Source organism: Tetrao urogallus (assembly GCF_951394365.1).
Source record: "Tetrao urogallus genome assembly, chromosome: 16".
NCBI lineage: Eukaryota > Metazoa > Chordata > Aves > Galliformes > Phasianidae > Tetrao > Tetrao urogallus.
The window spans coordinates 1,119,108-1,382,073 of NC_136829.1; the positions used below are offsets into that span (position 1 = coordinate 1,119,108).

At 46.5% G+C, this 262,966-nt stretch overlaps 9 protein-coding genes across 9 annotated transcripts; 7 read left to right on the top strand and 2 right to left on the bottom strand.

Annotated features, from left to right (window-relative positions):
* Positions 1-14,890: 14,890 nt before the first annotated feature.
* Positions 14,891-28,964, top strand: CPNE1 (copine 1; the record flags this gene model as incomplete). The annotated part of the gene is made up of 15 exons (XM_079543536.1): positions 14,891-15,016; positions 15,252-15,431; positions 16,388-16,462; positions 16,664-16,735; positions 17,349-17,432; positions 17,866-17,955; positions 21,529-21,627; positions 22,823-22,909; positions 23,007-23,066; positions 23,500-23,633; positions 24,274-24,328; positions 24,407-24,458; positions 26,035-26,168; positions 27,891-28,127; positions 28,848-28,964. The coding sequence occupies 15 exons, from the start codon at positions 14,891-14,893 to the stop codon at positions 28,962-28,964; spliced, it is 1,602 nt and encodes a 533-aa protein (XP_079399662.1).
* Positions 28,965-32,055: 3,091 nt separating this feature from the next.
* Positions 32,056-66,115, top strand: LOC306952470 (fer-1-like protein 4; the record flags this gene model as incomplete). The annotated part of the gene is made up of 45 exons (XM_079543181.1): positions 32,056-32,134; positions 32,217-32,272; positions 33,640-33,728; positions 35,001-35,100; positions 36,140-36,231; positions 36,806-36,847; positions 36,949-37,116; positions 37,374-37,434; positions 38,643-38,774; positions 38,926-38,988; positions 39,593-39,677; positions 39,926-40,085; positions 40,238-40,421; positions 40,736-40,922; positions 41,109-41,473; positions 42,083-42,191; positions 42,918-43,116; positions 43,829-43,949; positions 44,484-44,584; positions 45,139-45,226; positions 46,237-46,353; positions 47,476-47,628; positions 47,860-48,043; positions 48,579-48,703; positions 49,095-49,229; positions 50,361-50,534; positions 50,685-50,801; positions 51,124-51,285; positions 51,914-52,076; positions 53,090-53,193; positions 53,538-53,669; positions 54,321-54,369; positions 55,198-55,304; positions 55,666-55,797; positions 56,463-56,573; positions 57,034-57,161; positions 57,618-57,788; positions 58,527-58,681; positions 60,817-60,995; positions 61,614-61,699; positions 62,470-62,568; positions 62,828-63,069; positions 65,121-65,404; positions 65,643-65,743; positions 65,935-66,115. The coding sequence occupies 45 exons, from the start codon at positions 32,056-32,058 to the stop codon at positions 66,113-66,115; spliced, it is 6,072 nt and encodes a 2,023-aa protein (XP_079399307.1).
* Positions 66,116-68,083: 1,968 nt separating this feature from the next.
* Positions 68,084-88,891, top strand: LOC306952781 (arf-GAP with SH3 domain, ANK repeat and PH domain-containing protein 1-like; the record flags this gene model as incomplete). The annotated part of the gene is made up of 26 exons (XM_079543537.1): positions 68,084-68,209; positions 70,649-70,721; positions 70,949-71,094; positions 72,058-72,132; positions 73,171-73,220; positions 73,335-73,464; positions 73,911-73,996; positions 74,874-74,949; positions 76,110-76,196; positions 76,304-76,404; positions 77,488-77,557; positions 78,088-78,175; positions 78,543-78,591; positions 78,886-79,049; positions 79,185-79,318; positions 79,918-80,009; positions 81,788-81,965; positions 82,530-82,615; positions 82,930-83,045; positions 84,426-84,493; positions 84,917-85,024; positions 85,155-85,353; positions 85,930-86,100; positions 86,381-86,526; positions 87,009-87,131; positions 88,805-88,891. The coding sequence occupies 26 exons, from the start codon at positions 68,084-68,086 to the stop codon at positions 88,889-88,891; spliced, it is 2,829 nt and encodes a 942-aa protein (XP_079399663.1).
* A 3,320-nt stretch (positions 88,892-92,211) lies between these two features.
* LOC306952782 (CMP-N-acetylneuraminate-beta-galactosamide-alpha-2,3-sialyltransferase 2-like) lies at positions 92,212-94,500 on the top strand (the record flags this gene model as incomplete). Its single annotated transcript, XM_079543538.1, has 6 exons — positions 92,212-92,448; positions 92,605-92,795; positions 92,926-93,105; positions 93,431-93,476; positions 93,780-93,899; positions 94,333-94,500. 6 exons carry the CDS (start codon positions 92,212-92,214, stop codon positions 94,498-94,500), a joined length of 942 nt encoding a protein of 313 aa, XP_079399664.1.
* A 2,319-nt stretch (positions 94,501-96,819) lies between these two features.
* On the bottom strand, positions 96,820-119,431 carry ERGIC3 (ERGIC and golgi 3; the record flags this gene model as incomplete). The annotated part of the gene is made up of 14 exons (XM_079543342.1): positions 96,820-96,899; positions 98,707-98,762; positions 99,725-99,861; positions 103,020-103,084; positions 104,350-104,446; positions 105,043-105,074; positions 108,608-108,622; positions 115,019-115,076; positions 115,843-116,008; positions 117,074-117,167; positions 118,171-118,290; positions 119,026-119,113; positions 119,189-119,259; positions 119,344-119,431. The coding sequence occupies 14 exons, from the start codon at positions 119,429-119,431 to the stop codon at positions 96,820-96,822; spliced, it is 1,167 nt and encodes a 388-aa protein (XP_079399468.1).
* Positions 119,432-120,897: 1,466 nt separating this feature from the next.
* On the bottom strand, positions 120,898-153,691 carry CEP250 (centrosomal protein 250; the record flags this gene model as incomplete). The annotated part of the gene is given in 32 exon segments (XM_079543363.1): positions 120,898-121,185; positions 122,857-122,904; positions 123,080-123,193; positions 123,613-123,768; positions 124,426-126,652; positions 126,863-127,680; positions 128,238-128,392; positions 130,119-130,239; positions 130,499-130,624; positions 131,028-131,357; positions 132,130-132,289; positions 135,043-135,344; positions 135,770-135,913; positions 136,215-136,349; positions 137,423-137,602; positions 138,343-138,512; positions 138,682-138,809; positions 141,257-141,450; positions 142,988-143,218; positions 143,396-143,542; positions 143,816-143,960; positions 144,837-145,019; positions 145,248-145,426; positions 145,731-145,892; positions 146,880-146,978; positions 147,472-147,568; positions 148,083-148,310; positions 148,992-149,098; positions 149,719-149,884; positions 151,081-151,163; positions 151,762-151,830; positions 153,581-153,691. Coding segments are annotated over 32 exon segments (7,803 nt in total).
* A 4,921-nt stretch (positions 153,692-158,612) lies between these two features.
* On the top strand, positions 158,613-161,674 carry GDF5 (growth differentiation factor 5; the record flags this gene model as incomplete). The annotated part of the gene is made up of 2 exons (XM_079543449.1): positions 158,613-159,246; positions 160,806-161,674. The coding sequence occupies 2 exons, from the start codon at positions 158,613-158,615 to the stop codon at positions 161,672-161,674; spliced, it is 1,503 nt and encodes a 500-aa protein (XP_079399575.1).
* A 17,847-nt stretch (positions 161,675-179,521) lies between these two features.
* On the top strand, positions 179,522-230,110 carry UQCC1 (ubiquinol-cytochrome c reductase complex assembly factor 1; the record flags this gene model as incomplete). The annotated part of the gene is made up of 10 exons (XM_079543463.1): positions 179,522-179,545; positions 182,296-182,400; positions 183,820-183,924; positions 188,121-188,228; positions 191,078-191,150; positions 196,512-196,569; positions 203,369-203,477; positions 223,932-224,009; positions 226,316-226,429; positions 229,976-230,110. 10 exons carry the CDS (start codon positions 179,522-179,524, stop codon positions 230,108-230,110), a joined length of 909 nt encoding a protein of 302 aa, XP_079399589.1.
* Positions 230,111-237,898: 7,788 nt separating this feature from the next.
* Positions 237,899-262,312, top strand: FAM83C (family with sequence similarity 83 member C; the record flags this gene model as incomplete). Its single annotated transcript, XM_079543467.1, has 4 exons — positions 237,899-238,555; positions 246,004-246,171; positions 250,181-250,305; positions 261,388-262,312. The coding sequence occupies 4 exons, from the start codon at positions 237,899-237,901 to the stop codon at positions 262,310-262,312; spliced, it is 1,875 nt and encodes a 624-aa protein (XP_079399593.1).
* Positions 262,313-262,966: the final 654 nt, after the last annotated feature.

The window sequence follows — 262,966 nt, forward strand, 5'->3', positions numbered from 1 at the left end:
ATTGGTGTTGGCGTTGGACATGGCATGTTCTGTGACACATGCTTGTTGTGTGCCTCTTCCTTTGGGCTTTCTAAAAGAGCAGGTTTATTTTGGAAATCATCTTCCGATTCTTGATTTTCTCTATGGTCTGAAGATGTTTAAATGCTTGTCTTAAACAAACTACAAAGTAAGTGAGTACGAAAATCCATTGGTGTTGGGAATACGGGCCCGATGCAATGCTGAAATAAAGGAGTTGGGGCGAGGAGCAGACTCTTCCTTTCCCAAGTAGCTGGTGCTTTTTTGTTTTGTTTTGTTTTGTTTTTAGTGTAAATTAGGAATTATGTAGGCTCCTGGGGAGAATAGGATGTCCTAGCATGCATATGATTTCAGTATGCAGTATGAACAATATAGCTATTGCCCAAACAGTTACAATTGATCTTTTAAAACACATACAGAGAAATCTGGCTATTGAGTGTCACTTTCAAATATCAGAAGTTTGCTGTAACAGCTTACTTTCATGGTAGAAGCAGCCTTAAAAGGAACACGGTGTTAAACTGTGGAGGATACTCTGCTTTTAACACATCATGGAACCCGATGTGATGAAATTTTTCGTATGTGTAAACATCTGCAAAAGAAACAGCCTTATATAGAGGGTTGGACCTCTGAGGTCCTGTCTCCACTGTGCAAGGTATGTAACTGCACTCTCGTACACTTCCAGGCTGTTTGCTAGTGGGGATAGCAGTAGAGAGGATCAGCTGGTGGGCGCTACGTAAATCCACAGCTGATGAGACTTCAATGCCTGGAGCGCCAGGAGCTGACGGCCTCAGCCTGGTTGGAACGTGCAGTCACTGAAACTGCTGCTGCACCTTCATGTTAAGGAAGGGAGGTACTTAACCTGTGTTACCTAAGTGGCTACGCTGGCATTCTCAGCAGTTCCTTTAAGTGCTGGTATCTAAGCACTGCTTGTAAAAGTGCTATAGTGTCACATACATACCATGTCAGAAACTATGGTCGTTAACAGAGATCATCTCTTTCATGAGAAAAATTATTCAGCAATTAACTTGTGACCCACATGTATGAATTCTGACAGCCAGATGACAGTGTAACATTGAGGTTACCAACTTTTCCAGCAGTTACACAGATGTTGCGATTGTATTTTTTAAACAAAGCTGAGCTCCGCGATACCACTGCCAAAGATTTGTCAACAAAGAAGTGGTGTTAATGTTATTGCCACATTTTCAACGTGGACTTAGAAACTTGAGGCTTTGTAGGTTGTAAGAAAAGGGGAAGGTACTTTCAGAAATAAATGTTCATTTCATGGCGTTTAATATTCTACTGGAATGTCTGCTCTGAATTTGTTGTGAGTGGAAAGAAAGATTGATGCAAAAACAAAGGCTTGGTTTGCTTCAGTTGGTGCTGAGGGTCTGCTTTGGAAAGGATGTCCCTGCTGCGCAGTTCTGTTAAGCTGGTCAGCTGTCCTTAACAAAGTTGTTGCCTTCGTGAAAGTGTTTCTCTCTGAGGCGTGTTGGTGCCATGAAGACTGCAGAGCCTAGAGAATGTAATTACGTTTTTCTTCCCGTTTACTCAGACACGCGTGCAGTGCTAACTGTAAATCACAACATCAGTGATCTTCCTCAGTCTGTTCATGTGGTGGTTCCAAAGCCAAGAGCAGCAGAGTGCTGCTGGGCCTCACTTCTTGTTGAGATCTATGCGCTTCTGAACCGTGTTGGCCTTCCAGTTACAAAAAGGGAACGGCTTGATGTTCTGAACCTCTTAAAGCCACTGTTTGGACTACAGACCACTCATTGAGAGCAGATATTTCTGGATGATTATTCAGATATACGGGTTAAAGCCTTAACCAGAGGATTGCATACAAAGACCAGTGCACACAAGAGGTCAACTTCTAACTTTGGTAAGATAATTGTTGGGAGGAAGCAATTCTGAAACTGGACTGGTATAATAGGAAATAGTTAAATTCTGTTTTTGTGAGAGGTTTTTGAGAAACCGTGCCTCAGGCCTGGAAGCAGCATTGCTGGAAAAATGCTTGTCTTTGCTCCATTGCAGGTTTGCTGATGCTGCCAGCTGTTCTGTGGGTGTATGGCTTGCATGGCTTTGGGAAAACCACAGTAGTTTTGTATAGTTAAATGGCTCTTCCTCCCCGGGGAAAAGGAAGTGAAACTGATAAATGCTTCTGAAGGAACAGTAACCTCGGGAGCTTTTCATATTGGTTTTCAGCGGTGAGAACGTGATTGTTGGTGAAAGATTTGGCTTTCCCACAGAAAGAGAATCAATTGGTGGTATGTATTTGACTAAGGCTTGTGGCGGCGTACTGAGCTCCCTGCTCTTTAACTTTTATGATCAGGTAGGTACGCTCCAGCTTGTTTTCTGTATAGATGAATGTAATTTTCTCAGAGTTTTCTTCCTACGTGGAATGTGTTTGGGTGTTGTTTGTGCTTGAAGCACTTGCCACTGTCCTGACTTGGAAGCTTCTCGCTTGTGGGTATAAATATCAAATGGAAAAAATGAGTAGCCTGGATGTGTTTCTTTTCCATAGCTCCAGCCCAAACACCAGTGGCGGTTCGCAGGTGATGGATGGTTTAGATGGGACTCTTCGCCCGTGGACACTCGCTTCTGTTAAGCTTCCTTTGTTGTCATTCTTCTGTTTTCCTGTGTGTGTACAAAGCGTGGCAGCTTAGGGCAGAAGTGAGCAGACAAATTCTGACCTAAGTTTTGTTACTGCTTCATTAGAGTCTAAGGTGCATGTCCCTTACCTTTCCCATGCGTGACTGGGGAGTACAGCTTCCCTGTGAATTTCAAGATGGAAAATTAGGACTTGGCAGGTTTGCACAGGAGAACAGGGTCTGATCCTGCCTGAAACTCCCTTGGTTGGTGTAGTTTGACTTTTTGGACATGTTGCCGCTTTTTGAGGGCTGGTGACCTTTTGAAATATTCCTACTGTAGTTACAGTATCGTAAAGAATCCATAGAATGATACCACTCTTACTTCTGACCATCTGAAACGAGGCAGAGCTTCCAGCTGGCTGTTTCGTGGGTCCAAACAATGAATATCATTTCATCATCTCTCACTGTATGCAATTATGTGGATATAGCATTGCCCAGTGTGATAACATAAAACTTAGAAATGCTTTCTAGTTGCTTGGGAATCAGGGTGGACTTAGGGAAAATGGCAGTATAGGCAGAACCTAACATACTTGAGAAATTTCTTGTACTTAATTTTGCATGTTGTTTTCTAATAAAACTCACAGAGCTGCTATTACTGTGATTTCAAGCTGCTGTGGTGACATCTGCCAGAATGTGCTCCATGAAGTCAGCTTTTTCAAAGCTGTTGTTTTCAGCAGGATAACCAAAGTGTGGCTGCTTGTTTTGACAGGACAACGGATGTGGAATGTGAAAATTCCTTACTTGTTTGAACAGGAAGCTCAACTCAAAATTAAATGCTGGTTTCTTATGCTGTTTCGTTGTTAGCCAAATGTCTCTAATAGGAGAACAATACATATAAACCCTGTGCTCTTGAGGAAAGCTAAATGCAACCAGCTGCAAAAGCAAAGAGCTGATGGAAGTAAAATCAGGCACTAGCAGTTCCTTGACTGAAGGCAGGGAAGCCCCTGCTCTACAGGGTGGAGGGGAGGTGGAATTCAGTATTACTAATTGACCTGTCCTGGATTCCCCTGCTGTGTTACAGCGTTGCTACAGAGACTTACGTCTATGGGTCTAGTCCTGTATGAGTACAAGTGTCACAGCACATAGTTATTTATCTATGGACCTCAGTGCTTTTGAGAGGCCAGGTAAGTGCGTGCAGGGTGGCGATGTGTCAGCGTTTCAGGTTAATGAAGTGTTAGCTTTCACATTAGCGAAATGTTATTAGGGTTAAAGTTGTGGCAAAATTTTCACCTTGGCTTTAGAAAAAACACCAAGTGATGTCTTAAAGTCTAATGAAAATTATTTGTGCTTCAGAAACTTCGGTACTGAGCTGAACAGTGAGCAGCTGGTTAAACTGCTAAGCGAACCTGAAACTTAAGGTTTTAACGGTAGAATGTGAAGTATGTAATATAAATGGTTTGCTGTTGATTAACAGGGACAGTCAAACTTGAGTACTTCACAAACTCTTGCATTTTCTTAGGTTTTCAATCAGAATTATTTCTGGTGGTCAGTTCTGCTCAAAGATACTCAGAGACAACTGTATGTGTTCTTCAATTCTGAGTGCTGCCTGTGTGAACATAAGAGAATTCTGGGCACACTGTATGCTTCTGTGGCACCTCAAAGAGGAGATAAGCATATCTGAGAAAGCACATCCCACCGTAACGATATACTGCAGAGGATGATTTTCATCCGGACTCTAATCCAGACTTCTGGGTAACTGACACCATATTTTTGTTTAGCTGCTAATCCAAATAGCATTTCTTCCTTGCAGTGCAAGGAAATATCATGCTGCTGCTTTGAATAAGTTAGTATTTAGCTACTCTTAATTATCCTGGCAGCAGGAAGAAAGATGCGACAAGTTATTGATGTGCTCAACAGCTTGTGCTTTAGCATTAAGCTTCTTGTATTAAAATTTGTCGTTTTTTTATGCATTAAAAAAAAAAAAGCAAATTTAAGGCAGCAATGAGTAAGTTTCCTGATACCAAAAATAGTTTAATTTTTTTTTTTTTTTTTTTTTAAACAATCATGTAATAAAAATCCTAGTAGTAGTCCTCACATAGTGCATCTCTGTGACATACAAGGTGGCTTTGTGCAGCAGCCTGGCTGAATGTGACCATCGTGTCATATAGTTGTTACTGCACACTGGAAGGTGGAAGGTGAGAGTGATACCCGTAACCAAGTTCTGCACATCCCACGGTGAGGTGGTAGAAGTGTGTAACATTCCATTCTCCCTTGTTTAGTCTTGAAAGGGTGGAAGAATTGTTGTTTGGAATGCTTTTAAAGAGCAGCACACAGTCCAGGGTCACTGCATGTAAAAAAAAAAAAAAAAAAAAAGAAGACATGCAGGTTTATCATTTTGTGATCCTTCTTCAAATCCTTCTGTTACTGCATTAGGTACAGATAAAAGCTCTGATGATAGAGAATCTGTGAACAAAATTAGCTTGCTGAACCTTCTGATGTTTTGTCCTGACCTCTTGCCTGATGTGGACGTTCTGCCATTTCATCTCTGGTGCCCAGAGGAGCTGCAGTTTGTGACTTGTTTTCCACGTTCCACCTAATGGTGGTAACTCCTTGCTGGCTACAAGGAGAATGTAATTCAACTCATGCTTTTACAGGTGGTAAATTTACTTTATTGTTATCATCAAATAATAGCTGTGTTGCTGCAAATACTTACCGCTCCCTCCATACTTATTAAAAGCATTATTTTAGCTATTCAACTTTGAGAAAATAAAGATGTGCATGAGAGAATCCAAAGCTTACTAGTATGGCTATTAAGTGGTTCTTAGGATCTTACATTGCAGAGGCCTGAATGTTTTCTGGAGGATGTGGGAACCCCTTTTGTAGCAAATTCAGAGACAACAGGTTTTTAGGGAAGAAGTTGAAAATCAGTGCTGTATATATAGGGAGCAGTCAGGAGAAGCACCTGGAGTTCTGATTGCAGTTGTGGAATCTGTCTTCTAAACGGTGGGAGAATGTATGTTTGTTTTGAACCAGTCGTGCTGAGATAAGTGGAGCAGCTTGCATTTGCAGCTGTACTGGCTGACTTCATGCTTCTGGGAATGTAGGCTGACAGGAGGCATTGGATCTGGAGGACAGAAAAGGGATGGAAGGTAAATGCCGCGTGCTTTCCTGGCACTTCTCTTTATTCAGCCTTCTTTGTCTGAATGGAGAAGAGAAAAAAAGGGAATTCCGTTACCAAATCCTTTCCTTAATTCTTTGATATCAGGCTCTTGTGGTGATGGCTCTCTGGAGGTTTTTCTTTTCTGAAGCATTGTTATTCTGCAACAAATTAGGATGGAGAAATGAAGATGTAGCACTGCAGATGGTGATGATCAAGTGACAAAAGGGTGCTGGGGTTGTGAATCTTTTTCTTGAAAAGAACCTACTCAAATGGACAAAGAAAATGATGAAAAACAGCATTGGCACAAGACAATCTAAACTGGCAATGATTAAGAAAATCTAAGAAAATAAATGTAAGAAATGGGTTTTCTTCTGAGCCTTGCAGGAGCAGTGATACAGGGTCTGTTTGTAGATCGTATTTCAATAGGAGCTGGATTTAAGATTAAAGTCCATAAAGAATAAAGAGACAACGTGATAGATACCTTCTGCTTTGTGTCCTTACTCGTTATCAGGTCGAAACTTGCCCTGGAATCCTTACTGCACAGTGACAACCCAGGATAAACCATCCAGAGTTCCTCTGGGATATCTCAGCTTTTCTGCTCATAAATTTTCAGTCCAATAAAAGCAAGAAACATGGTTCACTTTTCACTAAGTGGTGGCCACTGCTTTCACTAAAATTCTTAAGTTGTGTGAATCCATTCAGTAAAGCAGCAAAGCTTTTTGGTAAGATGTACTGCTGACTTGTTTCTTTTTAAAGCTTTTTTTTGGTGCCAAGCTGTTTCTGTTGTGTGTACTATTCTAAAAAGATGCACATCACTGACTTAGGGCATTAAGTCGCCTGTGTAACATGGCTGCTGTCAGGGGAGTGGGTGAAATCCCGAAGGCTCTAGAAGAAGAATGGGATGTTTTAGACATGACTTTTGGGAAGGGTACGAGTTGTTAAAGGGGGCAAAATGACACCAAGGGGTGATCTCAGAATTGCTGGGTGTGCGTAAGAAGAGGTTTGCTGCAGTGCTTGCAGCCCGGGTTGTGGTGTCCATGAATCGTAGAGGAGGAGTGCGGTGGTGTCTTGCATCTCTGCTTGAGGCGTTCCGACTCAGAAGTGGAGGACTGAGCCATAACCAACTTAATCAGTGGATTGGGGCCTAGGACAAAATCTTTATGTATTTGTGCCTGACATGGGAATAGCTGAGAACTCTAAGGGGAGGAGTGAACCCTTACTTGAGAAGGGCAAAAGATGCTCTGCGATGTGCAGTGATGTGTTGGATTATTACGGAGGTCAGTGTGGTTGAGCTGGTAAGTGTGTTCTTTTGAACATTTCCGTCATTTTTGTGACTCATGGGCAAAAAAGAAAAAAAGAAAACTGAATAAAGGTTTAAAGGAAAGTATTGAAAGAATCTTACTTGGTGGGAGAAGTTACTGAGCAATTCCAGTTGCAGTTATTGTTCTACCTTAAGCCAAGTCAGTGATTGACTTGAAAGCCCTAATTTGCTCCAGATTAGTTTTTAAAGGAAAGACTGTTTGATATTCTGCTTTTAGGTGTTATGGAGTGATTTTTCTCGAAGTGATTTTTCTGTGGAGAACTTGGAAAAGTAGCTCCTGCTTTTGTCGCAGGCTTTACTTTGAGGTGTTAGTTTGTAATAAGTAGCATTGCTATGAGGTTCAAGCTAATGTTCGAATCAGTCGATCAGTTTGTTTACCTCATCAGAAATAAGGAGAATATACAAATGAGGACAGAGGCCTTTCTTCTGAGTTTTTGGTTATGACTAAACGGACCTTTTAGAATGTCCTAAGCTTGCTGTTTGTGTTACCACCAACAGGAGCTGCCCATTTTCACTTTATTCCTGGGCATGTCTCAGGGGTCACTTTGCCACAACACCGCTGCAGTGTGGGTCAGTAGATACAAAAAATAAAAGTGGTGATACCGGAGCTTCAGGACTCGCTTGGAGCCAGCTCAGTAAGTAGGAGTAGAGCATAGTTTCCGCGTGTATTCAATAGTCACAGAGTCTGCAGTCACAGAGTCATCAATAAGTGTGTTCTTCTATGGCTTGGGTTCAAATTCAGAGCTCAGAAAGAATTCACTGCGTGCCCAGCTGCCAACCTGCCCTGGTCATTGCTGGGTCACCTCTGTGGCAGCACGGCCTGAAGAGTGCTGTGGATGGAGGGGGGTCTGGAAAGCAAGATGTGGGGGGGGGGGGAGGGGGATGGCTGAAGTTGCCACAGGGTTTGCTGGCCCAGAGCAGGCTGAAGGCAGCCCTCGTGGCGACTGCAGCTCCTCACAGGGAGCAGAGGGCAGCGCTGAGCTCTGCTCTGTGTGACGGCGACAGGGCCTGAGGAGCGGCACAGAGCTGTCGGGGGAGGGGCGGCTGGGGTCAGGGAGAGGCCGCCCCCAGAGGGCGGTGGGCGCGGCACAGGCTGCCAGGCGGCGGCACGGCCGGAGCTGCTGGGGCTCGGGGGGCGCTGGGACGCCGAGCTCAGCCGGAGGGTTTGGGTCGGGGCGCTGCTCTGCAGAGCCACGTGTTGAACTCGGGGATTCGTTTGGGTTCCTTCCAAAACAGGGGATCCCGTGGTTCTGTGAAACCCATCTGCTTTCCACTGTGTGCCTGTCCTTCTGGGTGCTCTTCCCAGCCCTTCAGCTGTTAGGTAACCCCTCAGGATGGCATCAAGCGACCAGAGCACCTTGGCTAGAAAGCTGTTTTTAATGTTTTGTTTGGTGAATAGCATTTGTTTGGAGTCCTGCATCAAATTTGTAATAATAGCTTATTAACAAGTATGAAATCAGTCCATCAAAATACATGATGGCAGGTAACTTGAAACACAGTATAAAGAACGGGGATCTATTACCCGCCTGTGGAAGTTCCTAGCACTAGTCCTACCTGTCACACCTCCAGCCCTCTGGGTAATGAAATGGTGGAAGATGGTAATCAGTTTTGTTCTCCACAGAGGTCTGTGCTCTGCTCTGGGGCCCCTGGGGACCCAATGTGCTGCAGAGGGGCTGGATTTGCTGGTAATCATCCTGGGCTGTGATCTTGCTAGTGGGAGTATCTTCATGTCGTTTTGAAATGAAGATGCGTTTTTTTAGTGCTTCTACTGATACAAATCTGGCTTTATGGTTTCTGCTAGGGCCTCACAGGGCTCAGGAAATAAGATGGGATTAGGATTTTTATTTTAATACATTTAGAAAGTAGAGCTGAGACTACCTCCACACCGGTGTTTGCTTCATAATACAGAAACCTGAAATGTTACAGGCTGCCTTATGAAAGGTGAACTAGTAAAATCGAACTAGTAAAGGTGAACTGAGAAACACTACTTCTGACGGTCTGGGCACACAGATAATGTGAGGAGAACAAAAATTTTTTGAAGAAATTAAGGTGATATCTGCATAACGTGGGATTAAACCAAGCAGCAGACAGGGAGGCTATGTTAGTTTAGGAAATGTCAGATTTATTAACTGTGAATTTGTTACAAATGCTGGGTGTATTGCGCTGCTGGGAAGTACAGAGCCTAACTGATGGAAGATGCTGTTGCTGGTACGTAGTGCTGGTAGTATTGCTGGCATGTGTGTTGTGTTTGTGAGCAGAATGGAAAGCAGAAGCTACAGCCAGCCCAGTACCAAATAACTTCATTGAATGTAGCTGTTTGTGAGCGTGTGTGTTGGTACTTCAACCTGGAGTTATAACTGAGATCTTCAATAGATGTGCCATATTTGGTGTACACTGATGTAATGTAAGTGTGGTGTGCAGAAGGATGTAGTTGATGAGGACTTATTAGTGATACTAACTGGTAATAAACTGCAGGTTTTCTTATCCTGGATCCTTGCTTCTATGAGGCCTGCGCTGAAAGTAATGCCTCCTATTTTATGATGATGGCCCACAGTGTGAGAGGCAGATGTTGGTGGGTTGGCAGTAGAGGTTGAACCTTCCCACCAGTATTCCACTCCATTCTGTTGCTGTATGACAGATGGCAGCAGAGGGGCAGTCTGACAGAACAGTGTCTGACATGGGAATGCGTATGGAGCAAAGGAATTGAGCTCTTCCATCTAGAAAATATTGCGCCCGTTGATGTTTGTCAGTGCGTGCTGGAAGTTTATGGAGACCAAACTGTGAGCAGAGTGAGGCAATGCGTGGTGTGTTTCACACTGCTGTTGCCACTGCTGAATGACAAGCTGTGTTCCAGACATAAAAGCTGCGCTTTTATGAGCACGGCATGCAGGCTCTTGTTCATTGCTGGTGAAAATGTATAGCTAATGGTGTTCAGAAGTACTGTTTTTTAGCTGATAATTTGTTTTATCAAATAGTGTTATTGTGTTCTTTATATCTGTAGTTTCCATAGAAATAAATAGGAGACATTACTTTCGGAGCAATCTATATATTATTTCCTATGTGGAGTAGTTAAAACCAAGCTGACCCGTGACTGGATTCTGTGTCAATATGGGCATTTCTCTCCAAAAGATGCCATGTCTGGCTCTCCCACATGACAGCAGGAGGATAAGTACAGGGGAGTTTGCGCTTCAAACACCGGTGTGACATTTTGGGGAAATGTGTGTCCCTCTAAAGCCATGAATTTGGGCAGCGCTCTCTTTGTGAGGCTTTCTTCAAACATAGGTAGGCATTGGTTTCTTATTTCACTTTTGATTTCCTCTTATGCTGTGGTAAGCAAGTAGAATTATTGGAGAGATGGTTAGGGAGGAGTATGTATGTTACTATTACTTATCTATGGAGTTGATTTTGCTTATATTGAATGCTTTTTACTCTGTGAAAAGTGGGCTTTTCTGTAGTAATGTGCAGAGTGTTGGAAGTTCTGAAAGACATAGAAAAAGAAGCAGATAAGAAATGATCCTTCTGCATGCGTGACATGCATTTACTATGTGATTTTCCTATAAAGTAGGATTTTTTTTGGTCTCGGTTCCAGTGTTTATTACCGTGCTGAAATCTTCCAACTTATTTATTGATGTGCTTCAATTCAGTGTAGGACAGCTCTGGAACTATGAAATGAAAAGTGTATTTCTGTGTGTACTATACAGCTCTTGGAGTACATGACCACCTTTGCATTGAAGAGGTGGTATGCACAGCAAGACAAAATCATTTTGGCATTTTTAAGCTGGACCTCTGTTTGGTTGTGTGAGCAGTTCTTAAGGCATGTTTCTTTGAGTCTAGAGCCAGTCTGCATTTTACTTGAGTAACTGGAATGACTTCTGGTTGAGCAGTGAAAGACTTGTCTGGAGTATCACTGGAGTACATGTGTGGGATCTATGTAGACTTGTGTGCATTGTGTCCTGCTCTCAAGTTCATAAGAATAACACAAGCGATGTATTTTTCCTCAAAATGTGAAGTTACATTATGTGCAATCCCAAGCAAAGGCCAAAGCGTAGGTGCCTGACAGACCTGAAGCTGAGTGCTGGAAGCTCTTCCTTCAGCATGTGCAGAAATCAGCTCAAGATGAAACTTCACAGGCAGTGCCTCTGAACAGCGAGATCCCTGAGCTGTGAGAGCGTTGGACTGAATGTGTGCAGCTGTTGTCAGTACAAACTGTGGATCTCGGTTGGGTAACGTAACATCTGCTGTGATTGTACAGGCTACTTCTAACAGCTGCACTGACCTGGTGGCTTGCTTATGTTGCCTTTATTCTGAACCTGCTTAGCTGTGGTGCACCAGTAGCTCTGTTTTATGTATTCTAAATAGAAGTTGAATTTATCTGTTTGGGTTTTATTTCTGTTTGGCAAACTGAGTATCTGCAGCTATAATAGTTTTGTGACTCCCAGAGCATGCTGTATCTTAATCTCCTAGTGGCAAGGAAGTCAGAGGGACTTCGGTAAATGGTTGTTGCAAGCCGTTAAGGATCATTCTCTAATAAATGCTTTCTAAGTTGAATGTGTTTTTCATACCTGTGAGGAAAGCACTTTGCTTTTGCTGCTGTTTTCATTTTGGAAATACACTTCATCTTCTGTGAACAGTTTTAAATAATAGATGTCAGTATTAGTCACCAGGGATGTTGGGAGGGGAAAATAAGAAATCAGTGAGTTTCAGAATTTCTGTAACTGTTGAAAAACAGACAAAAAGTTGCAACAAATGTAAACAACGTTCTGTCACAGTAAAGGTGAATTAATGGAATTGTAAAAGCTAAATATGTGTGTATGGGTGGATATATAAACATACCTGTGCTCTGTGAAAACTCAGTGAAGCAACATGAAAATTGTTTTTGCAATGTTGACTTGAAATCTGCAAGGTAAATGGGATTGTGTACTGTTCCTTGAGTGCACATAGAGGAAAAAAAGCACTGCTGTTAATAACACAAAAAGAAACCCTAAGTTCTTTCAGTTTAATTACGCTAATTAGCCTGGGATCAGATCTGTCTCATCGAGCATAGTGATGACTGGAATCTATGTCATGTATCTGTTATGCTGCATTGCTAAGAGATAAAGCAGTTCTCCTTAGTCCATGTTTCTTAGAACCATACTGGCAGGGCAGTGCTTACCTTGGGAGTCAGCTGGTAAATGCCATCTGGGTGCTTGTCACAGGAGGTGATGATGTGCAGAAGTGCAGGGCGTAGAGACTTGAGAGAAAGTATTATTGCAGACTTTCTTTTCCTTAAAGGGTGGGAGGCTGTACAAGATGTGTTAAGCACAGGTGATGGCTGTGGGAGTCTGCACAGATTTCAGGATGGCTCCAGTGCTCGGGGTGAACAGAGCCTGTATGGAAGAGGGGTGGAGATTAAAATCAACAGATGTGTTTCATGTAAACAATTCGGTTTGTTTTATGAATAGAGATAATTACTAATGGAATGAAAGTAAATTTAAAAAAAGAAGTCTTTTAATAGGAAAAAGAATATTTGATCCACTAGTTACCATTAACCCCCATTTAAAAGTAACCAGCAGCTGAAGCTGGGGGCTGGTATTTCCAACCACTAAGCACTAAGGAGTTCCACAGTTTCTTTTCCCATTCAGTATTGTTGTGTGTGTTTGGGAATTAATAAGTTAAGGCTCTGATTTCTTTTTTTTTTTTTTTTTTTTTTTTTTTTGTAAAAAGCTTTTCAGTGCAGGCAGGTCTCAAGATTTGCACTCCACTAACAGTGAGCAGGATAAATGGGTTAAAAGTGTTCACCTAGATGGAGGCCGAGCAGATCTCCAGGCTTGACTGAAGTGGGTTCTCTGAAGCAACCACCTACTCCTTGCTCTTGCTGCTGAGCTGTGTAGACTCATTCATGGTCCTGATTTTTCTGTTGTACTTACTAAAGGAATGCATTGAAACTGGAGAACACCATACAGTGTATTTGAAAAGCTGTGAAGTGAGGAGGCCTAGTGTGAGCTCCTGAAGGATATCTGTAGGCAGCAACACATCAACAAATGCTGGCTGAGGTTCCAAGTGGCGTTTTCAGATGAAGCGTGAATATTTTATCTGACTGTCAAGGATCCACCCTTCCCATGAGGTGCATTACCTGGTGTCCTGCGATCTCCAGAGAAGACATAACAGAAGTGTTCTTTGTTTTCTGTGGCTTCTTTTAGAAACAATCCAGCTGTGTTGTGTTGCAAGGGAAACCTTCATGCTGTTACCACATCTTGAACAGTAGCATGAGACTGGCTTCTGTGAGTTAGCTATTGAAAGACAAGTCTTTGAAACAGTGATTTCATGGTTTCATTGCCACTGATCTGGAGAAGAGGTAGCAGGTGAGAGGTGATCTGGCTTCAGGTCTGTTGCTTCGCTTTACCTTGGCTTCATTACGTCGATTAACAGTTTCTACTGCAAACTTTCAGCTGTCCTTATTAGTCTCTGTAACATGAACAATTAGGGACTCATTCCATGTGCAAATAAAGACCTATAGTAATGTTTCCTGCCAGAAAAGGACCGCTGTTTGGCAATGTTGGAAGTATAGTGGGAGACGTTTCTTTGGGGTTTTAAACTTGTCTCCTGGTTTGTTATGCTGTACCAGGACAGGAAGGTGTCTCCTGTTGGTGCAGAAATCTGCTGTAACAGAGAAAATAGGCAGAAATGTTGGCCCAAGAGTCAAGGCTGGCTGAGCTGGTCTTTGTTTTGTGTGTACGTGTAGAGCTGCTTGTAGACCTGCAGGCTGCACAGATGTGGTGCTGCCAGCTAAATAAGGTGGTCTGGTGGAATGATACATGTAGGTAAAGGAAAAACTCATACTTGTGATGCTTGCAATTTTAGGAAAACATACAGTACTTATTAAAGGTAATGACGGCATCTTTTTAGTGAATCTTACCTGGGCTTGGGTGCAGCTGAAGTGGAAGCCAGGGGCTTTCACCAGTCATTTGAGCAGCTGTTCAGTGTGCGGGTGAGCCTCTGTGAGGATGGTGGGTTAAAGCAGATGATGACGACCTTAGAAAGCCGAACCGCGATCCTCTTTGTCTAAAGCTCCGCTAATTCTTTCTGCACGCTGTTTTTGTCCTGCTGCCATCGCGACAGCATCTGTAGTGCATTAAGTGACGTGGGTGACATCTGTCCAGGGAGACTGCGGGTGGGAGCTGTGAGTGGGGTTAAACATTGCCCCGTAGAAGTTCATCTCTCCATTCAGATTGCTGATATTTACACCCAGCGAGCACGAGAAAGCCACGGAGAGTCGGCACCAGAGCGACTGAACGACTCTCCTGGTTTTCCTAATAGCAGTGAAGTAGCTTCTCTAGGAAATAAATGTTAAAGCACTGCTTAGAACTTTCAAGCTGCCCGGTCCTTCATTTCAACGCTCATCTCCTAGCGTGGGTCCGGTTAGGGACCTGCGGCCGTTCCTCGGACGGAGCCGCGGCGCGGGGCAGGGAGGAAGGAGCCGCCAGCGCTGCGTGCGGCGGCCGAAAGCCGCCGTTGTTTTCCGAATAGCGAGCGCGAGGCCCGGGGAGAGGCGCGCGCGGCGCTGAGAGCGGCTCTTCCTCGGCCCTTTCCGGGCCGCAGCCGGCAGCGGGGACGGACCCGCTCCGGACGGCCGGACGGCCTCCATCTTGTCGGGGCTCGGGCCGGGCGGGAGGAACGGGCCGGGCTCGCGTTAGGGGCCGCGGCCGCGAGGCGGAGAGCCCGGCGGCACCGGGCGGAGCGGGCACGGAAAGCCGGGATCCGCCCTGCGCCGAGCCGCGCGGTGCTGCGGGGCCGGCCGGGCCGTGACCCCTTGCCGCGCTTCTCCCGCAGATGGCGCAGTGCGTGAGCCGGGTGCAGCTGTCCGTGATCTGCCGCCGCCTCCTCGACCGCGACGTCGGCTCCAAGTCGGACCCGCTGTGCGTTCTGCTGCTGGACGTGGGAGGCCGCTGGGCTGAGGTGAGGCCGCTCGGGGCTGCCCTGCCCGTTCCCTGCCCGTTCCCTGCCCGTTCCCTGCCCGTTCCCTGCCCGTTCCCTGCCCGTTCCCTGCCCGTTCCCTGCCCGTTCCCTGCCCGTTCCCTGCCCGTTCCCTGCCCGTTCCCTGCCCGTTCCCTGCCCGTTCCCTGCCCGTTCCCTGCCCTCTCCCTCGGCTTTTATTCAAGCTCTTCTTGAATTTGTCCCTGCGTCCACACAGTTAGATCGCACGGAAAGGATTAAGAACTGCCAAGACCCGGAATTCTCCAAGAAGCTGCTTGTCCACTATTACTTTGAGAAGGTGCAGAAGCTGAAGTTCGCTGTGTACGACATCGACAACAAGTCTGCTGAGCTCAGCGACGACGACTTCCTTGGGGCTGTGGAGTGCACGCTGGGGCAGGTGTGAGGGCTGAGGCAGGGCTGCCTTCTTATAGCCTGCAGTGTTTTAAGCTCCTCTTCCAAAACAGATGGGTGCTTGTCCCTGTTGAATATAACTGGAAGAACTGTGGTGGTGAGCAGGCAGCAAAGGTTAAGAACGTGTGTGGTTTTTGAGTCCTGGAATTGTGGTGGTGGGAAGGAAACTCAAAATCGTTCAGTCTGTAGCGTCCAGCCTTTGGGCTTTCCTGGGCTGCACAGAGTGAAGAGGAACCAGGCCATAATATTGTTAATTGTCCTCCCTTGTCCTGTCCCTGAGCACCACTGAGCAGAGCCTGGGTCCATTGGTTGCCTCCCACCTTATGGATATTACTAAGCATTGACCAGATCTCCACTCCGCCTTCTCTTCCCAGAGCTCTCAGCCTTTGAAGTCATTGCTTCATGTAGGAGCACTTGTAGGACTAGCAGGAGCCTGGGAGTGAGGAAGGCCCTAGAGAGCTCTGGTAGCCTTTTGGTTTTCTTGGGGCAAAAAAAAATCCTCAGGCCATAAATTCAGGGAGGATTGCCTGAAAATCTGCATTCATTTCCTGAACAGGAAGTCATATTGTTAGGTAGAAGGAGAAGGATGGGGTTTGAGATTGCGAAGGATTTGGTTAAATAAATAGACATTCTGATTTTCAATGGTTGTTTGGCTGCTTGTAAGGAAAATGTCTCGGGGATCATGGGGGAAGCAGCAACAGGAGGCTAGTGTTAAGTTTTGAGATAGATAGTAGGAATTATTTTGTGGAGAAGGAAAACTTTAAGAGTGCTTAACCATTTCAGGAGCACAAACTCGTAGCTGTCACTGTAGGAGATGGGTTTTCCATAGCAGATTTTTAAAGATAATTCCTCCTGAAGAATAGTTCTTTGATTCTTAATAATTCTTTAATAATAATGATCTTTCTCTACGTTGCTATTATACTGTCTGTCTTTTAACCTCAGATTGTGTCCAGCTCAGTGTTTACCCGACCTCTGGAGCTGAAGGATGGGAAGCCAGCAGGAAAAGGCACCATTACGGTAAAGGAGAGTGTGTAGTAAAAACTCATTCTTTGGTACAAGATCTGGGACAGAGTAACATTTCTGGTTTTGTTCCTTTCTGTTTTCAAATTCAGTATGTGTAGAGGAAGAGTGTGTATTTGTAACCATACATAGAGGCTTTTTTCATGCAGAAAGCATATGCAGAATTCTGTATTTTCTTTTTTTTAATTTGTGGCACAGATTACAGCAGAGGAGATTAAAGATACCAGGGTTGTCAGTTTGGAAATTCAAGCCCGAAACTTGGACAAAAAGGTATTGATTCATTTATTCTTTTTTAGTGATGTTGCATGCTCGTGTGGGTCTTGACTGTGTTGACAGTGAGTGCCTTTGGCCAGGATTCTCACTGTACTGCAAATGTTCAGCTGAGCTCTGTAATCCACGTGTAAAAAGGCTTGTTGTTCTGTTGCCAGTAGTGGAGACACAATTACATGGCAGAAAGCACCACAGCAGATAAGAGATTCAACCACCAAGTTTAGGTTCTGGATAATTATTTTGGTTTTGGAGTATTCTGTACTTTAATACATTAAATAATTGCTTCGATTGAATATTGTAACTGTGCCATGAGCTGGACTTTATGTAACGTTATAAAAGAAGAAAAGGTGGAAATTTAGATATGCTGCCTTGGTGTTATTTTAAGCCAAGGGTGATTTATAGTAACAAAATGCTCTAAGGAAGCACAGTCTTGTAATCAGAGCTGGTATGCTGTGATGATTTGTAAAGTGCTGCAGTTTAAAAGAGGTAAGGAAATGTAGAGCTGATTTGATTTGTGATTTGTTAGAAGCGAGTTGTGCTGATGACCCAACTCTTCTCTCATCCAGGGGTAATACTGAGGTCTGATGAAGGTCTGTTGGGATTCTCTTTGCAGGATTTCTTAGGTAAATCGGATCCATTTCTGGAGCTGTACAAGCAGAGTGATGCTGGAACGTGGCAGCTGGTGTACAGATCAGAGGTAGCATTTCTACACTGATGTGCTTCTTGTTAAGGTTGTCTGACAGCTTAGAGTGCCTCGCTTCTGGTAATGCTGTGCTCCATGTGTGCAGTGAAACTTGTCCCCCCAGAAAGGGATTCTGCTGACTGGCAGAAAATGGTTAACTTCCTGCCTAATCACAGTTAAGCTGAAGGGTCCAACCGTGTACTGAGGGCAGAGTGGCAGGACTCTTCTGCCTTTTAGTGGCAACGAGCTGTGAGATTGGTGTGGCTCTGCAGTTGTACCCAGCTCTGAACTACAGGCTGCTAACAGAGCTTCTCCTTGCTCCTGTGCGGGTAGAAATGACTGAGGCTGTTCCATGTTCTCCCATAGACGTACAGAACCCTCATGTTATGTTTCTTAGTAACTTGCACATCACATCTCTCACGTGATGTTATGCTCTAATTTTTTTAAGGTCGTTAAGAACAACTTAAGTCCATGCTGGAGGAGGTTCAGCGTTCCCTTGCAGACGTTCTGTGGTGGTGATCTTAATAAACCTGTCAAGGTACAGCCTTCAGCAATTCAGATTTGTTTGTTGTTGTAAGTAACCCAATCTCTGACACGTTAACTCTGAGTAATCAAGTTGTCCAGTCATATTCAAAATTTTAAATTGATTTTCTGGAATAATATGGCAGATAGGTGATTATACATTTATTAAGTGTGAAGTCTGTGCTGAAACGTTATGAGTTGTCAAATGGAGAAGTCAATGCAGAAGTGATGCAGTTCCTAATGATTTGTCACAAGAAGGATTATGAATGGTCATTGGCTATTCTGGTTAGAGTTTCAGGTTGTGGGATTTTCTGTTTAATTGTGGCTTTCTAATGCTATGTTAGCTGTGAGGCTTATACGTGGGATAGACTGGAATGCATTAGGATACTGACAGAGAGAGGGCAGGTGTCTGCTTCCTCCATGCGTGAGAACGGCGAGTTGTTCCATCTTGTTTGCTTTCTGTCCCAGCAAGAATTTGATCTCGAGTTAGAGCTGGAATTTCTCGTGGTCTCACATACGAGGATTAATACACTGGTCCTGAATTATGGGGGTGGTAGCAGAACAATTCCATCTTTGAAGAAGTTCCTACAAAAATAATCTGATAGCAAGTTCAATTTGTGTTCTAAGCAGTGCACTGATTACATAGAAGCACTTAAAGCTTTAAATAGTTTAATGTTGAATATTATCTCCCTCTGCTTATTCAGCTCCTAAACACTTTCCATTTGCAGAATTTTCCAGCCTCATCCTGCTTGAGAAGAAATCTTGTGCTGGAAGCTTGATCTGAAAGGTTTAGCAGAAAGCAATGCATGCTGATCTTTTTATTTGTGCAGCATGGCGGATCCACAACACTGCTGAGGTTGTTACCCTGGTTCAAGTGTGCTGGGCTTGTCAAACGTGTTCTAAGTGGTGGTCATGAGCTTTTGGGAGCAGTCTTAGATCAGAAGGAAGTCCTGTTGGTCTGCAGGTGCTAAGAGAGACGTGGCGAGGGGGTGGTCAAGAGTTGTGTGTTACCTTGTCAAATGTGACATGAGAGGGAATGGCTGAGGCATTTTGTCATGAGGCTGTATTTCCTGCACTCTGAAACGCTTCTGCTTTTGCTTTAGAACCTTCTGTGCTTTGGGATTTGTTTTGCAATGATCTATTTAAAAACAGAACATCGGTCTTCACTGTTGGTTCCTTTCACCCCCAAATCCTGAATGTGTGTGCAAGTAGTCCACTAATTTCCATAGTTTACCTGTGGGGAAGTTGGTCAGAAAGAGGCCTCCATAGTAGTGGGCAGGAGCATTAGCGCTAAGGAGTGGAAGGTTGCACCAGAGATCTGTTTTCCATCCAGAACGTGCTGCTTGGAACCTCTTGTTCAAGGCTTTCTAAGATTTGCATAGGAACGATCAGATGAGGAATGAGGGTGGTGCTGAGCAGAGAAGCCTTTGTACTGCAGCACAAGGGAAATGTTCGTGTGGGCAGTGTCAGTTTGGGATGTCTTGTAAGTGTCAGCTGTGTCAGCCATGCAGGAGGGTTCTGCAGTGGGAAACGTGCACTAAATGTGTGTGTAAGCACATCTTTTGATCACATTAACAGTGCTAACTAACAAGTAATTGTGAAGTAGAGGGGTGTCGTTGTTGTTCCATATTTAAAAACAGCTCAGATTTGAGATGTAATATAATCCTGTGGCCGTTTCTTTAAGAAAGAAGCATACAAAAGTAGTTTCTCTCTCCTGTAATTGTTTAAATAGAAGTGGTAAATGTGAGATTTAAGAAAGAACAAAAAGCAGCGCAACAGAAACAAACCCCTTCCTGACCATGCGTTTGATGGCGTGTGCATAAAAGCGAATCCACTCGGTGTGAATTTTGGAAGTTTCTCTTGTAGATAGAAGGAGCCTTTTACCCACTGGAAGTGTTCCTATGAATATCTGATCGTTCAGTTGAGTAATTAATCAGTAAGTGAACGCAATGCAGGATCGTGCCGTTAGCTGACCCCTGAGGTCAGACCACAATGCAGAAGGCAGTTACTGACATCTTCAGGTGGTTGTTCCCCACTTCACATCTTGGTTCTGTTTGCAGCAGCAGCACTTTTTGGGCGGTGCACTCTGAATCTTTGTCCACTTTAGAAAACCCTTGCAAAAAGAGGTTTGTTGTAAGGTAACTCGTACTGGGAACCACTAACAGAACTGGTCATTATGTAGTTGGATTTTTGTGTGTGTGGTCAGGAGGGGATGGGGACATGCAGAAGGGAAAGGGAAGGTGCAGACTGCTGTGTTCTTTGCAGCGTGTTAGTGCCAAGGACACCCTCAGTCTCTGCATGGTGACCTGCAGTGGCCTCCTTGATGTGGTCACACATCTTCTGAATGACAATTTAAACATGAGAATTGTTGAGAGAGGCAGAGGAGGAGCCTTGGGGACGCTTCATGGCGCAGCGTGCAGAAGGGAGGGACAGAGCAGTGGTGGGTTGGGATGATGAAGAAGGGGAAGAATGGCACAGCCTCTAAAGCAGTTTTGTTTTCCCGGTGAAGGACCTGAAGGATGGCACGGTGCCTCCAGTTTGGGTGGCTAGCTTTGTCTGCAGTTCACTCAGTTTGTGTGCACACTTCCCACTGATAGCAGTGGAAAATCCCAAGTGGATCAAAGGCAGCAGGTAGTTGTCCAAGAAGCCTGTCCTCAGATTTGCTGATTGAATTTGACTTCCTTATCTAGGCGCTGCCTGTAGGTTCACCTTATCCATAATGCTGAGGAGAAAGCTGTCACCCTAGTTTGTACTGGGGTAACACCAGTTTCTTGGTTAATAAAAGCAAATCTGAATGGGCTTTTGAATTGGAGGAGTGTGTGAGCTTGAGCAGAGGAAAAACTGCTGTTCACAAGCTTTCTTGACTGACTGCTTCTGGAATTACTTTTGTTCTGCTGTTGTGTGCATTGTGCATGTTACAAACACTTCTTACAGTTGTTGATTTCATGGGAGCTGCTGCCAGTGCACATGGTGCTGTGTTAGCTTGAGGCCATGGTTATTATAATATTTTTTGTTTTTAAATGCATTGCTATTTTGCATTCTCTAATTCTGAAGATCCAAGCTTACCCGCTGTTTTAAACGTGGCTATTCATTGTTTGTCATTCGATTGCTATCAGATGCAGAAAAAGGCAGATTGCAGTTTCTTTGCAGACTGACTCTGTTGCTAGGCAGAAGAAAGAAGTTTATTCAGAAATTAGATAAGACCTTCAGGTGCTTTTTCCCATTACTCCACTTGCATATTGTGTCCTGAATGATCTCAACTTTGTGTTTTTGGGCTGTGAAATCTGCGGCTTTATTTTGTTGATTTTTGTTTGTTTTGTTTTTGTTTCCATCTGAACTGAGGAAAGCTGTCACTTGGCACGCTCAGGTAGGTGAGTGATTGAATGTCTTCCTCGTTCTGAGATGCACGCAGCCTGTCTCCCTGTCAGGTTTCAGGCAGTGACATGGATGACACCACGGGATCAGAGTTGACAGGGAGACTGCTAGCATCACCGCAGAGCTGTTGGAGGCAGGAGGGTGCGTGGTGAGCAGCCGTCATTCACCCTAGCACAGTATGCTTACCCATTTCTTGCTGTCTCTTTCCTTTCAGGTGCAGTGCTCTGATCATGACAGCGATGGGTCGCATGACCTGATAGGTGTTTTTGAAACTAACCTGGCTCAGTTGCAGAGGGCAGTGGATGGCTGTCCGGTGAGCTTCCTCTGTTCCTCAGTTTTGTCTGTAGTTCGGTCCGTCACAAACCCCTTCTAATAAAGATGTCTGAGAGATATTCAGTTGTTGCTTCCAAAAGTCACTTTTTTCTGTATCTGACTGTTCTGTATTACTAAGCTGTTATCTGGGAAAAATGAAACCTAGCATGGGGAGGTTGCTGCTGTTTTCCTTGAGTGCTGTTACCTTTCTTGCTCCTACAGACGTCCTTCAGCCGGTTGTCTGCTGGCCGTGTGCTGTTTCTTGCCAGCCATTCTGCATGCTTCTGCCTCTCCTGAATTAAGTGAAAGCAAAAGAGCTTCTTTAAAAGAGCTTTAGCAGAACAGTCCAGAGATAGGACTTGTCTCATGTAACACGTGTGCCTGAGCTGGTTGCCCTCACCAGCACTCTGGTTGCCTTTCTAGGTAGCTTTCCAGATAGTGGAAAGAAATGGTGCTTCCAGCAGTCGGTCTTCTTGCTTTATCTTGGGCACCCACATTAGAGTAATTTGAGTCACTTGCTAGTGGTGCCAGTTTCTCTCTGCCTACAGCAAAAGCTTGTACACTCATTTTCATGGAGAGGCCTCATCTGGATTCAGACCAATGAATCCATGTGCAGGACATAGCCTGGGAGTGCTAGGAGTCACCAGCCAATTTGATTTCTGTATTTGGAATCCTGAAGCTTGTGGAAGATTGTTGCCTTCTTCCCTAACCCGTGTGAAATCAGAACTACTGTTACGTGAAACGAGACAGTGATACTGATCCTCTGCCACTGAGAACCTGACACCTAGGGCTCTTTGACCTCCTTCCTTCCCCCTTCTCACTTTGCCTCCTTAGCTTCTGAGTTCGTCTCCTGCCCTTAACTGAAAAAGAGTGCAGTTATGTTAAGAGGAATGTCTGTATTTGTGACAAACTTCTCTGCGCTCTGTTGGGTGTTCGATGGTTCTGCAGAGAGCAGCAGTCAGGCTGTCACTGAGAGGGACTTCTTTGAAATGTTCTCTTGTGCTTTGCCCAGTGATGACAGCAAAAGCATCAATTTAACTTGTCAGATAGCAGCCACAGGAGTCACAAACACTTTTGAAAGGAAGTTTCATAATACTCTGAAATTGAGATGTCTCAGATTGTTCTGTTTCAGTAGTTTGCGCTGCTGCAGATGCAGATGTTTTATAATTTGCTTATTGAGTGCTTTCTTTTTGTAGGTGGAATTTGAATGCATTCATCCTGAGAAGAAGCAAAAGAAGAAGAGCTACAAAAACTCAGGCATCATTAGCATAAAATCCTGCAAGGTAGGAAGATGGCGGTTGTTTGTCTTGTTCTATTTTCTGATGACAAGAAATCCTTCCTTACAGGAAGGAGGTGTAACACTGTCTGTCTGTTCTCTAGATTGAAACAGACTATTCGTTCCTGGACTATGTTATGGGAGGCTGCCAGATTAATTTTACAGTGAGTTGTTTTCCCACTTCACGTCTTGGTAGATGATAGAGCAAGGCAATGAAGTTGTGTTTAGTACTGTTAATTTGCAGTGTGTGTTTTCTTAAGGAGTAATGAAAGCTGCCAAAAAGAATTGATTTTATATTTTGCTTTTTGATACCAAGTAGCAAATTTAATGGATCTTGGATTTCTCAAGCTTCTTTTGAGAAATCAGTTCTCACCCTTGGTGGAAAGGACTGCTGCTCCTCAGATGTGCATGTGCCCTGGTGGGAGAAAATGTGCAGGCTTATTTGCCTGCCTCTGTTTGCAGTCATCTGTGTGTCTGGCAGGGAGGGAGCAGTGTGGGGCTGTTCTTATCCCTCTGTTTCTGATTGCTTTTGGTACTTCTCGTTTGCTTCTGATGCTGTTTCATTGACCTGCTGTTATCATCCTCCAAACTGATTAGGTGGGCATAGACTTCACTGGCTCCAATGGTGATCCCAGCTCACCAGATTCTCTTCACTACATCAGCCCAAATGGGATAAATGAGTATTTGATTGCCATCTGGAGTGTGGGAAGTGTAGTCCAGGATTATGACACGTATGTAAGAGGTTCTTAACTCTCCCAGCCCCCTCATTAAAAAACGTTTCACAGTGGGTGATTGGTCAAGGCTGGTAGCTCATTCAGGAGCTGTAGTGTTTGGAGGTGCTGCTGCCTTTCCTTGGGAGATCCCTTCAGGAACTGCTGCTGCTACTTGCTGCTTCTGGCATTGCCAAGAAAGGCAACGACAGTCCTTTTCAATAAAGCATGTTTGCTTTATTTGTCCATCCAGATCAGCACTTTATGGCCCTGAGTTACTCTGTAATTCTGCTCTAGCTGGTTGTAGTCCCTGCTTGCTAACAGTGCATCTCAAACATGAATTCCCTGTTAGACTCGGTGGAACGTGTTTGCCTGCTCTGTCCTTCAGCCAAGTTGTGACTGGATTGGCTTTTCTCTTGCTACTCTGAAATCTCCTGAGACTTGTGCAGAATACTGCATTCAAAGACATTGTGAATTGTCAGTCCCATGCCTGAAATCCTTGGGTAACTGTTCACTGACCATGGGAAAACTAGGAGGTGTGCCTGTCCTTAATGGCAGGAATGGAACCTTGGTCTACAACTGTTTCTGGGAATAAAACAGAATTAGTAAAATATTACAGGATTTATCTTTCTCATTTCTTCTTGTTGCCCTTTCTCCCAAGGGACAAGCTGTTTCCTGCATTTGGTTTCGGAGCTCAAGTTCCTCCTAGCTGGCAGGTAAGGCCTTCACAGCCCTGTGCAGCAGCTCTTTTAATGTCTGCATTCTCTAACTGGTTGTAACATCACCGTTTCTAGGTGTCTCATGAGTTTGCTTTGAACTTCAATCCCAACAACCCTTACTGTCAAGGTGAGGATGACTCTTTATTAATATTTCGCTCAGAGGGACTGGTGTTTGAAGTGTTCATTCCTTTCATAACTGGTAAAAAAAAAAAAAAAAAAAAAAAAAAAAAAAAAAACCAAAAACAAAAACAAATGCAGTGTGAAGGCATCCAGCAACCTACGTGTACTCACCTGAATGTGAAAATCTATCAATGCAGACTTGCAGTCTAGGTTAAGTTTGTTAGTTAAGTTGGAGATGGAGAGAGCTGGGACGTGTGGGGTTCTAAACATCAGGAAGCACCTCTGTACTGTGTTGGTGATAGAGCACAGAAGCACGTTGCCCAGAGAGGTTTCCAAGACCTTGGAGACCTTCAGAAGCCTTGGGCATGGGGTACTGGCTGTAGGTGGCCCTGTTGGAGAAGGGGGTTTGGGTTGAAACTCAGCCAACCTGCAATTCTGTCAGTCTGCTGAAATTTTTGTTGCTGCCTCTTCGTTATTCCTTGTTATGTTACAGGTCTGTGTTAGTCACACCTCTAAAGCTACCGTGTGCTAAGGCTGTTAGTGGCAGTGGCAGCTGCTTCAGTATTATCAGTGTTCTTCTGTTGTTTTTAAAGGATTGTCTCAAGGGTTTGTTTTCCTCAAAGCCCCGTTCTTCTGTGGTAGTTACTTCAGCTGTTTTTAGTGGCTTGTCTGTAAACTAGATTAGGAACTCCTGAGCACTCTTGGCAAGCAGCGATGTGGAATTGTGCTTGAATAAAGAATTTTCCTCGTGTTTTCTATCTAGTCTAAAGCCAACAAAAAATGGAATCTGAGAATCAGTGTTAAAATGGAAGCATTTCCCTGCTCAGTTCCACATTGCCTGCCTCTCTGCCATTGGTGTTGTTGCCCTGTGGCAGTACTTGTTGCAGTAGTTTAGAAGTAAAGCACTGAAGTCTCTATGGTGGGCAATGGCAAATAAAAATGCATCACCATAAGCCAGTATGTGGGGCAGTTTGAGTGAACCCGCACAAGAATTGAAACCATCAAAAATCAGACCTAGAAATTTTGGTTGGTTAAGTAGTGAGAGGAACTTGTTGCAGAGGAGGAACCTTAAGGACTCGTTCTTCGGTTTGAAAATAACACAAAACGTTTAAATCCAGGAGCTGTTCTCCATCTTGCACACGAGGAAAATAAGCAGTTCTCTGGAACTGTAGTTCCAGAGAGTTGGTGACCTTGTCTAATTAAACTACAATCATTTAAAAGAATCATTTAAAAGAAGAAGAAACTGAACAGAAAAAGAAACTGAATGACAGAGAAGAAAGGACAGGATTACCAGCATGCAGCTGCTGGATTATTTGCCCCCAGCTTCCATTACTTTTATTTTGTTAGAGCCACTAAGAGTAACGTGAAGCATGTAGAACAGAGGAGAAATCTGGAAGTCTTGTCTCTGCAGATGTCCGCTGGTTTCAGCTCTGTGCTCCGGACGGTCACTGTTATCTGCTGTTTGTTTTGTCCTTCAGGAGTTCACACCAGCATGAATGATTTCTCCTTTGCCATACTATTTAGTAATGCTGTAAATAGTTACAGGAGAAACTGCGAGGCAGCTTGCCTTCCTTGTGTTACAGGGGTCCAAGGAATAGTCGACGCCTATCGCCACGTCCTGCCTCAGATCCGACTCTATGGGCCAACCAACTTCTCTCCTATTATAAACCACGTGGCAGGGTTTGCTGCACACTCAGCACAACAGAGGACTGCTGCTGTGAGTCCACGTCCTTTCCTTTGGATCTGCATCTGGGTGATGTTCCTGTTTTTCTGTTCATGGTGGGACAAAGTGGAATGGTGAAGCGATTTCTTCCTCCTTCCTCGAGGTCTCAACTTTGGTCCTCTCTTTCCAACCTCCAGAGAGACTCCTCCTACTCTCTTGGTTGATAAGTTGATATGAGCCCTTACCAACACAGTATACAGGGGTGCTGTGCTGGCTTTCAGACCAACTGGACTTTGTCAGCAGCTGTGCTACCCTAACCTCTCTTGCCAGGCTCTGTCACCTGTAGAGAATGCATGCAGAATAAAGGGGCCCTGTATGTTTTATTCCAAGCAATTTTGCACTCAAGAATGTTCACAAAGAACTGAAAAATGTCAGAGGTTGGCTGTTTGTCCCACCATGTTTGCACAGAGAATCAGGATATGCAGAGAGCCGTGCTAACAAGCAGTTGGAGAGCTGGCAGATGAGCGTGCTGTTGCAGAATGGCCATGCTTGCTTCTGCAGCTGCACTGCATGTCTTGGTTGTGTGCTTGCATGGCCGTGGCTGCTGTTAAAATTCAACTCCATCTCTAAAACTTAATTTGTTGTGCATAATGGCTTATTTCCTGATACGTTTAGCTGATTCCATCTTGACTACCTAGCTGGGAGGAATTCTGATGTATGCTCTGATACTCACCTTCTGGGTTAGCTGTATCAGGATTTGGATTTTGACTTAAGTAGGAGATTATGGGGTTCTTGTTCTATGGAAACACTCTTCTGACATTTCTGAGGGCATTGGTGGTTTTGGTTTGTTTTTTTAGCTATCCAAACCCCTGGGGGAAACTTCTATATTTTTATTCATATGTTGACTGTATCTGCTGCTTACAGATGAAGAGTTATTTAAGTAAAGGATATGTCAGCAATGAGTGCAATCACAACCTTGTATTAACTGGCTTCTGGAATTGGAAGTTTAATTTGCATTCTAAGTTTGTTTTCATCTTAAGTCTGTAGATAGTTGCTATAAAACAGTGCTTGCAGTTTTCAGTTGGGTGCTGAATCCTGGCCTCTGGGAAGGAAAGGGATTTTTAATGCTTCATCTTGCCAGTGTTTTGGCTTAGGGTGTTTTTTTTCTTCTAGAAAAGCTCCTGTGTTCTTTCCCTCCTGTGTCCCCTCAGGAGTATCTCTGTGTTGTGATATTTGCTGCTGCCATATGTTCAGATTCCTAATAGTTACCACTGATAATTAAAAACACAAAGTCACAGAATGGATTGGGTTGTAAGGAGCCTCAGAGCCCACCCAGCCCCAATCCCTGCCATGGGCTGGTTGCCACTCACCAGGTCACTGCCCAGGGTCCCATCCAAAGATTCCTGGAGTTAGAAATGTTTAATAATAAATTTGATCCTTTTTTGAGAGGCTGGTGAATGAAGCAGCATCCAGCAGTGCGTGCTGTGTGCACTTTGCTGACTTTGTAGTACTCTGTTCATTTGCTAGTATTTTCTGCTTCTTGGTGTAATTGTGCCTTATAAATTGAATTTAAGCCTCTATCTTTTATTGAACAGAGGAAATCTGCAGTGCACGGGGAGAGGTGGGATGCAAATAGAAGAAGGAACTTTAATTTTGTTTGTTATTCACTGCACAATCTGCTTGCTTTTTTAGAGTCAGAAATTGCTCCTTTTGCCTCCAATTATGTGGGCTTTGATGCTGAGCTCCCTAACTGAGTACTTTCTGGTGTTTTTTCAGCAATACTTTGTCTTGCTGATCATCACAGACGGAGAGATCACTGACCTGGACCAAACCAGGCAAGCAATCGTTAATGCCTCTAAGCTGCCGATGTCCATCATTATTGTTGGAGTTGGTGAAGCTGATTTCAAGGCAATGGAGTTTCTCGATGGGGACAACGGCGTCCTGAAGTCCCTAACAGGAGAGCCAGCTGCACGGGACATCGTTCAGTTTGTGCCTTTCCGACAGTTCAGAAATGTAAGTCGTGAACTGCAGGGGGTTCTGCTGCCCAGTAGACGTGCAGTTATTACAGCAACAGCAGTTAGCATGTGTCAGTGTAGGTATGGCTGCAGTTCCCAAACAGCTTGTTCCCAGGGAGAGCTGAGGCTGTGTTCAAATCTGTGTGCCTTTCACGGCGCTCTTGCAGCTTTACCTAAAGAGTTTTCATTGTATCATTGATAATATCTCTTGGCTGTTGCAGAGTTTGAGTAAAGAAGAAGCTTTCTCTCCTGGGATGCAAACATTTAGGAAAGGAAATGAGATCATACTGTCTCAGTCTCTGTTGTTGAGTCCCATGAGTGCTTCCATGAGTGATTTAAGCTGAGATAAATCTTCCCTGCTACTGAAAACAGTCCTGTCATTCCCCAGCTCCTCCCTACTTTTTCTTCTGGCACTTTTGTTCACGCATGCTGCTCCCTGAAAGCCAAAATAAGACCTTGCCAGTGGCTGGGGCAGCTTCCCACCCAGATCCGGGCTGTATGGGAGCAGAGCAGGGTTGGGAACACGTGATTTTTCAGCAGCAGCGCTCACCAAGGCTGACTGGAAGTGCTCCTGAGCCTGCAGTAAGAAGCTCTTGCACTCAGCCTCACATGGTTGGCAGGTGGGGTTTGCAGTCTGAATTCTTGAGGAGAGTATGTCACTGCTGTGGTATTTCTTCTCCCTGCACTACCTTTGATTTATTCTTGCTGTTCCTTGCAGGCTCCCCGGGAAGCTCTTTCCCAGGTGGTTCTGGCTGAAGTGCCGAAGCAGCTGGTGTCATACTATAAACTGCAGGGCTGGCCACCTGTGAAACTGCCAGAAATAAAGAAGATATAGATTGCAGCCTCGCTCCGGCCATGTGCATCACTGGGGTGAGGAGAGCTGTCTGCTCTCACATTCTTCCCTGGGGCCTCAGGACTGTACCGGTCGCACGAACTCTTCCCCACTTGTACTCTGTATCTTTGGTATTTCCTGTTCCTAACTGGAAGAAATGTAAATATGAAAAAAGAAAACCCAAACCATTGGCAGTTCTTGTCAAAGAAAAAAAACCTTGTTGGTTTTCCACCTTGCAATGGTGACGCATCGTAGCACTGCTCATCACTTGGCATGACCCACCTGCTGCTTGGGCTCAGAGTGGGCACCTGCATGGGAATGCTCACACAGCACTGCTTCCAGTGTTAGGGCAAACATGTTTATTGTAAAGGTACTTGCCATGTATTTGTTCCTTGGTAGCTCTGTTCTTCTGTCTGCGTCTGCCTTGCAAGTGGGGACAAGCGCTGGTTGGTACCTTATGGTGACTGTTGAGTCAGGGCCTGAACCACTGAGCACCTGAGGAAGGGATCTGATGAGCCCTGGGAGCACAGATGAAGGCAATTCAGCTGTGGGACCAGCAGGGGTGGAGCCTGGCTGCACCTCTTAGACCTGGTTTGAGGGCTGACTGCCACTGGGTTCCCCAGCAGGGAGATCCCTCCCTCGTGGAGTTTTCCCCTGTGAGCCTAGATGTTCAGAGACAGGCGAGCACTTTCCTTTGTGCTCTGTAACACCTTTCCATCCTGCTGGTCCTTTTGTCACTGCATCTCCTGTATTGCCATTTCACTGTGTTCATCCTTCTGATTGCTAAAGTGCCAAAGTCTCTTGGTTGGATGCCTGAGGCAATTCCTGCTGTGCCTTCATAAAGTCTCATGTATTTTCATATGTAGACATTTATTTTTAAGTTTCTGCTACCATACTCAGTAGTCGTTGTATTTTTATTACCACATTTTTCTATTAGCAGAATGCAATACTGTGATGGCCTTTTGCTCAGAGCCATTGTTGCAATTTAAGAGTGCTGCACTTTGCTTATTTGTGGGCGGGGGGTTAATGAGGTATGTGACTTTCAGAAGCCAGTAATTGGAAACGTTGGAATTCAGATGCTTTGAGTGATTTCCCTGGAGTCCCAGTGGTATACAGTGAAGAAGTAATTGTCTGTGGAGCTGTGAGGAGGTAGTTCCTTGTCCTCAGAAGTGTGAAGCGTGTATTACTGCATGGGTTGGGGTTGTAAGTAGACAGATGATAGCAAAGCATGATGTCTTTGAGACTGCAGGTATTTCATTTCAAAATAAAGGAACTTGCACTACAAGTTGTCATCACTTTGAGTTGCATAAATAAATCATCTGCTTTGATTTACAGACATGTGTGACTTCTGTTTCCTTTCCGGGCTTTTTCTTTGTTTCAGCAGCGTGGTTTATGGAAGATTTTTGCTACAGCTTAGGCTGAGCGTGAGCAGCAGAGCGGAGCGAGGTGTCTGTCAGCATTAGTTTGTAACCTGTTAATCACTAAGACTGAATGTGTATCCTGCAGCCCTGTCTGCAGTGAGATGAGCTGTTTGTTCACTGCAATTAGGAAAGAATTTGTCCATTGTACTGGATACACCAGGAAGCTGTGAGAAGAAATTGGAAGATGCCCGGTGACTTAGCCTGTGCAACGGATTGGTTGCAAACCTGTGTGTTAGCAGACAGGGTGTGAGTCCACAAGCTCAGCTGGGCTAATCGTGTCCCCAAGTGCAGCTTGAGCTTGAAGGGTAGTGGATCTAGGATCATTAATGAACCAAAAAGGACCAGTTAGTTTTGCCTCCAAATGTTTTGTTTTACCATGATTCTACAGGCAGCAGCAGCAGTTTCCCCCCTCTGGAGAAAGCTGGACTCCCACCTTATTCAGTCTGTCATCTGGCCTGCAGCACCCAGTCTTCTTGCACTTAAAATAAACCAAGTGAGCCCTGTTGTTGGGTGGCTGTGTAAACTGAAACGTGTTACAAGCGTGGAAGAAGGAGAGCTCAGAGCTGCGACTTGGCACAAGCTGTGCTGTGACTGAGAGCATCTTCTACTTGTGCTTTCTGCTGCTTACAAGCTGTATGCAGAGCTCTCTGATTCTGTTACATGTACAAACAAACCTGGGGCTGGTATGTGAGTGTGCTTTCCTTTCTTTAACGGTGTTCTTTGAAGGAGGTTTACAGCAGTAAACAATCTTTCGTTTGGCTAAAGAAATACCAGCAGCGTTGCATAGTGCTTGGTTTCAATGGATGGTTTCTTTGGCAAGGTGAGTGTATTAGCAGCAAAGTTCTGAGACAGCACAGCACATAGTGAGAAACACATTTTGCCTCCCCTTTTTAAATGTATGTCAGTTCCAAAGGAGGAAAGTGGGTTTTCCTTGGTACCCATCAGTCTTTGCTCGCTACAAAGGCAGCTCGGAAGCGTGTTTCTCAGCTGGCTGAGGTGGCTGCAGATGCTGGACCTGATAGGGGTGACTTTCCCAGCCACCTGGGTGTAGCTGGAATGCAGGCTCACCGCATGCCTGGTGCCTGAGGTGAGGGAGAGCTCAGCACGGCCTCCTGAGTAGGATAGCTGTTCGTGGCACGCTGTGCCCGCGCTGCTCTTCCTCCTGGTGCAGGCTGTGCTCCTTTACCCAGGCAGCTTGGGCTGAGGCCGTGCTTGGTATTAATTCACCAAAGCCAAGGCACCGTCTTCAGACAAATAGAAACTGCAGCTGCTCTGGCGGGGAAGCTGCACAAGCTCCCTGGGGAGCTGATGGTACCCGACCTGCTTAGACAAGCACCAAATTTGCCGACCAGCAGCGCGTTTTGTGGCACGTCTCACCATTCCCAGCCTGTGTTACAGCCCCGCCGCCCCCAGCCGCGGCTCCGCGCTCCCCGTTCCCAGCACTGCCGCGTGCCGCGAGCACCGCGCGGTGCCCGAGTTCTCCGTGACCGGGAGCCGTGCTCAGCCCTACGCTGGGGCGGGCGGCCTGCAGGCCCGCTGCGCGCCTCGAGGCAGCCCTGAGGCGTCGCCGTGGGGCACCGGGGGGGAGCGGGCTGCCGAACCGGCCGGGTGAGTCGGGGCTGACTGAGTCACAGCGGGCGGTGCGGCCCGGCCTGCCGTCGGCCCTCAGCTCCATGGCGCTGAGCGTCGGTGTCCGGCGGCTCTCCGACCTGCCGGGCCGCGGCGAGCGGCAGGTGCAGCTCAGCTTCCGAGGTGGGCAGCGAGGGCGGGAGGCTGGATGGGTGTGCTGTGCCCGGGCAGGGCGGAGCCTCACACCTCCCCTCTGCTTCCCCAGGCTTCACCCAGAAGACAAAGAAGATCCGCTGTGGCCCGGAGGCTGTCTTTGGGGAGGTGAGCGTGTAGCCATTGCACGAGGACTGGGGCAGTGGGCACGGGATGGGGATGGGGATGGGGATGGGGATGCAGCACACCTCGGCTGGTGCCTGGTCAGACAGGTGGGCTGTGGGGACGGGACGCACATCTTGGGAACAACGGGAAGCCTCCCTGCCTTCCATCCATGCCCAGCTCCTGCAGTCCGTGCCTGGAGCCTGTGATGTGTGGCTACGAGGGCTGGTGGTGATGTCCTGTCTCCTATCTCCTGTCCAGAGTCCTCTGTTCCCTGGGGCTCCTTTGTGTCTGTAACGTGCAAGCAATTCATCTAATCCATCTTTTGGAGAGCCTGGCTGCTCGGACAGAAAATGAGCCCTCCCAAAACTCTGAGTCAGTGGGTCAGTGCTTGTCCCTTCAGCAGCCAAGCTGTGGCTCTGTGATGCAGAGCTTGCTCCCTTCCCCATCCTTCCTCCATCCCCAGCTGCAGGGGCTGACCTGGCTTGCAGACCCTCCTTCCTCCTTCAGCACATGTTGCCATGCTCATGGGTTCGGTCACCTGCAGGCAGCCCTGCACGTGGAACGACCCTCACAGCTCTGCAGAGCTGGTTTTCTGCTGGTGCCGTATCCTGAGGGGTTCCTCAAGGGTGCAGGGTTTGGCAGGATTGCATTCCATTGCATTCACCTGCTGTGTCTGTGACCCCTCTGGCCTGGATGGACCTTGCCACTCCCTGTCCTCTCCCCCCATGAACTGGGCTTTGGGAATGGCATGGTGTGGCATCCCTGTCAGCAGCAAATCACTGCATGTGGAGTGAAATCCCTGGGAAATCCTTAGATGAAGGTTGGTGCACGCTGAGATAAAATGAAGGGCTGGAAAAATGGCACATCCTGACTGCTGCTGCAGGAAATGCTTTGCGGATGTGGGAAGGAGAGGTGAGCTGGAGCTGCTGCCCTCCCAGCAGAAGCTCAGACTGAGTGGATTCAGGAGGTGAGGAAAGGAGGTCCTGCAGGAAAAGGTGTCTGTGGTCCATCAGATGGCCTCCCCATCAGGAGAGAGCTGCAAATGGCCGTAACACCTCTTTCCACACTGTCCTGTCCAAGGCTGGCTTTGCCATGTTCTCCAGGTGCCCACAGGGCCTGATATTTCTAATTAAGAGCTGAGCAGAAGCCACACATCTTCTAGAGAACCTAACTCACAGCTTCCTACAGCCAGGGGGGCCTGCAGGGACCTGGGTGCTCTGGACAGGGTGTGGTGGTGGTCTCTGTGCTACCTGGGCTCCATCGCAATGCTCAGTACTGGGCAAAAGTCAGCTCAGCTCCATCCAGCACCTGCACAGAGCCTCCTGGTGCTGCAGAGACAGAGGGGACCACTGTGCTCTGTTTGCTTGCAGCTCTTCCGCTGGCCTCACTATGGGAAGCTTGGCGTGGGGGAGATGCTGGCTGTCAAAGTGTACAACTGCAGCAAAGTGTTCAGTAACAGGTAGGTCCTCCAGGTGTTGGCATGATGGGCTTCTTATGGGGGAGGGAAATGTTTATTGGCAAGCTGGTGGGAGGAAGACATACAGGATATGAGTTATAGGACAGGGATGAAAGCTGGTTGTTCTGCTGCAGCAGTAGCACTTTGTATGTGGAGTGAAATAAGGGCGGTGGTTGTGCTGTGCCAGCATAGTGTAGAGATGTGCAGAGGGTCTGGAGAAGGCCCCACAAGGGACAAATGCGAAGCGTGACCCCAGCAGCCCAGCTGGGAAGAGGAGAACTGAGCCCCATGTCCATAACAGTGGGGTTTAACCTTCGAAAAAGCAGCAACTTACGTTGAGGCGATCAGGCAGAATAAAATGCTGCTAAGTGGCCCAGGCAGTGCTGTGAGCTCAGCAGTGGGTTAGGAAACCCAAGAGCAGAGGTGACAGATGGAGGAAGTGACGGTGGAGGGAGCAAAGGAGGGTGCCTGCAGGGGGGCTGCCAGCTCTGGTAACTTGTCAGAACTGAAGGAAAATCAACAGGGATGGCTTCATAGGGTGGGTGATGGTGCAAACAGTTTCAAAGCCATCACATCCCTGCCAGAGAGGGTGTGGAGGAAACAGATAAGTACAGCACATGCAGGACATTCAAAGCCAGAGCAAAAAATGTGAGTGAACTTCATGTCAGTGTTTACTGGGTGCTTTCCTTTATGGGAGAGGGATCAGAGGAGTTGTCTCTGGCTGAAATGTCAATAGGAACTGCTGTAGGACAAACTGATAAACAGCAAGTCACCAGGACATGATGGTGCTGAGCAAAGAAGTCCAATGGGAGAAGCCCACACTGACACCTATCTGTGCACCTCTGCTGCTGGTGAGCAGAGCAGAGCAGAGCTGGGTGGCAGAGGTCAGACTGCTTCACCCCACACTCAGCTGCCAGAGGGAGCTGGGGCACAAAACACCAGTGGGCTCTGGCCAGCAGTGACATGAGGTGGGGTGGGAGCTGCAGAACTGCATGCATATTGCTACTGCTTGCAGGGAGCAGGGATTGGCCTTCCAGAGTGAGAAGCCCCTTTGGGCTGGGCGGGTTTTGGCCTGATTTGCTGCCAATATTGCTGTGGCCCTGTGCTTATTTCCTAATGAAGCATCGCTCTCTGCAGGCTGAGCACACAGGGATCAGTGCTTTTCAGTACATGGACTGCCAGAAACCCCTGTGCTCTCTTTCTCCAGAAACCCAGGGACAGATGAGAGCACGCATGCTGTGTGTAAAGTTGCTAAAGCCAGTGATTTTGTTACAGGCTCCTTGGCACCCTTGTCCTCAGCCTCCAACACCTGATGACATCTGGGCGCCTGATTCTCCGGGAGGCCCTCGTGGACAGGAACCACAGCATCACTGGTGTAAGACCTCCCCATGCAGCCCAGGGATGGGCACTGCTCTGTCACTCCTCTCAGTGGGTGAAAAGCCCCAGAAACATTCGGAAATGCTTTGTGGGAAACCTCTAGAGCTTCCCAGGTGGAAGTGGGCGCAGCATGCAGCCGGGGCTGGGTGCCAGGCAGTGCTGCTGGCAGCCCTGCGAGGTGCTGCGCCCCTGTTTGTCCTTCCCACGGGCGCTCTGAGTCACCCTGCAGTGCTGTGACCACAAACCCATGGGGAAGCCGAGTGCTGCTGGGTGCTTTCAGCCTCCTGCAGCTCACTGCAGGACCGTCTGTGCTGGCAGGGAGAGCGGGACAGGGCTCAGGGCTGGCCCTTCAGCAGTCCGTGGTGGTTTGCAGGGACTGACCGGGGGCACTGACGCTGCTGTAAGGTCAGAGCTGCTCTGTGGCCCCAAACCTTTGCTCAGCTGCCTCTTCCCTTGTGCTAACAGGGGAAATCTTGCTGATGACCCAATCTGAACAAAACACAACAGCTTTCATGTCTTGACTGGGTTGAGCTGGGCAGAACCAGGACAGCCAGAGCTGCTGTCTCTCAGCTCAGCTGGGAAAATACACGTCCCCAGGGGAAGGAGAAGCCCTCTGGGAACAGGCCTGTCCCTGCTACTCTGAGTCCTGATCTTTCCTGGCATATCTGGGGCTGGAGTAATTTGTGTCCCTTTTTCTTTCCTACTGCTGTAACGGGGTTTCAGACTTTCCGCTCTTTACCCAGCCTTATTCCAAGCTTCTGTTTTCACCTACCTTCTGCTACTGCCTCTCCCAGCAGCAGCATTTCTGCCTCTCAGGGTTGCATTTCTCTTCCCAAAAACATGACTTTGCCAGGGATTACGCTGTGGGCTCAGCTCCTGCATCCCCTTCACCCTGAGAGATGGTTGCTTTGCCTTCTGTCTGCCAGCATCCTGCTTGTTTTTTTTCATTCCACACTTTTCTTTCCCTTTTCCTTGGCACTTGCACAGGTATTTCGTGGCTGCTGAGCTCTCAGGCAGTTTTGATTTTTTGGTTCCAGATCTATATTGAGTTGGATTTGCGCTATCAACCTCCAGAGGGCTCGGCTGGGACTTGGGTTGAAGAAGACTTTGTCTACCAGATGAAAGACAGGTACTGAAATCCTGGGAGGAGGACATTTCCAGATGGCCTGTACAGCTGCCTTAGTCAGGGTCAGCCAGAGCCATCTGGGACACCTCCTAGCCCATCAACTCTCCAGGCCGATGCATTTCTGCTCTACAGCAGCAATAAGTGACCAGAGCTCTTGGAAAAAAACCACCCTGTCTTCACAAAGAAGACCAAATGTGATTGACTGGAACAACCACTGCACCCCAGGAGTCCTCTTGGACTCAGGCACTTCTGTGGCATTCCTGGCTGATGGGAGCAAGGCTTTGTGGTTGCGAAGCAGCACAGAGTGTGGCTTTGGACCACATTAGCTCCAGGCTGTCTGCACACAAGTGATGCCCGTGGCCAGTGGGCAGGCAGGATGGTAGGCTCCAAAAGCATCACTTCTGGAGGGCCAGAGATGAAGCATGTAGGGTGGGGAAAGGAGAAATTCCATTTTGGAGAATGCTCGTGTTATGGCCAAGAGACAAGCAGAATCATGGCTGTGGCACTGTTATTTAAATGCGTGGGGGAAGTGCTATAACACTGTTTTTTCAGTAAAGCATCTCTTTTTTTCCTACAGTTCAGAGTTAATCATCCGCAATCCTGCATTTGAGGAGCTGGAGTAAGTAACTCCATTTGGGATTATCCATTCACCCTCCCAGGTGGAGGAAAGTGCACAAGCCGCTCACCAGGGCGGATGATGATGTGATGTGGGGGTTGTAGGGCAGCCGAGGGGCCAAGAGCAAGTGAGCTGGACAGGAGGGCTGTGACACTGGGCAGGAAGCTGGCAAAGGGCCTGGAGACTGAGGAGGAGGAGGAAGAGGAGGAAGAGGACTTCTATGATGTGTCTGATGTGGAGGTGTCGGGCATTGTCTTCAGCCCTGTGAAGAGGTACCAGTGCAGTGCGCGGGGCCTGGGGTGGGAGGTGCCATCTCCTGGGGTGGATTCTGTGGGGATCCTGTGTCTTGTGGCATTTGATTTCTACAAAATGTCAGAAACCTTTAGAGGTCCCAAATGGTACCGTTGGGTGTTGGCTCTTCCTGTGTCAAGAAGCTGTTATTTTCTGGGTTTTCAGTTCCTTTAGTGGAGTCTTACCCAGATCCATGTAGATGAAGGGATCAGCTCATCCAGGTTGTGTTTCTGTGCAGCCGTTCCAGAATTTGCTCCACGCGGGACCTGTTTGCCACTCCAACCCCACAGAGCTTCCAGGTACTTAATGCACATTGGGTGTGTGTTCCTGCTGATGCCTCTGTAGCTGCCCCTCCAGAAAGTCCTTCTCTGCCTTCCTATGTGCATGGGATTCTCCACAGAATCACAGAATCACAGAATCACAAGGTTGGAAACGACCTGCAAGATCATCCAGTCCAACCACCCTCCCATTCCTATCAGTGCCACAAGCTACTAAACCATATACCAGTTGCCATATACCCTGACAAGACCTCTAGCACGAAGACACCTTGCTTTGTGTAGCTTTCCCAGGCAAGGTGTGAGATTCCCTCTTCCATGAGCACTATCTCCACAATCAGCCAGCCCAAGGCAGGATTTCTTTTGGGCCCCCATAGGTTGAGTGTACAGAAGAAGGATATTGGCATAACAGCCCCACATACAGTGGCCTTAGAGGAGTTTTGGAGATCTCCTGGACAGGGTTTGTGCCTGTCACCCTCACCAGGACCTGTCCCAGTTTCCCAGGGCCACCCGGGGCACAGGGCTGAGAGCAAACAGCTGCTGCTGGGGCTCTCGCTCTGGGAAGTTGGACAACAGGCTTACCTGAAATCTTTGCGAAGTTTGGAAATGGACTTAGGTCCCAGCTTTGGCCCTGCAGATTTTGGGGCTGGGTCTCAAAGCCTGGATATGGCTTCAGATACTTCCTTGGTTCTCAGTAAACATGGAGTATGGATTTGAGTCCCCTGCTTTTCAGGGTTAGAACTTTTCCACTCAACAGAAAGCTTTTGCGGGCATGGAATTTCCAACCTTTCCTTGACACAATCACTCTTCATCCTAGTGGCTGTACTGTGAGAGCATTTTTCCCATGTCTTAAGACCTGTAAGCAGTCACAGCAAATGAGACAGCCACGTTCCAGTGCCTGTCAGACTGTTCAGTGCCACAGAGTTGTCTGTCTAATTAATGAGGATTCAAAGCATTAACAGAAGATACAAACAGAATCTTCATGGAAATGCTTTGTGCAGCCCACCCCATGGAGGCCATGGCTTGTCAATTCTTGTCAGAGGTTCAGTATCACTTCGATTTGGTGTTGGCTGAAGCCAATTTCAGCAGCGGTGCTCTTGCCTACCCTGAGCATCCAGACCTGCATTGGGGCGCCCTGTGTGTTTGCATACTGATATCACTGAAACAAGCTCAGGACAGAGCTGGGGACGTGCAGAGTGCTGATCTGATGCTCTTCTCCTGTGTTTCCTCAGGTTGGGATTAATATCATCGAAGCACAGAAGCTGGTGGGAGTGAACATTAACCCCTTCGTGGTGATCAGAGTTGGAGAGGAGAAGAGGCACACGGCAACACAGAAGTCAACAAATTGTCCCTTCTACAATGAGGTGCATGCTATGGACAGAGTCTCCATCACCACGGTGTTGGTGCCGGTGGCCGAGCACTCGGGACGCTCTTGGTGCAGCTCCTCTCAGGAGAAGGCACCTGTGGAGTCCTGTTGAGAGCCCAGGGCTCAGTTGTCTTTCTTTCCCCTTTCAGTACTTTCTGTTTGAATTCCACGAGCCAAGGGAAGTTTTATTTCACAGACTCATAGAGATTTTGGTAAGTAAGTCCTCCTCTTGGTCCCTCATCAGTAACTGGCACAGCCTGCTGCTTCTGGTATGGATGGTGGGAGCTATTGGCAAAGCAAGGGCTGTGGGCAAAGGAAGGGCAATTTGTGCCTGTAGGAAAGTGTAAGCGGGAAGAGAGTGGGCTTCAGAAATCCCCTGGTCCAAAGCACTGTGGGGCTTTTCTGAAGGCAGCTAAGCCCAGCCAGTGTCTCTTTTGTAATGTGATTTCTGTGCAAGGCTATGAAAGGCTGCACATTCCTTCTGGGCTCAGCAAGCGCTCAGCATGCCTCAGGTTTTGGAAGAGATGCTGGCCTGGGGTGGACAAAGGGAGGCCCTATGGGAAAGCCCGCCTGCCCCTGTTCCTCTGTAGGTGTTCAGCTTTTCTGAGGCTGCCTTGGTTACAAGTCATGAATTTGGCTGAGGGCTGTGGGTTGAAATGCTGTGTAGGAATGGCTGGGCAGAAATGGGGCAGGCTCAGGGCTAACTCAGATGGGCTTTCAACCACTGCCTGAGCTGTATGTTGGAATAGGTCTCCTTAGCGATGTCTGGGTGTGTTTCCCAGCTGCAGACATCTCTTGGATTTCTGCTGTCTGCAGGTTTTCCACTCAAAGAAGATACCGTTCCTGGGAACGTGCATAGGAACATTCAAGATGGACATTGCAACTGTGTACAACCAGCCAGGTACCTGCTCCCTGCCCCACGCTTCATTTGAAGCTGAGCTTTCTGCTGGGCTCTGCTGGGTCTGCTGAGGGCCCTGTCTTTAAATTTAGTTGGCATAATGACAAACACTCACTTCTCCTGGCTTTCTGAAGGCTGGTGAGACCTCCCACGCCTTCAGAGGCAGAGCTGGGCAGTGACTGCGCCGACGCTGTTGGGTGTGAAGTGGTAACCCAGGCTTTCCATAAAGAACCCCTTTCCTTCTCTCTCAGACCACAGGTTCTTCCAGAAGTGGGCTGTTATCAGTGACCCCACAGACACCCGGGCAGGTGTGAAAGGCTTCGTGAAATGCAGCATCTCTGTCACCGCACGGGGAGACGCTGCGGGCTCCCTTCCCACCTCCTGCAGCAGCCGAGTTGAGGACATTGAAAAGTGAGTGCAGCAGGGTTTGCGTGGCTGAGAACAGCCACGTGTCTCTTCGCACTAAGTACTTTTCCCCATTATTCCCCCTTCTGATGGGGACAGACTTGGCTTCTCATTTTCTGGACTCCAGGAAAGAGCTTGAATATGAATTTGTCTTTCAGGAACCTACTGCTGCCTAAAAGAGTTCCTGCAGAGAGACCCTGGGCCAGGCTCTGTGTCAAGCTGTATCGTGCTGAGGGCCTGCCCAGCATGAGCGCAGGCATTATGGGTGGTTTCTCCAAGATCATAGGAGAGAAAAACGTGTTTATTGACCCCTACGTGCAGGTCTCATTCTGTGGGCAGCAGGTGAGTCTGCTGGGGCTGGGCTACTCCTCCTTTTCTGTGTCAGCACTTGCTGTGGGACATGGCAATCCCATGGAGGCAGACTGGAAGAGCCCAGGACTAAACACAGGGAGTGAGTAGAATAAATCCCAGTGGAGGTCTTCCACAAGTGAGCTGGATTCATCCTAGCACCTTTGGGAGAGTTTATTTAGCTAATAGTAGCTAAAATAATAGCAGAGCAGGGAGGTGAGCCATCCCCAGGGAGGCACAGAGGCACTCCTTGCTCTGTCTATTGGTCTGGTTGGGGCTGTGTGACTCTCAGCCCTCCTCCTTCCCAGGGGGAGACATCTGTGGAGAGCAACACCACCGAGCCTGAGTGGAACGAGCAGATCAGCTTCATTGAGATGTTCCCACCTCTTGCCAAGAAGATAAAAATCCAGGTGCTGGATGATGCCAACGTTGGCGATGTAGCCATCGCAACGCATTACATTGACCTGCAGCAGATCTCGGACCCGGGCAGAAATGGTGAGGCCTGGCATGGCTGCTCCCCTGGGGCCTCCTGCTGGGCACATCTGCCCAGGCCACGGTGGTCTCCTGGAGTTGGAAAGCAGAAGTGCAAGGGCAGTGCGTGCTCACACTGTGTGTCCTGGCTGTCTTCTTGAGGGAAGGTCTCTGCAGCACCTTGTGTTTAATCAGACCCTGTCCCTGCAGGCTTTAACCCCACGTTTGGCCCAGCCTGGGTGAACCTGTATGGCTCCCCTCAGAATTCAGCTCTGCGGGACGTCCACAAGGACCTGAACGAGGGCAGGGGGGAGGGCATCTTCTATCGTGGACGTATCCTCATGGCCATCACAGTGGAGATTTTCAGCAGCCCGGGTGTGGCAGAGAGGAAGCTTGGAGACAAGAGGAAAGGTGCCCTCAGCAAACTGAAACTGAAGAAGAAAAGCAAAAAATCCAAGGCGAAAGCCAGAGAGCTGATCCAGCTGCAGGGAGAGGAGGAGGCTGGGGGCTCTCAGGAGGCTGAGCAGCCTGCAGAGGTCATTGTGGAGGTGGAGGAGCTTCATCCACTCCCTGACGTGAGTCCTTTTGCACTGATGTGACCTGACCCACACCGGCCTGGTGCCTGCACAGGCTCATGGGGAGGAGGCAGAGGGGTCATTAGCTGGCATAACAATGGCAGAGAAAACCCAGCTGGGCCAGCCAGGGCTCTCTGAGCTTCTGTGAGGGCCAAGGATTCATGTGCAGCCTGCAAACTGCCTCCCTCAGTGAGGCAGGAGCATCCCTGCATGCATCATCACTCTCACATGGGTGCTGTTCCCAAAGCATGGCCATCACTGAGCGTGTAGTTCTATCCAGGAGCCTTGGAACTGTTAGCTGGCTCTGGGTCACCACTTGGTCCAGCAAAGATGGGCTAGTGGCAGCTGTGTGGGTACAGTAGCCATCCTTTACCCTATACCTGGATACAAGCTGATGGTGGAGCATCAGCCAGAGCCATGGTTTCATACCAGACTCCTGAGCTTTCCAGGAAAGCTCGGCAGCCCAGCAGTGTCCTTCTGAAGTCCCTCAAGAGTAAAGCCTTCAAGAGGCCTGACAGGTACCAGCCATGGCCTGGTGCTCTGCAAGTCTCTGCTGAGTCAAGAGTTTTGGCATGCTAGGCTTGGGCTGAATTCTCTTTCTCTGCACAGAGTGCTTTGGGGAGGAAAGAAGAATTCTTCCTTTTTGCTGCCTTCTTTGAAACCACGATGATGGACTCTTCACTGAGCTCCAAACCTGTCAGCTTTGAGGTCTCTATAGGTGTGTATTCCCCAGGGTCCCAAATGGAGAAACCATGGGAATGGTGTGAACCTCCCTGAGCCAGCCCAGGGCAGCACTGCGGTCCTACAGTGCCAAGCATCACACAATATATGTCTCCAAATCAGGAGCTCAGGAAGGGTGGAGGATGAGGCCAAGCAGTGCTCACAGTACTGTAATTACTCTAAAAGTCTGTATGTTCTCCCATGGGATTGGAGTTTTGCCATATTTGTATGAAATTCCTGTCTGGGGAATATGCTTGAAGCACTTCAGGGAGTGGAGGTGAGAAGCAGTTGAAAGGTTTGGGAGCAGTCAAATGGGGTTAAGTATGTGGTGCTGAGGGGCTGTGGCAATGGATGATGGGGAAACAGTGGCAGGGGATGCAGGTCCAACCCTGGATCTGCGTTGCTGGAGGAGTGCTGAGAAGTCCTCTTGACCTCCTGCTGCTGACTCTAGTCCAGGGGTTTAGATGGAAGCTGGCCTTTGGTAGAAGCAGTGGAACTTGCAGGCACACACATGGACTTCCTTGTGGTTTCCCAGCTCCATCTCAGATCTTGTTGCCCAAGTGGTGCATTGATGGTTGGATGCTGCTGAAGTGCTGGTTCTGAAAGCAGTGCAGACTCCTGTCCTTCTCTTGGCAGCATGATTGTGCTGATTTTGCAAACTAGCTAACTCATTGTTTAACACTGATCCTGCTTTTCTGACTGCTGTTTAATGCTTATCTTCAAGGAAACTATGGCAAAGCTGAAGAGGCTGTGACCAAAGTACATAAAAAAGGAGAGAAAGGAGAAGGGAGAGAAGAAAACCAGACTTTGCTGGATGCTGGTTCAGATAGTGAGCTGGATGTGGAGATCCTGGCCCCAGATTCAGCCCCCCAGAACAAATCGATGACAAGGAGGCAGAGAGCAGAGCCCACAGAGTATGACAGGTGGGTCATACTTTTTTCATCCTTCTATACTTTCCACCCCGGTCCTGAACTTCCCATCTTAATTGCTCAGGATGCTATTAGTAAATCTGCTCAGAAATGTCAGTGCTGTGCAGGTGTTTCTCTGCTTTGCAACCCTGCAGCTCACCGTGGCCCAGCGGGCTGCTGTTGCCAGACCCTACAGTGTCTGTGTGATGTCTGCAGGTAGCCATGGACAGGGCTACAGGGAAATGTAACTCATCAGTGCCAGCAGTCCCTTGTCTGGTGGACAAGCAGTATCCCAAGGGCTTGATTCCAGTGCAGAGGAAGGAGAGGAGCGCTCTGGCTCACAGTGTTCTATGCTGGGCAGGCAAGGCAGACAGATGATGAGGTGCTCTGGGAATGCCACCTTCCTCACCCTACAGGCCTGGCAGTGTCGTGGTTGTGTTGAGCCCTGCGTTCGCTCTCACTCCATCCTGTAGTAGCAAGGAATCTCAGCACCATCCCACACTCTCATCAGCTTCACTCATCTGGGCACACTGCTGCTCTCTGCTAGAAACATCATACACTGCCTTGGGATGGCAAAGGACCAGTTCTGCAGCTTGTATCCATGTCCACGATGCAGGGACCAACGCAGCCGGTTCTTTGTGAGGAAAGCAGTCCTTACTGCTCCCTGTGCAAATGCTGCCTTGTGACAGCTGCACACAGCAGCCCTAATGTCCTGTGCTGCCCCTAGATCATGCAGCTGCCTGCCCATGGTGCATGAGAAACCCTGCGTGTATGTGTGGAGCTACTGGGAGGATCACACCTGGAGACTCTGCGTTTCCAACTGGATTGTCAAGCTGGCAGAGCGCCTGGTAACGTGCACAGAGCAGCTCTTGGGGCATGGGGCTTCCTGCCATCGTCCTTTTTCTCATAGTGCACAGTTACTCTGCATAACACTTAGCTGAAACATCCTCATCCTATGCATGTCTGCATCTGTCATGGGGCTCTATCCCATCTGTCCCTGGCAAAGTATCCTGCTATGGTCTATGACAAAAAGCTCCTCTGCTCTGGCGAGATGCTGCTGCCAAAGGACTTTCAGCCTCCAGTGGTCATAGTGGAGTGAAACCCCTTTCCAGGGCCTTGTCTTTCCTGCTTAGACTTAGAAAGCAGAGCTTGCACTGATGTGTTTTGGTGAGTGCTCAAGGACTGAGGCACGAGGTGTTGTTGCAACCAGTTATCAGGTTAGCCCTAAGGCCCAGAGTCCGTGCGGTGCTGCACTGACCTGCAGTGCTCTGTCTGCCCCAGCTCTGCAGAAGGTCACACCTGGGGCAAACACATCTGCGCCAGGCTTTGCCCTGAGCCCATGGCCAGCTGCAAGCTGCCTGAATGTCATGCTTTCCCCACAGGAGCAGGGACTGGATGATGTGGAGAAGCTCATGAGAAGGCCTAAGGCTAAAGCTGAAGAGAGGCTCCGAGAGGTGCTGGAGGAATTTGTAGCTGGATGCAGGTTTGCATGGCCCTGACTTCTAAGATTTCTTGGCTTTAGGTTAGGAGGTTATATCATGTTCTGCCTGGGCTGCACGCAGCCTCCTCTGTTGTTCTCTAGAGGAGAATAAGTGGAAGGAAACCAGGACAACGTGGGGACAGAATTCTGTAGCTCTGTTAGCTCAGAGGGGAGACCACAGTCCTGGGAAGCATAGGGTTAGCAGGCAGCCTTGATGTTCTGGTCTCCTGGGAGTTTCCTAGCTGTTAGGGCATTACTTTCTCTCTTCTCAGTCACTGTTTCAGGATACTGGTGTTTTAATTACCGTGACAGTCTGGTGGGGTCTGATACACACAGCAGTCCCTAACCTTGTAATGGAGACAGTAAAGAAGGGCCTGGAATGCTGAGCCATGTGTACCTTCTGATCAAAAGCCTTGCAGAACAAAGTCATTACAGAGATGGGGTTTCAGCTACATCCAGTTTAGTAGCGGGGAGGTGGAGCTCGTGGCTCTGCTGTGTCAGCAGTGCTGTCCTACGGCACGCACATTTCAGAGGCTGTGATGCTTTTCTCATTGCAGACAATACTCACTCAATGCAGAGAAAAAAACAATGGCACATCCAAACCATCTTGACAGATGTCGGACAAAGTACATGATGCGCAACATCGTAAGCTGTGGGGCTTGGGATTATTGGGGAGAACCAGTGTGACACCTGCTCTGCAGGATGCTTCTGGAGGACCAGCTGGAATTGATGCTAAGAGGGAAACTTGGAGCTAAGACCCACAGTATAGTCATACAGCTATAGAATGACTTAGATTGGAAGGAATCTTGAAGATAGTTCCTAGTTCCAACCACCTGCATCTCCCAACACTGCTTAGAGTTTTACATCTTCCAGCACAGGGAGCAGGGACTGCCCATGGCTGCCTCCTGTCTTAAGCAGATGTTGTGCTTGGGTGCCAGCTTTCCTCTCCTGGCAGAGCACAGCTGCAGTCCTGGTCCCCATCAAACCACAAAGCTTTGGTGACTGACCAAAATGCAATGACAACAGTAGGAAATAAAATTCAGGCATGTCTGGGTCCCTCTGCTTTTCTTCACATTGTCGTGGAGTGATAGCAAAAATCTTCTGGTAAGGATGGGGCTCTCTGAAGCAGATAACCAAGCCCAAGAGATGAGTTTTCTGGGTTTTCCTGGCCTGGTCAGTCAACACTAGGTTTGAACCCTGAATTCCTTCTGGATTCCATTATTAGTTCAGGTTCATCACCAAGTTTATCTTCAGATCTGGACCCTATCAATTAACAGACATGACAGCTTAGCCCTATCTTCCAGTTTCCTTCGGCTTCCACTTCGCAGACTTCTGTAGTCACCAGATGCTCTCAGACACCATCTGGAGCCTTAGGCCGTCATCTTCTGAAATGTTTCTTTCTTATATGTCCTTCTGTCCCCAATGATGCAAAAGCTCACGGATTTCTGCTGTCGGCAGAGCTGATGGGTTCCTGCAGTAACCTCAACACAGGTTCTCAAGGTTTGCTCTCAGCAGCTGGCAAGCGAGCTGACCGAGGCCAGGCACGGTGGGGCAGGAGGGCAGGGTCTCCACTTCCTGCAGAGCCCCCAGGAGTGCCGCCAGTGTGGCATGCATGGCTCACAGCCAGGCATGCGACAGCTCTGCTCTCTGTGCAGATCCTGTATGCGAAGCAGGGCCTCCGTGTGAGGAGGTGGCTGACTCGAGGCAATGTGAAGGAGAAGGTGAAGGAGACGAGGAGAATCCTGGCCAAACTCCGCTTCATGGCTCAAGAGGTACAGCTGCTCCGGGCACCCATTTCTGAGCACAAGAGGGCACGGGCAAGGAGGGGAAGCAGGGCTGCCTGCTGGGGCTTCCATCAGCCTGAAATGGGGATTTTTCCCAGATGTCTTTCCTTGCTGTGTAAAATCCCAGTTTCCAGCTGCTGGAAGTCACCGTATTTTATGTAATGGCTCTCACAAGGGATGAAGCTTCACAGTCTTGCAGGGTCAGTGGTGTCAAAGCAGGGGTCGAGGGGCCCAGCAGTGGCTTGAAGGCAGGGCTGGGTCATCCCCAGCCACCAGGACCTTCCTGCCCTCTCTGCCTGGCCCCAGGCTGTGCTGCAGTGTGGCTGTGGGAAGTATGTCTGGAAATCAGTCTTGCCTGCCTGCTCACCGGGACCTGACACCGTCCCCTCCTGCAAATTCAGACTTGCATTGCAGTGTGGACTCCTGTCTATAACAGAGACTTTCTGCACTCAGAGTCTCACTGGCTCTGTTTAAAGAGCTCTGGAAACTAAGTGAATTGTTGTAGTGTAAACCAGAGCACAATGTTTGCAGGAGAGAAGTGCCCAGAGGTTGATGCACTTTGGAGAAGTCTTTTGCCAAGTGAAGTTCAATCACTATCACATCCTTGGACACGTAGGACAGATAGACTTTAGAACGAATGAGACTTCACCTCTTGCAGTGATAGAAGAAGCTGTGCAAGTACAAACACACCAAGAGGGAAAAGAGAGCAGAAGCTAAGATTCAAAATAATTCCTTGTTTCCCTCTGTGAATGTGCTTCTTTGCAAGCCTGCTCTGCATCTGCAGCTTTGTGCTGGCACTGACATGGTTGTATTGTCTGCACATGGTTCTGTCCCGTGGATTAGCTCTCGGGCTTCTGGCAGGAGGTGCAGGGGAAGTATCACTTCTCCAGCCCCTCTTTCTCCAGCATGGGATGAGTGACTGCATCCCACTGATTTGTAGTGAAAACCAAATTCCTCGGGGAGACCCACAGAGCCATACTGCAGGGCTGAGTTTCAGAAGCATGTGCCCGACATTTGGCCCCATCACTTGCTTCTGGATCTCCAAAGAGCTGTGCAGCCTCCAGCCCCCCTTGTGCATCAGGAGATGGTCATTGCTCTTCCTCCCTCCAGCCCCAGTGCACGCTTCCTGATGTCCTCATCTGGATGCTCAGCAACAACCGGCGCGTGGCATACGCAAGAGTCCCTGCTCAAAACATCCTCTACTCAGTGGTGGAAGAGGAGAAAGGCAAGGACTGTGCAAAGATTCAGACTGTCTTTCTGAAGGTAGGGTTTATCCCAAAGCAGTATGTTTCTGCTTGCATCATGCTGCTTCTCCCTCCTTTTTTCTAGCCCTCCTTCCTGACATCCCAGTGTCTGTAAGGAAGCACAGCTCTTGCTCCACTATGTGACACTGTGTCCTGTGCTCAATGGCTGGTCACTGGCCAGCAGCAGTGGTCCTGGTCTGAAGGTGGTATGGCTGGGATGGGAAACTTGCTAACCTTCCTGCACCTTCAGGTGCCCGGCTTGCACACTGGTGAGATCTTTGCCAAACTGGAAATCTACATGTGGCTTGGGGTTACCAAATATGCAAAGAACTGCATGGTGGAGTTGCCTGAGGAGTTCAAGTATCTCTCTGAGAGCAGACAGGAGATCACCCAGTTCTCAGTTCACAGTCCTCCCAGCTGGCTCAGCAGGGATGGTGAGTTCCACAACTTAACCGTGAGTGGGCAAACGGAGAGGTGAGAAGTCCTGCCTCTGGGTCAGTGCGTGAGGAGTAGGACCTGGCCTGTCAACTCCATGTCATCTCTGAGGCCTGACTGGGAAAGACAAGTCCACTTTGTTCTGATGAGGACACGTTTGCACTCTCACAGGAGGAGCAGCTGGCAGGATGGGGTCTTCCTAGGTGCTGAGTGTGCTGCTGGCAATAAACATGAGCTCTGCCTCTTAGCTGAGTCCCATTGGCGCTCCCCAGTGGTGGATGCTCTCAGATTACTGCACATTTCACATCATGTTCTTCCCAGAGATGCCTGGGGAGCCTGCTGAGCTTCTCTTGCTTGTCCAAACCTTGAGAGACATGCTGGCCCTCTGAGAACTGCAGTGTGTGCCCCTAGAAGTGGTACCCTTGCAGGATGTACCCAGCCTTACCTGATCTTACCTTACCATGTTCCCCCTGATACATCTTTTGGATTCAGGAAGGGCTGGATCAGGGAACTGAGAACTCTTTTTCTTATCAGATTTCAGCTATTTCCAGCTCCGAGCTCACCTGTATCAGGCTCGAGGGATCCTCCCTGCAGATGACAACGGCCTTTCGGATCCATTTGTGAGAGTGGTGTTTTCAACTCATTGCCAGGCCACCAGGGTGAGATCCCTTAAACCCCTGCATCTGCCTTCTTGGATGTTTGGAGACAGACAAAATAGACATGTTGAAGGGCAGTGCTGTGGCAGTCCTCTGGGACATTTTGTAACTCCAGGCACAAGGTATTTCTGTGCTCTGGGTGGTGTGACTGCGTTCAAGGAGCACTTGACAAAACAGCCAAGCAGACTGGTGTCAAGGTGTCAAGGATTGATTACCACTTACTGTTTGATCCCAAGTGCTTCTACTGTCTCGTGCTTTTACCATCTCTTCTTCTGCCAGCTCCATGTGACTGTGGTGGAGAGATCAGCCCACACTTCCCCAGTCTCTTTACAAAGTGCATGTGCTTTGTTTCCATGGGCTGTGGTAAACTCAGACCTCTTGTCTCTGTCTGCAGACAGTGGAGGAGACATTGAGCCCAATGTGGAACGAGTTACTTCTGTTTGACCAGCTCATTATTGATGGGAAGAGAGAAGAGTTGAAAACAGAGACTCCCGTTGTTACAATCAGTCTCTTCAGTCAGAGTACATTTGTAAGTACAGCCACACTGCCCTCATGCTGTCACTTCAAAGACAGGGAATGCAGAACAGCAGTGTGTGAGTGCTGCAAGCAGGCATTTAGGAGCCACATCTCTGTTTTCTGTCACCCTGCCTGATCCTGATGTGCCAGTGGCAGCGGGTCCTGAGGGCTATGGCTGAGGCTGAGACTTTCTGCAGCCTTTTGAAACGAGCTGGGGTAAAGCTGCTGGCTGCAGGATGCAGACAGCTCAGAGATGCTACAAGTGAGGAAACACATGCTGCATCCTGGATTTCCTCTCTTTGGAGAAGAACTGCTTCTCGCAGCTGCCTGCCCCACTTTCTCAGCAGGCTCACATTGTAGAGGGCTTGTAGTCATGGGGAAATGATGTGACTTTGAGGTTTGTTCCTTTCCCTCTATCCATCTCCTGTTCATCCTCAGTCCTCCCCTCTTCCTCTTCACTAGTTCTTTGTAGGCATGCTCCTTTCCTAGGACCTCTTTATTATCATAATGAATGGAAATTACATTGCTTGCACTGGACTCTCCCAGGTAGCTCAGCAGCTTTTCTGTGCCTGGTTTGGGGCTCCCCAGTACACAGAAAGACACTGACATACTGGAGTCAGTCCAGAGGAGTGGCTCCAAGCTGGTTGAAGGTGGAACATAGGATAGAGCAAAGAGAGGCTGAAAGTCTGGAATAAAGGATGCAAAGAAGCATCTTATTGCTGTCTGCAGCTGGATAATGGGAGTGGATAGAAAGGATGGAGCCGGACTTCTTTCAGAGGCACACAGGGACAGGATGACAGAAAATGGACTCAGATTGGTACATGAAAAAACACCAACTTTTATGTAATTTCACCTTGAAGGTGAGCCCTGGGTTCAGACAACTTGTGGAATGTTCAGCACTGGGGACATTCCAACCCTGGCTGAAGGACTCTGAGCAATCTCATCTTTGGTGCATGGTCCCAGACCATTTGTCCAGTCCTGTGTGGAAGTAGACCCTAAGTTAATAGGAGCTGCTTCGGGTGCCTCTCATCTGCTCCTGCCTCTGGACGGAACAGAGGATGGAGAAGTGGTCTTATGCATTCCTGTATGGCCGGATGGTGAGATAAAACAGGGATACTTTAATCCTCTTGCTCCTTTCCTACAGGGCTCTCCTGAGTTCCTCGGCCAGGCCTTTGCTGTCCCGCAGGTGAAGCTGGTTGATGAGCCATACTGCAAACCTGCCCTGCAGTTCTTTGATTTTTACAAAGGCTCCAAACCAGCTGGGGAGCTCATTGCCACTTTCGAGCTGATTGAGTTGGATTACAGCGGTTATTTGGAGGTAATGGGCTTGGGAGAAACCACGTCTGCCTTTCAGCTGAAGAGAGGCTGCAGGGACAGACTGTGGGCACAGACCAAGAGGAGAGGGAGAGGGGATACGCTGTGGAGGAGAAATGGTTTCCAGTGCTCAATGTAACCCGTCTCTGCTCAGCCATCAGTGCCCGAGGATGTGGAGCCCAAGGAGCCCAGCTACCTGGGAGACCCCCGAGCCGGACGGTTCGTCATCCCGGAGGGCATCCGCCCCGTGCTGAAGGAATTTCGCATAGAGGTGTGCTGCCTTCTGCTGGGCTGGCTCCCATAGCGGGAGGCACAGCCTGCCCGTGGACAGGGCAGGAGCTGGGTTTGATACCCAGCAGGTGCCAGAAATGGAGGTGCCTGACATTCAGGAGAAACTGTCTCAGTGGCTTAACAATCAAAACTGTCATGTTTGTGCCCACAGCATGGGAGTGGATCCTGGTGGCTGGGTGGGAAGAGTGGTCTCATAGCTTTCTTGGGGTCTGTGATGAGTGGGGTGGCACTTCTGGGCAGGGCTGTATGGCCGTACCACACCTAGCACGTCTAGAACAGCCCAGCAGCTTCATGTGCTTTAGATCCTGTTCTGGGGCCTGAGGGACCTGAAGCGGGTCAACTTGTTCGAGGTGGATCAGCCACAGGTGATCATTGAATGTGCTGGCAAGAAGGTGGAGTCAGAGGTGATTGTGGCCTACAGTGAGAACCCCAACTTCACCGAGCTGGTCAAATACATGGACGTGGTGAGTGCTGCCGTGCTGGAGCAAACCATGGCTGTCCTACAGTCACATACAGCCTGCTTGCTGAGGTTGAGTGAATGGGAGGGGAGCTGCCCCCAGGGTTTTGCTCTCCTGGGGACCCAGATTTTGGCTGCCTATCAAAACCTTTGCGTATATGCCCGCTGAGATCAGTCTTGGGCATCATCTTTCGCCATGAGGCTCTGGTTTTTGGGCAGAGTTGTAAGGTCTCATCAGATCTCACATGCAGCAGGGCTGCACAGCAGTCTCACAGAGCTGGGATTTTGTTCAGCCTGGAGGATGGGATCTTACTAACACTTACAAATATCAGAAGGGTGTATGTCAAAAGATTGTGACCAGAATCTTCTCAGTGGTGTCCAGAATAGGACAAGGGGCACAAAGTGGAATACAAGAAGTTCTGTATAAACATGCCGAAGAACTTTTTTACTGTGAGGGTGCCCAAGCCCCAGCACAGGCCGCACAGAGAGGTGATGGAGTCTCCCTCTCTGGTGATATCCAAAGCTACTTGTACACTTTCCTACACGACCTCCAGAGGTCCCTTCCAGTGCCTTCAGTTCTGTGATTCTGTGCATTGCCCACACTCCCACAACCCCTCTGTGTGGTTCTTTTGCAGGAGCTCCCAGAGCAGGTCTACCTGCACCCTCCCCTCAGCATCTTTGTGGTGGAAAAGCGGGCGTTTGGGCGCACCGTGCTGGTGGGGACCCACGTTGTGTCCGATGTGATGAAATTCTCTCCCAGAGAGCTGGAAGAAGAGGAAACAGAAGATGTGCCCAAAGGTGAGCTGCTTGATGAGGTTCCTGTGGAGGTAGCAAGAGGTTCTGCCTGTGGCAAACATCCCCATCACTTCTGCCCTGTAGCCAGGCAGCAAAGTCCTCATCCAAGAGCTGTAAGTTGTCCCACAAAAGCATTGCGCAGGGCAGGTACAGGTTGGAGACAGCTTGTGATTCCCCTTAGGCTGTGTTTGGGAAGTGGCTGCTGCCAAGCAATGGTGTAGGGTCTGACCTTCTTGGGACGGCAGTTTGCAGACTGTTCTCTCCGAGGGTAGTTTGTCATTTGCCTCCTCACCACATCAACAGGCCTCTTCACCTGTGGATGTACAACCTCCTTAGGGTCTCTTTCCCAGCCACTCTCTGTTTTACAGTTGTGAAAACCAGAAGAGGCAGAATGGCTCATGAAGGTATCTTAGTCCAGCAGGCCATTTATCTGGGGCTGAATAGGCAGTAACTTCACATCTATAGGAATTTTGTGTCTGGAGTCAGAGATGTTTAGTTTGTGGAGGGCCACTGTTTTCATTTATTGCAATCCTCTGCATAGCTGAGCTGGAGAGCTGTCCCCAGGGAGACCTCCATCAAGTTTTAAGAATTGTGAACTGATAAACTGGGACCACATATTAACAGGTTTCCACTTTTCTTGCATTGTTGGGTCAAGAATTACTCATTGGGTAATGAATTCACCAAATAGCTCTCTGACAGCAGCACCCAAAGCTCCTGATCTGGGAGTGTGTAAATAAAGGAGATATGACGATGAAGAAGCAAAAATTGATGAGTGGAGGATCAAAATAGCAACGGTTCTTGCTAGTCAGTAACAAGCATGTAGATGACAGTGGCTGGTCTCAGTACTTGGATTTCCAGTACAGTTTTGTAAGTATCTGCTATCAAAAGCTTAAAAAGAAATCACACTGCAATGGGGTAAGAGGTGGTTTTCTTGTGGAGTAACAACTGGCCAAAACTAGGAGTCAGTGGGCAGAAAGGAACACATGAGAACATGATGCTCTTTCTCTTCATCTTAGCCCGGAAATTCTCAGCCCGGCATCTTCCACCTCAGACTGTGGTAACCACTGGCCCAGCCTCAGGTCAGCCGGGTCCCAGTGCTCACACCTTGAGTCTGGTGAAGGTGAGTGATGTGTTGGACCCAGTGTGTTTTGAAATTTGGGAATCCGGCTTTCTCTCTGGACTCAAATGCTCCTCTTCTCCTATCCATCTCCTCATTTCATGCCTGCTTCTGCTGTTCCTTGGCACTGCTGTGTGTCTGGGCACTGGCACGGAGAGGAGAGTTCTGCTGCCTTATGCAGTGAATTCTGCTGCCTTTGTAGCGAAGCATGAACACAGAACCTTGTAGCTCCTGTGCTCTGCCTGAAAGCTGAGCCTTTGCTGGGGCTATCAGGGCTCTAGCGCAGGGTGTGCAGGTATCCTGGATGTTCTTTCCCTCCATCTGAATCTTGTCTCTGTGATCTTAAGGCTCCTTTGAAAAAGATTCCTATCAATAAGTTTGCAAAGAAGGAGGATGAATATGAAGAGGAAAAACCAGATCCAGAAGAACTAGACTGGTGGTCCAAGTACTATGAGTCTCTGAAGGAGCTCTATAACCAGGTAATCTCTTGTGATAGCTTTTAGCTGAGGGGAGAATGGCCATAGTGGCTTGAGGAAGAGGTTTTCAGCAACAGTGCGATAGGAGATATTGCAGCATGCAGGAAGATGTAAGCTTTTGTGTGCCAAGAACACTTACAGTAGTCAGGTATCAGGCATCCTTCAGGTGGGCTGAGGTCAGCAGGTAATGGATGTTGAAGCATCCCTGAGGCTAGGTGACAAAGTGGTCTTGACAGCATGACTGGGTTCTTGTTAAGACAGTCCTGAAAATAGGGCTTTGCTGATTTGAGATGCAGCGTGGGGACTTTCATGCTGTAAGCTGTCTGTCCTGACCATCTTCCTCATGTGGGCTATGGATGCAAGTCTGCTTCAGATTTCCTTGCTTGCCCTGCCTCCCCAAGATCCCAATCAAAAACAGCAACAACAGCAACAATAACAAAACAGCAGGAAGACCTGGAGAGAGGAAAATCTGTTTCTTCCAGATATACCACTGAGGCACTCATTCGGTACCCTCGTGCAATAATGTTAATGCTAAAATATCTCAGGCTTCATATTGTTGATTCTGCTGGCAGGAAAGTTTTGGAAGTGTTGTGTGCTCAGATGGAGAAGCTTTTGCTGTCAGGGATGTGGGGTGACTCTCTTTGTGTGTTTCAGACATGCAGTGATGAGGAAGATGCTGAGAATGATGACCTGAATGATGCAGGTGAGTTTTCTGGGCAGTGGAGGGCCTAGCTCTTCCCACAGAGGTCAATGGGATTGTGGAAATGGAGTCTGAATATTCAGCAGCTGGGCATCACTTTGTGCACATGGATATTCACCGTCCAAGAGTCGTACAAGGACTCAGACCCAAAAAGCAGAGGATCTGAGAATAGTGTTACAGTTGTAACCTCAGCTTTGCTGAAGTGTAAGCAGTGACTGGCCCCAGCAATGACCTGAGTTGATGGGACAGTAAATATAGAAATTATATAAATCCTATTTAAGAAGAGGAATAGAGGGTAGGTGTATGCCTACACCTGTCAGGGGATTTGGGATTAGGTAATGAGGCAGAGAAGCACACTCTCTTGTTGGGTTTCTGTTCCCCTAGCCTGATGTCCCAGAGATGGGACCAGCTGTGCTCATCCTCCAGGCATGACTGCCTGTGCACAAAGTAGTGGTGATGGATATCCACCCAAAAGTAGTCCATCCAAACAAGCATCTGTCAGAAGAAGATTCGCTCTCATTCTTGTCTGCCTTGACAGTACCTGTGGAAGACTCCAGTCAGCTTCCTCTGCTTAATCCTTCCTTCCTAAAGAGCATCCATTGTGGCAGGCAGGCCTCTGCTGAATTTTGTTCCCCCACTCACACCAACTTGTCTTGCTGGAGGGCTGTGATGCTGTGGGGACACCTGTTGCAGAGTAATAACTCCAGTAACCATGACACAGGTCAAAGGCCTGGATAAAAAGCAAAACAAAGCTGGGGGAAAATTCATGGATGGACATTTGCAATGATAGGAGAGATCAGAGCATTTCTCAATCTTCTATTGCCATTTCAGATGGAGGAAATTTAAATGCAGCTTACATTGATATGGAAGCAGAAGATGAAACAGTAATTGAAGCTGAACCTGCTCAGCCCAGGAGGAAGCTCATTGCCACCCTTCAGGTGAGTCTTGGGGTTATGGATATGGCCTCTTTCAGCTCTGGCTCTTTGGGCACATCCTCTTCACTTCCACTACCGTGGAAGCTTAGACTGGGCTGGAGAATCTGACTCAACAGTGTTTTCTGATCCTGTCCTTGCTGGGCTCTGAAACAGCTAGTGAGATCTCAGAGCCCAGCTGAGATGCATGTGCTCATCTGATGAGCTTGAGAAGACCGAGGAAATTCATGATGTCTGGCACTGGGTAAGGGAGGATATGATAAAATGGTGAAGGCAGGGGGAGAATGGCCTTCCCTTTCCTAAAAGGGACTCTCCTCTCCTTTAAGATGTTAGAAAAAGGCCTAGAATGAGTTTCTACCTCTTTCAGATCTACAGCTCTGAGCTGGAAAATGAGTTTGATAATTTTGAAGACTGGCTATGTATTTTCCCCCTTTGTCGTGGCAAAGCAAATGATGATGAAGATGGACATGAGGATGAGAATTTTGTGGGGAAGTACAAGGTGCTGTATCATTTGAATAAAGTTTGTGAAAGACTATTCTTAAAGTGATCTGGACCTCAGAGCATGCAGACACCAGCAAAGCCTTGGAGAGGATGTATGTGTGCAGAGCTGTGTGAGGTCATGGTGAGGCATGGCCGGGTATACTGTGAACCTTTGTTATTTGATAAGTGAACTTATTTTAGAATTTTTTAGCTCTTGCAAGGAGAGAACGTGAAGTATAAAGGGGCTCTTATTCTGAGTGAGGTCTCCGGTAATGTTCAGTATTGTAAGTATTAGCGAGTGTCTCCAGTTTTCAAATTTGTAATCTTGTCTAAAGGATGCATCGGCATCCCGTGCAGGAGGACTCTGAAGTATCAACTACAAAGGCTGGTTTAAGAAGGTCCATAGAAAATCTTTGGTGCCTTCCTGCCTTTGGCAGTCGAATTATGCGTATGGAGATGTTCAAATCTTCTGGCATTGGCAGTGGTTTGGCAGCCTGACCTGCAGAGTGACTGCCTGCACTGTGTAGACATGGCAGTGCTTGTGGAAAGGGCTGTCTCCATGAGCATGGGGCATCTGTGCCTCTGATATCCCAGCTGGCAAGGGGGAACGGTCTTGGTGGCTCCAACCCCACCTGAGATCTTTTCTTTCATATCCAGTCATTACCTGCGGTGTCTTTTCTGTAGGGTTCCTTCTATGTCTACCCCAGTGTGGAAGCTGCCATGGAACCCAAGGTTTCGCAGGGTGTTCCAAGGAACAGACCCATCAAGGTTCTCGTGAGAGTTTATATTGTGAAGGTAGGTCTCTGGTGGCAGTGATAGTAATGCCTGGGGGTCTGTCCCAGCCTAAGGACCTCCTGCTATTTTCCACTCAGTGAATGTGAACAGTGACACTTGGGAAAGGCTTGACACTGGCTTGCCAGCCTCGTGGGAGTCAGCTGCAGCGAGGCTGTCATTTACATCTTCTCCATGAAGAGCCTTCCAGGCTTTCTTGCTTCAGGAGGTGCTAAAAGTTCAGTTGGGCATTTCTCAGCTCCTCTTATTTGCCCTAAGGCAGTGAAGCAAGTAGGTGGGCTGGCAGATGGAGTCATCTCTGGCTCGTTGAATAGGGATGCATGGGAATAAAAACATTTCACTGCTGGGGCAGTTGCTGAAAGCACCTGACTGATGACCTTGGGATATCACAGGTCCATGCAGTGTCCTCTCTTCACGTTGCTCTCTGCAGCTGATGTGTGGCTGTAACTCCTGTGCATTCCAGGCTACGAACCTGTCTCCAGCAGACCCCAACGGCAAGGCAGACCCCTACGTGGTGGTGACAGTGGGACAGGAGCAGAAGGACACAAAGGAGCGATACATCCCAAAGCAGCTCAATCCTGTGTTTGGAGAGTATGCAGAAAGTTTTCCTCTGCAAGGTTTAATAATAGTGCAGACATGGGGCTCGTGCCGTGACCCAGCGTGTGCAGTCTTCTCTTCCTCTCTTCTGGAGAATTTTGTGCTATAAGACAATGATCTCAGACTTGTCTCTTGCCTCCATCTGTCACAGGGGTGTTTGGCTTCAGGAAGGAAGCATTCAAAGGGCTTGATTTATTAGATAAAATAGCAAAACAACAGAGCTTTGGAGACATTTGTTCTTATCTCCAGGAGCTCTATCCACACTCATGGATAAATAACTATTTTTGTTTGAACAAGGACACTGAAAACTGCACACAGTGAACTTATGGAGAGCCAAATTCTATCAGAGGACTTTGGGCTGGCAAACACAATTCTTAAGAATGGAATGATTGAAGCAGAGCATGTGTTTCACTTCTTGCTAATTACACTTCCCCATCTGCTTCCATCCAGAGTTGTAGAGCTGACAGCCTCCTTTCCCATGGAATCAGAGCTCACTGTGGCAGTGTTTGATCATGATTTGGTTGGATCTGACGATCTGATTGGAGAGACTAAGATTGATTTGGAGAACCGATTCTACAGCAAGCACAGGGCCAACTGTGGAGTGGCTTCACAGTATGACACGTAGGTACTGTCTGACACGTTACAGCCGTGAGACTTTCCTCCTCTCCTGCCATTCACAGCACCTCCAGTTTTGCAGGACGGCACTGGCATGTGCAGTATCCTCTGAGCAGGTGTCGTGCAGTTGCATTACGAGTTACATAAGTCCATTTCCTTCATTTTTTTGCTTCCTACCAACTTCCAGTGATAGTTTGAACTCCTACTGCAGGATCCATTTTGCATGTAGTAGCAAAACATTACTTAATGCAGTCACATTGGGTTTGTGTGAGAAAGCTGCTCACTAAATATTGTAGTTTTGACCTCTTTCAGAAGGTAGGGCAGTTTCTCTAGCACTAGCTAATTCCGTGAGCAGCTAGATTCTTGATGCTTGTTTTCCTTTGCCCTCCTCCACAATGGATTCTCTGGTCTGTGGTGACATTTCCTATAAGCATATTTTCTCCCCTACTATTTGGTAACTAGCTGAGGAGTTATGTCCCCAGAACTGCTAACTGCCCTCTCCCAGTTCAGGGCTGCATTGAAGCCACTAGTTTTGTGGCTTGAATAGGCTTGAGGGGCAACCCTGGCTTGTTGCAGGTGAGAGGAGCTCATTAAGCTTTCCTTTCATTAAGTTTTTGTGTCTGTGGTTTTCCCAGTGAAATCTAGGCAGGGACATTTTGGCACAGCCTGTGCTGGAAGGAAACATGGAGTCTGTAAAAAAAAACCTGCAATGTCTAAACTGAGCATGTTCTTCCTTCCGTGCAGAAATGGCTACAACATGTGGCGAGATGCTTTCAAGCCCACACAGATCTTGGATAGCTTATGCAAGAAAATGTCACTCCCTGCAGCAGAGTACAGACGGGAGGAAGTCAAAGTGGGCAACAAAGTCTTCAAGGTCCCTCCAGAGGCTTTTCCTGAAGGTACAGAGAGCTTGGGGTGCCATGACTGCTCCTGTGCTCAGCAGTGAGCGCGGTGATGGTGCGGGCTGGGAAGCCAGCAGCCTCTCTTCCCTGAAGTGCTGCTGGGGTCGTCTGCCTACACCCTGTTTGTGGGTCACTGTGTGGGTCCTCAGCACCCAGCAGCCTGGCTTTGGTGGCTGATGTTTTTGGGCTGGGGGAGATGTGGTCCAGGTCATTAGCAACCATAGCAGCTTCCCAGGCAGAAGGTAGAATTTTGCAAGGTGACCCTCTCACAGCAGTGTCCTGCATGGATGCTTAGTGCTTGTTCAGCCAGAGCAGCTGTAGCTTACTGCAGTGGCTGATGCTGTCATGGAGCTTTATCTCCATCTGCTTGTGACCACCATCACCCAGAGACTGGAATCCTATTGTTGTTTTCAGGGGGCCTTTTTTACTCTTCTTTCCTGCATTTAGCTGCTTCAGGGATGCTTTGAGTAACTCCCCATTTCTCCTCGCTATCATTAATTTCTTCCTTACAGGCAGCTTTCATATCTCTTTTGCTATTTTTCTTTCCTTATTACTGAAATCACAAGCCCTGGTGCCATTGCCAGTGGAGGAAAACCTTCCCAACCATAGGTCTTCAGTGGCCAGCACTTGTGCAGTAAGTCCACCTGGAGACAGGAATGGAGCAGACCTGGCCTGCTTGTGGATGGCTGGATCTTACGAGGCAAAGCCACGTTTCCTGCAGAAATGATGCTCTCTGTGCCCATGCTGCCCGGGGTGGTGGCACCTACATGTCTGGCCATGTTACTTTGTATGTTAGTTTCAGTGTTGCTCAGCACTGGCCTGGCCTATAAGGGTTGGTTCTGTCACGAAGGGGAAATAAATCCCACTCAGAAGAGAGCAAGGAGCCTCCAGAAGCCCTTTTCCCTTCTGTTCAGGTCATTGAGCGGCTGGGAAGGGAGGAGCAGTGCAGTGCTGGTGTCCCTCAGAGTCAGCACCGCCATGCTAGCTGAGGACCCTCTGGGTCAGAAGGATGTGATGTGGACATGCTCTTCTTGGAAGAATGACTCCACGCTCCTTTCCTCTATCTTTTCCTCTCCCAAGTGCCTTTCACCTCTGTTGCAAATACCTGAATCAGCCTTCCTTCCAGATGCAGTTTGAACAAGTATTTCAGATTCTGGCTCCGGAGGTTTTGTTCACTTATACAGACCCTTGTCCTCCTTGCTATGTTTTCCCTTGGCTCTATTTGCAGATCTCGCTTTCCCCATTGGCCGTCTGTAGTTGTGATTGTTTTTCTGCTGCTCTTACCTCTTCCTGAAACCATAGAGCATGCATCAGCCTCACCATCACTTTGCAGTTTAATTCTGAGCTGGTATTGCCTCTATTTTGAGTCATTTTGGCCAGTTCCCATTCTGTCTGTGTGCTTTGTTCACTGGAATATTTGTATTGGGCTGGTACCTGAATTACATCTTTTGCTTTGTCTGAAGCTAAGCCAAAAAGTGTTCATGTTTTCAGGGCTCCCACTTCTTCCACCAGCATTTAAAAATGCCATCATTTGATTTTTGCTCCAATTAAAAAACAAAACAAAACAAAACAAAAAAAACCCAACAGCTGAGGACAGCATTTGCTCTGGTACAAATGTGGCTGCAACTCCGATTGGAGCCCTGTGGACACCTGCCATGTCCAGGACTGCTTTGGGTGGTTTTCATCTCAGGGTGATCTCCAAAGAGCAGATGCTCTCTGTAAACCCAGCTGTGGGTGGATTAGTGCATCTTTACACACTGGTTCCTGTTTTTCTCACCATTAGCAGCCTTTACTTTGGTCTTGAACTGTTATTTGCCTTCATTCTATGCCAAGTGGGTCAATTAGCAGCATAGATTGTTAATTAATGGAGGGCATGGCCATGCATCAGTACCAAGTAACATATGGTTATTTCCTTGAGCACTCCCAGGGCAGTATTTCCTATTTGTTGGTCTGATGGCATCACCACAGACACGAGACCTTAAACTGCCCCAGAGGGTCATATCCCTAGGCCACTGTAAATGCTTTTTTGCCCATTTCCTCTTATTTCTTTTGGCTTGCTCATCTTCTGCTTACCATTTTCCTCCTCACTGTGGCATACTGAGCCCTTTTCCCTTGGCTGTGCCCTGCTGCAGAGGCCTCTGTGAGGGCCCAGAGAGGAGCAGCTGATGAGAACTGGTCAGTGGATGACGAGCACAAGGCTTTGTACGTCCTGCAGCACTGGGAAGAGATGCCAGGACACGGGTACAAGCTGGTACCAGAGCATGTGGAGATCCGATCCCTTTACAACCCTGAGAGCCCTGGGCTTGTACAGGTGAGATGTTTCCTTATCCAAAGCAGATGCTGCTCCTGGCAGTGACCTTTAGGGTGGCTGGTAACCAACACTGGCTGATCCCTTGTTGTCCCTCTGTCTCCACATCATGGCATGCATCCCAAGCTCTACCCCTTCCTGGATGAGCAGCTGTTTCTGTCCGCAGTCAGCAGAAGCTTGATAGCATTGGGGCAGCAGTGCCAAGAGCAAATTCTTTCTTCTGCTGGTGCTGATGCACTGAGCCTATCTGATGGCTCATCCACTACAGAGCACTCAGAGCTGGAGGGCCAAGCTACTCTGCTCAGTGTACTGCAGCCAGGCTGGGCACGGAATCTCCAGGCTGCAAAAGGCTGCGTGTGAAATAGATTCAGCTCATCTGGAATTATTTTTCCTGGCAGCAGGGTGGGGAGAAAAAGAAGTAATTTTGATAGTCTTTTTTTTTTTTTTCTATCCAACCCTGTCTGAAATCCACACAAAGCTCTGAAGCACTGGGAATAGTGATGGAGGGTGACAAATGGTGACTTTCTGGTACAGTTTTCCGTGCAGGGCCAATCCCTTGCTCCTTGAAGAGCTGGAGGGTGGTCAGTCTTTCGAAACCTCTCTGCTGTCATCTCTCATCAGGGCTCCCTGCACATGTGGATCGACATGTTTCCCAACGATGTTCCCGCACCACCACCAGTCGATATCAAACCCCGACTGCCCATCAGGTAGCACCCCTGGGAGCAGGGATGGTGTCTTGGGAGCACTGGCTTCAGGCACGAGGGTTTCAGTGGCACCAGTGTTGGTGAAAGGCAAGGTTAAGCTCCTTGAATGGAGAAGGTAGAAATCTAGGTCTGAGCTATGCACCCAGCTCTTTTGTGGCTGGTGAATGGGTATCCACTGGGTGCCCGGAGAAGGGAAACTGAAGGAGCTGATCTGCTGCTGTCAGAGAGTATTGAGATGAAGGGCCCAGATTCTTCTCAGAGGTGCAACTTGCAGCAAGGAAAACTCCAGCTGGATGTCGTTCATAATGAGAGTGAAGATATCCTGGGATGGGGACTCAGGGAACTGGAGAGGTGTGAGGATATTCGCTTGGAGGTGCTCAAAATTCACGTGGTCCAGGCCCCGATCAATCTGCTCTGCTGCAAAATTAGAGGAGGTTAATGTGGAGACTGTGGAGGTCTCTTCCTGCCTAAGCCTTTCTGAGCTTCTGTGTCTAAGTGGTGCTGGGTATGTTTGCACTACACCAGGGATTGTCTTTGCACAAGCTGCTTGTTTTCGCTGTGAGTTTTTGTCTGGCAGCGCTGTAACCCACCAGCGAGGGCTCCATGCAAGATAATGTGACTGCTGGGCTGGACTGGGTCAGAGGGGCCTGGCAGGGTGCCACAGGGCTGGGGGGGTTCATGTCCTACTGCTCCTCTGGTGTAGACTTGTTTTGCCCTCCAAGATGCCAAGCATGAGAGCAGAGGTCTTACCCACCCCTGTGTCCTTCCCACAGCTACGAGCTGCGCGTGATTATCTGGAACACAGACGATGTGATCCTTGATGATGTCAACCCAGTAACTGGAGAGCCTTCTAGTGACATCTACGTGAAGAGGTCTGATGGGAGCCAGCAGGGGGCCAAGTCCTGGCTGTCTGGCTCCCAGCCCTGCACCGTGCCTTCCACTGCCTCCTCTGAACCTCTGCTCCTTCCTGCCCCCACCCTGACTGCTGTACCCCACAGATAGCAGTCACTTGATCCAATTTCACTCTTTGACCCTTTCCTGCTATCCTACAGGGTTCAGATCTTCCATCTTTCTGCTTTGTCTTACGGGCAGGGTGAGAAGGGCTATGAGATAACTGAGCTTCTCCTGCAGCTGGATAAAGGGACTCGACCACGACAAGCAGGAGACAGATGTTCACTTCAACTCCCTGACTGGGGAGGGCAATTTCAACTGGAGGTTCATCTTCCGCTTCAACTATCTCCCGACTGAGAAGGAGATCACCTACAAGAAGAAGGACTCTGTCTTCTCTGTGGAGGAATCAGAATTTCGGGAACCAGCTGTTCTAGTCCTCCAAGTCTGGGATTATGATAGGATTTCAGCTAATGACTTTCTAGGTACGGCACGGTCTGCTGGGAGTGGGGTGGCTGACCCTCACCTTGCTGAAGCATTCCAGCATTTCCCTTGGGGTCCTGCTCTCCAAAAAAGAACACCGGTAGCACCAGATCAAGCCCTTCAGCTCAGCAGTCACCTGGGCTGGCTTTTGACAAGTGTGAGTGATAGTCAGAGCCCTGTGGTTCATGCCTGCCCTGCAGAGACACACTGAGCTGGTGTGCCCAGCAAATGTTTTGTACCCCCGTGAGACGTTTGCAGCGGTGATTGCTTCAGTAGTGCTATTTGGGCACTGATGAAAATGTTAGACAGCAATCTCAGTGCTTCCCAGCAAGTACAGTCTCAGGAACTTTCAGGTAGGAAGGGGTCCCTTCAGTTTTTTCTGCAACCTCCTATTCCAAACAGGTCTAGTGGCAATCCAGGTTGCTCGGGATTGGGAATTTAGGGTATCTCCAAGGATGGAGATTCCAGCATCCCTCTGGGCCCCTTTCCTAGGCTGCACCACTCTTATCATCCTCAAATTGTTCTGCTTGTGTCTAGTTAGTGTTTGTACTGCTGCAGCTTGTGTCCATTGCCTGACATGCTTTACTGAGTTGACAACTTTGGCATGTTGGAAATCCAAAACTGGACATGGTAGACATGGCAGACACACTTTCACCACAGCTGAGCAGAGGGGAATTTTCACAGAATTAGAGAATCACAGGGGTTGAAAGGGACCTCAAGGGATCATTGAGTCCAACCCCCCTACTAAAGCAGGTACCTTACAATAGGTCACACAGGTAGGTGTCCAGACAGATCTTGAATATCTCCCTGGAAGGAGACTTCACAGCCTCTCTGGGCAACCTGTTCCAGTGCTCCATCACCCTTACCATAAAGAAGTTCTTCTGCATGTTAGTTTGGAACTTTGTGAGTTCGAGTTTTAGGCCATTACTCCTTGTCCTCTTGCTGTACACCACTGAGAAGAGCCTGGCCTCATCCATTTGCCTCCCACTTCTGTTTAGATATTCAAAAACATTGATCAGATCCCCCCTCGGTGTTCTTTGCCCCAGGCTGAACAGACCCAGGTTACTCAGCCTTTTCTCATTCAGGAGATGCTCCAGGCCCTTTATCATACTTGTGGTCCTCCACCAGACTCCTCCTAGAAGATCCCTGTCTTGTTTTTACTGGGGAGCCCAGAACTGGACACAGTAATCTAAATGTGGCTTCACCAGGGCAGAGCAGAGGGGGAAGATCACCTCCCTCAGCCTTCTGGCCACACTCTTTTTAGTACACCATTTAATATACCAGTGGCCTTCTTGGCCACAAGGGCACACTGCTGGCTCATGGCCAACCTATTGGTTACCAGGACCCCCAGGTCCTTCTCTGCAGAGCTCCTCTCCAGCAGGTCGTGCCCCAACCTATACTTATGCATGCAGTCCCCAGGTGCAAAGCTCCATGCTAGCACTTGTTAAACCTCATCAGGTTCCTCCCTGCCCAGTTCTGCAGTCTGTTTGGTCTTGTTGAATGACACAGCACAGCCTTGGTTGACGGCCATGCTTTGGCCAGTACAGCCCAGTGTGTGATAAGACTGGTCTGCTGCAAGGGCCCAGTGCCTAAGTGGGATGGGAGCCCCTTCCAAGGAGGATAGGGATGGAAGGTGAAGCAGGGGAGTGAGCTGAGGCTGTTTCAGATGTAAGTCAAGGATTAAACTCTCAATAAGTTTTGCAGATTTTATAATTCCTTATTCATGTTTTCAGGAACAAGGAGAGGAAAAAGAGCTTGTGCACGTGAGGAGAGCAGGGGGGACGTGGCACTGTTTTCACAATAGCACACATGCAAGCCAGATTGGCCACATCAGACAGTAAGGAGGCAGGAACTGCATCTTCTGCCTCTCTAACTCTTGGGCTGGTCTTTTCTTGGGCTGAGTTTCAGGTTCCCCACCTGTAAATGCACATTACTCTGTTAGATCATTGCGGCAGCTGGAATGGGCTGGTGCTGGTGGGAGCATGGCTGAGACACCAGCTGGAGCGTGGGGCTCACCCTGGAGTTTTATCACGGGCTATCCTTGTGCTTGCAGGCTCCATTGAGCTGAAGCTGCACGACATGGTGCGGGCAGCCAAGAGCTCAGAGCATTGCACCATCAAGATGGCAAAGGAGAACGCTGCGCCTCGCTTCTCCATCTTCCGCAACAAGCGCATGAGGGGCTGGTGGCCCTTCATCAAACTCAAAGATCAAGAAGATGAGGAGAGAGAGGAGAGGGAGGCCAAGCACAAGAAGAAGAAAAAGAAGAAGTGGAGCAGCTCAGTGAAACCAGAAGACGTTGAGTTCACAGACCCCAGTGGGAACAAGTACTTCCTGACGGTAAGGCAGGGCGCTGGTGGGAGGGAGTGGAGAGTTGGTGATGTGCCTTTGCTGGGACGAGGCAACCTGTCCTGCATACACATAACCTGCAGAGGCAGCAGTGACCCATCTGCACACAACTTTGTGCAGGGTCCAAGTGAAACTGGGAGAAAAATACCCAGTCCTGGCAAGTACGTGGCTAGCGCCTGCTCTGTGAAGCAGCGCGCTCAGCTGTGACTCTGTTATGTTCCCCCTCCAGGGTAAAGTAGAGGCAGAGTTCCAGCTGCTGACCGTGGAGGAGGCTGAGAAGAATCCTGTTGGTTTGGGCCGAAAAGAGCCCGAACCCCTGGAAAAGCCCAAGTGAGTATCTGTATTCATCACCTTACAGCAAATGTCTGGTAGCTCTCTTTTTGGTGGCTGTTTACGTGGGAAGAGGGAGAATCCACTTCTCAGGGAGGTCAGAGCAATTGAGGAGCAAGGTGGGGGTGTCTGCAGGACTGCTGCTGCCGGAGCAGGACAGGGCAGTTTCGTTTCATCTCTTCATGTTCCAGCCGGCCAAAAACTTCTTTCAACTGGTTTGTGAATCCCATGAAGACCTTTGTGTTCTTCATCTGGAAGCGGTACAAGAAGTACATCATTGTGCTGTTTGTGGTTGCTCTTCTGACGGTCTTCCTGGTTCTGCTGATCTACACTATGCCTGGATACATTAGTGAGAAGATCATCAATGGATAAGTGCTCTGCAGAGCAGGACTACACAAAAACAGGGGTGATTATTGCAGTAAATGAGGTCACACCAGGAAGTTTAAGGAAACCCTACAAATGCATGGGCAATCTGGAGAGTGAGAGGCCAGGCCCTCTTTGGAGAGTCATGTCTCTTGCTAAGTACCCATGGGATGCTAAAGAATCAAGTATTCAACCTACTAAATTGGAGCAGGCTGCCCAGGAAAGTGTGGAGTCACTGTGCGCTCATGTTTTCAAGAAGAGTTTAGATGTGGCTCTGAGGAATGTGGTTTAGTGGGCATGGTGGGGATTGGCTGGGGTTGGACTAGATGATCTTTGTGGTCTTTTCTAGCCTTAATGATTCTATGATTCTAAATAAAGCAAACTCCTTCAAAGACAGTTACAGCTGCGGGAAAAAGTAGTTCTTTGTTAACTGGGTGGGATGGAGGGGAAGGATCACAACTGCAGACATGGCAGCAGGAGCCAGCTCTTGCCTTTGAGAGGTTGTTCTGGAAGGGATGGGAACCTATAGAGCTGTCTGTGTCCTATCTGGACAGTAGCTGGCACTTCCCAGGTCTTCTCCTGCCTGAAGAATTCAGAGCACACTGTGTGGGAGAGGGCAGGTCTGGTGCTGGGACCCAGTGGGGGTGGGACCAGGATGTGTATGGGCTTCCCAGGGTGCTGCTGCAGCTGGAGGGTGGAGGAGAGGAGAATGGTGATAGAGCCAAGGTAACTGTGTGCTTCCTGATGCTCCAAGAGCATGGGAGCAGTAGGGCAGCTCTGGATGTGGTAGCACTCAATGCAGTCTTCGTAAGCTACTAACAGCATTTCTTGCATGTGCAGGGCTGGATATCAGGCTTGCTTAACTTCATTTTGGATCTTCATTTCTACCAGAATAGAATCACAGAATCACAGAGCAGTTTGAGTTGGAAGGAACCTTGAAGACCCTCTGGTTCCAGCTCAATTCCTATAAAATCTCCCTGGCTGCTCTCTCTGACATCCCTGGGGATTCCTCGCTGCTCCTGGAACAGGCCACTCTGCTGCAGGCAGCCCTCCCCAGTGCACCTCTGCCCTTCCTCTGGGTAGCACAGAGCTGGGATGTCAGCATGGGGCCATCAGCATGCATCTGCATCATGGTGTTGGACTGATGTAAATTGAAGCAGACAGGTTCTCAGTGCGGGCTCCAGTGCCCCTGGATTTCTGTTGTCTGCACAAATGCTGCTGAGACAAGATCATGACTGGATTGCGAGTCAAGGTGCAGCAATGGGAGGTTTGGTGGGAAGGGTTGTCTGCATTGCAGGAGATGGTGCTCAGAGTGGCATTGTCAGTGAAACTAGATGGCGGTGGGGTAGGGTTAGCTCCAGAATGGCAAAGGGAGCAGCCTCTTCCCACCCCTGCAGATCCCTGGGCTAGCAGGGTGCAAGGGGTCAAACTCACACTGCACCACTGCTCCTCGTGCAGCCTCAGCCCACTCTCAGCAGGGACTGCACACTGCCATATGGGTGGCACCCGACGCACCCCAGCATGCACGGTGCATCCCAGCACACTCTGTATGACATTGGTGCCTGCTGTACCCAGCACACGTGGTGCACACCAGCAGCGTGCTACAGCAGTTACCAGTTCACTCCGCACATCTGATGCATCCCAGCAGTGCCCGGGCCACCCAGTGCACCCCAGCACATCACATGCACACCCCCAGGCAGCACCTCGGCTCTTACAACCACTTCAGCTGCACTCTCCCCTGCCCCCCCAGGCTGAGGCTCCCCATAACCCAGCAGGAAGAAGCATCTGCCTCAGCCTTCCTAAAAGCGTTTTGGCTGAGGATCACAGGATTTGCAGCTGTGCCTCTCTGTGCGTGCAGTAGTGTGCAAGGTGAGGGGCTCCCACTGGCAGCAGCATGCCCCCACCCCCTCCCTGTCCCCCTGCCCAGCCCCAAAGCGCCTGCAGTTCCCCTTTCTGTCTCAGTCTCTCTGCAGCACCATGGCAGCACCCATCTCGGTGTGTGACTTCGTGCAGCAGGTGCAGGAGGACCTCAGCTCACCCACCACCTCCACCTTCACCAGCCACATGGCCCGCTGTAAGGCCACTGCCGGCAGCATGGAGGAGGTGAGCGGGGCACGGGGGTGGGGATTGGCACCCCAGGGGCAGCCATCTCCCTGGCAGTCCTGTGGGATCTGCACTCATACGGGTGTCACTGTGGTGGCTCTTATTGTGTGGTGCTGGTGTGTGGTGCAGAGTGCCCAAAGCAAAGGTTTGGGTGTGCTGAGTGGGTGATGGGTATCGGCGGGTGGGGGCAGACACAAAGTGCGGGCTGTGGGAGGGCTGCATCTCATGGGCCTCCTGGTGAAGGAGGATGGAGTGCTTTGGCCCATGAAACGTCGCCCTAAAAGCGAACAGAGGTAAGAGCAGTGCTTGGAGTGGTGGGAGGGTTACCTCGCTTGCCCAAAGTTGAATTGTGTGATACGCCAACTAGGAACTTTGGCAGCCGAACAAATGGGCAGTTCAAAAAATCCACAGAGAAGGGATCAGAGCCAACTACTGAGTCAGCTCCCAGTTCAAAGCCCCCTGGGGCCAGATGCCTTTGCTTCCTGACCCTGGCACACAGCAGCAGGTGCCACGTGGAGGGGAAGCAGCTCTGGGAAACCCATGGGCAAGGGCAGGAGTGGCTCTCATGACTTTGCAGTTCCAACAGACACAGGGATGGTGCCCTGGGCTTTGCTGGGGTCTGTCTGTGGGCTGTGAGCACTGCGCTGCCACAAAGCCCCCCAGCACCTGGGGTCTGCCATCTCTGCCCAAAGACGGGGCAGCCCCTCTGCTCCCATTGTCTGCAGTGGTCTCTGAGGCTTTTCTATCAGCATTCTGCAGGACGGAATGTGCTCAGGAGCCCGGGGCATGGGGCAATTTCCTCGTGTTGCTTAATTTGTGACTATTACTCCATTATACCTACCCAAAACAAAACTCAAAACTCCACTCCTTTAAAACAGAGCTGCTTACATCAGGAAGCTGTGGTTAGAAAAAATGTACGCTGCAAAAATTGTTCCTTTCTGCAGAACCTTTGGCTTGGGACTCGTGACAGAGTGAACAGAAATGGCAGAGCATGGCTGTCACTGCAGGGTGACAGCAAGCAGGCTCTGCAGTGACAGGGCAAGAGCTGGGCTGCAGTGGGACTTTATCTCCTCTTTGGCACTGCAGCCCTGGAGTGGCAATGGGACTTTCCAATGAGTGGAAAGCCAAAAAATAATGCTGAAGGGCGTCCATTGCTGCCAGCACTCCTCAGGATCAGCCCTGGGACCAGCACTGCTCCATCCATCCCTCATGGGGCCCTGTCCCCAAGCTGAAAAAAGGGGAATTTGGTGTGTCATGTGAACTGCCAGTGTGCGTGGCCAAAAGGTGAATTGAATGCTCTGTCTCTGTCCTCATCAGACCCAGTGAGGCTCTTTCTGGAGCCCACTCAGTCCCACAGGGGCTCCAGTCTCACATGAGGCTGTCCTGCAAGTGTGAAAGTCATGACTGTGGATGGGTGGTCACTCTCAAACTGGGCCTGCCTCGTGAGAAGGATGTGAGCATAAGGACAGAGCTGAAGGGGTTGCAGCCACAGGGTTTGGGGCCCTGGTCTCACTTTGGAAAAGCAGAATTGCCCCCTTTTGTGGTTCCTGAAATGCTTCAGTGAGCAGCTGTTACCAGGGATGTGGGGAAAGTTGTACAGCAAAGCCCTGGTGTGCAACTTGCTGTTGGATGCGTGCTGCCGGGATCAGCCCCAGCACAGCATAAAGCAGCACATGCAGCACGGTGGACACGCAATGAAGTCACACAGCTGAGCCCAGAACACAACCAGAGCTCTGCCTTCAAGGAGAATGAATGAACACGGGTGACAGTGCAGGCAGGGAAGGGAGCTGGGGTTTCCTGCGCCAAGCACCAGGTCTGTAATCTCTGCCTCATGGTTGGCAACGTATCCACGTGTGTGTCAGACAGTGCACAGGTCTTTGGAGGCAGTGCTGCCTCTTGGAGCTGGGCGCACGGAATGGTGGGAACCCGGGGGTGGAGGCAGCTTTGGCGATGGCCATGGGGATGTCACATCCCCATCTCATGCTGGAGCTGCTCCTCCAAAGCTTCCAGTTTAATGCACTCTGGATAATTCGGTGTTTATGGTGAAGAGCCTCAGATGCCACAGTCCTGGCTGTGCTGATCCCCACAGAACCAGACAAACACCCTCTTCTGCTGCAGTGTTTCAGCTGCATGCCTTGGCTGATGCGGTTCACAACAAGGACAAGGCCAGCAGTGGTATCAGCCCCTCCTGTTGCTGAACAGCCCTTCTTCTGAAATACTTTCCAATTCTCTCCTTCTTGGAGAGCTTGGTCACTTCTTCCAGAAGGCCATCAGGAAAGCTTGCTGTTATTTAAGATTCTCACAGACTGCTGCCATTTAGACCATCACCTACCTGATGGCAGAACAGTCTGGCTTGGGGATGTTGAGGCTTGGGCTGAGCTCTGCAGGTTACAGAAATGTGCCTAAGGGTGCTGTCAGTGATAACCTCTGCATTTCTAGGCCTTGGATGCAGACCGAGCTGTGCTGCAGAAGATGAGAAAAGCTGCCAAGGCAAAGCATGGCTGTGGACAAGGTCAGGACGGGATGGGGCCTGGGGAGGGAGAGGCAGCAATGGAAGGTCAAGGGGAGTCCTTGCTACAGATTGGGTTGATTGCAGCAGGGAATCTGTGTCCTAGGAGTTTTTATAGCAGGGTGGGAGGTGTGCAGCGGGCTCCAGTGCTAGAGCAGAGCTGGGCTCCTGGCAGTGAGTTTATCCTGGCTGTCCCCTTGCACTCTCTGGAGACCACCCGTGTTCCTCAGACCTCATCAGCCACCTCGCAGCCCACATTGCTGCCCAGGAGTTGTTCTCAGCCAACTACCAGCTGGAGGGAGAGCAGCAGCTGGCTAACGCCTTCAGCACCTTCGCGGCCTTCTCCCAGGAGCTGCTGATTGCCGTCAGGAGCCTGGTAGGCAGCCCCGTCCCCTGTGCATCCCCTGCAGGCCCCTGGGTCACAGTGGGGTGGGCGGTCCCCAGGAACGGGCTTTGGCGCATAGCTGGAGGTCCAAGCTCAGCCCTTTCCTGGACCAAGGCAGGAGCAGTGGCAGAAGCAGTGCAGATAGCTTGAGGCTGAAGACAACGGCCACATCAGACTTGGCGTCTGCAGCATGAGGAGGATGGATGCCCCCATCCCATGCACATTGTGCCAGCAGGGAAATGGGTGATCCCAGGAGTCCTGTCCTTGTGCCTGAGCGAGGTTGTAGTGATAGCAGGGCCAAGGAGCCATCCCTGCACCACTTTCCAGAGGCTCATTATGAGTTGGGATACCTCTCAAGCTCTACAGAAACATCTACAAGACTTTTCAGGGGACACAAAACTCTGCTGTGGGTACATTTGCCTAAATCTGGCCCTTCTCTCATGCTGAAACAACAAGGGGTTAGGAAGGATCTGGAAGAGCCTTGGGGCTCACAGAAGATCTGGCTGCAAGGGCACAACAGTCTCCAGTCCAGTGCCCTGCTTGTAGCCACAGCCCTACCATTGGCTCAGGCTGGCTGTGGCTTTTTCTAGCTTGCTCATCTCCAAGGTTGGAGGCTCCCAGCTGCCTGTTTTCTAAGAGGCTCCTTTTGTTGGTTTACGAGCAGCTGCTGAAGCATAGTGGACCTGATAACACCTTTTGGTGGCTTGGGTGTAGGTATTAGCAGGAAGAAAGAGCTCTGTTGCAAATAGTTCTTGATCCCCAGACACTTTTCCTGCCCTGCATTTCCCCATTCCTTGCTCAGCACCAGCAAAAGCTTCTCTCCCTCATACAGGGCCAGGAGTGGAATATTTCAAGTCACAGAGCTGGGGGCTCCACTCAATTTACAGGAGCTCTCATGCTATCCTGACCACTGTGGGTGATGCCAGCTACTTGATCTCTCTCTTTCCTTTCCAGTTGCAGAGTTTGGACCACAACATTAATTTTTCCCTGGAGTCCTTGATAAAGGGAGACATGAAAGAGATCAAAGGGGTGAGCAAAGCTGATGGGGCTGTGGGGCTGATGCTGAGCACAGAGCAGAGAAGTGCTTCTTTTAAAGCAGTTCTTCTTTTAGAGTTTTACACTTGTCTGAGATAGTATTTTTCCTGATTTAGGCAGCCCTAAATTGGCTGCTGGTGTTCAATAGGAGCATGAATATGGAAGGAGAGAAAAAATTCTGGAACTTCTTAGATATAGTAAGGTGGCGAAAGAATACAAAATGTGAAGAAAATACATCTGCATTTTGCATTAAGGGCAATGTCAAGAAGACTGGGGACCCAGAAAATCAGTTAGAAAGCGGGAAAAAACAGCTGCTGGCAACAAGCTGTGATTAAGCAGAATGCATTTTTAATGGGGTCCAACAGGGATCACAGCCTGACCTGAATCTGTTTGACATCTTCATGAGAATGAAGATAAATGCAAGATCTGTTCTGACAAGGTTCTGCCTTGATGCAATAAAGCAATTTTACTGCAAGGGACACAGAAGCACTGGGACCCAGAGAGGCCATGGGATTTCTAACCATGGGAGTTTTTGACATCTGCCTGTACAAACTTGGTCCTGGTTCAGTGCTGCCCCTGCCTGGAGCAGCAGGTTGGGATGGATACCTCCAGGAGCCCCCTCCAACCAGATTTACCCTGTCTTTCTGTGAGACAGAGGTCTGTAGAGCAGTAAGCAGTGAGAATGGAGCAGAACATTGGTGTTTGTGCAAATGATTTTGATTGCCAAATGCAGGTGTATATGGTAAGATTATGGGGAGAAGATAAAGTCACCCAAAGTCAGATGGGAAAAGAATAATGGCCTTGTAGAAGTAAAAACAGTTCTCTATTACACGAGTACCCAGGGACAGCCATGTTCTGGAGCTGTGATGGCCTTGCTGGTTGGACTGGAAGAACTTGCTGGTCTTTTCCAACCTTGGTGACTCTGTGATAGCATGACTCGAGGGTGACCCTGTGGGAAAGTGGTATGATGAGGCTGAGGAAGGGTCAGTCTTGGTCATAATCATCAGTCACTGTGCCTTTGGCTCTTCCTAGGAGTTCAAAAAGCCCCTTGAGAAGGCCTACAAAGACTATGAGAGCAAACTGTAAGTTGTCTGGCTCCCTCACCCTGAAACCTGGGTCTGGGGGCTCTTTTCTGGCTGCCTCCAGCAGACGTCAGTCGGTTGGAGCCTTTCAGGTGTCTGTCCTCTCTCCTTGAGCACAAAGATAGAGAAGGAGAAGCGCGAGCTGGCGAAGCAGCACGGCATGGTGAGGGGTGAGGTGAGCGGGGGGGAGATCGCCGAGGAGATGGAGAAGGAGCGCAGGAGCTTCCAGTTAAACATGTGTGAGGTAAGGACAGGGCAGGCGGCATCAGCCAGGTCATGGCATGGGCCCCACACATCTGCCCAGCTCCTTCCTGTCCCAGCCCTTTGAGGTCTGCCTGGCCGGAGAGCTGCCTGCATTGCAGTAGACCCAATTTGGGATAGGAACTGATCAAAGAGTTAAGATGAAGAATGTACTCTACTAACCTGGCAGTAGAGATACAGTTGCACCCATTATGAGTCCAGCATTCCATTTGCCAGACCAAAGCACTGGCGTTCATGGGCTCTGCCTGCCACCAACTTCTCACCCTATAAAAGCCACACGAGCTGCTACCATTATGGCACGACCGACATGAAGAACCACAACACACTGCTCTTCACTGTTAATGGGAGGGAGGACAACATGAAAAAAAGTGTGTAAGTGACATTTTTCCCAAAGCTGCACCTTCAGTTCCTGTGTCCTTTTCCCTTCAGTATCTAATCAAAGTGAATGAGATCAAAACCAAGAAAGGGATCGACCTGCTGCAAAACCACATCAAGCACTGCAACACACAGTTCAAGTAAGATGACTGGCAACCTGCCTTCACTGCCCTTCACTCCACAAGTGCTGGTTTTAGAGGCAGTCTGGGAGGTGGTTTAATTTGCAGGACCTAGAGATCTTGCAGCTTACTTGGCCTGTAGTCTAATATGACAAAAATCTTCTCCTGGAGGTAATGGAGCCGAGGATCTCAGTGGAGTGTATTATCTGGTAAAGGTTCTGGAGCACAAGTCCTGTGAGGAACGGCTGAGGGAGTTGGGATTATTTAGTGTGGAGAAGAAGAGGCTCAGGGGAGACCTTATTGCTCTCTACAGCTACCTGAGAGGAGGTTGGGTGGGGTGGGGGTCAGCCTCTGCTCCTAGGTAACAGTGACAGGACAAGGGACAATGACCTTAAGTTGTGCCAGGAGAGGTTCAGGTTGGGGAAAACTTATTCTCTGAAATAGTGGTGATGCATTGGCACAGGCTGCCCAGGGAGGTGTTGGTATCACCATCCCTGGAGGTCTTCAAAATGGAGATGTGGCACTTAGGGACATGATTAGTGAGCACGGTGGGATGGATTGATGGTTGGACTAGATGATCTTAAAGGGCTTTTTCAACCTAAATCATTCTCTGATTATCTCTTCAGTTTAACATTCTCATTAGACAGCATAAAGAAGATAGCAAGGAATGGCCACTGAAATCTAAGTTTTGAAGAAAACAGACTTATGAGCCCTGAACTTTTCTTAAAGTCTCCACTTTTTCTTACAGTCTATATCCTAAGAAATTCTTTGGTGACTATGAAACAGAAATGCTGTCTGCTGAAGGTGTTGATGAGCCAGCAGCTTAGAAGAGCCCAGTGCGGCTCAGCACGATGAGCAGGATTTCAGGATGTGTTCTGACATCAGCCTCTCCTCTCAGTTTTTTCCAGGAATGTTTGAACACAACAGCAAAACTTAAGAAGTTCACAGAGGAGCTCATCCCGGAGCTGCAGAGCGTGAGTACTCACGTGAAGCAGGGTGTGCTGAGGGGAGCAGGGTGCAGAGCAGGGATGTCTGCCCCAGGGCTGTCTCTCCCTCTGCAAAAGCAGATCTGCAGACTTCTGCATCAGTTGATCGTGGTTTCCTGAGCCTCTGATGCGCAATGATCCTTGAGGGGAAGGTTACGGTGTAATACCCTAGGGCACAAAATGGGAAGGAGCATGGCAATGGATACCAGAGGCATTAACACGTTCAATTCTCACGGTCCCAGCTGCTCCTCGGGCTTTCAGGTTTCTGCTCCTGGCTTTCCCTGCCCACTGCTGCCAACTGAAGCTCTTCACACTCTTCCTCAGGGGCTTTGCCTCTCTGCAGAGCTGTTCTCAGGAGCTGTGACCTTCCACTTTTTTTACTATGGGCTCTTGTGGTTATGCATTGCCTGGAGACAGAAAGATGTTTTTCAAAACAGCAAAGCTGCTGCGGGACTTCAGAACCAGGCTGACCTCTGGTGGCGCCAAGTCCCCCGTTCTCTGTAGAAGATCTGTGTTGCTTTCCCAGCATTTTCAGACCTCAGATCCAGGTTGCTCGGCCTCTGTCCTCCTTCGCCATATCCCTTGTAGTCTTTTGCAGAGGCCTGGAATGTGAACCAGGTTGGATGCTAGGAAAAATGTATTCTCTGAACAGAATGGTGATGCATTGGCACAGCCCGTCCAGGGTGGTGGTAATAACAGCAAAAAGAGAGTGGGTGTTGCACTGGCGTGGGGTAGCAGTGCACAGCATCTTCCTGATGCCTCATGCAAACTCCTTCCATCCCCACGTTCCTTTGGGGCCACACTCCTGCACCAAGACCCCCAGTGGAAATCAACTTTTTGTTGGCTTGGAGACCTTTAAATTACTGACAGTACCAAACTGGAGGAAAAAAATCCCAAACAACTGCAGTGACCTTCAAGCTGCTGGCTGTTTTTACACCACAGAGAGCTGCAGACAGCTGTTTTTTTTCCTCCAGTAAATAGCATGGTGACTAAATGGCATGCTGCTCTGCCACCTCCCACTCAGGGCTCCACGTCCCACGGGCCCATGGAGGTGGTGAGGGCTGCGGGGTGTGGGGGGGCCTCAGCTTCCGTGGGGCAGGCAGGCAGCAATCTCCTCCTCCCCACGGTGTGCTCTCTGTGCCCTGCAGCTGAAAGTCAGGCAGGATGAGGAGAAGAAGCAGCTGTGTGCCCTTCGGGATCAGCTGAAGGCAGCGTTGCAGCTGGAGCAGAGAGAGGTAAGAGCAGATTCTTCTTCCCAGCGTGCTGTTGGCCCCATCCTGCATGAAGCAACCTCTGTCCCAGTTGCTGTTACTGCCGGCTGCTGCCATCCCTCTGCTTGCAGGACGTGGGGAGCAAGCAGGCCCGGTACAACATGCATCAGCTGCAGGGGAACAAGCAGTACGGCACAGAGAAGACAGGGACTCTCTTTAAGAAAAGCGATGGGTGAGTTGGGATTCAGCGTGTCCCTGTCAGCTGTGCTTTGGTCTCTCAGGGCCAGGGCAGGCTCACCCAGCCTGACCTCCTCTCCTGGGTTGGTGGCAAGAGCAGAGGAACAGGTTGAGGTGTGTGTGGCACTGTGGCAGCTGCCCATGGCCTCCCATGCAGAACTGCCTGGCTGAGGGTACTCCTATCCCATGGAGATGCCCAGTGCCCTCTGGACCTCTGCAAGTGCTCCTCATGGGTGGGACAAGGACTTCTATATAGGCTGGGCAGTGTTTTCTGCTCTGTTTCACTTCCTTTCCTCCAGCCTTGACCCTTCTTTGCCTTTCCACAGATCAGTGTTGGGCTCAGCTTCCTGCGGGAGATTTAGGGGAAGGAGTAGAAATGAGGGGTGGAGATGAGCATTGGAGATGGCATGGTGGGCCAGAGGAAAAAGCCAGCAGGGAGTTGGGGCTCCCCTTGTGCTGCTTTGGACCTCGCTTATGCCCATATCTGGCAGCCGGACTGTGAGCTCCTGGAAAGTGCACTGCTGTCACTGAACAGGAGACCTTCCACCAGTGCAGAGGAGCCTGTTTGCTGGGAATTGCAGGGGTCCTGCACTGGGAGGTGTGTGTGCCTGGAAAGGACCATCAGCGGTCCTAGAAAAACAGGAAACCGGACAGAAAATCATGAACTGGAGCTCTGGAGTCTCCTTCATCACAGGCTGAAGTTCAGTTTTCCTTCCTTCTTTCCCTCACTTCTGTATGGTCTTCGAGGTGTTTGGAGCAGTTTGAAGATGACAGTTTTGGTTGTTTGCTGGGGACTCCAAGGTCTCAAAGGTCTGTGTGCTTTCCCAACAGGACCTGAGCCCCAAGCAATGCTCTGTGCCTACATTGCCTCTGCAGCTGATGTGTGCTGCCTGTCTATACAAGCCCATCCTTATGCCATACAATGGGGTCCCATCAGACCATGAGTAACAGACTCTGGCAGCAGAGCCAGCGTGTCGCCTTGCATAGCTCTTGTACTCACTGGCATTGCTGCATGGATGATGTGCTCCTTTGCATGGCAGCCATGTGTCCTCTTGTGTCACCCTCTGCTCACTTCCAGGTTGAGAAAAGTCTGGCAGAAGAGGAAGTGCACTGTCAGCAATGGCTACCTGACCATCTCTCACAGCATGGTAGGAACTGCTTCTTCCACCCTCTGCTATCTCTGCCTGGGATCTGCTGCCCACCCCTGTTGTCCCCCCGTTGCCCACCATGCTGGCAATTCTGGGATTCAGCAGAGCCCTCATGCCTGGTGCTTGCACTGCTGGGCTGCCCCGCTGAGCCTGAAGTCTTTGCAGTGTAAGAGACTAACATGGGAGCCCCCCCACACCTGTGTGCACGGAGGGCAGTGAGCCTGGGGACCAGGGGATACCAGCATGGGATGGCTGTTGGGAAAAAAGAGGCCCATGTAGCTATTTCTTGCATTGCTCCCAAAAGCAGAGCTAAGGGTGAAGTGCTGGTGGTGATTGTCACTGCTGGGCCATCACCCTTTCATAGAATCATTTGAGTTGGAGGGGACCTTAAAAGGTCATCTGGTCCAATTCCCCTGCAATGAACAGGGACACCTGCAGCTCCATCAGGGTGCTCAGAGCCCTGTCCAGCCTTACCTTGGCTGTTCCAATGCTTTGATGCCATGAGGACTGAGACTTCCTTGTTCTCATAGTCCAACCGTCCTCCGGCCAAGTTGAACCTACTGACCTGCCAGGTGAAGCCAAACGTGGATGACAAGAAATGCTTTGATCTGGTTTCACGTGAGTGCTGCCTCTCCCCTGCTGCTCTTCTGGAAAGTGCACAGAACGGCTTTGGTGTTTTGGGTTTAGAAAGTGAGCATGGGCATGGTGGAGGCAAAGCTCTGTGGCTTTGTATTGGACTGGGAAGCAATGCTGTGGGGTAGCTCTGCTCCAAAACAGTGGTGTACACTCAGGGCACAAGATGGGCACCACTGCAGTGTGGGCACATAGTTCCCATGTATCAGCTTAGCCAAAAACAGGATTCCTCTGCCTCACCCAGGAGCTTTGTCAGGGAAGCAGTGAGGAGGGGCTGGGTGGAATGAGGGGGCTGCCACCCTGCTGAGCCCAGTAGATGATGCACAGGGGGGCATGGCCGTGTCTGTTTCAGACAACCGCACGTACCGCTTCCTGGCAGAGGACGAGCAGGACTGTTTTGTGTAAGTACTGTTAGCAAAGGGCAGCTTGGTGGGAATCAAAAAACATTCCTCTAGCTTCTGATGAGGAGCTAGCTCGTCGGCTAATTATGCAGCTCATTGCTGCCCTTCTTTGATCCCCTTTCCATCCCTGCTGTGTTATGATTGCTTTAGGGGCTGAGCAAGTCATGGAGGCTTCTGGTGCCCGTTTTCCTGCTGGCATCCTGTGCAGGGGCCTTGTGCTGAGGGGGAGGGGGTCCAGGCAAAGCCAGCCCCACGCCTCTGGGCTCTCTCCTAAGCCACTTTCTGCCCTTGCAGATGGGTGTCCGTCCTCAGCAACAGCAAGGAGGAGGCACTGAACGTGGCCTTCAGCAAGGTGCAGGGTGGAGGGGAGAGCAGCAGGGAGGAGCTGACCCGGGCCATAGTTGAGGAGGTCAGAAACATGCCTGGAAACAGGGAGTGCTGTGACTGCTTGGCCCCAGGTGAGAACCAGCTGCTTGCTTCCCCTCCCTGCTCCAGCAGCTCCCTGCTGCGTGTCCTGCTGTGCAGCTTGTGCTCTGCGTGGTGGAGAGGACAAGAGGGAGATGGACGTGACCCCAGCAGTGTTGTCTCTGCAGATCCCACCTGGCTCTCCATTAACCACGGCATCCTGATCTGCATTGAGTGCTCTGGGATTCACAGAGAGATGGGTGTGCACATCTCCCGCATCCAGTCACTGTCTTTGGACAAGCTAGCAACCTCCGAATTGCTGGTAGGATGCTGCTACTGTGCTCTGTCCGCATGCCTCCTTCTTTTCTGCTGTGGCCTTTCAATTAGTGCAGTGAGATCTTTCCCTCCAGAACCAAGCTGTAATTCCTGGAGTTTCATGGTTACTGTGGCAGGAACTGCCATCTTCAAGGAGACGAGGATGTCCCTTTGCTTTTCCTGGGTTGCTCATCTCTTCCAGCTTTGTCTCCTGGTGCAGAAGAGCTGCAGGGCAGGACCAAGCCCAAATCAGGGTTGAGCAGAGCATGGGGTGGACAGGAGGCTGGCGGCTTTCCTTGGCACTGTTTTAGCGTGTTCATGAATGAGAGAGGTTTGGTCAGTCCATGATGGGAGCTGCTGGTGTCCAGACAGGGAATGGGAGCACGCACAGGGGCATTGCTCACCCAGCTCCAAACCCAGGGCTCAGCTCTATGGCTGTACTGCTGGAGTTGGGACATCTCAGCAGTAGCAGACAGTGCAGAGCCCCTGGCTCCTTGACATCTCTCCATACCTGGCCAGCACCTCAGCCCTGAGCTTTCTCTCCTGCTGCCACACATGCAGTACAGTTGCATGTCCCGTATCACCTCTAGCTTGGCTGTTTTGCAGCTGGCGAGAAACATTGGCAACGCTGGTTTCAATGGCATCATGGAAGCGAGTCTTTCCAGCTTCTCCCTGAAGCCCGTGGCACACAGTGACATGTGAGTTGCTCTGATGGAGTCGGTGTTTGTGGGCATGCTCTGTGGTCCTGCTTGCTCCTCACAGCAGCCAGGCACGTGGCACTGCCCGGCCTTCTCCCCAGGCTGCAACTCCTCTTTGGAATCAGTTTCATCAAGCTCAACAGGACAGATTTAAAAGAGACCGAAGGTGTGAGGAAGAGCCAGCAGGACAAGGGTCAGGATCAAGGAAAAAGGGCTGGAAAGGGGAAAGCAAAAAGAAAAACTGAAAAGCTGGAGCTGCCAAGCAGGACAGCTGTACTTGTGCATATCAGCAGGAAGGAAAGGGTGGGAGGATGGAGGGGACAGGGCAGAGCAACATGTGGGTGCAGTACAGATTGCCATAGCTGGGGCTCAGAGCTGGTGAGCTCAGTGTAGGATCAAGCAAGGAAGGAGAGATGGTGAGAAAACGAGTGGTGGGCATCATGACATGCATGGCCAACTTTCTTGTGACGTAAGTGAAGAGAAGACAGCTTTGCAGACTTCCAGCCTGTGTCTTTAATTACTGTTGTGGAGACATATCTATTGTTGCATTTGCTATGGATGGAGGCCATAAAATCCTCTTCTGAGATAGCAGATGACTTTTTTGCTAAGGTAGTGCAGAGGTAACAAGAATTGTCTGTTCTCCTGTCTCTGGGTGATTAGACAAAGGATATCTGGCATGAAGGGACCTGGTGAGGAAGGAGGGAAAGACACATCATTCCTCCTGGGCCCTTTGCACCATGGCTGCAGAAGTAGTAGGAACTAGAAAGCAGTGAGACCATGATTCTCTCATCTGGGAGAGAGCAGAGCTGGCAGCTGTAGGACTTCTCAGGAGACACGAGCTCTGTTCCTCATCCTGGAGTGGCCCAGCTTCTAGAAGAGCATAGGGGGGAGCTCAGGTGGTGGCTGGTACCAGCAATAGCTGGGAGCTTCTCCAGGACTTAGTGCTGCAAACATGAATTGGGCAGAGCTCTTGGGGGAGTCCTGTAGCCAGAGCAGTCATGGCCAAGGGGACCATCAGAGTCTGCAGAGGCTCAAGCCAGGGTACTTTACAGGTTTGCAAGTTCCAGTCAGGGCACCATTTAGGCAGTGCGGATCTACCCTGCAGTAAGCAAGCAGACAGGTCAGGGCCTGGCACCAGAGAGCACCAGAGAGCAGGGAGAGCTGGAAAATGCAATTGCAGGAGCAGATCAAGGTTGCCAGGTCCACCCCTGGACCTTTCACCACTGAGAAAACTGAAACCGCATGAAATAGTATTAATTCAGCTCTTCTGAAATCACCTTTGCTGTGAGAATTTGGTTAGTCCTGGGGCTCCTGCTGCCCACCAGATCCTCTATCTGGTCACTGCTTCTACTCACATCACACTCTGCAGCTGGAGGACTTTCTTGGCCAGCCCTCTCCCAGAAGCTGCTGCTGATGATCCTTGGGTTCTCCCACCCAGTCATTATATGGTGTTTCTTCAATATCTCACTGGGGAGCTGAATCCAATACAGAACCCTTCTCTGCCTGGAGAAGAGGTGATGGAGAGTATGGAAGTGTCCAGGAGACAGGGAGATGCATTGATGCTTCCCCGTTCCTCCCAGCAAGACCTTGGGGCAACAGAGGAAGGCAGTGGGAGCCCTGCTGGGAACAAGGATAGGAAAGGTGCTGCACTGCCTGGCAGGTCTGTCTGGCAGGAGAAAAGAGGAAAGCAGCTGGGGCAGCTGGAGAGGAGGAGTGTCCCTGGATGCTTATGGGGTTGCTCTGTGGCCCCTAACTCTTGCTTGGTTAATCTCTGCCAGGGCCTTGCGGAAAGAATTCATCATTTCCAAGTATGTTGAGAAGAAATATGCCAAGAGGAGCCCTGCTGCTCAGTGCCCAAGCCTCCCAGAAGCTGTAAAGGGCAAGGACATATTTACTTTGCTCCAAGCTTATGCTGAGAACATGGATTTGAGCAAGCCTGTGCAGGCACACCTGCAGGTATGTCACCTGGTGGAAGGCAAGGGACTGTCCTGGCAATGAGAAAGAAGCACCCTCAGTATGGGATGTCTTGGGAAAAATAGGCAGGAGAGGGGCAGATCTGTGTGAAGCAGCAGTTGTACACCCTGAAATGGTGAACTCCATGAAGTTCTGCTGCTGGACTGGGGGAAAAAATCACTTTTGGTTACTGTTTCTAAATGTGAAATGGGGGTGAATGATTCTTCATGAAGCCATCACAAATACATGGGGAAGGTGTCAGGTAAAGGGCAGGTGTTAAGAAGATGAGTGGCTAAGCCCCTGAGAAAAAGGAAGAGGCTGTGTGAAGGACAAAGCAGAAGGTGAAGAAAGTACAATTAGAAAAGTTTTCCTTGAGAAACATGGCTCCATGCCTCTACATGTTTCCTAAGCTCTCTCCAGCCTTGGTGGTCGTGGCTCTGAAGAGGGACAGATCACACCAGCTCCTGTTCACCTCTTAGGGATGCATAAAGAACAGTTCCCAAAGGACAGAGCTCCTTCCTGTTGGTGTCATGGTCCCATCCTGTTGCTGTTTCTGTTCTGTTACAGGAACCCGGGGAGACCGTCCTCCACCTGGCAGTGCTGTTGTCTGATCGAACCTCTTTGCATATTGTTGATTTTCTTGTCCAGAACAGGTAAGCTCAAAATATCTGATCAACTTGTCACAACCAAGTCAGTGTGAGTGAAAAGTGAAAGAGCGATGGGCTTCTCCAAAATGCTCCCAAGATAAGAAATGCCAGAGCAGGCATCCCAGCAAATGCGCCTTGGGGTGGACTTAGGGTGACCATCTCTAGAGCAGAGAGGCCTTGGCTGCCCTCATCACTGGGTTGAGGTGTGATGCTGGTGGTGGCCACCTCCAGTTGAGGTGGTTAGAGTGACATGTGGAGCAGCATTTGGCTGGGTCAGCAGCTCTGCTCAGTCTGCTGACAATATCTACCTTCTGCTGCAGCGGGAGCCTGGAAAAGCAGACCATAGTGGGGAACACGCCGCTTCACTACTGCTGCTTTCACAACAAACCTGAGTGCCTCAAACTGCTGCTGAAGGCCAAAGCCAGCATCATCACCAGTGAGTGGCCAGGGGATCCTGGAATTTTCTCCCTTCCCTTCCTCTTCCCTTCCTCTTCACTCTGACTTTGCTGGAGTGATCAGCAGGGCTTGCCTGCAGCTGGGGAGGTTCAGGAGAAGCAGGTTAATGATGGTGCTGGGGAAGCCTGACCATAGAGTGACAGGCACTTAGCTCTTATTTTCAAAACCAGTGGTGCAATGCTGGAGCATGGGCAACAGACCTGACAAAATGCTGGTTCAGAGGCAGTGCGTGCTGGTGCTTTGGAGCCCAGGTCATAGGTCTGGTCATTCATCATGGCTGGGAGCGTCCTCTTCACAACACAGAAGTGAACTTTAAAGCTGGATTCCTGAGTGACATGGACAGTCACACATGTTCTTACCATCCAGTGGGATGGCTGTGCTGAGCCATTCCTTCTTGGGCACTCCTTGAGTATGTTTCCCATAAGGGCAGAGGGACCCTGGTGGGATGGTAGGGACTGGGTATGTGTCCTTGTAGCCACATAGGAGTTGGCTGCCAAATTTCCCACTCCCTTAGCCACGTCAGGCTCAGCAGCGCTTGACCCATCTTTACTGACTCTTCGACTCTTCTGGCTACCTGAAGCAACTCAAGGTCTCAGTGCAGGTCCTGTCACTGGTCTGGGGATGCTTTGTGAGCCCTAAGGGTGCAGACTTCTTGCCCCTCCTCAGCCCCAGGATCCCCATAGCTGCGCATCCCTTCTCAGCCCTGTGCTGCATCTCCATAGACAGGGGCCTAAAATGAATCCAAAATAAAATGAGTGTCATGGTTTGTCTTCTGCCATACCCATACTCACAGGTGTGGGGTGTGCAGACAGTCTGCCATCCACCAGGCACCAGCACATATGTACCAGGTCTGCCCAAAGCTTCTTGCAGTGACTCAGAGAACAAGGGATGTCAGCTATGGATTCCTCCTCTGCCCGTCAGCTTTGGGTTCTGTAGCATTTAGGTTTTGGCAGTGACTGTATTCTTCTGTCCTTCTCCACTGTCCCATTTCTGTAAGCCAGCAGGATTTACCCATCTCTCCTTATCTATGTGCCTCATCACTCTTTCCCCCTTCTTTATCTTCCCGCCATTATCAATTTAGGCTTGAGCATTTGTTTCAGTCTGTTTAGGCTGTCCCTTCTTTTTCATGCGTTTGTCCCTAGAAGCAGCAGGTAGATCTGATGGGATCTGTAGGATCTGTTGTCTTTAGTGCCGTCAGCACCCCTCTCCACCTCTCTGGCATTTATTCTTCCTGCACTGCACATCCTCTTCTCTTTCCCCCTTGACTGTAGCATTTCTGCTGTGAGCCTGCAGGCTCCCCACATGTAGCACTGCTCTTCACTTCCCTGAGCTAGGTTCAAGGCTGCCTTTCCCCTCACAGCTAACCAAGCAGGAGAGACGGCCCTGGACATTGCCAAGAGGACAAGACATCACCAGTGTGCAGAACTGGTAGGACACAGTGTCGGTTTTGTCACATCCTGGCAGGAAAAGGCACTGCACAGATGCCTGGTTCAGGGTTATCCAAATCCTTCAGCATCATTGCTGGTGTGGGACACAGAGGAGGGTGCCATGGGGTCTGCTCTGGCCCTGCTGTCGTGGGGTACCTCAGGGCTGGGCAGTTTGGGACAGGTCAGACAGGGGAACCTGAAACTGCACCAAGCCACACAGGATGAGAGCATCTCCTTGGTGAGTCCAAGCCTTACTTTGGCCATGTCCCACTGTGTGTTTGGACAACTTTGCAAAACTCCTGGCCTGCTGAGCTGGCAGCCTTACATACAGTTTGTTTCCTCCATAACCAAACGGTCTGTCAGAAATGGGGCTGGTGCAGTGGGCAGGGCTGGCAGGTCCTGAGGGGGCTCCTCTGTGCCTCAGCTGCTGCAGGCCCAGAACAATCAGTTCAGCCCGCATGTCCATGTGGAGTACGAGTGGTGGCTGGGCCAGGATGACATGTATGAGAGTGACGATGAGCTGGATGAGAAGGTGAGGATCCTCCATGGGCTCAGGTCCATGCATACCACCATTGGCCCTTCTCCCACCACACTGGAGTGGGTGCTCCTGTACTGGCTGATCACTCGTATTGGATACTCTAACTTACAAATATTCTTTCCAGCTGGGTCTTATGAAGAGGGGGTCTTCCTGTCCACAGAGCTGCTCCCAGCCTCCTGCTTCCAGACCAGAAGCAGCAGGGGCAGTGCCTCAGGGGAGGCAGCCAGACACCTATGCCTTGCCACACACCCACCTCCGCAGCCTGGATGTGCCACCAGCCCCCTCCTACCCACCTCCCTTCCCTCCCCATCGGGCGAAGTCAGGTGAGATCCTGTGTGGGCTGATGGGGTGAGCTGCTGGAGCTGTGCAGCATAGCTCCATCAGCAGAGGATAGGGCACTGATGAGACTTGTCTGGTGCTGTAGGGTACCCTTCTGTGCTCTTCTCCTCAAGGGGAGAAGGCTGACTTGTTTTCCTTAGTCCTGAGCCCTGCATGGCGTACCCTTACTCTTAGTGCCCCTATGCTGGCACTGTTAGGATGCACTGTTAGAATGCACCGTACGCTCCTGAGTGCTGCTGCTGGGACAGGTATGGGAAGGGAAAGCTGCCAGTAGGAAGAGTTCTGTTCCTTGGTCAGACTGCTCCTGCTGCCCTTGCCAGGCCTTTCCATGATGTGTCCCACCTCTGAGAAATGGAGGTCCTCAGTTCCTCGAGCTGTCCTGCTTTCTGGGAGACTTTCTAAGTCCTGCCTGACCACCTCTCCCTCTGTCACAGCTGGGGCTCCAACCTTACACGTTTCTCAAGTCAGACCTGCAAGCAGAGAAATAAATATTCTTGTCAATGCACAGTGCCAGTTTTCCCTGGAGTTTTGCTCCCAGGAGGTTTGTGTTCCCTGTTTAGCTCCTGAAAGGACACGTCCACTTCTGACCAGCTCATCTGTCTTTGCTGAGGACACAAGAACCAGGAGGAGCCCATCTCTGCCTCTGAGCACCAAGCACAAGCGCACATCCTCAGATCCAGCTCCTTGGGTACCACTCAGCCCGGAGAAACCCATCCTTGGTCTGGTTTCAGGTAACAAACAAACTGGATCAGGATCCAGGCTGTGCTATGGGGATGGGCTGTGCTGGTGGAAGAAGGGCCTACTGGAGGTCTGCAGCTCAGCACCTGCTGAATCAGATTGGCCGTGGCTTTGTGCAGCCAAAGTAGACTGGGGGCACCTGGGAGCTGCACATCCCAGCTCCTACCACTGCCAGCTCTGTACTTGCTGCACAATGTTGCCCAAGAGTGGTGCTTGCTGTTGCCTACCTGTGATTAAAGGAAGGAAGTCGTGACCATCCTGCTTTTGTTGTAGGTGTCCCGATGGCCGTGGACTGCCTCTATGCATCTGTCTCCAGAAAAGCAGGACAACCTGGCCCACACCAATCGTCCCACGAGTCAGATCCAAGTTCTGGAAGTGCCTCGGATGTCCCTCCTCCTCTTCCTCGGAGGGGCAGTTCGGTAGGTTGCCATGGGCTCAGCTCCTGGGCCCATCTGCATTTACCACCTTCAGTTTTGAACTGAGTTGGACCCAGCAGCCCCTCCTCCCAGCCCCACTGCTGCTCCTCCCTGGCACTGACATTTCTCCACCAGATGCTGGGAATGCTCTGCATGGAAATGGCAGGTCCCTCCCAATGCACACTATGCACAGGGATGATCGCTGTTATTTACTGCTAGCCAAAAGCCCTGTCATGCTCCAGTGTCTTTTGAGAGAAACCTCACTTATGAATTCAGGCCGTTGGCAGGTCAGACAGGGTACACTTCTGGACATGAGCAAGGGTGTAATGTCCTCTCTGGCCCATCGCTCTGCACTGCAGGGACTTCCCTTCTCCCCAGCCCTTTTGTTAGTGGCATCAAGGCACTAAAGCCGTTATATTTGTGTCTGACAAAGCTGGTGACACAAGGGATAGAGGAGGCCTGACAGTGCTCTCTCCTGCTTGCAGAACACACTGCTGTTCCGCAGGGTCCGCGCTCTCTATGACTGCAGCGCTGACCGGGACGATGAGCTGACTTTCCACGCAGGCGAGATCATTGTGGTGTCTGAAAAGGAGGACGACAACTGGTGGGTGAGTGAACCTGGGCACAAACCATGGCACCTGGCTGCGCACAGCTCCTCTCTCCATCCACCTCTTGCCCCTGTCCCGCGATTGTTGCAGCCGCTGTCATCTGCTCTGCTTCCATCTCTCCACCTTTCATTTTCCCTGGGGCACGACCTCTTGCTTACATCTGGCCAAGCTACTCCAATATCCTCAAGTCCTGCACGGACCTCTCACCTCCCACCAGCTCTGCTGCTTTCCTCTCGCACTGCTTGTGTCCTGGCCATTCCCCTCACCCCATGGCAGCTTCCTTGCCCACCCCAACCTGACACTCAGCTATGGCTCATGTTGGCCATTTCTAAGGAAGTCTTCCTTAGATCCTCAGTCCTGGTATGAACCACACAGTGTGAGGAGAAACTCAACAGATTTCTATCCCCTATTGCACACAGCAGCAGTACACCAGGTCTTGCCCAGTTGGCCAGTCGATATCTCCAAAACTGGAACTTCTTTGGGCAGCTGTGATGGCATCTGCAGCCTCAGCAGAGAAAAAAGCCAGCATGCCATGGTTTCCTTCAGACAATTGCAGACAGCAAATACAGATCTTTATCACCTGCTCATTGAGTTCCCCCAGGAAATCCTTGAAATTTGTTTCCACTGTTTTTCTTATAAACCGTACCTTCTTTGTAATTAGTTTTAGAAATAAGCATTTTTACATGCTGTAAATAAATTAGGAGTTCTAAAGGGGTTCACAACCTCTGAATCTGCCCCAGTTTCCCCAGTGTGCTGCAGGCTGTGGGTAGCACAAGCAAGCCCTGGGTTGTGGGGCAGGACATGGCCCTGAGCCCTGCTGCTCTGATGGCAGGTGAATCATGTTTGCAGGAATAGCAGGTTTAAAGATGTCTTTGTTTGTTGCCAAATAACCCCCATCTAAAAATGACACCTAAATTTTAACCCAAATAAGTTCAGATTCTCCATCCAGCCATCAAATGTGTTTTTATACTGGAGAAGAGCTCTTTCTCCCAGATGTTGATCTGGGTGATATGCAGCAGTCAAACCCCCTCTTGAGCTTCTGCTCCAAAAACTTTGTAGAAACCTCTTCTGTAACATCACCTTTCACAGTTTGTATGTTTTCTGTCTCTTCCTTGTCTTTCTGGTGTGCAGATATTGCCCATGCAGGGCACAGCTGCCCCAGTGCCATGTGTGGGCACTCAGTCCCTCTTCTTGCATACTGTTTCTCTGCTCATTCCTCTTTTTCTCCCACTGGCATTCTGCACAGCACTGTGCTCAATCTGCCAGCCGTTGCTCTGACTTGCTCCCAGATGTGATGCTCAAGCAACTGCTCCATCCTCCCTAGGACAAGAGCAGTGCTCCTAGAGAGAGCCTCCAGTGAACAAGCCTGGTCCTTCACATTTCACTCAGGTGGCCTGGAGAGCATCTAGAAATTTTGTCTTCACCAGACCAGCTCTATTTAACAGCCTGGTGCAGTGCTGCATTTTATGACCCTTCGGGCAGCTAGAGATGTGCAGGAACATCCCCTCTGAGGGCATCCCTGTATGGGAGGTGGTTCATGGAGTTTGGGTTCTGGGATGCATGTCCTGGCCCAGAGGCAGGACTATCGGACCAACCAGCAGTGGCTGTAAAAGTACACTTCCTCATTCCCTGTGCCATGCTCAACACTCCTTTTCTTCTCTTTCTCCCTGCAGAAAGGCTGGATTGAAGGGCAGCCCCACAGGCAAGGCGCCTTCCCTGCTTCCTTCGTTCATGTGCTCAATGAAGAGGAGCTGCTTTGATCTGGGAGGGAAGATGTCATCAGCTGCTTGGAATGTGAAACCCCCAAGCTCCCATCTGCATCCTCACTCCCAGCATCACCACTCCTCCCCTGGGCCAGTGGTGCTGAGGCCCCAGAGCCCCACATACTGCAGGCCTTGGGGCTGGGGTTCGCGGGTGATGTGTGCTGGCTGCCAGCAGATGCTCAACATACAAAAGAAGAGAATGGGGCAAACTTCAGTGCCCTGCCCTGAGCGTGCTGCCTGTCCTGAGTGTTGTGGAGATGCGCCGCTGCCTTGCAGGGCTGTGGAGCTGTGAGTGGAGCCGTGCTGTTGTGCAGAGCCCTGGCTTGGAGGCTTCTGCTGAGGACAGAGCACAGTGTGAGCCTGGAAAGACAAATGTCTGGTGAAGCCTGCAGAACAGAATGTTCATGCCATCCCTGCTGCCTGCACTGGGTTTCACTGCTGGTGCTCCAGAAAACCTGCTCTGTGGCAGCTTAGGGCATGGCTCCAGCAGCACCTGGCTCTAGGAGTGATGGAGAGGAACTCTGAGCCCACTGCCAGTAAATCCCAGGGCTTTGGTGCTTTGTGTTGTGCAGGGCTGTTCTGCTTTGTGTTTCCATCTCCATTTCTCCTTTTTCCTTTTGGCGTTCTTCCTTCAGCGTCCAACATCTTCAGGTGAAATCACTCATGGTTCAGCTTACACAGCTTTTCTCCAGGGCCTGGCACATGTCTCAGTCTTCTCTTCTTCCTGAACCAAAATCCTGTCCATGTGTCATAAGGAAACCAAGCACTGGATGCACCAGACTGTAGAGTGGAAGTTGAACCACCCCAGCATGATTTACAGGGTCAAGAGGGCAAGGTTGTGCCAGGCAGCTTCTCCCACCCCCGCTGTTATCAGTCAGATAGGACCTAACCTTTGTACAAATCGTCAATGCGTATCCTTAGATACAACAAATATGTGCTTTTGCCTCGGTTAGGGTGACCATCCTTGGAGCTGTTAAGGAGCTCTTAATCACTCTGCAAGGACTGAGCTCGTCTTTGAAGATAGGAGCACCTTAAGAAAAGGTAGTTAAGGTAGCTAGCCTGCAGGAAGGGAGATTAGCCCTGTCTTTAACTGACCAGTTGTAGGCTGGACGCTGTATGAGGGTTGTGGTCAAGTGATAAAAATATGCATTAAAAAGTGTCACGAAATCTTGGAGTGTGCTAGTTTTGTGGGAGACACCCAGCACTTCTGCAACCTTGCAATAAATCCATACCTGTGTGAGTGAGATCAGCTCACTGCACGGCCCTCAGGGGTCCACCTTTTGGACAACAGTCCTCTGGAACGCCATGGCCTCACCTCGCCAGGATCCACTTGCTGCAGCAGGGGAGGAGCAGGGGACTGGTCAGACAGTGCACAACACCGGCCTTTTGGCTGGGGGCTCCATTGGGTGCTCATCTCTGCTTGGGTGGTGACCCTGAGGACAACGCTTCAATCGAGGTATTGACTTGATGGTGTCAGGGGGAATAAGAGGCTTTGGTTGTTGGGTTTGGTTGTTTTGGTTGATGACTGGCCAGCATTTGGTGTCTGCATTTGGTCGTACACATGGCTGCCTAAGAACAGAGTGCATGCAGCCTTGGGGAAAGACTTTTTTGTTGGAAGTATAGGGACCAGTATAGGGACCATTCCCTCCTCTGAGATTCTCCCTCATTCACCTCTGGGATCCCTAAAACATTGGGAGACATTGGGTGGGGATCCCTTGACTATTAAAAAACTGAAACATGACTGTGGATAGAAAGGATGATGGGAAAAAAGTGGCTGGAAACAGGAGCCTTGAATTCTAAGACAGTACTTCAATTATTGTTATTTTGTCACCATGTAGATAAGTGGGATGAAATTCCGTGTGTTAACTTGTTCTTTATGTTCTGAAACGATGCTGCAAGGCTCTGTTCTCTGCCCCAACTTCCCTTTCCTGCAGCAGTTACTGAGTTCTGCAGTGTGTGGGAGTGTCACCTCCTCCCAGCGCAGCTCAGAGCCACTGAGTGGCCTTTATGACAGCTGGGTGTCCCAGCATTCCTCCAGCCCTTTTCCCATCTTTGGGGCTGGGAAACACTTGGAGATGTCACTTAGGGCTGAGTGAGGGCAGGGACAGATCTATGGCCACCGCTGCACCTGGTGCTGTGGCTGCAATGCAACCTTGGGCCTGGGCAAGCCCCAGAGGTGCACTGGGGGACCCTGTGCCTCCGCCTCGGCTGCTGGGAGGGGCGCAACCCGCCTCGGTGGGCTCAGTGCTGGAGGCCTTGGGGACGCAGCGTTTGGCAGCCAGCCCAAAGGAAAGCAGCCTCGTTGTTTTCTGAACCGGAGTGACTTTGCTTCCGCCACGCTGGCAGCACTTCGCTCACACTTCCTTCCCCAAGAGCTCACACTGGTGACATTTTCGTTCTTCCCAGGAGAACTGCTGCAACTGCTGTGGCCGCCCAGGACCGGCCCAACCTCTTTCACTTCACCCACATCCCACACCTCGCACCACTGACAGCTGGAGCAGTGGTTCTGCTGCTGGACACGTGCAGGTATGTCTGTATAACCGGGGAGACAGAGCGACCCACGTCCATCCCAGAGCTGCCTGTAAGAGGTCTGGGGGGAGCATGGGGAACCCCGTGAGGGTGGGAGGGGCTCTGTCCTGCTTTCCCAGTGCAGTGGGGAAACTCCAGTCCCGAGGAGGGGTTGTCCCAGCATCCTGCTGTCAGCCTGCCCGGGGCACCAGGCTCTGAGTGCTGAGCACCTTGTGGCGATAACAGAGCTCTTGTTGCTCTGACTTTGGCTGGATGTGAGTGCTTTCAGCTGGCAGACAGGAAGGCCGTGCTCAGCTCGGCGTTCTGACAACAAACAGACAGACACACAGACACAGACACGCACACAGACACACACACACACGCTGCGGTTCCACCTCCCGGCAGCGACGCGGTGCCCCTGGGAGCCACGGAGCGGAGGCTGCGCAGTGCCTGCGCGGTCGGGAGCGGCGGGGAGGGGGTGTGGAAGGCACGGGAACCGCGGGCTGAAGCGGGGGCCGGAGCAAAGATGCTCCGCAGCTCGCCCATGGGCCGGGTCGCAGTCGCCGCGCTCGCAGCGGGCAGAGCGCGGCACGCAGAGCAGCACGTGCTGCCGGCCCTGCCCTGCCCTGCGCTACTGCGGCGGTGCCGGGAGCCGAGCCGTAGGGCCGCGGAGCTGTTGGGAAGGGAAGCCCATGCCGGGCTGTCTCAGGTCTGCGGCGGGGCGGTGCGCAGCGGGGGGGGCAGCGGGCCGTGCAGGGTTCTGCTCTGCCCACGGTGCCACCGCCCTCCTGCTGCAGGTGCTATGAGGGATGCGCTGCCGGAAGCGCACGCTGCTGGGGCTGGCCCTGTGCCTGCCGCTCGGTCTGTGGCTGTTGTTCCGGGCCTCCGTGTCCGGCCTAGGCCTCTCTCCTTCCCTCCCCACCGTCAGCTGCACCGCCAGCTTCAACGCCTCCGCCTGGTTCAGCGCGCGCTACGATGCGGCCGTGGGGCCTCTGCTGAGCGGCCCGGCCCACGAGCTCTCCCCGGACGTGGTTCACTGGTGGCTGGTGAGTGGGGCTTGGATCCCTCCCGGGCTCCTTATGTCTGCTGGCAGCAGGTTTTACGCGCCCGTTGCCCCCCAGCCTCCCCCATCGCACCTGGGCAGGTGAGGGGCTTCGCACCGCAGGGGCTGACGCTGCCCGTCCTTGCCTGTGCTCCCCCAGACCCTGCAGGGCCCCTCCAGCATCGCCCCGCTCCAGGCCATCATCCGGAAGCTCTTTGCTGTCCTCCCGGCCCCCAATGGCAGCGTGTGGGACCCGTCACGCTGCAGGACGTGTGCCGTGGTGGGCAACTCGGGGCGGCTGAAGGGGTCCCGCCATGGCCCGCACATCGATGCCCACCACTGGGTGCTGAGGTGGGTGACACCAAGGGCTCGTGTTCTCTTTTCCCTGCTGGCTGGGGTCACCTGGTGTTCCTGCTTGGCAGCCCGGGGCCCCCGTGGTGTGTGCCTTCATTTTGGGACGTGCCTTCCCGCTGTCTCCTAGGATGAACAGAGCTAAGACAGCGGGCTTTGAGGTGGATGTCGGTGCGAGGACGACCCATCACTTCATGTACCCAGAGAGTGCGATGAACCTCTGGCCTGGCGTCCACCTTGTCCTCATCCCCTTTAAGCCACTGGATCTCAAGTGGGTGACCAGCGCCTTCTCCACAGGAGAGCTCACACAGTGCGTCACCTCGGCCATCCTGGTGCTCTGGGAACAGCTGCTCTTGTTGGAGAGCCGGGGGCATGGGCTGGGGGATGAAGGGCTCGGAGGGCTCTGGCATCCCACAGCACTGCAATTTGGGGAGTCTGCCCCCACAGGGCTTGGGCATCCTGCAGCCCCATACCCTCACGAGTGGGATGGAAGCTGTCCCGGCTGTGCCTCTTTGCGGGGCCAGGCCATAGGGTCAGCCCAGGGAACTGCGGGTGCTATGGCAGCAGGTGCTGGTTGTTGCAGCAAACCATCTGCCCCTGAAGGAGCACTCACAGCTGTCCTCTGGCTTTTGCAGCACCTACACAAGAGTGAAGCAGTTCATCAAAGCTGACAGAAACAAGGTAAGGGCTGGGCAGGCATCCAGCAAGCACTCCCTGCCTGAGAACTCAGTGCTGGGGCTGTGGGGCAATGGGGGTCAGGGGCTGAGGGCCACCAGTAACTTGGAGTGGCTGTCAGATGTGGGGTGGCCCTGAAAGCATCCACAAGGCAATGTGGGAGCTGCTGCAAAGCTCTTCTTGGTCAGACTGGGTTCATTCTGTGGGAAGGCAAGTGGGGTGCAGGCAGAGTTGGGGGACAGTGGTCCACAGTGGTGATAGGAGCTGGCTGTCCTTATTGCAGCTTATCACGCCTCTAACCCCAATCAGGTGCTGATCCTCAGCCCAGCCTTCCTCAAGTACATCCATGAGAACTGGACGGAGCACCATGGCAGGTACCCCTCCACCGGCTTCACAGCGCTGCTCTTCGCCTTGCACGCCTGCCAGCAGGTGAGCACAGCCTGCAGCACCACACACTGCTCAGCCCTGTGGGCACCACCTGGAGCTTGCCACCACTGCTCCACACATGGGGAGGTGGTTTTTCTTGTGGCCATGCAGGATTTCCTTTGCTGCAGTGTCTACCACCCACTGGCATTTTGCCACCTCTGGCTCCAGCTCCCCTTTCCCTGGTGCATTATCTTGCACTAGATGCAGCATAGTGTGGGTGGGCAGTCATGGCCTTCAGCTGCTGGCCACCCTCTTGCTGGGGGAACCCAGATGTGGTCAGCCTGGCTGTGTCACCTCATCCCCACCTGGGCCCTGGTGCTCTGTGCCCATAGGGCTTCTCCTGCCCCGCTCCCCACATACAGGACTGCACATGGTGGGTACTCACCTTGGGTCGGCCGACCGCCTGTGCACTGATGGCTCTGCTGGCATGCCACAGGTCTCCGTGTTTGGCTTTGGGGCCGACAGCAAAGGGAACTGGCATCACTACTGGGAAGAAAACCGCTGGTCTGGAGCCTTCCGCAGAACAAGGGTCCACGATGCTGATGTCGAATTCAGCCTCATCCAGAGACTGGCAGCTGAAGGCAGAATATTATTCTATCAGTGACACGCACTCAAGAAACGAGGCCAAGCCGTTAGCACAAGAACCGGCGGCTGCAGCAGCTCTTTAGCTTGCTTCTGCCCCTCGCTGGCTGGGGCAGCCTACGCTTGGTGTGTGCTGCGCTGGTCCCACCAGCTCAGCACGGCGGACAGCAGTGAGCATGAATGGCAGTAGAGCTCTGCTAAGCCTGAGAGATACCTGCTGCAGGTCTTGGTCTTCTCCAGAGAGGACACAGAGGGGCAGGAGGGGGGCAAACCCCGTGCTTTCAGAGCCCTCAGTTCAGGTGCTACACAGCAGAGCAGCTGTAACTGGACGGTGCGCACACAGCCAGCTGCCAGTGCAGCTCTCAGGGGATGGAGCTGAGATGTCCACCCTCTGATGGCACATGGGGAGGTTCTTTGGGCAGGCGGAGAGTCTTAACAGAACTAAGGAATATATTTTTATATTGCACCAAAGGAGAGTAAGAAACGAGAAAATGAAGCGCGCTAAGTCCGAATGCAGCAGAAATGAGTACAGCTGAAATGATATGTTGAATAAACTTTGACAGCACATAAAGGTCTACTGCTAACGTTTGTTTTACTTTCTGAGTTCTTGCTGCTCTGCACGGCTGATCGCAGATCCTGAAGCCCTCCTGACCAGGGATGGGAGCCATCACCACCCCACACCTCATTTGTTTTGCTGGTGCTGGTTGTTTAGCAAGCATGTTGCAAAATTCAAAAGCTGCAGCCAGTCCAAGCGGATGCTACCAAAGCAGTTGCAAAGGCAGTAGGTTTTCAGATGTTTTCTGAGGAACATGCCAAGCATGGGGCTGCTCAGAGCCCTGGTCCTCCATCTGTGCCTCAGAGCGCAATGACCAAGAGAGCAGCTTGTTGTTTCCTTTCAGTCCCAAACACCACTGTCCTTGAATCAGATCCAGCCTTTCCACGTCTGAATCATACTGATCACGTGGAAAAGCACCAGATCAGTCACAAGCTCCCATTTTAACTGCAGGAAGACATTACCACTCCCTAAGCAACTAACTTCATCTGATTCCTGCCTCTCCGGGCAGAATCCCCATTTCTGTACCTGTTTTCTGTTTCTCTTTTTCCAGAGCCTTCAGCAATTTCTATGCAGTTGTTCCAGTATTCCAGCATGGAGATTCATCACACACCTTATCCACACATCCAACTGCGCCCAGGTTTTTGTATGATCTGTTTCAAAGCTCTCTTTAACTAATTAAAAACAAGCTTCTGCTTACAAATTGATGGTATTTATCCTAAAGTTCTACTTTAGTTGAAAGCTTTCCCCCTGCATCATTTGATCCTGTGCCTGCTGTGCTCACACTGCACTGTGAACTGTGCCAGTCACTAAGTGCAGAGTAAACACCAAAGCCAATTTAGAGCCAAGATTAAGAGCACCGAGTCTGTGTTCCCTCAAACTGAGGCAGGAATCTGTAATTTTTAATTTCTCCCTTATTTTCAAGTTCCTCTCAGAATGATTTCACACACACTTTACTCCCTTGTGCAGGTCACAATCAAGAAAGAACAGAATTCACCATTATTGCCACGCTTTGCCACAATGCAGGTAGTTTTTATTATAATTTCCAATTCAGGATTGGCTCAAATAATTTAATGATTCTTCCAAATGCCTTACCAAAACACACAGGATGGACTGCATTACAAAACAGAGACAGAGGGGAAGTGAAAAACACAATCCAATTTAAAAATTAGTTAAAATTCCAAGCTTTTTTTTCTTTTCTCATCCATACATCAGCTTGCATCTCTGCTAGGCAGAGCAATCTGAGCCAAATGCGGGACCACGCAGGACAGAAGCACACCCTAAACGCCACGTCCCTCCCCACCGCCCCGGGCAGCTGGAAGGGAAGCACACAGCACTCAGCACGTTTTCACAGAGGTCTGGCATACAGCATCAGCACATTCCGAAATATCTGTGGGAGCAATGAAAAAAAAAACACAGATGGTGTTGTCAGAAAGGTTTCTGATGACAAATTTGATCCACTGCAGATCTGACAACACAGTACGTTATTCCTGAAGTATCTCCAGCAGCTTTTTCAGGGGGCAAACTGGATGAAGACGGGCTGACACAAAAGGGTTTTTCAGTAGGGTCTGCACAGCCAGACGAGATGGCTAAAGTCACGTCATAGCAGCAAGGTTTGAGCAGTTCCATCCACAAATCAATGCCAAACAACGGATGATGAGACATGAAGAGCAGTTGGGGCCACCTGGTAATTCCAAACCTCACGTGCACTTGGAGGATCACACGTATTTTGTAAAACCTGTTTAGTTCTCCTTACAGTTTTTTGTCTGTGTGCGGTGAGGTCATTGTTTATATTGTCTTCCCAAGCTCAATTTTCTTCTGGATGGCACGTGCTGAGTGATAAATCAGGGAGTCGATGAATCCTGCAACTAGAAGGAAAAACGAGATCGAGCCAAACGAGCCTCAAATACAGAGATCACCCACAGCAAGAAAAGCCAAATCCTGTCAGCAGCAGGAATTCCAGCTCCCTCTGACAGAAAGCAGCTGCTGCTCAGAAGACCCACATCCACATCTCATTAGGAGAGATGAGATCCAGCCTGCAGGGCAGAGGTGGCTGTGGTTATCTGGAAAGCCATGTCTCAAAGAAGAAAAGATGAGACAAAGACGAGCCATGTTTGCTGGCAGGTGAGTGAGGAAGGTCTGGAGAGGAAGCTGATTCTGAGAGCTTTGTGCCATTCTACTGCCCTGACCAGCTGGCCAAGGGAATGCTTCCCTTTTGCTATTTCACAGCAACCTCAAAAGCAAGCTGTTCTACCTGAGAAAACACATGCTGCCCTTCATGGACACCCTTCGTAGGAGACAGCAGCAGTTTACCCCAAATCTCTCCTACCAGTACACTGAAGGAACCTATTAACTGTGCTTGTTTGGGAGCAGAGAAAAGCTCAGAGTGGGTCTTCTGCACCACAGAATCCAGACTACCCTGCATCTGTCACAGTGGCTTCCACAACCAGGCACTCTGTCTACTCCCTCCTACCCGAGAGAACACGGAGCCAGTAAACAAAGATATTTTCAATGCCTTTGTGAAGCTTAATGTTCCCAGGTTGTTTTATTTATTCAGCACTTCCAATCTAAGAAATAAGTGGTTACTTGGCCCTACATAAACAGACATTTTAATACTGGAGTAGCAGTAGATAGGAATAGTGGACAGGAATTGATTACTCTTCCAATCATGCTATCTGGTCTTTCAGTAACACCCTGATGACTATCTTCTGCCCTGAAAATACTTGTGAAACCAATCTGATGCTGTGACAAAGACGCTGTCAGGCAGCTGATTTGATCTGTCCTCCAGCATACAGTCTGACCACAGTGTATGGCAGCAGACAGCACGAAGTGCTTGTTAGCCCCAATCACTGACAGAGGAAACTTGAATTTGTCACAGTGATTTTAAAAAGCCTTTGCCTGAGTTAGGCATGAAAACGATCATGATCAAATAAACATGCTGCAGACAAATCCTGTTTAATAGACAGCAACCTCAGTATCAGGTTATCCAAGTGTGATGTAGCAGATACAGGTATTATGGAATGCAGGGATACGATACAGAGTGGCTGGACTCCTACAGAGCTTCCAGCACAGCAAGATCTGCTGCCCTCATCTCCATGAGAATGTCTCCAAGTGTTTCAGGGCACCCTGGGTTATCAGCTGGACCAAGGCTGGGCTCCATCATGTGCATGGAACTGAGTAAATGCTATTCCAGAAGCCAACACCGATGGCAAAGTCCAGAGATGCAAACGGTTCCGCATGAGCAGCCTCTCCTCAGGGAACCCAGGAGCTGTGAGGGCCTCTTTTGGGCCCTGCAGAGAATTCACTGGAGCTCCTGTGTCTGGGAACACAGTTGGTGAACTCTGAGATGGCTCTGCCCGTGGGGACCTCATTTCAGAGATGTTATGGACTTCAGGTCAGCATGAAAGAAACCACCTGCTTCCAGAACCAATCTGGCCAGGAAAACAGCACAGATACATTTAAATGGCAAATGAAAGAGTGCATTATTTGAAAACAAAATGTCTCCCAGAGCATCAAAATGAAATACTCCCACAGCTCTGCAGAATATCTGTATTGCCTCCTGAAGGCTGAAGTCACCTTTCCCCAGCAAAAGGGGATTTATAACCAGCTACACAGAGTTAAGAAAGAATAAGATGGCAAATAATCAGAGAGAAAAAGGATTTAAAGATGCAGTACCTGTGAATATGCCACCAACAATGGCACAAACTCCTGTGAGGAAGTGTGTGAAGGGCCTGGAATGAGGAAAACAATTTAAGAAACCATCATCAGCTCTGATACCAGTACGACAGATAAGTAACCATCAATACAAACTAACTTATAATTAACATTATGTTAATCATATTACATAAGTACGCATTATATAAGCATTAATAACTGACAACAAATGTAACAGTTGAACAACCCCTGTCGGCTACAGGATAGAGTTCATCACTGAAATGTTACTGAGAAGCACCACTGCATTCAGTGCATTTAAATGAGCTCAGTGGCAACCCAAGGAGGCACACACTGAACTTACAAACCCCAAAGACCGGGCTTCTCATCCCTAAGATTTCAGCCTCTTCTGCTCAGCAGAATGCACATCAGGCTGCTGTACAAGAAAAACAAAATCCCTAAACGCATACTGACACACTACAAGGCATAGAAAAAGCTGTGCCTCATTATGATCCCAAAAGACTCGGTAGCTACAATCCCTTCTATCTCCCTGTAATTGCAAGCCTGTGATTAAATGAGAGCCTGGAAGGAACAGGTTCCATGCTGACTACAACGTGCAAAAAAGCTACTGCAAATGCAAAGTGAATAGGCTGGATCAAAGTGGGTGGCTCTATAGGTGCTGGTGAGATGTTCCAGGACAGTGAAAATGGTAAAGTTGCATCTGTATCTGTTCATCATGTTGGCTTTCCTCTATAAAATCAGACTTCCTATTAAAAAAGACTTTGAGGAAATCAGATTGAACTGAATGCGATCATACCAGACTGATACTGCATCAAACCCTTCCAGGTAGTATGAGACAACCCCAGATCCCATCCCTGTCAGATGTTCACAGTGAAAGGAACTGTATCTGGGAGCATCCCCTTCTCTTTGCTGGTTGTGGAGGGATCTGGCTGACTCTCAGGCATCTGCAGCTGTGTTTTAAGCTATGTGAAATGACAAAAATCAATGCAAGGGGAATGAAATACATTGAAATGATTCTTACCTGTGTTTCTCTGTCAGCTTCACCATCATGGGTGATAGTTCATACAGCACAAACACACCAGGCAGACCCTGGTCTCCTATCAGCCCGTTAGCTATTTTCTCGTGTCGTGTAACTGAAAACTGGTTCGTCCTTACCACCTGGAGGAAACATAAGCAGTAAGCATCACTTTGTTAACAGGGAATATGGAAGGCTACTAAAAACATGAGTTCAGCGAACAACATCACCGTTGCTGTGGGCCCCTCTCTTGTGGGCTCATGACAGTAGTCACAGTTGCAAGAGTCATAATCAGCATCAGCAGAATTCGATCTAATTTTACTATTATTTACTGATTTGTTTACTATTGACTGATATTGGTTAAAATCATGCTTAAACGAACGAGGTAAAAGATGAACTGTGCATCAGTCCTTAGGCCAGACTGCTCTGCTCTGTGCTGGCAGGTAATTGCCGTAAGATGACTTCCTAAACTTCAACCCAAAGGCCACATCAGCCTCTGCCAATTCGCTAACACCTAAGCAAACTTCAGGAAGCAGCACTGATGTACAGTCTGAGGACAAGCCAGATTCCTGCAGTGCTGGCCTCCTTGAGCTCCAAAGCCTACTGGCCGAGCTTTCTACCTCCTACTGTCTCTTCCAGTTTCAAGTCCACAAACACCATAACAGCCCCCTTCTGAGGTCCTTTAAGAGCTAACACATGAGCTCCCACACGATACAACAATAAATTATCTCCCCATATGTAGCGTCAGGACACAACACTGAATGTGGAGAGGCTGGCCATCAGCAGCTGAATTTCTGTGGAAATAGATGGAAATGAATATTCAGATATTGCTCTGTGAATCATAAATGGAATATGGGAAGAATATCACAAAATCTGAGTTTGAGAAGGCTGTATACATTGAAGAGTGAGAGAAAAAATAAAAGAAAGAATATATAAACAAAGGAAAGCTTCAGGAGTTGCAGAAGAACAAAGATGGCTCATCAAAAATGACCTCAAGATATTTTCCTGTGCTCTGTGATTCTTAGACAGGTTGTTCATACTGGTCCTATTAAAGCAAATAAATTATGTTCTATCTTCTCTAATAAGCTGCCTGACACAAAGTACAATTCAAGCTGAAAAAGATACCATTCAGTTTCTTTATCAAATTCTACATTTGAGGGTTGCAAGTACTGAATATGTAGGACAGGTCCTGGCGTCTGTTTGGCAGCACACTCGAGCCACAGTTACCTAAGTATAAGCATCATGGTCTGCATAGATTCCTCTCCTGGAGACTAAAAAGCAATTACTTTGACAGAACTCATCCTTTGACAAGTGAACGACAGCTCTACACGTGAGATTTCACCCACAGAACTGTAAGCCATGGCAGGCTGGGGGACAGCTGTAAGCTTAGGGCTCAACACGCACTGTCCTTTGTACCTGAGGAATTTCAGTAATTCACACAAACTGCACAGCTGACCTGGATCCAAGCAGAACTAGCCTCAAACATGATCTGAGGGTTCTCCCAGTCCTGCCTCATAGCAACTAACTTCCATCCATCTCCCAGGAAAAAAAAAGATAGGTCCAAAAAGGCAGGGTATTAAGAAAGAATGGTCAGCTTAAGGATTTATCAGATAAGAACTGGTGCTTACAAACAGCTTCAACCTGTAGTCCAGATGAGGAAATACAGCCTACATCCACCATTGGACTGCTCTGCCCACACTGCTTAGGATAGCTTCACTTGAATGTCTGCACTGCACCTATGTGGCTCCTACACAGCCTCTGACATAACTAATACTCTGCCAGTGATTTCAATTTCAAGGTGCCCAAAGCAACATGAAGGTTGCCTTGACACTCAGGATGTTGTTCTGACTGCTTGAGAATGTGAGAAGAGCCTGAGGGTGCACCGGCGCCCACTGCTGTGGGGTTTGTGGTGTTGTAAGACTGTAGCATGAGGGAACTCTGGCACAGTTTCATCCATGTGCAGATCAGTCCTTGCACTGAAGAAGCCCCATTGCCACATGTGGGTTTCATCTCAGAGAAAACTGGCTCCATGCTAAAGCAAAGCTGGGCATGGACCATAGAGAGACAAAACCTGGGGTTTGAGTGGGGAGCTAAGTCATTTTGGGTGTGAATGTCCACAGAATACTGGGGCACAGGTCATCTGCCTGATCCTCACAGCATAGATAAGCACAGTGGGTACACCAGTCCACACAACAGCAGAGCTGTTGCCTCTCTTGGCATTTCTATTTTGCAATAGAAATGGTAATTTCCATCATTCTGCTGCCCTAGGACTACAGAGTGGCTTAGATCTTGATAACTGACAGTTTTTTCATCTGTTTGTTCTTTTTAAGAAGCCCTGCATGGCAACCAAGATCCCCTGCACAATAACGGCAACCCAAACAAATGCTTCCAAATGAGTGAAAGCAATCACGGTTCTTTCTGCTGTCTCAGCTGGGTTAAGAATAGAGCATCTTCACCTCACCTCGAGAATCCTACTCATTCCAAAAGAGCATATTCTGAAAATGGGGCTGGAAATCTAGCTGCCCTCTTTTGAAAGGTAAAGGAGAAACTTTTAAACTGGAGACGAGCTCATCTTAGGTTACTTGCCAAAAAACATTTGCTCCTTGGTGCTTGGACTTCTCCTGAGCAGGCACTACAAGAATTCATGAAGGAACATGACACAAACGGTGTGACTTCTCTGAATTAGGTGGGATGGGGGCAGAGATCTGCTTAATCACTGCAGTAACACTGCAGACAAGATTATGCCACAGCAACTTGTTTCTGCTGAGGTCCCTCAACAAAGCAAGTTTGAACAATCTGTCTTGCTTCCACCAGAGACAGAGAGTCAGAACAAAGACCAAATCTGAAGGCTTTTGCTTGTTCTAGATTGATTAGTGGATTAAATGCTATGCTTAAAGAAGAAGAAAACCTAAGAGACAAGTTTCAGATCTGTGAAATGCTGATTAATCCTACTGAATTACTCTCGTAGAGATCTCATGGAGATGAGACAGTTGAATCTCAATACATGTACATTTGGAATAAGCAAATTCTAAAATACACAAAAATTAAACAGGAGAGGAGAAATACATTGTTGCACAGGATATTGCTGGGTCCATCCCATGTTGCACTGTGCAAAAAAGGGGGTGAATATCAGCCCAGGCTGCTTCACCTCTTATGGTACAGGCAGAGTGTGAAACATGCATGTCTACACACAACAACATAACCTCTTTTCCCGTGTGAGCACAATGAAACATGAAAAGACACAACAATAACTTCTGATTTTTCCAACAAGCCAAAGCAATAGGTAAAAAAAGGCACTTACTTCACCATCTACTTTCATATAAACTGTAGGGACCACTTTGACAAAATACTGAAACATCATGGAAGCTAGAAGCAAACAGACACACAATTAGTAACTGTGATCAACTGTGAATTGCTGCAGAGGTTCTGGTGGGTTAGCCATGCATGTTTTTGTTCATGGCAGCTTTTGTCCAATAACCCTTTTTTTTTTTTTGTGCAGTAGCAACTGTGGGCTTTCAATGATAGTAAAGTTCATGTCCCTAATATCCATCCCTTCAGCTCTCTTACGAAATGTGGAATGCATCAGTCACTCTGAAAACTGATTTCCTCAGAAATTCCTCAGAGAAAGAATGCTTCTCATTCATTTCTATAAAAGTAATTCTTACCTATAATATCATAGCAATAAACATAAATTTGAACTTCAATCTGCTTTGCCTGCATCTTCAGCCCTTGTAATTCCTTAGAAATCCACCTGCTGTTGAGCTGTATCCTGCATGGAAAGCTCTAGCATACAGAGACTTTTAGCAACCAGCTATGGGCTCCATATCAGAGTTTATTGCTCCACAGAAAAATAACAGCATTATGACACCTTTCCATTTTTCCCTATTTTATTTTAAGCACTGTCCTTTGATTTGGGTACAACAACTAAATAGATGGTAAAAAAAAAATTAAAAGAACAGATTTAGGTGGGGCAACAATCCTTGAACCAAACCACCAATGTCTCTAAGCTTTATTGCATAACAACACCCCAAATACCTGCACAAAGTTTGCACAATGCAGTGGATCTAAATAATGTAATGATCTGTGCAGAGGCATATAAAGCAGGTTTGTGTGAACAAACCACAAGGAGAGAACCATCCCTCCTTCCTAAGCCAGCAAGAGCTACCTAGCAAAGATGAGCAGTATTTTTTAACTCAATGGCAGCTGTTCAGCTGTTACCATCAGGTAGATCAGAGTCAGACAGACTCCACAGCTCTCCAGCAACATCTTAGGCTTTTTTTCTCTATCCTGTGGCTTGTGGCTGCCTCTTATTGCACACATCAGCCAGGCAGAACTCCCCCCGTGTGACGCAGGCATTTAATGATAACGTGCTGTACCTTCTGTTGTATATCCATTAATGCTGAAAAGGGAGATCTTTCAGAAAGATCACAGAATCAGAAGAAAACACACAGGTGATTTGTTGCAGATGAACGGAAGCATATTCTTTAGAAAAAGTTCTTTAGAAAAGAGGTGGAGTGGTCCAAGTCTTCTGCAGCATTGCCAGGCCTCTTGTTTAAGACTGAGAATCTCATTCCCCTTCTAACTCTCATTAATACCAACTCTTACACAGACTTCCCCCAGCTGGCTCTTACCTTGCTGTGCAGTGACGTCTGTCCCATCCAGAGGGTTCACAATGCCTGGATAATCCCTTCCAAACGAGAGATGTTTGATATAGTGCGTCATATTGATCTGAAACAGAAATGCTGATAACTCAAACAATGCACAGCATCCAAGGGGCAAAGCAAGGGGCCTTATGTTCATATTCAGAATGCTTTTCTGAGCGTTGCTGCAGCAGGCCCTCCCTTACTCTGTGTTTCCTAATAGTAAACTAAAAGGCATTTGCTTTTTTTTAATTCATGGAAGACTGCACGAGGTGGAATTTCTCCATTTTCTACTCCAAATCCTCAGATCTTTGTGTCTCTCCCTCCCACCCACACAGCAAGCTCTCCCATTCACTCCTTTCCCTGGCATAGGAGCAAAAAACTGTCAACTGCCATTGGTATGGGTACCATCTGCTTTCCTCACAGCACAACTAAACCTCAACCAATTCAGCAGAATTAAAAATTGAGGTAGCCTCTCTTAGCAGCAGACTTGCCAGGCAACATGAGGATGTCCCAGATCACACTGTAGAGCCCTGCCTGAAAGCAAGTCCCACACTGTGCCTAGGTGCATTCAGCCTGAAGCCAGATGGGATCAGCACACTGAGCTCCCAGCGTGGCAACTGTAGGGAAATCCAGAAGGAAAACAGACTGAGAGAATTGGGAAGTTATCTTGGAAACACTTACGTTATCAAGTCCAAAGCTCTGGAGGTCATGAACTGTAACAGAAAAACAGTTTCACAGTGTAGTTCAGACTACAATATCAAAGCATATCTGTTTACTGTATTTTAGCTACTGCTGATTAAAACAGCAAAAAAATAACCGGGGTGTCTCTCCTGCTTGCAGGTGGACATATGACAGACAACTGCTTCGAGTCCTTTCACAGACTGCCTGCCCACTGCTAGAACGGAGGAATGCAATTGCAGGTCTATTCAGATCAGATATTTCAGCTATTGCCTGAACATGTTCTTAACATATGGCAAAAACAAATTCCTGGGGTCAAGCAAGGAAAAGTTCATTGTTACCTCAATCCTGATCTCCATTTTAGTTCTTGCTGAACTCCTCTAACTGCTGGAAAAACGACAGAATAAAACTAACAGCTGAGGGCAGCACATGCATTACACTACATGAAAGCACCCTACAGAGCTCAACAGCAACCGAGACCCACCAGCACCCAGCAGCCCATCAGCACTGCCACTCCTGCCCTGAGAACACAGGGAAAGGACAAGTCCTTGAAAGGCCAGCTTTCAACCTGCCCTCAGCCACTCCTGCATACAGCAGGACAGCAGCACGGCCAGCACCACGCACATGGAGGACACCTGCAAAGAAATGGGCCATGGGAAGCACTGCTAAAAGGAACTGACCTCTTTTCGTTGGCTACTTAACTGCAGTGCCAGAAAAAAGCCTCATTGTCAGGATGAAAACACAACCAGATTTCAGGAATGCTCCCACCGGGCTTACGCAAAGTTGCTCCATTTTCTGAGCTAATGGAGTCAGATCACAAACAGATGCATTATTAATAAGGAATAATAATTATAATGAAGGAATGCTGCCCTCAAATAGTTTCTGATAACAGCATAAGAAAGGCTGCAAGGCTAAAGAACTGATTGAAACTACCTCTCTTATAAAACAAACGTCCATTCAACAAGTACACTGTGAAATCATTTTTTTCCCCTCATAACATCTTTCAATAAAATAACAGAAGTTTCAGTTGTATTTATGTAAACCTTACTACAAAAAGATTCATACGTGCAAAGCAGAGACCATACTGTTGGAAAAGGAAACACTGTGCCTGAACTAGTCTTCTTCCTATAGCTCTGATCTAGGGAGAACCCTTTGCATTTCACAGATAAACTTTTCAGTGCTTGGAAATCAAGGCTGCAGCCATCAGAATTAAGGCAATGGTTTTGAATTACGAAGAGCTCAGAGCAGCACAGGTCTCAAAATACTGGTGGTAAGTGGATGGCTGGACAAAATGGTCTTAGAGCTCTTTTCCAACCTTGGTGATTCTATGGCTCTATCTACATGAGGTGCCCCTGACAAGTGTGCAGACCTACCCCTGCCATTAGCATCATTTCTGTGTCTGTTAGCAGCTGGATCAAAGAACTCCTCGGGCTTAAAACCCCAAACTAAACAAAAAAAGATAAAAAACATCCAACCAAATGTTTGGAAACGCATATGAAACAGTAGGTAGAGAAAGGAAGGAATGGGGAAATGGTCTCAGTATTACATTTTTCTTTATGATTTCCAGCAGTACACTGTTTTGTTGTAGTATTATGCAATAAAGCCAAGCTAAGTGGGTTAGCTGTCAGTGAGTGCGAAGTGTCACTGCTTTTTGCACTGCCAGCAGCAGCCAATCTTCAGTCAGTGACAGAATTCCATGGAGATCCTGCCCATGCTGGACCTGCAGCTCATCTCAACCTAACGCCAGAAGTCTTTGCCTCTCGCCTTCCTCTTGATGGCTCAACCCGCTCCCAGCCTCCTTATGGTCAAGAACCACATCAGAGAGCACAACAGGCCACCACAAGCATCTCTCGGGCTGAGGACACACTTTCATCCAGCTCAGCTTCAACACACGGCTAATCACCAGGCTGCACACCTCTGGCACAGCCTGCCAACACAGCAGGGACAGGAGCACTCCTGCCCACTGCTCTGCTGCTACAGCTCTGCGCTCATCAGCTCCAATAGCTGCACTTGTTAGCACTCGAGAAGGGAGCTGAGTACCAGTGAGGACGACAAACTTACAGCTACAGTGCAGCACCAGAGACATTCAAGAGAAGCCCTTGAGAAGGACCAGTTGCTCACTAACCCATCACACCAGGTGTACGTCGTGCAGGACTCAAGTCAGGACTTTTCCACATAAAATTTCCCCACAGTGCTCCGCTGTAACGCTTTTCACAGATCAAACACCAGCTACTCACTTCATAAAACCTTTGCAATAAATGATTTATAACTGTGAAAAAGCACAATTCATTAACTTGGGTTCCAATCCAGTCTGCCACCAGGTGATAGGTTTATTCATCTTTGATCACCAAGGACTATGCTAAGCACATATGCACACAGCTTAGGTTGGAGATAAATATACAGCTAATCAGAGTTTGCTTAACAAAAACCTATTTAGCATGCTTAGAGAAGAAACAGAAGAAGGAAATAGAAGAGAAGATCTTAAGAGAGTGTCAGCTAGGGCAGGAGACTTATTTCCAGAGAAATAGAAGCATGTCCTTTCCCTTCTGTAACTGTGCCTAAGTGCTTAGCCACATAAAACAAAGAAGCCTATAAGAGACCTTATGTTTGTCAAGAAGTCTATGTATTTTTATATAACCTCTTTACTTCCCTGTTTTAGTAACACATTTCTAAGGCTGCTGTTTGCCTGAAGAGTTCTTCCCATCCCACATTTCTGACCTGCACAACCACAGAGCTCCCTGGGCTCTGCAACTCAGCCCTTTGCTGGGTTGACTCACTGCACTCACTGCCACTGAGGACTCTGCCAATAAATGCATTAAAACTGGAAAAAGCTCGAGACACATCTACCCAAATGTGGTGCTGTGAAACGAGCGAGGGCACCAAATTTCATGCTGGGGATGGATTTTTGGGGAGAAAAAGCTCATCTGTAAACATGAGGAGGAGGAGGAGGAGGCTGTGGTGTGAGGGGTGCTGAGGCAGGGAGCAGCACAGAATGTGTTGCAGCTGGGGGATGGAGAGAGCAGAGCACAGCTCCTCAGCCCCTCCACCAGACGTTCTACCGAGTGGAAACACCACATCTCAACCTGCAATTACCAGGACTCTCTCACCCTCTGAAAAATCCAGTGCCTTACAGACCCTTGGAAAACCTTCTACTAAGTATTCAGAAGGGTTGGTGAATGAATTCCCAAGAGCAATTCTCCAGCCTGTTGTACAAGTGAGATTAAATGAGAGAATTATCCCATATGAGAATCCCCTCCGACCTGTCACCATGTGCCTCTCAACTACATCACCTGCACAGGACATCTACCAATATATTACCTCTAACAGTGACATATTAACACTGTGTAAGACAAAGATTCTCAACCTTTCCCATCGGGTGACCTCAATTACCAGACATGAATGACCTGAGATGGGTCTCCTTTTAGCTTTCAGGAAATCTTCTCAAATCCCAGCCTAAATCAACAGCTCCTCCCAAAGGAGATTTACGGGCACAGCAAATAACAGGAGTAGGGTTGTACTGCAGTATGTAGTTTTGGGGGAAAAATTAAAAAAAAATAGCAACACTTACTCTCAACAGCGTGCACTGCAAAATTGAGCAGAGTGGGAGAGAAAAGAGAAACATTCAGATCTTTACAATGAAAAGCAGAGATTCAGATACAACAGTATTTAAAACATGTACTGTAGAGCAGAAGCACAACAGCTTTGCTGGTGCACTTGCTAGGCCATGTAAAAAGACTCCCTAGCTAGCCAAAGGCCAAATATAGGGACTAGGAATCATTTAAAAAGTAACAGAGAAACAAAAATGCAGGAATTAGCCACCAAATAGAAAAATACATGGGATGTGCAAATTTCTTAATAAAAGCTCCAACGCAGCATGCCAGGCAGCACTGCTGCTTGTATTCAGATTTCTCAGTCTTTCAAGTCCTCAGGATAAAGGAAAGGCCATTTTGGCAGCAACCAAAGCTCTCCAGGTGTTGTCAACATTTACATTCACAACATTTTTGTTCTTTCAGTTGCGAGCTCCCAGCAAAGGTGAATACCTGGAAAGATGGGAAACGTGTGCTTGGGCAGCACACCTCAAAGCTTACTAACTTCTGTAAAGCAACCTCCTTTTTTGTTGCTGCTGTTGTTCCAAGAGACTATTCACATGTATACTCACATTGTGCATGATTAACCAATAACCACAGATTTACACCTGCAAGCAGATGGGCCTCTGAACACTTGACACAGCTCCCACCCCTCTCTGCCAAATGCTACACTGCTGGTAGTGCTTCTGTGACAGCACAGGCTTTGCTATGGAGGAGGTATGGAAGGTATAGTGAGCCTCCAGACAGCTGCTTGACAAACCTCAGGCATTCCCAACAAGTGATGAACCTCAGCTCTGATAGATGGCAGTCCAGTGGCAAATGGAATTGCCGCTTTTGTGGTCTCCAAACTACACACATTACTTTGGAAATGCTCGGTCCATCTACGGATGAATGAGACTTTGAGTCTTTCAGCACCAACACAAACACTGAAAGGAGTTTACCAATGTAAAAAGGACAGTCCTTAGCACTTCTAGGGATGAAATAATAATTCAGCCTCCTCCATTCAGTTTGGGGATGAAAACTATAAATTCTGCAACAAACACTACTTTGGAAGAGAAGTTAGGAATAGTGTACAGGTGATCATCCAGAGGATTTCCAGCTCCACGACGAAATTCACTGATGGTGGTTTTGGTTCCCACTTTCTTTTCCAAAATAGTTGATGGGCAAAGAAGAGCTCAGCTGAGTTCCTGGCGTCTGTAGAGTCCTGTGCAACAGCACAGCCCCACAGCCAGTAGGGCTCTGGGACTGGAGAAGAATAGGAGGCTGCAAGGGACAGCAGAAGGAATTAGTTGGCCTGCTCTTGGCAGAAGACACCAAGGGACCAAAAAGTGATAATCAGTCTCCAGTCAAAGACTATATGCCCATTTTGTAACTGAAAACTCAAATCGCTGAAGCTACACAAAACAAGATATTCAAGGTCTCATCCAAGGATGCTTTCAAATAGGTTTCAACTGTCAAAAAAAATCTATTAAAGAAGTGAACAAATCTATCACAAATGAGGAAAACAAGTGGTAATCACAAAAGTGCCTTCAAAGTAACTTCTTTCCTCCAGTTTAGCACGTAGGGTGTAAGGAAAGCACAACATCTGGATCACATTCATGACTGCTTTCATTCACAGGAATTGTCACAGTCACTGGAAGCGTGTCTTAAAGACAGAATGTTTTGAATGTAGTCACCAATATCAGTGGGTTTTTTTAAGCATTTGAAGGAATCAAATTATATATTTTAAGAAAATCTCTCTGGCTGTCAATACAGCATGATGGGGAATGACTTCCCTAGGAAACAAAAACAATCACACCCCTGCAACTGAATGGTCCAAAGACAGTCTGAAGGATGAACGAGAAGCTCCAGCTTCCTCTTGACTAAAAGGAATGCAGCAAGGAGGAAGAAAGTGACAACAGGATCACCTCTTTGGAGGAAACCACCACCAAGAAAATTGCCCCGTGCTGGAAGCTCACTGCAAAGCTGCATATCCAAAGCAGGAGATGGTTGCTCAGGAGATTAAAAGACTACATAATTTAATTTAATCATTTAACCATTTCTTTTTTTTCCATCTGAGATAGAAAACATTCTTTGAGGAAAGGCGTGAGCTGCTGCAAGGAAAACAGCTGTGATATGCAGGATCATGAACAGACACAGCTGATGCTGCAGGCTGTCCTTACAAAGGCACAAGTGAAAAGAGAACTTTCCCCAAATCTGAAGTATCGTACATAAATTGGACATGAAAATTCCAGTTCAGGATCCAAGGCCTGTGAAGCAGACAACAGTAAAACAAACCTAATCTCAGCGAGTACCAATGAACAAGTGGGAAAAAAGACTGCAGGTATCACTGATGTTTGACTTTGGTTTTTCCCTTGGCACAAGCAAGGACTTTTGGCTCCAGTTTCAGTGCCAAAAAGTTTACTGAGAAGCACTTCAGTCCTCCTCATAACTTCCTTCAGTCCTCCTAAAGACCTGGGATGTCTGAGTGCAACTGGACCACAGTGTCTGAGGAATAAACCAAGACCATTAGGGTGACATTCAGGAGTGGAGGAGTCTTCTGTGACACTGATGATGGAGCACCACAGTGCAGCTTTCAAGCAGCCAGTTTTCAGTGCTTCCAAAATCCAGTGTCACTGCTTAGATACACTAAAAATATGAGTATGGATGGACAAAACTGCACTAACCCAGCAAAGCCTGACATTTCTGATCAGTTAACTAAGGACAGAAACACACCACCCCTCAGCTTTCAAATTACATCATACCTCATGGCCTGGGATTATGAGAAACCAAGCAGAAAGCAAAGCTGTATTTAACAATTGTGCACATAACTTTCATTTAGGTTGGATACATACGAACAAATATGGAATCAGCATCAAAAGAACATGAAAAAAGGTTACATACAAGCACAGAAAAGCATCCATGCAAACAACAGTAAGTGAAGTGAAATAATCTCACCTGGATTTAACATTCATGCGAGCAGAAACAAAGCAGAACAAAAAAAAAAGACAAAACATATTTTCTTCAAAGTGAACAAACTTTTTTAAACACAGTTTTTGTTTTTCAGTATTTCCAGCACTTGTAGTTCCTCCAGATACGTGAACAGTGCATAAAGACAGGGAGGAGAACAGTTCAAACATGAAGATGTCAAACACTGCTAAAAAGATTACCAGGAGACCATCAGAGATCCTTTGACACAAACACGACCAGATCATCAGGGCACCCCAGACACAATTCTGGGTCACACTTATAAGATTGAGAACGAATTTTTCTGAGAGCTTGAGACGTGAGGGTCCTGATTTGTATGAGAAATCCTTAGCACAAACACAAGTGAAATACAGTTTGAACACGTTTCAGCTGATGTTCCCTTACATCAATGATACACCTGTGGCTCTTAAGAGCATGAGGTTCACAGGCTGCCTCTTCCAAAATTCTGATTCCCATTAGTCAACACCAACTTGCCTTAAAACATGAACACATACCAATATCACATTGACAGGAAGTAATTCCAAATAGCCCAAAGTGGATCCAACTGAGGAATCCTGATGTGCAGCAAACTCTTTAAGAAGGTCTCCTCATGAGGATTACCCACTCATTAAATATTTAAAAACGAATAAAAACAGAAAAAGGAGATCAATTGTTGATAATTTGATTTTGATGACTACTTGTTAGGATTCTTCTCATTTAGGCTGCCATATTTAGGCAATATTAGCAAACTTCAATGCAAATTCAATCTTTTTTCCTAGTTTTCCTAGTCGAAACAGGACCTCTGATTTCCTCTGATTTTCTCCATTTAAACATAAGGAATTCCCACAAGCCAAAGCCAAACGATTTAAATTAGGGATGGGATGAACTCTGGGCAAGGTTGCTCCATCTTTTTATAAACCTATATTCCTCACACATTCAACACGATTTCAAACCTCTCCTAAGGTTCTAAAAAGTATTCCTTCTGGCAAATGATTTCTGGGGACAAAACATGAGTATATGAGCTCTCTACAGCTCCCTGTAAAGAGGCTGAGGTGGGGTGGCGGTCGGCCTCTTCTCCTTGTAACTAGCAATGGGGTGAGAGGAATGGCCTTCAAGGGAGATTCAGGTTGGATGTTAGGAAGAATTTCTGCTCCAAATGAGTGGCCAGGTGCTGGAAGGGGCTGCCCAAGGAGGTGGGGGAGTCACCGACCCTGGAGATGCTCAAGAAACGTTTAGATGTTGTACTGAGGATGTGGGAGTGGGAAACACTGGTGGGAGGCGGATGGTTGGACTGGGTGACCTTGGACATCTTTTCCAACCTTGGTGATTCTATGACTCAATGAGAACAAAAATACAAGCAAGGAGAGAAAAGTGTGCATGGAAAAAGAAGTCCAAATAAGACATTATAACCATCTGTGGAAAAACAAGCTTCTTTTTCACATTTAACCCAGTGCAACTACTAAAACAAACCAAAAAAAGGACAAAGATTGATCTACACGCATTTAAATCTAGTACAACTAAATAGAACTCAAGTTGTACTCATCCTGTACTCGTCCTTTTTTGTGTGTGTTAGTCCTATATACCCTCCTATTACTTAATCTGCTTTCAAAAAAAGCAATTTCAATTCACTTCTACTGAGGAGAGAAGGGATGGTTTTGAGGGTGTTAACAGTAAGCATGTGATACAAAATCAGAAGCTGAGAGCAGAACTACATGGATGGTCAGATTAACAAAGTTACTTCTGAATAGGATCCTTTGCTTTGCTGAGAAGATGCCTGTACAGATTCCCTATCCAGAGATACATTAAACTAGAGTGATCCTCAAGAAAGGAGGAGAGTGTCAGTGTAAGGAACTGACAGTCTGCTAGCTTAGCAATTGAGGAACACCATCAAACAGAAGTACAGACGCAGGTCTAACCATCAGCTGGATTAACAGCACAGCTCTCCACCATGAGGCATGGAGAGCACTGTGATGGAAAACACTTCCCATAGCAGTGACTTAGTCACCTTCCTATTTTCTACTGGTTCAAAATAGTATGGAATAGAAGAGAGCAGCAAAAATACAGTCAGTCATCTCAGTTACGTATCCAACAGTGGAATTATTATTTTTCGTGGATTCTACATAACAGCAGTTCAGAATATTCAGACTTCTCTTAGGCACTGACCAATACTAGTTCAGTTTGCTATTTGTTATGACAGGAAAAGGAAAGAAAAAATAAACAACAACAACAAAAAACCCAATCCTGTTCCACTCTGTAAATTACAAAAAACTAGTGAAGACATGATGTCAGCTATATTGAGGACAAAAACATTCTCAGCTTCATTTATGAACGAACAGGCTCTGAGCCTGCTGCACTTTGAGAAAATTATCAGAGGCCATTTTTAGTATTTGGTGTGAGAGAACTGCCAGAAAGCAGCAGGTCTGCCCGCCCCCCTGCTCTCCTCCTACTCCTTTTCCTTGCCCTTGAAAACAGCAACATTCTGAACTCGGCCTCCAAAAGGTCTGCAGTAACTACAGAGCCCTTTCTTGCTCTTCCTGCTCTCACCCACTGTGGCCCTCAGTTTTCCACTGCAGTTGTGCAAGACTTCCATTGCACACATAAGAGCCGTCCTGCCCCCCCCACCCACATGCGGGTCAATACTGGCTGCAGGAAGGCTGCTGCTCTTAGACTGCTTTAAGCTCTGCCAGAAGTGACATATTTAATTATAAGGACTAACGTGGAGAAAAGCAGATGAGCTTTTTGCACAGAAATGCTTCATCATTTAATCTGTAGAAATGGCTCAAAGCCTGGTTTGTTTTCCTTCAAAGACAGCTACTCGAACAAAGTGCAATCTCCCCTGAGCATTACCTCAGTGGAACAGATCACACTATAATGAAGGGTAAGGTAGGGAAAAATCAAGCTAAAAATCAAAGCTCTTTGTCAAATCTTTACCAGAAATTTCAGGCCTTGAAAACCTTATCAAGGAAACTGAAAACATTCTGTTAAACCACAAATATTTTTCACCCAATTCCAGGTAAAGACAAAAAGCATAAATCAACTACCATCACTACTCCGGACACTTCGTATTTAGACATACAAAACTCATTACAACTTAAAATAAAAGTTCTGATTTGCTTTCAAATTATCCTCAGATATTCTACAAACGCCCCTTGCACATATTCAGTTATCACCCCTTCTGATATTCAGGTCCTGGGCTCAACACCATAGCCAAGTGTGGTTTACAGCAGAGCTGAGCAGTGAAGTTTTATGGAACTCACCTCTCCCATGCTCTTCCATCCCCACGTTGTGTTTGTTCATGATAGTTCTAAAATTTTGTACCAAAACTCCAACACCCTCCCCACTCAAGCAGTGCTGCTATTCTTTCAGGTCACAAAGCAAAGACACCCCAAGACACTGATCACACACACTTAGAAACGAAAGGTTACAATAACCAGAAAATACTTTACCATGTACGTGAGACTGCTGGAAGCTTTTTCCTGGTGCAAAGTGAAAATTTCCAGCTACCTGCAGAAGACAGTCACCAGTCATTAAAAGTTCTGAATCCATATACATAAAGCAGCCAGATAGATGCTGGCTTTTTCCTCTTGGTTTTTAAACCAGATATACATCAAGCAAGCTGCCTTTCTAGGAAACACTACCAGCAGATGCTATTTCCACTGTTCCTCACAAGCACAGTCATGCTGAAAGCCATAATTACTTACTGATATAAGTAATGATCTGTTTTACACAGATTATTTTTAGTAGACATAAAAATCAGGAGGAGGAATTAATTCTTCTGGGAGGGAACTGCCTAAAAGAGGATAGCACAGAAGAGAGGGAATAACAGAGGGACAGTGAGGAAGACTATAAGCAAACAAAATAAAACCCCAACTCAATATAATAAACTACAGTGACCCAATGTACACAGCCACAAAAATAACCGGGTTGCAAAAATAAAAGCACTAATCAGTTTGTTAAAACTACATCCAGGAATTTGTGAGGGATACAGACAACACGTGCCAGTCCTCGCTGGCACTGACAGCAGCTGTACACATAGACAAAGCCAAGCTTACTCCAGGCCCGCATTCTTCCTACAGCCCAATGAAATGGGATTACCCCCTTCCCACTGCTTTTCCTCATTTCTTTACAGCTGCAAGTCCTTTGTTGAGCCCACGGGTCACTGTATCACAGCACATGAACACCTAAAGCTGGAAAAGGAGAGGAACACCCAAATTCTGCCTTCTCACAGTCAGCCTCACACTGCAGGTATACAACAAAACTCATCTCTCACCTTATTGACCTCCAGGAAACCATACACTTGGCAGCCTTCATTCTTCTGTTCTTGCATTTTCTGGCTAAACCCTTCCCTTTTGCACTGCTCGATGGTATCTGGGTTCTTGAAGGCCCAACCACGCCGCCTGTAGGCTTCTCTGACATCATCACAAGTATTACAACATCTGCAAAAGCACAAGTACCATCTTAGTATCTTTACCACAGAAAGGAGATGCTTCTGCTCAGGACTCGGATATTTGGTGGACTTCTTCCACAAAGTGATAAAGCAAACACTGTGGACTGGATCTTGAAGGTTGACCTAATGGTTCTGAAGCAGCTCAAGCTTTCTGATTTATTTTTTTAGTTTTTGATGCAAGGGCACAAGCCATTTTAAAATGGTTCTCAAGTCTGAGAAGATCTTTGCCCATTTAGAAAGCCATGCTGCTCCCTAGAAATTGATTTCCTACAAAAATGCTATCAGGGTCCCACATTTCTGAGTAGTTTTGTGTTTCCCTGAGTGAACAAAGCACCTGCCAATTTCTGCTCCTCCTTTCCTCTGTTTTTAAGCCATGATTGTCAAAGCTGGACAAAACATTAAACTTTCTTCAATACCTTTCCACCTCTGGACAACATTTTGGTCATCAGAGGAAAGAAAACAAAGCAAACAAAAAACCACCACTTATTTTCATTGGTTCTATGTTTTGCTGATAGAAGAAAAACCCCTCAAGATGGAAAAAGCATCTGCAGGGAACAGTGCAGTTGAAGAGCTGGGACAAACAAGGTATCATCAGATAGAAAATAGGACTGGAGGGTACTCAGAACCTATAGCCCAACCCAGGACCCCCTGTTACAGCAACCTGCAGGGAGGAGGAACGAGGAGCACAAATGACCCATCTGTTGTCTGCGTGAGCAGTGAACACCGAGTTTATGCTCACGTAAGGATGGAAAGCCTGCAGCAGGAGTGTGAAGGCAGAGCCATCACCACTTTCATACCAAGGCATCCAGATGATGGTGAGCAATGTTGCACTGACCCTGAGTATGGATGTACACAAACCAGAACTTAATTGTCCATTCTTAAGCACTACATACACAGCTACACAAGGTGTAACAAGAGCACAACAGTCCTCAGAATTCTCAGAACACAAAGGATTTCATTGCAGGAACTTCACAGACATTCTGCAAAGAAACAGGCATGCAACTTAGAAGTATTCCCTCAAGTGCTACAAAGATACAGAAAGGGCTGTGGTTACCGAATGTCTTCTGACTCTGCTCCATAACAGCTCTCGCAACGATCAGCATCCAAAGAACTGGGGTCAAACACTTTTTCTTCCTCTTTCCCCAGCTCTAAAACAAAATAGGATTCCAAATGAAAAGGCATGTCTAGAAACAGTGTCTTGTCTTGTCCTGCCTCCCAATAGCACCACGTATTATTTGAGTATGTTGGACTACATTTAAGACCTATATTGCTACAGCCGAATTTAAACTGACTATCAATCAACTCACAATCATAGAGCTTAATGAAGACAGATTAACAGAGAATTGGATACAGAGTAGCCGTTTTCATCCCCATGCTTCAAATTTCAATGCCACAACCTCTGAATACAGAAAAGCTGCTGAGTTACACAACAGGGACACTCACCACAAACCCAAACCAGAGCAATGCTCACACGTAGTGATTATTCAGCTCTTGGCTTAGTTTTGCCCTCTAACATCATATCTGATGTTGTATTTAGTGATACAAATCAATAAATCCAGTTTATGCTGACATACAGAACTACACTAACCCACAGTAAGGTAATAAGAACCTCACATTTTGAAAAGGAAAAGCAAAATTAAGGACAGCTGTGAGATCGTAGCACCTCCCCAGAAGTGTTATTTGATACAATTTTATCATGTATGTATTAACACACATGAATTGAGCATAGTAAGGTGTAAGTTTAGGCTGAAAGGTCGAGTCACTGGAGCTCTCCTTGGAGAAATGCTCTTTCCTCTAACTAGACGGTCCCATTTGTCAGCCCACAGTCATTGCACGATACAAGCAAACTCAAGTTCTGTGAGAACAGCTGCTTGATTCACAGCAAAAGACCATCAGCAGCTTCATTCCTGAAATCCATCCACAACTCCCTGTCAGTATCAGAGTGACTGGATAAAGATTTACTTTTCAAAAGCAACGAACGTAACAGGAGTTTGTCTGATCTATCAGTTTAATAGATTTGGATGCTACAAACTCTTGAAGAGTTTATGGTGTTCAAGCACTCTTCAGCTATCACTTGTTCCCATGAAAGTCAAAACAAGCACAAGTAACACAGACTACAAGAGCACCCATTCATACAAAGAAGCACATTACCGTGTCGCTCAGCCTCTGGAGTCACACGATTGCCAGCTTTGTCCAAACGTTGTTTAAACAGATTGTGCTCCACGTCCAGCTGCTGTTCTCCTGCTACGTCCATTGCATCGATGCTCAAATCTGAAACCAGCAAGTGAGGAAAGTGGTTTGTAAAAGCACACTTCTCATGGCCTGCGGCAATCTGAGAAAGCATTCAACCAGTGAAAATACAGAATCTTTTAGCAGGGATAAGAATGTGCCAAAATTGGATGGAGACGCATGGTTGGGACCAAACAACTTACAAAAATGGAACATACTGTGTCTGCAGCCTAAATGACTGTTCCAAACACAGCGTTTAGTGTAAAGGAATGACTGTTTTCAACCATCGTAGAAATCCTAAAGGCAAATAATCAAACCCTTCCTCCTGAAAACTCATTGGTGCAAAGGCAGCCCTGGAGTTACGCTCAAAGCCAGCTGAGCGCTGCCCTCCTCTGTCCTCTCACCCCCACTCCAACAGCAGCACGTTCTCCCGTGTCCCCTTTTCACAAGGATGATTCAGGAGCCCTGGCCTTGGCCCGGCATCCAAGCACCATTGGGTGCCTGTGGCAACGTGTTGCGCTGCAATGCTGACGGTTGCTCCGCAGGGAACAGCAGAGGTTTCCAACACCTCCAGCCTCCTGCTGTGCTGCGAGTGGGAGTCAGGCGCAGAGCAACGGCACCTCGTGCGGCAAACACCCCTAACAACTCCGCAGCGATGCCGCCCATCCTGCAGCAGCTCCATCGCCGCCCGGAGCTGGGCTCGCATCCCACCCCAAGCGAGGAGCTGGAAGAGCGACCTCCAGCAGGGCGGCACCACGTCGCTGCGGTTCGACTCACAGGCGCAGGGCATGTGTGGGAAAACGACGTCGATGTTGATCTTCAGCTTATCTCCCCTCGATTTGTCCACGTACAGCTCAGGATGGACCTGCAGAAAAACAAAGAGCCCCAGTGAGGCGGGAGACAAAACCGGAGCCCTTTCCCCGCCCTCTCCGCCACTCACCTCCTTGGTGAGGTAGTACTGCAGCTCCGAGAAGAACAGCAGCACCATGATGAGCCCGCTGACCACCGTCACTGCCGGGATACGAGAAGCGCCGTCAGCCCCCGCCCCACCCGCCCCGCCGCCGCCGCCGCCGCCGCCGCCGCCCGCCCGCTCACCCAGCGCTCCGCCGCACGTCTTCACCCGAAAGTCCTCCAGGGTTTTGGGGAACGCGTCGAACCGCTTCAGCCGCCACAGCGACTCCATGGCGCCTCGCGGCCCGGAACCACTGCGGCCTTCCGGGGCACCGCCCCGCCCCGCAGCGCACCGCCCTCGCAACGGGGCGGGCTGCCCGGCTCCCGGCCGCGGCTTCGGGCGCCCGCAGGGACTGGGGGAGCCGCAGCTGTGGGCGGCAGTGCCGGGCCGCGCCGCCCCTGGGGAGAGAACTTCCATTCGCACCTGACCTACAGCTCCCCTCTTTCAGTTTGAAGCCGTTCCCCTTGGCCTATCGCTGTCTCTGTGAAAAGCCAATCTCTCCTGTTTATACGCACCCCGGAGAACCGAAGGCTGCGCTGCGGTCCCACCGGAGCCTTCTCTGCTCCAGGCAGAACAGCCCCAGCTCCCTCAGCCTTCCTCCGTACGAGAGGTGGCAGATCTCCCTTTCCATGTACTGGGGACTACACTCTCCTTGGCCTCTCATCTGATCAGTGTACCTGTAGAATCCCTTCTTTCTTTGCTCTGTTGTTTTCTGTTTTTTTTTCTTCCCCACATCCCTTGCCCTGTTCTGTCCCATCTGTGCCTTCGCTTTCCTCCCTGACAGCCCCACACGGCACTGCTTGCCCCCGCAGGGCAGCTGCAGGCTGACACCCAGTACAGGAGGCACTGGGCAGAGGAGATGGGCACCCAGAGCAGGGTTTGTAGCCTCAGAGTTAAGAGTCCGACAGTCTTATGGTGCAGGAATAAACCATCCCATGCAGGACTGAAAAGAGAGTAGGCACCAATTATGAGTTAGCAATCTAAGGGTTAAGAGTCTCAGGGTTCTGGGTTTTTTGTTTTTTTCCCCTGCAGAAATAAGTCAGTCCTCCAGCAAATTTTTTTTAATAAATAAACCATCAAAACAGTTCAGTCACTAAGTAATGTTATCAAATGCAAACAGAACCAAGTGCACCCCGACTTCCTACACCAGAAGATAACTCCTGGCAAGGGTATGAGACAGGAACACTGCCACAGTGCAGCTGCCCCAATACAACAAAGAAATAACAAAGTATCCCTGTTGTTTGGACGCCCAAAGAATACTGCTTATCACCATGCTAAGCACAGAAAGAAATCGATCCATCTAGGCACTAGAAACTTGGCTTTGAAGAACGTAATAGGGGAAAAAACATAGATCAGGAAAGGTGCAGTGTTTTGAAGAAATAAATTTATTGAAAAAGTCTTTGTAAACAGTTCAGAAGCTGAATGGAATAACCTAACTTGAGAGCCACCTGGAGGCTGGTGAGGAGGCATGCCACGATGGAGTGCTTCGGAAGAAGGGGCAGCTGACCTCGTCAGGCTTATGCCCCAACCCCAACCCCATCCATGCCAGCCAGCACCAGATTTGTCCCACCACTGCTGCTGGAAATCCCGCAGTGCTCCTAACTTCTCTCTTACCTCGGTACCTGTGCTCTGCACCAGTCACCTCACCACCTGCTACTGCAGGTCTCCAACTCAGCTCTAGCAGCACACTGCTCCTGTTACCTCAGGCCATCCCTTGTGGTGGATCTCACTGCTGAGTGCAACAGCTGTCTCTCAGGAGATCGGCAGTCCAGAGATATTAGTGCCAAGGTATGGTTCAGAGATCGATCCAGCTTCTGAGTCTCTGCCTCCAGAACAGCAGCTTTGGGCTCCCTGACCACAGTCTCCAGGGAGTAAGACAGCTCTTGGTGAAGGTCCAACAGCTCCTGGCTGGTCTTTGCACAACACTCAATATAGTCCTGCTTGTATTTTCGTTCTTGTGCCAACTGCTGCTGCAGAAGAGTCACCTGAAAGAGGCAGAAGGATGAGTTCAGAGAAACCCACACTGCAGGACCGGCCTTAGCTCCGTGGAACCAGCTGTCAGGGAAGCACCCTCTAACTCCAGTTCTGGCCAACACTTTGTCTTTGTTGAATGGGAAGTAACAGATTCCAAAGTCAACATGAACTGAATGATGATCAACAATGCAAATTCCTTTCTCTCACACTGCACGCGTGTACAACGCTGGCATCTGCACAGCAAAGAAAAATATTCCTACAGGACTTAGTAATGAAACTTTTTTCAAGAGAAATTTTGGCAACTGTCACCTTAGTTCCACATGCTTTTTCCTCACAGAAGGACCACTGGTTACACCAGTGTCATAAAAAAAAGACTGCTTGCTTAGGAGTGAGGTATTGAAGAACCGTTCTGTTCAGAAACAGCTTGAAAACTGAACAGCTAACATGAGAAAAGGAACCAGAGGGAACCACACCACTTCACAGAGGGACAGATCTGACCTCGTATCTGAAATAACAAGGACATCTTTGTGAAAGTGGGGTTTAAAGGCTGAAAAACCCTCCCACGCCTTGGTAGGTAATCCAGGGACACAACTGGGAGAAGCAGCTGCCTGCTGCTTAAAGCATCTGTCAGCAAACAGGAGATCTAGTTGCAGTTTTGCTGTCTCTCAGAGCTACAGAGTGCCTTCATTAATAAGCTAAGATCTATTCTTCGATCAGAACACTTTAATTTTTCTGCTGAAGTAGGTCCACAATGCATGCAGATACAACAGTCACAGGAGGAAAAGGAGTTCAAATCAGTTCTCCTGAACAGAACTTCAGACACTGAAGCTTCCTAGCAAGAGCTCATGATAACTTGCTGGCTTCAGCAGCACGCTCAGCTTACTTTCCAGAACAAAGGAGAATGTACTTTAGCCACAGAAGTATTATGCACCCCTGTTGCTTTTATCACCTGTGAAGATTCATACCCTTGGGGAGACCTCGATCTCCTAGATGACCTGGAGTCAGATATACCTGACTCACAGAAGTGGAACTAGATGATGGTGGACTAGATAATCATGTAGGTCCCTTCAAACCTTCTGATTCTATGATTCTAAGTGGAAGAGAAGTCTGGCAACCTGTCGTACTGCCAGTATTGCTGTGAAAAGATGCACTAGCATTCAGTAATTGAAAGGTATGTGCTTACACTGATAAAACAAATATTCTTATAGTGCTTAGGTCTCTGACTCAGTCCAGTACTGGGACCATGATTGGCACAGAACAGCAATACGAGACTTATGGCTGTATGACAGCTATAAGGTTGGCCCCTGTCTTGTGCCTCTGGTAAGATGCAAGCTCCCCTTTTATTGAATCAAGGGAAAACAAGAACAGTTGACAAGATGAGCAAGGCTCAAAGGAAACATCTTTAAAATACTCTCTGGCTGCAGGAAAGTTTCAATTTTCTGATTTTCCTGCAATCCATCACCCACCATGCCTGACTTGGTAAGTCAGGGACCAGCCTACATTAACGGTCTTGTTCACCCGTGGCCAACTAATGCAGCTACCCGGGTATTTCCACTGCCTGGTGTACTCACTTCCTGACAGCTGGGACCCGGCCAAACAAAACTTGTGCTGTAACATCATGCAAAGTTGTGTTCAGCAGCGCAGCTACAGCAGCTTTTGATGACAGCTTTTCTATTCCTCACCTGATTCTGTAAATCAGCTAATTGATTGCAGAGAGCACGAGCCTCCTCCTGTGAAGAAAATGCAAGGAATTCTTTTTAGTCTCCAGTCTCAGCAGGGTCAAATTTACATTATGTCTATGTGGTGGGGGGGGGGGTGAGGGGAGGGCAATGCTGCCACTGGAATTTGTCATGGTTCCTCTGCATGGCCAGACCCTTCTTTCACCCAGTAAGATTCTGTTCGCACCTTTCTAGAAGCAGGCATCTTGTCCCCATCAGATTCTGAGAAAGAAAACCTGTTTACATTTGACTGTGATTGGCGACTACAACTTCTCTTCAGTCTCCTCCGTTCATGTTCCACCTGCATGTTGGATAGGAGAAAGAATCACAGAAACCAGCCACCAAACAGGGGAAAAAAAATAAATGAAAGATCCCAGGACATTATTTCTGAGGAGATTTCTGTGCAGGACTGTTTAATTGCATCACAGAAAGTTGGAGGCAAAAAGCACTTGGCATAGACTATGGAAGAGAAAGAGCAAGAGGAAGTTCCTAACGTGAGTATCAACTGCAAGTGCAAGGTGACAGCAGGGCAAGAAGAGTAGGACCTGAGTGAATGTTCTTCTGTGAAAGCAGTGAGGTGTCAGTGGAGAAAGAAAATGTGCAACTCCATGTGTCTCCACATGGGAGAGGGAACAGAGGACTCTAAAGGACTGTATATGGAAACAAGCTGAGTTCTAGAGGACTACAAGCACTGCAGAGGCAGTGAAAGCCTTTTTTTACCTGCTCAAGAGTTATCCTGAGCTCAGCATTGAGTTGCTTCAGCTCAGACTTTTCATGTTCCAGCCTTGCAACTGCTTGCTGCAGACACTCCAGCCGCTGCCATAGCAGCTTCTTCTCCAAGAGCCACGATAGGTTCTCACTGCCTTCAGTAGCCTCCTGGGGGTACACAGACATTATGTGAGCAGTCACCACATAAAGGTTAGAGGGACCAAATCAACATGTCAGAGAGGGTGACCAGCCTCAGACATGGACACCATTAAGTCCCTTCTTTCCTTCCTGACAGGACAAAACAGCAACATATGTTCCTATGTGCTCTGCATAGGGACCACTACATAATCATGTGGCTAGTAACGAAATAACTTCTTGCTTGTTCACAAGTAAACAGAATGTGCTTGGTCAGAAACAGCAGATCTCTGAAAATACTCTCAGCACTGTCACTTTGGTGCTCCTCAGCCATCTTTAAAAAATCCTATAAAGTTTACCACATTAGTTTGGTCAGCTGTGCCCTTTTGTCTCCATGCCAAATCCTAACCACACTACATTGGCTAAACTTGCCTGGACAGCAGAACTGATTACTAATCCCTAACTTTTGGACTTGATTTAACAGCAAGCTCTGTAGTTCTTTCAGTAGTTCTGGGCTTGACAGAAAAAAATTGTAGCAGGTGAATGGTCTGTGGCCTGTGCTGCACAGGCAGGCTAGCCTACTGACTGAAATCATAGGTTCTTTGGCCAAGCTGGTAAATATTTATGGGAAACAACATTAGAATCCTTTACAGACATTTTAGTTGACTGATGACCAGTCACATCACCTACCTGAAGATGAAACCGGTCCTTGTCCCTCTCTGAAACCATACTCTGCAGGATGGCTATTTCTTCCCTCAAAGTCCCATTGGTCATTTCACTCTTAGAAAGGGCAAGAGTCAGTGCTTGTGCCTTCTCTTTCCATTCGATTTCTCCGCTTTCAGTCTGCTTCAAAATAGCAATCACACGCTTCAATTCTTCCCCCTTTACTTTCCTCTCATCTTCCAGTTGTTGAGCTAGTTCTTTCTGCCTTTTCAAGAACTGGTCTCTCTCTTGGAGAACCCTCCTCTTCTCTGCTTCTTCTTCCTCCCATTTTTGGAGTTTCTGGATTTGTTTCTTTAGCGTCTCCCCTTCATCTTTCCAATGCAGAGCTGATGTTAATTGTTTCAAGAGTTCACTCTGCCTCCTCAGCTCTTTTTCTTTCCCTGTCAGAGTTTTCTCTAAATACCTGACTCTGTCTCTCTGGTATTTGATCTCTTCATCCTTCTTTGTCGGAGTCTGCTGAACATGCTGGAAATCCTCATGAAGATCTCTTATTTCCTCATCTTCTAACTTTTTTTGCTCACCTTGACCCTTTGTCTCCCGTTCTCTCCCATGCAAGGCTTCTTCCAGGAACTTCTCTTCCGCTGCATGATGTTTAATCTCCTCTTTCTTCTCAGACAGCGTAAGCTGGAGATTCTGCAAGGTCTTCAGTTCTTCTTCTCGGTGCTGGAGTTTTTGCAGAAGAGTTTCATTGTCTTCATTTCTCTTTCTCACCACTTCCTCAAGCAGACTCACTTGATTCTGGCAAGACATCAGTGCTACTTTCATACTTTCTTCACGAATCTGAAACACACTGATCTGCTCTGACTGTTTGAGAATCTCTAAGTTGTTCTTCTTCATTGTTTTGCTCATTGTGTTTAGTTCCTGCTGCAGACTTCTGGCCTGTTTAGCTTCTGTCTCCTTCTGCTCTTGAAGATCCTGGACATGCTCTTTCAGAGATGCTATCTCTTGATCTCTAGCTACTAGGGAAGATTCAGCACATTCCAGTTTCTGCACTATAGCTGCAGTCTGCATCGTCGTATTGTCATTTTGTTGTTGAAGCTTAGAGACAGCTTCCTCTAGCACCTCTATTGTTCTCTCTCTTTCTTTCAGAGTCATTTTTGTTTCTTGAAGAATCACTTGATCAGTTTTGTGCTTTTCCTCCATTTCTTTAAATGCCTCACACTGCTTTCTAAGGGATACAGTTTCCTGTTCTTGTTCCTTTAAAGACCCTTTAAGATGCTGCAGAATTTCCTTCTGCTGCATAGAGTCTTTTTCTTGTTTTTGGAAGGTCTCAATCAGTTCCTTCTGAGATTCAATCGTTAAATCCTTCTCTCTCAATATTGCCTTAGTATATTCTAAGTCTCTACGTAAGACATTCATCTGTTCTGTTTTTTCCTCATATTCCCTTGTTTGTTGCTTTTGGATGTCTAGGAGTCTTTCCTTTTCATTTAAGGTTTCTAATGTCTGCTCCAGTTGGTCACAAACAGTCTTCAACTTCTTTTCCATGACTTCTTCAGCTTCCTGGATTTGCTTTTGCTGTGACTCAAGCTCTTGATCTTTTTTAGATAAGGAAAGTGTCATTTTTGCTACTTTACCCTGAAGCTCATGCAGGTACTCCTCTTGATGCTCCTTGTACTGCTGAAAGAATCTTAACTGATCCCTTTGAGAGTCAGACTCATTCTCTCTATCCCTAAGGTCTGCTCTGAGCTGTTCCAGGCTTGTGTGCAAAGATTTCACCTCTTCTCTCTCCATCTCCAGTTCTTTGATCTGCTGATTCAGAGACATCAGCTCTAAGTTTTTCTCCTTCAAGTTTCCTTTCATATGATCAAGATCCGCTAGCAAACTTCTCACCTGTGATGTACCGTGTTGTTCTAGAATTATTAGCTTCCCTTCCTGAAACTTGATCACCTGGTCTCTCTCTTCCAGATCTTTGCTCATCTTGCTTACAACAGTCCTCTGCAGTTCTCGTTGCTTCTCCAGTTCCTGTATCTCTTCTTGCTGGGATCTAACTTCCTGGTCTCTGTCCTCCAGGTCTTTGCTCATCTTGCTCACAGCAGTCTTCTGCATTTCTCGTTGCTTCTCTAGCTCCTCTATCAGTTCTTGCAGGGATTTGATCTCCTGGTCTCTGTCCTCCAGGTTTTTGCTCATCTTGCTTACAACAGTCCTCTGCAGTTCCTGCTGCTTCTTTAACTCCTCTATCAGTTCTTGCTGGGATCTGATCTTCTCATCTCTCTCCTCCAGGTCTTTGTTCATTTTGCTCACAGCAGCCCTCTGCAGTTCTTGATGCTTCTCCAGCTCCTCTATCAGTTCTTGCTGGGAGCTTATATTCCCATCTCTCTCCTCCAGGTCTTTGTTCATCTTATTTACAACATTCCTCTGCGTTTCTTGGTGTTTCTCTAGCTCCTCTATCAGTCCTTGCTGGGATCTGATCTCCTGATCTCTCTCCTCCAGGTTTTTGCTCATTTTGCTTAGGGCAGTCCTCTGCAGTTCTTGCTGCTTCTCTAGTTCTTCTATCAGTTCTTGCTGGGATCGTATCTTCTTATCTCTCTCCTTTAGATCTTTGCTCATCTTACTTGCAGCAGTCCTCTGCAGTTCTCTCTGCTTCTCTAGCTCCCGTATTTCTTCCTGTTGGGATCTGATCTCCTGGTCTCTGTGTGCCAGGTCTTTAGTCATCTTGCCTATAGCAGTTCTCTGCAGTTCTCGTTGCTTCTCCAGCTCCCATATTTCTTCTTGCTGGGATCTGATCTCCTTATCTCTGTCTTCCAGGTCTTTGCTCATTTTGCTTACGGCAGTCCTCTGCAGTTCTTGCTGCTTCTCTAACTCCTGTATTTGTTCTTGCTGGGATTCTGTCTTCTGTTTTTTCTCTTTTATGTCCTTAATAACTTGATCTAGAGTAGTTTTATGCATTTCTTTCTGGCTTTCCAGCATTCTCATCTGTTCCTGGTATAACTTCATTTCTCCCTCTCTCTTTGACAGGATGGCATTCACTTGAGTAAGATGCTCCTGTAAAGCTTTTACATCTGCTGCCTCTTTCTGTAGCATCTGGATTTTCTCCCGCTGAGTGTCCACTTCCTTATTTTTTGTTTTCAAGACAGATAATGTAGTTTGAAGTTCTTGTTCAAGGGAGTGATTCATATCTGTTGCTGTGTTTGCTCGTGTTTCTGAGGCTGTGATTGATTCCTGAAGAAATTTTATCTCCCACATCAGTTTTTCTTCAACTGCTTGCAGTCTGTCCCGTTCATGCTGCAACACAGGGAGAAAAAGATTCAGTAATTCTATTTATATAGGCTTGTTTTCATACTAGATTCAAACTTCCACTTTGGTGGCAGTCAAGAGCTGCAGTCTGAACTTCTAGTAGAAGCTTCTACCTATTCAGTTGGATTCCCCCATAAGTAAGTTCTGTATGACTCCAGTATCTTTTTCTCCTTTATTCAGAAGAACGCTATCAGAAAAACTGAGAAGGATCACTTATATCAGTTTTGTTCTTTTGCCCTTGAATTTTGTGATACTGGTTCTCTCTGCTTTCTGGACTGACCTCTTACTCAAGCTGTTGATCCTGCTAACTCAGCCACAGGAGCTAGCAGGAAAACAAGTCTAGGAAACAAAGAACAAATGGAAGGAAGGTAAATGAAAGAGACTTAGTCAGCATTTGTATATTCTGCATCTCCTCAGATTTGGACAAAACTCTTATAACATCACTGAAAACCAACTCTCTATTGAAAAAAAGTTCCTTAAAATTAGTAATAGATGGAAAAAAAAAAAAGCTAGAACCTGCCCTGCATGGCATCTGTCAGCCATACCAGCACATCCTTTTTTTGCTTCTCAGCATTCTCAAGTTTCCTTTCCAAAGATGCCACCTCTTGATGTAGTGTCATAGCCTCCTTCTTTAGAGCAGCAGCCTCTGCCTGCAAGGCTGCTTGTAAAGAGTTGTTCTTGCCTTCTGCCATCTGTGTCTCTGCAGCAGAAAAGATCAAGGAAAAGGTGAAAAGCAAAGTAAAATCAAACTGATTTGTAACCTAGGGAGAAAATAACATTTTTTTCCCCACCTGTCTCTGTTTTATAGACCTTAAACCCACATGAACTTTCAAAACAGACATAATTAAAAACCTTCCAGCCAGAGAAAAGTGGAAGCATGAAAGCGGCAAGATTCAGAATAATATGAAAATGCATCTCTGTTCTGCATGTTAAAAGGCTAAGGCTAATGACACAGCAGCAGGTCACCAACAGCATTAGAATCAGATACAACCTTCACTGATGAAACAAGGACAGGAACAGCCAGTGAAAGGTCTAGTGCTCTAAAGATAAGGAGCTAAGAGTAGGCAAGGGGAACAAGAAGTATATGTGAAGACAGACTGTGACACAGTTAATTAACCAGAAAGTCACACAAGGCTTTAGAGAAGAGGACACGTGCCAGCGTTATGCTTGAAGATGCACTTTAAGGAATCTTTTTCCAAAAGAATGCTTGGGTAACACATTGTGCACTGGTAGAGAAAAACAATATCCTGTGACAGCGGGATGACAGCACAACAAGAATAATTGAGATTCATATCTGCAGTGAGACTGGAAGCACAAAAGCTTACAGTCACACAGGAACTGAAGCATACTAAGAGACAACTGTAGAAATAGACTGAACTACTGGGCAGGAACTAAAAAGAAAAAACTGACCACTAAGACAAGCATTCAGTAGAATTCAACATTCTATTCAGTGGCAGAATTGAAAGTACAGAAGCTGTTACCACATATTATAAAACAAAGAAACAAATTATAATAAATCGGAAAGAACCAACAATACAAACGTTCCAGAAATAGGGATGATATAAGGCCTGGAAAACTGTGAAAATGATCATCAGTTCCATCTCACAGAAATAACACAGAAATAACTGAATAGTTAAAGGCATCATGGGAGCCTAAGGCAGTACACGAGGGAGACTTCTAGTAATACTCACACTTCCTTGTTCCTGCAGTCTGAGGCATGGAAAACAAGAAAAGACGACCAAAAGGCAATTCTAATTTGGAAAGTGGAAAAACAGTGACAGAGACAGGAGAAGATATGCCTGTCTGGCTATGATACAGGAGGCCAACAGCCATGGAGGCTCTGGGGAGGCCTGGAGATTAAGAGGTAGCTAGTTGCATATGAAAACCAATTTGTAGATTAATCTAAGGTAAACATTACCAAAAACATAATAAGAAGTCACTAGGGAAGCAAGAAATTATGTTTGCTACAGATTGGAACTCAAATATCAGACTGCAGGAGCTTTAGGTACCAGAAAACCAGGAAAAACAGCAGAAAAGAAAGAAAGCACATGCTGGCAATTACAGTAACCTATAGCTTAACGTGGAACTGATGGTCAGTGAAATGGCCATGTAAGAGGAAAAGGAAGTCGACAAAGGTGATGTTTTTAGCAAGATGGTATTTTTAGCGTCCATGGAGAAGGACACACGAGGAATCAAGCTACACCTACTCTGTAGTGACACACGATCTGAAAGGCATCACTGCTGCACACCCATCACCAGCCATAGCACTGGATGCAGTGCCATGTGTCCTGTGCTCAAGTCTCATGCTTGCTGTTTTTTCTCCACCCTCTCATCTCCTGGCACTGCAGCACTGTTCCTCTGTGTGCTGTCAGAAATCCCTTCCAGTGAGACGGGATTGACTCCAGTGGGTTGGAAAGAAGCTGTACCTTCCTGGCTTTGAGCCAGCTGTTTCTGGAGCTCCTGATTGCGGGCACTGAGGTGGTCCCTCTCAGCTTGCCTCTTGCTCAGCTCCACTTCCAGGTCCTGCACTTTCTTCCCAGCGTCATTCTGGAAGAGGCAAGATCAGTGTATGTTCATAGAGCCACTGCTGGCAGGAGACAAGGAGGTACAAAAGCTAGAGGCAGAAATAGCTAAGGCGGGAGGGGGCAGTTGGACAGTAATGGAAAATATGATTGTCCTATCTCCTCGTGACAGCAAGCAAACCTGGCCTACAAGAATTTACACCCATTCTGGCATTGGCAATCTGCTTCTCAGCTCAGTCCAGCAAAGGGACAGGACTTCTGGGTGCACTACAGAGACACATTACCAGATCTTGCTGAGTTTGCTTCAGGTCCTGATGCAGGTCTTGCAGGGCTGCTGCCACTCTGTCCACCATGAGCTCTACAGGGAGGTCCTTAGCCTGAGAAACAGTTAGGTCCCAGACACGATCCTGTTCTGAAGAGAGAAGCCATTCAGTTTCATGCTTTAATTTGGAGGTCTCCAACAAACAAGATTTGTTTATACACTGCAGAAGGTGGCAGCATCTTTGTAGCTGTACTGAAGTTTATGTTACAGCAAGTCATGTCATAGGCTAAGATTATTCTGCAGCACGCTAATGTGAGCACTGCTCCCAGAAATGAATACATATGCATCTCATGGCTACTGGTGCTAGTGGCTTCTCCATGTACCAATACCGACTTGTCTCTCTGCAGAAACCTCAGGCTTTCAGGACTTCCCAAGGCTTGAGACAGTCCGAACCGAAAGGATCAATCTATTAGGATTGCAAAGAACCATCCCTGCCCTCCATATTCTCCCTCCATCCCCAAGCACTCTATGTAATTCTCGTTCCTCCCACACTTGCCTGAACTCCAAGTGACTAAATCTCTGCTTTTATCAGTGCTGTCACACAGCACGTGGTGAAGAACCAAGTGCAATTTGTCCAGCTGGGACTGGGCTTCACAGTGGGCATTATTAGCCTGCTGGCACTCTGTAGCCAATGCCTTTGCTCTGTTCTCTGTGCTACAAAGCCTCAAATGAAGTTCAGCCATCTCAGCTTCTAGCACATGCAAAGAGTCTCTCAAGCACCGTTCGCCTGCTCGAGACTCCTCCAGATCCTGTAACAGCTGCTTCTCCCGAGCTGCCAGGCTGGCTTCCTTCTCCAGCACCACTTCCTGCAGCGTCTGTACCTGTAACACAGATGCACAGAGCTTCAGAGATAGAGCTGCTACTCAGAAAGCAGAGAAGTGGGGAGAAGAACGAAGAAGAAATTCCAACAGCATGTTGGAAACCAAAGGCAAAAAAAAAAACAACAAAAAAAAAAACAACAAATACACACAAGAACTCAGACTGAGCAAACAGACAATGAGCTCAAAACAGATGCCTGGAGGCTAAGGGGCCAAAACGAAGCCTCCCTATCCACAACATTATGGCCAAGCCATCACTCTTTCCAACTTCAGAAATGAAGGAGTGTGTGTTCGAGCAGGGGGTTGGCAGGGCAAGGTATCAATCACCCCTGCATGGAGGTGGGGCTATCAGGGATGTCTAGGCATAGAAGTAAACAGAAGTCAGTCACCATCCCTTACTGTGCACCTCCAAAACGCCAGATGAACTGGGCTGAGGTGGAAGTGCCTTCCACAGACTGTGATAACCACTTCTATGTCATCAGATCACTCAGTGACCTACAGAGGTAGACTCCCACCATTAGGGGACATTTGTAACATAGATACTGAGAAGTTTCAAAGGAGTCTTCTATTGCTCTTCAGAGATTTAATGCCTTGAACCATGAGAGAACTGGGAGCAACACAAGGAAAATACAACAAATCCAGCCTTCACGTCCGTGTGCAGCCTCTAGGCAGAACACAGGGGTGTGCATTGTTGGAAGGGGAAACAAGCTGAAACCTACAAAATGAAGTGGTATTCAATGCCCCTGGGTAGGAGGAAGCTTAATGGATAGGACACCTGGCTGTTGAGCTCTTGTATTTCTCTTCTGTGGTCTGAGTGGAGCTGCTGAGCCTGCTGAATAGCAGAATGCAGTTTAGACACCTCGTTCTGCTGGACAAGGTTGTTTTCTTCCAAGGTCTTGAGGCTCAATTCCTTCTGTTCCAGAGACAGAGATAGCCTGAAAGAGAGAACATGCAACTCATTACTCATTGTATAAGACCTAATAAATTCTCTGAACTTGAACCATCAAGGCTAAAACTGCTGTCTGCTGAGGTGTACCTAAACAACTAGGCTGCTCGTTCAATCCTAAGCCAGGTTAGCAATCACAGCAAAGCATGCACCTACTACACTCATTTCCACAGAGAAAAGCTAATTAGTGGCTAAGTTTAATACATTTTGAGATGGGAATACAGACAACACGGGAGCACATATACTGAAACACTTCAATGAGAGATGTTAAAAGTGATATCCACAGATACTCAGCAATACAGGTGGTAATAAGGGGCAGCTTTATTCACCACTGGTTTCAGTTCTTCTCAACTTCAAGAATTCCACAGAAGAACATAAGACTAAAACCTCCAGGGAAAAGGGGGATAACTTCTTACCCTCCTGCGCTGGGGGACTCCATGCAGTGGAGCTCACAACAATACTCTTAAATGTACAGCACAGGATTGGAGACTAAGGAAAATACAGATAGAAGATGGTCTTTGGTGAAGCAGTTCTCTATCTCATCTTTGTAGTAGTAAGGGCCTAAGAAACATACATGACAACCTGCGTGGTGTAAGTGCTGCAGTGAGGCCTCATGAGGACAGAGCAGGAGACAATCCTCTCCCTCGCCCTGTCTGCCAGCCCTCTCTGTTGATGCAGCCCAGGATGCTGCTGCCCTTCTGGGCTGCAAGAACACACTGCAGGCTCACGTCCGCCTTTTCATCCACCAGGACCCACAAGTCCTTCTCTGCAGGGCTGCTCTCAGAGAGTTCTTTTCCCAGTTTGTACACATACCTGGGATAGCCCCAACTCAGGTGCAACACTTTGCGCTTGCCTTGTTGACCCTCAGTAGGTTAATGTGGGTCTAGTTCTCAAGCCTTTCCAGGTCCCTTTGGATGGCGTTGCTTTTTAATGTACCAACTGCACTACTCAGCTTGGTGTCACCCACAAACTTGCTGGGGATGCACTTGATCCCACTATCCAGGCTATTGGTAAAGATGTTAAAGAGCACCAGTCCCCAGATAGGCTCCTGGGGAACACCACAAGTAACCAGCCTCTACCTGAACATCGAGCTGCTGATCAAAACCTTCTGGCTGCAACCATCTGACCAATTCTTTGTCCATTGAATAGCCCACTTTTCAAATCCATCTCTCTCCCATTTAGATATGGATGTGGTGCAGGACCATATCAAAGGCCTTGCAGAAGTCCAGCTAGATGGTACTGGTTGCTCTGCCTTTATCCACTGATGCTGTCACCCCATCGCAGAAGGCCACCAGATTGGTCAGGCACGACCTGCCCTTGGTGAAGCTGTGATGGCTACCTCAGATCACCTCTTCATCTTGAATCTGCCTCATCGTTTGCAGAAAAAAAATCTGTTCCATAGTCTTGCAGGCACAGAGGTGAGGCTTGCTGGCCTGTAATGGGTATCCTTAAAACAGTCAAGTCCCAGAAAAATCTACCAAAGCAAGAGACTGGCCATAGATGTCTCCATTTCCCCAGTCTTTCTAAATGAGCCATTAGTTACTAAAAGCTAATTTCACAGACAGGTAATAATGAAACAAGTAAGACGTAGGAGAATTAAAAGCTAAAAACACTGGACTATTAAGGTTGATGTTTATTCAATATATGATTTAAGTGGGGAACTTTCCTTATGTTCCCCAGACCAAAAGGGAACTCAGATCGTTGGTTCAGCAAACAACTTGGTGGAAGCTAAGACTATGACCATGGTGCAAATAGTGATACCATATAGCTTAGGAAGTCAAAATAAATGAAGATGATGGGGAAGAAGAAAATAAAATATTTTGACTAATGAGACTCAAAGACATTTTGTCAATAAAGAGAAAATTTGTTTCCCCAACATGTACATCCCAGTAGGAACAGCAACTGACAGCAAAGTGATATCTGGGGAGTTTCATAGGACTTGCCAGCACCACTATTAAGTTCAGTGAGGGCAAATAAAGGCAGAAGTGGTAATGGAAGTTTAGAGGAAACACACAGATCCTCATAAGATATAGAATCCCTCAGAGGAGAAGCAAGAGCTCACTGCCTCTTATTTCTCCTCTCTTCAATGAAAAGGTGCCTTGAAGACTGGCAAGACTTGATCAGGTGAAATCTTCTTTGTTGCAATACTTGGACAGGCATTAACAGCAGTAACCATTAGGACTAGCAGGGCCCTTGCTTGAGTACCTCCAAATGCCTGGTAGGTTATTTGAGAAATGAGGAAACAGACAGCAATGAAAAACATGCTTGATCCTTGTGCCTCTGAAGGCACGCTCTGAAGGGAATCTGGCTTAGCTTGAAATTCTCATGGAAGATGTCTTCTTCCAGCCAAAAAGTATCAGAATGAAATGATCGTGAATGTTTAAAGAAATGTTTAAAGCGTACTGGACTCAAGGTGGAGCTGGTGGATCTATTTAGCCCATTATACTGCAGCCTACCCTGCTTCCTTAGAATGCTTTGGGTTTGAATCTCTGAAAGTTTAACAGTATTTATATGCTGACCTGATAGAAATACATTCTTTTAAGGAAAAGACTACTTCTAAAAAATGTAACTGAAAGATGAAAACAAAAGAGAATGAAACATGATCAAAAGAATGAAATGGTTCTGCATGGATAGTTCTGAACAGCATTTTAAGGAAGTGGTATCACATCCACCTGCGTATGAAAAGATCTACAAGAGGGAATTCATTAAACAGAACAGAGAGCCTTGCAGGCTTTCAATTACCTGTCTCTTTCGCTCTCTAGAGCCTTCAATGAAGCCTGAAATTCTGCATTGTGACGTTCCACTTCTTCCCATCGACTCCTTTCCCCCTCTAAGGACTGCAGGCACACCTGCAGCTCTTTGTTCTGATGTTCCACCTCTTCCCATTGGCCCCTCTCCTCCTCCAAGACCTTCTGAAGGTGTACAACCTCCAATACCTTCTGCCTGGATAGCTCTTGTGCCTCACTCAGATCTTGCTGAGCTTTATGGCCAATCGCTTGATGGGACTCTTCGGAGGCTGCTAGCTGAGATGTCAGCTCCTCTACCTGCAGTAAAACAGAACAGAGCAGCCAAAGACTACAGCTTGTCTCTGCGAACCATATCATACACTACGAGGAAAGGGGAAGAACAGATTTAAATCTAATTCTATGTGAGTACCAGATTTGGCCGATTTGTCTGATAAATGTGGAGAGGGACACAATGTTCATCTCATGAAGCACCTTAAAAAAAAACAAGGCTACCAGGTAAAGATCAGCAGAAATCCATTCTGATGATTACTGGCAAACAAACGAAAGGACTAGGCCATCTGTTCAGGGCAGCAATTGATGACCAGTAGGTCTCCTTCACACAAGCTGAGATGAACACTACAGTATGATGGCAGTCAGAGGAATTACTGCATTCTGTTCTGCAGCAGAAAGACAATTAGTGAAGGCATCACCTACTTGATGACTCAAGTATCGTTTGCAGTCACCTGTTTCTGTAGATCTTCCCTCTGCTGAAGAAGGATATTCTTTTCCTCTCTGATGTTTTCAATTTCTTCTTTGTGCATATTCTCCACCATCTTGATCTTACAGTGAGCTTCCTGCAGCTCTGCTTGCAGTTTTTCTGTAGTGTTCTGTAACCAAAATGCAGAGCAAGTTGCTGGGACTTGCCACCAGCTCCGCACATTTCCTTTTTCTACCTTAATCACATCCATTTGTCCATTTATCTCTGCTTTTCAAACCATCTCTATTTCTGTTGCAACCCATCCTTCCTTTTTTCTTACCAGGCTCTGTGCTTTCAGTGCTCCAAGACTTGTGATCCATTTCCTCATTGTTGCCTTTCATCCTGTACCCTGGCTTTAGCAGCCCCTCTCTGAGCTTATGCTCAGTCACCAACTGCTTGAACTTTCTACCTGGCCTACTGGTGAGACTTACCTGCTCATACTCCTGCTGCTCTTTTACCTCCTGCCTGAGTTGCTCAAGCTGATGGCAGGCTGCTGTTAGTTCTCCCTGAGTTTGGAGTAGCATCTCTAATAAAGCTTTCTTCTCATTCTCCTTTTCCGTCAAGATCTGCACAGAAATACAGAGAAGACAGGTCGAATCTCCACAGAAGAAATTTGCATGTCCTTCAGTGATTTGAAGGCTGATGGGCTCACACAGTCTCAGAGCAATATGATGCTCATCCCTTAGGTCCATGTGGTGGCATAGATTTCAAAGTCATATGGGTAGCATAAACATGGGCCATTTGGGACTGAACCCTCACCTGAATCACCTAATAAGAAAAAATCACCCAATAGGAAAATGCATGGCACTTTCCCAGTGGTGGTGATGGCATTTTCCTTGTCTTCCGTTATGTCTAGTTTGTCTTTTAATGCATGCTTTTGCACGCACTCAGCAGTAAAGAACACACAAGCCTGCAGGAGAACGAAGGAAGTAGCTTCTTCAGAAAAATCATGTATTGTAAGTGGGGCTTGGTGAACATTCCAGTTTTGAGATGCATATTGTCACCTCTGAGAGCTGGTCCTATCATCCCGGTACTGGCAGACACAAATGGGGGTACTGCCATTCTAGGCAGTCTGCTTAAGAAGGAATCTGGGTAGAACACAGGAGGACTCTCAGTGCATGACAGGTTTGCTTTGGCACACAAGATCTAGGCACAAAACAGTTTACCAGCAAGTGATTTCTGAAAGAAAAACTTGAAAGGCCACCTGTTATATATACAGTGCTCAGAAATATTTCATTCCTACTGCCAAAGACAGTCCTGCATGCATTCCACTTTACACAATTCAAAGTAGAAAACGCTTCAGGAAAACAGGGACATACAAGGCATGCCCTCACATCCTGATGCCCAGCTAGCTCCCATAGTTCTGTCCTTTCCGTACACATGGCTTCCTTCAGCTCACCACTGTGGGACATGATTATGGTGTTCATAATATCTGCAGGCCTTCAGTGGACTTCCTGGCCTTCTTAACACTCTGTGTTAAAGGCATTATCCTTCATGGCACAGAGGCCTCATGATTCCTAAGGCATCCTTTTTACAGAAGGGCATCCAAGAGACATCTCTACCCAGACACGCAGTGCCAGGAGAACTGTAGGTAAGTGACACAGATGAGTAAAAACACAAATTCTGCTTTCATATTTACCTCTTGATTGGCACTTTCAACTCTAGTTCGTTCCTCTTCTTGTTGAGCTTGCATGGTAGCAACTTTCTCCTTCATATGAAACAGCTTCTTCTCATGCTGTCCTTCTGTCTCTGCTTTCTCCTTTTCCCAGAGCTCCAGCATCTCCTGTAGCTCTAAATGGCGCCCTTCCCGTTCACTTGCCTGATGAGTGAAGGAAAAGACCTCAAGATGAAATCTCATGTAACATGTGGAACATGTAAATCCTCACCCTTCCCACATAACTCCACTTGAACAGCACACTGTAGCTGCCTTGTGCCCTATCAAGGAACATAAAAGAGCAGGTCAGCAAGAAAAAGAAAAGATGTTAAGTTCTCCTCTCTGATGGCCACCTGCTCCCAATCATCTCCGGATTTATCTCTATTTCTATTTTCAGGATTCAACATCATTGTAATCACTGAAAAGATGCAGACTGACTGTAGGGTGAGAAAAAGGCCAGTATCCCGATGCCCTACTCACAAGACAGGCTGTGAATTGCACTACAGGAACAAGAAGCCTGTTCCACATGCTTTAAGTCCAAGAGTAACACCTCTGCCAATCACAAAATGATAAAAGCTGGCAGGAATGTTGTGAGTCTACTTCATAGCAGACAGGAGTCCGGTGAGATCCTACCACTTCACTGTGGTTTCGGGTGGAGTTCACCCAACATTCTGTTCAATTTGTCTTAGGCCCACAACAAACCTGTGGCTGCATTTACCATCCCAACAAAATCATGTGGGCCCTCACACGCCTTCAAGCATGAGCCACTGGCTCTACTGCCTGGCCTAGCAGTGCGTGGCTTCTGACAGCTGATAATTACTGCCATTTCTCACACTCAGGCAACAATTATGCAAAAGCAATCCCACAGAGCTCGCTTAAAGAATTAAAAACACATTGTTTCCTACCAGGTCTTGTAGGAGTTTATTTATTTCCACTTCATGATCAGTTTGCTGAAGTTTCAGGGCATTGTTATGCTGCTGTTCCATCTGAATGAGCTGTTGTGCCATGTTTTCCCGTTCCTGCTTCATTAGAGATCTCTCTGTTTCCAGCTCACACTGAAGACACATCACTTCCCCTGCAAACATGGCAAAAGGCGAGAAAAGCAATGCCTATGGAAACTATTCTGAATTTGCTAGCCTTACACCATTTTAATTTCAGAGCAAAAGGGCTCTCTCTGCATTTTCTTCATCCCTCAGCATTGCACTGCAAATGCACACCAGATATAAAGTACATCAGGCTCTCACCTTGTATCACTTCCTTAGCCTGAATGATTGTATGAAGTTGGATTTCAAGCTGACTCTTGGTGATCTCCAAGTGAGATGAGTGCTGCTGAGCCTCAAACAAGCTGGATTCCAGGGTGTCCTTCACTGACCTACATGTCGTAAACATGGAAAGAAATGAGATTCTTGCTCCTGATCCACATCCACAGGGAATTATTCCAGTGAGAACTGGTTCAGGATCCCAACATCTGAATGTGGAAAATGGGTTGTGTAGAAATTCATGGACAAAAAACATTTCTGCCATTTAAAATAGGAATGTAGGCCCCTCCAGATTTTACTTACAACCTAGCATAATACAGAAAATACAGCCTAATTTGATCTCAATAGCCAAATCTTAAGTTGCTTTCTGTAACAAACAGGTAGCTGTGTTAAAAATCAAAAGCCTCATCCTCTGCTCACAGCTCTGATCTCACTGGCACTTCAGACTTGTTCTGTGGGATGAGGTAGAAGGGAGACACAGCAAAAAAAAGCATTTTCCTGGCTCGCTAGTGACTGTTTATGCTGTTCATAGCATAGGCATATGCAGGTAATTTTCCAGACTCCCTATATTTAAAAGGGATACACCAGATGACAGAGTAACCTCTCATGCTTGTAGCTGCATTTCTAAGAATTCTAACAGCTGAAGTACCATCTGAAAGGAGAGATAAGAAATAATTCTTCAGTTCAAACTGCTAACAGTTCAAGAGAAACTTACTATTTTTCACTGAGTGTTACTAACTAAGCATTCAGTAGCCCCAACAGTTCATCATTCTTTAAGATGGAAGATGTGGTACTGCAGATACAAACTGCTACATACACAGACTTCAACAAGCTGCTATGAGTGACATGCAGGATTTTCGAATCAGAAGCTTCAGAGAAGTTACTTCTCTGCTCCAATACACTGTTCTGAGTGCCAGTACCTTACAATACACAGCACTGTTTCATTAGTACAGGGATGGAATTAAGATGATATCATTAAAGGTAAAGAGGCATGCTGTGGGTGATAAAGCAATAAACCCCAGCAAAGTAGCATTTGATTACTTCAATGTACAATAGAAAGTGTCTGATCACGCCAACATCCAGCAGTATAAATTCAATGTACTACACTTGAAAGATAAACAGAAGTCAGCCTCTAAAAGATAAGAGTCCAAAACTGGGACAGCAAAAGGCTTAAGAACATCATCCAGTGAGACTAACTGCTTATTCTTCTGGGGAATGCTTTTATCTATTGCCAAAGGTTCTTTATAACTAATGTATCTCTTCTTCTTTACTGATGCTGTCACTGAAAAAAAAAAAAAAAAAAAAAAAAAAAAAGAACTGAACATCTTAATAAAGATGTTCAGTTAGAAAGGATCTACTGCAATCTCTCTGTTCTGGCAGAATAGACACATACAAACAGTGACTGCCCTCCATTCACCTGTGCACTGATAAAACATGGAAAACAACATCAGTGTTACTGAAGAGCTCGAATTCAAAATTCTCCATATCGCACCCTGCAGCTTTGGCTGCACTCTCCTCTGGAAGTTGAACCAGCAATAAAAGCTTCAGACAAGCAGTACAGCCAATCTGACCAAACAATTCAGTTGGATTGAATAAAAGAAGCTGGAGATCAGAAGCAGCAGCTCTGAAGAATCAGCGTTGAAATAGCATTTGTCAGCCCTGATAACAACACGCTCTGGAACAGCCAAGTGTAAAAGGCCAAGCATGTGACAATCTCTAAAATATCATTTGTGTAGCTGTAGTTCAGGAATCTTCTAAAAACCACCTAGGAGGAAGGACAAACATCTCAGTGCATTTCTTTGGCTAAACACAGGATTTGTCACACGATCTTAGCAGCCTGATACAGCACAAGGACAGAGCCTTGCTCCTTCCCTGCATAACGTCTCCATGATGGCCGTCTCTGGAGGCCACGTGGTAAGGTACAGAGGACCCAATGGTGAACAAGAAATCCCAAGGACTGCCAAGGATTCAAAATAAACTTCCCTGCTGCCCATGTAACTAAACCTAGGTCCTGCACACAGTTAACAAGAGTTAGATTAGAAGCATAACGCCCTCGAGATCTTCCACATAAGCCTTTAGCTTCACTGTAAATGCTGTTGTCCTATTCAGGATGTCAGTAGTCTTGAATGCTAAATATCTTTGTTGAAATGTGCAGAACAAGAAAAAAAGAGAGAGAAGTCTCAGGCTCTGCTAAACATCTGGATGCAAGCAAAGAAGGCATGGCAGAGTTATTTCCCAATGCAGAGCCAGGGTAGCAGATATGGAGGAATCGGATTGGCTTGCTTTAGACTTCATGGTAAAGTCTAAAGTGATGTGCAAGGGGGCACGAACGAGCCTAGGACTGTGTTAGCTTTAGCTGTCACAAAAATAACACACATCATGATACATTTTCTTCCTCCCCCCTCAAGATTTTGCCCAAGATTATTCAATTTTCAGTCTAAGGAAGGTAAAGCCATCTGGAAAGCGTACAGGATGCAATAAATCCTGGTGTAATGATTACCACCTTTGTAATTACAGACATTAAATAATGTCCTGTCTAGGGCCTCCTCCCTGCCTTTACCTGGCCTCTGCCAGCTGCTCTGAAAGGCCTTGTCTGTCCCGTTCCACAGCTGCCAGTCGCACCTCAAGGGCAGCCTTCTCATGCACCAGGAATTCCTTCTCTTTGGACACCTTGGCCACTGCATCCTCTTGGCGAGAGGACTGCTGGCGCAACCGCTCCAAACCACTGCTGGCTGCCTCTTGCTGGCGGTAAACCTGAAAGCAGGATAAAATATATTTCTGGTCATTTCTCTGAATACGTGCTCAGAGCCAACCAGTGTCACTTCTGAATCAGTCAGAGGAGAAAGAATTCCTGCAGTGTGGGTTGAAAGCCTAAGAGCATCTGCGGTACACAGCACCAGCACTCCGGGCTGCCAAAAGGCACTGAGACTTGGAAGTGATACGTAGGGCCACACAGGGTTGGCTGAGCCCAGACAGCTACCTGAGGACAAACACACAGACCCCAGATTATGTGTCTTCATGCAAAAATCCCACGTCTTCCAGAACTGCTACCTTGCAAACTAAATTCTCTCAGAATCCCTATCATGCTGTAAATGTTAAGTCTGAGCAAATACAACTTTGCTGGATGAAGAGGACGAAACTAAAAATGGTTTCTCCTTTAAAAAAAAAAAACAAAAAACAAAAAACAAGATAAAACACCAACAAAACAACTAAAAATCCCACAAAGTCGCACTTAGTTTAGTATGTATAGCAGCTGGATGCCATGAGGCAGGGAAGCACTGGTGAGTTTTGTCATCTAGCAATTTATGTGGCTGACACGGCTGAAGAGATTGTGTACAGAAATTCATTGCCATACTATTCATTTGGCTTACATTAAAATAAAGTTGCCTAATATACATTGCTGATAATGAAGCTTGGAGATTAACCATGATTTTTAAGCTATTTTCTACACTGTACCATCTCTGCTTTGTATTTGCTAACTTACCTCATACCTAAAGTCTATCTAATACATAACAGATCATGAGAAAACTAACATTTTCCTCTGTTATCCCCCACTACCCATGACTGCACATTACAAAACTGTCATTAAAATGACAAAAACCTCCCCAGTGATATGATTCTCCCAAGCTTTCTCTCCAGTGTACCAAAAACAGTCAGTCCAGAGAAAGCTATGAACAGAGAAACTTGTCTGTTCATCCACTTCTCATCTTCCTCAAACCCTAACAACACTCTAACAATTCAAAGTTACATTTATGTCTTAAGATACAATTTCAGCAGTACAAGCAAGATGCCAACCCCTTTCTTAGCAGTACAAGGCAGCAGACATTGACTTGCAGCTCCATCCTGCTCCCCAGGTTTGAACAAATTAAGTTCTGAAAGCGGTGGACTTCACGATAAAAAATATAAATCGAAGCGTGCAGCCCTTTCTTGCTTCAGAAAAAAATGAAGAGCTTCAATGTTTGCTTGTTTTGCCACCAATAACAGTGGTAGCCTCACTCAGATGCCTGGACAACAACAGTTATATCCCTGGAGCTTATAAAAAAAACAGAAAAGGGACTAATGCAGACAAGTGGATCAAAATAATCTGTAGAAATGAAGGAAAGTGTAATTCTGAAGGATTGAAGTCCCTGCAAGCCATCAACCCCTTTCCAAAAGCAAGTAAACAGAGCCTTCTGACCTCCAGTACTACCAAGCACCTTGTTGATTAAAGAACTGCAGAACCAAGCAGACGCAGCTTTCTTGAGCCAAGCAGACAAATGCCCACCCAGAAGAACCAGACTGCTGACCTCACCTGGTTGAGTTTCTCCTGGGTTTCTGCCTTTTCCTCTGCCAGTACCCTCAGTTGCATTTGCAGCCCTTCCTGTTGCTCCTCCGCTTTCTTCAGCAGCTCCTCCAGGTGGGATTTCTCGGCACAAAGCTCTTCATTTGTTCTTTTATACAAGGTCACCTTCTCCTGTTCAGAGATCTTTGCCCTCTCCATCTCATTCACTTTATCTGACAGAAGTTCATTCTCTTGTTCCAGCTACAATCACAGACGCACAGAGAAAACAAAACACAGTTAAGGATTGTAGAAGATTTGGCTTGGACAGAAAAATGAACATCTCCTTATTCAGCCAGTCATACTATCTGAAGGCACAAAGTCTGAAAAGAATCGAGCAGCTGGAGGCGAACGCCTTGCATTGTTGGAAACTCTGCTCACCTGCAACACAAGCTTGTTCAGTTCCACTTTATCCAATGCAAGAGCTTCGTTAATACTGCTCATCTTTGCTGCGGCAACATGTAGATCAGCTATTTCAGAATTCAACTTATTCTGAGCCCCTGTCAATGCTGCTACTGATTTCTCTGCCTGAAGAGACAAAACAGCAACATGAGAACAAAGACAGGAATTGCTCTGACTCCAGATCTCCTTTGTGTCTCTGACATACTTGACACATCACCAGTTAGATCTTCCCAACAAGCACGTGGGGACTAACTCCACCACAGAGCCTGTGCTGATCACAGCATCATCCAACAAGTATAATGCTATTTTCTCTGAAACAGCACTTGCTGTGATCTTGCTGTTAAGAACTCCATCTCCCTAACACTTCCCAAGTGTTACTTAGGAATAAGTTGTCCATACCTTTTCCAGTGCCACTGTAAGCTCATGTTTCTCTTGCTTCAGCAGATCCCTCTGAAGGTGTGATTCCTCCAGCTTCTCCCTTGTTGCTATCAATTCACTCTGTAACAACGAATGCTTTGCTTCAAGTGCAGCCAAGTCCTTCAGACTTGAGAGAAGGGGAAAGGCAACAGGTTTTTAACACCAAAAACATTAATGTTTGCAAAACAAAGACTACATACTGTACACTAAATATAGCAGTTTAAAGGATTTTCACTAACTTTTTATTTACATGTAGAAAATGCTGGAATGTTTTAACTAAAGCTGTATTGCTCTTTGAAACATTCATCACTGAGAAAGCAGAACAAGCTTTCAAAAAAGCCACAGAACATTTCCAAAAAGTTTGGATATTCTGAACCTAGCAGCTTCCTGTTGTTAGCTCTCCTTTTTGATACAGTGGATAAGACAGCAAAGCTGATCTTCGGGTAAAATATACTTCTCAAAATTGTTCTCACCTTCAGCAATTAAAGAGCTTGCAATCTATTCTGGGAGAAGATGCATATTAATTTCCAATCCAATAATCATAGGATCAATGATTCAGGTTGGAAGGGACCCCAGGAGGATGCCAGCCCAATCTTGAGCTCAAAGCAGGATCACTATGGGATCAGTCCAGATTGATTAAGGCTCTATCCTGATGCATCTTTCAAATTCCCAAGGGTGGAATCTAAACAACATCTCTGAGTAATTTGTTCTACTGCATGATCATCATAATGGTTTGATTTCTTTCCTTAAATCCAGTCTGAATGATCTGTTTTAGTTGACGACTGTCATAAATACTCCGTTCAGGTCTGAAGTAATTTTTTAAAAGAATATAAAAAAAGACAAGGAGGCAGCTATGCTGATGCCAGTAGGTACCCAGCCCTGCCTATGTACTCCCTCACAGCTCTATGCTACAATCAATAGACAATATTTTTCCTTTGCAGTGTGTAGAGATCTAAGATCCAGCAGTGCTCACCCCTGCCCAGAGAAAGCTTTTAACACTCACAGCATCTCGTGGTCATGATGTGCTCTCTCCACTGCCAGCTGCTGCTCCACCTTTTCCCCTTGGGCAGAATCTTCCTTCAGCTGCAGCTCAGTGTTACTCCGACGCAGATGTGAGGCTTCTTGCTCACTGAACTCCAGCTTTTGCTGGAGCTCTCCCCTGGTTTTCTCGAGGTTTTCACAGTCACTGCAGAGACAAGGAAGAAGAAGGAGGTGATCTGCATACTCATTCATCCCATTTTCACCATTCTAGGATGGAGTTGTGGAAAGCAGAGTACGACGAGACAGTACAGCATGGAAAGCAGTGACAGGAGGCTGTTAATAGGGCATAGGAGAATTCTTTGCCCATAATACCTCTGAAATCTTAGAGCTGAAAGTAGATCACCTTTAGAACATAGAAGGATGAAACACTTACTTCTTGAGTGCCTGTACCAGAGACTCGAGGTGCTGCTGGTGGCTGCTAGACATCTTGTTTTCCTCCTCCAGTTGCTCAAGCCTTTGCTGCAGCTTCTCGCACTTCTCTTCCAGCTGTCTGTGCTGGTGCTGCAGAAAATTGATGGAGTCTTGCCTGGCAGAAAGCTCTTCTTTTAGGGCCTGTAAGGATGGAGAGGGAAATAGCAGAAACAGGCAATAACGAGCAGGGAAGATGGCTTCAAATACAGTAGCTGGGAGGAGAAGCAAGCAGAGAGACATCTCACCTGAAAGCAAAAGCTGTGATGAGGGGAAGGAGATCAGGAGAGAAAAGCAGCAGAACACACTGTTGGTGAGACTGGCAAGGCCATACAGAGCAAGAGTGGGATGATGGCTAGAAAGAAACTGGTAAGCAAATGAAAAGGTCTGAAGCCAGGTGAGGCATTAGTGACTGTGGCCAGTGGTGAAGGCTATCAGGAATTCTCACCTGTGTTGCTCTTTGCCTCCTTGCCAGTGTTTCCTGAACCAACACAAAGGCTTGCTCTGCATCAAGGGAGCTCAGACAAGAGAGGACGTTGCTAGACTCTGGACGCTGGGAACTGTCAGTATGGACAATGCTGACTGTGCTGTCACTGTCATCTAACACCACCTGAAAGTCCATATCAAGCTGTTATTCTTTGCTCATACTATTTTGTTTTCCTTCATCTATTTCTCCGTTTTCCCCCACTTCACCCTAGAGTTGTTAAAGACTTAATTCACTCATTCCTTCAGAGATTAAATAAGTTTTGTCCTGACCACAAGTACTGCAGGGACTTCTAAGCAGAGCTACTATAAACAAGAAGAGAAGAAACCAATATGAAGTGGATAGAAGCTGCTTGAATGCTTAGTTTCTTGAAACTCTCAGGAATTATTTGGTTCTCTTTTGGCTTCTCAAAGCCACATATACAAGCACCAAATCAACACTGGAAACAGCAATGAAAAGAACCATTAACACTGCTCAGAGAAGAAGGCAGCTGATGAATACTGGAAAACAGTAATGAAATAGCTAATGTTTATAATTGCTCTGAGCAGAAGCAAAAAAGGAAAAAATGATTAAATAAGAACTGACTTTGTGTGAGGCAGTGTAAAAGATCTGATGATTAAACCTCCTGTACGGAGTGAAGATTTGGAGTAAGTTAAACCTACCACTAACCAGTTGGAACAGTTAAGATTCTGTGATGATAATGGTCAGTGAAGACAGAGTGAAGTAGCAAAGCTGGCAAATGCATTGATTGAGTCAGTGACCTTTCACAAAAATCTGAAGAACAACATGGTTATTGCTCACGGAGGGTTTGGGAAGCCTCCAAGCAACACTGGAGTAGAAATGTCAAGTAGCCAACTAAGAAAGCACAGTTCGAGAGAGACCTTAACATGACAGTGCAGGCAAAGCTATTGAAACTCCTAGGGGCTCAGGTGAAGAGTCACAGGAGAGCTTACGGTGAAGTTGTAATAGGTTTCATGTCAGGAAAACGACATAAAAATTAAACGGCCAGGAGCAGTGCAAAACACGTGATTTTATTCCCTGTGCTTCTCTCTTTCCTTCATCAAGTACTTCAAAATCAAATCTGTAAGGATGTGAACTCAAAAATGTACTCACCTCAGTTATCTCTCTGATTAGCTTCTGAAGGGCAAGATTCTCTTCTTTGGCATTTTTAGTTAATGAAGCTTCGTATTCTACCTCTAGCCGACTTGCTTCCTGAGAATAGAATAAGGAAAGAGTGGAGAAGGAAGAGCTGCTCCCCTCTGAAGCATTTGCATCTTCATCAGCACTGTCATGCTGACAAGCCCTAGAGCTTCAAGTATATAACTTTCCTTAGTATTCAATTTCTTCTTTGCTAAAACTAAGAAGAGAAAGAGCAGCAATTTGCTTTCACAGACAGTTAAGCTGTCAATTCCAAGACATTTTGACCACTACAAACTTAAAGTCTGAAGCAAAATTGCATGGATGGAAACCCCTTAAGACACCCAAAATGTCTACAGCTCTCCTGCCATTGCCTGCACCTGGATGGACCCCACGCGTGCCAAACACACAACAGTTATCTTGGTGATGTTCCTGATTTTTCCCCATAGTTCACATCCTAACTATTCTTCCTCTTGAGGAAGCCACACCTCTCTATGCTAAGGCTAAAGAACAAATTACTCAAACCAAGCAGACACTGGGCCACTTCTCAGATAAAGGTAAAACATACTAGCATCTCCAAAGTGTCGTTAAGTGTTTTCACGGTCTTCTCTTTCTCCTCATTTTGCTTCTGAGACTGTACAAGCAAGGCTGAGAGCTCCATCACCCTGAGAAGAAAAGGTCCACATGCCATTCCAAAAGCATCGCACACCACATGTTAAAAAAGATAAGCAGCTCCCCAAAGCACAGCAGAAAAGGTTCAGCCCAGAAAACACAGCAAAGAAAGCCTTGATCTCTACATGCTAACATGCTGTGCATTGCAGAAAGGCACTGCTCGGCCCAAAGGACTCTGCACTCAGTCTTCCAAGGAAATATCAGTACAGAGGTACCATATTGCTTACAACAATCCTGTGCAAACTCCTCCCATATGCTTGAGCACAGCCCTGGACAGCAAAAAAGCTTTATACTACTCTGAATTTCTCAGTAAGAATCAGTAATAGCGATTAGATTACAATATACAATCTTTCTTCCTGTCTTCCTCCTCAGAAGAGCTTCCACCAGAACTTTTACACTGGGCATAAACGAGGTTATGCGAATATGTAACAAACAGGTGTGTTCTGAGCATGGATCAGCACTCACAGAAGACGTCAGGAACAAAAATAAAGTCTCAGGTATATTAACCTATCTTGAAGCTCTTTCTTCTCCTGGTCCCCATTGACTTGAGAGCACATCACTTCCAAAGCCTTCTGGTCTATTTCCCTTTCCACTTGTTGCTGTGCTTGATCCTTTGGGACGGGCCTACCCAAAGTGACAGACTCCCAGCGCTGTAGGCCAGAGTTCAGACGGAAGCAGCTCACAAGTATGGATCCAGAGAGTCTCATTTGCTCTGCCTTCAGCTCTGACAAATCTCTGAGGAAGAATAAAGAAAAAACTAATGTTCACAGTGTAATTTTTAGCAGTCAGAACACTTTTCTAGTACAAAATCGGGCAACAGACTGTACCTTTGTTAGGGACAAATCATATGCTAATCTCAGAAGGTCAGATGAATATCTATAGAGCTGTGGAATTTTTGTTTATTTGTTTATTTTGTTAATTTGTGTTTATTTTCTCCTCAGAATAAATGCATACCATAGTAGGAAGGCTTCAAGAACTTCTAATCACTCTTATAAATTGCTGCTCTTGTAGCATCTTATTAAAAATACTGTAATTATCATTAATATATATAAGAAACTTCACTAAGATCCACAATAACTAGCATCTCATCATTAAGTGACCATCACCAACTGGACTGCTAAGAGGCATATGAAAATATGCCCATAATAAATGCTTCAGGAAGGTACTATAAGAAAATCCTTGAAACACAGAATCACAGGTGTTAGAAGAGACCTCAAGAGATCCTCAAATCCAACAGCCCTGGTCACACAGGTGGCAACAGGTCCAAAGCACGCTTTATGGAATTACTTTAAGTTACCAAAGGAGAAACGTATTATTAGCTGTAACTGAAGGAAGATCACAGTACAAAAAGCAGGTGTGAACAGAAGAGAAGCTACATTGTGCTCTCCAGGATATCTGTTCTTAATTTCTCCTCACCTGTCAGTGGCAGTCTTCATTTCCAGGAAATGACGGCGGAAGGTCAGCACCTGCCGCCAGAGGCTCAGAAGACGGTTATGTTCACCCCTTAAGTAGCTGTCATGAAACTAAATACACAAAGACAAAAAGGAACAGCAACTCAGCCTTCCCTGTCACTGCACAATCTTTCTAGATCCGAGTGTACAGCCATCATCATTAGAACACATTTAATAACTCCCACAGAAGCATCAAGGACTGAAAAGGCAAACATCCTCAGTAAACCAGCTAGCTGAATTCAAAGATGTTCCCACCTCTCCTGATGCAGTGGCTATCAACAAAGCACACTGATCAGGATTCCTTATCTTGTTCTGCAGAGATACCTAACATTCTTGGCAAAGGAAGAACAAAAACTCCTTCATTTGCTTGCCAAAGGCTGCTGTTAAGGGATGCTTGTCTTGACCCTCTTTTGAACCCAAAAACATACAGACCTCTCTGTTCTTCACAGCTGAGATTTCAGAAGTGTAAAATAAATACATAAATGAAAAGAAGAGTCCACGTGTGACTGGCCTACAGTGTACAGCAACAGCAAGTCCTTGCCTTTAAGGCTGCAGTATCATTGCAGCCGGCGAGTATCTTCCACCACCACCTCTGCTGACAGCCCTCCATCCCACAGTTGCATTCTGCTAACCACAACCATATTCTCATTTGAGTCTGGCACTACATTGGCATTCCTACAGCCTATCCTTACCTCACGCTCACTGCGCCATTCACTCTCCTTCAAATCCAGCTCCTCTCGGGCCCTCATCCAATCTGCTGTCAGTTTTCCAACATCTTCTTTAAGGGCTAAATTCACCTCATTTGCTTTATCTAGGTGTTCCCGCAGGAGGGTGTTCACTTTTGCCAGGTTCTCACACCTTGGAAAGGGAGAAATAGCAATGAGCTGACTGAATGACTACTACAGGTAGCACGCCTGTGCTTTTCCAGTTCCATAAACAATGACTTTCTTTTCAAGGAAACAGTATCAGTGCTTTCTAGGAATAACAAAGATGTCTCTGCTATGGCAAACCCATTTGTTTTTTCTTGCATTAAGCCCTCATTTCCATTTACAGTGTCAGTCTCCCCTTCCTCACAGGTTAAGCTCTTGCCTTCCCTATGCTCCGGCTGGTCACTTGTCATGACAATGAAGTGGACAAGATCCTGCTGAATGCACCACTGTCCTGACTGCCTTCATACCACCACTGTTATCTCTGCTTCCACATCCTTTCCCTTGCAATACTGTTCCTACTTTTGCCCACTTCTTTTTAAGCCTCTCTCTGTTCTTGCCCAATACAGTAGGGCCTGCAGTAAAAACTCCACTTTGTTGATCCAGCAAACTGCATGCCACAAAACCAAGGCCATACACGTGTGCAAAACAGCTTTAAATGAAGCTCTGGACTAAAAATTGAACTTTTATTCAGTTCAGTGAGTTCAGTGCAGTGTATCCGCAGCCCTCAAGAAGGCTTTAAACCATGCTCATTGTAAGGAGCATAAAGCACTGCAGGCCAATTACTGTGGGGCCACAGCCTAGTGTCTCCCTCAGGAAATTTTTCATGAACAAAACTGGAAGAACAACTGTCCAGTGAACAAGCACAGAGCTCAGTTTTTGGACAAAAGTAGGAGTTGTGCTTCCTCCACCTTACTCTGCAACTTAGGCAACACAGCACACACATATTTTATACTACACACAATTTATCTTTGTGACTGAAGGAGAAAGAGAAGCATATCACAGAAGATTTCTGTGGTGCCAAATGCTTGTCAGATAAAACAAAACTCCAAACTAAATAGGAAAACACCTGCTCTATGAAATCTGTAGGATGTTATGGTTTGATTCCCAATGTAAAGCAGAGCATACCTCATCTACTGAATCATAGAAAAATTTAGGGTGGAGAGGGACCTTTGGAGGTCATACAACCAACCCTCACTCCAAAGATACAGACTGTGGACCTTCCTCCTTTCAAAACGGACTGTCCAGCTGCTTCCCTTGAGAAGATGAGGTAGGACTTAAGAGGCTTTATCTCACTTCCACAAGGATCCAGGACGCCAAGAATGAGGTACTGCTCTTTCCTTTTACCTTTGCTGCTCTTCTTCTAACCGGAGGAGAGCCTTCTCCAGGGCATGGTGTTCAGCGGTTTCCCATCTGTCTGAAAGGGATCCCTTAAGAAAGGAAAGGTTTAATCAAATTCTTGTGTTCCCTTCACTGCTATTATCATCCACTGCTTTCCCCTTCATCTGTTTGGTATCTTAGGAGCTCATGACTTCTTCCAGGCATCACGACTACAGGGAGGAAGGGAAGAGTAGAGTACCACCCCATGTCAGTAGCTCTCCTCAGATTCCCACTCTCACAGCTGGGTATCTTCAGCTCACAACCAAGAGTGCTCACTTAGACTTGAAGCTTGGGAATACATCCTCCCCTACTCTTTGTTTCCTGGGTTTACATTGCCTTCTAAGATGCTGTGTTTCAATCCTTATTCAGACAGCCATCATGTAAGAAGCAGTATAGCCCTCTCCTGAGAGCCAGCATAAGCATTACTCCAGCAACAAAACACTCCTTCATAGAGTTAACGTTCTTCTTGATAAGGTTTTCTGGTCTGGCATTTCCAGGACTAAAGGCTGCTCTATGAATGGCTACTGGACAAAATACAAAATACTGAAAGGCAAAATACTGAAGTACTTCTTTGAACCTTCACATCAGGAAAACAAGGTTTTTATTGCTTTGAGGAGCCTTTAATCTGAGTTAACAAATGCCACATACCTGCACACTCACCCCTCCTGCTTCAAGTCGCTGCTCCAGCTCACGACACCAGCTCCGATACTGCAGCAGCTGAGATGGAAACAGAATTAGGATGAGGGAAATGAAGCTTCTAACAGACTCAGCTCCCCCTGCGTTAGCCTTTCTCTAAGCCTTTACAGAGGGAGCCCAGCACTTTTCACAGCACTACTGACATGGAAAGAAGTCATTATCATACATGGAAGCTTCACTTTATCTAATACTAAAGAAAGTGAGAAAGGGTTTATGTTGTGCATAGTGCTAACTGCTCATCCTGAGACAGTGATGACATGCAGAACAATGAGACAGACACAGATGCCATGCCAGGCCAACTGTATCTGTCAGACTGAAGATTACCCCATTCAAATCTCAGCAAACCATATTAAATCCAGAAAGTGGGCCAACACCAAAATTCAATGACAAATCCTTCTTAAATCATGTTTCATTACGAGCCTGGAAAAGAAAACTTACCAAGTGGTTCAGTATGCCTCAGTAACAGTAAGCTTACTGTGAATCACAGAATTGTTTGAGTTGGAAGGGATCTTTAAAGGTCATCTCATCAAACCCCCCCGTATTGAACGGGGACACCTGCTGCTAGGTCAGGCTGCTCAGAGCCCCAGCCAGCCTGACATCAAATATATCCAAGGAGGGGGCAACCATCACATCTCTGAGCAACCTGTTCCAGTGCCTCACCACTCTAACTGCAAAAAACTTCTTCCTTACATCAGCCTAAATCTCCCTTCTTTTCGTTTGAAACCATTTCCCCTTGTCCTATCACAACAGACCCTGTTAAAGAGCCTGTCCCCTTCTTCCTTACGGCCCCTTTGAATACTAAAAGCTCTCCCCAGAGCCTTCTCCTCTCCAGGCTGCTCAGCCCCAGCTCTCAGCCTGCCCTTGTAGGGGGGGGTGTTCCGTCCCTCAGATCATTGCTGTGGCCTTCCTCTGGACGCCTACCAACAGGTCTATGTCTCTGCTGTGCTGAGGTCCACGTGTGGACGCAGTGCTCCAGGTGGGGTCTCGCAGTGCAGCACAGAGGAGTAGGATCCCCTCCCTCGCCCCACTGTTTTGGATGCACCCAGGATCTGGCTGGCTTTCTGAGCCATGAGGGCACACTGTTGGCCTCACATCCAGCTTGCCATCAATTAATACTCCTTGTAGCACCAGTATCCTACTCAGGAAAATCAACAAGAAAACAAGAGTTTCTTGCAACGCAGCCAAGTAAGACGCAAACAGTAAAAACAAAAGGGAGGGGAAAGCTCCGATATGGTGAGAATGCCTGAACGGGAGGGACTCGGGGCAGACAGGTCTGCGCACAGCTGCTGGCCGGGCACAAGCAGCAGTGCTTCGGGAATACCAAAATAAGTGGAAAATCAGCTGGCAGAGCCCGAAGGGAACGAACGGAGCTCCGCACGGCCTGCAGGAGGAGACGTGCCTTTAGCGTCTCTCTGCTCTCGCACCTGCCCTGCACAGACACTTCCAGCAGCGTTAATTAACGCCCGCTCAGCGCGCGAGCAGCTCCCCATTCGGAAAAAAAGCCACGCTGCCTCCCGCGCTCAAACGGGACAAGAGTTTCCGCTACGCCCCCCGAACGGCGACTTCCAAAGGGGAAAAACTCCCCCGGCCCGCCGCGCAGCCCTTACTCGCCGCACGGCGCTCGGGCCCCGCGCCGCCCGCACAGCTTTTCCCCTTCCGGCCGCGCCCGGACCGACGCGGGGCGCTGCGGGCAGCGGGAGGGGCCGGGCCGCTCCCCGGGCCTCTCTCCGGGCCCCGCGCCCGGCCGCGCCTCCTCCCGCCCTCCCCTCACCTTCTCCCGCAGCTTCCGCACCAGCACCGCTCGCTGCTGCTGCGCCTCCTCCTCTCCGTGCGGCCGCCGCCGCGGGCAGGCCCGGCCCCGCGCCGCCTCCCTCGCCGCCATGCCCCGCGCCCGGCCCCGCCCCGCCCGCCGAGCTCCGCAGCGCGGCGATAGGCCGGCCGTTGGGCGGCGGGAAGGGCGCCGTGCCGCGACGGGGCCGCTGCCGCTGCCGCTGCCGCTGCCGCTGCCGCTGCCGCTGCCGCTGCCGCTGCCGCTGCCGCTGCCGGGTGCTCGATGCGGGCGGCTCCATGCTGTGCCACGGCTGCCTGGGGGCTGCGTATGTTGGCGGTATCCGAATAATTTACCAGGACACTCTGAGCTCTCTGATAAAGCAGATTTTATTCGCAATGGCAATGGCGGGACTCCTGCAGGCAGGAGCGCACATAGGAAACAGCGTTACATCTTTCATCCCCTATTGCCCGACCCTTACCTCTTGCTCCCCTGCTTGCTGAGTACTGCAGCTTCACACTCTTTCGCGACGCCTCACAAACACCAAGTAAACACAAATCCTTACCACCCGAGCACAAATGCCTTAATTGGTTCATTGCCTTCTAACAGTTGCTTTCTTCACAAATATCTGGTTCTAACTTTCGGATGTCTGCTTTACAACATAAACAGAACCTCTTAATTGTTTAATTACCCCTCGCGTTTGTGCCCTTTACACAGGCTCATTGTCCTTGCACAGAGATAAGCTCGGGAGGAGGACAGAGGGGAGCATCTTGGAGCCTGCCTACGGCGTCCTCACATGCTCACAGAGTGGGACAGCTCTGCTTTGTGTAAACGCCCTGACTTCTGGAAAGTTTGTTAAATGCATTTCGCTTCTGCTGGCCTAATGAACAGCCTTACATTATGTTTCCTAGTTCAGAATACTACACCCACATCGTTTAGAACATTTGAAGTCTATTGCAGCTTTGTGAGAAATGTTACTAATATGTACATGGTATTTTTACTTTTCACATCAGCTATTTCTAAGGATATGCTACAGCTTACTTCTTTAGATCAATTTCCCTTTTCAATATTCAATGCGGAAACAACACTTTCACTTTCCACATGGGGAAATTGAATATGAGCTGAATGTAAGGAAGGTGAATTCGGCTCTACGACGTGTGAAATATAAGAGATGTGGATTTAGCTCTGTGAACACGGGGAAAATTGCTGGAAATCAAGATAAAGCCAGAAATGCTCCGAAGTGGGCCAGGAGTCTGCTGGTGCCGTGCCCAGAGAGTCACATAATAACACCCTGAGCTGGAAGCGACCCACACGACCACTGAGGCCAACCCGGCCCCACACAGCAGCACCCCAACCCAAACCTGTGGCTGAGAGCGGTGTCCTCCAGCAGCTCAGGCCGTGCCCGGTGCCCCAGCAGCCTGTGCCATGCCCACCCTCTGGGGCACGGCCTTTCCCTGATATCCAACCTGAAGGACAGGAGCAGCTCGAAGGCACTGAACGCCTGCTCTGCACAAAGCGGTTGGGGTTCACTTACAGCTGTGCTACATCGCTGTCAAATCAAAGATAGACAAAGGTAGAAAAGAACAACAGTTTTTTGACCCTGCAGCTGCATGAGTTTGGTTGACAAAAGCGATCCCTTCGGTACGCAGTGGTGGAGCCAGCCACGTGGATCATCAAATGCTGTCTCAGCTCTTATGGCTTTCTGAACTGAAATGCTGATCCATAGGAGTGCAGAGCTCTGGCAGCACTCGCATCACAGCACCCATGTTGGTGACATGCAGGAGCCCAAGGGGCCGTGCCTCCAGAAACAGCAATTTGGCCAGAAGAAGCATCTGGATTAAATTACACAGGGGACAGGAATAATGGGTAACACGTTCTGAGAGCTGAAGCAGTCCTCAGGGCTTTGCTGAGAGGAACTCACAGTAGCTCACTGCTGAGGTTCCAGCAGAGCTGCTCAATGTCTCCAGCTTCACACTCCTCCTGCTCACCATGTCCTGAATGTGGGACGTGGTAGTGGCAGCTCTGGGTGCTCCTGCACTCCTGTGAGAAGGAGGCAGGCAGAGGCTGAGAGGTATCTATGCACACTGGCCAGCCTGTCCCCAGCAAGGAAAGCAGCCCCTGCGTGCAGCCTGTCTGCTGTCCTGGTGTCTGCTGTGGATCTGCGTTCTCTGCCCTTGCTACCAAAGCGCTACTGCCCTATCTAGGCTCCCATGGGATGCAATTCCTGCTGGTCCATCTTTTTTCCTCCTGTGCTGTTTCAGGTGAAATCCTTGCACAGGCCTCCTGTCATTCTTTCTAGTTCCTGATCTCTGTGAAGATGTCACAGCACAATTTTCTAAAAGAATCATATTTTCTTAGAATGGCTGAAAGTGACCTTAAAGATCATTGCATTTATTCTTGTTGTGACTGGCAGTATCTGTTGGGTGTTTAATAAAACCCTTAAACTGAGAGACACGTTCATCTCAGTTATGTAAATACTGTGTGAACATTTGATTGATTCTGCTTTTAGTCTGATTTACCAAGAGACAAGGCCTATGTAGTCCCAGTGTCTCACCTTCTGCTCTTTCCTGTTCATCTCCCAAATAATTCTGTATCTGCGAATCTCAACAAAGTTTGATGGAACAACAGAGATCTTTAAGATACAAAGTCCTTACTGGTGTTGGAAGCTAGATACACCAAAAGTAATGCCTCCTATCTACCTCCATACCAACTACAACAGATACCACAGATAGCACTGTTTGGCGGAGCAGATTCTCAGCTTGCAAAACGCTGTTTTTCAACATAGTCACCACCATTAGGTCTGCATTTTCACCAGCAATGAACAAGAGCCTGCATACTGCACTCGTAGAAGTCTGCACCAGCTCTGGGGATCCATGGCCGCCGTCACCACTGCTGAAATGCATCATCCACTGCCTCACTGTGCTCACATCCACTGCTTGGTCTCCAGGAATGCTCAGCAAGTACTGATGAATGTTGCTGGGTGCACATGGAGGAATTTGATTCCATCCCTTTGCTCCATATGCAACTCCCATGTCAGATGCCATTCTGTCAGGCTGTCCCTCTGCTGCCATCTGTCATGTGACAACGAAACAGAACAGAATGCTGGTGGGAAGGTTCAAACTACAGCCATTCCACCAACACCCTCCTCTGACATCGTGGGCCAACATCACAGAACAGGAGGCGTTACTTTCAGGGCATCCCTCGTAGAATAAGAGCATGAACTCAGCACTCAGCTGTTTGTGTGGGCAGTGCAGAACCGATGCAGCACACTGGCCTGCTGCAGGAAAGTGGGTAAAGTGGGTGGGAGGAAGGGACAGCATGGCTGAGGGCATGGGGACAGCACAAAGGAGTTGCTGGGGAATGGGCCTGTTGGAAGGATCTAAAGGAAAAGCTGCTTTGTTTTGATGGGAAACATCAAATCGACTCCAGAGGAATGGCAATTAGGTCAAAATCAGGAGGGTGGGATTTTTGTTCTCCCTCGTTTTTGACATCAGTGCAGTCCCTGAGCTGTTCTACCCTTCGGTTCCTCAGCCAGAATCAGGTGAAGTATTCTAAGTGTGTCACGTGGAAACGGCTGCAGGTTGTTATTTATGAAAGTAATTTTGTGTCAGAGTGGAAAACGTCACAGCGTGTCCAAATCAAGTTAAATCTAGACTGTTGTATCTATTCCTTTTATTCTTGCTTCAGGAGTAAGAGACTTAGAGGGAAGATTGGGCTCAGCAGCAGTGCTGGATGAGAGAAGGGTCCCATTAATCCCTGTTCACTCCAGCACGGTGCCTCATTTCCCAAAGGCTCATTCAGAACAACAACAGCTCATTTTTTGTACTGCATGAAAGCCACTCTTGCTGCGTGCTCCCTTGTGTCCCGCTGACAGCAGCGGATACCCTGCCCGCGTAAGCAGCTCTGGTTCCCATCTGCCAGCTGCCCTGGCTGTGGGCAGGCAGCTCTCCTACATTCGGGTTAACAAAAGCTCCCTCCTGGCTGCACCCCGGCCCGGAGCGCCCCGAGCTGTGCGGGCGGCAGGAGCAGGGCTGCCTGCAGGGTGCACTGCCGGCACAGCCTTGTGCTGCAGCCGGCTCACACGGGCTTGTTCAAAGCATAGCAATAAAGACGCCAAAGTACGGTGACTGCGGGCACGGCGGTGCTGCTGCGTTGTAGAAAATTAATCTTCACCTCTGTTAAGTGCCTGCCCTGTTGGCTAAGTCGCTGGAGGACAAAGCGAAGCCGCTGCCACAGGCTGCAGAAATTAAAGAGCTGGCCGGGTTAGGCACCGAGGTTTTAATGCGCGCGTTCCCGCGGGCCGCAGGACGGGTCCCGCTGTTGATCTTGCAGTTTGTGCCATTGAAACGTGAAGTTGATGGAAGGCGAAAGGAGAGGTTGTGCCGCCGCTCAAAAAGGCGTCCTCTGGAGCCCTGAGCCCGCCGAGCTGTTTCACATGAGGCAGGGTATGAGTCATGCTCATGAAAAGGGCAAAGAAGATTTTTTTTTAAAGAAATATATCGCAGTTAAATTAGTTTAGACAGCATGACATCAGAGAGTAATTAAATAGGTTTGTTGGAATTCCGTTTCCAATTCCTGAGTTCAGGTTTGTAAAAGATTTCTGAGCACCTGCAGGTCTCTGTGTGTGAAATATTTTCACTGGAAAGGATTCAAAACGTTAAAAAAACCTTTTAACACAGAGGCAGCATTACGCCATTCTTCCTTCTTGGAAAAAAAACCCCTCCGATTTAAACAGGACTCCTTCAAGTTTTCAGTCAGTTTTACAGAAGAAAACGAGGTGGTAAACTTTCTCTTTTCAAGAACAAGTCCTTTACAGCCGCTAACTGAAGTCAGGGGAGAGCGCGTCTGAGTTCGTGAGCATTTCCACTATGGGACTGGATACGAGCACTGAACAACGAGATTTGAAATGTTTTAATCTCAATCGAAAACCATTTTTGCTGACTTTGGTTTTTAATTTCTTTCATGTTTTCTTCTGCCAAACTGGAGGAACCTTTCCTGATTTTTTCTTTAGCGGCATTCAGAGGAAGACCAGAGGATGAAAATCCTGCATTTTCTCACTTTACTGCTTTGGCATTTGACTTGGCTGTCTCTGGATCTAGTTCCTGGAGCACTGAGTAATTCTGAAGCAGGCCAGAGTAATCCAGCGTCTAAGACAGATCTGTTAAAAGCAGAAGGAAAAGAGAGGGCTCCCTCAGCACGGGCAGGCACGCCACGGGCTGCGAACCATGGATTTAGCACCGGGACCTCAAAGGCAAGGGCTAAAAGCAATGCTGCTCAGGCTGGAGCTCTGCTGGCCAAGAACGATGAATCGCAGAGGGTTCTTTCAAGAACAGCAGCCACGGAGGCAAAGGTAGGACATCTCCCGAGCAGACCTTCTGGAGTAAGGACGGTGACTCCAAAGGTCCCAAATCTTAGCAGCAAGGCGGCTTTGAAAAAAACTGGCACGAGTGGTACTGATACCAGTTCTTTCAAAACGAAAAAGACTAAAGAGCCTGTCACCCAAAGGGAAGCTAAGGAAACTTTCAGACAGCCCCCTATAACGCCACATGAATACATGCTCTCTCTGTACAGGACTCTCTCAGATGCAGAAAGAAAAGGTGTTAATGGAAGTGTAAAACTGGAGGCTGGACTTGCCAATACAATAACCAGCTTTATAGACAAAGGACAAGGTAAGAGGGGAGCTCGCGCATGTGTGGACAGAGGGATGCCTGAGTGCAAGGCTTACTAGAAAATAACTGCGTGTTGTTAAAGTCAAAAGGCTCTTCTTAGCGAAAATGAAACTGTACAACTTTGCTGTAGATTTTGTCCTTATCTCGGTGAATTTTTCTAGGGGCAGAATTTGATGGTTGCGTGGCAGCCAAGCAAAACATCAGGAGAATATTTTAGATGCATATTTCTGAAAATCCATCAGTCCTTGCGTGTTTAAGGGTTTAAAAACTTTAACGTTTTTATCCTATGCTCTTTAATAAGTAGCTTCTGGAAACTACTGTTCATTTTTTTTGCTAAGTGTGCCTGAAAATATGTTCTATGCTGAGAAAGCAGCTGTTCTGTGGAAAAACACATGTTTCAGAACTGGAGGTCACCCCAGTTTGTTCAAGGATGAGTTGGGAGGAACTACAACGTAGACCCAGGAGTCATAGAGTAGCATTAGTGTACCTGTATGAGCTCAAATCTCGTGCTTTCGGACACCACCAGCCTTCTAACCGCAGAAGCTCATAGCCAAGCATGGGCTAATAAGAGTAAATAACTTCTGGGACTCCCTAATTTGCGGTTCAATGTTATGGTTCCAAATTTTTTGGAAATTTGGCCTAGTGTCTGCTTTCACACAACACATAACCAGGCTCCCAAAGAAAGATGTTCACCTTGCCGTTCTGGTGGGAGACTTATCTCCATGTTGCTTCCGGTGACCTTAATGGGAGCTTGGTCATGGACTTACGGAAGCAACGTCGGCCACAGATAACTACATAACAGTGATTGAAGGCTCAGCCACGACCAGATTTGTTTGCTGCTTAGTTAAGAATAGTTTGGCTTTTGGGACAGGAAGGCATGCAGCTGACCAGTGCTGCGTTCAGATCCTTGGCTCGCCACTGGAAGGCGTTGTTACTGAAAAACAGATAAAAAGTTGGCTTGGCCGTATTCCTCATTAGTGCTGCTCATGGGTTTAACCAGGCAAAGATAGCGTCAGGTTAAAGGGAGGCACGTTGTTTTGCCCAATTTGGAAAAGTTGTGAATCCTGTGGAGCCGAGTTAATGAGGCAATTATCCTTGTGTCCGGCAGTTCCTGGGGGATGTTGGTTTTAAAGAACTAATTGAGTATCGTATTGTCTAAAGGTAATGTTGGAGCCAGCATGAGTCCTGGGCACCATTGAAGCCCCATTTCACTAATTTAAGTGGGATGGAAGTGGTGAATAGGCCCTGTGAGTCCTCAGACCTTATAAATGACTGTTTTCCAATTTGCTAATGGCTACTTTGAAGCTAGAAAATGCCCACTGGTGAAAGAATTGACATTTCTACAGTGCAAGCTCAAGGGCTCATTTCCCTGATGAGTCAATAAATTCTTCTAGATTCCTGCTCAGAACCCATCCCTTAGACAAAAATTGTTCTTTCTGCTTAGTGGGCTAACTAAGGTCAATTCCAGTCTTATGGGGGGGAGCTTCAGGAACATCGTAGAGAAATGAGAAACTAGCATTGCTCTGTGCTTGATCTAAAAACGTGTGTGCTTTTTTTAGATGAGCGAGCGCCAACTATAAGAAAACAAAAATACATTTTTGACATCAGTGCATTAGAAAAAGATGGTCTGCTGGGAGCAGAGCTTCGAATATTGAGGAAAAAGCCTTCTGATGCTTGGAAATCTCATTCTTCTGGAAAAACTTCCCAGGTGAAATTGTTTAGTTGCTCTACCAACAGACAAGCAGCAACACTCCTGGACTCTCGCACTGTCAGTATCACAGATACACCAAAATGGGAAGTGTTTGACATCTGGAAGCTTTTTAGGAACTTCAAAAACTTGGTTAACTTGTGTTTTGAACTGGAAACTTTTGACAGGGGGAGAGCGGTTGATCTCAGGACTGTGGGATTTAACAGAACGGGAAGACAGGTCAATGAAAAGGCTCTCTTCTTGGTATTTGGGAGGACCAAAAAAAGGGACTTATTTTTCAATGAAATCAAGGCTAGATCCGGCCAAGATGACAAAACCGTGTACGAGTACTTATTCAATCAGAGGCGGAAGAGAAGAGCTCCTCTAGCAACACGGCAAGGGAAGAGGCCCAGTAAGAACCTGAAGGCAAGGTGTAGCAGAAAAGCCCTCCATGTGAATTTTAAGGATATGGGCTGGGATGACTGGATAATAGCACCTCTAGAATACGAAGCGTATCACTGCGAAGGTCTGTGTGAGTTCCCCCTTCGATCCCACCTAGAGCCCACCAATCACGCAGTTATCCAAACTTTAATGAACTCCATGGACCCCGAATCGACGCCTCCAACTTGCTGCGTTCCAACGAGGCTGAGTCCTATCAGCATTCTTTTCATTGACTCCGCAAACAACGTGGTCTACAAGCAGTACGAGGACATGGTGGTGGAGTCGTGTGGCTGCAGGTAGCAGAACAGTCGCTCATGTGGATGTGTTACGAAAGACAACGTGACGCACTGAACATAACCTCTCCCGAAACAAGGCTAACTTAATTTCTTACCTCTAGGGCACGTTTACAAGGATGTAGCACCAAACCCAGCGATTCTGTATGTCTCTCCCCCATCTCTCCACTGCGGGCATATTTCAGTGGTATTTGGATGCTGTCATGTAGCCCAGTATAAAGCCGTGTGTTGGCAACACGAGACTGGCTCTAACCAAAGTCTGTGACAGGGAAGATTTGACCTCCAAGCCTCTAAGTGACCTGCTTTTACTCTAGAGGCAGTGTGTAAAGATGGTACTGGTGAGCTGTGACCTGTTTGATCCTTTGAACAACATTCTTGAGACTGAATGTGAGTCCATGTGCATTGTCCATTAAGAACTGTGAGGAAGCAGTCCTGACGTCTAGAAGAGAAGGCTGTGCTCTGGCATGCTCCCATCTTGGTGTGAATAGTTGCACTGTGATATGATTTCTTTCTGATTAGCTCTCGAAACTATGCATATATAAAAAGAGTAATTAAATGTAATATGTTGATTTAGTTTTAAGCTGTACATGGAGATGGGTGATGCAGGAGGTATTACTTTCCATGTACGTTTTCCTGCAAGCTACATGTCTTTCTTAAGTATCCACCTTTCCATTATTGTGTAGCAAGATATATTACTCTGTATAAGGTCCAAGTTGTTCTCAAATGCTCCTAGTAAAAGTGTTCAGTTATGGCATAAGATGTAATAAATTATTGACACAGTGCTACATTGTGCCTAGCTGTCCAACTCTGCATAATTATAATGCTGTTAAGAATTTGTTTTAATGTTTTTGTACAATAAATACAAGTGAAAGGGACTTTTCAGAGCGGCAGAATGCTGGAGGTATGCATAACATGTTCACGTATTTCACTTGCCTCTAACTGCTGACTGGAAACACTGGAAGAAAGATCTGAAAGCACGCCGTGTTTTAATCGGGTGTGGAACGCCACTATCGCTTGGTGCACCTGGGGCCAGAATGAATTATGCAGCTGATTGCAAAAGAACTGCTATCTTCTTATTGCACGCTCCAACAGCTGCATGTTTGCATATCTCCTGTATCTATCCCAGGCATGGATCATAAATTTATTCTGGGATTTCTTTTTGTATGATTCCACCTACATAACCATGCTGGCATTTGAATGTAGATGGACCAGGCAGGATGTGGGAACCATTGGAAATGACTGACATAGCTTATCAACAGTTCAGTTACAAATGCTAAGGTCTTTGTTTTGCTGCAGTGTAAACCAGCAAGCCACACGAGTTCCTGGGCCTGCACTCTGCTTGCTCAGCATCACTGCCAGGGATGTTGTCAGGAGGTGAATATGGCCCCGAGGTCCTCCTGCAGTGCCCCCAGACCGAGCCTGTTCTGACTCACACTGCTGGGAAGTGGTCCTAAGCACCTCCTCGATGGCCACAGAGCAGCGGTGGCCAGATCTCTGTCCTTCTTTGTTCTCTGAGAGCTCTGAACTGCCGGGCCCTTGCAACAGCTCACAACGCCTGGTGGCTGCAGCCCAGCCGCAGGCACGTGGGCTCCCTGGGCGGGCAGACCTGCCGTGTGCCACAGCCTACAGTGGGGCGATACCGAGAAACACCGCAGAAAGCTTTCATACGTGTGATGTCTTTGCAATAGCTCAGCACAGTGACTTCTGCCTGCAGAACTGGGCATAACTCGGCCCAACCCATGCAGTAACACAAAATGAAGTGGGTCAGAACACTTGTCAGGAGCAGGGTGACTGAATAGCCCGTTTATAACACACACTTAGCACTTGAAGCTCCCCGTCACACACCTGAGACATTCCGGTGCCTCCTGCAGCTCAGGGCTGTGCCCAGGAATCTTGTCTGCCTCTGGGCTCCAGGTGGGCTCTCCACAAGTCCTGCTCCCCCCAGCTGAGGCCACTGCCAGGACCACAGCAGCTGACCACAGCTCTGTGCCAACTGCCTGGGGGCTTTCCACAGAGCTTTCAAACCAAGGAGTTTTGAATCCTAAGCTTCACTACAAGCTTCTATCTGGACAGATTTTGCCTTTGTTACAGTAGGAGAGAAAGCATTCTCCTGCCAGTCCAGAATCAAGAGAGTGTGTTCTGAACTCCTTTCTGCCCATTCTGCTCCAGCATTTTTTTTCTTCCTCCTGGCTGCCTTCTAGGTGGCTGGCATGCAGCACTTCATGCTCCTTTCCCCCATGCTGACCCGAGCTGTGCTCTGCAGATGTTGGGTGACCATGAGGAAGGGTGTTCTCCTTCCGCAGTGTGCTGCTCCCATGCATGTGCCTGTTTGTATGTTCCTAGTGGAGTCTCTGCTCTCATGTGTGCCAGTAACAGCACCAGTGCATCACTCCCCTGAGTGGAAGGTTCAGAGAAGTGGTAATTATATATGGAGTTTAAATCAGCATGTAAATGGAAAAGAATGCCAGGATTCTGTGATTATCTCAAACCAAACAGAGAAAAATTAAAAGAAACGCTGATGTATAAAGGTCTAAAAAAGTGCTGGTTGAAAAAGCTCCAGAATTCTGGTAGGTAGTTGATACAAAGTTTAAACAAACTTAAAGCTAGAGACACTTCAGTGCTGCAGTTAGCTCCTTACCGCACCAAAATCACCAGATCCTGGGTTTGGCCTCAACAGGGCTGCTGACTTTCACTGTGGTATGAATGCATCCCAGCTCTTCCGTGCTTTAATGCTGCACTGCCCGAGCCATTGAGGTCATCTGGTGCAAAAACCTGTCTCTGTAACTAACTATAAGATATGGAATGGTTACGATCACATAAATCTGCAGCGATGAAAGCCTGCTTGTCTCAAAGCTGTTTCTGTAATTCTTATATCACCCGCATCTTCAACAGGCACAAGAAGAGGCTGCCATGGTGAGCTTTTTGTTGGTAGCCTTAATTCCATATATGCGTTCAATTTCTACATTTCAGATCTTGTTAGCTGGAGTGGAAACTCGTATTGAAGCTCCCAAGGAGTGGGATTGGTGGCCATTGCAAATGTTCCTGATTGTAGAACGCCCAGAAGCAGAGCCCAGATGGACACATTTGGGCCTCATTCCTCTATGAAAGCAAAGGTTCGGGGACAGGGCACCGTGTGGGACTTCACACACAGCAAAGAAATTGGGAAGAAACCTGAGCACCTTGGGACTGCAGAAGTTTGGCACCGCTTTCTTTAGCGCCGTCATTACACAACGTGCAAAGATAGACACCCTAAGTTGTTGTCACAGCTTTCCTCCCGTGGGTGAGGCAGTGTTAGCAACTGGATGGCTGAAACGTGTGGAAACCTGAGCTGTGGAGCAATGCAGGTTAAAAGTTCAGCTTTCCACCTTTATGATGGCAGGTCTCACTCTCTCACTGAGAATGCCTCATTTGTATTTACTTTTTAGGGTCATTATCTGTCCCACGAGAGTCTTTGTGAAGGTCCAAATTTTCAAATAAACAGTACACTATAAGACAGGTATGTGTGGATAATTTTTGTTGTATTTGGCTAAAATGTGGGTACTAAGCTGAATAGGTAAACATAAAAGTATGCCATTTAAAACAATGCATTCCCATTAGTGTTTGAATATGTGCCTAAACTCCATGTACACTTTTACATGGTTATGTCATTTCCTGTGTAAAATGTGCTTGTTTGTGCAGCAGCCATATGAAAGAAGCAGTAACCCGCTATGTGGGCTATTTGAAGCTTTCTGTAAGAAACATAAAAACCCCTTGACCCTTGTATAATAAAAGGTGTTAAAAGATACTGCTTTTATAACATCTTAGCCAAGACTAATAAGAATGTACAAAGAAAACAATTTTTTTTTTCCTCCATAGTCCTGGTCAATCACGTGGGTTTTTTTATGAATTTGCTGTTGCTGTTGGGTAGTAAAACAATATTTAAAAATAAAATCGCGTGAGCTTTCATTGCTTCTCAACAAACTTAATGAAGAAGGAAATCTTAACATTCTTTGAAGAACAATAAACGCAGTGCCGTAAATACGCGTTGCTGAGTGCTCAGAACAGCCCATTTGTTGCCATCCCAGGTTTGCTGATATTTTTGCAGAATTTGTTCTGGTTTTCTGCAATGATTACATTAGCTGAAGTAGCACAACCAGATTCTGTTTTCCTTGGTGCCCTCCCTCCCCAAGCTGCACAGAGGAAGGGCCCTGTTCACAGTGAGCGCTCAGCTGGCTCTGCTAGAGGATGGGAGATGAGCTTTGTGATGGGATTCCCTGGGAACCTCAGAGCAGTGCCTTGTGCTGGGCTTTGCCATTCAGGAATCAGGGCTGAATCACAGAATCACAGAATGGCCAGGGTTGGAAGGGACCTCAAGGATCAGGAATCTCCAGCCCCCTGCCACACACAGGGCCACCAACCTCCCCATTTCATACCAGCCCAGGCTGCCCAGGGCCCCATCCAACCTGGCCTTGAACACCTCCAGGGATGGATGGGGCATCGACAGCCTCTCTGGGCAGCTGTTCCAGCACCTCACCACTCCCTCTGTAAAGAACTTCCCCCTGACATCCAACCTAAACCTTCCCTCCCTCAACTTAAAACCATTTCCCCTTGTCCTGCTGTTATCCTCCCTTTCAAAGAGTTGATTTCCTCCTCTTTGCAGGCTCCCTTTAGGTACTGAAAGGCTGCAATGAGGTCACTCCGCAGTCTTCTTTTCTCCAGGCTGAACAAGCCCAGCTCCCTCAGCTTGTCTTTCTAGGGAGCTGCTCATCTCTGTGGCTCCTCTGGACCCTCTCCAACAGCCCTCTGACTTTCTCGTACTGGGGCTCCAGACCTGGACACAGCACTGCAGATGGGGCCTCACAAGAGCAGAGCAGAGGGGGATGATCACCTCCCTGTCCCTGCTGGCCTCCCCTCTTCTGATGGACCCCAGGATACCATTTGCTTTCCAAGCTGCAAGCACACACTGCTGGCTCATGTTACGTTTTTCATCCATCAGGACCCCCAGGTCCTTCTCCGCAGGGCTGTCCTCAAGGACCGCTCCCTTCAGTCTGCATGGATGCCTGGGATTCCTCCAGCCCAAGTGCAAAACTCTGCACTTTGCTGCGTTGAACCTCATCAGGTTCACCTGTTCCCACCTTTCCATCCAGTCAAGGTCCCTCTAAATGGCATCCCTTCCTTCCACTGTGCCAACTGCACCACTCAGCTTGGTGTCATCAGCAAGCTTGCTGAGGCTGCACTCGATTCCCTCCTCGATGTCATTGATGAAGATGTTAATGGGCACATAAAGATGTTAAAAAGCACAATACAGATGTTAAAGAGCACAGCCTCTGCCCATTGTGCCACCAAGGCAGCGCCGTTAAAATGAGCGCAATACTTCTGCACATTCAGGAACTGTCTGCTTGCTTTTGACAAGATGCCATTTATCAATGATAATAGCTTTTTATTGGGGAAAAAAAAGAAACAGCTGAAATTTGTTTTTTGCTTGTGCACATGGCTTTAAGACATTAATCTTTCTCCAGAAGTGCTGAAAGAGAAACACAGCTTGGGTTCTGCACAGGCAAAGAGAAAGGGCTGTGGGTCTTCTCTGCAAAGATGCAGTAACAACACTCACAAACTTCAGGCAGCAAAGCTCATCTTGTTGGTGATCAGATGCCAGGAGCCCAGAGAAATGGGAGAGGGGTGGCACGGGGAGAAGCACACACAGGAGGTGCTCTAAGGAAGCACCCCAGGGAACCTGGAGTGGGAGGAAGGCAGCAGATAGCCCACACGCCAAGCACTTTTCTTCTGTGGGCTTGGTATGAGCAATTCTCCTTTCCTCTGTACACTGGCCAGTGGCTCTCAGTGGCCTGGACGCTGCTGCAGGCTCGGAGCAGGCTGTTGAAATCCAGCAGAACCAACCAGCTCTGCCAGCAGCACCGCACAGCCAGCGCAGCACTTGCTTCAGCTCAAGGACTGACTGCAGCTGTGTGCGCTGCTGAGGAGCATCCAGAGCACCACAGCTGAGAAACCTGAGTCTGTGAGAGGAAGCACTTGCATTTATGAGGCATTCAGATGGATGGTGTGTTTCACTGCTGGGCTGCTGGGCTGCAGGCAGGCAGGCGGTCTGTCCCGGCACAGCCTAACATCAGAAAGATGAACCATGTGGCTCTGGGTGGTTACTTGAAGAGCCCTTACCTTGTTGTTTTTTTTTGGTGTTTTCCACTACACCCTTAGCTCTAGCTGATTTTGAGCACTAAAGTGGCTTCACAGTCAGCACAGATGGGAGAGTCCGGTGCAAGACCTGAAACATCCAAGTGCTGAGCTGGGGGCTGCCGGGAGGAGCCAGGCTCAGAGCTTCCTCTCACCAAGATCAGGTTCCTGTGGGCCAGGGCTGGATCCTTCCCTGCAGTGTTCAGAGCCATTGGGAGACACAAGGAGAGGAGTGGGGACTGCATACCCCTCACCCTGCAAGAGGGAATGGAGCAGCTGCCTGGGCACGGCTGAGACAGAAGCCTTTCAGGCATACCTCACAGGGAGCACTGAGCTGCCCCGGTCTGTGACTCCAGGAATGCAGACAAAGGACTTGCACTGTACATTGCAACACTCAGCCGAGCCCTTTAACTGCTGGGCCCTGAGATAAGCAGCTGTGTTACAAAAACATGTATATTGTAGGTATGCTGTGAGGACAGCTGCTGGATGCATCCACCAGGCAAGAAATACTGAGTGTGGAGAGGGAGAGGGGAGAAAGAAATGGCTGGAGTGACTGGCGGCAGCACTGCCAGCATTTGGGCTCTGGGCATACATCCAAACCACCACTCCTTCACGTGGAGGTGTTTGCAAGAAGCTGTCACTGCTGTCAGTACTTTCACAGACCCCTGAGCCACATCCTGGTGCCCAAGCTTGGTCAAAGCATCCAGTGACCATGGTCCCTGGCCTCCACTTCACAGCATCCTCAATGGAACTTCACCCTTCAGGTGGGGTGGGGATGGAAAACCAAGTGTTACGGAAATGGGACAAGTGCATTCTTTTTTTTTTCAATGGAATATCACGTGGTTATTACCCGATCAATAAGTTCCAGAAGATATAAGAGGCTGCTGGGAGTTTTTCTGAGGTATGCAAACTTTAAAAACAGATCGATTCTTCGGAGCGCTAAGAAAAATGACCTGCTATCCATCTCAAAATATAAATGCAGCAGAGCTATCTTTCTCTCCAAACATTGCAGTATTTTCGTCAGAGAAAAAGCCATATGAAATAATTCATTTCTTGCAATAGTAATGAAATATTCCCCGTGCCAGTAAGATAAGAAAGTGATGAGGAGCATGTGCTGGCGCTGTCCAAGTTTTAGAACATTTAACCTCCACCATTAAGCCTACTGATTTTTAATAAATCTTGGAATTCTGGGGAAATTCCAGAGGTTTGGGAGGCTCTGGAGAAAAGGAATTCAATTCAGTACTATAAAGGGTTGCTGTGTTGACCCGGCAATTATAAGCAAATTATGGGACTGTTGATACTGACTGAATTTTATGATGTGAACAAAGGATGGTAGTTTAATTCATAGGTGATCATTTAGGATGGACATTAAGATCATTTAGCCAGACGAGCTGCACACCTCAGGTATAAAATTTTACCTGGGGACTCCGCATCTCTGAAAATGCCATCTCAGTTTTCACAGCCATCAAGGCAGCAAACGCCATTGTAGCAAGGGCTGGGAGAGAAACAGAACAAATGGGAAAACAGTGTGCAGGCACTCCAGGGACTGACACGGCCCTTCAACACTGCGATATGGCAGAGCTGGAAGAAGGCAATAAGGAGGATTGGAAGTATGAAACAGCTTCTGTGAGAGGAGTAAATTAGATAGAGCAGAGCTCCCCTGAGTGAGGTGGCTGGGGCAAGAAGGAAAGGTGATGAGGGCTAAGAATGTGGATGGGGAGCAAGCTTGCTCCCAGACGAGAACCACAGTGCCCTAAATGATACCAGTTCTGGGCAGGGTTGAAACAGAGATACTGATTCCTACAGCGTAGCCCAGAGGTACAGCGCCCGACCACTCGCTGCCTGGATGCTAAATGTCTCCATATGTTAAAGAAAAACTGACTGCACAAGTTCATGGAAGAGAGCTCCATGAAAGCTGGTGGGCACAAGGCCCCCCTGACTTCCTGAGCCACTGCAGCTGGAAGCTGAGGAGCTGTGATAGGAAAACCACTCCTCATTCCTCCTGTCCTTATTGTCTTTAGGGACCCATCGCCCACTGGAGGCAGGCTGGATGCCCCCCATGGTCTCACCCAACAAAAACTATTCTCACGTTCTCTGTGGAGACCAAGGCTTCCAAGGAAACTGTACAGCAGGACCTCCTGGCTGGAGCCATTGGGCAGGACTTGTGGAGCCTTGGCCACTGCCTTGTTAGAGAAGCATGGCTTTCTGATGTGGGATCTCTTTTCCCACCAATTTGTTTTTAAAAGGAAGTCTATTTTTAAAGTTCCTTGGAATTAAATGATACTACATAATAGCTGGGTATTACATGTTTGGAAAGAGAGATCCAGGATTGATTTAAAGACCAGAAGTTTTAAAAAGCTCACCACAGTCAGCTCTGAGCTAATTCTGTGAATATTAGCACTTCATTTTTTTAATAAGCAGCTTATTTCTACCTACTGTCCAGTTTCCACTTTGACTCAGTGAATTGCCTTCTTTGTCTGCTATGCTGAAAAACTTATTCCCAATGGCATTGTTCTACCTAGAGGGATGGTGATGAATTTTTCTCTTTTCTTTTCTATGGAGAACATAAATCAACTTGGTCACGCCCTTGCTGTGCTGCGTACCTTCCTTACCAGATTCTTGGTTTTTTACTATTTGTTCTTTCTTTAGACGTTTTTTCCATTTCTCCAAATATTATCTGCAGCACTGAGCGCCAGGTCTCATTTGGCTTTGGGTTAACAGTAACAGTCTCATCAGTGCCACAGACACAATACTATTTCTGTACCTTTCCTGGATGGTGACCTTCACTATAGTCCCTCCCAGCTATGGTTCCATTGCTGATGAACAACTTTGCAGCTCACAAGTTCTTGCTTTGCAGTTGAAAATCCTAGTTTACAGACGAGTTAAAGAGCAGCTGAGTACCACAAAAAGGTTTCTGTCTGACAAGATTTATTTTATTCCTGTTAAAAGTAAAAGTCGCCTTGTTTTTTAGGACGAGGCGCTGAGGCAAGGCACCGGCTCACGAGCTGTGTCAGCAGCAGCCCCAGGAGCAGACCAGTGCCTGGCAGCATTTCTCGACACCTTCCCGGGCTGCCAGGGAGAGAGCTCCTCAGCAAGGGATTATAGGCAGCAGTCTGCACTTCCCAAATGCTGACCAAGCCCTGGGCAGAAGACTGACGGATCCTCTCCTGCAAACACGCATTTGCTAAATCCCTTTTTCTCAGGACACTCTCCAGACATGTAGAGATGTGAAGATCAAGACGCGCTCCTGTTGGCATGGATCTGAAGGTGACATGAAAGCTGCTCTGGCACAGAGATGTGATCGGTACGGGTGTTGTTATCCGCTCAGCAGGGCTCACAGGCACCCTGCTCTCCCTGGGGAATGCTGGCTGACACAAGGAGACCTCAGTGCTGGGCATCAGGCTGTGTTTGGTGCTGCAGCTGCAATATGGTCACTGCTCACTGCCCGGCCCAGCGGAGGCGGGCGGCACTGACATTCTTATTGCAATATGGGCAATAAACGGATGCTATGTGAGCCATCCCATTGCTTAGTCCCTCCAGGATGCTTCGGAGCAGCAGGAGTCCCAGCCACCACAGGGGAAAGCTGCTTGCTGCCCTGCTCCCAACCTGGCCCGCTCCTGTAGCTCTCACTGGGAGCTGCGTGAAGGGGGGAAGAGGGACTTACTGCTGGATGGTGGGGGTGCTTCTCAGTGAAAATTGTTCAGTCTTTGCTAGGGGGGACTGACAGCACGCTCCTGATAGATTACCCCGGATAGCCAAGCCTTTCCCCATATTATATGGTTTTGATCACCAGCATAAATGTACTTGGTATAAAACAGAAGGTCAGGAAGGTTTAAGACATGGTATATGAGAAAACATTTTCCAGGTTTCAGCTTCCTCCAAGGTAATATGCAAGTGTAATTAAAACAGAACCTGGAAATATAGAGTACAGTACCCTATTGAAAGTGTGTTGTATGAGCTGAACTCCCTTCATTGATAGTTTTCCAAAACACACAGCTGCAATAATCTTTATCCAGGAGAAGGGAATAAATTAAGTCTGAACACCTCTGCATATAGTGCAGTACAGTGTACGGCGCTGCACCCCATATAACCTCCTAGCGGTAATGGAAAGCCGAAGGAGGCGCATGTGGAAAACCTCTCTGACCAGCAAACATTTTCTTCTTCAGAAAGCGTACAGATGGGAAGAAAAGCTCATGAAGCAGAGGCGGCTTAAGTACTGGGATGTCTTGTTCCTGAAGCTGTCTGCTCAAGTCGTTGAGGCTCTGCAATGGCAGGGTGCCAAAGCACACTCCAAGCTTGACAGGTGGGGAGGGAAACGTTCTGGGCTTGCCCCAGCAAACAGCGACTGCTGACAGCAAGCTAAAGTGAACAAATAGGAGTTTATCATATTTAACAGTAGCAGCAGCCACCAGGATATATAAGCTTGGAAAAAGTTATCAGGTCTGACTTTGACTTCCCCTGGACGGCTCAGTCATGGAGTTCAGACTTTGCTCACAAGGTTTCACCAAGCGCAGGCAGGGCAGCAGCGAGGAGCCTGCTGTGTGTCACATCTGCGTGTCCTCTCGCAGGGCTGGTGCAGAACAGAGGGAGTTTCCTCCTGCAGAACAGAGCAGGGACCACTTTGCACCCCTGGCCAAGGAATTCCAGGTCAGGGAATGGATTTCTCTCCTTGTCAAACCTTGCAGGATCCATCGGGTGTTGGCAGGACTGTAATTCCACTGAAAATTCGCTTTTTGCATTTTAAAAATAATGTTTAGCCTGGGAAGCAGCGGTGGCCAATGTGTTTATAGTGACACTCTAAACTGAGTATTCAGTCTTATGGAGAGGACTAAGCATCTTTATGTTGTTAATAATAGAATTAACTTCCATTAAAATTCCTTTTTCAGCAGGTGATGTTGCCTCAAAGGTGGCCTTGGTCTCAAAATGTCCAGATATATGCAAGGGAGAAAGATTCTGTGAAAGCAGAATTTGACAGATCCATTATAAATCACCAGTTCAATCCCAGAAATGCTGCTTTCCTTCAGCACAGAGCCCGAGCTGAAAACCAGCCGAACCTGGGCTTCCCCATGCCGACTCAGACGGCCCCTCGCTGCGTTTCTGGGACTGGGAGTTCTGGGAAGAGCAGCGCAGAGACATCCAAGTGAGTCTGGAAGAAGTCAGTCCACATACAGCAATGCTCCAAGGGCCCGTTATCGCTGATTTGTGCTCCAGCTCCTAAAAGGGCACATTAGACAGGATGCAGTGCCAGACCTGCGCTGGCTCCGTTGGTACATACAAGGCCCTTTCAGAACCTGGAGCACTGGGAAAGTGTGCTGCAAAGACAGTCAAATAGCTGAGGGGCCAGCTGGCAGTCTCGTAGTGTTGGCACTGAACCAGAGTTAATAAGACCTGCTGGACCTGAGCTGAGTTTTTGCAATTGGGTTTCTCTTGATCATGATCTCCAGGGTGCCCTGCGATATCCATACAGACTGTATTCCCTCTTGTTATCTGAAGGACCCCGGCCCCACTTGTTCCAGATAGCATGGAGAGATCCCGTTTCTCCATATGTTCATTAGATTTCCTTCAACTTTTCCTCTGTGGAAGCAGCAACACAAGGTTAAGAAGGAAAATCAATATAAATTCTGCAGTTAGATAGGAACTCTAGTCTGATTAGAGAAGAGGCTGAAGTGGAGAGATCTCTACTTTTGCCCTAGGCTGAGCTGTGTTCGTCTTTCGGAACCAAGGAGCTTTCCCCTGGAAATGTTGGGACAGTGATTGCCTTAGGTTGGCTTTGATTCTTCATGAGACCGAGAGGAGAAAAGCTCAAGAAGTTGTCAAGGAACTATCAGACTATTATGAAAAGTTTGATTTACCTGTGCAATTACTTTTTAAAAGACTGAAATACATGCCTGCATAAAAATGACAAGCGAAACAGGAAAAAAGCACGTTCTGTGAAAACATCTGAAATAAAATCAGATGCTAACAGGAAATTAGGAGGACAGAAACGTTAAAATATTTTCAAATGCCTTTGTTTAAGAGCTATATGTCATTTCTTGTCTTTGTAATAATGACAAATGTGCTAGCTTAGGATAGGTAAATGCACACGTAGTCTCAAAGCCTCAATAGCCCAAAGAGCTCTGTGCAGTATGTGGAAAGGCTGTGGGGTCTTCTGAAAGTGGACAGAAATCCAAAGAAATAAATAGAGAAAGATTTACCTGTCAGAAGGTCTGACTGCAGAGTGGTCAGCGTAGAAAATCATCACTACTGGAGAGGAGGAAGTGTAACAAGTAAAAAATAGCAAAGGTGTTCACTGAGGTGCTTGGTTCTTAAGTCTAAAAAGTAGAGAATTCAGGAAAGATTTGGCCTGGGAAATTCCAGTTTAGCAGATCAGGCAATGCCTTCCATGCTCAATTCCCAAGTGCAGCCCCTTCATGCTTTGGGCACTGCATTGCTCACTGAAAGACACGGGCATTCTGCAAAGCAGAGGCCACGTAGGACCTGGATTGCTGTGTCACCAAATTACATCTGGTATTTTTTACAAACCTGCTTGTCTTTCTTAAAGGCACTATAAGGACCCATTTGAAAAATAAAATGAGAATAATAATTTTAAAAGTCACTTCATTCTTTGAGAAAATCACAGAATGGCCAGGGTTGGAAGGGACCTCAAGGATCACGAAGCTCCAACCCCCTGCCACACGCAGGGCCACCAACCTCCCCATTTCATAGCAGCCCAGGCTGCCCAGGGCCCCATTCAACCTGGCCTTGAACACCTCCAGGGATGGATGGGGCATCCACAGCCTCTCTGGGCAGCTGTTCCAGCACCTCACCACTCTCATAGTAAAGAACTTAAAGTAAACAGTAAAGAAGTAAAAATCAGTAAAGAACTTAAAATTTGTGTGTATCCACCAGCAGGGTGAAGAAAAGCCAACCTGCAAAGCTGCATTAAGAAGTCTGATCTCCAGAACAGCCAACCAAGCGCTTCTCCGCATCTCTACAGATCTTCTGACAGCAAATAGCCTGAGGCCCATTTACTAATGCCAAGCTCTGCTCTCACCTAAAATCTTTAGAACTGGACATCAAAGGGAGGAGACCAGGGCTGACACTGAGCGTCTTTATGGTAGGTATGAAAAAATGTTCACAGTGGAAGACTGGAATGAGTTTCATATGGAAACGGGGAATCCCTCTATTGAAATTTTTAGGTGCACGTAAAAGAAACACGCATCAGAGAGATCTAAGAATATTTAGTACTGCCTTGGAAGTGGAGGATGGTTTAGGTGATCTTTTTAGCTACATACCTATAGGATTTGCAAATGTTTGTAATTAATTATGCCAACCAAGGAATAACATAACTACCTGGAATCAAAGTCATAGCCTCGCACACCCAAGCAAGAGCAAACATTTTAGAACTAGTAAATCATCTAAGCATCATAGCTGGTTTGAAACACTTCATCTAAAAATGACAGTTCCTTCAAACTGAAGTTTGGGACTAGATAAATACTCAGTTTAGACAAGGTGGCATTCTGAGTTCAGCACTGAATTATTGGGTAAAATAGAGTCCCTGTGAGCAGAGTCCAGCAGCTGCCCTACGTTAGAGGACAGCCAGCTCCACCCAGCTCCAAGAAGAACCCACAGTGGAACAGTGCTTGGAGAGCTGCAGCCTGCGGGAAGCCCACCCTGCTGAGTTTGGGAAGGATGGCATCCATGGGAGGGACGCAGCAGCAGCATGGGAAGGGAGTGAGGATGAGGGAGTGGCAGGGACTGACCACAGCTTTCATCTTCCATTCCCCTCTGCTGCTCTGGGGCAGGAGGCAGGAGAGGGGGATAGGATCAATGTATATCAAGTTTGCTTTTAGTTCTCACTACTCATGCCTGTTACAAATAGGCAATAAATTACATTAATCTCCCTCAAGCTGAGTCTGTTTTGTCCATTTAAATTCAGCTGCCCGTCGGTGTGAAGCCACCACATTATGCTAGAGAGACATTGCCCTCCTCCAGTCTTTCTTGTGGCATTTTATATGATTAATTAGCAGTTCACTGAGTCAGCAAGTCAGTTTCTGTTCTGACAAATATTCAAAAAAATATAACAGATGTCTGAGACTCCCAATTGATGATAGTCAAATATTTCTCCCTCGCAACTCTTCTTTTCTTACATATGATGCAAATGGACTACATGCCATTAAACAGGGCTGTGGTCCTGACAACTAAGTCAGTAGAAGGTGACCTGAGAGTGGATCTGTACAGCAGCAAGATTAATCATAGAATCATAGGATCGTAGAATCATGGAATCACCAAGGTTGGAAAAGACCTCCAAGATCATCCAGTCCAACCACCCACCTACCATCAATACTTCCCCACTAACCCATGTCTCTCAGAACAACATCTAAACATTTCTTGAAATTCATACAGCGGCTTACAGGGGCTAAGCTAAATTGAAATGGTCAAGAAAGAATGTCAGGAACAACTTGGATCTGTGAGTTGTTTCAAAGCGCTTAGTCTCAGTATAGCACCTTAGCACTGAAGAAGTTTCAGTATGCTTGTAACTAAGCTCCCTCCTGCTTCTGGGCTGTGAAATCACGGGGCCTTGTTGGTATATTGGATCCTTATTCCATCTTCACTGCCTTGATTGCAGGTGGATGCAGACTTTTTCCTCCCTGAGTTTTCCAAGTCTGAATAAGCTTCAATCTTGCCCTTTGTGTGTTGATGCTTGCTGGACTGAGGCTTTAATGAATAGGCTAGAATTATATCCTCCTTCCTCTTCTGCACAATAGCCAACTTGTCAAAATGAAGCCTTGGGCTAACTCAACAACACTGAGGTAGATGTCATGTGCCCTAGAAAATTTTATGCTTCTGCAGAACAAAAGTTGATCCCAAACTGAACACAAAGCAGCCCACAACACAGTGTTTTCTCTGCACAGCTTCAGGAAATGTTTTAATTGTTCTCTACATCTGGGCTATAATGATCCCATGAGGGTCTGAGATGGCTTCCTGCCTGGATTCTGCTGTAAAATACCAGTGCAAGACCTCATCAAGAGTGGTTCAAGCATCCCAGCCTCTCAAAATGGCCTCTTGGGGAAAGGGAGTTTTCCCCTTTATTACTTGAAGGAAAGGAATCACTATCACTACCTTAGCAGAAGGACTGACAGCAGCAGCAGTTGGGATGGAGGTTTCACGTGGTTTGACAACACAGCTAAGCTGACAGAATAGCAGGCTGCTGCCAGAACAGCCAGTCTGCTCTCCCCACCCTGTCCCCAGCCATGCATTCCTGGCATTTCTCCGATCCTAAGAAGGGCTGGTTCAGGTAGATACGTTCAGAGAAAATGAATCCTATTAAAAACAACAAAAAAGACAATTTTCAATGGTCTTGCTTCTTCAACCAGCTCATTGGCTCTGCATTCTTTTCATGAGAGCCAGTTGCTAGTACAGCCAGAAGAACCTTCCAGCTATTTTAAACTCTTTAGCTGCATTAAACACTGGCACCATTGAACCATACTTGCAGGAACAAAGAGAGGCCTCTTCCAGCTCTACCCTGACACATGTGGATAATCACTGCACCCATCTGAATGCATACAACATGTTGGACTGCACAGCACATCCCCAAGCATTAGAGTAAAGGAGCAACCATTCCTGCTGTCACCAGGCTTCTGTCACCACCAGCGACAAAGAGCAGACATGAGGGCAGATGTGGAGAGTCAACTCCTTTTTTCTTGCTTTCTGCAGCCTGCTTCTCTGCCTTTAGCATACAGCAATCCCATGCCCCTTATTGGTCACACTTTGAAAATAACCAATATCAGCTGTTTGGAAGATTCTGCAATTTTTCACTCTCCTTTTTAGGAGAGTTCCTTTTTTTTCTCCCCTAAACTCAATCTTCTTTCCAATTCACTATAACCCAGTTGCCAACACACTTGTTGCCATTGTTAATGTCCTTGGATGAACAAACACCAGCACCTAAATGAAAACTTCACTGCTCTGCTGGTGGGACTTCTTGGTGCTGTTTGAAAATGCTCACCCAGAAGCAGCAGCATGCTGAAGACTCACTATGACAGGTAAGACTCATGCAGTCGTGGAACCACCCACCAAACAGAGATGAATGGTAGGAACTTGAGGATAACAAAAATTACATGAAACATAAAAAGGAGCAGATTGCCAGTGTTCTGAGTGAGAAATCCTCCTAGAGTTGACACTGAAATTCAGATCCACCACCAAATGTTCTGTGTTCACCCTTCACCAGACCCTTTGGATTCAGTCTGATATGCTGTTTGGCGTGTGAGATAGAAAAGTTTGGCTAGATTGCCATGAAATTGGAGAATGAAATAACAGGAAAAAAAAGATAGAGGAATCTTAGGTGAGGGCACTAATTTTCTGCTACTGTAACATGTCAAAATTCTCCTGTGCATTATTAGCTGACACTGGAAGAAACGTAGGCTGGTGTCAGGAACTGGCATACTCAAGTGTATTTCTGACACACAGCTCCTAGCTGAAAGTATCTGCTGTGGTGGACAGATTACTGCACAGCACCAATACTCCTCTGCTGCTGACGTGAAGTCTTTTCACTATACAATTATACGGCAAAGGGATTCTTGAGTTTCATCACTTTCAGGGACTCTAACTCACTCGTCGCAAAAAGGAAGCTTCAGAAATGGGTATGCATTCCACTCCATTGCCTTCTCAGAAAAGAAAAATGGCTGCTATGAATGGTATTCAACATTGCTATGAGTCAAACACGCAGAGGACAGCTAGGCAAACAGAAAGCAGCAGAACTTAGCTCTGACCTTCCTCCCTAGAACTGGCAACAGGCACAAGAGCCAAATGAAATAAGAGTGCATCCCTGAGAGACATCTACAATCTGCCGTGTTGCTCAATATCCAGCACCGCATCAGAACAACTTGTTCAATAAACACGTTGTCAGATAGTTAGACCTATTTTGAGAGCGAGTTGCAGTGAGCCAGAATATGTCAGAGAGCACTGGTTGTGCGTATGGGGATCAGGGACGCCTGCAGAAAGGAAGCCCAAGCAGGTGTCTCCATTGGCCCTATGAGAGCTGACATTTAGGAACATATGAAAGAATTCTAAAGACTACTGTGGAGTTTCAGGGCCATTAAAACAGCTTCTACTGCCCTCTGGAGAAGCTGCCGTCCCTATAAATGCGTGGGGAAAGAGAGAAGGAGAATATTATGGCTCCCCAAGCCCTTAAAGCCAGCAAGCAGCACGCTGAGAAGCGCAGCCTCCATCCTCCCCAGCTGCTGTCACACATCTGCAGCAGCCTCCACGCACCAGCACCGCGCACATTTGTGAGGTGACGTGGATGCGATCCAGAGCAAGCCGTGTAGCCTGGCAGAAGCAGCAGCCCGGCTCTGCAGCCCCACGGCAGCCGGTGGCAGCGGGAGGAGCAGAACGGCACCTCCAGCGCTGCAGGCTGCCATCTCTACAGAGACGAGCAGAGAAAACCGCTGCTGCCCTACCCATGCAGACAAGATAAAGCGCAACCGCCATCACACCCACGAGCAGGGCTTTGCAGCAGAGAAGCCTCGCGAGCGGGTTGGCAGGGCATCACCACATTTATCCCTAAGAACCAGCCCCAAATCCACCCCGCTCCCACCCTGCCCAACCACGCGGACGCATCCCCGCCCCTCTCCGCGCGGCACTGCGCCTGCGTGGCCCGCGGAGCGGAAGGGGCGGGGCCGCTCTACCGGAAGTGGCGTGAGGAGGCATGGCGGCGCTGGCGCGGGCCGCGGTGAGTGGCATTGGCGGGTGGTGCCGCCGAGGGGACGTGCGGTGCTTCACGGCCCCGCCTGCCCGGCTCCGTCCCTCTGGTCCCGGCGGTTCGCCCGCCGCTCTGTGAGCGGCCAGTTCTCGTCCTGAGCTTACCGGCGTGCCTCGTTGTGATCCGTGCGCACGGCGCTCTGCACCGCGCTGCTGGGGCGCTCCCACTTTTGATGCACGGGGCCGGCTCCGATCCTTCCTTCAGAGCGTGATCCAACAGGAGCCGGGGCAGACCTGCGCGTTCCGGCTGGGGCTTTGCCCTTGAGGCCTTCTTTCTGTGCCCCTGGGGCGGTGCTGGGCGGTGGGGATGTGCGTTCCTGCGGGCTCTCCGTTGGAGGTGTTGGGGTGGGAGGAGACGTTATCAGGTTGCAGATTTTGCGTCGAGTGGCAGAGATTGGGTTCCCTTGAGGATGGATTCCCTCTGACTCCCCTCCCTTGTTTTTTCTCATGCATTTGTGTGCTTTTCGTCTGTCAGCTTTTAAAGCCCCTGCAGCACGTTGCCAGATGTCAGCACAGAGTTTACAAAAGGGAGCTTGGAGGCTGCAGCTGATTTGTGCCACAGCACAAACACAGGGGTGGCTGATGCTGTCAGATGGAGACAGGCTGGTGGCAGAAATGCAAGGCCTGTAGTCACAGAGCAGTGCCCGCTTCTGAAAGTAGTCCACCTCGTTTCTGGAATTGATGTCTCGGGTGTGGTATCACAGTGGTGAACCTTTCAGCCCTTCAGCTGAAAACAGCTGAGAGCAAATCTGCCTGAGAGCGACTGGAATGCAGTGAGCTGAGCTCCTCTTTCCTGCTTCAGTGGCTGTGCTCTGTCCTCGCCTGTGGCACTGTGCTATTGCATACCTCTGCATGCCCCAACATTTTTCTTGGCCCCTGTGCTCTAATGCCAAAGCAGCAGAGCTGGGTCAGTATGAAGTTAGTTTCCTGCTGTTTTAATGAGCTGAAGAGGCAATTGCTAGAAAAAAGCGAGAGGGAAGCCAGGCGGGAGCGGAGTAGTGAGTCACTGAGGGTTCAGCCTTCCCTGGATCTGTACCCCATGGAGCCAGTTTCAATGTAAAGCTGCATGCAAAAGGTGCAGGTTTGTCTCCTGTGCTTCCTATCCCTATGCAGTGCTCCTCTCTCACCTGCTTCTGGTATTCAGATTGTAGAGGAAGCTGCTTGAGCTTTTTATCCCAGCTGGAAGAAATTCTCTTTGGACAAGATGTCTGCCATTTTGGGGACTGAAGCATCTTGCTTTGTAATTAGAGAAGTTCAGGAGCTGTTGTAAGTGGCGAGAGTACACAGATACAGATAGGAGGCAGGGGATTTCTAGCAGAAAGCAACATAATTCTGCTCACGTTATGTGATATCATATGATTGCTGATACTTGGTGTTCCATGCTGTCATCTTTTGCAGTAGGATTTAATAGTTGCCCAATCAAATGAAGGCAAATCTTCAGCCTTTAAACATCTCTATACTGAAAACAAGAAGGGACAGTTTTGTTTTTTTCTAATCTTCAGGCTTTCTCAGGCATTTGTTGTATGATACAATCCTGGGTATTTTCTGAACATTTCAGTCAATAGTTCTGTTGTGGTGAAACCATCCTTTATCTAAGAAGAGATACTGAAGGGTAGTTTGTCTGCTAACTATGGCTTTCCTAAAAGTTGCCAGGAAAGGTTTAGAACGCCATAGGTATTTTCTTTCACCTGGATCTTGATAGGACAGCTGGCTGCAGGCTACCATGGAGTAACTCCTTTTGATTTAGACTAGGCATAGACCAGCCATATTGTAAAGAAGGAGCAGCATTTGTGGTTTAAATGGGAGTTGATGTTCTACAGATAGTGATAATGGCTTAGGGAAGATACCTTAACACCCTGTTTTCCCTTATTTCCTTATGTTTTTAATGGTAAATATCCCAATTTGTCTGTCCTGTCCTCTGGACAGATCTGCTGTAGTTACACTTTCACTGGCACCATATGGTGGTTTGGCCGTATCTCCCCTCATCCCAGTGCCTCTATTTGTGCACATTGGTAAAATTTCCATGGAGTTTTCTTTTCTGAAAGCTAAATAGTCGTAGTTCTTGCAGCCTATCCTCACATGTTGGGTGCTTCAAACCCGTAATCATCTTTGTCTCTGTTTAAAAAATAAAGCTATTTTTATAAGAAAAAAAAAGTCTTTTCTCTCTAATAATATATCCACTGTTTCAATATTGATGTAGATCATGTATGAAGGAGACAAGTATTATACTAGCTTGAGTGCTTGAGTATAGCAAGCAAATGAAAGACGCAAAGATAACCCTCTTGCCTCTAATTCCTATTGAAGGAATTTCTTATTGTTGAAATTGACTGGGATGATTCGTGTTTCGGAGTACTAAAGCACAGTGCCTGAGTATGATGAAGATGCATAGAATCTGAGTGTTCGAGTGCTTTTTAGAGCTCCTTCAGTCAATGGAATACGTGTCTGAATTTATTCTGCAGGTGTAAATGTCGTGCTGTGTTTCATGATTTGGACAGCCCACTGCTTCCTCTGACTGATCTGCTTCTGCCAGCATTCTCAGGTGGCATGACTTTATTGGAGGGCAAGGGATTTTTTTTATAGTCAGAATTTATGCTTCTGTCAAATGCAAGTTTGGAATTTAATCTGAGGCTTTTGTTTAAATAACTAAAACCTGTGAAAACAGGAGGGCAGTTAAACTCTTCTTGAGTATTAGAACCTTCTTTTTCATTGCTCGTCTTCCAGAGCTGCCAGGCTGAAGTAACTCAATGGATAGCAGCTTGCAGTGGCTTATTACAGACAGCCATGGTCCAAGGCCAGTGTAGGAGGATGCTTCATGGTATTTTCCAGGTAAGGTATCACTCTACATTAACTATGTAAAAACTGGGATGTGTTTAATCTGTAATAGTTTCTATCAGGCTTCCAGAAATGCTGTCCTTGCTTCGCTGTTGGTATATTGCTGAAACATCAAGGCAGCTTAAAAGGTTTTTGCTTCTGCAAGAGTGAGCTCCCCTACCCTCCATAACACAGTTGTCATCATTCTACCAATGTAGTCTTGTAGTGGGAAAGAATATGAAGCTGTTTTGAGTAGATGACACACCAAAATTGAAATGTAGATGTTGTTTTTCCAAAGCAGATGTTATGAGTTTGTCACATTTGCAGTTAATTGCCAGCACTTTATTGTATTTAATATATATGCCACAATAGCCTTAGGCTTTCTAGTATTGATAGTATGTTTGCCTTGCACAGTGAAACATAGAGTAATATTGTTTCAGTATAAAAGCACTGCTTTGCCTGCTGCTCACAATTTTCAAGTGGCATTCGTAGTGTCAGGTTGTGTCTATCCACAGTAAGCTGACCGTAAGATTGCTTAATAGTTGGAGGTTAAGAACCCATATATGAGAATGCAATTCAAAATGCAAATGCAGAAAGATGCAGCCTATCTGAACAGGATCAAGGTATGTCTGAGTGCTTTCTTCTTGCAAATAAAACCAGAGGAGATTAAGCCTCCCCTTCTGTATGTTACATCTGGACAAGTATTGTTGGAAGTAGTGAAGGAAATGAGTAGTTTTCAAGTTGACTGTTAAAATTAAAGTTAACTCTAAGCCACCAATTTGGTTTTAGTAGGCATCTGGGAATGATGATGCTGAACAAGACAGCGTATTTACTTTGTCTGAATTTATTCTTAAGCAGTTGACCACTAATCTGGGAAAATACTGTAGATGTGTGTCCCACTTCTTATGTGGAGATGCTGCTTGCTTTTACATGTTCTTTATGGTATAGAAGCTTTGTAGCACAAATCATGTGCCATGTGGATGTTAAAGCGATCGCCGGTTACTGTGCAGCTTGTTTTACTCTGGCCTTGGCCACAAAGGCAACTGAATGGACCATAGAGCTACAGCTGAAAATAGCATGGTCTATTTTCATGCCAGGCCAGGAAGAAGAATTATTCTTTACTGAAAGATTAAAGAAATGTAAGCGTGAGGAAATGAAAGCAGATAACTTCTCGTTCTTGAGTTCTGCCAGGCCGTTCCATCCGTACATCTTCAGAACGTTTAAAAACATGTAGTGAGAAGCATTAGGCATGGGCAGCCATCTTGTTTGTAACTGTCAGTAATAGAGTTGTGCTTTTTGTTGCATAAGGTTTTTCAGAATTGTACCCCATCAGCTTGGAAACAAAGTAAGGATCATTGTTGTAAAGTGAAGTATTCACTTGTCAGCAGTCTCTTCAATTTTTCCTTTTTTTCTTTGTTTGGTCCTTTTTACTAGAGATGCAAGACCGGCCAGTTCCAGCTGCCTAAAGCCTGTGGTGGATTGATTGAAGCCAATGGAGCCAAAATGCATCCGAATAGATTGATTTGCAGTACAAATAAGGTTAGAAGAGTTTGATGTTTTTGTTATTGGAGGGCACTTTACGCTAACAATTAGGCAGATAGAGGTAACAAAATGCTTTGAAAGCACGTAGCTGATCAGTCTATGTCAAATGGTTTAGAGTAGCATTCTTAATGGGTCCAATAACTTGAGAAATGTTCTGTTGCTTTCCAGAAAATGAAGTGCTAGTGTAGGAAAGTCAAATCACAGCTGCATTGTTTGTGGTGAAGGTTCTTATAAAAAAGCCCAGTAAAGAAAGAAGGTAAGTTAAGAGAATAATTACTGGTGGCAGGGTGGCAGATGCTCCCTTCTCACCTTCAAAGAAGGAAATGCAGAAGTTGCCCATACATACTGGAAGTGAATCAGATGAGTCCTGATTCCTTACCTTGGAGATAACGTGTAACAAAAGTTTGGCCGTCTGCTAAACTGGAAGTTGTCACGTTGCATATTAATAAAGGCTAATTATTGTTATACTTGGTATTGTTATCTGTATTATTTTGTTAATTTGTGATGCCTGCATCTCTTACATTCATTTCTTTCAGCTTAGTCTAGGAGTCTTCTGGAGCATGAATCACCTCCAGAACTTAATCAAAGGGAATCAGCATCTATCAATTAGTGAATGTCCTGATCCTATTCTTGCTATTTCATTGTGAAGGGAATGGCAAAAAGGAACGTTCACAAAAGAAAAGGGAGGGCAGGAAAAGGGCAGTAAGGGATTTTTGGGTAAAACTTGCATAAAAATCTCATTTTGCTGCCTGTCTGATTATGTCTTTTGCTGGTGTAAGTGTTAGAAATGTTTGGAATTTGAATTGCTTATTTTGACATGGGTAGTTAAAATGAACAAGGGAAGGTGTGAAACGAAGAACTACTGGCTGCTCTTTGCACCTAGTCCTTTTTTCACCTAGTTTTCACCTTTTTCTTCTTTTTAGCCAGTTTCTCAGTTTTTTGAGCTGGTGAAGCAAACCAAATGTGTGGTTTGGTTTTTTTTTTTTTGTTTTTTTCAAAGACTGAAACAAAGTGGCTTGCACCACTTACACCAGGAATTGAGCTAAGAATAGAATCCAGGCCCTCAAAGCTGGGGCATGGCCTGATCACCGTGCCTGCCTGGGACACCTTTTACTTTTACAGAAATACCATTTGGAGGGCAGATCTGGGAGAGCAGAGGGTGGTAAGATGACAGATCTCACAAGGACCATGAAGATCTTCAGGTTGGGAGCGAGGGCCCTTGGTTTTGATGCATTTCTCATTTATCCTTTCCCAGTACAGAAGTAGAGAGAGGTGTAAGGGAGCTTCCTTGAGGTTAAAATAGCCTTGATGTAAGAATCTGTGCAGAGAGGAGGTGTCTTACAACAGGGTAGGTAAGGTAGATAAGTTTTTGGACTGCAGCCTTGTTATTTTGAATAGAAAAATACTTGTCTTTGAAATGTGAACTCAATGAGCTACTCCTAGTGGAAAAGTGGTTTAGATTTAAAGGCAAGCTCCAATTGGTTTTTTTTTTTTTATATATTTTTTGACAAAGTGAAGAGGAATTTTATTTTGAACACTCAGTTTTTGTGTGTTGAGCAGGAAAGATGGACTTGTGTGCCTTTCAGTGTTTTTGGTGAGCTTGTTTAAATTTAAAAGAGAAGATTTCAAAAATGTTTTCTGTTTGGCTTTATACACACTTAAATGACTGTTTAATTGCATTTAGCTACAGTTGTAGCATTGTCAGGATGAACTGTACGTGTCTGTCCATACACTGAACAAAGAATTCACTGCTTAAAGCCCCGCTGCATTTCCTGAGCTAGTTGAGTCAGACTTCTGAATGAAGTAAGAGTCGTGGCAGTTTGTAGCAGAGGGCTGTTCTCAGCTCTTTTATGCTTTTTGGTAGTGGGCTAACAACAGTTGAATCAAGAAAGTGTTGGCTTTTAACTTAATTTCCTCTGCATAATGAAAAGTCTGTAGCAAAGGAAGCTTCATAATGAATTTGTAGACAAGAGACACGTTGTAAAATTGGGGTGCCTGGGTTCACTAGGGATTTAGTATCACATTAATTGATGTGGAAGTTAATTTAGTGAGCTTGGTGTGACAGTGGTCATTGGGACTGAAGTTTCCCATTGAATGTATCCTGTTGTTGCCTGCCTGTCTTATGAAGAGATTCTGTGGCATAAGATGAGGGGTCATTTTTAGTATACAGAAGAATAATGCATGGGATAATCTTGAAAAGCCAAGTAGTAAAGGTGGGATTAAATCTTTATTTACCTATTCATGAACTCATTGGGTCCTATCGCATGTGGCAGAGGTTTGGAAAGCACCTTTAGGTGTGGCTGTTAGCAGTGGGTTGGTGAGCAGGTTTAACAGCCAGCATTCAAAGCAAAGGGGTCCTGGGCAGCAGGGCGCTGTCTTACTGATAGCTGATCAAATGGCACTGAGCACACTGCTTCATACTGACCTGGGCACGATGGAGGTCAAGACACGGGCTGTACATGACATCTGTGGGCTGTACGTGAGTACAGATCGTTCTATCTCACATGCCCTCTGTATGCCATGGAGATCGATTCTGTCTCAAACTGCATTTTGTTATCACCTTTGCAGTCAGTTTTTTTTTTTTTTTTTTTTAATGGAAGTATGTCAGCTTGAGCTGAATATATGTCAGTATTTCAGTGCTTATTTGTCACTTGTGTTGTTTCAAAAATTACTCGTGCTAAGGACGCTATAGAGAATGTACAAATGAGAAATCTGAAAAGCCTGCTGTATGTGGCTATTTTAGGGCTTTCCTGAATTAAGGACTGATAACTGGTGGGCATATACGTAGTACTAGTCTACAAAATTTGTAGAATAGACTGAGAAAGGGAATAGGTAATGGCAATCTGTAACTTCTTATAGGTAAGTTGGGAGCTTTCAATGAACTTGCAAGGTCTGAGGCACAAGGGAATTGATTTTACACAACAAAGCAGCGAAATTCATGTAGAAGCGTGCCATGGAGGTTAAATATTCAAAAACTGTTTGGGGTGCTGAAATTGTAGCTTCCAAAAACAAAGGAGTGCATGCATTTCTAGTACAGGGATGAATCTTTAAAGCTGGGCAAGTACACCCTCGGGAGCTGCAGTGTGTGTGACTGTATTTCCCTGCTCTTCTAAGTAGCTCTTCCAGGTATCTGCAACTGGTCCTTGCTGGAGCTGGGGCACTGGTCTGAGTGTTCTGGCCACGCATGGCAGTTCTTGTGTTCCTGAATTACTTCCCTACTGACGAAATTCTTGGTATTTTCATGTCTTAGGAGGAAGTGCATTGTGAAATTCCATCAATTCAAAGCAATTTAACTTTCCTGGTCAAGGAACTTCCTCAGATGAAAAAGGCTCACACCTGTATTCCTCAAGTATATGTAGGAGATTCACTTGCAGTAGGTTTTGGTTTGAATGGTGAAAATTAGTTTATTGCTGACATAATACTTATACCAAATCATTAGAATTAAATATACTTGATTCATTAGAAATTCTTTTCTGGAGTACAAATGGCAACTACGTATTGTTGTTCAGTGCTGCAGTGATGTTTCAGGCAGAATACCATGAACATTTCTTATCAGCCTAGTGCTGTTTGAGATGTATTGGTAAAACCTTGATCTTCGTGTTTGCAGGCACTGCAAGTCATTGAGGACTGAATATTTCCCTGATCTAGATTTTCTGCAAATAAAACTGAAAATATGTAACAGGAATAAGAATCTGGTGGAGCTTTTCAGTTAAAACAGTGGGTTCCTGTAGCTTCATTAATTTTAAGGGGAGTTGATTGGTTTATATCATATATAATTACTCTAGAATACAATATGTCTGTGAGAATGAGAGAAAATGTGAAAGGACCCAGAATTTATCTTATTTATGATTTATTTGCTCTCTTTCTGTGATTTATTTACTCGTTTTATCTACTCAAGTAAAGGGCAGTCGCTCAGAAAGAATATGGTAATCCAGAATAGGAGAGCACTGTATTAGAAAGCAGATTTCTGTACAATCAGAGCCTGAGCTTACAGTGGAGTACTTGAATTTATAAATAGAGGAATGTAAAGTAAGAAAAACAGGATGCTATTCTGCAGAGAAAACTTGTGTTCGTGTTGGTGAACAAAGAAAGTAACCAGAAAATCCAAAATTCTCTAAGCTTGTAGCCCGCCTCTGATCTGATGTGTCAGGTCTAATTGCTGAGACTGATGTGATAATCCTTCTGTTTTACAGCAGCTTTCTGCAAAAGATTCTGTGCAGACATCTGAGGAGAAAGTGGGTCCTTTCACAAGGATGATAGAAGCCATGGGTTTCACAGGTCCACTGAAGTACAGCAGATGGGTAAAGTGTTTATTTGTCATCTTCTTGATTGTCTGATACTGTTGGCTTTCTTAAGAAAAAAAAAAACAAACAGAAAAACCCATACCCAACTCTCTTTTGGTTGGAAGCAATGCTTACATGGAACAGTTCCAATTATTACCCATGAAAGTTACTGCTTTGTAATGTGGGAGTCTGGTAGTCCAGATCTGGAACCTGCCCTGGTTGCTGTGTTGCCATTTTGGATGTAAGCAGGGGTATTGGATTTGATCTGTAGAGTCTTAATTAAGCCTTCCTAAATTTGTTCCGATATCCTATTTTCCTCTTTGTTGGTGCACCAAGGGACATGATAGCAGCTTTATTATCTTAAAGTAAGTGCAATGTCCACATAGGCCAGCATCTTGTCTCTGAAAAAAGAACCAATAGCAGTTATCTAGAAAGAATTTAATTACAGGAAAACCATGTACTGGTACTTCTCTCACGTGCTCCTCTACCTTCCAGCAGTTGTCTATTTCAGGACAACGTAAGCAGTTTTCTGTAGTATCCATTGATTGGTTTTTGTTCTGTCAATTTGTGCAGTTGCACTTGAAACTCTCATAAGCTTATAGTGTGTACAGTGTCCTGTATCACAGAGCTCCATAGCTGAAATACATGCTGTGGGAAGAAGTACAGTTGTTTTTATTATTTTTTTTTTTAAGAGGTGATTTTTTCTTTCCTTGGGGTGAAGGTTCACATTCTCCCATTCAATTGTGACATTACAGTCTCAGATACACCCTATTAGCTGAGCCTTCCACTGGACTGAAGGGTGCCTGGTCTAACTTGTTTCTATTGCTGGATCTCTGTCATGTTTTTGTTTTTGTTGGCTTTCTTTGATTCTTTCAGTGCTCCGTATTTCTGTGGCAGGAGGATCTCCCACACAGACAGTAGTGAGATGTGTTACCACTGCTGATTGTGTTGCTTTTCAGTCACAGCTGAGCCAATGTCACCCAAATACCTTCTCGTTGGTGTTTTTTAAATAGTCCTTCCCTAAAGCTGTTGTTAACAGTGATTAAATGAGAACAGCTCTGTAAAACAGCTTCAGTTCCATCTGCAGAAAGGAAAAAGGCAAAGATGAAATTCTGAACTTAGCTTTGACCAGGACATGGTATAAAGCAATCACAGGAAAAGGTGCCATGATTCTATGACTGAGAAGGGCTGAGTCCATCTGCAAAGTCAAAAGAGCTGCTCTGAATACCTGCAAGGCAGAGTGGATGTTCTCTGATTCTAGTATGGTGGAGTTGCTTATTGCATCTCGCCCCTCAGAAAGAAAATACAAAGAAAAGATGACTGTATTTTAAGGGAGTGAGTTATTTTGTTTAAAAATCAGTTTCTTTTATCAGGGGCTGCTAAACCTCAGGAGAGGGTAGTTTCTCTCTCATGTGTTTGTATACATATTGTTGTAATAAAGATTCTCATTAGCTACAAGTGTTGATTCAGAGTTCTCCTTAATTGCTTCTCTTTACTGCTTGCTTTTGGCTAGGGAACTTGGGTTTGAAGAGAGTTATTTTGTGGTTAGGGCCCAGGAGACCTGAGTTCATTTTTGGCCTTGCCAGTGCTCTCTATGAGATCTTAGGGAAGTTTCTTAATATTTCTGTTTTTTTTCCACTTTCTTCTCCCTCCCTCCTTACCTCTTTTACCCACCAAAAAACTCCATGATTAAATTTCACCAGTTTCTCCTGTGTTACTTGCCTAATTTAAAGGCTGGATTGCAGAAACTGCTCTTTACAATATGTTTTTAATGTCTAGTAATGCCTGTTCTGGGGCTGTGGCTTTCACAAGGGAGATTTTTACTCCCAGGCCAGGCAGTGTTTCCTTTAAAATGGAAACCTTCACAACTCCAGTAAATGGTGTAAATTATTTTACTGCAAGAATTTTAGACATGCACTCAATTGTTGAGGAAGCTTCTAATCCTTCATTTTTGACAGAAACCTGTAAAAATATAATAGCCCCAGTGTTTCCACAGATGATCAGTTGTAACTTCCATGTCCTGGTTGGAGGATATACAAATATTACTTGGGTAATTTGAAGTGTCATTCAACAGGTATAGGGTGTTTATCTGTAGCATAGTGATTACTGACACAATCCTTAATAGATATCAATTAAAAACAAACAAATCAACCCAGGACTTCTTCCTGGCCTCCAGTTTTTTATTTCTTTTTTGCTTTCCTTGAGATTGATGGGAAGGAATGGATAGTGGTTCTTCTCTTTCACATCTTTCCTGTCATTTCTTGTTCTTTTTGAAGCTTAAGCACATGTATCTTGTTTGTACATTGTGCCCTGAGGTGTTTCTGAACAAAATTAAGCTCTGAAGCACCTGAAATAAACCTCGTATCATTCATCGTGTGGCCTTATTTCCTTGACTTTGAAGCTTTGCTGGTCAGTTTTCATTACTGCGGGGAGGAAGAAGATACTTGTAGTGCATGTCTGGTATATAACTTCTTAAAAATTAAATTATACACAACACTCTTGCATACATAAACAGTGAAAATTATTGGAGGAAACTAAGAGTTGTGAATGGGGATCTTTGGAGTCTGTAGAGAAAGCCATTTCAATTATTTTTGTGATGTAAACATTATATTAAATTTAGATTTAGAAGGGTATTCAAATTAAGTCATTTGGCCATGTGGGGTTTATTTGCCTCAAGGCAAGATGAGTTATACTTTGGTAATTCCTGAGCGATAACATGATGTTTAATGTGCTCTTGAAAAATCTTGAGGGATTGTGATTCTCAGAAGTCTTTTTGGAAGATGGCAGCATATGTGTTTAACAAAAGCAGTGGTGTTCACTAGCTCTTATCATGAATGCTTTGTGTATTGTCTTCTCTTTTTCTTCAGAAAATTAAGGTAGCAGCTCTGCGCATGTACACCTGCTGCGTGGAGAAAACCGACTACGAGGAATTTTTTAACAGTAAGTCATGAATTTGATGCTACTGGAGTTTGAAGTGTTACCCTGATGAGAAAAATGCTGGTGAAAATTGCATATAACTATAAATAAGAAAGCACTTAGTCTTGCCAAGGGTTGAACAGTGCATGGCCAACAAGAAGCTGTCTGTGCTACACCATTATACAGGACAGAGGTGCAGGGGAGAGCTCTGGAGCCTGAAACTGTTAGATTTTGTGTCCTGTAGTGATTAACAGGGGTGGGATAGGAAAAATCTCAGAATAACCTGGAATTGGAAGAATATTGCCTTTTTTTACTACTGAGAGTGAGGTAAGAGGAGAATTCAGATACCTATTCCTTTTTTTTTTTTAATGTGGTCCAATGTGTCCTATCTGTCCCTTGACTAGTTCTGAGAAGGTTCAGTGTAAGGCCTATGTTTGTCTGTTCACCTAGTGCAAAATGTACTGAGAGGGGTTTGTTATATGGTGTTGCTGCTGCAAAAATTTCCAGTGCTTTTCAGAAGGTTTTCCAAAACTCTGATGTGGTTTCAGAAGTGGTAGAAGTGAGAGAACTTTATAAGCAGTTGGAGTCATCGTTAGTGATCAGAAAACTGGAACCTCATTTTTGCTGTGCACGTACCTCTGCTCAGCTGCATGCCCTCTCAAACTTTCCCTTCTTCATCAAAGGTGAATAGAGTGAATAGATGTTTCCCTAGATAAAAGGGATTTCAAAATGTGTCTGGGAAGGAGATGCCACGTATTTTCTTTGCCACAGATTTTCAGGCTCAGTACTGAATAAAAATTACTTCAGTTGTATTCTTGGCATTGTCTTGCTGTGTTAAAGCAAAGATACTCAGAGCTCTCAGCTGTAAGTGTATCACAAAGAGCAGGTGATCTTTCCCTCACGTTTCCCCGTTTTCTCCAGAACATCACTGTTGCTCTGTTTTTCTTTTTGCTCTACAGTGTAAGTTGTAGCCAGTCCAGCTCTGATTTTACACTTAGGGAAATCTTATTGCATATTCTTGAAACCTTTGTTCCGTAAGGAAATCACTTGTTTTGCTCAGATTGACAGTGTGCGATGTGTCTGTTGCTGTTATAAGAATCCCGTGGTGTTGGAGTCATTGTAGCTCTAAAGAAACCGTTGCTCTGATACAAAAACAGGTGTAAGGAGTTTCTGTTGTGGTTCTCTACCTGCAGCTGTTTGGGAGATTGGCTTTAAAACCTAACAGGCAAGTGATGCAGTGTGTTTAAAGAATAGTTCCCCTGAGAGATAGTTTGGATGGGATGGACAGGGACCTTTTAACTGATGTAAAAGAGCTTAGGCTGTAATTCCATGGGTAGCTGAGTTGAAGCAGTGGCCGAAGGGAAAAGGCTCTGTGCTCCTCATGAGCTCTCTGCCTGTTCTCTGGACAGGAAATTACATATCTACTGAAGTGTGTAGGTCACTATAAGAAACTAGTTCAGTGTTTTGCTGGCTTACTGTTTTGTTGTGTTGGGGAACTAGTGGCACATAGAAGGGTCTGATGGCAAGCAGCTGGCATGAATTGAGTGGTGAGTAATATGTGTTTAAAAGATGGGAAACATGGAACCATGCAAGATACCCAACTTTTCAGATCCTCTTTTTTTTTTATTATTATTATTTTTTTTTAAATCAAACTAGATCAGTGAGAACGGGGTTTTCCTGAGTTGTTCCTTTTTCAAGTAAAGATGGGCAAACCTTAAGCTAGGACCACAGCTCGCTCCCAAATGAGCAGTCTGGGTGACTGGAGTAGCAGGAACCCAGGAAGCAGTTACCCTTAGCTCTCTCTCTCAGTGATGTAGCAGGCAAAGGTGTACCTGAGACCATGCTGGTGTGGGTGCTGCACACCTACACGATAAATTGCACTGTTCAGGACCCTTAAGAATAGTAATGCTGTGGCACGGGACCCAGCTCAGGTCTATCTTCACTGAAGCTGGCTGCACACAGACCTAGCAGAGTACTTTTTACTTTTTTCTTGGCTTTGCTGCCCCCAGCACTTCTGGCTGAAGTTGTATGGTGTTGAGATATCCAAGTGAACTGCACAGAGTCAGCTCTGGTCTCTGGAGAGCTTATTAGCTTTTTCTCTGTAGTTTGTGAAAGCTGTTAACCTACTGAGCTGGCCTTGAAAACAGTACACCCATGCATGTGTAAAACCATTTGTGGGCTGATTAACCCTGTGTGATCCAAATTGGTTCTTCAGTGTTTCTGGACTTGCTTTTGTGATGTGGTTGCGCTGTGGCTTGAATCATAACTGCATGACCACGCAGATCTCATAGTGGTGTGCAGATTTCTGTAAGGTGGTTTTCCAACAGGTGAGATAGAACTGCCTGGATATTATGGTGCAGTGACAGATAGTACTTCACATCTTAAACTACTGCGCTTTCTCAGTGCCTTTCTGATGATACCCAGTGAACTTTCTGAGAGTTTCTCTAATGCAGAATGAGCCCTGTGAACTGCCTTTCTCTGTGTTATGCTTTCGAACAACAGTACCCAAAATACAGGAGTTGTGAATCCACCTAACATGTGAAGGAGGTGTTGCAATTGAGGCTGTCTGGTGTTCGATGGCAGTTAATTTTATTGTACCTGCCATTCTGCTGTCCCTTTGTCCATAAATGATCATCAAGCACAATTTTGGGAATTTTTGTTAAGGGCTGATGTTCCAATGTCTGCTATCCTGTACTGCTTATATGGAAAGTGGAGCTGTTTTGGGACTTCAGATATACTTTGTGTAAAAGGGAACAGAGAAGTAGTAGAGGGAATAGCTAGATTACCAGCAGAAAACTTTCTGTGCATGAAGCTTGTGAAGTTTGGGTAGTTCTAACAAATGAAGTAACCATTTGTGAGGATAATGCCTCATATCTTATAACTGAAAGACTAGAAGAGCTCTTAGGATCAGGTAGGTGATACTGAGAGCTGAGCTGGAATTTGTCGATGAGCCTGATCTATGGGGTTGCTGCAATTCATCTTGAACTGTTAATGCTATTAATTGCTCCACGGTCCTGCAGTTGTTGTAGCAAAGTGATGGCTCTATTTCCAACAGTTTCTAGTGGGACTAACAAAGCAGCACAGAAGGGCTGGAGTTTACTTACAGCACTCTGAATCCTTCTGTTCTCTGCAGCCTTTGGGGCATCCTGTAGATACCTGCTGCTCTCCCTGTCAGTCAGTACGAGTGGGATGCTGACACAAAAACACACCTGTTTTATGTTTTTTTTGCAGGATGTGGAGATGTTATCTTATTTCATCCTTCCTTAAATTGTGGTAGTTGCATTTTCCATCACGAGAAATTCTACATTAAAGTTTGTTTCTCTTACCTGATGAATTTTAAGTGCAGTATATGGCTGGAAAAAGATATATGTCCCCATAAGCCTGAGTGTTTATGTCTCTTAAATACACAGATGTGAACAGAGTGTGTTCTGCAGGCAAAACAGATTTATTCCCCAGCTGATAATATCACAGTATTTCACAGGTGTTTTTACAGTCTCACATTTTTTTTTTTCTATATCTAACTACATTCTGAAGGGAATAATTTTCTATTGAACTTTAGGATGGATATTTCTTCCCTTTTAGTTTTCTGATACCAGGTCTCCCGAAACTCCAAATTTTGGAAATGCCTCCTTTCTAAAAGGCTGGTAACTAAGGACAAAGTTGTTACTCTAAAGCAACATCCCTCCTTTGAATTAAGACATAGCCAGTCCTAATACAGAAATTAGAAAGTGAATGAAGAAACAGAAGTGCAACACTTGGGAAGTTAGAGGAAAAAATTCTTCCCTGAATTCTTCTACTGAATAGGTCTTTAAAAACTTTCAGAATTTCCAGCAGTGGAGGTGTGAGCTTTGCTTTGCAATGAGGAGCAGTTTCTGTGGTAGCAGACTGATGCATGCTAACTTCTATTTCAGAAACCTCCGTCTGTTGAACTAAGTGTTTCACTCTGAACCTTGTCTGTGGAACCCTCATTTAATTAACTGGTTTGATTAATGCAAGCACTGTGCACTCTTGCTCTGGTTGGAGATCCTTTGGCTTGCCTTTAGATCAAAGTATTCATTTCTAAGGACTTGAACTGTTTCTGCTTGCAATGAGACAGCCAAAAGGGGAGAAGGGTGGGGGAAACCTGTGGTTAACCTCCAAAACATACTGTTAGTTAGTGACTTTATATGCTCTTAGTGGTGGTGTAGGTGATGTATAGGCATTGATGCTGAAGCTTGGCACGTTCTGTCCCCTGATGGCATCGTCACTTTAAGGAGGAGGAATAGTGATGAGTTGCTTGTTTGCTGTGGTGGCTGCCTGACCGTGGTTGACATGTAAAAAGAAAGAGCCTGTAAAAATTTTGCTTCGTGATCCATGTGAGCCTTCTTGTTACTGCCTGAGAGCCAGGAACTATAGGAGTTAGGAAAGAATACATTGCAGTACCGAAAAAGGGATTGACTTCCCTGAGGCAGATCCAGTGGGAAGGTCTGCTTCTGAACACTCTGCATCCCGGGTTTGAGTAGTCCAGAAGATGAGGCCAAGTGCTGGGTAGGCCAGGGTGTCAGATGCTTTTCATTAGGTACTTCTTCAAGGGACAGCTGTGGAAATGGCTTCCCATGAGGAAGCTTTAAATCTGAGAGGAACTGAAGGACTTCCTGTGCACATAACCCCTAAGTCCATGCTTTCCTAGCATGAGGAAGAGCGATCTGGTTTCTGTGGCATAGAGCCTGAATCTCCAGCCTCCCAACATCAAGACATGGATGGTTTTATGGTGTAATGTCCATGTGCACGTAGACATTTCTGGGAAACCCAGCAGCTGTAGTAGTAGAACAGAATATGGAAAGAGAGATTATTTCCATGGCTGGTTTGTTCTTTTAATCCTGATGTGTGATGGCTTGAGGCAAGGTGCTCCGAGAGAGCCGTGGGTTGTGCAGACACCTAGCAAGTACAGCAGCTGAGTGAGAGCAAAGTGCCAGCTAGCACAGTGAGCAGCATCCTGCCTCTGGCAGCAGGAATCAGCACGTGCTAAAGGAGGAGTGCAAGAACTGGGCAAAGCATCCACAAATACTTCCTTGTTATTCTTTCCTGCTCAGGGACGTCCTGAGGTAGAAGCCATATCTTTTTCTTTGTGATTCTTCATTGTGTTTTTTTTTCCTCCTGTTGGTTTTACCTCAGTTCTAAATATATGAAGCCTTTTGGTATCTACAGTGTCCTGTGACTGCACATTCTAGATCTTAATGATGTCTGACAGTAAATATTTGCTCCCAATATGTACTGAGTAAAGCTAGAAATTTAATTACTAATATCTATTCAGATTTTGGTGTAGTGAATCTGTTAGGTAAAAAAACAGATTAAATTTAAATTAACATTTGTTTTTATTTTTTTTTTTTTCTCTCTCCCATCAAGGGTGCCAAATGCCTGATACATTGAATTCATGGTTTCTAGTAGCCCAGCTTCATGTCTGGTAAGTGAAGCTTGAATAGCAATATAAATAGTCTCAGGAAGTAAAATGATACATACCTTACTGTGCAAAAAAGTAGGCTCCATGATTATTGATAGAAGTGGTAATATTCAATTTACAAAATAATGAATTCTAATAGTTTTCTACTAAGGAGCAAAAAAACCCATGGAGAAACTGACATCTTAAATCTCTGTATTTCTAGGTAATGGAATAACCCGTGCCGTGAGCTTTCTAAAAGCCTTACTCAGCCTGTGTGGAAAAATCCCATTTAGGTGTTTTAGGAAAAGTTTAAATTTATGTAGAAGCGGTTTAAATTGTGAGAATTTGTGGTGGTTGAAGTTTGCTGCTTGTCAGAAGCATTTAACAAATTATAGCACTGGCATTTATTCTTGCGCCTCTGAAATGTACGCACAGGTTGGTGAATGCCAGCTTGGCTACATCTAAAAATATTTAACACCTTAAACATTAAGTTTTTTTCCTCCTTTTTCATTTGTGAAAAGAGTAGCCAAAAAAATCAGTTTTTCATCTAATATTACATACTTATAAAGGTCAGCAGGATGCACAGGGGAGTACAGTAATTCTTGTTAAGTGCCAGATCTTTCATGAAACTGAAGTCCATAGACTTACATTTTACTACCCAAAGACTCGAAAGGAAGTTTGTACTAAAATAGTTGCACTTAAGAACAGGCCTCTTATTTCCTTGCCTCCTTTTTTTTTTTTTCCCCCTTCCCTCCTTTTAATTTCCTGTCTCCTCAATATATTGAAAGATGGGGCAGCTCATTTCACTAAGGAATGAATTAATCAGCGGAACCATTGAATTGGCTAATGAAATCAGTGGACTCAATTAATGGGTCACCCTTGAGATTTGCAGTCTGTTTCTTACTGTTCCATGTGAAAAGGGCTTTAACAACTGAATTAATAAGCTAATCATTTGGTTTGATATTTGGAAAACTGCTGCAATAAATTTTCAAACCAAGCCATTTGTAAGTACTTGAGGAGAAACAAAGGCAGGTAACACAAAACTGCAAAAAACACACTTTTTTCACAACAATTTTGCATTGACAGGGAAATGTGCCATGTATTAGCATGGCATTTTGAGGTGCACAATATTCTTTCACAACTGACAGGCATGAAAATAAATAAGGGAGCTGTGATAGAGAAGGTAGTATTTGATAGACATGGAACATCTGAGATCACAGTTATGTCAGAGGAAGCCAGCAGTTGCTTCTCTTCGAGCCTGTGATGCTAAGGAGACCCTTGGGGGAAACTGAAACATTTTTATGCTTAACCTATAGTCAGTGTGTTAACAAGAAAGTCCTGCACAAGCAGAAAGGAACAAAATCACTGTTTTGTTGGACAGTGATGAAAATGTGAATCTGGAAGGCAGTATGAGGCTAATTTTTAATACGAGGTTCGTTTTTTCTGAAGTTTTTATACCTGGCTTCTCCTTGTTTCTGGCAGCTTGACCTACATGAATGCTGTCATTCTCACAAATCAGAGATCTGGTTTGATGCTCTAGAACACAGAGAAGCCTACTCACTACCGGGGCCTCTGGAACATGGCTGCATGTTTGTGACTATCTCAGTGGACAAGATTCTGCTGTGATATATAGCAGATATATCACTGCGTTCTCTCTGATTCTCTTTTTCAAATCAGTATCTCGGTAAAGAGGGAGCAGGACACGAGGGATTCTGCTAACACTGGCATATGTAAAAGCACCCTACTTCTGAAGGCTCGAACACCTATCTCTCCTCCTAGCCTTTTGTCTCAGGCTAGAAGTCTTTCTGATATGGCAGCCAACAACCGTACCATAGATTCTGTTTGCCGTCTGTTAAGATGTTCCTGTTCCCCCTCATAAGTCTAGATCACTTTCTGGATTACTCGTCCCTTCCTTCTTCACCTACAGACACTGACTTTCAACTGATGTAGAATATCTTCTGAAGCAGGAAAGGATAAGATTTTTTATATATACTTAGGTAAAAACCTTTCTCCTCTCTTGCTGCTGTCATTATCCATCGTGTTCCAATCAACTCTTTGTGCTGCTAGATCCCACCTCTTACAAACTTCAAGATGCTTGTCAGATCATACTCCTTGCATTACAAATTCTGATCGATTCACTGTTGGAATATCTGTCTCTTATTTTCTCTCCTTTTCTATGAACCAAATTTTCTATGTACCAGAAAGGAGGGAGAGAATCAGAAACTCATTTAGTTCAGTTTTCATTAACTTATTTAAAGATAATGTTCCTTCAGATATACTCCATTTCCTTCCAATGTTCTTCTAAAATTGTACTTTAGAAAATCAACCTACTAGTGTTCTTCCCTGAGTTTTATAGGTTATTTCAGTTATCTCCCACCCTTGATGTCAGGAGGACATCAGGCTCAGAAGCCCATACCTTCTAGGAAATCTCAGGCTTTTCATTCCTTCTGCCACGTTGTTCTTTTCTTGTGACAGTCTAATTGAAGTATGGGCTGTGTCCACACAGCTTCCGAATTGCAAAAGAGATGACTTTGACTGTAGTAAGAAATGTCTTATGTGGTACATCCTGCTTTACGTAGCACTTAGGGTCAGAATACAGCAGAGCTTCAGTTCCCTTTCTGAAACTCCAGCAAGGTTTGTTCACTGCTTTCTGTAAGAAAAGCTGTGCTTGTGAAAGTGTTGATCAGTTTGAGTGAGTGTAGAGGAGAAGAACCATCAAGTTTGTGCAAAACAGTTCCTGCAGGGATAGATTTATCAGATTTGAAGAGAAAGGTCTGAGGCTGCTGTATTATTTTGAGGTACGCTGTCTCAAAAGAGAGTAAACTGTCCATGGTTCATCCTAGAAGAGCAGAGTGGAAGGAGTTTAAAATTACACCAAAGAGGGTAATATCTTACCTGAGAGACATTTTAAGAACAAGTTTATCTGGGATGTCTTAAGGTTGATCCTGCCTCACCATGAGCAAATGGGCTGAACAGCCTAAGTGCAGGCATCAGGATGGAGGGAGACTACACAGCCAGGCTGAGGTCTGTTAGCTTGTACCTCCACAAAAACCTGAACTTAGCTGTAAATACTGTACCTAGTGAACTTGCTAGCAAAGGATATCATGTGAACTTGCTAAAGGAGATAACAAGAGTTCAGAATTCTGCTCTGTACCATTATTCTGAGCTTCCATTCATGATGGAGGTGCATATCTCCACATCTAGTTGAAGTCTATTCAGGAGATTTCTTCTCCTGTCTTGAAGTTGCTGGCACTTCATGGATGATGGGTTAAGCAGAACAAAACAACAGCCTTCTTATTTGGTTGGTGTTACACCTGTTGTTAAACCAGAGTCATTTATCTGGTCTGGTATGATGTAACCCTAGAAATAATTGCCTTGGAACACCCGAGGAAGGCAGAATGCCTGGTCCAGTGAAAGGGGATAGCAGGAAGCTCTGAGTGGGCTTTAACCTTGGAGGCTTAATGCTTCATCAGGCATGGGCTGCATAGCACTGAGCTACATCTCAACACTTGGATACAGTAGTGCTGATTTCTGCTTCTGGAGCTTAAACCAGTGCGTTTTACTGTACTGGCAGAAGCAGTCACAGCTGAGGCTCCTGTTGGAAACTGCTGCTTCTCACCTCAGGTGGAAAGAGGATGTATGTGCTCACGTTTCTTTTCAGACATCCTTACGTATTATTTTCTTCTAGTGTAATCTTTCTGCCTAATTAAATATGACATAAATTATCCACCCCAACCAATAGCAGACAATTTTCTAAAGATGGTTTGGAATAGATTTGCTTTCGTGGTTTGACAAAGATGAGTCAGTATTTCAGTAAACTGAAGAACAGATCTGGTAGTGAAATGACAAAATGTTTCACACTGTGTTGACCCAGTTAGAAAGTTTATAGTCTTTAAAGAGTGTGCGTCTTTTTAAACCTCAGACGGCAGGTGTAGTAACAAACTACCAAACTTTAAAATAAACTGCAGAATTCCATGATCTCACTCGTGGTGCTGCAGAACAGCTCTATGACAGCACTATGCATCCAAACACAGAGCTGCCTTTTAGGCTTCGAGGGTAGCAGGCTTTCCTCTGAACACTGCTCCATTCCTGCTCATCAGTGAGCGGTTGTTAACTGCTGGTCTTTGTGCTGCACTCTCTTCTTGGTTCACTGCTGCTGAAGGGAGACGGATGGGAGCTTGTATTTATGCATGTGGGGGTGATTGCCAAGTCTCTCTTGCTATTTTTTTTTTATTTTTTTTTTTTCCCCTGAGGTTGTGAATTGAGTGAGAGTAGTGTAAAAATACTTCTCTCAACCCAAAGTTAGGCTTCCAAGTCTTAGGCTGAGTGGTTTTGCTCTTTGACTTCATAAGAGTGAGCAAAAAAAAAACTTTGAATACAGCAACTCTAACAAATTAACTGTTTTGTACAGGTTAATTATGTAAAAGCATAAGAGGAACAAAGGTTTTGAAGCTGATGAAAGTAAGACAGGTTTTAAGCTCACAATGTGTCTGGCTCGTGTCAGGGCTGATAACTAGAGAGGTGTTCTGAATTCTGGATCATCATTCTAGCTGAAAGCTTTGCAATTTTTCTTTTAGCAGGATGCTGATAGGTTTACTTCTTGCTACCATCTTCACAGAATCTGGAGCACCTCTCCCATGGAGAAAGGTTGAGGGAACTGGGCTTGTTTAGCTTGGAGAAGAGAAAACTCCAGGGAGACCTCATGGTGGACTTCCAGTACTTGAAGGGAGCGTATAAACAGGAGGGGGAATGGTTGTTCACAAGGGTGGATAGTGACAGGACAAGGGGGAATGGATTTAAACTGAGACAGGGGAGGTTTAGGTTGGGTATTAGGAGGAAGTTTTTCAGCCAGAGGGTGGTGAGGCACTGGCACAGCTTGCCCAAGGAGGCTGTGGATGCCCCATCCCTGCAGGCATTCAAGGCCAGGCTGGATGTGGCTCTGGGCAGCCTGGGCTGCTGTTTGGCAACCCTGAGCATAGCAGGGGGTTGAGACTGGGTGAGCATTGTGGTCCTTTTCAGCCCAGGCCATCATGATTCCCTGATTCTTTGATCTAAATTGTAATTGTTTGCTGGGTTCTGTTAGAAATGGAATTGTCACTACCACCATATATATCTTGAGAGTCCTTACAGCTCTGTTTCCTGAGCCAGGAATTGCTGCTCTTCCCAATGTTCCCTTTGCTGACTGCTGTCCTTCCCCTCTCTCCCTATTATCCTCTCCCAAGGCTCTCACTCACTGACCCTCTTTGATCACTGATCTCCTTGCCATGCCTCAGTCCCTCTCCAATCTTTTGACCTCATTCTGCCAGGACTGTTATGCTGGAGCCTGACCTGCCTCTCACCTGATGGCTGCCATTTTCAAAAGCATTCATGTAGAAATCAGGTTCTGGCTCAAGGGCTTTTCTTCTTTTGATACTGTAGTGTGAGTGGAACGGACCTTGTATGGGACTTAAATGTATGGTTCTATTTAGAAAAGAGTATAGGAGCAATGCAGCTCTTTCAGCTTGTTTTACCTCTGTGACTCAACATTGGCAGTAAGTTTTGCTTCCTTTGCTGGTTTAAAAAAAACAAAAAAAAACAAACAAACAAAAAAAAAAACAAAAACAACACAAAGAAACACTTTCCTTTACTAACTGGCAAATCAGATAGAATCCATCATGAAGATTGGCATCTGCCCTTTTGCAGGTCAGCCCAACAGACAAGCTTCAGATGTTTATGATTTTCCCTGTTGAGCTGGCATTCACAGAGCAACGAATACTTCTAATGCCTGAAGGGAGGCCCAGATCTTATCTCCGCTGCAGAAATGAGCAGATACATAAATCATTTTTACCTCTTAACTCTTGCAGTGCTTTCACTATTAGTAACACGGCTGCTTCAAAGTGGCCTATAGCAGCTCTGCTCTCTTGCTTTTTCAAAAGGTGTGAGGAAAAAGCTTTTACATGAACAGCCCCCCAAGCATAGCATGTCTCTGTGCAAATCAGTGATTTATTTCAGATTCAGTGTTGGAGCATCCTGTCATCCCAGCTTTCTGCCTTGCAGTGCAGCAGCAGAGCTGACTAGCGAGGTAATGAACGTGTTCTGGTGGTGGGACTCATCTCCTAGGTCAGTGAGGGAGCAGCCTGCATTTCAGTTCATGCTGTTTACAGATGTAATTTAAAAAAAAAAAAAAAGTATGGTTGTGATGGCTTGTTTTTTGGACTGAACAGCACCAGTAGCTTGAGTGGCTTTAAGGTAAAACAGCCCAACCTGGTATTCTCATTAAGATCCTGCTCACAAACTTGTGATTTCTTCTAGCATGTAGGGGTTTTGCCAAGTGGTTGGATGTGTATCCTAAGACCCCTGTAGATGAAATAATTTAGGACGTTGCTAATGTGAGTTTGGGTGAAGTCTGTGACCTGCTTAAGCTTTCACTACTTGGCTAGTGCAGTCTTTTCCAGTATTTTAGTACACCAAGCTGAATTACAGCTGGCTTGTAGCCTAGGATTAGAAAAGACATTTGTTCTTGCTCCAAAGGATGATATGTTCTTAAGGCTCTGGAATTTAAGTTGCAGTACTGCTTAACTAGATTACAGTGCTGTCAGCCAAAATAGAATCCACTGTCACTCTTCTGTAGCTGGATTGGCCAAAATCCAGGAGATACAGCCCTCAAGTACAGGATGAACAAGTTTATGATAGTTGCTTTTTAAAAAATCTTATTTTTATTAACTGATGACAAAAGCCATTCTCACTGTAAGAAGAATCTTAAGTGAGCTGAAGCTGATTAAATTTATTGTTTAAACTTGAAGAAAAACTAAAAGCTATGAATGTGGTGTGTATGTTCCTGCAGGATGTGTCTGGTGCGAATGAAGCAGGAGGGTCGAGCAGGAAAATACATGTGTCGCTATATCGTCCACTGCATGTGGGAGGACGTTGAGCAGCGTGGCAAGGTGATGGGGGTAAGTTAACTCTGGTGCTGGTAATCTTGATGACTGTAATGACTGAGTTCTTGCAATGGGTTTGTAATTTTGCATATCTTGGAAGAATGCTTAACAATAAATCTTAAACGTAGCTACGCGTATATTTCTTCATGAGCTTCAGCTGGTACAAGTGGATATCATCTTGGCCACTCATTCCTGCAGCTGTTGTACGGAGCCACTGACTTTGTTTTGGCCTGGATGTGATGATGATTTGCATGGAAGTAATTAATTTTTCAGATATTTGCCATGTGATTACATAAACAAGGACACTGCTGTAACAGGATGGGCATTTGGGGATAGGAAATAAGCAGTTCGAGTAGGAAGATACGTCACTAGTGCCAGCCTTACAACTGCAATTTAAGTCATTCCTTAAGAGCTTTGAGTTTTGTCTGTATCCAGGATGGTGAGCAAAAGGAAGGTCAAGGGACAAAGCTATTATGTTAAGTTTCTGCATGTGACTATGTACTTTTCATTAGTTTAATTTTCATTCTGGATTCTTAATATATCTAGTCGTTTCAAAAGAAAAGTGTTAAGGAAAGCATAGCTCCAAGGATAGTTGATTTGGAAGTCTGAAAGAAGAAGAGACTCGGTCTTCTTGGCCTATACTATGAGCAGGGTTATGCTAGGTAGTTGTAACAGTTGTTTCTGACCCTGTAGTCTGTGGATACGTTTCTCCTTCATCGTGTTGGTGACAGTGTCCAGTATGACAGTGGTGGCAGTAGCCTGATGTAGTTGAGAATATCAGTGTTCAGGATACTTCTAGTGAGAGACCAGGGCTAGGAAAGGTCTTCTGTGATGCTGGAAAAAGAAGTATAGAATTGTTAAATTATTATATAGAGGTTTTTCTGACGAACAAGGAAATTAACGAGTGAGTTTATGATTTGGTGTGAGATCACACCAGTAATTCAAGAAGTTTTCTTTTTGTTGATATTCTGTTTTGCATGTGGTCGGTCTTAAAAAGCATTGATTCTGTTGCAACTTCAGTGATTCTATCAATCTTTTTATTTTAGTTTTTTCTTTTTTTCCCCAATCTGTTGGACATTAACTTTCCTTGTTACAGACTGGTTTTTAAGATGGGTCTAAATTTAGGCATCTTAAAATTTCTGGCTACATTAATGAGCAAGACAAAAAGAAATGGGAATCCTTCTGTCGTGGTCAGATGCCATGAGGCAGTGTGATCAAGCCTGGTTAAATTAGATGATTGCTGGTACAGGGCATTCTTCGTAGCACTTTCTTTTTCTGAAGCTCTTAAAGTATTCTTGCATTCTAGGAGACAGACAATGATATAAATACTCATATAACAGGTTTCAAACAGCTGCTTTTGTGCAATGCCTGTTGGGCACAAGCACTTCACAGAGCAGAGGAACTGAACCAGTTTCTGGAAGTCTTGAAGGCCAGATGGCAAACACCTCACATTATTAACTGGCTATTCTAATGTCTCTGTATTTACTTTAAGCATTGCAAATTATTAATTAGCATTCTAAACTCATCTTTAATTGTATTTCTCACTTATTTTGTTTTCAGTATTTCCTTGTCCTGTGCTTTTGGCCTTAATTTCCTTTCTAACCTAGTCCTGGCTAGGAGAGAGAAACAAAAACATTAAGCCCATGGTATGTGAAAAGTATGAGGAAAAAGATGGAATTAAATGGGAAACTTACATGCTTTTGTCCTTTTCCTGTGCCTTCCATGTCGTAGCAGTGGTTGCTTCATGTTTCTGAAGGAACTGAAGGCAATTCAGATCCTTGATATGGGTGTAAATTTAAGGTTGTTTTTTTATAAGAGCAAACAAAGAAAAAAAAACCTACATTGCTGCTCCCCAATCCTCCAAAAATCCCTTTGGGGTTTTTTGAACTCCATCTGGGCAGAGAGTGAATGCTACTTCTGGACAGAAAGCTGTTTTTCAGTTCCTTTTGACATTGATTTTTCCTAATACCAACTAACCTCAAATGCCATCATCTAGTTTTCCTTGCAGGGTTTGAAACAGCAGAAAGCAGCAACGAGAAGCAAAGCTGTTTGCTACTCTTAAAATCATGCTGAACTCAAAAATGAAGCATGGTGCAAGTTAGAATTGTATGAAGTTTAATGAAGAACTTGAAAGGGAAGAAGATAAAACTCGTAGTCTGTTCTTTGTGAAGAAAAGCATGCAACCATTTCTGCAAACTGAATTATTCCTTTGCTCTCAAAATTCCCCCCAGAATGTTTTAAATGAGAAGAAAAAAGTGTGTCCTTATGCTTTTCATCCAATCTGGAGCTTCGAATGTTAATAAATGCTTGTTATAATTGTATGGTTGCTGTATGATGCAACTGTGAAGAGTTCTTAAGTGGTTTGAATGCCATTCATTCCCTGCTTGACAAGCTAGGCGCCTTTTCAGTTTGTCTTTGAGTTTAAATTTCACAATCTTTAATAATGATAATGCAACATAATAGCAAACAGGCTCAGATTGTAATAATGTGATTCCTGTGATGTGTTTTACATTGGTTCTAAGATAGTTTTTGACTGTAGCCTAGTCTTAATGTAGCTTTTATGTAGCAATAGCTGATGCTTTAACAAAGTACATACACACTTAAAGTCTTGATCCCACAAACCAGCTTCATCTGTGCCTATGTTTGATATTGTTGAACTGCACAGAGGCCCTTTGATTTTAATTACATTCCTTGTAAGAGAAGGTAAACTCTGGAGTGACAGCTAACTAGATGTGTGTAGATGTGAGGTGTGTCAGAAAGTGTGGTGAAGTGTGCTAGATAGTAAACTTGGAGATCAGGACTGCTCTTTTCTCCATACTGTTTGTGAAGGTACAGCTTACGTGACCGTTTAATGTTTTTCTATCTTTTAATTATTCTTGATCTTTCAATCACTAGTTTGTCAGCTTTGAACTCTTTAGTTTCTTCAAGTAGTGTTTATTGTGTATTGGATGAAAATACTTTCATACATTTTATACATTTTATGCCTTAGCTCCCTTGCTGCTTATCTCTATTCCTTTCCTCTGTGCTAGTGATGTTACCTACCATCCTGTTCTGGCCAAGACCCTGCACAGGTGACTCCTGTTTTGTCCCTGCCTGCTCACCCTTCCTCACTTTCTTCACTGCACATGCATGTGCTCTGCCTGAACTCCTTCCTCACATCTCACTTGAGCAGTTCCAAGGGGCAGAGAGGATAGGTGAAGGACACTTACCCTCAGTATTAGGTTCTGCCTATTATTCCTGATATATTATCCTTAGCATTTCATTTTAAATGAAGTTGAGGTCATGCTTTGCCTTCTCTCTCAAGCTCTGACAAAACATTTGTGAGCTGACTGAGCAATACGTGTAACAGTTACTTATTCTCAAGCATTTCAGTCTTGCAGTCAGTATATACTCTGCCTTCAAAATAAGGTAATTAAATATATCAAAAGAAGAACAGGAGATACAAAGATAATGGCATTACTGTTTCTCTGCTGATGATTTCAGATTTCATAATCTGAGCCTTTCTCAGAAGTAAGTCAAACGAAAGGAAATTTTCCTGGATTCTTTTAGGTCACTAAGCTGTCACCTGCACGGCTCCCAGGTGAGGACATTCTATACCCAGCTTTTTCTGTCCTGCAATGTCTCAGTGGTCAGCATTAAGCAGACTGGTACACTGCTGTATTGTGGTATAGGGGACAGAGCACCTGTATGAAACTTGCTGCTTGGATGCAATTAGCTGAACTTGCTGACAGGCCAGGCTGCAATTCTTCAGCTCGTTTTCATATCTAGCAGCAATTCCAGCACTTGATGTAGAAAATGGATATTATATTCCTGAATTGATACTGATGGTTTATTAAAATATGCCATCTGCTCTTAAGTACACAAGTTCAGTGGAGCCGAAAGTGATAGAATGCCAGGCATTTTAACTGCTAATTTACATCAGCTCCGACTCCAAATGGAGTTTGTATTATTTCAAAAACTGGTTGTTAAAATTGCTGAAATCTAAATCTCAGCTACAAAGTTGTGGGACTTGTTAGCCTGAGCTCCTTCAGCACTCCTGAATGTCGGCAAGAGTCAGAAACCAAAACTTGACGCAGCTGTAAAAACACACGGAGAGCCTGTGGCCTCAGCAAATTCTACTGGTGCAGGCATATTTCAGATATAAATTTTACTCTGCTGTCCCTACTACTAATGAAGTCAGTTTCTTTTGGTGGGTTTGCAGCCAGGTGTGTCCAGTTCTGTGGCTAACCAGTGCTCTTTACTTAATTTTTCCACTAGTGACATTTCTATCAAACTTTAAAAACAAACAGAAAAATTGGCTTGATGCAATGGCTCCAAGTGTTAATAGTAACATTAGGCTGGGTACAAGGCTTCCTTTCGATCCTGCTTTGCCAGAGATCTCCACCTTGTGGCTTGCACTGAATAGATTTATACTCCTCAAACGGGCAGATGCTTCATCCATTTGTAAGGGGAATTCAGGCAATACTGGAAATTGCAGCTATTTGTCTTCCTATCAGAGTGCTTCCCCAACGTGAATATTAACCTGAGCCGAGTATTGTCGCAGTAACTGTGTATGTGAAAGCAGTTATTGTGGGTCTGAGTGTATTTGAATACCTTTAGATGATGCAGAAGGGCTTCTGGATGCTGGAGTTCCATGGAGCAGAATTTCAGCTGATTGACAACAGAAATATGATTTTTTTAAAGGAAAAAAAAAAAACGAGTCACTCAAGAACAATGAAAACTGATGCAAATCACATGCTGTCTTAGATGCATCAGTCTTTATCCAACTACGTGCAAGCTGCTGTTGGGCTGCTCTTGGCAGCAATATTCTTGTGCGTTGTGGTAGCGTTGTGCTTCTGAAATGAGTAACACATTTGCAGTGCAAAAGAACAATTCCAGTTTATAACCATACGTGTTCTTATCTCTTTTACAGCTTTCAGAACAAGAGGGGCTGACAAGCCAGGCATGCCAGACCTGTTTTAATTTATCTTAATCCCACTTTCCTGTTTTCCCACCAGACCACTCAGGACCCCTGCCCCCTTTTTCCAGGAACACATCTAGGTGTCTTTTGAATTCATTTATTGGCTCTGCAGCGCATAGCACAATGCAGCCTTTGTTATACTCATAGCCAGAGCTGTTTATATACAGTGACCCATAATTTGCTCTCAGTTACATTGGTGTACATCTGAGGTAACACCATCAGAATCAATAACGTGGTTCACATCAGTGTAACTGAGAGCAGAATTTAGCTCTGTAAACTTGAACACAATTTTGTCTTTTAACTGAGAAGAGACATTAGAAGATTAAAATATCGTCTTGCTTTACACTAACAAAACAAGCAAACAAAAGCCAGCCAGAACTTAGGCTTACATCCTCCATTACTGGACTTGCCTGAACATGACACAGTACACTTCAAGTTGTTGTTTTTTGTGGAGAGTTAAAAGTCTGACACTTACCTAAGGACTCAGAAATCACAGTCAGAGTGAGACCAGTGTGATTCTGGAATGGCTTTCAGAGTTGAGGACATGGCATAAAGTTGATAGCATTTCAAGATTGAAGTCAAACTTTGTACTGACTGTTATTTGCTGTTGATTCACCCACTTGAAAGTGCTTGAAAGTTCAGGAGGTCCTTTTCAGGCTGGTCTTTAAAGTCTTGTGGGAAATCATGGGTCAAATGGGGTTGCTCAGAACTCAAATTGCGTTGTTATGGGAGAACAGGAACAGCAGGAAAGTGTGATTTTGTTTAGTTTATCTGTACAACTAAGAGGAAAAGTTGAAATTCCAAATGATCCGTGTATTTTTAAATATGCAATGTTAATAGGACGTTTTAAGGAGAAAAGTGTTAGGATACTAACAGCTGTATTCACAGAGCATGAAAGCCAAGCTGTGTCGGTTCTGTACACCACTCGTGGATCCAGTAGTTCTTGTGCTCTCCTGCTGGTTTTTTGTTATCAGAGCTCTTCATTTGCAGTTCGTCAGGACAAGAAATACAGAAAAATACATTTATTGACAGTTCTTTAGTCCAACATAAGGTGATGGTGTTTCTTTGTTCTCTTAAGAAAATAATCCACGCATAAAAAGTTAAGCATTAAACTTCTCTAGGTAGAAGAGCCATGTATGTAGACAACACTTGTTTAGAATGTAAAATACTGTGGACCTCAAGATCCTTGGCACAAAAGAGCATTGCCTGTGATCGTGTAGAGTGAATGTTTATTCCTTTTTGGTGGTTGGAGTGTTCTTGAAATTGCAATTGTAGGACCTGTTTATTTAGCAGTATGAAGGCAATCAAAGAGACAAATCATGTAGCAGATGGGGTTCTTGTTGCTGCTCTTTTACCAAGATAAAGCAGCCTGCCAAGGATCTGGTGACCAATGGAGCTGCATCGAGGCTGTATGAATAAAAGGGGGGAGAGGATCCACCAAAGCCATACCTGAGGACAGGATGGATTGCCGTTTCAGAGCTTCAGGTTCTTCTCCACTGGCTTGAGAGAAAGGCTAGCTGACCAGTTTGAATTGGATGCTAAACTTCTGTCTAAATAGAAGTGAAAAATACTCCAAGGAGAATGTTCAACATCCTAAACAGCTTGATAGAATAATTTACATCTAGTTATCAATATTGTATTTGGAGTAGGAAAGCATGATGGGGTCGCACCATATCCTGGGAGCTGCATGCTTCAGAGGGAAGTTGCAAACATGTATTGTGTGCTTGGGAATGTGTGTGAATACAAAATGATTAGCTGTTATCTATGCAATAGAGTAGTTAAAGTTTATTTAATAAAACTAAAAATAATTTTTAAAAAAGGGATACTTTCCCCTTAAAGGTAATCTGAAATCTTGAGTAGGTGGCCATGAAGATTTCAATAGATTGGTTACTGTCATTGAGTTTTAATTAGGGAAGCCAAAAACATGTGTTTTATGTCAAATCAAGTAAGATGGAATGTAAGAATCTTTGGCTTGTTCTCAGAAGCTTTGTCTGTGGTGAAACGTTGTTCTTGCTTCATCAATAGGACATGAACTTCGATTTCTTTGCCTGCAGTCACCTTCAGAATGTCACCGGGAAGTGATTTCACAGCACCAAATTCAAAGGCAGAATTTCATTCCAATTGCATGAAGTCCACCAGCATATAAAAGAAACAGGGATGCAAGCAGAAAAGGAATGAAGCATAAACTCTTGATCGCTTTTCAAAAAGCTCCAAAGCTCATAGCAAACTTCCATTAGTTTGTCATTTAATAAATGAGAAAGAGAGCCAGACACTGCTTCCAGAGCGTATTTAGTATGATCTCCTTTAACTTAAATACGCAGGAGGATGTTTGTGTGTGGAATGTTACCTTGAAAACACCCAAACCATGATGAAGCCTGGCACAGGTAGTGTGGGTGGTGATAAGAGCTTAGCTTTGCCAGGTCGTAGAGGTTAGAAATGGGCTATTTCACAGGTTCTGTTTTTAATGTAGTTCTAGAACCAGGGTCTGTGGGACTAACATCCCTGACGGTCTGAAATAGGCATGTCTGCTGCATGCCAAGGATACGTGGCATTGAAATCAAGGCATAAGATATGCTTGAATTCTTTTCAACTGGCCTGCCTCAGTTTTCTGTAGAATTTGACATAAAAATTTTAATTTTAGTTTCCCAGATGTGTTGGATGTTATTGCTGTATAGCAGTGTCCGTGGTCTGTTTTGTGCCTTCCTCTGATGCCTACAAGAACTACACTGGAAGCTGCCTTGTGCCTTTTCTACAAATGCTCCTGCCATTATTCCCCACATACTACACCTGTGAGATTCACATGCCAAAGCTGATGTTACTGTGCCGTGGCTGTAGGCACTAAGTGCCGCCTTGCTCTCCTCAAACTCCTGCAGCGTAGCATAGCTCCAAAATCCAGTGCTGAGCAACAGAACTGCTGCTCACCACAACTGTATTATTTTTCTTTTGACAGCATAGCGATGACAGTGGAAACAGGGAAGGGACCCATATCGAACCTGCAGCCATCTCCAGGCTCAGTAGAACTGGAATAGCAGTTAGAACTGGCTCAGCACTTAGGTTGTCAGTGTTGTCTGGCTTCTGCCATTGCTCTGTGTATCACTCATGGTTCAGCTTGTGCTTTGCCTACAGTCAATGCAAAGTTAAATAACGTGGTATTGTACTGGGTATTCTGAAATTTGCTATCAACTTCCTTGGAGTTTGTCCCAAAATTCCACAACTGAGTTCAACTGATCTTCTTGGCTAATTCTTGTGAGTCTCTTGGAAGCGAAGTATTTCATGTTATGAATGTAGTTCTTTAATAATGTTAAGCTGCTACAAGGAAAACACATGCACTTTTAAGCAAAATATCTAGATCAGTGTCCCTTTTAAATCAAAGCATGGGGAGTTCTCAGTGCATTTTGATTATATTGTTGCCTGTGATTTTCACTGTGACTAGAATGTCACTGATACCTTCTGCTTCCTCTTCAAAACCTGTATGATTTAACACTGTGATTGAAGTGCTGTGTTTTGCATGAATTCTGGACTTAGCTCTAGGGCACAAATGGCACCAGTGAGATCTGCTTAGTGTTTGGGATCTCTTCTCTAATCTTTATTTTGCAGAAGAATTAGCAACTATTTTTGATTCCTGTGTTTCTGATGGAAAATGTGAATGCAGATTCTCAGGCTATTCTGTTTACAGGACAGAAAGGGGCACAGTTTGAGGGACATTGTTTTCTCTGTGACAGGCAGTGCATTCAATCTAGAGGGATCTTTGTCGTGCTTCAGCAATATCTGTACAGCTGTGTTGAGCAGCCTTTACCTGTGCTGCTTCGTCTTCTGTAATAAGAATGTGGTGATGCTGTTTTGATTGCCTTCCTTGCATGACTCTGTTTTTTTTTCAGGAGCAGCAAAAGTAGAAGTTTACTTCCCCATTTATGACTCTCCTTTGTGGTGAATTGGCTGTACTGATTTCTGTTATGCCTCATTTTGACATTTACTTGCAGTACATGGGCAATTACTGAAGGTCTAATCTCACCAATTCTGAATGTTTTCTGAATGCTTCACCAAGGGAGGGTTGTGCCTGACCAATCTGATGGTCTTCTATAATGGATTGACAGCATCAGTGGACAAAGACTGCCAATAATGTCATCTACCTGGACTTCTGCAAAGCCTGTGATATGGTCCCCTGACACATCCTTATCTCTAAATTGGAGAGGTACAGCTTTGAGGGGCGGATAGTTTGGTGAATATTGAATTGTTGGGATGGTCACAATCAGAGGGTTGTGCTTAGTGACTCTGTGTCCAGGTGGAGGCCAGTGACAAGCAATGTCCCTCAGGGGTCTGTGTGGGTCTGGTGCTCTTTAACATCTTTATCAGTTAGATAGATGATGGGATCAAGTGCACCTTCTGCAGGTCACTTTGACTTTAAGCTGAGTGGTGCAGTTAATATGGCAGAAGGAAGGGATGCCATCCACACGGACCTTGATAGACTCAAAAGCTGGGCCCATGTGAACCTAATCCCAGATATGTATGCAGACTGGAAGAAGAACTCTTTGAAAGTAGTCTTGCTGAGAAGGACTTAAAGGTCATGATAGATTAAAAGATTAACATGAGACAGCAGTGTGTGCTTGCAGCCCAGAAGGCTGATAGTAATCCTGGGTGGGTGGTCCAGGGCAGGGATGTGATTGTCCCTCTCTGCTCTGCCCTCGTGAGGCCTCAGCTGGAGTACTGCATCCAGCTCAGGGGCCCACAGCAAAGGAAAGATGTGGAGCTTTTGGGGAGGATTCAGAGGAAGGCCATGGGCACCTCAGAAGGCTGGAGCACCTCTCCTATGTAGACAGGCTGAAGGAGCTTAGGGTGTTCAGCTTGGAGAGGAGAAAGCTGTGGGGAGACCTCACTGCAGCCTTCCAATATTTAAAGAGAGATTATAAACAGGAGGGAAATGATTTTTTGCATGAGTAGATAATGATAGTACAAAGAACGGTTTTAAACTAGAGGAGAGAAGACTTAGATTAGATGTCAGGGGGAAGAGAGAGAGAGTGGCGAAGCGTTGGAACAGGTTGGCTTGATGGGAGCCTGGGCAGCCTGATCTGGTGGTTGGGAACCCTGCAGCAGGGAAGTTGAAGCCTGACGATCCTTGAGGTGCCTTCCTACCCAAGCTATTCTCTGATTTTTATTTTTTTTTCTTTCCCTTGTTGGCCTTGGTCATTTTTTATTACGCTGATTCCTGAATTCACTTGAGCTTCCGTCTTCCCTTTTTGGGGCTTTTGCCTGCTTTCATGTCTGTCATGTCAGCATGTCTCATACTTCTTTCCTACCTCTCATTTTGTAGAGAAATTAGTCTGTTGCTGTACCATTTCCTTTTAAATGTCTTCTGTTAATTATCTTTGTTTCTTTGCAGGACATCTTTTTTTATGTCACATCCTTGCTTCCTTATGTTCTTTCATGTTCAGCTAATCAGTTTAATAATTATTTAATTCAGCTAATAATCATCAGTGCCAGTTATGCCTGCCATGCAGCTTCACTGATTCCTTGGTCACACTGCCTCTGCTCAATATGCTCTTCCAGCAACTTTGTAGTGCAGAGGTCCACAATGAAGGCTTGGGATCTGCCCTCCTTTCTGCTTGTTTCAAACCTACACTTGTAAGTTGAAGCATTTTCATGGCTTTGCCTTTTTCAACTCCAGATCATTTTTTTTCCTTCAGTTTCATTATTTCTCCACCTGAACGTTTGCTTTTAATGAGGGGTCCAAAACCAAATACAATATTTGAGGTGCAGCCTCATTGTGCCATGAACAAGGAGATGGTCACTTCCCTAGTCTTGCTGGCCACGTTATTTCTGATGCACACCAGACTGCTGTTGGCCTTTTTGGCTACCTGAGCACACTGCTGGCTCATGTTCAGCCAGCTGTTGTTCATGACCCCCAGGTCCTTTACTGCCAGGCAGCTTTCCAGCCACTTTTCCCCCAAGCCTGTACAGCTGCATGGGGTTGTTATGACCCAAGTGCAGGACCTGGCACTTACTCTTGTTAGATGTTATGTGACTGGGCTCAGCCCATATACTCAGCCTATTCAGATCCCTCTGTAGAGCCTTCCTGCCCTCAGGCAGATCCACGGTCCCGCCTAACTTGGTATCATCCAGAGACTTACAGGTACACTTTCTGCTCCTGCAGATGGTTCTGTGCTGATGGAATTGTACAGCTCCTTCATAGTTCAGGTCTTAAATTCTGCTGCAGATGCAGTGTCTTCATGTTTGTAATGCACCTACTGTGGTGCCTTGTAGCCTGGCTACATAAGTGGGTTGCGAATGTTTATATTTTTCTGTTAGAACTCAGTTTATTTTTTTACTTCATTTTCTGACTTCTGCAGCCCATTTTACTTGTTTATAAAACTCTCAGTACTGTGAAGCCCTTTATGACTGCTTTTGGTAACGACTCCCACAGTAAAATAAATGACAATGGCCATGGAGTGCAAATACAGTGTATTCGAGTAATTTCAATGCTGTCTTTCATGCTTCTTTACTGTCTTTTACTTTCATACAAGCAGTCGTATGTGATGCTTTTGTGCACACCTAGACAGACTTCTGTTTTCCATTCTGTATTGGGAATCTCTGTAGATTCCGTTATTTCTGTTCCGTTTTGTTTGGGGGCACAAACACCACTTGCTCAATCTCTATTGGTATTGAGTAGCTAATTATCATTACACTTCTGAACGAGCTTGAATGTTGTTTCTATGTTCAAAGGGCAGGAAACAATGCAAAAAGTTAAAACAATATTACCAGAATACCAGCGTATCTGATCTTAGTAAGCGATCCCTATTTATTGCTTGCATCATGTTGATTTTCAGGCTGGTCAGTTGGCCTTGTGGGCACAAGAACAACTGCATGTACAGAGGGATATTTGTCTTGCACTGTGGGATAATGTAGATGGGAGTCTGGATCGGTGAAGTCTTGGTGTATGTAAAATAAGCAACGCTGATCTGAGTTGATTTTCAGACGGCTTGGGTATATGTATCAAATGTAGGTGGTAGATAACAAAAAGCTGGCAGGCCTGTGAATGGTGCTTGTTCTGAGAATGTCACCTGAATGATAAATTCATTTGTCTAGTTTGTGATACAGGCACTCCCTGCTTTCCTGCTGGTCGTTGCTATTGATAAGCTTCTATGCGAAGTCTTGGTTTTTTTAAATTGAGGAAATGGTGGAGACCACGTAGTTGGTGGAAGTCCCTGGCTGTAGCCCTGCAGACAGCTTTGTACCAAAGAGCTGGAAAATAACGTGTTTGAGAGCATCCTAAATTTACCCTTTTCTATTCCCTGTTTAATTCTGTTCTTGATGATGGTCCATATGCAGGTTTAATATGCGCTACTTAAGAAAAAGTGCACGAGGAAATTTTTGCCCTCTTAAAACCCTTGCCCAATCTCTCAGGATCTTCTGCAAGTTTATTTATCTACAGTAGCATCAAGCCTGAATGAAATGCTGAAGTGAGATGGAAAGCTCACAGTATCTCTTACCATGCGGCTTTTTCATGGTTTGCTTTCCTCCTTTGCCTTTTACTTGAGGGCAGAACTAGGGTAGAGAAATAATTTTTGTTCGCTTCTGAAAGGTTACAGTAATAAAGAAACTCTTGTTAACATCAGAGTATATGGCAGGCAGGAGTTTTCACAGTCTGGCATTGTTTATTTTACCAGCAATTTGGAACCTTCTACACTCTTAAAATATTGGCAAGAAAATATTTAACTGTTAACTATTCCGTGCCATGCGTATGCTGGAAGCCCTGGGGAGGAGGAGTGCTCAGGGAAATCGGGGTTTTTGCAGCTTATGATTGAAACCAGAAGGTGCAGGATATTGGTAGAAGGTGAAAGCAATGCGACTTCAAATTTCAGCTTTACCCAAAGGTACAGCTGATGGCAGAATGTCCAACAGGTCACGTATAAAAGGCTGTGAAGATAGCGGGACGTCTGGAGCAAACACGACCAAGCTTAGATGCAGCAGAAAGGAATTTCAAAGATAGAGTGTTTGCATTTGTCTTGGCCTCTGTTACTGAGTAAAGACCGTAGCAGTTCTAGGTATTAGCATCAAAGTTTAGGTTGGTTAATTGCTTATTGATTGCATGGAATCTAATAATTGCCCCTCTGTTTTGAAAAGAAATTAATTCCTTTTTTTTTTTTTTTTTTTGCGGAGAGGGTTTTTGGAGAGGAGATGGAACAGCTGCTTTGGGTGACTTGCTTACTGCTACCAGAAGAAACTTGGAGACTCCTTGGAAAAGGCATTTCCTTATTTTTTTCCCCCAGGGAGAAATAATTATTTGCTACGAGCAGGATCATTCTTCTAGCATTTCTACATAATATGCAGCCTGTTCCTGTAAAACTACTAATAGCTGTGCTACAAACAGCATTTCTTTTCTAATCACAGTGGCTTATTTCAGGTGAAATTAATAGGAAGTCAGCAAAGCGAGCTGAGGATCAGAATTTGTGATCTAATGGGCTGCGGCTGTGCTGCTGTGAGTTAGGGGGGAGCAGATGCACAGAGAGATGTCAATCTCTCTGCAAACATCAGTGAAAAAAATAATGAAATGGAACATATTCAGTGGTCATCTTCTGGTGTCGGATGAAGATCCTGCCTTCCACTTCTAACAACAACCAGAGATATTTGGGAAAAAGAATAAGAAGCAGAACAAATGTATAGCACCTCTCTTCTGGTGTGCCCTTTCAGCATTCACTACTGAGTAATGTGAGAGTCGTGTGGGAATTGTCACATGCACGTATACATTAAATACAATCATAGTGTGATGGGTGAGCAGCTGGCTGGTGGGCAGGACTCAAGGCTTATAGTAACCGAGGGTACATCAGGCTGGTGCCTGGTCACCAGTGGGCTTCTGCAGGGCCCTGTTTTAGGGACAGTCATCTTTTTTGTATTTTTGGTTTTTAATGTCCTGTGAAAAGACATCTACAAATTAATAAGAAAACTTTCTCTACATGAGAAAGTTTTTCCATTTGTTTTTCAGGTATTTTTTGGACCCTTCATCAGCTTTTTTTTTATGAGAGAGGAATAATTCCTTGTTTATTTGCTCCATACCACATGATTTTACCTCTCCCATCATCTTCCTCATTCCTACCTGAACAAAGCTAGCACATCCTCACGTGTCTAATCACAGTATTGATCATCTTGATCTTCTGTTTTCTACTTTTTTAAAATGTCTTTTCCGAAACGAAAATATAAGACGTTTGACCTACAGGCACACTATAGATTTGTGGCAGAAGAGTTTCTGTTCTGGTTTATGTTCCTTTCTGAACAATTCTTGAAATTGATTTGTCTTTCTCCACTATTGAATGTTAAGCTGAAATTTTGGAGATTTATCCACAAAAACTTTTAAGATCCATTTCCTGAATTATAGCTGTTAAACGGGGCACGCTGTTCTGTAGATTTTATGGTTGCTTTTTCTTATCATTTACTACTAGTACATTTATCAGCACTGAATATTACTGGGCAGAGTCATCTGTGATTTTTAATTTCATTCATTACTGTATTTTCTACTAATTTTTACCAACATCAGTCAGATTTCTATGTTTGTGCTCCACTGGATCATCTGAAATACTTGTCCAAATAGACTCTGTGCTTCATGGCTCTTCAATCTAATATTTTTCGTGTAGTTTGGAACTTTGGGAGCATGGGGGTTTCGGTATGCTTGTGTTCTGTTAAGCCTTTTTCTGTGGGCAGATCATACTACGTGGAACACAGTGGATGCTCTGAATCCTGTATGGTGGTGAGGTGGTGAAGTACTTCTTTCAGACTCATCCAGAGAAACACCAGGACCATCAGATGAAGCTAGCAGACACCACTTTCAAAAGAAGCAAGCAGCAGATGGTTGTTCTCACGAGTAGTAGACCAGGGAACTGAAGCATATGCAGATGCAGCAAGTTCACTGAATAAGTTGTTTGAAATAGAGACCTTCTAAAGGCTGCTGTGTAAACACATCAAGGGTTAAGAAATGCCCGAGCTCAAAGTGTTTGTGAGAATGCTTCGAGGAAGTGCATGTCAGCCTGCACTCCTGCTATCTCTCTCAGTGTATCTGGCTGCTGTTGAAGCCGGATGGCGTGTTGGGTGGACCCTCAGTCTGCTGCAGTACAGTTGCATGTGACTCTTTCTCACAGTTACTCAAGTTTGTCTCAGTAATGAGATCAGGTTTTATGGGATCTGTGTGAAGTGCTCATGGTGAATATCTACCCTAATGATTTATTTTGCTTCACTACTGTCTTCTCCAAGTGCCTCTTTTAAACTGGATCGTGTAACTTCCTTTCAGTCTCTCAGTCAGAATTCTTGCTTCTGGTGCGTTCAGAAACATTTTAATGATCAGCTTTAGGATTTTAGCAAGTGATTTTTCTGAGAGGCATTACAGCAAAAAATCCTCTACACCTGCTCACCCCTACAGAGAATCAGAGCAACTAGACAGAGAGCACAGCAATTCGACCTTTCTTCCATGATCTCAATCTTCAGAGATCGTCAGTGAGCTCTGCCAGCCGTGCACCACAGAGAAAAGAAAAATTCAGAATAAGCCCCCATGTATTTAGTATGATTAGGATTGTATTGTGACCTCCTGCATTTTTTACTGTTACCATGGCAAAGTTTCCAAATTAATAGACTGCGAGATAGAAACATACCTTCTAGTAGACATCTAGGGATGACCATCATTATTTTTGCTGAAATATGTAGATAATGTGGTATAACTTGCTTTGCTACGTCTGCCTGGAATACATGCGTGCTCTGAGGTGTGTTATTGGTCACTGCAGTTACGAAGGTAGCAGAGCATAAAAGAACTCTTTCCAATAGCATGTTGTTTTAATAGATTTAACATTTGGCAGAAACTGGTTCTGGTACAATCTAAAATATATTTAGGTTAGTGCAATGTTGAAATAGGTTGTCACTGAATTTTTAAGAAGGCTTTAAAGACCATTTACCAAAGTTAATTATCTGCTGTGGTGCATTACAAAATTAATGACTTTTAATTAGAATCGTCAAAAAGTTAGTATTCTAAAGTATGTGGGGAGTCACAGCTGCAGCTAATTGGAAGCCAGTAAACTTGACCTTATTTGCAGGCAAAGCAACAGTGGTTAATAAAAGACTCAAAAAATGAAGGTTGGAAAAATAATTTCTGCAATTTCTTTGTCATTCAGCTATGTGAGGTTGCCTGAAGGAGCTAGCCTTTTCGGCCCCTTACTGAGAAGCTATTTTTAATCTGCTTTATTAATTCAATCTTTTTGATCTTAGCTGCAGTCTCAGTCGTTTTCAAGATTATTGTCCTACAAGTAGTAGTTATGTTCTTGGCAGAAATAAAAGGGCTGTGTGCAGTCTTCTCCATTTTATGCCATGTGCATTTATTAAAAGGGCAGCAAAACACTTCAAATGCCTGTGTGTAACTGTATGTGGCTCCTTTATTTACAACTCATGTAAACGTCTGTGTACAAGTCATTCTTTCCAAATGCAGATTTAAGAAAGGTGTGGAGGGGAGAAAAAGAAAAAAAGCCTGAATTGCAGAGAAATGGCAAAAAAATATTGTGGAAGGTTCGTCCTGTGTCTTCTTCAGGAACTTCTGCTGACACTCACTGTTCCAATAATCAAAAGTGTAAATAAGAGTGATTCATGTTTATGACAGCATGGCAAGCAGAAGTCCTTGGAGTAGACTCAGTCATAACAGCAGAAGGGTTCTCATACCTGCGTGACTTGTTTTGCACAAGAGATGGACTGATTTCACTGCATCAGCAGAAAACGCTACTTTGCTGCCACGGCTTCTGAGCGCTGCAGGTGTGCTCTGATGGTGCAGCACTCAGTGCACCCAGCACAAACTCACCTCTACAAGCCTCAGTTTGGTGGAGAAGATGACTTTGGTGGCACTCTTACCGTGTGTGTGTGCAGAGCAAATACATTGTACGGCACAGAAGAAGCTTTATATTCTAGCAGGAATGGTATAATGGGAATGAGGGGGTGGAAGCTAAAGCCAGAAAATTCAAATATGAAATGAGATGCACATGTTCAGCTGTGAGGGTGATATGCTTTAGCCAAGCACAACTTACTGAGCTTAGTACAGAGGGAACTCAGTGAAATGTAATGGCCTGTGATATGCAGAGGGTCAGGTTCTATGATCTAATCATTTCTTCTGGCTGAAATCTCTTCATAAAAAAATCTAGTTCAACCATAACTTATGGCCTAAAGAGAGGAATTGCTGCATGAAATTCAATGACCAGTGCTTGCACAAGGTGAGGTTAGAAGTGTCCCTTCTGGCTTTATAGTCTATGGATGGATTAATGTGTTAAAGTAGCTTAAGGGCAATATATGCTGGCAAAAAAAAAAAACAAAAACAAAAAACAACCAAAAGAAACTCCTATTAAAGTACTTTCAACTAATGTAGCCTGTGGAGATGGCAGCTCTGTCAGCAATCACATGTGCTATGGCCCAATAGGGAACATCTACGTTGAGGGAAACAGCTGACGATCCAGCATCCCTGTGACATGGTCTGCTCTTTGTGCTGGTGCTGGACCGATCCCATGGGGCGAATGCCCCTTTGCAGGCAGAGCACATCTCAGCACGTTATTTTCCTGTTTCTGCACTCTGGGAATTTTCTGCAGCGTAAACCAAAGATGGTAAGTGCAGCTGAGGAGGAGATTCATTATGAAAGAACATTCTCCATTCAACAGAAGGGATTAATGCAGACTTATCCTAAAGCAGCTTTCAATTTAACTGCTGTACATGAGATATTTCCATATTTAGCATAAGCAACAGAGCAGTGTGCTCTTACATTCCTAGAAATTTTGTTAGAATAAAAAGGCCTCAACTGCGACATGATATAATAAGTTGCCTGGTATAGCAGTAAGCCTCAGCATCTGGCTGCTGAACAGTGCATGTTGGACTTGCTGAAGCTGAAGATAAGGTTTCTTATTGCAATACAACAGTGCAGAACGAAGTTTTGCAGGCAGTGTGGGATGATGGAGTGTTTTAATGAGAAGTCCTCACGTGTAGGAAGATGTACAAAACCACATTCTGTGTTTTGAGCTAAGATGGTTCTGTTTGTCAATTAAGGTGATGGATGTAAACTTATTGTGGTGATGGCTCTACAATGGGTTGTTGCAAAGAAGGCAAAGGGCTCAGTTCTTAGAAGAGCTCCAGATGTTATTGATTTCTTTCTTGTTATTAGCAATTACTCACTTGGAATTGCCTGGCAGTTCTTGTTCTTAATAATGAACTGCAGAAGAGTCTGCGGAATCATGACCAACCAGGCCGTGAAACTGGCTAGTGGTAAGAATACGTACATCTTTGAGAAGAGGAAGCATTTCCAACAAACCCTGATTTGGATTTGCTTGTTTTTCTTGCTTTACAAAGAAGAGTGGCTTTTTTCTTTTCCTGCAGCGATTGTACCTAACGCAGGCTGTGGCATTCTTCAGAAAGTGTAGTATTCCTTTAAATGTAATTTTATTGCCTGAGATACTGCTTCATCCCCGAAGTCACATTTTACATTTTAAACTGTTTGTCTTTTAAGATGTATTTATTGCCGTGTTTGTTTAACTTGGTTATCTCCTTCATCAATCTATTTCTTGCTAACTTAAAGCTGCTGCTCTTTGTTTTTAGTACAGAAAGCTGTGTCCCGAGGGACGTATAGTCCAGGACTTGTCTCTGTAATGGGACTATTTGTTTTCTTTGCCCCTTGCAGTTGCCTGCTGTAACATTTGTAGTATGTGTTAAGTAATCCTTGAGGTAACATTTTTATTATGTCATAAAAAGTGCGTGGCAAATATATAATAACTCATGGAATTTGTTTGTTTAAAAATGGAAGGATAATTTATTGAGTGTGTTACATGAGACCTGCTCCCCCTTATTAGAGCTGTAGAAGTGCAGCTTATTTAGAAGTACGTTCTATTGAGAAAAACCACGATCTCTGACATGCATAGAAAGTTTGAGCATGGTTGGGTAGAAATGACATCATAGTTTATGTACTCAATAAAAATTTAATTAAGTCATTACAGAAGTTGCAGTCATCATTTAACCCTCTGATTTCTTATGTTTAGTTCTTTTTTTAAACATTCAGTAATAACCAGTCACCAAATCTTGATAGCCTATAAAATATCTGCATGAATTTTAATAGTTTATATTAATGGAAAAATATGAGTAACGGACATGAAAGGAATTTTCCTTGTGTTTGCACTATATGCATTTCTGTAAAAATCAACTGATGAAGAAAGATAGTGGTTGAATGGAGGAATATGTGAACTGGAGATTTGCTAGCGTGGTAAAAACTAAATCACATTCTGGTAGAAAAGTTTGTTGTATTAGCACCAAGTTGAGTCTCTTGGGGATGCCAAGTATGTATTGGGATGTGGTTCACACTTTCATCAGTTTTAAGATACTAGATGTGATTATTTCACAGCTTTTCTTTAGCCTTATCACAAGCTGTACATCAAAGACAGTAGTGCTCGCTCCACTGGAGAACTGGTTCTCTACCCCGTATCCCTGTTGTCAGTGCTTTGTTATTTGTAAAAGCTGTCTCCAAGATGCGAGGTGTGTGAAACAAATAAAATGATGATTTACCAGTGGAAGCACAGCTCATCTCTCGGGAGAAGCGCTCTATATTAAATTGTTCTATTGGTAGAGGTAAAAGATCCAGGCAGAAGGAGCAGGCAGTTTGCACCAGGGAGGTGCATGTGAGTTATTCCAGCCATCGCTCTGGACCTAGCAGTTGATCGCTTTTCATTCTGTCTTCAGCTCACACGTGGGTCAGTTGTTCAAGCCAGTGAGTGGTGAAGACCAGGCGAGCATCTATTTAAGCAATTGTTAAATTATGTAAAAGTTAAATTATGTAAAAGTTCCATTAAACTGAGCCGCAGAGCGTGGGGGGAAGTAGCTGTATCATTACAAGCTGTAAGAAATGCAGTGTTCGTGAACAATAGCGAGTCTGAGCTTCTGGTGAGATGCTGTAAGAGCAGAAATGGGACTCCTGAATGCACATCCGTATTGAGAAGTAATTAAGAAGTGGTGGGGATGCTGCCTCTATCTCTAGCAGTGCATCACTTCTCCTGGTTATGGGATGTCCAGCTTTGGAGTCCCTTGCTTTAGGAAAAAAAATTATTGAAGGACTACAGAGTTTCTAAAAGCTCTGTATGAATGAACCCAAGGTCTGGAAAACCTGCCCAACAGTTATAGTGCAGAAGTCTTCATTGTGTTAGTCAGTGCTGCTACTGAAAGTGAACTACATTGCCTTCACTCTTCACCCAGTTGCTTTTTTTTTTTCCTCTACTCATGTGCCTGTACATCAGCTGTGGTGACTGAAATTCTTGTGCTATTTGAACATTCTAACATGGGCTGTCTTTCTTTTGTGCATGGACTAAGAGTTTTGTAAATTGTTCTAAAACCTTTGGCAACATGAACATCACTGCTCACAACCAAATCCTAACCTATTTGGACCAAGGCACTTTGCCTTCTTTTCCTACAGGTGATGTTTTTTCATCACCTCCTGAGAACCTATACAAATGTGTTTCTGTTTTATTTTTCAGATTAATTCTGTTGTTCTAAAGCAAGATTTGAGAAGTATGGTAGAAAATTTCTATGCAGCTCTGTTTGGATATGATGAGGTAAGAAGGATGTTTTCAGAGAATGGTGCAAGAAAAAACAGACTGAGCAGAGAATGCTGCAGATGAGTAGCAGTTTGTTGTGTGCATCCTCAGAGAAATGTTAACTTGTGGAAGCAAAATTCTTAGTGATCACCTTAGGTCTTGAATTGCGGTGTTTTTAAGGAGAAAAGGAAGCACTTAACATACCAGTTTAAACCATGGCACATGGAAGAAGGAATGTTCTTTCTTGTTCTTCACCATCCCTGCTGTCAGTCACATTTTCTCCCTCTGAATCCCATTGTACTCAGTTATACTTCAAGAGCAAAAAGTATTTATAGGGAGTGACTAAGTGAGAGAGAGAGTTTTTAAGGAATTATCTGGTAAATAATTGAAGCCAGAAGTACCACCGTGCACAAGCATCTATGGGGCTTCCAAAGGGAAAAATACGTTTGTATTCAGCTCCTCTAGTAGTTAATATATTTGCTCTCGTGGATATTGATCTTCAGATACTCTTCTCGTTCACATGATGATGTTATTTTTTAAAACATCGATTTGCATTATTATAAACTTATTATTAAACTATACTTATATATATATATATATATACTTATTAAACTATAGTTTATTGTTATAAACTATTGTAAACTTAGATTGCAAGTCTTAATCTAGTTTTAAGCATAACCAGGACGTGTCTCCCTGTCTTTTTTTTTTTTTTTTTCCCCTTACAATCTCTTTGGAAACAAGATGTCTAGTTAAATTAAAGGCAAATGATGACCTCTTCTATTTTTATCTGAATTTTTTAAAGTTCTCTCTTGCCTTTGGCAAATGTGTCAGCTGAAGACAGAAGTTACAAGACTATGGTGCTAACACCATATAATCTAAAAAGACAATAAAAGTAAGAGAGAATTTAGACAAAAGTGCCTGTGGATGTGGTTCTTGTGTAAGCCAAAAATAATATTAGATTTAACTGGAAAAATGTAGATAGTTCTTGATGAATAATTCATTTTTTCCTCATTTAAACAGAAAATGGACAAGAAAAGCAAAATTGCAAAGCTGTGATTACTTTTCTGCAGCATCATGTTTTATATCCTTTCAGTTTTTCTTCTCCAGGCATCACAGCCTTCGTGCAGCTTTGTGAGGTGGTGCTGTTTTTGAGGATATTGTAAATATCTGATAAGCAGAAGTCAAGTAGATGGGGCCAGGCTTTGCTCTGTGGTGCCCAGCAATGGAACAAGGGGCAACAGGCACAAAATGGAACATGGGAAGTTCCATCTAAACATAGGGAAGAAAATATTTACTGTCAGAGTGATGGAGCCTTGGAACAGGCTGCCCAAAGAGGTGGTGGAGTCTCCCTCTCTGGAGATGTTCAGGCACACCTGGATGCTTTACTGTGCAACCTACTCTGGGGAACCTGCTTTAGCAGGAAGTGGGAGATCTCCAGAGGTTCCTTCCAGCTCCTCCAGTTCTGTGATTGTGTCATTTCATAGCTTCTAGAAATGCATTTATCAGCTTCTACATTAGGAATACCCTAACCTAGGCTTTTTCCAGATTGATTTGCCAGAATATTTGTTATAAGCTGCTCTGTAAATCAGTTAATTTAAGCCCAGGGTTGTTTTTCCATTCTGGAAAAGAGTGATGCAGATGTCTTTTTGTACTACAGTCTACACCAGCTGTGGGTTTGAGGCATCTAATTTTGTCAGGTGCCGAGTAGAATCATAGAATCATTAAGATTGGAAAAGATCTCTATCAAGTTCAACTGCCAACACACCACCACCATGCCCACTAAATCACATCTCTCAGTGCCACATCCTACGTTTCTCGAATGCCTCCAGGGACAGGGACTCTACCAGTTTCCTGGGCAGCCTGTGCCAGTGCATTAGCACTCTTTCTGAGAAGAAATTTTTCCTAATGTCCAACCTGACCCTCCTCTGATGCAACTTCTCTCATCCTATCGCAAGTCAGCTAGGATAAGAGGCTGGTTCCTACCTTGTTACAGCCTCCTTTCAGGGAGTTGTAGAGAGCGATAAGGTGTCCCCTGAGCCTTCTCCAGACTGAACCATCCCAGTTCCCTCAGCTGCTCCTCATAAGATCTGTGTTCCAGACCCTTCACAGCTTCGTTGCCTCTCTCTGGACATGCTCCAGGGCCCCAGTGTCCTTCTTGTAATGAAGAGCCCAGCAGTGAACACAGTACCTGAGCTGTGGTCTCCCCAGTGCCAAGTACAGAGAGACCAGCACTTCCTTAGCACTTCTGACTACACCGTTTCAGTTGTCTTTAGTTCAGACCCTCTTCGTGTGCACTTTTTAACCCCTCTTTATACTTCCTGTAGGGAATCCTGTCTGATGATCACGTTCTGGCAGCAGCTCTATGGAGAAACCTTTTTAACAGGAACTGTGAGGACCCTCGGCACCTGGAGTTGCTCGTGGAGTACGTGCGCAAACAGGTACACGGCAGCTCCCAGCACAGCTTCTCTCCATTCTCTTGGTTGGGGTATTGACTTTTACTTTTATTCCTTGGGTACTACATAGCTCCGTTGTCTTTATCACTTTTTTTAACCTGTTGAATGTTTATAAGAAGATAAAAGTAAAAACATAAAAACTAACAGATTCATTGCAGTTTGAATAATATCTGGAGAGAAATTCACAGAAGACTGGGAGCATCCCTGCGTATTCTTTTCCTGGATCCACTTTTTGAAGGGGCTCAACAGAACATTCCAGCTGTGGATGGTAACTTGTTGTGCAGTTACACCTGCTGCTGTGGAGACCAAATCCTCTTGATAACAAAGTAGATTACATACAGTGATTGAAAGTCTTCTGATTGCTTGGGGAAAGGTGTAAAGTATTTGTTTTCCAGGTTCATTCAGTTATTACGTGGAGGAAAATATGTTAAATAGTGTCTGTCCTCTGAACCTTTAGGAGGTTTCTGAGCCAGATTTCTAGGAAGCATTGGGTAGGAAAATGTGGTCCATGTGGGTACCAGAGACAGAAAATGGGTGAGAGAGGGCTGGAGGAAGGGTGTACCTGTGGGACAGGAAATTGGAGACCAGAAACTCCACAGCAGCATTCTCAGTAGAGTCTCCAATGCTGAATTTAGGACCAGATGGAGAGTTGGAGATGTATTTCAGTGTAACTCAGAAAATGGAATGGAAAATGAGGGGAATTTGTCAAAGAGACCGAAGATGCTTTTGGAATGCCAGCAGGCAGTGTATGCTGGCTGTGCACTGCCATCTGGAAAGTGTGTAGCAGCTTTATAAACTGAAGCAGAATATGGGAAAGAAGCTGTCAGCCGCCTAATAGGAAATAGTGATTACACAGATAAACACAGTACATTGGAGAAAAGTCAGCACAGCTTCTATGGAGGCAGGTCACGTCTCACCCATCTGTGGCTTGAAAGCATCAGTGTAGATAACAAGTATCTGATTTATGTCATCTTTATGGATTTTTAGGGAACATCAAAAAAGCACCTCTACAATGATTTCTTTTAAAAGCAAGAAAAAAATTGAGCAGTCACAGGGGAAGAGTGAATGTACTCATAGACAAGCAAGTGATTGAAATATAGACAACAGAGGTCAATAAATCCTCAATTGTTAACAGAAGAGAGAAGGTTCATTGCAGTAAGAATTCGTAACTGCATGAAGAAATGGTTGATGCAGTTGAGTGTAGACAGTTACAAAGTGGTGCACTTAAGGAGAAAAACAAATCCAACTTTACGTTTAAAGAGATGAGCTTTTAGACCTTTGTGGTCTAAATGAGTCCTTGAGATTATTATTTTAATATGTAAATGACAACTCAGTGCTGATTAGTGTTTGAAAAAAAGTAAAACAAATGCTCAGAACTACTAAGGAAGGAATGGAGAATAAACTATAGTGTCATAGTGCCACTTTTTGAGTAATCTGTAAGGGCCCAAAACAGCAAGAAAGATAAAAACTGAACTGAAAAAGGCTCAGAGAAGAGCAGTGGAATTGGGAGGAAACAAATTCTGTAGCAGCAGTGACTAGATTCCTTGTCTCTAAAACAGCTGGGAAAGAATGTGAGACAGCTCTATGAGACCTTGAAGGTAATGTGCATGGAAGGTGAGTGAGTGTGTTAGTTGCACACTAGTGGGAAGCTAAGCTTCACCACACTGTTCTCTCACTCCCCTTCCTCAAAAGAACAAGGGAAGAAATTATGATAGGGAAAAAAAGCTCACAGGTTGAGATAAGAACTCACCAATTACAATCACAGGCAAAATAGACTCAGCATAGGGAAATTAGTGTGGTTTGTGCTGCTAACTATTAACAGACTGGAACAATGGGAACTAAAAGCAAACTGAAAACACCTTTGTTCCATGCCCCAGTGGTGCTAGGGAATGGGGAAAAGGGGCTGTGATCAGTCCCTCATGCTTCCTTTCTGCTGTTCCCTGTTGGTTGCTGCCTCCCCCTGCTCCACATGGGGCCCCTTCAATGGATGTCATCCCTCCTGAACAGATCCTGCATGGACTTCCCACGAGCTGCAGCTCTCCAAGCACTGCTCCAGCATGACTCTGTACCACGGGGCCCATCCTTCAGAAGCAGACTGCTCCAGCATCTGGTTGTCTGCAGCACTCATTTCTGATTTCTCACTCATCTCTCCCAGCTTCTGTTGCACTGTTGCACAGCAGTTTGTTCTTCCATCTGTTCTGCCAGACCCAACGTCATTCCTCTGGCCAATGGCAGCTCCGTTTTGGAGGGGGCTGGAGCTGGCTCAGGTCTAACATGGGGCTCTGCTCACAGACCTCTCTCTCTCTTGCATCCCTTCTCGCTACCAAACCCTTGCTACTTAAACCCAATACAGCAAGGAAAGGCTGAGCATGGATTGCCACACGGTGCTTGGGATGCTGTGTCAGCTCCACTGTCACTGGCAACGCTTATGGAAGAGAAACCTGTCCAGGGGTATGAAGTACAGAACAACCACTTCAGGCTCAAAATCTCTGAACTAACAAATGGGTAACACATGGAGGGGTGGGAAATAAGGAAGTAAGATGGTGCTTGTGCATTGTATTGAATGGCTGCTGGGAAGTCTGTTGACTCTCAGTAACACAGTGCTGTGTGTAGGTGGCTTTTCAGTCTGATCCTGTGACTGTTGCTGTATTCTTTCCTCTGTTGAGAAACTGCTTGTCAAATTATATTGTGTTTCTAGTAAACACTGTAAATCCTTTGTGTATGATATCTTTTGCACAAGTTCTTGCTGATCCTGTTTTAACAGTGACTATTAGTGGATGCACAGAGAAGAATACAACAACAGGGCTGGTATGGGTACTAATTCCCTGTTGATTCTCCCAGCAATCTGTGTTCAGAGATGTCCTGAGCTAGAGATGGTACTTCTGAGTTTTAATGCCCCCTGATGGGCCCTTTTTCTTCTCCCATGCCCATTTCCCCCTCTCAAGTCCCTGAAATGTCCTGTGGCAGCAAGCTTGCATTTACAATGTGTTAACAGTGCCTTGCCTGACAACAATACTGAAGTGTTCACTGAGTGTTTTGCTTACATTACACCTTAACGTTTCTTTTGATGTCAGTTATTTCTTGTAGTGTTCACTCTCTGTTCAGCTGCTCCAGCCTGTGTGTTTTTATAAATCTCAGCTGTTCCCTGCTGGTCAGGTCCTTTTCTATAGGAGAAAGCCCTGGCTGACATGAAACCACTCTTGTTAGAGCACTCCATGCAGGTAGTGATACCGGCAGTGTGTCATTGGAATTAACTGCCTGGAACTCGAAATGCTTTGCGTGGCTCTTCTTTGTCCTGTTGCCAGACTTTCAGAGGAAGCATTAGCTGAGGCATAAGCGGACAGCCTTGTGTGGTTAACTCCAGTTGATCTGCAGATGCTTATCTCCTTCCTTTCTGCAACGCTTAAGTAATCACGACTCTTTTTCACTCCTCAAAAATGACAAAGCATGCTAGAAAGGAAGATGTTTGCGTAGCTCTTGAGGACCTTGAATGGAGTGCAGGACTTTGTGCTAACACCCCATCTCCTGCAGGTGCAGCACCTGGATGCACTGAGCGGGGAGGACCTGCTGCTGACAGGCGAGGTGAGCTGGAGGCCTCTGGTGGAGAGCAACGCTCGCAGCATCCTCAAGCCCCTTTCTCCTGTTTACAACGACGAAGGACTCTGAGAGCATTCGTCAAACCAGCTTGGGAAACAGGCCTGAATTGGGCTGAAGCTGTGGGATCAGGAAGGAAAGTTTGCTATTGAAAAGGAATGTATTTAAATAGATGTCTTACCTGTGGTGACTTGATAGCAAATTGGACAGCCATAGTCTTCTGAATTTTCACCCGGTTTGAGAACCTCTGTTCTTTTTATGGCACAGAGTGGTCCTTGCACGCAAACTGCAAGACCTGCCTTCCATCTTTGGGAAAACAGCTGCTTTAACCGTGACTTAGTTATCTCCAGAAGCCATTTCTGTCCCTTGCCTCATCTGGAGAGCTGCTACCTACAGAAATAACGGTGTTCTTATGCTGGCTGAATGGTTGTGAATACAAATCTGTGCTTTGCATTGTAGATATTAATGAATTCTAAAAGCCTGGTATCAAGAAAGAACGGCCCGTTTTTCTTTAATAGAGTTTAGAGTTACTTTATCAGGTTCTGAAGGATTTTCCATGAAAATCCTTCTTAGGAACTCTGCTCTGTTGCACAAGAATAGGAGGATGCAAAGAATAATGCACAGTCCTCAGCAGTCCTGTGACTGTAGCCATCTTAATGAGGAAAGAGTCTGAAGCGTGTTTGGGCTGCCACCCAAGGCTGTCTCAGAGTGCTTGGTATTTCAGAGGAGCTCTGCCTTGCTGATAGTTCCATATTCTTTTTAGAGCTGTGGTCTAAGAATTTCTTCCTGAAAATGACATTGCTGTTTCTGTGCGTGGCCCTTAATGGCACAGGACTGTGCTGCCTCCCACCCCCAAAGCAGTGGCCCAGGGCTTTTCAACAAGACCTGTCAACCCCAGCTAAAAGTTGATATGGCTCTGCAAGCAAATTACACTGATACAGTAATTATGGGAGCCAGAGCTCCACTAATTAAACCAGCAGAGGCTGAGGTGTACTGCGTAGGTGGATGGTTCACAGGGCTATTTCCAGGCCAAAACAGTTTTCATTTCACTCCTGTCAAAACTGCAGTTGGTAATAAATGCCATTCTGGGTACAATCCATGCGTGTGCATTTTCTGTGCTCTGCAAGACTTTGATAAGAATCAGTCCTTAATATCAGTCAGATATTAAGGCGTATTCCTAATAATGCTATGATGCAAAAGTCGAGGATGGTAATTCTGTAGTTGATGAGGTGGTGTTTCCGTAGAAATTGTGACTGCCTGGATGTGACTGTTCTTCTTTCTGAAGCTGTTTTGGTGAGTACCTGACATCCCTCCTCTGAATAGCAGTTGGGTGTAGCAGACAGGCTCCCAAACACCGGCTTGCTTTTTTTTTTCCCCTTTGCCTCTCTTAAGGAGCCTTCTCTGTATAAAAAAGGCATTTTGTTATTTTTTTTTTTTTTCCAGGGCGAACTTCCTCAGTTTAACTTGTTATAAAATGAGTCATGTAAAGAAACCCTCAATGTGTGAGGTGTATCCCTTCTCTGTGAAAACATTACAGACCAAACAACTTGCTTGCAGTTTATTTAAGATGCTTTTGTTGAAAGCTGAGCTAAGCAGAGAAACCTCTTATGTGTGAAGTATTATACAGTGTGTGTGAGATAATAACACCTTGTAATTCATTACAGCTGGGTTGTATTTACATAAAAGAAGGCTGAGCTGTGTAGGAATTTGCTGATTAATTTATTTTTAATGGGAGTGAAGTATACCAAGTACCAAAATAAACTTTACTTTGTGTATCTTACTGCTCCTGAAATAGGTGGAAAAATTAATGGTAGATATTTTGGCTCAAAGCTACATACATTAATTCACATACAAAACAGTCATTTAAACTTTAACCCCTTTCCTGCTACGTAATTTAAACCTGGGCTCGTGTTATCCATGCCATGGGAACACAGGACTGGGATACATCACCTCCTGAGGCAGAGCACCGGGTGCTGGGCGCAGCTCGGGGCTGCGTAGCGGCTGTGGTGCTGATGCTGCAGGGCCAGCAAGGCAGCAGCATCCATGGGAGCATTGCTGTGGGGATAGCACTGCCTTTGGTAGTATGGGTGTGGGACAGCCAAGTGGCCAGAACTTGAAGCTTCTCCTGGGTTCGTGGGCAAGAGGCTTCAGAGTTCACGGCGCTGGTTTGTGGTTGATGGCGTCTGCTTTTGCAGTTATTAATATGAGGATGGAAGACCTATAATCTTGCTGCAGAAGATGCCTTCAACTGCACCACTGTTATGGAGCCGAGCCAGCTGTCACGGTGTGTTCTGGACAGAAACGTGTGGGACATGCTAAGAAAACAAGGTAGATGCTGTCTGTGAATTAAGAGTGATCTCTTTTAAGGAGGAAACATACACTGGAGGCTGCACGGGGCCAGAGAAGACTGCTTCCCAACCATTAGTAACGTGGAGACAGCATTTGGGTGCAAAGTATGGTCCCTGCTCTTCAGAGAAGCGTGCCAATAGGCTAGAAAGCCACTGCCTACATCTTGTGGCACCTTTACAGCCAGAACTTAGGGTCTTTGAGTGAGAATATGCATTGCTAGAAGCAAAATCTGCACCTTGCAAGCACTGCAGCAGCAATGATTAGCAGCTAAATGATTGCTACATAAAGAAGTGCAGCAAAACACAGTTATTTTTACCAAGTGTTCCAAAGGCTGCTTTCCCATTGTGAAGGTTTTGCAAAGGGAATCGTTACAAGTGTTTTGTTTATGGACAGTTCTTTCTGTTGCATCACCCTGGGGGCACTGACTGTATTTTAAGTGAATAAATGGATGTACATTTCTTCTGGAAGGAGCCATGTTGAGCACTTAGCCATCCAGCCTGCTCTCCCCTGTCACCTACAGAGTTTGGAGATTGCTGTTTATTCTAAAGGAGTTGTTCCCCCTACTGTCAAGAGAAACAAGCCTCTGCAAGCACTCTTTTCAGCTACATTGTGGCTTCCTTGTTTCTGTGAACAGATGTCTCTTGCTGCAGTTATATTCTGAGAAGTGCTGAGGCTGGGGGCAGCCATCCGATACCCTTGGATCCCTGATCTTTATTTTGGGTGGTTACATGTTTTTCTCCTCCTCTGTTCCTGTAGTTCACACCTCTTGTTGGTGTTTGTATCTAACAGTTTTCTCCTCTTTCTCACGACAGCTACAGCACTAAGATTGCAAGCGTCCTTGGTGATGTGCGTGTTTCCTGCCCTGTTAAAATGCAGTTACCACTTCCCAGATTTCTGCAACCTGTCCTCACCTTCCACAAAGTGCAAATTTTAGTCATGTTCCTGCCAAGCCAAGCCCTCGGGTCAGAATTGTGGCTCCTGACATAGCAATGGGGCTGAACCACTGCCCCATCTTGTTTATACTGCCTTGGGCATGGCTGATGAGGTGAGCAGAAACTGGAGATGGAGTAAGAGCAGATTTTTCCACTGGAGCTTTAAATTGTTGGAGAGGATGATGGATGATTCTACAAGTGTGGTCCCTGTGGTATGTGCCACTGAGTGATGCTGTTTGAGAAGCAGGGGGCACCAGACCTGTGCTAGTTTACCCTGTGACCCACACCCATTCCTTTCTGTGCTCTCCTGCCTCTGCAGCCCTCCTCATTCACAAGCATAGACCTGGTGCAATCTGCTTGCAGCATTCTCTGGCATGAGTTGAATCCTCAGAGTATAAGAAAGATTCCATGCATCCTTGATGTCCTGAAGTACTGCTGAGGGCATGTGGAGAAGTTTACAGATCTGCTCAACAGGTGTGCAGAGCAATTCATCTCCCTTCTCTTGAGCTCCGTAGCTGAGCTGTGTGTGCTTTCTTCCAGGAAGATGAAAATATTGCTGTTGGAGATGGTAAATGTGTATCCTACCTAGAAATTACCAAGCATGCTTCTAACTCTTTTGCTAAGAGTTGCTAAGAGGGCACTCCTGCCCTCCCCACGTGCCTTTTCTTTTTTTTCCATGCTTTGTCCCATTTCTCTTATGATCTCTCATATAATGAGCTCCAATCAGAACTCCTTTTTGCCTGTTCCTCACCTGCTGAGCAGTACAGAGCCAAGACTCACAGGGTCCTGGTGATCCCAGGGCAGTTATCAGTTCCTGCAGCGGTGGGGCTGATGGTACCATCACTGCAGCATGCCTGCACGAGCAACATCTCCATCTTTTGGGCGTACCGTGCCTGCACAGCCTGCCTCAGCCCTGTGTTTTCTGATGGTCTGAGGGGTTAAGCAGAGGGCAGGAGCTTACACAGGAAGCTGAGGAGCTTGGCGAGGGCATGGGAAGGACCCTGAGGCTCTGCTGCATGGGCAACTGTGCTGTGCTTGGGAAATGTCCAGCTCGTTCCTGCCTGCAAGGAGTATCACTCACTGCTGCTGCTGGGCCTCTGCGCTGTGAGGGGCCGGCTGTGTGTTAATCATCTGCTGACCCTTCCCACACTGCTCTGCTGAGCTTTTCTTCCCTGCTGCATTTTTGACTGCCCTGTGCATCCTATGTGTTCTGTCTGAAGCTGCTGGACGTGCTGAGGGAGTACTTGTTTTGCTAAAGTCATTTGACTTTGTCATTTGACTGCTCAGCGGCTTGCTTGGGGACAGCAGAGATGTTGGGGCCTCGTCTTTCCACTGGGAATGCAGAGCAGGAGCTTATATGAGTATAATCCCATGTTTTTCTACTGCATTTCAGTGACTGCACCCCGGGAGTTCAGGGGAGGTGGCAACAGAACTGCTTATGCCTGGGGCAGAGCGGTGTAAACAAGAGAAATATCTGCAGCCCTGTTCTGGGGCAAATTTCTCACTTGTGAGGCCCTGTGAGGTGCTGCTGAGGTTGGGTCCTGCTAGTGACAGAATGCTGCTGCAGCTCTTCCAGGAGCTGTGAGCCTCCATTACGCTTCTTTAGGAAGCAAGGAGTCTTGCAAATGCAAAGCTCTCATTAACAGTTACGTCACTGACAAAAGGAGCTGCCCCACATCCTGCCGGAGCACGGCATCCTGGGGTGGTTTGCTCATTGTCCACATCCTTCCCTTCGTACCCCCTTCCTGCTGGTATCTAAACCCAATTCCACTTCTGTTTCCTCTGCAAGAGATGTCTGGAAATGCTCTACAACATGCCCAGGGCAGAGCAGCGCTGTGGGGCAGAGGGACTCTGTGGCCCAGGTTGGCAGCTGCCCATCTGCACCCACAAAGGGACCCTTTAGGGGACAGCAGGGTGACCCCGTGGCCACACAGAGGATTCCCACGTGGCACAGAGGCTGTAGGAGCCTCGGAGTGGCAAACAAGGAATTCATCTACTGCCACTGAGTTAGGAGAGCGATTCCAAAATGCTGTGATCAGAACCTTCAGGCAAAGAAGTGGGAGGTTCGGCACTGCACTGTGCTGTTTGTGAGCTCTGCATCGACACGGATCTCTGTGCAGTAACTAAAATCCAGGGTTTTGTCATCTAGTTGCCTTTGCTGCATACACATGGCACAATCATCACAATGGAACATTTTGGGGCTTTATGGGTTTCCAGAAACGCCTGTAGATGTGTGTTTGAATGCCACGTCGTGTTGTGGTAGAGGATAAGGCTTGCAGTGCTAGGACAGAGGGACAAAAAGCCCACAGGTCTTCCTGTGTTCCTGGCTGCACGGCCTCCATGCAGTCCCAGCCAGGTGCTTGTGTTTGCTGAGCACTGAGAACACCTGTAGTCATCGCTGTCTCTTGACTGCAGGAGGAACGTAGACAATGCTGTCAGATAAGATCCTTGCTTTCAGCTGACAAATATTAGCTGTGTGCTTCCCACATCCTGCCGGCTGATCAGACCGAGGCGTGCCAATTATAGACGTCTATCTCTTTCCCAGACAGGGAAGGGATATCTCTCATCTAATTTTAGATGTCTGCATGGTAAACCTCTGTCCCTGACTCCGACGGCCTGAGCTTTCCTTCTGCTCAGTGCAGAGAGATAAACAGCTTCATGGCACGTTTCCTCCAACCTGCTCCTTACGTCTGCAGGGTGAGGTGGCTCAAAAGATCTCTGCCCTTCCCCTGCAACCCAAAGCAGCCCAGGCTGACAGCTGTGGATGGAGAAATTTACACCACAGGTGCTTTTGTGTGCTGGTGTGCATGAGAAGCACTTGGAGGCAGAGCAGCTCCCTACAAACCAGCTGGAGACGGTGGAGAGCCCTGCACAGAACTGTAAGCAGAGGTTTTTGTCTAGCAGAAAGCACACATCTGATGGCTTAAAAAAAAATAAAAGACGCTCCTTTAGCTCTTTAGGAAGGCAGAAAGAAGGGTGGTGGCGGTGCATTTCCTGTGTTCTTGATGGGGAGATGGTATCACTCTGGCAAAGCACCTAAAGAAAAACGCCCATTGAATGCCATACTCTTTTGCTTACTTTGCTGTTTTTTCCCCATAACTTCCTTATATTGTTTGTCTGTTCACCTCGCCACTTATGCTGTTCTCCAAGTGGCTCTTGCACTTATTTACACTTACTAAACTTCTTTTGTCCCAGATCTTTTGTCCACAGCAGCGAAATCTGCACCTGCAGCACACAGCTCCAAGCCCCTGACCATACATGCCTGTGCTTCTGCTCCAGCACTTTGCACTGTAAGAGTTCCTCCTGACTGCAGCAGCCCAGGGACCAACAGCCCATCCCTATTGGCCCTCCTGCTGCTGTAGCCAATGGAGGTGATGTAGAACGTAGTGTCCAAGTGTTCACATTTAGACATGGCTGTGCGTCCCCACTGACTTCAGCCCACTGATGATGAGGGAGCAGGCATCTAGCATTTAGGTGTATTAACTTAGCCTGGATGAATGTAATCCCCAGAGATTTTGTGATTTGTAGATGAAAGGCTGGCTGACCGGCTCCCCACGCAGCCAGTTTTGCACTGGTTGGCTGTATGGAGTTGGTGGCTCCAGGGGAAGGGAGGTGATGGGATGGGGGAGGTCCTGGCTGCAGCCTGGGGACGTCGGTGCACCTCCTGTGCACAGCTTTTCCTGCAGTGCGTTATGTTCTGCGTGCACTCCTAACGCAGTGTTTTAAATCCTGTATTAATGCTGCTCTGTACTGTTTTTCCAAAAATAACCTCATGATACACTGGAGTTCACTAGCCCAAAATACACAGAACACAGACAGTACTGTAAGTCCCAGTGCACAGGGATCAGACTTGAATGGCCCCTTCCTCCAGGAAATCAGATGCAGAAAGAGCAAACGAGCCACTGCTCTCATGGCCTGCAGTATCTAATGACTGTGCTGAGGATCCTGCCGCATTTCAGATTAATACCAGGGCCTTGTGACACCAAAGGCAGCTCTGAGCACCCGATGGAGCTGCAGCTGCCCCCATTCATGGCAGGGGACTGGATTACGGGACCTTTAAGGGTCCCTTCAAACTCAGTGATCCAGTGATTCTATGAAGGTGATGTTTTGGCTTCTGTGACAGGCACCATGTGCCAGAGCCTGGCTCTCAGGAAATGCTGAGCAGGAGAGCAGCAGAGGTTTGGGGATGACTGAGTCTCATCACCCACCAGGGGTATTTGTGCTTCATTACAACTGCCATCGAGAAGCACGTTTGATTTGGAACAAATTTCAAGCAGGAACAAGTTTCGCCATCTGCATTTCCACTGTAAGCACAAGAAGGGACAAAACAGGTCGGAGCCTGCTTGGCTAAGGGTGGGGACCTGTCAGGAGCTGAGGGGAGGGCAGTGTATGAATCAGAGACCGGGAGAAGGAAGGAGCGGCTGGGAGAGCCGACCTTCCTCCCCCTGGAGAAGGGATCTCCCAGCACCGCTGCCAGGTGCGCGCTGGCGGGGCCGAGCGGAGCCGGGGAGCAGCTCCTCCCCCGGGGTGGGAGGCTGAACCCGGTGATTAACGTGCGAAGGAGGGGAGCTCGTGCTGAATGCTGAAGGAACCTGTTGGGAGGAACTCGGGGAGGCACGAGAGGGCCGGAAATTACCTGGAGTCCTTCGGAGGACTAACGCAGCTGGAGAGGCACTGCTTAGCTCCGGTCATGTTCAACTACCTGGCAGTGGAGGTGAGGCCCCAGTCCCACCGCAGCTATGGGAGCCAGCAAGGGGTGTCGGGGCCGCTGAAGAACCGCCTGGAGCAGCTGAAGAAGCCGTGGTGGAGGGAGCCCACCCCGCTGGTGCTGCAGCACAGCGAGTCGGCCAGGCTGGCCGTCGACGCCTTCCTGGAGCAGGGGGAGCGTGGCTACGTGAGTGCCATCGCTGAGGAACGGGAACTGCCTTTTCTTTCCAGCCTGGACATGGAATATATGAGCCAGCAGAGAAGCCAAAGCTTTCCGGAGCCCAATGCAAGGAGAGAAAAAGAGGGTGAGCCTGCTGATGGAGATGGGTCCTCCCTCTACTCCGAGCTGACCTCTGGCACCTACTTTCCTCTCATGTCTGATGTGCACCCTCCGGAGCTGGAGCTGGGCTGGCCGGGGATGCCGATCATCACCGTGACAGGCCAGACTCAAGCCACCATCATTTTCCAAAGAAACAAAGCTAACAGCATTAAGGATTTGCTCCGGTCTCTGATCAGCCGGGCACGGACGGTATGTACAGCGCAGCGTGGGCTCAGGGGGGTCTTCTGTCCCGGCACAAATCCCAGTATCTGGTCCTACAGCTGTACGCCGCCTGCTCCGAGCTGCTGCTGCAGTCTGGATGCCTGGCATGGTGCAGCTGCTCTTCCTCTATCAGATCTGTGACTCTTCCCGCTCCTTTCCTTCCCTGTAATTTCTTTCCCATTGGGATTTCATGTCATCCAGGCAGTGTGCTTTAAGGCATCCTGTCTGTGCTTGTGGGAGTGCAGAGCGCGGTGCCGAAGCCCGCAGCAAGCAGCAGGGCGCGCAGTGTTGGTACTCAGCTGTGCTCAGCCCGCAGCTGGGCCCCATCCATTCTGCACTGTGTGGCCTCAGGTCAGGGCTGTCTTGGCCTCTGGACCCCTCATGAGATGGGACAGGAGGACAGCACTGGGGTTGCTGCAGGAGAACAGAGCGAACCAGTGGGATGAGAAGCCCTGCCTGTGGTTTGGGGTAGGCTAGAACACATCCTCATGTCTTCAGACTCCATGTGTGTGCTGCTCCAGGATGAGGGAGCTCAGCCCATTTTGTCCTGTGGTGCCGTTCCTGCTGGGTGGGATCTCCAGCCCTCAGATGCCATCAGCACTGCGCAGCTGCAGCCTATCGAGCTCAATCCTACTGGGGATTTTCTTCTTTCCACTCTGCTGTCATACAGCGTGCTAAAGCAGCCTCTCAGACACATTTCCAGCTTTTATGAACCTTATATCCTTTATGGTTCTTTCAGTCTCTTCCGCATTCATTTTTCTTTTGTGCTATTTTATTTCACAACTTCAGGGATACTGAGTTAACTTCCAGTGCAAAGTTCACTTCTAATCAGTCAGCTCCTCAGCAATTACTCTTATCACCCCAGTAATTTCTTGTTTCACTCTACAGGCATTCCTTAAGTGCCCGGTAGAGAAAGCAGGAACTGCAGAACTGCTAAGCCTGGACATTAGCTGTGTCAGGAACGCCAACAGCAGAAAGAAGGAAGGTGTTATCTTTACCACCACCTGTAGAACAGAGTGACCAGGTGAAGCTGTGGCTGTGGAGCAGCCCCAATTGCTGGGCAGTATTTTAACAGCACCTGACAGCCGAGTGTAGCTGAAATACAGGGCAAATCTCCAATTTTTTTGCCCAAAGGAGGACAGCTTGGCCTCAGTATTTCATGCTGAATTTCGATAGCACCCTGTAGGTAAATATAGGAAGTTTCATCCAGGAAGTAACCAACAAAGCGCTCTGTTTGCCCTTACGGCAGCTGGGTTATGCACCTTCCATCACCTGAAAGGTCCCGTGACGCTTTTCAGCAGTGGGGATTAAGGCACAGCCATGGTAGAACGCACAAAGTGAATGACTCCTAGGAATGCCCTTACTTCCTAGCACGTGTCCCCAGATCTCGGACAACATTTTGATCCTTTAAACACCTGAAAAATATCCTGCTGCTCTTCAGCTCACAGGAGCTTCCCTGGAGCTGCAGGGAGGCTGCACATCGGGGATTTTTTATATCTAAGGGCATTTTGAGCTTTTCGTTCTCGCTTGGCTCAGAAGATCACTGACTTTCTTCAGCCCATTGTGTACCAAGCTGCAGATTTTCGTGCGGCGTTTTTGGCTGTTGCGTAAAATGGGCTAACGAGCTTTTTAATTGGCTCTTTGCCATGTTCTGCTGGCTCCTGTTAGCAGCCCGCCAGCACTTCCCATGATTAACTCTGATTGACGGCAGTTCCAGCTCACTCACAACCCCACTTACTCATCTTTAAGCAGTTACTGAGTCATTTTGCTCTTCAAACCACCCAAAAGGATGCTAGGTGTATGTCTGTCAGTGCTAAAAGAGCGACCAGAGGTGGAAGCACCTTTTGCCTGAAGTGCCAGTAGCAGCTGTGCAGGGAGCTGCTTGCTGCTTTGCAATGTTCTGGAAATACTTTCTGCATATTTTGCAACAGCGTATTCATCCTGACAAGTGATCAAAATGGGCATTTGTTTCATTGGTCCTTTTTGTTGGTGTGGTTTGTTTTCCTCCTTGGCTGCATTTATCAGCTTCTTTGGAGGTGTATTTTCAGATTTGAGCTTTTCCTTTTGCAGACATAAGAAGATGAAGCACAGCCACGCCTTAGCCTGCATTTGAAAACGCTCTCGTAAATGCTGTTTGTGCTGCCCGCACTCTGTTCGCTCCTCCTGTGCACCTTGGACCCTGGTTGTGTGTCTGCATTTGTGAGTGACAGCAGAAGGGTCCTTGATGGTCCCCCAGAGAGGCAGTGTATTGCTTGGAATGGCAGCACTACAGTAATGACCCAAACCACGCTATTGGCAAATACCAGTAAAACCAGCTGTGCTGGTTAGAAACCAGACAGATGGCAGCCCCAGCAGGATGCTGCTAAGTGCTGTAATTCCCAAAGTGATGACTGCAGTAATTGCTGAATTTGAGTTTCCAGAAGTTGATGCAGAAACATCATGATTTCACCCTACAATGGCAAGGTGTGAATTTCCAGAGCCCGTGGGCAGCTGACATTGCTGCGTCTCGGTGAGGAGCAGGGAGGCCCTGAGCCAGCCCCAGCCTTGCAGCTCCCACCTCTGCACCCATGGGCATGCATCACTTAGGTCTGTAAGCCCAGGGTGACTTAATTGCTTGTAAGCTTGAGTAGAAGATGGCAGGAGCCTGAATGAGAGAGAGGATTCAGCACTTTCAGTGCTATAGCTTTGAGGCTTTAAATCTCGCTTTTAGGAAAATTTAAAGGGGAAGATTTCCAGGGACTTCATCTCTCGAGACGTAGAGGATCACAGAATCTTTTGATTTGAAAGGGACTTTTAAAGTCCATGTGGTCCTGCAATGAATGGGGACACCCACAGCTCCATCAGCTGTCCAGAGCCCTGTCCAATGTGACTTGGATGCCTCCAGGGATGGGGCATCTCTCACCTCTCTGGACAACCTGATCCAGTGCCTCAGCACACTCACTGTAAAAAACTTCTTCCTTACATCCAGTCCAAATCTTCCCTCTTTTTGTTTGGAACCACTTCCCCTTGTCCTGTCACAACAGACCCTGCTGAAGAGCCTGTCCCCTTCCTTATTATAGCCCCCTTTAGATGCTGAAAGGCTGCTACACTTTCGCTTTGAGCCAATGTTATTACTAGAGCTGCCTGCCTTGTTTACCAAGAGGATATGTTAATGGAGCTGCAGGTGCCCTGCGGCACCCAGACTCTGTACAAGGGACCCCAAGGGCTTCTGCTCCTCCACCACGTGGGGCTGTGCTGGGACACATCCTCCCCTCTGTCTCCACTGCAGTGTGCAGTGCCAGTGGGGCTGCTGGCCTTCTCCCCAGACGTTGGCTTTGGGTGCTCACCAGCACCACGAGGTGCAAACCTACCATGCAAGGAGGGCACGAACGGAGCCAGCATTTCTTCCAGCTCCTGATGCCAGGTGAAGGCCCATTTTGGAAAACATGAGTCTGGCTGCGGCGTGGGGCTCCACCCAGCTTGCACAAGCTGCTGCCCTGCTGCCCGAGGCTCCCGCTCCCACAGCGACGCCAGAGCCCTGCCACAGCACTGCCAGGAGATGCAGATCTGCCTGGCAGCCAGCTGTGCCCCAGCCCAGAGCTCTGCCACACGCAGCCAAAGCAGTGCCTGCTCAGCTGCATCCCTCTCGTGGCAAGCACTGCAGGGTGTCTGTGCTGCTGTGCGAAAATCCTGAATTCTGTGAGAAATGCTGGAGAAAAGCAAGCTGATGTGACCTGCTGCACCCACCTGGCACCCATGGGGCTTTTCAGCGTGGAGAAGCCAAGGCCAGAGAATCAACAGCCTCTGTTCACTGCATCTTATTGACTTTCCAAGACATGTTTAGACTGTCTTCCAGGCCAAGCCTGCCCCAGGAGCTAAGCTGGAGACGAACTGGGCTATCATGAGGCAAGTGTGTCTGAGAGGGACCTGCCTGGGGCCCCACACAAAGTTTGGGCTATAGATTTTTTCTTGATGCTTTTTCATTAGAGGATGAGTAGCCTACCAAAGTCAGTTGAATTGCCTGGTCTTGCGACCCTTGCTCTTTGGCTGAAATGTGGAAAGACAGGGCCAAGTAGTCCTGCTCTTTTTTGTGGATCTCAGCAGTACCCAGTGCTGCCAGCACAGCAACAGAGTCAGTTTGGGAAGCTGACGATGCTTCCCACTACCTTCACAGTGCACACAGGGCTGACTGTGATGAGTGGTGGGATTGCAGCATGAGATACTGGTTTGCCAGAGCCTCATAAGAGCAACAAGAACTATGAAAAATACCTTTTGCGCTCAGGCTCTGAAGCTCATATCTTCCAGAGTGAGGGTGAAGGAGACATGATTTTGGCCTGGATGGTAGGAATGGCTTTTAGTGCTTGTGGGAAGAGTACGTCACTTTCCTACAGCTGCCTTGTGTCCCACATATATGCCTCCAGGAAGGTGTTCCTTCACATCCCTGTGTGGTGGGCTGGGCCTGGAGTCTCCTGCAGGAGGACCACTGTCAGTGCGAGGTATGTGAACAAGATGGTCTTTGGCTCTCAATTCAGATAGAGCCAGAAACCTTGTCCATCCATGAAAGTCAGCAGAGGAAAGCTCACCCTACATGCCACCCTCCGTAGGTTGGCTTCGGCTATAGAGTGCTGTGCATTGCTGTGCTCTAGCATGAGCAGAAGACGTCCAGACAGGCTTCCCACCCTGCTGGGTGTATGTTGGGCAGCAGGAGCAAGCTCTGTCTCAGATTGTGCACAAGGTGTAGTGCAGGGCACAAACACTGAGTGGCAGGGTGAAGTAGGCCATTGGAGTTTCACTGCAAAACTCGGAGCTTTTGGGTCATCCTTGTTTGGACATCCCATATTGGGTGCAGAAACTCAAAATCAGACCTAAGAACCATTTATCTTACTCACTTCTAAGATATGGTAAGAACTAAGATCCTTGGTTGGTAATTCCAGTATTTCTTCAGCTTTTAAAATGAAAACAGCCTGTCTTAAAATCCTTTGTTACTTTTATTTTTTAGTCCCCCGGAGTGATGACCACTTTCCTGAGTTCTCAGTGTTAACTGATGCTAGATTAAGGTCTAGCTCACTAAATTGCTAGGATTGCTCCATAAGCACCTTCAGATGAAGTTCGTCAGGCCTGGCTGATTTTCCAGCTCAGCAAGCGCTCTGCTTCCAGGTTCTTCAATCTCCAAGCTGTCCCCCTGTCCCCTATCCCATCACTAATGGTGATGACCTGCAGATGGATCTCAGCAGTCTCTTCCTGATCCAAATAATGGCCTCATTGCTGTTGTCTGCAGTATTTCTGTGAGGAAAAGTGGAACAGCTTTTCCCCTTACACCCTCGTGTATTTACGGCTGATTTCCCTTGGTCTGTTGTCCTCGCTGCAGGCCATGCTGTGCTGTGAACTTCCTAGTTCTGGTACAACTCACTGTATTACGTACTTGTCTTGACCTACCTTCTATTTTCTGTGTTTTCCTTCTAATCTTTGAAGAATACATTTAGGTTGTCTGCTGTCTCTCCCAGCTCCATCTTTCCTCCTCGGTGGGATGAGTTGCCATGGTCTTCAATTCAATCCTTCTTCGTAAGACCTTATCTTCGGTGTATTGAGATGGACTTTCTTGACATCTGTTTTTTTGTTGTTGTTGTTTAATTTTTATGTTATTCCTTCTTTCCACTCTTGGGATTCTTAACTGCTCCTTCATGGTCGTGCTTAGAAATACGCTTTGAGCTGTCAGTCTGCTTACAGGCAGAATCACATTCAGAACAGCTCTTCCATTGGTCGCTTCTCACCTTTTGTATGAAAACCATCATGAATGTATTCATAGTCAGTATTTGTCCTGCTGTGTCTTTGCCAAAAAATAACTGGGTAGTCAGTGATTCTGCCTTTCCGCCAAAGCCTGAGCTCTGAGCAGCTGCCAGTCCTGTGAAGTGCCCCACCTATGTGATCTTTCTGGCCCAGTGATCTGTAGGCAGTCGATGCGTACGTTCCTTTCCACGTTACTTACGAGGCAGATTCTTTCGGCCTGCTGATGTCATTGTGAGGACACTTTCTGTCATCTTCAAAATGGCGTTGCAATTGGGGGAAGTTATTCATGCCTGGAAAAGGGCAAACACCACACCCATCTTCAAGAACTGTAAGGAGAGCCCAGGGAATTACAGGCACGTCAGCCTCACCTCTCTCCTGAGGAAGAAAGTGCATCCTGGAACATAAATCCAGGTACAGGAAGAACAAGATATGAATGTGAATGCCAGCACACCTTGCACCAGTCTGACACAATTCCCTTCCATGAGGAGATGGCAGACGATGCGGATGAGGGAGGAGCAGCAGGCGCTGTGTTCCCTGAATTTAGCAAAGATTTGACGTGGTGTCCTGTAGTTCACTTGCAGGAAACTGCTAAGATGTGGTTGGGACTCGTGGACCGTGAGATGGGTGAAAGGAAATGGGTTTGACAGCTGCACTGAGGTGGTTCAAAGCCTAACTAATGGTGTTCCCTGGAGATCAGTGCTGGAGCCAGTACTGCTTCGTGTCTTTGCTAATGATCTGGAGGATGGGATAGAGCACAGCCTGAGCATGCTTGCAGGCTATATGACATTAAGAGCAGTCAATAAACTCGAAGGTAGGATTTCTGTTCAGAAGGATGTCAACAGGCTAGAGAAATTGGCTGATGGAAACCTCATGAATTTTAGGAAAGACAAATACACAGTCCTGCCTGTAGGAAGGAACAACTACACAGAGCAGGACACAGTGGGAGCAGCAGCCTAGGAAGCGGCTTTCTAGAAGAATGTCCTAGAAGGAAAGGGGTACTGATGGACAAGAAGTTAAGCAGAGATCACCGGTGTGCCCATGAAGGCCAGCTGCATTCCCAGCTGTGTTAGCAGGAGTGCCACCAGCAGGGAAGGGGAAGGGACCCTTCCCACGTATTTTCCATGATTCTGTTTGGTGTCCATAGGAGGTGAATGTCCTTGGAACAAGGACATATGAGCTACATATCTTCTTTACCTGTCAGTGTGCTCCTCGTGAAGAAAGCATGCTTCTCTAGGTTCATACACTAGTCATGTACGGAGTCACTCTTACACCAAATGAATCATGATTTTGGTCAGTCTGTTCTTCCTGTTTGCATGCCATGTTTCTGGCACATTTGCTTAAGGCAATGCATATTTGTTGCACCAGTGACACTGAGTTTGTGCACATGCATGACCCTTTCAGCTATTTCTTTCTGTGAAGGACGGATGGATGAGGCAGGCGGCAGCAGGACGGGGAATGTCTTCACAGTTATTAAGAGTGATTTTATCTCCCGTGATGGGGCAAGTGCTATTAAATGCGAAGTTCCAGAGGCAGTTTTTGCTCACGTGGCCATTGCTACTCTGTAGCTTTGGAGATTTGAATACTTCATTCTTAGTTTAAAGTACATTCGCACGTGAGATTTCAACTGTCTCCTTTTTTTTCTTCTTCTTCTTTCTTTTTCTCCCATCTAGGTAATAGCAATTGTGATGGATCTGTTTACAGACATGGAAATACTGTGTGACCTGCTGGAGGCCTCAAGCAGACGGCACGTTCCTGTTTACCTGATCCTGGATGAAGAGTACTTGAAGCATTTTGTGGAAATGTGCAATAAAATGTCTCTCACTCAGGACAGTTTCCCAGTAAGTGTTCAGTCACACTCCAGATGTGACAACCAAGTCTTGGAACCGATAAAAATCAATTGTTCTATTCATTCTGCCTGGCCTTTGGGACCTATCTGTTGACCTCTCTCAGTCCTTGCCCTAGGAAACTGAATTGCAAGATCTAACTGGCTCTTAGTTCAGATCCCTGAGACCCCTTGGATCAGCTTTAGGTTCTGCCCAGAGCTACAGTGCAGCTCTGTGGCAGAGTGTGGGGAAGGAAAGCTGTGTGCCCCTCTGGAGGTCCTGATGCAGAAGCCACCATTTCCTCCTGGCCTCCTCTCGGTGTAAAACCAGAAGTTAAAAAAGTCACGTCAGGATTTACTTTGGGGCTTGTGATTCTTTTTGGCCCCTGTGTTCATGAAGGATTTGTGAAGAGCTTGATTCCCCACTCATTGGGGTGTCATCAGCAACCATCTGTGGTGCCCACATATGCACTAGGAGTTCATATTGCAGTGAAACAAGCACTTTTGGCTCAGAAACTCCCAGGCTCAGAAATGTCCCCCAGCATCGTGCTGTCCCCATATAACTTTCTGGCTGTCACCTCCCAGTGGAGGATGATTTTGATGTCATTTTTCAGTCCTACAAGGCCAACACTACTGGCTGTGCTCCTTCCTTCATGCTTTCCCTGGAGGAAGGGGCTGGTACTCTTCCAGCCATTCATTTCATCTTTTCCTCACCTTGGGAAAGCTCAAAAACAATGTTTTACAGCATTTTAAATACAGATAGATGCAATTGCAAACATCTAATTTCTTCCTCGTTTTTAACCTGTCTACACAAAGTGTAATTTAGAGATGCAGCTTTCTTTCCCCGTGTTGGTGATGCTCTGTCCTTTCTCACTTCTCACAAGTCAGATCCATTCTGTCTTGCCTCTTGCCATGGCAGCTATTAGAGAAAACTACTTGCCAGAGCATGTTTGGTTTCATAAACAAATGAGTCCCTAATGTCACCTGGCTGATCCAGATAAATTCCACTTCTTCAAAATCTATTTTATTCACTTCTTATCCAAGAATCTGGTCATTGTTTTAAATTCAAATCAACATTGGTTTACATCCATGGAGATGCCTGTGTCTTTTTGTTAGACCTGATGTCACCTCTTGTGCTTTAATGGTTAATTAACGCTTTCCTCCCCCATTCAGTGACTCATCTGCAGGTTTCAATGTGAAGTGCCCCTTAGGCTGCTGCATCTCAAGCAGTACATTAACACACGTGCTCTGATATTCACATCTAACTGGAATGAATGTACATATTTTATTCCTGGTTCTGGGTTGAGACCGGATATGATGGTAAATCTCCATCTGGAATAATTAATGACAACTCCAAGTGTAATGGGGAATTTTCTTACTTCTAAGAACTTTGTGCGAGCCTAATGCTGTTGAATCTTGCTGCTGAGCATCAGCAGATCTGACAGGAGTGCATCAAGCATTGGCAGCGGTCCCAGCAGAAGGTTTTTGTATTTTTTTCAAAGGGACATCTATTGAAGCTAAAAGTATGCTGAGTGGCAGTGACACATGGTGGTCTGGGTTTCCTGCAAGACTGCAGGATTCTCATCCTGCTTGGACAGCTGAAGGTCAGGATTGCCAAGGGGAAGAAGAGGATGGAAAAATTGAGCCAGATGTCAGAAACTCATCCAGTCTTGGAAAGGAGAGAGGGAGTGAAGGTGCACTATGGAAATACATCTATGGGATATCTCTTACTTGTACTTGTTTCAACTTATGTGGGGGAAAAGGAAGCTGCTCTCTGTGAGAACCCCTGTTACTGAAACCTCAGCACTGGAAGAAAGAAAATTCCTGAATTGAATGGCAACAGGATTAGGTGATCACCTCCCCAAGCATATCTTGCTCTATTTCAGCAACTTGTGGTGGCACTTCCTAGTAGAATAGAACAATTCAGGTTGGAAGGGACCTCAGGAAGTCATTAAGTCCAGCATCCTGCTCAAAGCAGGATCACCTGAGAGGTCAGCCTGAAAATCTTCAAGCACGAAGATGGCACAGCCTGCTCTGTAACGCATTCCAAAGCCAGGCTGTTCTCATGGGGAAAGAGTTCATCCCTTCTCATAGGTGACAACTCAGGAATGTTATGGGTTGCAAGAATAAGTGAGATCCACAGTGCAAAGGTCAAGAAGCTTCGGCTCTGTCCCTGCTAAAACTTTCAATGAGCACAAGAGAAGACTGGAGAAGTACTTGGACAACTACAAGTAACATGAGGGGCAGCATCATAAATGGTTGCCTTGTTCCTGCTCTTCCCCTATCTCCCTGTCATGGCCTATGGCAGGAAATAGAGTGTAGGATTAGTTGGACCTTTGTCTAGAGGAGATTCATGAAGCCCTGAAGGCAATGGTGCTGTTTGCATGAGCAGAGAGACTTCCTCAGCATGATGTGTGTGTTGAGCCTTTCCCTCCCTGCCGTGCTGAGCTCCCAGCAGACGTTTCCAGGAAGCCCACCTGCTGCCCACAGGGCTCTGGCAGATGAAGAAGGTTGGAGGAAGCAGAACTGAGCTGGGCCTCCTGCAGGTGGTTGCCCCCAGCTCCTCCCCGAGGCACAACTTCTGGGCCAGGAGCTGCACGAGGCCACAGACTGGGCCAGCCGGTCCTGGCTGCGTACAGGCAGCTCTGCAAGCCCATGCTGCTCATCCTGCCCTGGAGGAGGAGAGGCCACAGCCATTCCCAGGAGCAGCTGCTGGAGAGCAAGAAGATAGATGGGATATGGGTCTGTGCACTGTGGAGGACGTCTGCAGGCAAATCACAGCTATTTGTCATAGAATCATGGAGTCATTAAGGTTGGAAAAGACCACTAAGATCATCTAGTCAACCCACCACCACCATGCCCACTAAACCACATCCCTCAGTGTCACATCTACACCTTCGTCCTTTGTCTTCAGCTTGCCTGTTGGGTGTTAAAAACTGCTTTCTAGCTGGACTGAAAGATGCTGCGTGCTGTGGGCCAGCACCCACCTCTGCAGAGGAGCAGAACAGCCCTGGCAGCTTGTGCCACCCGTAGTGACCACTGCAGCCACAGCGTTCCCATGTGTGGACACTGGCACTGGGCAAGGATGACCTGCCCACAGAGAGATGTGCCTGCCCAAATGCAGTGGGGACAGGTCGTGGCACTTCCCGGCGTGCCAAGGCCACTGCAGGTGGCCATGAACTGGCCTGGAGGGGCTGGCAGGTGCCTGGAGGTGCTGCCTCACAGATGCTCGAGTTGTTTTGTTCAGCACCATTTCCTATAGACCTGTCCAGTAACTGCTTCCAGCAGCTGTTCTCCTCTCCCGTTTGCCCCACCTCAGGTGCAGATAACTCCTATTATTGGCAAAAACCTCTCCTTAGGACAAAGGCTCCTGTTGGATACCAGGAGCCTCATTTCCTTTTTCTTGTGCTGGACAGTAGGTTTCATGGCTGAAGTTGGATCAGGGAAGCTCTTAAGACAGGTGAGAATCAGCTTTGCATTCACCTGAATGCAGCCACATCAAATATTAATATCATTTTAAAATATACTGATAAAGGGAACTCTTAAAACACGGACATACTTTTCTGTAAATCTCTTATATTGAGCAGTATTTTTTTAAGAAGCCTGTCAGTACAGAAAAATCAGAGCAGTGTACTCAATTTGATGGAAAAGCAGTTGTTTTGGGTCTGAAATCAGCTTTAATGCAGAGCCACAAACTAGTGAGGTTAGCTGAGTATTAGCAATATTCTGGAATAAACTGTACTCTTTCATACTTCAGAAATGAGCTGTAGGATCACTGAATTCTCTTTTTTTTTTTTTTGTACCTAAGTACAACTTGTTCGTATTTGCTGGCATTCTTATTTTATTTAAGCATGCATTGTGATAGAATACGTGGGATGTGGGACCCAGCAAACACTTGCTGCCACGCTGCATTCTACCTCTGGGCACAGCAATCCTGCATGAGATTTCATTGCTGACAAATTGTGGAACATCCCGGTTTGGCTCAGTGTGTGTTCTTTTACCATCTCTGCTTTCTTTGATTTCAGAACATGCGCATACGATGTCTGAGCGGAGACACGTACTACAGCAAAGCAGGCAAGAAATTTGTAGGCCAGGTTCTGGAGAAGTTTATCCTGATTGACTGTGATCAAGTTGTTGCTGGTACATACAGGTGAGAAAAAACAGCAACTGCTGACGCTGCATAATACTCCGTAATTCCTATTTTCTTTTCCCTGTGATAAAGACGTGCAGCTATTCTTCTTCATCTTACCTTCATAAGTGTCAGTTTTCACTCTGGTGCTTCATCCCTCACTCCATCAGCTCGCCTTACTTTGCTGTTTTGTTATCAGATCACATTAACTGCCTGTCTGCCAACACTGACAGCTCCTGGAAACAATGTCTATGAGTATCACCTAATTTCTTAACGATGTAAAAAACGCCCTACCAGGTCAGATGTTGCCCCACCTTTCCTCCCACAGTGCACACAGTGTTTGCAGCAGGCCTGGTGGAGAGCGCTTCCCTGCTTGTTCCCTTCTGGGTCTGTTTTGGATCTATTATTCCTGACAGCGACCAGCTTTCATTGAATTTTTTCAGCTGCCATTGTACAGTCAGCGTTTTTACCCAGTTACCTTTCCTGAAATTGAATGTGCACGTGCTGCGTTTATTTAGATTGCTCTCTCCCACCACAGGGTTGAAATTGTACTGTGAGCAGCATTACAAAGTGGCTCTTCCACTTCTGCCTCTTGAACTGAGTCTCATGCATCATTCCTGCCCACATCCTGAACGGCATCTTTTCTTGTGGGTCAAACCATTTAGGTTAGTTAATTCTGGGAAGTAATTGCTTATTTCTTCCAAGAAGTTTTTCTCCACAGCTCATCCCCTTGAAGCATTGGCCTTATTCTGGATGTGAAACCTCCTGCTCTTACACCTGCCCTAATTTTGCAGCTCTAATCTCACTTCACACCGCCTCATGCTGTTGCACTCTGTACTGTCCACCACAAACAGTGCAACTCCCCAGGGCAGATTGTTTGGCCATTTCTATTGATGCCCAGCAATACTTCATCCTCCCTCCACCAGGTCTCCTTGAGCACTGCTCTCTCTCCTTCTTTCTTACTCTTTTCCATCCCCTACCCAGAGCCAGTAACCATCCAGTCAGCCACTGGTGCTGGAGCTCCTTGCTGCACTTCCCTTCTGCTGGATCGCCACTGAGTGTAGAGTTCTCCTTCTACCAACCTCTGCCACTAAAAGATACAAGTACTCGATCCCAACTGGCTATGTCAGTTTTCTATTTAAACAATATGGAGAACAGTGCCTTTGCTGGCATTTTGGCTGTGCTAACACAGGGATATAAGATGGGGTGCCTGGAAACATCACTCCATCTCTTTTGGCTGCACCGGGGGTTTGGATAACTGAAAGCACTCATTTTAAATGGCTAAAGTGGGGCATGGGTCTGCTGGGCTGCACTCCACAGCCATGAGAACATTTTGTTAATTTCCCTGTTGCCCTGAGTCAGGGGATTGCTTGAAACACAGATCAGTTCCCTGGGTCAGTTCCTCTCCTGCTGACCTGGAGCAGGGCTGTGGATCCAACGCCTGCTTGCTCTCTCTAGATCGCTGTAGCTGCATCTTCTCAGGTTGTAGAGGATATCTGCTCAGCTGGATATGGCCTTGTGTCTGATTCCCTGCTGTCCCACCAACCACCCCATGTTCTGCACTGTAAGAAATTGTCTCAGTCTATGGAATTTGGACAGAAAAATTTCCACAGGAGAAAAGCAGGTACACTGCAGCTTGGCACTGTACCAGGTACAGCAGCCAGATAAATAACTCACCCTGCAGTTGGGAACACCAGATTCAAAGGACAAGAGCAATTCCTGAATGAAGCCGGATACTTTGCTCAGGAGACTTGTGTGCCAGGATCAGAGGCTTCAGGAGCTCTGGGGCTGGATGTTGTGCGTGCTTCTTCATGCTCACTTTCCCACAGCAGACTTTTCCCACCTTGATTGTTCCGTCTTTGGCCTCCACAACAGCCTCCGGCAGTGAGTTATGCAATTTAATTTATGCTTTGTGTGAAGTGATCTATTGTGTTTACATTGTCTTCTGCTGTACAATTATATTTGGTGCCCCCAAATTTCCATAACTCGGGAACAGTAAATCACTGTTCTCTATTTATTTCCTTGATTGCATCCATGATTTCATCTTCCTCCATTACAGTCTCTGTGTGAATCATCTCACAGCTGAAGTATCCTTAGCTCTTCAGTCATTTCTCATGCAGAACTTCCAGACCTTTAATCATTATTGCTGTCTTTTGAGAGACAAATTGACCAGAACTGCATGAGGAGGTCAGATATCCCCACTCACTATACTTCAGCATAGGTGTAAGGGGGACGTCCCTCCTTGTCTCCACTGTGGCAGTTCCCAGCCTGCTGTTTGCCTTTCTGGCCAGTGCGAAGCACAGCAACAATTCTTGTTTAGAACTGTCCATGGGAACTCTGGCCCTTTTCCTAAGGAAATATTATTTCCTGTAATATCTGAGAGCTCATCAGTATATACAGAACATCTGATTTTTGCAGCAGTTTGCATCTACTGACGTAGAATTTTGTCCACCATCACGTCACTATACCATAAAATCCTCTCACCACTTCTTACGTTGTCCAGTTTTCCCAGGACAATTCTGTTGGGTACCAACTGCTTTCATACAACTTTCCAAAACTTGTGGGATTCCAGTGGGTACATTAAAATTATCGTTAGCGTTTGCTTCCCATCTTCAGCCAGCTCCTTGGGAAAACATTCTTCTATACTCCACGATCACTTAAGCCTTCTAAGAGTCCTCGATGAACGGCTGTGTCCAGATCTCTGTAAATTCACCCATCGCACACCGAGCAGACGGTGCACGTCTGTGTGCTCCCTGCCTCCTCCAGAGAACGGCAGCAGGCTTTGAGGCATGGCTTCCTTCCACAGAAACATGCTGAGTCTTCAGCGTTATGATTATAGCTCTGTGTGCATCTCATCATGTTACTTTCTGTTTGCTTCTACCAGTCTGTTCAGTATGGAAATAAGCCTGGCTGCTTCGTAGTTTTCCAGTAGCTCTTTGAAAGGTTCGCATTGACGACTTCCATTCCTCTGTTACCATCTTCAATTTGAAATGATAGGTTATTCTCTGGTTAATAATTGGAAAATTGCTGACTTCCATTTTTTGAAGGCTATTTATTTTAGTGTTTTCTTTTACTGTGCCTTTTGACTCTGGTGGCATTTGGATGCGTTGTCTTTATTTTATAGCTATATTTGCTCTGAGCCTCCAATATAGCATCTTTAAACAATCTTCACGCAGCCTCTTTGAGCAGTAACCTCTTTGGTTACTCATTTAAATTATTAATAGCATTCCTCACTTTCTCTTTTCAGTTAAACATTACTGTTGTGGATCATTTGCCTCCTGAAAGTATATTTGATAGGTGTATGTCATCGTTATTTTTGCAGAGTGGCGTTTCCAAAGGAGCTATTTCTCCTTTTGTAGGTTTTCTGGTTAGTTTCTCCCCAAAGCAGTCATTTATAAAGGGCAAAATGCAGTTTCTGCAGCTCTCCTAGTCATGGCCTCTATTCAGTGCAGATATAACTGACGATCTCTATATTCCTCTGCCTTGAGCACACTGTGTGCACTGTCAGTTCACAATACAGACCCACTCCTATGTTTTCCGTATTTGGGAGTGGAACTGTAATCTAGCAGGGATATGTTTCATTTAATGATGCATTATTTACATTATTTGACTCATTTTTCTTTAATGTTTTGTGCCATTCCCCCAGCAACATATCCCCTATTCATTCTTTCTGTAAAATTTCTACACTTCAGTTACACTGCTCCCCAATTTCTTTTCCCCAGTCTCTTTCTGAGATGATTGCTGCGTCAAAGTCATCATTCCAGCTCAGGCATCTCACAGTATCTGTCACTTTAGTTTAGAAAATCTGTGCATGTGTGTATCTGTTTGTGTATCTGACCAGGCTGCCCCACACTGACCACTTCTCTAAACACAGCTTTATTTTTTCAGCTGTTACTTATTGACTCTAAATCCTTACTGGCGTTTCATTGATTTCCCCCTGTCCTTAAATCAGAATACGTTTCTGCTTTTATTCCTAAGTTAGAGTGGGGAGCTTCAAACTATTCTGCACATCACAGAATCATAGAATCATTGAATGGCCTGGGTTGAAAAGGACCACAATGATCATCTCATTTCAACCCCCTGCTACGTGCAGGGTCGCCAAGCACCAGACCAGGCTGCCCAGAGCCACATCCAGCTTTGCTTCAGATTCTCATTTCAAGCCTCCTGAAATGTTCTTTCACTTCTCTGTTCCATTCTAAATGTTGTAGAGGGAGCATTTTACGAGGCTACCAGAAAATCCTGTTTGCTTTCTGCCTCCTACTTAGATGCTCTTTTACTTTACATCCAAGAACCTATACAGGCATTGACCATTGGCTTCTCTGCAGCGCTCCATAACATCGGTCTGCCATCCTTCATCCTACTGTCCTTGATCTCATCTTCGTTCTTTGCTGACATCCTGTCTGAGCCTTCCCACATCTATTTACTTTCAGTACTTCCCTGTTGAACTGCATCTGTTTATTTCAGGACCCTTTTCAAGTTCAGGCCCACGCAGCTCCTCCCCATTGGATCTGATTTGCTGATGTAATGGATGCACACTCATTCATGAAGCTGCTTGTGGAGATATGGAATAGCAGCTGAGATCCCCTCGAGTTTCAGTACATACTCCGGTGCTGACAGTGAATCCATCCGGGTGCTTGCTCTGCCCACACTCTTTCCTTCAGGGGGGAGATTTCTTTCTCTGTTCTTGACCACTCAGGCATTTGGTGTCTCTTAATTCTTCAGCTGTAAGAAGAGAATACTTTCTCCTCACATAGGTTCTCATGTCGTGCCTGAACTTCTGACCTCTCCCCATGTCTGTAGCCGTAAGATTCCCTCCTCTGACTAAATATTTCCATTGCTTCCCCTCCTCACCATTATGCTTCCTGTCATTAACAGGGACATTCCTGTCATTAAAAAGGAAAACAAGGCTCACTGAGCTAAGCAGATATCCAGAAAAAGCAATAATCTAAAATTCTAAATGTAATTGTATCTAGTTAGTATCATTCTGGGCACGAGAAGAAATAGCATTTCCCTGAGCACTTTTTAACCTGACAGAGTGAAGGGCACAAATACATTTATTAGTGCAGCAGAAGCCCAAGGGCAAATGGGGCTAGAGCTAAGCAGATTTTGAACAGGAAAACTTGAGTAAACATTCGCCAGGCTAGTGGTAGAGAAAAGAGGTGGTACTGTCAGCCTGAGGGCAGTTACAGGGCTGTTTGTGCTGCCCTAGGGGAGGTTTCTCAGTTGAAAATGGAAGATGGTCAAAGTACATCCTGCCAGTGGCACAGGGAGGAAAGAGCTCGTTTTTTGCTGTGTATTCTTGAAAGAAACGCAGTACTTGGGCTCGAAGCTGACACGACCAATGAAACTGGAAAATAAGGGAAGAAAGCTAAGAGAGGGTTACAAAACTCCACCCCTGGCTTCAGCACGAAGGAAGGCAAAAACAAGTGCACAGGTGTTTGGCAGAGGGAAGGTAAAGCTACAAGGGTTTGAAGCTGGAGGAGGCTTGGCTTTTCTTCAGGAGAGAAGTGCTCGTGCCCTCAGGTAGCTGTGCCCCACACAGGAGGAAAGAGCTTTTGAGAGAGAGCTCCAGATCTAACCCAGGGAGCAGTCATCTTCAGAAATGAATTGCCAGTAAGCAGAAAGTGAGTGCAGGGGGAATGGAAAGCACAGCGCATCAGACAAGGAACCCCAGGCTGAAATGTAAAGCACTGAAGTGCCAGCAGATAGGCGATGTAAAGCTCTGCAGAGCACACCAAATCAAAGAGGAGGAAGTCCTCAGGTGTACAAATAAAAACTGAATCCAGAAGGAAGATCTGAGGCATTGTGAGGTGAGGGTGAATAAGCAATAAGGGATAACCAGGATGGGATGCCCAAATTAACTGAATACATTGCACAGTCATATATTTATATTTTTAAAATATATTTAAATATATTTATATACATTTTTATATATTTATATATAAAAGATGTAAAAACAGGGATGAAAATGATTGCAAATGCATTGGAAAGAAGTTTAAAGAGCTTATCATGATAAAAACAGGTTATTATCTCAGATATTAGAGAGGAAATGTCACATGAAATTAAACATCTGGAAATAGTACGTATAATAAGTATGCTTCATGTACTACATAGTGCCTCTGTTGAGCTGTGATGCACGGAGGCTGTTTGGGCACACAGAATGAGGACAGAACGCTTGGCAGCGTCAAGCAAGAAAACGATGAAGACGAGTAATAGGAATTCCAGAGGGAACAAAACCGCTGCTGCAAGTTGTTATCTTCTCAGCCCGACGCAGTGAAGGAGAGCGGCTGAGCGCAAACAACGACAGCACGGCTGTGAGAAGGCAGCGGCTCCCCGGCAGCCACGCGGTGCCCCAGGGGCACGCGGAGGGGCTGAGCCCGCTGTCCCAAGCGCTGCCGAGCACACACAGCTCGGCTGAGACACGCGGAGCGCCGGGCGGGCGCTGCCCCAGCCCTCGGTGGTGCTGTAACCCCATCTCCCGGCCGAGGGCTGAGCTGCACGGCCCCGTGCACACTGCTCTGCTGCCGCTCTGCCTGACTGCAGGGCCGGGCGAGGGCTGCTGTCCTCCGGCCTCCCGGGCGCCTGCCCCGGGGCGATCTGCAGCTGGCTGCTCCCCGTGCAGCAGTCCCTCGCGGAAGCAAATAATGGCAGTGTATTCAGTTAATTTGGGCATCCCATCCTGGTCATCCCTTATTGCTTATTCACCCTCACCTCACAATGCCTCGGCTCTTCCTTCTGGATTCAGTTTTTATTTGCACACCTGAGGACTTCCTCCTCTTTGATTTGGTGTGCTCTGCAGAGCTTTACATCGCCTATCTGCTGGCACTTCAGTGCTTTACATTTCAGCCTGGGGTTCCTTGTCTGATGCGCTGTGCTTTCCATTCCCCCTTTTGAACCGTTGTGAACTTTCAGCATCCAAAGCGCTCTGCAGGGAGGACACCCTCAGCTTGCTGTGCGTTGTGCTGTGGTGGGGAAGCACCTCTTTTTGTCTGCACTGAGTTTGTAACCCATTAGCTTCATTCAGTGCTTCGCTTTTATACCAAAATAGATCAGACCATTTTTGTTTCTCTTTGCCTTAGATGGGCTGAAGGAGTTGGGCTTGTTCAGCCTGGAGAAGAGAAAGCTGCAAGGAGACCTCATCTCAGCCTTCCACACTCAAATAGGCAGGAAGTCAACATTTTACATGGACAGATAGTGATAGTACAAGAGGGAGTCGTTTTAAACTGTAAGATGGGAAATTTAGATTAGATGCTGGGGAAATTTTTCACTGAGGACGGTCAGGCTGTGGCACTGCTGCCCACAGAAGTGTGAGTGCCTCGTCCCCGGAGGTGTTCAAGGCCAAGGTTGGATGGGGTCCTGAGCAGCCTGATCTGGTGCCTCATTTAGTGACTGGCAGCCCTACGCACAGCACGTGGGTTGGAACTGAATGATCTCTGAGGTCCCTTCCAACCCACCCAGTCTATGAGTCTGTGATTCTATGAGCCTATGATTCTCTGGATCTTTCCTCCATGGCATTCATGGAGAAAAGACATTCGTCAGTTTGTGTGAGAGATTTCTGCTTTGCCCTGCCCTGTCCACCAAGTGAGTGCCTGCTGTCCTCAGCATGCAGTTGTCTCCAGGAGATGGCTTTGGGTAGCATGGCAGCATGCTGTGCCTAGCCATGCACTGCCAACAGCTGTCATACTCCTGGCGTTCCTATTACATACAGAGACACCAGATCTTGGCCTGCATTGTCCCATGTCCCACCATAGGCTGAAGAACATGAGTTTGTTGGCACAGGGCTGGGTGGAAGCTGTAGTGGTGGGTATAGCCATGGCTGGCAAGGCCACATCATCCTGTCATGGAAATGATGGCGAGGAAGAGCTGTGCCTCAGCACAAATCCAGAGCTCCTTCATCACGTCAGGGTGCTTCAGGTCCTGTTGGGATGTGAAGAGGGCTGGACCTGTTGCATTAGCACAGGAAACTGCAGTACTCCAGTTGGACTGAGGAAAGGAAGAACCACGAGAGGAATGGGTGGTGGGACAGTCATAAGGCCAGGGGGTTCCCCCTTCTGGGGGAAAGGCAGGTTCCTGTGGTAGGGCAGGGAGAGCTGCCTCATGCCTTGCTCTAGGGAGATGGACCTTGGACCAGAGGGTGGGAGAAGACTGAGGCAGAAGGTGGAAGTCATGGTGTCCAGAGAGGGAAAGAAAACTTAAACAAGCTCTGTTGTTTGCCCGCTGCTAAGGTGAGGCCAAAAGCCTTGATGGGTAGCTGTAGTGATGCTCCTGCTAGGCTGTGCGAGTCTATGAGACATGAAACCTCCTAGCCAGCATGAGGAGGGCCTCTTGCTCAGCTCTGCTTCCAGCTCTCCTGGCAAAAGTGGTAGATGTGGGTGGACAGGGATGGCAGCATTTTCTTCCACTTGTTTACTCCCATCGTTCACAGGATGGTGCTCACAATCTGAGGGACACAAGCCTGCCCCTCCAGAGCATGGGTGCTCAGCCCTATCAGCCCATTTGTGGTTCTGAGGAGTTCAAGTGAGCTCAGGTGTTTGTGCAGGCATCCCATAGCTGTCCTCAACAGCCTCATGGCCTATGAGCAGCTGATTGACTTCTCAGTAGATGGCTCCAAATAGTGCCTGTGCCATGCCATGGGTGACAAAACGCTGCAGGGTCAGCCCTGCACTGGGGCATCTGGAGTTGTAAGGACTGCAAAGTGTGGACACAGCACACCTGTGCAGAAGGGCAATAGCTGTCAGTAACACAGATGGGAAGAGCAGCATCCCTGGGAGCCAGGCAGTGCTCCTGAGATAGATGCCTTTGAGGAAGTAGATATGGACTACATGAAATTGCCTGTCTGGGCTCTCAGATTTCTTCAAAGAACTCATGTAGCTTTGTGAGAGATTACTTTCCTTTACAAAAGCCACCTTTCCTATTATATTGTATTTACCTACGTGGCCATTAATTCCATTCTTGAGAAAGAGTCTCTGCTAATTTGTGCTGTGTGGTTATGAGCCGTAATGGTCTGGAACATGAAAAAAAATTGTATCACATTAGCAACCTTCTGATAATTAAAGCACTTTCAAGTGAGAGATTATACATCCTACATAGTTGTTGAGCTGCTTTGTCCTTTGGTGATCTCGAGTTAATGTTAAGTGGTTCTGCAAATGTTTTGCTGATATGTTTTCTAACTTCTTCTACATAGGTTTCAGTGTGAGACTCATTCTCTCATTGTGTATAAAGGTGGATTCAGAGCAGGGACCGTCCCAAGCTCCTGCATGGTAAACACCAATGCAGAATTCTCTTAACTTGCCATTGGACCACGCATTAACCCCAGACTATTACTGAGTATTGCTTCTTATACCTTTTGTAACTTGTGACTTACATCATTACGAGCCATAATGACTTTGTACTGCTCAGGAAGAAGCCAAGAGCTGCTTTTCCTACTCTGAGTTCCCAGATAGCTGCATTGTAACATAAACATCGATGAGGTCCCAAAACACAGTGTCAGCACCTTGTCCTGAGATGACATTTACTTGGGAACAAATGCAACCTCCCACTGCCATTGCTTTCCCATGGCTTCTGCGATTTCACCCTACTCTTGTGATAGGCTATCTTGTTTTAGCAACTGATAGCGCAGCCTTAAGGTGGCACTTCTGCCCACAATGGTCCTGTTTCATTTAACACAATTAGTCTGTTTTCGACAGTGAGAATAAAGGGAGAAGCTGAGGACTGGGATATCCAGGAGCCTGTGGAGCTTACCATATGGATGAAGCTTCCCTGTTTAATCAGGGAAAATGAAGACTGGGAGGAGAAATGTGGTTACTATCTGTAGATATGCAGTGGGGAGCAGAGAGCTCTTTAAGTTACAGTTGGCACAAACAACAGGTAGGGTTAAACAGGTAAGGCAAATATGCAGACTGGTAATAAGAGAAAGTGCTTCATCAGCTGGAACAAAACTGATTATTCTTTTTTAAGAGTATAACAAGCTCTCCCAAAGGATCTCAGTTCTAACGCCACATCTTTCTCAACTGGATGGTGATGAAAAGATAAAATGAGTTGGGGAATCTTATGGCAATACTTATGGAAAACAACATTGGTTTTCCTGTCCTGTGCTATCTCTTTGGGGCTCTGGAGACCTTCTCTGTTCCTCAGGACAGTGCTTGAGATCTCCATTCCTGACTCACTGAGCAGCCCCCTCGAGCCCACCGTGTTGCAGATCTTAGGGACATGAGGACAGAGGACATGTCGAGGCAAGGGAAGAGAAGGGGAGTCCAGGCATGCCTTGATATCCCTCCAAAAAACTCTCCTTGCACTCTGTGAAAGGGGATGATGCACTGTATTGTACAGGACAAATGCTGAGCTAGGAGGTCTGCAATGCAAACTGGGCAGAAAAAGCCTTTCCATACAGAATTCAAGAAGAGTTTGAACAACACTCTCAGAAACAGTTTGAATTTTGGGCGCTCCTCTGTGAAGCCAGGAGGTGGACCTGATGATCCTTGTGGGTTTCTTCCAACTCAGAATATTCTATGACTCTATGAATGCTGCGTGGATTTGTGTTTCAACGACGCAGAGCCTCTCCATTGTCAGACAGCTGCAGGTCTCCTTGCTGCTGCCCAGGGGGTGCAACCCACACCTCCCACACAGGCTGACCAGCCTGCCCATGAATGTTTCACTGGTGTTCTCCACCACCTGAATGGGACTGGGAGTGGGAAAAGATGCTTGTCTGTGGGCAGAGTGCTAGCAGAAAAAAGAAGAAACAGCCTGAAACACGCTGGTGTGCTTTTTAGCACAGGGCCCATTTGCTGCTCTGTGCCCTTAACAAAGCTAAGAAAACCTACTGTTAGTGTATTAATGGTTGCTACACTCGCTGTACAGGATACCTCTTGTCTGTTGCTTATATTTTCATACACCTCTTCATATCATCAAGCTGAAATTAAATGACCTTAAGTAATTATATAACATGTATAGCCATTGCTACACGTAACCTCAATTTGCATACTTCAGAAGAAGTGTTAATTCAGAAACATGAATGGGGTAGCGATACATCACTTAGATGTCAAAATCAATGCCAGGTGTCTGTATGAACAGAAGTTACATGTGATTTTTTTTCCTTTTTTGCAGTTTCACGTGGCTTTGCAGCCAAGTCCACACCAGCCTGGCAACCCATTTCCGTGGTCAAATAGTCGCAGAGTTTGACAAGGAATTTCGGTACCTGTATGCAGAGTCCAAAGCAGTGACCAGCTTCTGTGTGCCAGATTCCTCACTTCAGATCCCCTCAGAAGGTGACGATTTTCTTTTGAAACCCATCCGCATGAATGACGCAGAAACCGTGAGCGCCTCCAGCAGCCTCTCCAACGTAAGCATCAAAAGTGTAAAAATGTCTCCCTTCATGAAAAACTCCAGCTACAACGTTCACCAGGACAGGCAAGATTTGAGCCCTGATTCTGGTGATAAGAAGGGGAAGGATGATACATCTCTGAAGCCCGCTTGCCCTACGCAGCAAGGGGAACCACCAGATTCGGCTAACAGTCCTCCGAATAAATCCACGCTGTATCACAAACCAAATCTCATGACAGGGAGGACATTCTTGCAGCCAGAGCTGTCCCCTGTCTTTGGTTCCTACAAACCTTATTACCAAGGCGATGACAGGGCCAACAGCGGCCACTGCTCCACGCTGACGCAGGAGCCGACACAGCAGTGCCCTTCTGAAGGCACCAGCAGCACCGGGCAGAGCACGAAGCAGAAAGGGCCTGCCGCTCCCTCTGGGGAACCAGCAGCAGAAAATGACAGCAGTTTTTATGGGATGGAGAAAAGACAGGGTTTTGGACAAGGGAAGTTGGACTTGCTGTCTCCGTACAACCAGCCAAAACGTGAGAAAAAGCCTGTAGTTCCTTCCTACGATAAACTCACTGAGGACATGCTGTCGGAAAAGAGCAGCGCGTACGGGGCTGAGAAAAGAATGACTCTCGGGCACAGTAAACTGGATCTGATCACCAAATACAACAAGTTGAAATCCAAACACATACACAGTCGGTTCGAACTCTGACCTGGTTCTCCCGCGCCCTGCTGTGTCCTTTGGTCTTAGTTTCAAGCGGTTACCACCAATCATTGTATCTGGGGCTTGAAATCAAAATATGGGTGGGAAATTGGTCTTGTTGCTATTAAAAGGTGTCTGTGTTACGCTGCAATTTCTGATGTATTCAGATGACTGATTCAGATGAGATTAGCAAGATTAATTCAAATTTTTAACTACAAGATGATAGCAAGAGAGGCAATGTGACATAAAAACAATGCAACTTCTACACACTTCTTACCCATTTCCCCCTAAACCTAAAGCTAAAACCTAAACCCCCACAAGAGCTGCAAACTGGAACTGAGGTTTCCAGGACGAACCCCTGTTCTCTTTGCACCGAGCAATCCCACTGTCCACTTTCTGAAAATGAAATGAGCAAACGGGGTGATGTTAGAAATAAAAGTGCTGTTTCTGCTGGAAAGAGCCGTGTTGGGTCCCTGGTGCATGGGGAGCAGCCCAAGCTCAGCCATGCCGTGCCGTGTTGTGTTGTGCCGTGCCGTGTTGTGTTGTGCCGTGTTGTGTTATATTGTGCCGTGCCGTGTTGTGTTGTGCAGTGCCGTGTTGTGTTGTGCCGTGTTGTGCTGTGTTGTGTTGTGCCGTGCCGTGCCGTGCCGTGCCGTGCCGGCG